Raw genomic sequence first — 215,081 nt, 5'->3', positions numbered from 1 at the left:
GACCAGTCTGTTGTTCTGTTCCTTCGCATTTATCGCCTGGTTTTAGTTTGCTTCTTTTGTTTTCTCTTTAAAATTAAAGTTTTCTTTTAATTCTATTGTTTAGAGGAATCCACCCTCCCTTAAAAAATGTGCAGAAGTGTGCAGAACAAAGTCATCCCGGCAGCTTGAATTATCATCTTCATGTTCAGGTCTTTAAACGTTTAATGAACTAGTATATTACAGTAGAATATACTGTTTTCTTCTTTAGAAAAGTGAACCTATAGTGTTCTGCTTTAACTGCATCAGAGAAGCAGCCACTATAATCTAGAATTTGGAAGTAAATCAAAGTATTTTTTTTTTATTTAAACTGAGGAAGATTAGAAATTCCTGTCAAATTGTGAAGGTTTGGAAACGTTTGTAATTTCTTTATCGTGATTTTTACAAATATGGATCAAATTGAGATTGAAAAACGCTCAAATCTCCATTTTCTAATCGCGCTCGATATTATTTGTAATATTTTAAATCAATCTGGCGTGACGGGTCCGTGACTTTCTCTGCCAGCTTCACCGAATTTTAAAAATGGTGACGATAACTTTAAAACTTTCTCTGTTTTATCTCGATGTCCAGTTTTTCTGCAGGGTCCCACACATCTGGGATCAATTCATAATTTAGTCGGTAAACACAATAACAGAAAGTGCTTTTTAATACAGGAAGTAGTTTAAAAAACATTTTAGGAATTACAAAATCAACCCAATTTTTTCTCTTCATAACATATTTAAGCTTCATCTGAATTTGACTTAACCCAAAGTGCATAAAATCTTTTGTTTTTTATTAACTGATAGTAAAATCTTTAATTTTCCAAGAACAAGAAAACAGGATGTTTCTTAAAATTATGTGACGATGGATCTCTAATATATATATAGATATATATTTAATTTGTTTCATACTCAAAGAACTCTGCATACACAAAGAAACAGGGATTATTATGCAGCCCGTCCATTTTTAATGCAAGAAGCTGCATTTAAATCCACATAATTTGCTTATTCTTCAGGTAATGTCTCCTTACATCTTTTATTATAGTCCCACTAGTGCCAAATATCACAAAAGGGTTTTTTTATCAGTTCTTTTTTCCTCTAATATCCTGCATATGTGAAGGGTGGTGTACAGCTGTGGTTTATAACTTAGCTTCAGGGTGCTCAGTCTTCAGTGTCTCACATAACACCAGCTTACAATGATCGATTGTTAACGAAATGTTTTTGGGTTGTTTTTTTTTTTTTAGATTGTGATGTTGCTACAGTCTTTAATGTGTATAAAGCCTTCATACCAGCTTACATAGTGGCCAAATCTAGTGTTCAGGTTTTCATCGGCTTCTGCTGAGTACAAAGTGCAACACCGTTCACCTCCCTGCTCTAGAGTCCGCTTTTCTACTTTCAGGGTTCCTACAGAGTCAAAAAAAGAATAGAATAAGTAAAATATTTAGTATTTTCCGAATCCTATCTCTTTCCAACGGTTCTAAAGTTTGTCGTTTCTTGTGTCCTCCTATGTTTGTCTTTCCTTCCTTGGTTTCCTTCTGTAGTCTCCTACCTCCTTCCGCTATATGTGCCTTGAATTCCTTCCCTCTCCTTTTTTTTTGTCTCCTACCTCCTTTCTTTCCCTATGTTGGTTCTGCCCAAAGTTAAAATAACAGTTCTAAAATCAAAGAGAATATTAAGATTTTATATTTTAAGATAAAAGTAAAGGACAGGGAAAGCTCAGCGTGGAAAAATGTGATATATTTGTGAATTTCCGTGTAAGAGCCCAGGACTTTATATCTGGATTTTCTGTTGTTTGCTTAACTGCACAGAAAAAAAAAAGTAAAAAAAAAAAAAAGCAGCAATCCTCAATCAAGAGCCATATTTTCTTTAGCTTTGAAGTTTGCCAATCCTTCTGGATGATTGTTGTGGTGCGCAGGCTCTTGAGCTTTAGCTTATGGCGAGTCTGCTTTTATCCCGGCGTGTTGATCAATCTGCCGAGGATTGGGTCTGGATCCTGTGGTGTCGGGTGGCTTTGCGTACAGTATTACATTCGCATTCAGGCAGCGGCGCTTCTGGAAGCCAGCTTTAACGTACAGGCGTAAAACACCCTCGCCACTGCTTCTGTCCCCCCCACTCCTTAAATGCCTATAGATGTATATAAGCAATGCTGACATATCCAGTGCAATGCAAACAAGTGTCTGTTATAAAAAAAAAAAAACATTTTTACACGTTTGTCAGTCCTCCCCACTTTCTTATTCCTTTCAGTTCGACTAAAGGCCTTGCATAAGGGAGACGGAGAGCCATAGAAATACAATTTTAAATCAGGAAATAGACGACTACCAGTGCTTTTGGAGATTGATCTGTTTAAAAAAGAAAAGAAAAAAAGGTTTTGTGTGATTTTTAAATTCATCATCTTATCCTCTTTGATATGACTAATTTTACTCAATCATTTTTGTACATGAAATAAGTCGAAAAGTAATTTTGTTTTCGTCAGTTTGTGTTTGATAAAAGGCAGACGTGATTAATTCGTTAGGAAGTGTTAAACATGTTTGTCTTGTGAAGTAAATGTTCATTCTACGAGTCTGTGGACAAGTCTACAAGAGTGGTCACTGTTTACCTTTTAAGACAAAAGGAAATAAAGAAAAGGAAAGGCAGGTCGCCGTTAGAGCGAGATTTAGTTGTAATATTTTATTTTGCGCTAAAAAACAGTGACTAAAGCAGAGGGGGTAAAAAAATAAAAAAATTACTAAACTGAAGTAATTGAGCAGTTTCAACTTGTGTAGCACATATGGGCTTACTTCTTAGCACTTCTAGTTTTATTTTGAATTTGCCTATTATGTAGATGACCTTGGCTTTGGATTTCATATATATTACTATAAGGATTCACTGGTCATTTAAGAAAAAAACGAAAAAAAAAACAAAAAGAAAAAAAACAGGAAAAGCTTAATCTCCATGTGAAAGTACATTTTCCAGAGCCTGACAAAATTGCACTACCCTCAGATTGCTTGTCACCGTCTATTTTGTATAAAATACATGCAATTATCTTTAAACATTAAGGGCAGATCATGTTTCACTGGTATAGAGCTATGGCTTTCACTGAAGTCTGTTTTTGTTCCTATTTCAGTTATGTAGATGTAATCCAATGTAAAGAATATATAGATATATTAAAAAAAATAAAAAATGGTTTATATTTACACTTCTTCTGTATTCAATGTCAATATTTCCCCTTTATTGATTATATGTTGAATTAGGTTATGTGTTTTTATTTTGTCTTTTTTTTTTTTTTTTCAACTTTGGATTTGCCGTCGTCTCCAACTATGTTTCTGTCATCTCTGGTTTCAAGCAGAAATGAGGATGAACTGATATTTCATTAGTTCAACCATCTTACACAATAAAGTTTCCTGTTTTTTCAACTCTGAGCAGCCTGGGCTTCGTTCTTCTCACTCCAGCTTCTCTTCTAAGTTGATGGACAGCAGTAAAGCAAATGTATTTTTAAAACCTTTTTAATTAAAAGTATTTCTTTATTAAAATGTATCAAAAGAGCAGCTGTTTGTCCGTTTACACTGCGCTCTAGTTGGAATCAAATTCACTGAATTTAACTTCACTCTTCCACTTAATTTATTTAATGAAGCAAAGTGTCATTTTGCAGCCATATTTCATAATAAAGCATATGAAAACAGTGGAAAGAAACAACTACCTTTTAATTGGAGGGGATTTTTATCAAAGTGCTTTCTATTTCCAGAAAAAGGTCAATATTTTCTGTAGCTTCATCCAGTTGGAAACGCAGCTGAGCACCTAAATCATGAATAAAATCTATGAGATAAAAAAAAAAAAAAAGCAAATCTGCCATAACGGCAGATCATAGATAAATGGAGAGGCAGACTCAAAGCAAATATAACTTCATTTATGGCATCAAGCTGCAGAAATGGAGGAAATGACTGTGCAAAGTAACAAAGGTTATACACAACGCTGAGAGCATATGGATGATCCAGAAGAGGAAACAGAATTATACGGGACAAACTCCTTGAAGCTCGTCGGAACCAACAATGTGGCGTTGGGTGTAGGAGGTTGCCCTGAAAGGTTCAGGCAATTCAGTGTCACTGTGTCTTTGGGCAAGACAATTCACCTGCATTCCTTACTGATGGTGGTTTGAGGGACCTCACTTGTGTCTGTGGCTAGAATGTAGCTTGCCACCATCAGTGTGTGTGTGAATGGGTGAATGACTGAATGTAGTGTAAAGCTTTGAAGTCTCCTGACTTGAAAAAGCCATTTACCATTTGAACACAAAATCTCCTTCCATCATGGAGTACTGGACATGGGCCTATCAGCAGGACGATGGATCCAAACATGAAGGAGTGGCTCTAAAACTGCTCCTTCAAGACCTCAATCCCGAAAAAAAGGACATTGTGGACGGAGTTGAAAGCCCTAAAACGAGATCTGCATGGAGGAACAGGCCAAAACAGTGTGCAAACCTGGTGAAGATTAACAGGAAATGTTTGACTCCTGTCAGTGCTACAAAATATTGAGTTCAACTTCTGTTATTATAATACTTATTTTCACTGTAATTTTCAATTCTACAAAGTGATTTAGTTGTTTTTTTTTCTCATGTTGTCTCTAATAATTAAAGTATACCACTGAGGAAAACTACGACCTCTCCCATCGTTCTTAGTAGCAGAACTTTTACAATCAGTGTTTAACTAAACACTTTTTTGCCCCGTGTTTCATTAAGATGAATGAAGCTTTGAACAGTTCTGAAAGCCCAGAGCTCCAGCTGATTTAAGAGCTAAACAGACGCAAACCTTGGGATGGATTTGGGACAAAACCTAAAAACACATTATATCCCTGTGTGACATGAACGCCAAAGAGATCAGGAAGTACATTTGAAACCTCAACATGATGCCAACATTAATTTGTTCAAATATTGGTGTCCAAGAGATGGATTTGTTTTGGTTACTTGCATGAAGTGAATAGAGTCTTTATCTGTAGTGACATGGGTTAAAAGGCCAACAGCTTATGGCAGAAGCCACACAGAAACAAATTATAGGCTTTGGGCCTCCAAACACCACTACACAGTAATGTAGAGCAGTGGCAGAATGATGCTGAGTGGTCTTGGGGACTCGAAGCAAATATAACTTCATTTATGGCATCAAGCTGTAGAAATGGAGGAAATGACTGTTCAAATCTGAAACTACAAAATTCCAAGGACAGCGCATGTGTAGCTCGGTCAGTATGGCAGATTGATTCATTTAGGGGCATTCAATTGAAAGCCACCACCCAAACAAAACAAATATTTCTGAAGAAATCAAAGGATGATTCCAATTTGTAGCTCCTAGCCTCCATACCTTCAGCCTTAATCTGGAGTTCCTTTAATTTACCACTGCGTTTACTAAAGGAGCTCCGTACTGCTGCGCTGTAATAACAGGCAGCATTACTGAACAGAAACACACATGGATGATGCACGTCAAATTGGAACTTCAGCTTTCTGCATAAGAACAACAAAAAAAGTTACAAACATGTAGGGAAGGTGATGATCTCTATTGTAAACCCAAAACATGAAAATGTGAACATTTGCTTGTAACATGCAGTAAAGTGAAGAAATGTATTTTCAACTCCACGTGGATGGCTGTAAAAAGATGTAGAAAGCATCTTTTAGCCTGAGCTAATATCAAATAACTTTTTTATGGCGACCGCTGACACCTTTCACTTTGTCTTGGGCGTCCTCTCTGAGGAGGACACCCAGTGAGCTGTTCAAATAGTGAGCTGAACCTGCCAATCAGCAGCCAGCAACAGGAAACCTGCAAACACAAAGGCTGACTGTCATAATAATGCTTTAAAATCCCTCAAACTGTTGCTGTTCATCCCAACATTCAAGTAGGAGTCACTGGTCAGCGGACTCTCCTGAGTGTACAAGCATGGAGCCGAGCCAACCAATCAGCTGCCGGCAACTGAACTCTCCAGGAAAACACACAGAGCCTTGACATGGTGCAAAACAGAGAAATCTGTGTTGTACACCCCCTTACTGTAAACAGTCAGCTGCAATGTCAGCTTTGAGAAAGAACCAGCAGATAGGAGCAGGGGAAATGCAAAAAAAAAAAAAAAAGTTGAAATATTTCTAATTCCTTGTATGTTTTACCGGATTTAAAGGAATGCATTAAATTACATCTTTCCAGGCTGATTCACCATGAAAGAGGTTAGGGTAATTTTAACATAGTTCATCCAATAAACATAAATGTAGACATTTAGTGTACAAATTAGAGAGAGTGAATATAATGTGGCATTACTCCAACTGGTGCATTTTAATTAACCTTTGAGTGTCCCTTCCAACTTTTTTGGAATTTACTGAGAATCTTCACCAGCATATTGCAATCTATTTTGGGAAAGACATCCTCAAAATGATGTGGTAGTACGACAAATTGCTTAAGAAACTTGCAGATTATAGGAATCATCTTCAATTTGAGATGTAAACAGCAAAGGTACAATTTGCATGTTTTCTAAGCCATAACAAGGCTTAGTTTGGTTTACTCTATAAAGCTTGGAACTTGACGCTAATTCTGACATTTTGAATTGAAAAAGCTCCCTGGATGGGAAGCGAAACGTCTTCCGACTTGGAAAACAAAGTCCGGTGGATTGATTTAAAATTTTTTGGAACATTTAAGTGTCCCTAAAAAAAAGAGGAAAAGATCTGAGCAGAAATTTTTCAAGATGAATCTTTAATTTCTTCACAATCCTTCACCAAAACATCTGCAGAAATATTTAAGGCTGTGGACAGACATAAACAATAGAAGATTCTGGCAAAAAGCAATACAGAAATTAAGTTAGTATGCTAAAAAATACACAAAAAAACACCATTTCATATGTGTGAAAAAAATATACCCCATCAAAATCCTTTTTTTTTTTTTGTACAGGATCATTAAAACACCTCAAAAAGATGAAGGATTTTACCTTTAAGAAAATCTTATAAATAAGTTTATATATGAACAAAGTAGTCTTGTTTCACATTAGCTTTTCTTTTGTTATTCTCCCGTTTGTTTTTCCCATTTAAAACAGAATCAAGTGGATAATGAAATATAAAATAGGAAAAAAAAAAAGCATAATATTACCAAAACATTCAGAGTGGTTCAACTCAGGAAACAGCAGTCACTGCATTCCAGAAAATAATCTACATTTTATTAGCTATAAAATCAAACGTCCATCATTATTAGTTCTAGAATTGTCTTTATGATTCCTTGGAAGATCAATACTGAGGAATGGTGATAAGTTTTCTGTCTGTGTGCTGATGAGATTAAAGCTTTAGAATCTGCATGATGGAAAAAATAAAAATGGAGAAAAACATGTAGGTAATCTGTGATGTAAAACGAAAAGAGAAAAAAAAAAGCTTCCTGGTTGATTAGAATTCCAAGAATGGACCAACATAGTGCAAACATGACTCACACTCGCTCCACTCACAGCAAGGCCTTGCAGCTGGGTTTGTTTTATCCTGCAGCAATCAGCTGCTCCTCCTACGCCTGGCTGTAAACCGCCTGTGGATCCAGCTTCAGATTTTTCACATTTTTTTTTTTTTCTTAATGATGGCTCTATGAGGAAAAAAAAAAAAGCTATAAATGATCATGACACCCAGGGCACTTGAAGCGCACTCGTCCATCTTGTTGGTATGCCCTGGAGCTACGGTCGTTTAACTGCGGCTGGGCAGAGTCTCTTTACCTGGAATTAACCCCTGACAAGCGATTGCAAAGACTTTACAGCAGAGCTTTCATTACAGTCCGCTTTCACGGCTCAGATTTCCCAAGGGGATTAGCAATCAAACAATGGAGAGGCAAACCATCAGTTTAAAGCTGAAGGCCACTCCCTATTTATCTTTTCTCTGTCAATAATGCTGTATCTACCTAATGAAAACAGGGAATGATGAAGAACTGGCAGTCCAGATCAGAGTAATAAATCAGACGTTCCAAAATGAAAATCGCCAACTCTCAACTCAAATATCAGCTCAATTATAAGAGTAATTTTATCAGTGACGTTTTCCGCTTCCTCACTGTGAACTCCACTCACAGGAGCCAATAACACCTCTCTCTCTCTCTCTCTTCCCAGTGCAATTAAAATACCACCCTGCTTCAGTCCTCTTATATCCCTTTGATTCGGTTCTGTTTGGTCCGGTTTCTTTTCTTCAGTCCAATAAAACCTGGTTCAGTGGATCATGTAATCACAGGGAATTTTTTTTGCAGTCAAGTCCAGCTTGGACTACAATTGTCTCTCGGTACAGCTCGGGCTATAGAAACTCCACGTAGTTTTCTGGGATCAACCCAGTTCGACCATCCAGGGTTCCCTCCAACCAGCCGGGTTCCCTTGAAGCGTGAACTGCAAGAAAGAAAAGAAAAAAGATGAAACACCTCAAGAACTATACAGCTGAAATCACATAATTACAAAAAAACTATTTGGTCATCCACAATTTCTCCTATTTAGAAAGATCCGAAATTTTCATTATAGGCAAACTTCAACGATGAGAAAAAAAAAACACATTGTAAGATATTTAAAGAATTATTTGTGGAAATTCCAGAACTACACAGAAGGACCTGAATGAGCTGCAGAGAGCTGGGAGAAAAGTAACAAGTTACAGACAATGCTGAGAGCATATGGATGATCTAGAAGAGGAATGGGAGAATATCATATAGTGAGAGGAAACAGAATTATACGGCACAAACCTATCGAAGCTCACTGGAACTCTCCCTTCAGTGACATGAGAGTTTCTTTTCCAGGTTTTTGCTGTTCTGCTCAAATCATTTACTTGAAGACTTATCTCTTAACTGAACATCCTTCCAGCATTCCTGTTTTTTGTCTTTTCTCTCAGAATTCAGGAAATGATTTCTTGGATCCACATGAGCGTCCAGGTCTAATATCAGGACTCATTTTAGCGTCTTACACCGGGGTTTCAGCGAGAAAATCAGAGCTGGGAAGAGTATCTGTTGCTTTGATGGTTCTTCTCTTGTTTCTATATAATGGGATGGCTTAAATTAACTCCTTTAAATTCCCTACAAGCTCTTTGGATCTCACCTCCCCAGTCAGGAGCACTAAATGTCTGTGGCTGAAACTTCAGAAGGTACCAACTTCTAATCACATGTTCCTGATGTGATACAACTCTGCTGGATTGTAGCCGCGTTAAATGAGCTGATATTCTCTCTAGTTTAGTTTCTATAAAATCCATCTCACATTAAGGTTTAAGTGTTTGTTTCTTTTGTTTTACGTCATTAGTAGTATTACAGTGGAAGCCATTCAAGATGGTCCTTCCCAGTCAAACGCCAGCTGAATGTAAGCCAACCTCCAGCCACCGGGCTTCTGTTGGGCATCCATATTTTTTTACTCTGGCTCCACCCTTTCACTGAATTACAGGCTCTGACCAGGAGAAGGCGCTTCTCTTTAGATCTTAATGTCAACAAATCATGACAGAAAGAATATTTTGGTGCAAAGATTGCCCAATGAAATGAAATGAAATATTCACATTAAGAAATATGTAACAAAGGGTGTCCAGCTTGTTTGTTTACTTCATGTGTTAATTACAGTTTAGTTATCTGATTGCAGAATGGGTGGCTGTCAACTTAATCTCTATGCATGGGTGTTGCAACAACTGAAAGCTATCTTATCTAAAACTCCATGTTTTCCTCTTTTTATCACTTCTTCAAGCAGAAAATAGCTAAATCAAGAACGGCAGCTGGAACTGGACAAAGTAACATCCCTCTCACTTTATCTAGCCTTTTCTAAAAACCTTTCTCACATGACCTTTTAGGGTTAGATGAAGATAAATGACAGCTCAACTAAACAAACTTTTAGAAAAAAAAAATCAACCTTATTTGCTTTACCACCACTCTGGGTTGCAGGAAATGGTGTAACAGCTGGACTAAGCCTGCAAAGGACCCTGGAAGAATGCTGTTCTTTGGTAAAGCTCCCAGTTTTTTGAACTGGGTTTAAATGTAGGGTAAAGACATGATCAGGTTGAGAAAGCTGTTACATTATCTTGTTCTGTTGTGATTGATTATCATGGTGATCGTTTGTCGATGGAGGAGTAAATGCTTAGTAAAACGGGACCAAATCGTTAATTTAGCTGCCAATTAGCTGGTTGGTTCCAGCTGAGACACTGGGGAGATCATAACATGTACTGTATAGAGTCAGAGTATTTCTGGATCTTTGCTTTTTGATTCCACTGCTTATAGTTTGTAGTATTTTATGAATATTTACATTCGTGTGGATACACACAAGTCAAAGTGATACTTTGGGGCAGTACAGTAATTACAGTAAAGGAGAGTAAACAGAGTTAAATTCCTCCCCTGGAAACCAGGGTTAGTGGTTCAGCTGAAGTTAGTTTAGCGATGAATGAACTTAAGGCGTTTGTGTCAAACAGAGGTGGAGGTTTATACTTTTAAAATGAAAGATTTTGCTCAATAAGACGCTCCACTAACTGGAGTTAAAATGAGAACTTTAACAGACCAATAATGTCATAATGAGCCACAGATGACTGAGAGAAAAGCCACACTGCTGGTAAACACTACTTTTTTAAAACTTTTTTGAAAAGATTCTGTCATGATCTGGCCTGTTTGCTCCTCCTTAATTAGTAATTCCTTTCACCTGTCGTTTTCCCTCCCTGCCTCAATTATAATTTATTCCTCTCACCTGTTTCCTCTGGTTTATATTCAGTTCAGCCTGAGCATTCAGGGGCAGATCATTATTTGTCTTTCTGTTAGCCTGTCTGTTAGTTTTATTCCTTGGTTCCTTAGTTCGTGGATCCTGGCAGCCAGTGGAAGGAGGTTTTTGTGTTTGTCTCGTCTCCTGATCGTCCACTGTTCCTCCTCCGTGGAGTCCTCTGGGTTTTTTGGCTCTATACGTGGGAAGGATCAGCTTTTATATCAGTAAGCCTGGCTCCAGGGGGGAGACCAGTTTAAAGTCCTGCTTCAAGTTCCGGTTCCACGTCCTGTCTCGGCTACCCTCTTCCACTGAGCCTGCCTGTCTGCACCTGATCCTGTCTGCTCCTGTGCGTGACCACCTGGTCATGCTTCTGGTCCCAGTCAGACTCTGAACCCTCATGGGAGCCTGTGGAAGCCTGGAAGTCTGGATCCTACCATCCTGTTTCTGTTCCTGCCTGATCTGGATCCTGTTCCTGTCTGTTCTGGATCCTGTTCCTGTCTGTTCTGGATCCCTGACCAGGATTGGCTTCCATGTCCTCTGGGACTGCAGCACTTGCGGACATTCTTGGACTGGACTTTTGAACCAGGTAAGTGATCAACTCAGATAATCATCTTCTGTCAGATGATGGTGGTCACTTACCTGTGTTTCTCCTGTGTCTGTGATTGGGCGGTGCCCCGCTCCCCATCCTGCAGTGTCCGCGAGCCACAGCTCCACTTTAAATTTTGTTTTATTTAACAAACTTTTTGAACTTTCCTACTGACTGTATCTCCTTGAATACTGGGTCCATCTGTCCTCGGTTCATGACAGATTCTCCACTTAAAAAAGCTAAATGCACATGCACAACCCTGTGCCCGCTCCCAAGAGGGACCGCCTATTAAACGCGTGCATGAACCCATTTCTCCTCCTGCACACTCTGTTTAAAAGTTGCTGTTTGCATCACTCCTGCAAGCTTGCTTTGCAAAAGAAGATTACGTAAACGTATCACCAGTATGATTGACAATTAGGAGGATCTGTTATTTTGATGATCCACCCGGAAAAAGAACATCCTTTACTATACCTTTAAGGTTAGACCTCTTATTACTTCATTTGGAAATTAACATTAAGTCGTTATGCTGTGAACAATGTGAAATCTATATTGATATATACATGCTAATATATGTTTGTATTTTCTAATCATGTTTGAAATAAACTAAAAATAAATTATTACGACTGCTTGAAGAAAAAAAAAAAAAAACCTGTGAGGGTGTAGTCTGACAGATTAAATGTTTCATCCTTGGCTGCCGATGAAAAGCCTGCAGTGTTCAGATACCACTTTGGGGATTACATGTCCCCTGGGGACACAGTTTGACCCAAGGGGACTCACATGACACGGCTCTGCATTACATAACTATCAATAGTCTGTAAGATGCCGATATTTTTTTTACAAGGCATACCAGTCGGTTTGGAGGGAAAGGAAAGCTGAATCTCTACCACGTGTGTTTGCAGCTAAGGAGTCGATTTTTTTAACCAATACACAATTACAGCTAAATATGTGATCTGCCGGGTTGAGTGTCAGCGAACCAGTCTGTGTGCAGGCAGCTTTAATAGCTTTTCACCATTGACTCTCTGCTATTATGGCCTTCATGTAAAGGAAGCGAATGTGGGAGATCAAGGCTAAAAAAGCGGCCTTCTTCTGGCGACGTAGAAAAAACATAAAGCTACTGAAAAACCCTCCTTTTTGTTGCTTTCTCCTTTTAATAAAAACAGCAATCATCCCTTCTAAAAGCGTCTTGTAGAGTAAACACAAGCATCAAATAGGGTAACAAGGAAATCGGAGGAAATGCAAGTCCCCACGGCTTTCTCTGTTTTCACAACAAATGAACTTGTGTAACGCCAACACACATCCTGTCTTCCTCCTCCACTGCTGCCAGCGCCGACGTCTGACTCACCGTTCTCAAAGACGGTCCCGGCGATGAAGGACAGCTCCGAGTCGTGCTCTGCCTTGCAAGCGTAGAGCGCTCGAGCCTTCCTGCCTGTGATGCTGGAAGAGAAAAGAGAAACATCATCAAAAGATTGCCGTCATGTTTTTCTTCTTCGCTTTTGCAAACTAACCTCAGCTAATAAGATTAGCCATGCATTTTATTCAATTTAACTGCTATTTTTGTTTATTAAAATCTGCTATATATCATCCTATTAACTGTTTGAAACCACCGACAAAGATTTCTAAAAATATTTAAAATAAATGCATCTATTATTGCTGAGAGGAGATCTAATATTCAGTTTAGAATTAGATACAATTTTAAAAAATTATGCTTTTTTTCATACTTAGTGGTGCTGCTTTTGTTGCTATTTCAAATTCATTTTAAATAATACTTCCTAAAGATTCATTTTCATTTGTTTCATTTAATTTTGAAGAGTTGTATTGCTCTCCTGAGGTATAAATAAAACAGGACTGGGTTTGGCATTTATGGTATGGCTTATCAATATCGGAATACATTTATTGTCACAATAAGAATTTTGAATTATTGTCTAAATAATAAATTGGAATTAATTATGTTTAAAAACTTCCAAAAAAACGGATGAATGTTATAACAATATATTTAGTTTTATTTTGTCCTTTATTTTTGTTTTTCATTAAGGGATTGATACATTTGAAGAATATGATTCAATTTGGTCACTGTAAGATGTTTAGTGATAAAAATCTCATCTCTTTATGTAACTTCTGTCCCGAAGTTTCCTGTTTTTAATTAATTAGTTTTCAGCAGCAGCATTTTTGGAGCTATGATTGCTTTAGCATCCAATCACAGCCATACAGCTACCTGAGAAAGACTCTAAAGAAGTAATGATCACTTTTTCTTCTTCACTTTTATCTTCATCATAATAGCACCACAAAATATCACGATTTAAAGCCCCCATCGCCGAGCCCTAAACAGGACAGATTCCTTTACTGTTTGCCACTCTACAAAACAGGAAGGACAAGAAAACATAACTTTTAAGATGTGCTGATACCTTTATGCATTTTGGCTGCTAGAAAAAGAAAAATACAAAAGATACCTGCTTGAATTTCCTCATACCTATAGTCAGAGCAATCCTTTAACTGTAACTGTAACAAAAGGTCGGAGGAGGAATCATGTTTTTTTTTTTTTACCATTAAGTCAGCAGCATTATGAAGGAAGAAGTACAAAACTCCAAAGGTGGAAAGAGGGGAGCTGCAGCAAAGACTTCCAGCTTGAGGACACCAGGCTCCCATAAAAACTAATTTAGGATGCATTTATGTCTGCCCTACTACCCTAGATACTTAGCAAGATCATTTTCAATAAAATAAACTTTTGGTTTAAAAGGCAACTGGAGAAGATCCAGTCGTGAAAGAAAGGATGAATGTGGGAAAACCATGTAATGCTGACCTAGCATTGGAGACTCTATGATGTTGGGCCAGTTTCTCTCCAAAAGAGCCAGAAACATCTGTCAGGGTGCACATCATCATAAAATATGTTGGTTTTTCTACAGAATCAGGTTCAATATGCACAAAAAAAAAAAAAAAACACTGACTAGATACCAAGGATATATATTCAGTTTTTTTCACACATCTACAGTGAACCAGGCCAGCAAGTGGGAGGGGGTGTCCCATAAACAGCATTCTGAGGGTAAGGTTACCGTGGGTTCACAAAGAGAACCAGGTGTTAGCAGCTCCTCTGGTAGCACCAGACACTCCGGTCTTCAAATGTGAAGCATCCAAACACAACCTGACATGGGCCAAGGCTGCACCCAGGTTTTTTTTTACTACTATTTAAATAGAGAGGCTTATATAAGAAAGACTGCTGCTTGACCTGTGCACAAAAATAGGTCGGAGCGCCTCCTTGATCCAAGATGTAATGGCCAACTTCTGAGTCAGATTTTGAGTGATCTCCTTTCATATGGAAGGCCAGGGGTCATGTCATGTTTAAGGTCACAGAAGCATTTCCCAAATAAGTAGCTGAAAATCGCTTTTATTACCACTAGAATGAAATTGCCCCCACAGGTGAAGATAAAAGGTTTATCCTAGAGGCCAAAAAATTCCTCTCTTGTTGCTGCATGTTTACAGATTACAAAATTCTAGCATATTTACCAACTGCTGTTCAAAGATCTTATATATTTTCTACAAATAACTAAAAAAATCCATTTAGGTAAACATTTAAGCTCAAAATGACTTTAAAACAGCGATGCTAAGAGTGAAGTGGACAATATGTAAGGCAAGATTCCAAGGCAAGTTTTTGGCGTTTAGACCAGGTTAAGAAAAACAGAGTTATTATCCTGCAGTAAATAAAGATACTTTAAAGCACAACATCTTATCTGGCCAAGCTCCATCAGATATCTGATTGTTCCTTATGTTCCTAACAGAGCACTTTGCTCTCAATCTGCAGGTTTACTAGTGGATCCTAGAATTTCTAAAAATAGAATGGGAGGCAGATCTTTTAGTTATCAGGCTCCTCTCCTGTGGAACCAACTACCAGTTTTAGTCCGTGAGGCAGACACCCTGTCTACTTTTAAGGCTAGGCTTAAAACTTTCCTTTTTGATAAAGCTTGTAGTTAGAGCGGCTCAGGTTATCCTGAGCTATCTCTATAGTTATGCTGCTATAGGCTTAGACTGCTGGAGGACATAGGGACCACTATTTCATCATTCTGCTTCATTCTCTCTCTATTCTCCTATTCTGCAGAATCTCTTAGTTCAATCTCTAATGTTCTGCTCTCTCTGCTTTTCCTCAGAGTAGCTTTGCCTCCTCTGTTCCTGTTTTGCTGTGACTCCATCCTGGAGAGAAATATTAGCTGTGCTGCTGCCATCAACACCCTTGTTTATAGATGCTGGAGATTGGCCTGTTTTCCAGTGTAGTCCTGTTTCCCTGACTGTGACTAACTGGATGTGCTTTCTTCGTCCTCTGTCATGGGAGCTGGCTCAGAGCTCGTCTGCCTGGCTGTGTGTTTCCTGGACGGGGCCGCCTTCTACAGCTGCTTTTTCTATCTCTGCTTCTATCTCCTTGAACCCCAGTTGGCCTCAGCAGATGGCCGCTCACACTGAGCCTGGTTCTGCTGGAGGTTTCTTCCTGTTAAAAGGGAGTTTTTCCTCTCCACTGTCGCTACAAGCATGCTTAGTGTGAGGGATTGTATTTGAGTCAATGAGTCAATGCAATTAACTTGTTTTCCTTAGATAGAAAACTTTGACTCAATTTGACTGTATGATCTGGTTGTAAAATGACATGTGTTGTGAATTGGCGCTATATAAATAAACTAAATTGAATTGTATTGAATTGAATTGAATCTGTGATGCTGTGGTTAGTTTTACAAATATGTAGAAGCTAAGATTTTTAATATTATCTTTGGCAGCCAGAGGTTAATGGTGACCGTTTCTGTTTACAATATTGTCTAAAACAAGAACAAGAAACAGACATTATCTATCTGTAGATCTCAGTAAAGTCTAAAACCTCTATAAATGACATTCAACTTAGTTAAAAGTTGCTATAAACCAAATTGACATGATTTCAATAGTGTTATTTATATATGGATCTAAACTTGAAGCTGTTATTTTTTCCTTATTTTGGATAGAGAGAAGCAAATAAAAGATAACAGAAGCAAAAAAAGCTTCTTTCTCAATACTTTGTTGCAATGAGCAACATAGTAGCTGTTTTTTGTTTGCTTTGTATTTGGCAGCTGACAGGAAATGGAGTGGGGGGGGCAGAGAGAGAGGGAGGGAGAGAGACGGAGAAAGAGCGAGAGAGAGAGAAGAGGCAGCAAAGGTCAAGTCAAACCCGTGACGTCGAGGACTGAGGCCTCTGTACATGGGTCAGGCTCTCTAGCCCTGTGCACCGGCCGCACCCCAACATGCTCTGACCTGACAGGAGAGGAGTCACTGGACGCAGAGGAGACGGGCTGTGGACTCGAAGGCGCTGAGAACATTGGCCAGGAGGGAGAGCGTGGCGAGGTGGGGCTGGGAGACGCCGCACTGACAAGCAGAATCCACAAACATATTCAACAGATGGATAAAAAACTACTTCCTGGTTGCAAACTGTCAACTTCACATGAGGAAAACAAGTCAGAGAAGTTTCTTACATTGTTGGTATGCTGCCCCGACTTTTTGGGTTCAGTCTAAAAACACAGAATAGAATAATAATTACACAATTTTCTGAGCTTTGAAAAGTGTCTGAATTTAAACCTAAAGTTTTAATAAATGTTTTGTTTCATACAGGACGAGCTTTTAGAGGATCCATGTTTGTTTACAGATATAAGTGCTTAGTGAAACCTGCAATAGGTTCAATAAAATATAAAACATTTTACTTCAAGGAGGATTTTCAGATACATTATTCACTTCAAGAGTCATACTTTTTTACTTTTAGTGTCTAGTAGCTGTTTTATCCCATGGAAGTCTCCTCCAAAGGAAGCTGTTTTTCTCCTGACTTGTCAAACCTGTGCAGGATCTTCCAGGCTGATCTGACAAGCTCTGAAGAAATATAGTTACACAGATTTATTACCAGTTATCATGGTCACTGCTATCCTATTAGCTTAGGGCTCCGCAACCTGCGGCTTGGCTATAAAAAGGCAAGTCATGTAGTATAATAACAAAAACACTCTTAGAAAGTGTCGTTTTTTTTTTTTTTCATTAACTTTTTTCATTAACTTTTTTTTTTACATCAAACAATACCTTACATAAGAAAATCCATGATTCATCTTTATGAGACTTAATGATCTTCCTTATTTAAAAGCTAATAATACTAATAAAAGAGTCAGTTGTTTAAACATTTTACAGATTTCCTATAATAGATATTCAGCAAAAATGATAAATGGTCTTTAATTAAGAGGTTACATAATATTTGGGTCTCCAAATGACTTTTATTCAGCAGGACACGGGGCAGAATGGCTCTTTGGATTTTAAATTTGCAGACCAATAATTATTAATTTAAACTGCTCTTTTTGCCAATGTCGAATAATGATGCTGCTATTCAACGACTTTTCAAAGTAAATATTCAAAACAGTGGAAGAAGTTGGCATCTATTGTGTATTTCTACTTAAATATGTTTCAATGTTATCAGGAGGTAAATATCTTTTTTTTGCAGCTAGTAACTGGTTGTCTCTTTCTGGGATGATCTGTATATATATATATATATTAGTGCTGTCAATCGATTAAATGTTTTTAATCGCGATTAATTGCATCAATGCCTAAGTTAACTCGCGATTAATCGCATTTTAATCGCACATTTTTTTTCTGATTGAAAATCATTTAAATACTCTCAATGACATACAAAAAAATACATACAGGCTAGGTTTGTGCCAATGTTCTTTTTTTTTTATGAAAACAGGTCACAGACACTGATTTATGCCATAGAAACATATGGCAAGAAGATGGGGAGGCATGTAGCAAAAAATAACAAATATGTAGCCAAAAAAAGGCCCTTAAAACAGGCTGATGTAAAAGACAGTCTTTACAGTTAATACAGTCTTTTGAACAAAGACAAGCATTTTACCCTACTGCTATAAAATGTAGTACAGTTAACATTAGATGTCAATTAACCAAGATAATAATGAACAATTTTCAATCAATACATCAAAATCAATAGACCGACATCACTAGATGGAGGTAGTCTATGCTCTAGAAAGTTACTTTTGAGCCTCTTAACAAAAATGAGAACACACCCACCCACACACACACACACACACACACGATACCGACCTGTGGCGTACACAGACAGCAAGAGTGCCGTAGCAGATTCCATTTCACCTCAGTAATCTGTTTTCTCAGCGTATTTCAGGTTGCTACTAGTTACCAGACACTCAACTTGTTTGTTGGTGGTGGGGCTTAAAGAAAAGGCACTAGCGTCACCCAGTGTATGAGCGTCTTTTTCCCTTGAGGAGCTCCGCTCTCGAAGCCTATGAGAAATGCATAGACTGGGGGAAAATAGCCCTGCCTTCTCGCAGGCTGCAGCGGGATGCAAGGGCGCAGATAGCGTGTACGTCAGGGGTGTTCTGACGTACACAGATTCGAATGACCCTCAATCCGTCCCCCCCACTTTTATTAAAAAAGAAAAAAATAAATAAATAAATAAACATACGGCGAAACTCACAGAAAATCAAAAAGCTTTTACTAATTTACTGCTTTGCAACAACAACATCAAACAGTCAGATCATAGACGGGCAATCGTTTTGTCTAACTGCAGGCTGCCTGCGTCGTAGAGATTCTAATCTAAAAGTTATCCTGTCTCTGGCGTTTACGTCTCGAGCTGGTTTCCATGGTTACTCAGACAGACAGTAGTGGCGGGACAGTTCCCAATTCCGGAGTCCGGACATCAACATGAGGCCAGCCAAACCGAAAAAACAGAAAACAATTGCATCCTTTTTTCGAAAAGCACCAACTGTAAGTAAACTGTTCATTGCGGTATCATATCGCCTTGCATTTTTTTGGTTGTCTGTTCGATGTTGCCGTGGAAAAAAGAGTAGAAACGGTCAGTGAGAATAGCGTGAAGAGAGGTGCCAATGTCATAAGGCGGGAGGCAGGGGGAATCGACTGGCATTTATTTATTTATAATTAAATCGACTGTTCCGACTTTTTCTGGAGTTGTTGGGGGTCTTTCAGAAATGTGTAGGCTACAGTAGGCTACTTGAATCCGTATTTATGCCAAGCCAAATGGTTTAGGTTGTTACAGGTTGAATCATGAGAAAAACGAACTTCAAAACTAGACAAATTCCACTACACAGGGGCGGATTTAGGAAATTTGGGGCCCTAGGCAAAGACAGGCATGGGGCCTTCTGAATTGAGAAGACAACATATAGAACAGACCCATTATACAGATACAGAAATTTTAATAGAATAGAAATTTGAGGATGTCATGTATCTTCAAGTTTGTCTATGTCACTGTAACTCGGAGGAAAGAATCTCTCTCTCATATATATATATATATATATATATATATATATATATATATATATATATATATATATATATATATATATATATATATATATATATATATATATATATATATATATATATATATATATATATATATATGTATGTATGTATGTGTGTGTGTGTGTGTGTGTGTGTGTGTGTGTGTGTGTGTATATATAAATAAATAAAAGGTGCATGTCACAGGAAAGACTAGTGATGTTACAAATATGACAATTGCTTAAACTACAGAACAGTAAATTATTTAATCTATAATTAACATGGCCCTTAACATCCCCAGCTGTACACAATAACACACATTAAAGCAATGTTAATACAAAGCTGTAAAGCAGAGTGAGACGTTGATAATAACTTCCTTATGTTTTTTGAATGTATAAATTTAATTATAAAGGACTAAAACACCTAAAACTTATGGGTGATTTTACAACATTTAAAAGCCTGAGATTTTACTGAAATTGGGGCTACTGGGGCTCACTGGCCTTAGATGTAATGAGCAAACTGGAAGTGCTGAATACATCGCTCCAAAAAAGCACCCAGACGGTGGAGGGCATGGTCTCTGCAGTCTCAGTTGTCCAAGAGAGATTATGGGACAAAAGCAAGCCAGCCCACTTTGAGGCAGTCTTTAAGGAAGCAGTGGATATGGCTGAGAAGCTGTCTCTAGAGCCCATTGCTATCTCGAGCACATAGGCCCCCAAAGAGATATTCTGGGCCAGCACCTGCACACAGGCCAGAATCTGCTGTGGAGTACCACAGAGTGGAGTTCTACAGAGTCCTTGACAAAGTAGACACACAACTTTCTTCATTTGAGGCCATTTATTGAAAAGCCATGTAAAGTACTTATTTACAAATTTGTTTTTGTATATATGTAGGCTTTGCTGTTCGTGTTTCTGTGTGTTTACAGCCTGCACTTAAAGTCAGTCCATGTTTAAATAAAACCTTTTTTTTTTCACACGTCATGTGGCATGTTTGGTGAGTACTTGGTACCAATACATGTTATTTTCTTGCAATGATGGGCAATTAAGATTGATGGGTTGTCATAGCTGAGTAATAGCCAGTAATAGGGCTCGGGATCCACGTTGCATTGTGGGACGTCGCAGCCATACTGACTGCTACGCAAACGTAAGCATACCTCTGACACAACGTTGTTGTTGAAAGAAGAGACAGAAGTAGAGAGAAAAAAGATGTTAAAATCCCGAAAAGGATCTGGAATTTACCGGGACACATTAAATAGAGAAGCCAGGGACCGGTATGTTGACAAAATCAGCATTATTAATCATTTGGATCCATATAAAGTTCCAAACAATGAGTGGAGCACCGATGAGTGAGCGCCTATACTTCAAAACAGTTCCGAAGCTACAAGTCCTTGGAGTCTCATATGCGGTTCATGAATGGATGGGTTCAGGAGCTGCAGATCATAAAGCCAGCAAACAGTGGGAACAGAGTAATTCGTACGAAGGTAAGCTGTGATCAGACGAGCTCTGGAACCTGCTAGTTTAGCAACTGCTAACCGCTAGTGCTAACAACCACTCACGCATGTAATGTACTTTTAACTAGCTGCTATGTGTTTCAAAGGTGTAGTTAGTAACGTTAACTGCCAACCCTCCGGGTTTCTCACGTATTTGAGCCTTTTCCCGCTGCCGTTTTTATTATTTTCCCGTAAAAGATCCCAACTTTGAAGGAAAGAAACAAAGTAGGCTATAAAATAAAACCGTGCATCTTTAACTTACCAGAATGAAAATGCAGGGAACACAGTCTCAATGACATTGGAATATTGTGGAAAGTTATGTTCGGTCGTCTTACAGCTGCGATCCAAGCTAGCGCTTGGTCTCCATGGTTACGCCTCCAGTCAGGAAAGCGGTGGAAAGTTAACCCATTTTCTATGTTTCCATGGCGATCATGTGTTGAGCTGTTACAGCCCACAATACAGCAACGGTTTACCATGGTTGAAATCAAGTTAAGGTGAAGTTAATCAAATTAAAACACGGCTGAGAGGGAGTACAGTACGTGGTAGTCATAGGCAGTAGTCTGAGCCGCGGTAAAAGACGCATTCAACATGGCGGCGACGCGAAGTGCTTACGTCACGACGACCAAGCCCTATAGTAACTGTCCCCCACAGTTTCAAAAACCTATCTGCGCCCCTGGCGGGATGTACTTGGAAAATTGTACCATAAAACCACATAGCGTTAATCTAACGTTAAAAAAATTATCGCCGTTAAAATGGCCTCGCATTAACACGATAATAACGCAATAATTTTGATAGCAAAAAAAAAAAAAAAATATATATATATATATATATATATATATATATATATATATATATATATATATATATATATACATATATATATATATACACAGAAGAGCTATATGTGTATATATTTTATCTCTTTTTTATTTATTTATTTTTATTATCTTTATTATCTTGTGTTGTTGGATGTGTGTGTGTATATATATATATATATATATATATATATATATATATATATATATATATATATATATAAAACTGTAACTGGAGCGTGTAGCTAAAGTCATTTCCCTGGGATTATTAAAGTATTTCTGATTCTGATGATTGGAGCACCACATAGTAATATTAATAATTGAACTTTATTGATCTTGCACTAGAGAAATGTACCTCTGCATTTAACCCATCCCCTTGGGGAGTACTGTAGGGTAAAGGGTCTTTACTCAGGCGCACCAGAGTCGAGGTTGTGGGGAACAAAACTAAACTGGTTGATATTTTTTCAAACAAAACAAAAGCGTTTAGCAATAAAAAGTTAGTAAACAACGCCGTCCTTGTTCGTATTTAGTCTTATATCTCTGTGGACTGACATGCCGCTGACCACAACACCTACAGTACCCAGAAAATGACCCTTTAGATACTTAATAGAAAGTCCCTGCTGTCAACCTGGTCTAGTGAAATACTTGCTCAATAAGACATTAAGAGTTGTCCTCATCTTTTCTCTGTTGATCATTAAACTACACCTTAGCGAATTTGACATTTCATTTAGAAAGAGAGCATCAAAAAACAAGCTCTAAAATAAATGTACCAAACAGTATTAATATTTTATAAAGGCTCCAGAGGAAACTCCAGTAAGAAAACAGGATGAATCTAAGCAGCTTCTAACTACCTTCATGCTTCACATTAAGGCTGATATTAGGTACTATTCATGTAACTGGCCTAACAAACAGGATGCTTTCTTTTTAGCTAAACAAACTGTGCAGCAGTTGTGCCCAACATGAGGGAAACTATATGGTAATCTCATTTCCAAATGGTCCGTCACCATGGCACTGCAAAATATAATTCACTCATCCATCTGAGCAAGCTGTCAGCCTCCACCGATAAATTTGTCATGCTGTCCATCTAATCTGCTGCAACAAGTTGTTGACGATCTCGCATTTAAGAACAGCTTGAGGAAAAAGTGACACTAGTTTATCCGCTTCTGCTGTGACATTCACTTATCCTGGTTACCTTTCCTACTGAAGCAGCCATCAGTGAGAACTTAGTCAGCAGTGGGATGAGGAAACAACACTTCACTCCCACAATGCAACTCTGACAAACGCAGGAAGCCTTTTGTGTGTTATTCTTGACTGCATGACAGAGGATTTTTTTTTTTTGTCTGAAGCCTTTTCATATTTGTTATTGCATTGTTCATGTGAGCAAGCTTCAACAGGCGTTAAAGCGAGAGGGAGGCGACATCTATTTATTTACTTACCAGGACATTTCAATAGTGAAATATTTGTGGAGAATAGCCTAAGTGAGGCAAGAAAGAGTCTGTGTTTGCACACCGTTTAACATGTGGTACTAATTATACAACAAAAATCTAGTTGCCAATTCATATATCAAAATCAGGCAGGGAAATTAATCTGTTTTGGACCTAAGTAGAGGTCCTTGAAAAAAAAAGTCCTCTTCATATGTGGACAAGCTGGCAGGGGAAGTAGACCTAGTAGGGGAAGTAGACAGGGGAAGTAGATCTGCATTTGATTATTGTTTTAGAATTAGAGGGAAATGAAAAAATCTGATTGCAATAAATTCAGCTGTGCAAAGAACTGCATAAACTTCTACCTGAGTTATTTACTTTAACATCTAAAAATGTGCATGGTTGTTTTTTCAAACTGAGCCTTTCAAATATTTGAAAAATTCATGCCATAAAGAGCATAAAGTCATAAAAAAATAGAGATCACTAGTGCCTCATATGGGTGTGTTTGTTTCCAAATTTTTTGACATTTCACTTCCCATCCAGGAAGCTTTTTCAATTCAATATGTCAGGTATGGCGTTAAGGTCGAGGTTTTATAAAGTAGCCCAACAAAGTCTTGTTTTTGTTTTGAAAACATGCAAATTGGAAAAGGCGAAGGGCTCCACCTATTTGGAATGGGGGTCATTTGGCTTCTTTTGTAAGCCTGCAATATCCCATAACTAGGGGTGTAAATAATAATTGTTTTGTATCTATGCATCAATTCAACAGCCGACAATCCGATGCATCGACACGTCCGCAAGAGTATCGATTCATGTTTTTTTTTTATCCATTTACTCCTGGACGTAATTCTGACTCCCTTGCTGTGGTGGCGCTAAACCTATTTTGCCCTCCTACCTCGCTTTCTTCAGCCACTACCCTCTTTCTGCTTGAAGTATTGTTTGACCCAAGGCCTTTCAGAATCTATAACACAGAGGCATTATTATTTTTCAGTGAATGAGGTTTTCATAGGCCTAGGTGGAGTACAACTTTGCTACTTCTGTTGTTTGCTGTTGTTTCTCAAATAAAATGCATAACGATATTACAGCTGCCGTTGATTTATTTCAAATTTGAAACATTTTTTAGCCTTTAAGGTTAAAAAGAAATTAACCAATTAATCGAATCGAATTATATCGTGGTGTATTCTTGAGTATCGAAAATAATCGAATCGCTGGGTGAGGAAATTGATACTGAATCAAATCGCCATGACGGATGGGATTTACACCCCTACCCATAACCATCTAAGTGTCAGAAAGATTACTGCGATGATTACAGGAAGGTATTAACTCCATTGCTGCATTGTAGGTTTTTTGCGATGACATTTATTTATTTGTTATATTTCTTTTGGTCACTTTTCTGGTCACTTTAGTTTATTCTTTGTCAGTATTTAATAACATAATCCAGGTCTCTTAAGTTATTTTTCCTTAAAACAATTCTGTTATGGTTAAATAAATATTTAATTGGAAGTCTGTGTTTGTGTTCTTTATTAAAATTAAATCATTTAGCAATATCATAAAAAGTCCAGGCAGAGCTGCACATAAAATATGGTTTCAAATCTTTTCAATAATTATCGATATCGATCAATATGCATTTTTTTTATTTTTATCGATAAGCTTTTTTTCTATATCGCCCAGGCCTAGTTCCAATCAGGGAAAACCAACATATCAGTTAAACATTATGAAGGAGGCAGATCAACGAATCCTGTAGCTTTGGTGTAGGAAAATACTGTGCTGCTTATCTGTTGCACTCATTGATCAGTGCATGCTTTTGTTTTTCTTCTAGAAATCTCAGTCTCTGTGTTTCTAAATGCAGATGCACCTGTTTTTAGTCAAAAATGGTGGTTAAAATGCCTATCATGTGCAAAAGACAACACAAAACACCCACTTTTACTACAACTGGATAAAAACTAATCAGTCCTGAAGAAAAACAATAAACATTTATTTGATTTTTCGCTCTTAAAATCCAAAAACCAAATAACATAAAAAGAAAACCTGCAGAAGATAAAAAATGATTATGAAAAACCATCAGATCTGTAACTTTAGAGCAAGGCACCATGCAGAGGCAAATAAAAAAAGATAGTGGATTAAAAAACAGACGCAGCTGCAGGAAGAACATTAGGAGAGCTATGGTAGACCCAGTTCCTCTTACAACAGCCCTAAAAGTCTAAAGTAGAACATGAGCCAACTACCCGCTAGTGCCAATAAATCCATCTGTAAACACTCTTTCCCTTCTTAATGTCTCATTAGCCGAGTCTGTCAAATGTGGCCGGGCAGCCACCCGTACACAGACAGAAAGCATGGCTGAAACAGCGCCAACAAATAAAGGAGAGAATAATATTGAAAACAAAACAACAACAAACAAATGAGGAAGAAAAGTACAAAGCTAGTGGCATCAAAGACGATAAACACTGAATATAAAGGAATAAAGGGATTCTTTTATATTTTATTCTATCTTAAAAAGGTGTTTTTTTTAAGAATCTTGTGTTTTATTTTACCTTGAAATAAATAAATAGTTCTGTCAAATTGTTGCCCTCTACATCAAAGAGATTTTTACGCAAGTTGAAGAAATGAAGCCCCTCAAAAAGGTATTCTTTGATTTTTTTTTTTAAATATATATATAAGATATTTGTTTTACTTTCCAACCTTTTTTAATCATTTTACAGTTAGCTTTGTGGTTTTATACTGAGAGAGTTCTCCAGTTAGGTTGGGCTCAGAGAGCTGATGGTGGTTTTCAAGGAAAACCCTCCAGCAGCTGTTTTCAGCAACAGTTGCTGAGTTCAGGGACTGCCAACTTTCCGGTTTCATGCATTGCCTGGTTGTTCACAAAGTCTCTGCCACTCCGACAGCTGAGGATGCCAGAAAACTCAATCTCTTGCCATTGAATGCACAGTCTCTGTAAACAAACAAGGGCTGAACATCGTGATTAAAATTCCCTTAAAAAAAACTAATCTAGTGTTTTGTTCATGTGGTGCTTGAGAGAAATTAAAAAATCTGAATTAAAGATCATTTTTGTTTTACAACATGAGGAAAACCTGACATTTAATTATATTACCTCATTGTCATTTTGCCAAGTCAGTAAACTAATCCTGGTTTAACTACATTAATAAAAAATATATAAAGACATCCTATGTGCATAGCTTATAAAGAGAGCATATAAATACAAAGTATATCTGTTAATACAGCTCAATGAAAGGTATCCAACAATTTGCAATTGGTTATATTCATTTAAGAAAAGAGTAAAGACTTTATAGAAACCAACACAAAGTAGTTTACAAAGAGAAAACCTACCTTTTATTTTTCAAAAAAGGTAAAAGTGCAGCACTTATTTTGAACCTTTTATAATAATATAAAGTATCTTTATATGTTGTTGCTGATTTTAAAACCAAATCGTTACAATTGCAAATCTAGAAATTGAAACTTGTCCTTGGTCCCATTGGATGGAGAGCTTCTTTTTCAAATCTTCCTATAGATTCTGAGCTGGATTGTAGCCTAGACCATTTTAACACATAAATGTGCTTTGATCTAAACTATTAATTTCTGCTCTAGTTCTATGTTTGGGTTCACTGTGAACCTCAGCCTCAGGCTCGTCTCTGTGACTCCCTTGTTAATTCACCTTCTCTTTCCATCTAACCTGATCAGCAGCCTTCATCCAGCGGACAATCAGCATCTCCACATTATGATACCACTGTGACCATGTATTGCGGTGAGGATGTTGTGTTGAAGTGTTTCGCACTCGGTATTGACTCACAGTGAGCTGGGTCGGACTTGCCGACTGTCTTGCTCTCCATCATTGCTGGTCAGACTGTGTCTCCAGGTTCGATTGTTGCTTCCCGTGCTGCTACTGCTGCTGCTGCTGCTGTTACAGTTTGCAGAGGAAGACGCCGGTGGCTGGAGGTCAGTGTTTCCAACACTGTTCCTCTTTTCACCTACAAAAATAAAGCTTGATTTTCAATATTCTGTTATTTTTATACACTTTTCTAAGGTCCCCACTGTGTGACAACTGCTGCTATAACCTTTTGCTGCTATAACACCACAATTTCCCCACTATGGGACAATAATCAGAATCAGAATCAGGTTTATTATAAAGAGATTTTCTAATTCAGAATCAGAATCGGGTTTATTATAAAGAGATTTTCTATTCTATTCTAAGCAAACTAAATGCGTGTACTGTGTGCTTTGTCTTTCCGACATGGACACATAAAATTGAACAATTTTTTTGCAAGATGACATTTGCTATGAAAAAACAGTCAAAGAAGAGAAGCAAGAGGATTAGGGCCACTGAAAAAAAAAAAGTGAACTGATTTTTAAACTTTATTTCAGTTTAACATGGGAAAAAAGTCAGAATTCTGAGATTAAAGTCAGAATTCTGAGAAAAAAGTCAGAATTCTGACATTAAAGTCAGAATTCTGACTTTTTTTCCATACTATACTGAAAAAAAAAAAAAAAATCAGTTAACTTTTTTTTTTTTTCTTCCAGTGGCCCTAATCCTCTTCCGTATATACAAAGTCCAGAAAAGTGGAAAACTATAATATAAAATGTGTTTTTTGCTTGGGGCTCACCTTTCTGAGAATGTGTTGGGGTGTGGAAGAGAGTGAGAGGCCTCTCGCTACAAGATGGTGGTTTACTATCAGTGCTTGTTCTCCTCATCGGCTCAGGCTGCATGTTTGTTGAATTGCCTGTTGAACTTGGCACGTCCCTGAATATCTATAAACAGAAAAAATAAAAACCATATATACCTATTCATTTTATTCAAACAATGTGTCACATTATAACTGTTGAGTTTAAAAGCAGTGTGTATGTATGAGCAACTTATGACAAAATTGACTTCCTGGAACTTAAATAAATTAATATCATGAGACAATGATTTCCTGCACATTTTCCTGTGCATGTCATAATGCATGCATGCAGCAGAAAAATCTTTTACCTCCGTCTAAATGTTTGCTCTCTGCATTGACTGAACATTGTGTGTCCAATGGCAGGCTCTCGTGCAGACACACCGTTGCCATGGTAAAATGTGTAAGCCGCCTAAAACATGTGACTTTGGAAAGCACTTAAAGCTGATGTGAGCATGTTCACCTCCAACAATTAGGCTCAATAAATTATATTTTAAATAAGAATAATACATTCTGAATGCTCTTCCTTTTACCTTTTCATGGTGCTCTATGAGAATTTCCACCACAATATTTTGGAACTTGATGTCCATGATGGCAGCGACTGTCTCCTCCTGCGGACGGAGCAGAGTTGGACCAAAGACCACACCTAGATTGGCCACAGTCATCAGGTTCTGTTGGTGATGGCTGGCCACACTATGAGGCAAAGACAAAGAGAAAGCAGCACCGCATTGACTCATCCCTCAGTGAACTAGAATTGGCTTCTAAAAATTGATGAACAGACTGAACATAGAAGCGTATTGTTTCCTTCTGTGACACATATTGATTACAGTCCTGTTCTTCTTTTAGGTTTATTAAGTAAAAACAATGTTTAGCAAATCCTGAAAGGCAAAACATTTTAGGGTTAAAAAAAAAACTGAAGAATAGAAAAAAAAATAATAACCATAACCTTTCCTTGTTTTTTTTATGGTATTTAATTAATTGCTAAATCTATTCTATTTTAACTTTTGTTGGAAAAGTCCAATAAACCTTTGAAATATACATATACATTTATATATATATATATATATATATATATATATATATATATATATATATATATATATATATATATATATATATAACCTAGAAGTTTAATAGGAAGGTTACTCAACTTTGATTTAAGAGCAATTAAAAAATTGGTGGAGGGTTTTGTTTCCATCTATGTTCAGGGGAATTTAGTTAGTTTTGTAATTGGTTTTTCGTTTGGTTTGATAATAAACGGTCTCTGTTTGTGTGTATTTGGTTGATTCATTTATTGTTATTTATCAAAATTATCTTAAATTGTCTGAAATAAATTCCTTTTCATTCATTCATTTTCCCCCAAAGACCTTGGGATAGGTTTTGGAAAACTATTGATCCAGGTGAATTTAAAAGATAACCTTTTTCAGTGCAGAGTTGATGTTCAAATAAGGGCTGCAAACAACGATTATATTCCTAATTGATTAATGTTTCGATTATTTTCATTAATAGCATAAGGTTTAAAAGATTTATTACAAAATTAAATCAGGTGAAACTAAAACATTTCCACTCAATGAGTTCTGGATATACGGACCGATGAAAAAACTTTTTTTAAAATTTTAAATGTAAAATATTATTATTATTATTATTTTTTACAATTGTAGTATAATTACTACTGTAAGTAGGTTGCTGTTTCAGCTAAAAGCATGTTTAGAGTCTCTATATTCCAGTTAATGAATAATTGATTATGAAATTATATGAGGATAATTTCAATAATCATTAATCACGATTAATCAAATTAATTGTTTCAGCCGTAGTTCAAATATTAAGCCCTTAAACTCACCTAGTAATTGGAAAGACTTCAGTACTGAATATTGTTATCATTGTTTCAGTTTTGAGCAAACCAATGAGCATGTCTAAAATATTGTTATAAGAAAGGAATAAACACTATCATAAAATATTTATTTTGCAAACACGATTATAAATACCAAGACTCCCGTCAGCTGAGCAATCTTTGCACATGTGTTGCTTAGGGTTGTCAAAAGTATTGATACTCAAAAAGGTATTGATACTGAAAAGTTGTATCCGGATACAATACTCATTTTCAAAAGTATCGATACAGTGCTACCACCAGTGGCACCTAAACAGTCATTCATCTTATGCACAGATTAGAGGAAAATGCACTTTCTGAACACTGTGTGATTGAATAATTCTACGCACTTTTTGGTTTCAGACTTTTTTTCTGTAACAGGTGCAGCTGCTGAGAATTATTTTTGGTTTTTAACTGGTTAGGCCAGTGTTATTGTTATGTGTAAATGGCTACTAAATTTTAAAATTCTCCTTCTTGTTCATTAGTTAAACAGTGACACCTTGTGGTTAATTTGTGCTTTTATTTTGAATAACGCTAGACTTCTTCGTGTGTTTTGTGGTTCTGCACTTCCTGTTCTTGCTAAGCGTGATGAGTCAGCGTTAGATCCTGAAGAAAGCTAAAGAAAATCGTTAAAATAGCGCCCTTGGAAAGCAGAATGAGGTATGAATATGCGCAATTGTGATTTATAATAAGAAATGTTTATTTAAAAACAGTAGAACGTCATTGGTTTATTTGTTTAAAAACGAAACTGTGTGTTGACGAGCTAAGGACAACGTATTCGTATGTGTGAACATTAATGTGCCAATTTTATACAAAAGTTAAGCATATACAACAATTCTGTATTCTTTTATTTCATGCTACAGTTTTCACGGTGTCTAAAGATTAAACTGCACCCGTTTGGAACTTTTGGTTTCAGACTTTTTTTCTGTAACAGGTGCAGCTGCTGAGAATTATTTTTGGTTTTTAACTGGTTAGGCCAGTGTTATTGTTATGGACGATTTGCAACAAGATGGATGGAAAATGCTAATTGGTGATGGTGACCAGAGGGAAACAATGGCGGTAGGAAGTACAGGTGTGCTGGTCGCTCTGCTACTTTACACATTTTTTGTAAAGTCCACACTGCCGATAAAAAACTGCTATACTAAGGACACAATTTTTAATAACATTTTAAACAACTGGGTTGACAAAGAGGCGCATTGGCGCAAGCAAACAAGCAAGATCAATGGCGTTTTTGGGTATGGAGAGTACACCTTGGCTGTTACACTTGCCGTTTCAAATCGCTACCACCAAAGGAAAAAACGCAAAGAAACGCCTTGTAAGAAATCAACAAACAATGCGATGATAATATGCCTTTGCCTACTTTTGTCGGGTGACATCCACCAGTGTCCAGGTCCAACTGGTCAAACAACAGACAGAGCAAACCTTCCTGATGCGACTAACGCTACCTGTGGCTCCAGTGCATCCCCAGCGGCGGTGCTCCCAGGTGGTGTCTGCAGGGACCCGGCGATGGCTCAGGTGAACCCCTGCATCGACCTGAGATGGACCGATAGGATTGGTTCCTGTGCGGATGGTTGTTTGGATCTGCGGCGTGATTCCCCGGGGAGGCAGCGGTTCACGTACGTGGAGAGTGCATCAGCCGCTGCCGTTGTCAACCCTGAGCTTGGTGGTGCTTCTGTGCGGCGCTCGAGTCCAGACGGTCCGGGATTTCGCCGTGGTTCGCTGGGTGGACGTCCTGCAGCGACGGGTGCGTCTCCCGCGGATGTGAACGGCATGGCGGAGGGACCCAACGGAGAGAATCCTTGTGGAACCAGCGCAGTGAGCACCGCCAACATCCATAAACGCTACACAGTAAATAAAGCGATACGCATGAACCGGAAGTGGAAGGTCGTTCACACTGTAAATAATGCACGCATAATCTGGGATCATAAAGTCAAACCAAAAGGTCTCTTTGGCGGGCATTTAAATATCCGAAGCTTAAAATCAAAAAGCGAACAAATTATCCACATGATGACGGAATCAAATCTGGATTATTTCTGCCTATCTGAAACTTGGCTGCATAATAATTCCCCTACTGCTGCGCATTTAGTTCCGGGGTATGTCTCATACAGGAGAGATAGAGCTGACGGCAAAGGGGGAGGGGTAATGATTTATGTGAGAGATAACATACAGTGCAGTGAAATCCAGTGGAAAACTCCAACTGATTTAGAATGTGTTGGAGTAAATTTATCTCTTGCACCTCAGATGTCTCTCACATTAATAGTCCTATATCGACCACCATCTGCAAAGATAGACTTTTATGATAAATTCAAAGAAATTTTAAAGCAGTGTGATTTCAAAAAGGAGGTTATAGTGATGGGTGATTTCAATCTACATTGGGACAGTTACAGTACAAGGAAAAAACTTCAGCAAATTATGGATGGATTTAATTTTGTCCAGATGGTTAATGGACCGACACGGATTACAAACACTTGTAGCACTAAAATTGACTTAATCTTTACCAATCATCCTGAACGGATCACAAAATCATACAATATGTTGACTGGTCTCTCAGATCATAACATGGTGCTGATAACAAGAAAGTTAACCAGACAGCGATTCTCAGCCTATTCCGGAAAGAAGGAGTTCATTGGCATTCCAAGGAATAAACAGGAACAATTTCACACTGCAATAAGAAATATGAACTGGGACATTTTACTATTGGATAATAAACTAGAAATAATTAGTCAGAAATTCACTGAATGCTTACAGACAAAAATTTATGAATTTGCAGTGACAATTAAACACAAAAGCAGAAAGTGTTCTCTTCCCTGGCTCAGTGACGACATCAAACAATTAATGAAAGACAGAGATAATGCCCTTAAAAAAGCCAATAAGTCCAAACTATCTTGTGAGAGACAAAATTTTGTTTCATTACGGAATAAAGTGACAAGACAACTACGAAAAGCAAAGGCAGACTTTTTTATCACAATTATTAAAAACTGTCATGGAAACCCAAAAGCTATTTGGGAACAGATTAATAAATTAACAGGTAAAACTGTTCCCAGTAACAATTTAATACAGTTGAAGAACAATGGCATGCTTTTGCAGGATCAGTCTGATGTGGCACAGACACTAAATGAATATTTTGTTGATTCTGTTGAGACCATAGTCAAAAGTTTTCCTGTGAAATATAACAACATACCTGCCATTAGTTCAGAATTGTTAATTGAGCCCCCACTAAATCCAACATCTGTATCCATATCCGATGTGGAAAAGGCAATTAAACAGCTTAAGTATTCAAGAGCAAAAGACGTGTATGGGATGGACACACACATGTTAAAACGAATAGGTCAGTCAATTATTGGTCCACTAACACATATCATTAATATGTCACTAGACCAAGGGAAATTTCCTGAGCCATGGAAATTTGCTAGCGTCATTCCCATATTTAAAGGTGGCAACTCTCTTCTGACATCTAATTATCGACCTATTAGCATTTTGCCAACAGTATCTAAAGTTTTTGAAAAACTGGTTGCTAAACAAATCATTAATCATCTTAATTGCAGTTCCTTTCCTTTACACTCAATGCAGTTTGGATTTAGGGTTAATCATTCTACAGAGACGGCAACAAGTTATTTTCTGGAAAAGGTTAAATCCAATATGGACAAAGGAAGGATAGTGGGAGCAATTTTTTTAGACCTTCGTAAAGCTTTTGATACAGTTAATCATTCCATTTTACTGTACAAACTCAGTACATTTAATTTTTCCCCCAAATTAATTAGCCTCATTAGTTCATACCTTTCATCTCGTTCTCAAAGTGTAAGAATTGACCAATACAATTCCACCCCCTTACTATTATCAACTGGTGTTCCACAGGGATCAATTGTAGGACCAATTCTTTCCAGTCTATATATTAATGATTTACCATCTGTGTGCAAGAACTGTGACACTTTGATGTATGCAGACGACACAGCTATCTTGGCTTATGGAAAATCCACAGAGGAAGTTGCCGCAAAACTAACTGAGGCCATGTCACTGATGTCAACCTGGCTTGAGCAATCCTGTCTGCAACTGAACATATCTAAAACAGTTACCATGTTTTTTTCAAAAAACAACCTCATAAATATAGAACCTGAAATTTTAATATCTGGAGAAAGATTACAGGTCGTCACTGAATATAAATATTTAGGTTTACATATAGATTCGCATCTCAATTTCAAAACTCATATCCAAAAGGTTCGTAATAGGATTAAGTTTAGTTTAGCAAACTTCAGATTCATTAGGGATTTTCTTTCAACTGAAGCTGCTAAATCATATTTTTTCTCCATGATTTTATCCCATATAACATATTGTATAATAAGTTGGTCCAATACTCACTCTACTACAATAAAACCATTAGAAACATTATATAAACAAGCATTAAAAATACTGGATAAAAAACCTTACCACTACCACCATTGTAGTATTCTGAGGAAATATCAGTTACTTACCTGGAACAATCTTATCAAATTCAAAAACATCTGTTTAATTTATAAAATCAGACATGGTTTAGCACCACCTCCACTATGTGACTTTGTACAGTTCAGATCCAGTGAGGTCAGGGTAACCAGAGGGGCAGTGAGGGAAGACTGCATCCTCCCCCAGAGAAAAACAGCCTTTGGTCAGGCTGTTTTCTCAGTAAGAGCATCTCAACAATGGAACACAGTGCCAGAAACTATCAGAGACTCTTTGTCATTCTCTTCATTCAAAAAGAATGCAAAAAAATGGCTTGTAGAGAGCCAAATTTGTGGACACTAAGGTTTTTAGTGTGTATTTAAATAATTTTACAATATATTTTTAATAATTTTACATACATTTTACTTCTTGACCATAATGTTTTTATGTAATTGGTATTGTAATTTAATCTTGTGATTTTATACTTGTGTTTATTTTTAAGGTTGCCTTTTTAATATCTGGCTGGGGGACTACCGATGAAAATTAGCACTCCTTAGCTAACTCGGGTATATTTACATTGTTTTAATGTTTATTAATGTACACTGTCCCCTTTCAAATAAACAATAAATGAAAATGAAATGAATGTGTGTAAAGCATAGCCAAGGAAGGAACACTTCATTTTAATTTTGTAAGTTTTTTTATCAAGCTTGCTTAATATTGTGCATAGCATACAACCTCAGAATATTGTTTATTGTATTTATTTATCTATTTATTGTATTTTGTTTATTAATGAAAAAATTTCTGTTGAATTTTGGAGTCTTTGTTTTTATCCTTGTGGTATCGAAAATGACATCGAGTATCGAATATTTTACTTAGTATCGGTATCGAGTTGAAAAGTTTAGTATTGTGACAACCCTAGTGTTGCTACAATATAAAGGCCCCTGTTAATCTCTCAAGGTGAGATAATCCAGAAAAATCTCAGAACTCTGTTGATGTGTTAGACTAGTTTTCAGCAACCATTACAGTTCTTTACAGCTGGTTTTACATGTTTGATGCAGTTGATTGGTTTTTGTCTAAACAGCACATATTAGATTAACTATCCTTAATTTTTACAAGTTGCAATTTGCCCATGTTTGTTACTCAAGGGAAATCAAAAATATACTGAAATCAACTGCTGGAATTTCAATCTGAATTAATCTAATCCTTTTTTGATTCATTTTAGCCAGGGCTATTTTTTTTTACAAGGTCACCATGCAAATAAGTCTCCTACATACAGTAGACGTCTGCAAGGAATTCATGAAATTTCCTACAAGGACTGAAGAGAAGGTCTATTTACGAGAAAGGAGAAGACAGATGGGCCGGTGCAATGAAAGCAAAATGCTCCCGGCTGCAGCTGTCACCGTGTGCAAAGTCATAAAAATCCACTGTAAATCAACAGCCAGACAAGGACCTTTACAGAAAAGCTGAAAGAGCAGAGAGAACAGGGGGCATCACCTGTCTGCATGCAGCAGGTCAGTAAAGGACAAAGCATAAAGGGAGACGGAGAAGTCCAAAGGTCAAAGAAGTTCACTTTACAAGATACTTTTGTTTTATTGCAACTTATTTACATTTACATTCTGTGTCAGTAAAAACCAGAGTTAGTTAAGACAAGTATGTTATGTTTACCGATAATAAATGGTATACAATCTATTCTACCAATAAATATGGTCATAAAACAATGCTATATATGGAAAAAATAAGAATTATTTCAATCACTTCTCGTTATCTAATCATGTTTATGATTTTCACCTATAGTTGGAGATCGTTTATGCCTTTAACCTTTTACACATTGAACTCATTCTGTCCAATGATACAATGAATCAACCTTCAGGCTGATAGAGATAGGAAACCGTAAAAACCAAAGGCGTGCTCTGATACTATCACCTATAAAAGCCAGTTATGATGATGGCAATCAACAGCTGTAATCCTTCAAAGCTCATGGAAATGTGGCCGTTGCCAAAAGGCCTGCATGCTCTTACCCACATGCAGTATAAATATGGACAATGGCCCATCTCACAGATTGTAGCCTGCTGCTGCTCTAGAAGGAAAGCCTGATAAATCCACTGTCATACTCCCAGTCCTGGGTGCAGGCTGGGGTTTTGCTTTTCCTTTTTTCTCTCTCTGCAGGGCTGGATGGGCAGGTGCTCCTCATCAGCTGATTTCCACCCTTTTTAAGGAGCTAGAACCAGGAGGAGGGCGTCAGTTCGTTAATGCTTCAGCGTTGGTACAACTGATCCTGAACCAAGCCTAGAACCTAAGCCTTGCCTGAATCTAACCCTGTCCTCTCTGCTCCCTCCTCCTAGAACCCAGGATCCCAAGCCCTGAAACCACTCAGTCAGCCTCTAGGAACCTGTGAGGCTTCTGGTCGCAGAACCTTAAGACGCCCTCCTGCCTGAGCGCACCTGCCAGTCCACCCTCAGACACCACCATCCGATCTCGCCAACCGGACCTGCACCAATAGGCTGGATCACTGGACACCATCCTCCCAAACAGACGCCAAGCCTTCCTCTCTGTGAGTCTCATACATCCCTCACTCTTCCACCAGCACCGACCGGTTGCTCACCTGTAACCTAACCTCTTCCAGCCGTATCCTGACAACCCTGCCTGCCGGACTCCTCTCTGTACTACCACAAACCTTCAATAAAACCTTTAACAGATCATTGCCTCCGTGATTGCTCCTATTCAGAGTCTGAAAACCTAAACATGACAGAACGAACTGACCAAGCTGACTCTGGAGAGCAATTACGCAGTGCTATTTCCCACCAGGGTTTACTGCTAGGCCAGCACGAAGCCCTGATTCAGACCATGATACAACACCAAACACTCACCTGTAGTCCTTGGCTACCCTTGGTTGTCAGCTCACAATCCCCATATTAATTGGAGAGAATCCGGAATAGAGACCTGGAGCTCCAGTTGTCTGGCTTCATGTCTTCAGTCAGCTCTTCCTCGTTCTTCGGCCGCCCCAGTCTGTCCTGAGGTCCCTCCTGATCTGTCCCTGGTACCCTCTGAGTACCACGACCTCAATCGGGTTTTTAGTAAAGATCTGACTCTCTGTCTTCCACCCCACCGGCCTTACGACTGCTCCATAGATCTTCTACCAGGGGCTCCGCTGCCATCGGCCCGTCTTTACAAATTATCCCAGTCTGAACAGGGGGCCATGGAGAAATACATTAATGACTCTTTAAATGCAGGCATTATTCGCCCGTCATCCTCACCCCTCGGGGCAGGGTTTTTCTTTGTTGAGAAGAAGGATAAGACCTCACGCCCCTGCATCGATTACCGGGGGTTAAATCAGATTACTATTAAAAACAAGTACTCTCTTCCCCTCCTGGCATCAGCCTTCGATACGGTTCGGGGAGCCACGTTGTTCACTAAACTGGACCTCCGCAATGCTTATCACTTGGTCCGGATTCGAGAGGGGGATGAGTGGAAGACGGCGTTCAAGACCCCCATCGGCCACTTTGAATATTTGGTCATGCCATTTGGTCTGACCAACGCCCCTGCTGTTTTCCAGGCTCTCATAAACGACATTCTCAGAGACTTCATTAATCAATTTGTCTTTGTGTACATTGATGATATACTTATCTTTTCTAAGGATCCACTACAACACAAGCAGCATGTCCGTTTGGTCCTACAGCGCCTCCTGGAAAATCGACTTTTCGTAAAGGCAGAGAAATGTGAGTTCCACCAAGAATCCATCAGCTTCCTCGGTTTCATTTTTGAGGGTGGACAGGTGAAGACAGATCCCAGAAAGGTCAAGGCCGTTACTGATTGGCCCACTCCCACGTCCCGAAAGCAGCTTCAGCGCTTCCTCGGGTTTGCAAACTTCTATAGAGTGTTCATCAAGGACTACAGTGTCATTGTTTCCCCTCTTACAGCTCTCATTTCGACCAAAAGGACGTTCCTGTGGTCTTCAGAAGCAGATCAGGCCTTCAGACTCCTTAAGGAGAGATTCTCTCAGGCCCCCTTCCTCACCTACCCTGATCCACTGGTCCAGTTCACTCTGGAGGTTGACGCCTCAGACACAGGAGTTGGAGCAGTTCTGTCCCAGATGTCAGCCTCCGACGGGAAACTCCATCCCTGCGCCTTCTTCTCTAGACGCTTCTCTTCTGCAGAACGAAACTACGACGTAGGAGATCGAGAGCTTCTGGCCATCAAGCTGGCCTTGGAGGAATGGCGCCACTGGCTGGAGGGGACAGAGTTACCCATCATCATTTGGACCGACCACAAGAACCTCTCCTACATCCAGTCCGCCAAACGCCTGAACTCCCGCCAGAGTCGTTGGTCTCTGTTTTTCTCCCGTTTCAACTTCACCATCACTTATCGCCCTGGCTCTAAGAACACTAAGCCTGACGCCCTGTCCCGGCTATTCTCCTCCTCTGAAGACCCAGGAGATCCAGAAACCATTATCCCTGAGTCCTGCGTTTTTGGAGTTATCTCCTGGGAGCTAGAGAGACAGTTGCAGCAAGCACCGGTGGGCGAACCAGACCCCGGAGGCGGTCCCCCACGAAGACGCTATGTGCCCTCCACAGTCCGTTCCCAAGTTATCCGCTGGGGTCATTCTTCAAGGTTCTCTGGTCATCCTGGCTCTAGTCGCACAATCGCCCTTATCCGGCGGTATTACTGGTGGCCATCACTCAATAAAGATGTCTCTGAATTTGTTTCTGCCTGTCCTGTCTGTGCCAGAAATAAAGGCTCCAGCAAACCACCTACTGGTCTTCTCCAACCCTTACCCAGACCCAGCCGCCCCTGGTCTCACATTGCCTTAGATTTTATCACTGGTCTTCCTCCTTCCAACCACAAGACAGTTATCCTCTCCATCATTGACCGGTTCTCCAAGGCCTGCCACCTGGTGGCCCTGTCAGGACTCCCGTCTGCCCATCAGACAGCCCGGCTTCTAATCAGCCACGTCTTCAGGCTTCATGGACTCCCCACTGAGATTGTTTCTGACCGCGGTCCACAGTTCATCTCCAGAGTATGGCGTGACTTTTGTCAGAGTCTGGGAGCTGGGGTCTCGCTCTCATCAGGATTTCACCCACAGTCCAATGGGCAATGCGAGCGGCTCAACCAGGAAATCGAGAACACCCTCCGCTGTCTCTGTTCCCAGAACCCCAACACCTGGAGTCAGCATCTCGCTTGGGTTGAATACGCCCATAATACCCACGTATCCGCGGCCACTGGTTTTTCCCCATTCGAAGCTTCTGTGGGTTACCAGCCATCTCTCCTCCCCACATCCTTCCCTGACTCTGTCCTCCCTTCTGTCAGATCACACCTCTCCCGTTGCCGTAGAATCTGGGACCAGACCCGAGCAGCCCTGGAACGTGCCTCCATCCGTGACAAGGCGTTTGCAGATCGCAAACGCCTTCCTGCACCCGCCAGTTTGCCTGGACAGGAGGTTTGGCTCTCCTCTAAGGACTTCCCACTGAAGGCTGTTTCCAGAAAGATGGCTCCCCGTTTTCTCGGTCCATTTAAGATTGACCGGGTTATCAGCCCATCAGCTGTCCGTCTCAAACTCCCTCCACATCTTCGTGTACACCCCACCTTCCATGTTTCCCAGATCAAGCCTGTTTCCTCCAGCCGACTGTGCCCTCCTGCCGAGCCCCCTCCGCCCGCCCGGGTTGTGGATGGTCATCCGGCCTTCACAGTCCGCAAGATTGTTGCCTCTAGGCGCCGTGGTCGAGGCCACCAGTTCCTGGTGGATTGGGCGGGTTATGGCCTTGAGGAACGCTCCTGGGTTCCTCGCTCTTTTATTCTTGACCCTACTCTTATTTCTGAGTTCGAGTCCTCTTCGTCCGGACGGCCGCCAGGGGGCGTCCGTTAAAGGGGGGGTGCTGTCATACTCCCAGTCCTGGGTGCAGGCTGGGGTTTTGCTTTTCCTTTTTTCTCTCTCTGCAGGGCTGGATGGGCAGGTGCTCCTCGTCAGCTGATTTCCACCCTTTTTAAGGAGCTGGAACCAGGAGGAGGGCGTCAGTTCGTTAATGCTTCAGCGTTGGTACAACTGATCCTGAACCAAGCCTAGAACCTAAGCCTTGCCTGAATCTAACCCTGTCCTCTCTGCTCCCTCCTCCTAGAACCCAGGATCCCAAGCCCTGAAACCACTCAGTCAGCCTCTAGGAACCTGTGAGGCTTCTGGTCGCAGAACCTTAAGACGCCCTCCTGCCTGAGCGCACCTGCCAGTCCACCCTCAGACACCACCATCCGATCTCGCCAACCGGACCTGCACCAATAGGCTGGATCACTGGACACCATCCTCCCAAACAGACGCCAAGCCTTCCTCTCTGTGAGTCTCATACATCCCTCACTCTTCCACCAGCACCGACCGGTTGCTCACCTGTAACCTAACCTCTTCCAGCCGTATCCTGACAACCCTGCCTGCCGGACTCCTCTCTGTACTACCACAAACCTTCAATAAAACCTTTAACAGATCATTGCCTCCGTGATTGCTCCTATTCAGAGTCTGAAAACCTAAACATGACATCCACAGGGTTTAGACTGAATACACAATGTCAGTCGGATACTTATGCATAAGCCACCGATGTCATACCATGATTTTCTTTACGCTGATGCTCAAATTGACTATTGAAAGGCATGCATTTATATGTACAACACTCTAAATATTTTTACCACTGAAATGTGCTTTATGAATAAACTCGCTTTCCTTGCCTTGACATACAATATATCTGCCATGTATAGTTATGTACAAGGTATTTGCTTTATAGGGCTCTTAGGGAAATACCTTGAAAATCTAAATTTCAAGCCACTAGTGTTATTGGAATCTAGTACAAGACCATATTACCTTCGCAACATTAAAAAAAATATGGATATTTTGATGGTAAAAAATAATGTCGATGTAATAACAAGAAACGCCAACTTTCCCGAATAAAGTAAGAAAAATAACAAGTGCTAATTTTAGAAATAAATGCTTGTATAAGAAATTCATGAAAAAAAACTCTGAGAGTGAAAGAAACACATTTTTTTTGGTACAACATTAACCTTAGAGGCATAAATTCTGATACTGGCAATTACATTTATTAGTTTAGAAAACTAAATATAATTGTTAAATAGGCTTATTAACTTTTGAACTTTTTATGTGGCTTTTTACATTTTTTTCTTGACTTGTTAACTTTTTTTTCTACCAACCTTTTCATAACATGAGGACCCAAATTTGGGTCCTCAGCACTCGCCCCAAGATGGTTTTTAGACCTGTAACATATTCTCTGGGGTCTTGCCTTTATTTTGATACCAAAACAATTAAAATAAACTCTGTAGGTCTTGAGATATATTCAATTCATTTTGGGCATGTTATTTTCAAGCATATTTCTCGAAAACAGGCCTAGTGTCCAAGAGGTTTTTGTGCTTCTGGACCTTACTTAGGGACTGGGAGGGGGGACTCCATTTGTAAGGGGTATGCACAAATGGTAACTTACCCTATAAAGGGTTAAAGTTGCAGGAATAAACGGTTTTACAATCAAAATAACAGTTTTATAAAACGAAGCTGAACAATTAATGCCAAAACAAATCCATTGTGAAAGCAATCAAATTATTTGTCTTCCATAGTAGGAACCTAACTTTTACATAACAGCATTTGCATACACTGCTCTGCAAATATTTATTATATTTTTAGAAGTACATCTCTCGTCCATAATCGTCTCACTGCAAAGACTTTTCTTTTTTCAAATGTATTCTTGACTCTGGCTAAGCCACCAAGATCTTTCATTTCCCCCCAGTATAACTGTTGTTTTGCAAATCTGAGTGACCACTTGGATTCACTACGATGCTAAAAAGGGAAATTCTTTATTCTTCAGTTTTCTAGCAAACATATGAATGCGTAGCCTCAGCCTAGCTTATCCTTTTATAAATCTCTCCCCAAATACTAAGCTAAAGTGGAGATATGGAGCAAATGTGAGGAAAAAGCTAAAAAGGAAGCTGAGCTTTATTCATTTCTTCATCGGATTCACAGAAATGTAAGAAGATTTAAAACTTACACTGAATCCAGATTTAAGGGTGTGTAGACTTACTAGGAAAGGTAGTAAGTCACATATATTCTGAGCTCCACTAGGAGAGTAAGCAAATGCTATAGTTAGAGGTAAAGACGTTTTAAAGGCAACATGAAAGAAGATGTGTTTGGTTTTTGCAGAGACCCACCTGTGAAAGACAATTCCCCAATGGAAGCATATCAACCCACTACTTTTAGTAAATCCAACTTGTTTTCCAAACAGACATAAGAATCCACTTAACGTCGCTTCCTAGAGAATTTAACCAATCCACCTCAAGAATGCTTTAGAGACTTTTCTCTGCAAAATATCTCTACATTTACAGTAAAAACATATTAACCAGCTTCGAGTTCCTCCGGCATGATTTCCTCTCCCACATTCTAAGATCCTGTTGCCTTTCTCAGGTTGATATACAGTAGTGAAGAAAATTCTAGACAGCTCAAATATCTCCAAATGATAAACGGAAATCTCTACGTTGTCAGCCAGGCCAACAATGACCCTAACGACTTCATTATCAGAGAAATGGGCCGTATCGGGGTTTGCAGGCCAACGACCACCTCAACGACTCCCAATGACTAAGGGTTGGACCTGTTTTTTTCAGTTCGATTTGCATGTTTTCTAAGCCATAACAAGGCTTTATTTGTGCCAATCTATGAGCCCGGAGCTCAAACGCTACTCCAGACATTTTGAATTGAGAAAGCTTCCTGGATGGGAAGCGAAACGTCTTCAAGCTTGGAAAACAAAACCAGCATTTTTCTGTTTTTTTACTTTGTTGAAATGAAATATCTACCTCTATTGTAGCCAGAAAATTCAAGCATCTTTTTGGATTTTCTTAGCTCTAACTTTATTGATTAACACAATCGTCTAATTTCTTTAATTTCTAAAACAACCTACAACCTACCTTTAATCTCTCCAATAAAGAAAACAAAACAAACTAGGAAGATAATTCATTCTGTTTGGCCTTAGGTGCTCTGTCCTCTGCTCACAGTCTGCAGGGTCAGAGTTCGGTACACCTGTGTTATTTCCACCTACTTGTTCAGGTGTTTCATCAGCATCTCTAACATCTGTCTGTTCTTCTCAGGCAGTCGGTGGACGAGAGCGTGGATCTCTTTCACTCTGGCCTCTGGGTTATCCATCTCTGCAGAAAGACACATTTAACAAGAAAGGTTAGTTTCTTCAAGAAAAAAAGACATCATCAAGGATGAGCAATTATAACAAAATATAAGCGAGGCACCAAATATTTAGCTAACAGAGTCAACATGTGTTTCCTTGATTGTAATATTGGAACAAAGGAGGATATTTTTATTAGTTATGCAAATTAACTAAAAGACCGTCTAAGAAAATAAGACTTAGGAATAGTTTGAGTATTAATTCCAGGAGTTTACAAAAGAAGAAGAGATAATCCTCAAAGTGAGCTGTATTCACACTTTCAGTCAGCTGTTGGAGCATTAACGGGGAAAGACTATGTAGATCTAAAACACGCAGAATATTCTGAGGCATTATAGGTAGAGACTGCATTTACACAGAAATTCATAGAAAGTTTATTTCCCGAATGAGGTTTCATATTTTTATGAAAATAAGTTTGATTGATCATTAGCCTATTTTAATATTTACTAAATCTAAACCCCGAAAATTATACCTTGTGCTTTTGTTATTTTGTGTATTCCTTCTCTCCCTCTTCATAGCCACACCAAAGAGAATTGTTTTCTAAGAAAATGCTCCTAAAGTCCGTAAAATGTCTGGCTAGCACAACAATGTGTTTATTAGTTAGTTGGATTGCCATACTGCACGACATTTAATGTTTATGTAAATTATAGACTGTAGTTTGCTTAGAAAAGTAAACATAAAAGCGATTCCTGCTACAACAAACATTATAAGGAAAAGGAGAAACAGAAAGTGCTCTAATAATTTGCAGTAGGAATGTTTTTCCCCTAAAGCCTCTCTGTTACACCCCAGTAGAAAATTATCATCTATAAAGATCATAAGAGGTACAAGCATAAGGTTTGTCACCAGAGGTTTGATAAAATGCTGATTTTAATGAAGCATGTCTATACATATGAATCATAAGACACACATTATGCTTCAAATGGAGGTTTAAATCATCTATGCAGTTTCTGCTGTAAACGTGTTGGCAAAGTAAATAATACTAAAGCTATCAACATTTTTTTTTTCATGATTTACACCATAATGCAATTTATGATTTGCAAGATCATTAATCTTCTTGGAGAGAACTGCTGGAAACCGGGAAAGGCGTGTAGCCTTGTAGACTGTTAAGGCCGACAGACTTGCTGTTAAAGCATCACTGTTCCAAGTCAACAGCAAGGTGACAAAGTGCTCACACTAGATCAGGCCTTCAGCTCTGGCTGTCAACGGAAAAGTAATGCACCACAGACTGCAGTACAGGGCTGAAAAGCTCATTCACACACTTTAATCCTGACAAAGTTTCTGTATACAGGCCCGGATCCTTGGACCTGAGCATAACAGCAGGGCGCAAAATGCAGAAATAAGTATAAAAAAACACAAAAATGTCATACATGGGTCTACACAAGACTTGTGGCAGATGTCACGGTGAAAACTGCACCTCTTGAAGAGAAATATGAAGGCTAATCTAAAGCTTGCCCGAAAGAACACATCTAAATACCAGGATGTAGAGAAAAAATTATATCTGGGACAATTTAGAGTAAAATTTGATTATTTGATGATTAAGTTCCATTTAAAATACTTTATTTTTCCCATAGGGAAACTAAATGATGTAATTCAGTGATTCCCAACTGGGGTACTCAAAACTCCTAGTGGTCTGTGTGCACATTGCAAGGAGTACATGTATATAAATCCCTTTAGTGTGCCACAGTGGGGAAATCCACTCTCTGCATTTAAGCCATCCCCTTGGGGAGCAGTGGGCTGGCATTGTGTGGCGCCCCGGGAGCAGTGTGGGGTTAGGGGTCTTGTTCAGGAACCTAGAGTGGAGGCTGTGGGGATCAAACCATGTACTTACAACCTTGTCAGAGCACAAGCGCCTTGCTCTAACTACTAGGCCAACAATCCCCTTTATTTATTTATTTATTAGGTAGTAAAATAAAATCGGGCTGGGATCTATTCTACTTTGTTAGGATCCAATTGATTTTATCAACCAAAAAGTAAGATTTTATTTAAGTTCACCTTCTGCTGTGACACACATCTAAATCAAGCAGAGGAACAGACTGGATGTAGAGAACAGCCTTGTATCTGCTGTTTTCCCCACTGAGCTCATCAAAGCAGCTCAGGTGTTTTGATGAAAACAAAGTAAAACTAATTAAGTGAGTCTGACTATAATCAATATTTTGTTCCCAGTATATCAAGTTTAAATATGATAGAGGAGATACTCAAAGAAGTGCCAGTTTTATAAATACAGGTTTATAATATGATTTTATTTTGTATTTATTTTGATTCCTTACTCATTTCCAGGCAACATATTTATGTTTTTTATTGAGATGGAAAGCATAAAATGCCTCAGAATTAAATGCTCAACTTAAAAGATTAAGTTGATTAAAATATATTTTATTTTATAATCAGTTATTGTACGCTCCACTTTTGGACAACTGTTAGGCAACCAAGTGTTGCACATATTTAAAGGCCAGATACTTTTAAATGAGAGGGGGTGCTCATGGTAAGACAAAATGCCCAAAGGGGTTCACAAGTCAAAAAAAGTTGGGAAACATTGTTATAATTCATAAAACATGTTTTCTTTGATCAAGTTGTTTGAGATGATTGCTGATCTTCCAAAGTCTTTCTCACAGTAGCTCAGGAGAAGCCTCTGACAGAAGACACCTCTGTTTTATGCTTGTTTGATGAAGAGGATGCTCAGGGTCATGTTCTTTGTTTTATCAAGTAAATCTGAAAATGAAGAATAAATGACCCTATTGGCATAAACAGGGTTTATACAGGAATGAATAACTCAAATTTAATGCTCTTTTAATGCTCTTAGAAATCATTTTAATACCACCAACAGGTACCCGTCGACAGGCTGCAGCCATGTCCCAAATTTCTCGTTTTTCCAGCCACTTTTGTTGAAATTAGCTTTTCCCCCCCATTCTCTAGCTTTTTCTCAGACTCAAGCTTCTTTTCTGAACATACAGCTTTGCGATCAACCGGACGCAGTTCCACGCAAATATATTGTGATATAATATGTCTGACGAAATTGTTTTTATAAACTTTTTTTTTTTAAATAAAGCATTTTAAATGCCACAATAAAGACATTTAATGAATTTTAATGCCAATTAAGGCCTTAATTTAAAAAATAATAATTTAATGACTTTTAATGATTTTTAATGAGCCGTGGAAACCCTGATAAAGGAAATACAGCATTCAAGAAAAAATAAAATAAAGATAAAACCCATTCCAGTTGTAAAGCATGGAGGTAGAAGAGTCATGCAGGGGTCCTGGTTAGTGTTGCGCCAAGGCCATTTTTTGGCCCCGATACCGATACCCGATACCTGGCTGCGCACTATTGGCCGATATCGATACCATACCAATATCACCTGTTTAAAATGTGTGTGTGTGTGTGTATATATGAAGAACCGCATACTACTTGCATGTAAAATAATTGCCATCATGGCTTTGTCAAGCTGCTGCCTACCTTTGTGAAGCAGAAAAAAACTAATACAAAGTGAATCCAGTAGAACTTTTTATTGCCTACCTGGAATGGGTGACAATAGTTGAATAAACTTATGGCTCTCAAAATGGTATTGATGCACTATTTGTTGGTACTCGCCGATACCACCATTTTAGGGCAGTATCGGGGCCCCGTCCGATACTGGTATCGGTATCGGTGAAACACTAGTCCTGGTATGAAGAGGATTCCAGTAGCAGAAACTTGAAAAGTCATTTTTTTCACCATATTTTCACTAAATAACTTTTACTAAGTTAACTAAATTGTTTATCTCTGGGTAAAGTGTAACACAAAATACAGATTTTACTTTACTTATTTTAGAAAGGCTATCTATATGAAAAGCAACAATGTTAGTGAAAAAACAAAACCGGTTTGAGAAGTAATTCAAGCCCTTAACTGTTCCTCATATATGCAAACATTGGGGCGTAAATACATTTGCTTGACAAATGAGTGGCAACAACCTTCAGCCCTGAGCTGACATTAGGGAAAGGAATAAAGGGCAACACAGATCAGCGGCATGAGACAAGCAAACGAGAAACCCTCATTATTTTCTATGAAACAAACCCGTGCCGCCGGCATCTGGTTGGTAGATTACGCTTGAAGGCAAACCGTCCAGCTAACATCTCGATATCTGTTCTATTCGGAGGCATCAACTGCTCTAACAAAACACATTGAAATCCAGTAATATATGTCTCAGAAGCTTTCAGGATGACAATGTGTTTTAAGGACTCTATTGATGTACCACCTGTCTATTTAAGTCTCCGGTTGACAAAAGGCAGTGAGTATTAGAGATATCACTCAATCAAACATCTATCTCATCCCTTCTAGATAGCCGGGAGGAGAATAACAATCTTTTCACACATCGGGTGAAACCAAGCGATGATTAAAAGATAGCTATCAGTTGATATTTGTTTAACAGGGAAATGCTGACTCGCTAGACTAGTTGTGTGCAAAAAAGCTTTCTGCAGCACCGGCTCATATTTCTATTTGGATTTCATCAATTTGGATTAATAGAAAACACTATAATGAATAGTTGTTTTTTTTTTTACTTTTAGAGGGATTTGAAGACATAATAATGCAGGAAATTTATACAGAAAAAAAAAATGAAAAACTCATGGGAAAAACATGCAAGCAAAACTGAATGTCAGTTCTAAGGAAAGTTAATGCGTTTGGTATTTTCCTGTCAGTTCGCACAAAAGACAGGTATCAGAAGACAGATTCCATCCTGCCACACCTTCTGCTCTTCCTCTTCTTTCTCTACAACTCTACACAAAACCTGCTCCCACAAGACTACTTACTTTTTGAATCTTTGTCTCATTTCTATGTTTCAACCTGAAATTCTATACATTGGATGAGAGGAAACATGAGGAGGGGGAAGATGAGTGACGGAGGAGGGACTGGAGATGTGAAAGAGAAGGGAAAGAGGGAGGAGCTGGCAGAGAGAGTTCAAAGCAGGACAGCGTTCTCACGGCGCTCTGCCAAGTGAGAGGAGAAAAGAAACAATATTCAGCCACATTCCTCCTTATATAGTTTTTCAAACCACAGAGATGTTCTGACATAAGAAAAGTGAAAAAAATAAAACAAAAAAAAGGTTATAAGCAAACATTATAAAGAGAAAAATTCCAGAATGTCTTTAAACCAGCTGTTTTACACACTAAACTTCCACAAGCCCTGTTGACCACCCCCTCCACCCTTGTTTGGCTGCTCTTTATACAACGCTGCATCCTGGTAGTGTTGCTAGGGACAACCAGTCATTTCCTGGAGGCCAGCATTGCTGTCGTTCTTTCTTTAGGATTAGCCGCAGTCAAACACGGAAAACCTGTCCGTCCAACTTTTAAAACCTGACTCGGTTAAACTGAATTACTCTTGATCTTTTGACATACAGTAGAGAAGATTATAATTAACAAGAGAAATTACATATTGTTCATAAACATATAATATTCATATCTCCTGTAACATTTTTCAAATGATGTTGCAACTACAGAGTTTAGTCTTAGAATATGTTTATTTCAACTTTTTTATTAATTAAAACCTTTTTAATTGAACAATTTCTCCAACTCGTTAAGCTTAAGACTGATTAACGAGACTGCTTCTCTGATGTTCTCCTTGCCCGACCCATCATTTTAGGTGGATTACATTAGCTTGGTAGGCGTGCAGTTATTACACACTCCTTTTATGTTTTGCTTTTTAACATAAATGTTTGCTCTTCATATTAAGCTACATCAAAACTGACATTAATTTAGCTGATGTCTTTGGGAAGAAAGTCTGAGCCAGCGTCTGCTTTCAGGAGTTTATTTTGTATCCCAGCAGCAGCAGCAGGAAAGGAATGCAGTGGACTGAAACGATTGCTTTGGCTGTCGGACAGTAGAGATAATCAATCTTTAAAATGGCTGAGTAAGCCAAGTGTTTTTTTTTTTTTTTCCTCCACAACGGGCGCTTTACATACAAAAATAGATCATTTTTAAGCTGTGGTTTGGAATTACATAACTCCCTCAGAGAGTTTGTACCATTTAGTTCAGAAACCCTCGGCTTTTGACTTTCATGTCAAATCTGACCCTTATCTGTGTAATACTTCTAATCCACACGCTGGCTGGAGGCAAACTGTGTCACAGAAGAATTATAAGAATAAATTAAATCCCATTTATGTCATTCAGATGCAGAATTGTATTAGTTGTGTTTTAAAAGTCATCTAAGTTTTTCCCAAAACATAAAAAAAGGAAAAAAACATACTTATTGATATCATCCCTATGTAATTCAGAAGGATTACATCTTAAAATAGCAACTACTAAAATCTACCTACAGGATGGAAATTCGACTTAAATTAAGATCTTTCCTGTTGTTGCTACAATCACTCTTTTATTTAAATAGCTGTTTATCTTGATGCAGAATAATATGAGACTTACTGGCAGCTTTGATGAAACTCCTCTGGTACTGATATGTCATGAGAGGCGCAGGCAACATCCTGGACAAACAAGAGATGACAGGTAGAGTAATATGCATCGAGGTTATAAGGAATTAAACTGTCATTTTAAGGGATGAATCTAGCAGAAACTGTCCAGTTATTATAAAGACAGGAAGCAACAAATCAGATCAGTTTTCCCACACATACCTGAGATAAAACTTGATTGCACTTGTTATTGTTTTAATCTCCCACTCTGGGTTGTCCAGCTCCACATCAGCACATGTCTTAGGATCTGATAAACCAAATTGTTCACTTAAAATCAATAATGGTGAAATGTTTTTTTTTAAACATAAGTAGATGATTTCCCCTTAAGGAATTTGGACATTGTTATGTGAGGGTTTTGCGTTTACCCATAGCCAGGCTCAGTAGTTTCTGTACTTTGGAGTTTACGCCAACGATTCGGTACAAGCCCTGCTCCCCAATACCTGAAGGATCAGAGACAATACCAGAATGTTATTCTATGGAAATATTAAGCAAAATACTAGAGAATATTGAACATATTAAAATAAAAATCAGAAAAAAATATTTGGAAAAATTAAACAAGGAGCCTCCTTCATTAACTAACAACTTGAACCTTCTTGCAAATGCTTATGTCACAACTCAGTGACTCCAGACGTCAATGGATTGTCTTCTAGCAGAGCCTACACCATGCTTAAGACAATCCAGACTGTTTTCATTGGTTGTTCCAAGATGGTGGAATGACCTACAAAGCACTACAAGAACAGCAGCATCCCTCTCTTAAGAAACTCTTAAAGACCAACCTCTTCAACAGCATCTCTTATCCCAACTCTTACATATAGCTCTGAACACCTCTGCTACTCTTTCTGTACTTCCCACCAGGGGCGTCTCTAGGTTTAAGAGACAAGGGTGGCTCAGCCCCTAGAAGATAATGCGCGCCGAATTTTTTCAGTGCACCTGCTAAGGCGTTGTCTAAGACAAGGGTGTAACTTTGTGTTGAAAGTTGGTGGGGACGGCTCATAAGGAAAGGGAGCTACCTGCGCGACGCCTTTTTTTTTTGTTGGAAAGGATAAAGCCAAAAAAATGCGAATAACATTTATCAATTTAATGCTTACAGTTAAAAACATAACTGTTACAATATTCACTTATATATTTTGTGCAAAAAATATCACATAAATCTAAACAGACAGTACAAATCAAAGAAATCAAATAAATATATCAATTTTGTAGAACATTTATTGACAGTCAATTTTGGGTCACTTTTTAAAATTAATTTACTTTTAAACCAGGACTCGGACAAGATCTTATGGGACCTTAAGCAGAATATGATTAAGCAACTCCGTCTTTCTGTCAAGAACATCCACCAGCAGGGTATCCAGGGGGGGATTTACCATTAGGCAATACTAGGCAGTTGCCCAGGGCCCCAAGTTCTGGGGGCCCCATAAAACTCTGTTTCCATGTATGGTTAATACAACTAATCCTTATTTGTGCACATTAATTATGTTTTTGATAAAAATCCTTTGGCTAAAATGCCATCAGAACGCTGATAAATAGAGAGGAAAAAGGGACAAGAAGAGAGGGACAAAACCTAGAACAAATAATGGATGTCTATTCTATTAACATTTCTCTATCTGTAGAATGGGTCTGTTTTATGGGTTTACTTCTCAGGGGGCCCCCTGCCTGTCTTTGCCTAGGGCCCCAAATTTCCTAAATCCGCCCCTGAGGGTATCAATACTGATTTGATAGAATCTGGGAGAGCGGACTATGTTCAACCATCCATTTTCTTTAACCTTATCCCTCAGTGGGATCAGGAGGTGCTGGTGCATATCTCCAGCCACGTTCTGGGTGAGAGGTGGGATCACCCTGGACAGGTCACCAGTCTGTCGCAGTATGTTCAACCAGCTTAAAAGTAATCGGTAATCAGATTTATTATTTGCACTTTTACTAAGTGAACTTTCTAACTCCCTTAAATCTAAAATTCCAATGCCAAAATTGTTTAAATCTTTTATCTTTGGACCCCCTGCAGAGTGACGTCACACCTGCAACATCCTATCCTTACCTTCCTGCTAGATTGCAAAAAGCAGCTTGCTCATGAGTTGTCAACATAACACGCTAAATCTTAAATGTACGTGTACATATAAAAGAAAAAGGGGCGCAGTGCTTGCAACTGAATGGCAACACTATCAAAGTCAGGAAAAAGTTTTAAGTAAAGCCGGGATTAAAACAGTAGCTACAACAAGATTCAAATAAAAGGTGTTTTTTATGTTCATCCTAAACACCAACTCCGATAGACCATCAGTAGAGCAGGTGTTTAAATTAATCAATCACTGCTGCGAAAGCTTATAGCAGTGAAAGCTAATATACCACAGCCATCACTTAATAAACGCAAAATAAACAACCCTCTAAAAACGGAAAACTGTAATGGACTGAAAGTCCTGTTTTTTATGTGGGAAATTATTTGCGTGTGTTTTAGTATAATTCTGATATATTGGCGCTGTTGTCTGTTTCTATGGCAACGATACTGAATGTAGTGTAGCTTAGAGACCTGCATGGGTCGAGTTTTACCAACCCGCACCCGCCCAAACCCGTTAGGATGACGACCGAACCCGACCCGTCACCCGCGGATATCTTCAATTCAAATGTTATGGGGAGAGGTTGGAGGGGGGTGATGGGGAGAAAGCGAGAGGATTCTTTTTTTTGAGTTTTTTTGTCGGGGTTTGTGGACGGTGAGCAGCGGGGAGAACTTTTTTTTCAATTTCTTTCTGAGGAGCGGCATGAATGGGGTTTTAATCAGATATACACAGCACCGAAAGCAAAATACGTGTACAAAATATTGGTGGGGACCGTCATGTCCACACCAGTCCTTAAGGAAGTTACGCCTATGATTGTTCAGATTAACTTGTCTTCTTTATGGCTTTTATTCGGTGCTTTACTGCATTTGTTTTGGGAAAATATGAGGAAAAAATAAATACAGAAAAAAAATATATTTTTTTTAAAATCGCAAAATAATTATAGGGTGGCTAATGCCAAAGAAAGGGTGACTGAAGCCACCCTTAAATAGGTCTAACGACGCTTATGCTTCCCACTATCTGTTTGTTGTCACAACAGATTATAACTTGAAATTTTCCTCTAGAGAACTTACTTTCATAACTAGGGATGGGAATCGAAAACCGGTTCCTGTTCAGAACCGGTTCCGTATTTTCCGATTCCATGGCATCATTTGGCAGCTCGCTGAACGATTCTTTTTTCGATTCCCGCAGCACCACAGCCTAGAGCGCCGGCTCTGGGGAGCACGACTTACGTCACGTTTTTTACGTAAGTTACGCAAGTTACGCAAGTTGGAAGAACTATTCGAGGAGGAAGACAACGAGCTGCGGTCACTTTGTGAATCAAAGCCCCGTCTTTCCTTAGCCCAGAGGGTAGATCAGGAAATCCAGCTCTATAAAAGCTTGCCCTCCATCCCCTGCAGGGATAGCGCCACACTGTGGTGGTGGAACAAGCAAGATACGCTGCCCTTGCTATCTGGACTGGCTGAAAACTACCTCTGTGTGCAGGCTTCCTCCACCCCATCTGAGAGGGTGTTCTCCACGGCTGGAGACATCATAAGCCCTGAAAGATCCCGTATCCTTCCAGAAAAAGCAGATATGCTCATCTTTCTGCAAAAGAACTGTTCATTTTCCCTACTACTGTTTTATAATTAGTATTTTTTGTTATTTAAAATAGGTTATTATCCCATCATTTGTTATTAGACATTGTTGGTTATTAAGTTTGTTCTTGTATTCATTTTTCATTTAAACACAGATGTTACTCCAGTTTCACATTTCCTGTGGACATCTTGATCTTGTTGAGTTTGTAAGATTCTGCAATAGTTACGTAAACAAAGTTGATTTTGATAATCAAACTGTTTGTTCTCCTTTTTCCCCCAAATTGGAATAGAAAAAAGAATCGATAAAGAATCGAATCGTTTCATAGAATCGAAAAGGGAATCGGAATCGTGAAAATCTTTTCCAATTCCCAACCTTATTCATAACTGTAAAACTGCTTCTACTTTGTAAGTTGCTTTGGATAAAAGTGTCTGCTAAATGCATAAACATAAACTAACATTAACGCCTCTATTTAAGTTAAAAATGGCCTATAAGCATTGAAATGGATGCATATTTAATTGGAGCAACAATGTAAGGAGCTAAGGAATTGGTCCAGTTTCCTGGAGCTATGAAAGGGAGGGTGGCCCACAGCATCACATAACTGTGTTACATAACTGACTGCAGAATCTCTTTTTAGTAATAAAGTTTGTACTGTTGATCAATTCCGTTATAGAAAAAAGTAGCATGGCTATAATTAGGTGCTTATCAAGAATCTTGGTATAAAACAGAAACCAACTTCTATACATATCATCAGTGTGGTTTAAACAGTAGCCATGTTGTCTTAGTGTGATGTCTGACAGTGTTACGCTAAATAAAGGTCTGCCCCAAGGGTGCATATTATTGCCCTTGTTATTTTCAATATACACAAATGGAATCAGATATGACAGAAAAAATTACAGTAAAGGATTGCATCAGGTCTTTCATAAGATCACAGATGACCGTTGCCATCCACTCTCCCGTCACTCTGAGCTCCTTCCATCACGGCAGACATGCAGACTTCCTCGTGCCATTTTGTGCCCACTGCCATCAAGGAGCTGAATAAGTTGTACCTAAAGTAATTTTTTTAATGTTAATATATTTTATTACACTATTGTATGTGAGCAAACCAAAGGCAAAATTATGCCATTGTTGTGTATGATAGACAATAATGCTTTTCTATTTAATTATATTACAAAGATGAACTGCCACTCCCTAACACTAAAGCACCCTGGGAGAAGAGCCACATTTAGGTCCATTTTAGAAACCACTACCGCTTATAAAGGCAATGCACTCTTACATCTGTGTGTGAAGGTGTACAGAAAGTCACTATTCAAAGCATCAAAGGCATCCATATCACCTTATTAAAAGTAAAGTAAAACATCTGGTTACATTCATTGTAGAGTAATTTAAAAAGGTTTTGCTGCACTATTTGTGGATAAAAAACAAAAAACAAAACATGTGGTATCAGTGATGATGTAATGACCTGGCATGCTTAGTTACAAGCTTTATCGAACGCTGGCATGAAACAGTGAGAAAACCTAAAACTTTGATGGTTCTAAAGCAGTCAGGCTGTATTTAAAGAAACACCCTATCGGTACATTTTAGTCTGTTTCACTAAACTCAGTTTTTAATCAAAACAGATCACATAACAAGGGCATATTCAATTAAATATTACAATGTGGCTCTATCTGCTAAAATGTAAAGCAGCAGAGAGAAGCAGGAACTGATGTTCTTGGGGCGACTGACAAAACAAGGTCCTTTTTTTCCTTTTATTTTTCAATCATGGAGACCTTTACTGTGGCATTTTAGAGGAGCATGCGAAGGCCAGGAGTGTCCAAAAAGATCACAGAGATGCAGATTCATTCGAGCCAGATTTAAACTTTTAGCAACACGGCTTGCAATGTCAAGGATGCCGCATTACATATAACCTTAATTCCTGCAATAAGAACAGCAATATCAACACACATCAACATCCTGTGGGGTATAATCTATTCAGTTCCTCTGTCTTTCTGGGATGCATTTTTTTATCTGCTTCTGGTTTGTTGTCAATCTAGGTTTTTGTTTAGCTTGATAAAAGGGCCGGAAATTAGATTACATTTACCAGCAATGGACAAATAATTTAGATGTAGGGTTTATCATTTTGCCATAATTAGTGTCTCCTTAAAGTCAGATTAAGAACTCTGCAAAAAATAAAATAATAGAGAAGCTTACAGCTTTTTTTATTTATTTTTTATTTATGCATTTTTTCTACTTGCTTTGATTCTGATTTATTTTCCTATATTCTAATCATGTAAAGCACTTTGCATTGTCTTTGTACTGAATTGTTCTATAAATAAATTAGCCTTAAATAAAAGGATAAATAATGAGGAGAACACTTTTAGTGAGCTACAAGTACAGCAAATAGAAGTGAAACATATCACAGAACAATAAAATAAATGCAGTTATTGAGAAATTTTATACTCTGATTAAATAGAAAAAGCAAAAAAACAACATTTGTTGTGTTATTAAAAAAACACTTTTAGAGAAAGTGAAGAGAAAATGATCAAACGTCAAAGAAAGACACTGATGTGCACAACAACATATAGGAACATATCAAAGGCTTCAAATACGGGAATCTATGGGGGAAAAACTATTCTTGGTCAGATAAGGAATCTTTACCCAAAAAATAGCAATTTCTTACATATTTTAAGTAAATGGTCTTCTATAAATACGCATACTGAAAAGGTCGGTGTGTAATCTGGTCAAGCAGATGTCCAGTGAATATATGCAGAAGTTCAATAAACCAAATGAATGAAGCAGGAGAGCAACCAAGCAGATATACTGTTAATAGTCTACCTCGAGTTTCCACGGCGTAGATGAATTTTTTCATGATGTTGAACCCAGTGACATCCAGCTGGGCCACTGGGGATGAGAGACAAACAGAATGAGCAAGAGACGATTAGGAGCTTATATAAATACACCATGACATGATCTTTAGTCCTAAGATGTTTATACAATCTTAAAATGCTTCTCATCCTTACAAGAAATTCCTTTAGGTTCCAATAGGTTTTTATTTAAACTACAAGAGTTGTAGTTGCTGTATGACGTTTTCTTGTGAAAATTAAAAAATGTGCTCAATCAGAATATACAGATGGGCAGTGTCAGTTTTCCCCAGCCGGGGAATCTGAGTACAGTTAGCTAAAATGACACCACAGGTGTTAAAAAAGATGTCACTGCTCACCTCTTTTACAGCGCCTTCCAAAAGCTAAAAACTTTTCAACCTTTTGTCACATATTAGGCTTCAAACAGAGACGTTAAATTGTATTTCTTTGTAAAGAATCAACAAGTGGGACACAGTCATGAGGTGGAAAGAAACGCTTAGGATATTTCAAACTTTAACAAATAAAAACCTGAACAAATGGGTGTGCAAAATGATTCATCCCCCTTGAGTTAATACTTCTTAGTGCCACTTTTTGCCACGATTACAGCTGCAAGTCGCTTGGGGTTTGTCTCTATCAGTTTTACACATTGAGAGACTGAAATTTTTGCCCATTCTTCCTTGTCAAACAGCTGGAGCTCAGTGAGGTTGGATGAAGAGCGTTTATGAAAAGCAGTATTCAGTTCTTTCCACAGATTCTCCAGTATATTAAGGTCTGCACTCCGAAATGGCCATTCTAACACCTGGATGTGTTTGTTTGTGAACCATTCCATTGTAGATTTAAATCTCCGTCCCAGTCTCGGGTCTTCTGCAGATTCCAACAGGTTTTCTTCCCGGTCCCTGCTGAAGAGAAGCAGGCCCAAACCATGATGTGTTCAGGGCGATGAGCTCTGTTGCTTTATGCCAAACATAATGGTTTGCCTTGTTGCTGAAATTTTCGAATTTTTCATCTGACCAGAGCATCTTCTTCCACGTTTGCTGTGTCTCCCAGGTTGTTTGTGCTAAACTTTAATCAAGACTTTTTTGGATATCTTTAAGAATTGGCTTTCTTCCAGAAGAAAAACAAACAAACTGTTATCTTATGGACAGGGTCTCCCACCTCAGCTATAGATCTCTGCAGTTTTTCCAGAGTGATCATGGGCCTCTTGGCTGCATCTCTGGATTTATATTATGGATATATTAAAATATCCAACAAATTTTATTTCACTTCATAATTGTGTCCTACTTGTTATTGATTCTTAACAAAAAAATGCAATATTATACCTCTATGTTTGAATCCTGAAATGTGGGAAAAGGTTAAAAAGTTCAATAATTTCACTCTATTTTCCTTATGTCTTTTTTTTTTTGTTATTATCGCCCTAACCAAAGAGAAGGCCTTTATTAGGCAATTTTACCTCCTTTATATTTAATCATCTGAACAATATCTGAATGTTCGATTATGATTGCTTGATGGTTTTTTTCCTTTGTCATAAATCAAAAATTTCAACAGCACCTCATCGTAATACACTGAGTGGACTTTAAGAGTTCGCTGGTTTTCCAGATGAATTAATGTTGCAAATTCACTGAAAGGGTCTAATGATACGAACTACTCCCCTTCCAGATTCGTTTCAACGTTCAGCCATCTCCAAAAAGTTTGCTTTTTCTCTTTTTTTTTTTTTTTTTTATTATTTTATTTTTAGAAATGAAACATTACAAAATAAATTAGGACAGCTAAAATTAGGTTATCCCAAAATCCATTTTTAGGATACAAAAATAATCTACTTACTGGCCTCAGTTTGGTTGTCTCTGTTTAGATTATACACCTGCAAACAAAAAGAGAGGCAATTATTTGCATTATGAAGCTATAAAATGATTTTTTTCCCCCAACAATTTCAACAGCAAGTTGTTAAATTGTGTGTTTATACAAAAACATGCAACAAGAACATTATTATCTTTATAAATGTTGGATTTAGCATAGCTTGTGATTCAAAATGTAATTCATGCATTAAATGAAATATAGAAAATCTGCAATACAGCAGTTAAGATGAGAGCAGCAACATTTGAAATACTTTTTTAAAGTGCTAAAGTAGCAGAGGTCATTTAGAAGGTTGGTAAAAAAAAATTCTTTTTAAAAATCACATTTTCTTGTTTTGGTTTAAAAAAAAAAAGACTACAAAGCAAAGGTTTGATTAAAAAGCAAAGAGATTGAGACTGCATTGTGTCTGTAGTTGTGCTACATTCATGCTAATGTTGATTTAATGTTCTGAAAAGTGTGTAGGGATATTATTTTGAGCATTTCAGGAGAAAAAGAACCCAAATTTGAAACAGAACAGACAAAACAAAGAGGGTTTATTCTGGCAGCTAAACTGTGCAGTAATATGGAAAAAGTTTCCGCACCCCTTCCATGCTTCTCATATTTTGTCACAGACCGAGCAACAACTGTCCATTTACTTTTAGGAATCTTACAACGACTAACCAATTTTGGTTTGATGAATAGAAAGGAAACAAAATAATGTTTGTTTTTCATGCCTCTTAGGATTGGTGTCATCAACTTAATAATGCAAATATGAGTGTACAAGTGCTTGTCTCTGATTGGTTCCTAGAAGACGACGGAGATGTCCAATTGGTGCCTTCTGGAGGTGACGGATAGAAAAGCTGCAGAGGCGGACTTCCCACCCACCATCCTCATCTCATCTCAACCAGCCACACAGTTTGTCTGTTAACACCATGTAAAGTTTTGGAGTTTGCAATCGGTCTCCGTCAGTCACGTGACATTTGTTGCTAAGACGCCATTTTTGGTGGAAAAGGCGTAGTGTAAACAACCGCAGCATAGCTAAACGAAGGACTAAAGGATTGAGTTTGTTTCTCTGACTATATGGAAAAAAGTAAGCATAATGCGAAATAACCGTACGGTGTCGTGCCAAGGTAGTTATCCCTGCGAAAATTTGTATCCCCTCGTCGGGAGCGCGCACAGAGTAGGAAGAAAAGCCCGAGTTAAGTCCGCTTCAATTCCAACGTGCAGAACTTTAAATTTGAAAGGGTGTACGTGTATGAAAGTTGAGCTTTACTGTTTTATTCTTTTACTTCACATGTTTTAGCAGAATATCGCCAGTGATATTGATCTAAAACTAATAATAAAACACAAACGTTTGCTTGAAAGCTGGTCGCTGACAGCAGTGTCTACTCCTCCCTCTGAAAGCAAACAGATCCTTGTTCTTTTTCACACGTTCCTTAAAAAAATCTCTCATTGTTTCAGTGTCCAAATGTTCTCATCCCATTGAAAACTGTTGTAAACCATATACTTGTAATAAAAATGAAATAGAAAATGGAGTGCACGTGTAATCATTAAAGACTATATGCAGAAGGAAAATTATTTTTTCCTGGTTGAAATTTAGTACTTAAATCTATATCTGTGTTTACAGTAACGTACAATTTATCTATGTTGTACTATCCTTAATAAACAGTTTGTCTTCTAACATCAGCCGTTTTATTTCATCCCATTTTGCCACAATTGGCAATATGGGATGAAATAAAACCTGCTGTAATCTGTTCCCCCTGTCTAAATCAGGCAAAAAAGGTCCCAGCTTTTTCATTTTTGGCTTATAAGCATCATAAAAGATGCTTATAAGCCAAAATGCTTATTCCCCCCTTATAACTTTAAGAAATAAAGGTCCATCACATCCAAAGTTTCAGGAGTTAGTTGTCATCATAACAGATGTTTATAAGCCAAAAATGAAAAAGCTGGGACCTTTTTTGCCTGATTTAGACAGGGAGAACAGATTATAGCAGGTGGCCTGCTATAATTTGTTCCCCCCTTGTAACTTTAAGAAATAAAGGTAAATCAACTCCAAAGTTTCAGGGGTTAGTTGTCATCATAACAGATGTTTATAAGCCAAAAATGAAAAAGCTGGGACCTTTTTTGCCTGATTTAGAAAGGGGGAACAGATTATAGCAGGTGGCCTGCTATAATTTGTTCCCCCCTTGTAACTTTAAGAAATAAAGGTAAATCAACTCCAAAGTTTCAGAGGTTAGTTGTCATCCTAAAAGATGTTTATAAGCCAAAAATGGAAAAACTGGGACCTTTTTTGTCTGATTTAGACAGGGGGAACAGATTACAGCAGGTTTTATTTCATCCCATATTGCTGGTTCTGGCAATATGGGATGAAATAAAACGGCTGATGTTAGAAGACAAACTGTTTATAAAGGATATTGTACAACATAGATAAATTGTACGTTAATATAAACACAGATATAGATTTAAGTACTAAATTTCAACCAGGAAAAAATAATTTTCCTTCTGCATATAGTCTTTTATGATTACACGTGCACTCCATTTTCTATTTCATTTTTATTACAAGTATATGGTTTACAACAGTTTTCAATGGGATGAGAACATTTGGATACTGTGAAACAATGAGAGATTTTTTTAATGAACGTGTGAAAAAGAACAAGGATCTGTTTGCTTTCAGAGGGAGGAGTAGACACTGCTGTCAGCGACCAGCTTTCAAGCAAACGTTTGTGTTTTATTATTAGTTTTAGATCAATATCACTGGCGATATTCTGCTAAAACATGTGAAGTAAAAAAATAAAACAGTAAAGCTCAACTTTCATACACGTAAAACCTTTCAAATTTCAAGTTCTGCACGTTGGAATTGAAGTGGAGTTAAGTCGGGCTGTTCTTTCTACTCCGTGCGCGCTCCCGACGAGGGGATACAAATTTTCGCAGGGATAACTACCTTGGCACGACACCGGGACTGGCAGCCTCTCACACAACACGATCGTGTCATTTCTGGTAAATAATTGTGCCGAAAGAACAGCCGCGTGTGGGTTATCTCGACTTTCCACGTAATATGGTGGTTTTCCCACGATGCACCGCGCCCGAGGTAAACATTGACGTCACCTGGCGCAGACCGATAGCGAGCTGCCGTTTATGTTTTCTTTGTTTTCTGATGTTTTTCTTAATTAGGAAGGTACATTTTTGTCATTTTGTTTTACACTGCTGGGGGTTTGCTCCTGTTAAAATGAGTTTTTCCTCTCCACTGTCGCTATGAGCATGCTTGGTGTGAGGGATTGTCTTCCAGTCAATGAATTGATGCTATCAGCTGGTTTTCCTTAGATAGAAAACTTTGAATCAATCTGACTGTGAGATCTGGTTGAATTGTAATGTCACTTAAAATTCAATTCAATGTGAATTAGCACTATATAAATACACTGAATTGAATTTACTTTTAATTAGGTAAGTTTTGATTAATATTCAGATAGTTTCCTGTTGTTTTTGGCATTATATCTCACTCTGAAGTCACTTGTAATGCCCTAATCAAGAATAATAAAGAATAACATCTTTTTAAAATAAATAACATTATAAAATGTTCAATTACGTGTTTGTGGCTGTTTGGGATCCGAAGAGGATGGATCCTTCATGCTTACAACTTTGCCACCTCTAGATGAGTTTGTAGCAATATCGTTTATAAATGTCTGAATAACGTGCATTTATATTTCACTTCTCCCTTCAGATGATAAACAGCAAAATTTGCCGTCTATTCTCTAGAGTAGGTTTAACAGCCTTACCCATTTATTGACTACAAATCCGAAAACATCAGTTTCTTCTCATCTGATAAAAGCATTCTACTGATTTTTCCTTAACATAGCTTCTAGCTAGCTTCTACTTCATATGGCTTCCATTCAGCAATAAAGTTTTGCAGATTCTCTGCTTTGTTTACTAAATAGTTAACTTCTGACTGCAGTGCATTGGATACATTTATATATTTTATTATAAAGTATGGACAATGTATTAAAAAACTGTATTTTTAAAACGTTTATTTTTTAAAACACACGCCAACAGATGCTCCAAAAGAACAGAATTCTTTCTAAAACATGTTTAGATTAAACAGGTGTGTTAGGCACTGCCGAACCTTATTTTCATAAATGTTTGAAAGCAAAGTTAAAATCCATAAATTGTTGATTAAAACGATTTTTTTTTTTTTTTGGGGGGGGGCTTGATCCGGCTGTAATGTTTGAAGAGTTTGTGCTGATTACTTCATGACAGCTACAGAGCAAACATGTCTTAACAATAAAGCCGGGTTCACAGACGAGGCTGAAAACGCAAACATTTTATTTCACAACAGCTCTCCTGGACTCAGCAGCTGCACGTTGCAGCTTGCATGGACTCAGTTACTTCTCCTACTTGCATGAGGAGTTGAGGGAGCTGTTGGGACATGAATGGTTTTGAGTGTGGGTGCAGTGAGCAGCACTAAAACAATTGCTTTGGGCTAAAAAAAATATTTATAAATAGGTAAGCCAATCAAATGTAGTCACTTTCTTTTACGTGTGAAAAAGTTGTGCAAAAGCTCAGAGGACATGATGTCCCCTTCTCTCTTCTTTTGTCTCCATCACCGGTTGTCTTCGTCATGTAAGCACAAACTAGTAGCCATGGCAACCTACCGGTTCTCTACCATCCATAGCCTCCATCCACAACCTGCGATCCTCCTCTGACAGAGCCTGCATGGTGATAATGCCTTGCCTGCACTCACACACAAACACACGCATAGAACATTAGCTTTTCATATGTTTAAGTTATGAACATTTTCATCTAAAAGCTGGTAAATCAACACATTTCCCAATACTGGCCAACTCCACATGAAGTAACCCATGCAGATACCGGACCCTGCACATGTATACATGCATTATAAGTAGACAGTGACATAAATCAAGACACGCTTTGATTTAACTCAGATAAAATCAAATAAGATCAGAACGCTCCCTGAAAAGTTCATCAGCTAATAAGCATTCAACTTCATTTCACTGAAACTATCAGGCTAATCATCCTTAGAGGGGCAGGGTTTATTGTGCGTTCTCAGACCTCTGTCGATCACACCGTCTCATTAGCCAAATTTGTCTCTGTCTTCTGTCAAGTTTGCAATCGATCCTGCACCGGTCACTCTGTCAGCAGGAGCACATTGATCTTGTTGTTGCTCCTACTCTTTATGCCAATCATGATCCACCGCTCCAATACAGGACATCGCTCATTGGGACACTCAGAGTGCACCGACACATCCTGGGCCCTCAGCTGTTTAAATGGGTCCAACTTTTCAGCTTTTCCATAGAACCATGGAGGTTTCGAGTCAGGAAGATGTATAAAATAAGAGACTGGCTCTGAGTTACTGGGTCAACTGCAGCCCAAAGTGTTTTTCAAAAGAGATTTATAAGCATTCTATAAATAAAAGGATATTAAAAAAAGGGACTTTAAATGGATCACATACAAAAATAAAAATAAAAATAAAGAAGAAGGTGGAGGAGGAACAGGCATAATGCCCGGAATAGCACTGTGCCATCATGCTTATTCTTGATTAACACAATAGCGCCCTCACATGTCTAAGGAGGGAAAATACAGCCTTTACAAAAAATAAAACTTTAGGAATCAGCTTTAAAAAAACCTCTGACAAAAGTGCACCAAAAAATATTAAAAGATCATAAAAATGTTTAACTTATTTGGTTATGTAGAGTCAGCAAATCAAAGAAGATGATCCTGTAGCTGCTAGACAGGAAGTCATGCTGTGATCTCTGCTCCTGCAGTGCTACTTTGTCTTAACTTAAGTAAAAATGAGAACCTTTCTTTTTTCTGAATATGATTTAATATGAATTTATGTCAAATTGTAGGTTTTCTCCTACTCAGCAGATACTCAGGGTAATAAATACGTCAGTAAATCAAAACTAAGGTCACAACATAAAACGCTAATTTAAGTTGAAGGAAAAGTGCCACGTAAGGAGATGCAGAACCAATAGAGCTATCACAGGATTCTAAAGCAAATTCTAATAAAAAATATTGGGGGAAAATTATGGAATATTTTCATTATTCTATTTCTGTGAGAAACAGAGTCTTGGGTTATATTAATATTTAAATTTAACTATAGACTTAAATGTTTAATGATATTGGATTTTACTTTCAGATTCACCAAAAATTTTATATTAAAGGGATAACCGGCTAGATGAAAAATTATTTTAAGAGCTTATCATTTAAAACAAAATGAAACAGTTAATCAGACACTAACCTGTCCACGGCCTCAACGTCAAAACAGAATCTCTTCTCTATGGATTCTGTCTTCCTCCTTGTGCACGACTTTAGGATGAAGCTCTCCTCCTCCCCCTGACAAATAAAATGCACTATGGTAGGTGGTATAATAATAACACTCATCAGAACATGCACTTTAAACAATAATGTTCCTGATGTTATTTTTTTTCCCCGCTTTGTTTCATTCTGATGCTAATTAGATACTTCAAGCATTGAATGTTTCATACTTCAGTAATGTTCTACAGTCTTTTAGATAAAATTCAGATAAAACATTAATTTGTGGTTGTAACAAGAGAGAAGGTGAAAGTCTAAGTGGTTTGAGATAATTTATCAGATGGCTGGACAAATACTGACAGATTAATGACAAACTCACCATTTTACCCCCAGATTTTGGGTCAAACCCAACCATGGAAAACCTCTTAGGCTCACGGTAGTAGGTGCAGTAGTACTTTACCCAAGTTGATACGAAGGAACCTGAGAAAAGAAAAACAAGAGGTGAGAAAGAAAGAAAGAAAGAAAGAAAGAAAGAAAGAAAGAAAGAAAGAAAGAAAGAAAGAAAGAAAGAAAGAAAGAAAGAAAGAAAGAAAGAAAGAAAGAAAGAAAGAAAGAAAGAAAGAAAGAAAGAAAGAAAGAAAGAAAGAAAGAAAGAAAGAAAGAAAGAAAGAAAGAAAGAAAGAAAGAAAGAAAGAAAAGGCTGAATCAGGCCTGGATTAGAGATAATATTGGCTACCATGGAAACGACGTGGAGCAGAAGCTGTTGTCAGGCCTCCAACAGATCAGACATGACAGGTTTAACATCCTGACAGATACCAAGGCAGTCTTTTTACTCACGCTTCTCCAGAACGAACAGGTAGCCCTCCATGGTGTGCTGGCTGACGCTCTTGTGTTCATGAGGGTTCTCCTTCATCTTCCTCATCAGACTTTCAACCTCAGAACGGGTGCTCTCAAAACGGTTCCTCGTCTGTAAGCAAACATTTAGAGGAGCTGAGACTTCGACATTTTATAATTCACATCAGCTAAGTATTAGATTTTCCTGTGACTGCAGATACAGATCTTTTAAAAACCCTTCAGTGAAACAACCTGAAGAATTCCTACTGAGGGAATCACTGTAGAATCTTAAGCTTAGCAAAAGTCAAGCTTTTCTGTCTACAAATATATACTGTAAATTCTTCATCATGATTGATTATTTAAAACAAAACATCAGCAAATTAAGTAGAGGTATATATTTGCCAAAGTTTTAATCATGAATAGAAAAACCTGCAGTTACATTGCATGCCCAAGTCTCCAAGCTACCTATTAAAGGTTTGCCCAAAGCATCACTTATCCCCCACCATGCTTACCAGTGGGTAGGAAGTGCTAAATTATTGATGGCTTACAGGATGGCAAAATGCTTAAAATATTCTATATCAACAAAAAAAAACTTTGTTGATAGTGCAAACTTCATCAGGTCAAAAGTCTGATTAGTGTTAGTATATTTGTTTTGGGGTTCTTACATTCTGTATGCTGATAGTGAGATCAGTCTTGAAATGGTTGAAGTCCTTTGCGAGCTCATAGCCATGGTGATAGTAGGTGAACAGGCCTTGTAAAAATGCCAACAGCTGAAACAAAGTGCGAAAAACACAGGGGAATTATGGGAAGAAAGGATAAAAAAAAATAAAAAACAAACAAAACAAACAAACAGAAGAAATCAAATATCAGAAATATTCAACATTTCCTGAATCAGTTTCTGAGAAAAGTTTGCAAAGAGTTCTTTACTTCCTAGAGAAAACGAATAAAAGTTGTTCAGAGGAACCAACAAATTAACTTAATGTAATAAAGACCAGTCAGCAAAGGAATTAAAGGAACCTTTATATTGTTTAAAGGCTAAAAATAGAAAAAGAAAAAAAAATCTGTGCTTTCTTACAGGCTCCACAAAGTCAAACATCTTCCTCTCTTGAACCTCTTGAACCTTAAAAACGTACTCCAGAGAAACTTCATAGAAATGCTGCCTGACATGATCAACCTGGTTGTCTGCCTGGAACAGAAAAAGGAAATGGATACGACGATCAATGTGGGAGGTTGGGAGACAGATGACAGACGTGGACTCAAAGAAATTGCCTTACTTCATGTAGGTGGGACTCTTTTTTCTTTGCTGAAAGGCTTAGATGCTTCTCCAGCACCGCACAATATTTCTCTGTCTCTTTGTCGTACTTCTTCTTGGCTTCCTGTCACAAAGAAATCCAAAGAAGACATTTTTTGATCAGTCTTCATGTATCCTGCTCTCTTCCTGCAGGCTTGTAGATCAGTTTCTCCACTTTTGTAAAATGCAATTTTTGGTTGAGCAGCAGAGTCGAGTATGATGCTGGTAGCCATGACAACATTGTCAAATCGTCTCTGTTAAAAAGCTTTTGTTGGAGGCAGTGAGGAGGGTATGGACCAGTGTCTCCCTAACTGGGAAAACAAGGCGTGTCATCAGATTAAGTAATGAGATGAGATTTTGCGACAGTAGAAATTCTCCATCTGAAATCTTAGGGGAGGAACTTGTTCATTCCTGGTACAGTAGAGCTAGGTTTATTAGAGATCTCCAGAGTTTGGGATTGAGGCAGATCAAATGACCTGACCTTAAGGAACCATTTTGGATCAGCTTGGAGGTTTTGTTTATGCCAAAATGACAAAGTGTTGGTTGGAGCTGTCAGGGCTCCTGTCTGTGTGTTTGTTTTTGTGTTTGTCATCCTTCCACCAACAAGAGGCGCCTGATTACAGTTCGCCTCCTCACACACCTGCTGACGGTTACCTTGTTTACGGAGTGCTCTTAAGCGGCTGATTGCCACTACCTCAACGCCAGAGTGTTTGCCAGTTTTTGGTTCTCTAGCCAAGCTGAGTTTTAGCTGAGTAAGACTGAGTTCTTGTCTCCCTGAGTTTTAACTTTGTTTTTGTCTTTGCCTCTCAGCAGGAAGTCTTCCTGCAAACTGGACCTTTTCGGACCTCCTCTCCCAGGAGGGATCAACTGAGCCTTAAACTGAGCAACGGGTTCCAAACAGGAGGTTTGGATCCAGTCTCCTTTTTGAGGACGTTGTAATTACTCTCTGAGCAAGGGAATCATCTTCACCAAGACCCGTTCAAGTACAGCAGGAAATCTGAGTGGCAATCAGCGTCTCCGTTCACCTACACCGTCCGAGTTCTGGATAAACCCTGTTCCACCCTCCGCCGAATCAGACATACACTGGAAAACCAACACACAGATTGGAGCCAAGGATCCTTCAGTTCTCTGGAAACGTGAGTCAACAATCAGATCCTCTCCTTCAAGATCAACAAATCAAATTTCCCACTGAGCCTGAACTAACAGTCTGTCTTCCCCTCGCCTTCCAGTTCCGGCTGAACAGAGTTCGGAGAAACTCTGCACCGAGCTTAACATCTTCAATAAAATCCGTCAAACTTTTCATCTGTTTCTCTCTGTTTGGACTTCCACATTTTGGGTCAGTCCTTTAGATAAAATCATGACCGGAGCATTTCACCAAGCAGTTATGGTTCTCAGATTATGGTTCTCCCTCATGTGGAGGCTGTGTTTACAGACAAAATAAATGATTAAATGACCAAATGTGGATGTTACTTCAAACTTTAAATAACCACTTTATTAATGCATGTAGAAAATGTGCTCTTAATTTAGCAAATGCACACAAATAAACACATTAAACTTTGCTCTTTAACCCACTGATACCTCTCCTTCATATTGTGTCGAAATGGAACTGAAAATACATTTGTCATAAAATATCCACCTAACATTCTTCCCTCCTTTTATTGAATAAAAGTAATTATTTAAATGATTACAAACAGGTACAAACTGTAACAAAATTATGAATAATAAATACAAAAACAAACATTGATATTTAATTCCAGTACCATTTTTAAAATATGCAAGGAACCAGAAGCATAGGGCAAATAAATATATTTAGTGATTAAATCTTAGACTTAAACTATACTTACGGCAGGTATGGTTCTTTAGGAGAAAGGACTAAAGTTGGTTAAAAGTATTTTAGGCTAACTTTACAGAAAACCCTCAAGACTCTGGAAACCACAGAAATCCTGCATTCTGAGAGAGCACAGGCATCTTAGCATAATAAGGAACTAAGGGATTTTCCAGTGAGGTCAGGTTATTAAGAGCTTTGTAGCTGAGAAAATTATTCAGGATAAATGTTGAACTGCAGGGAGAAGTAGTGCAAACAGTCCCATACAGGAGAGATATGGGCTCATCGTCTGTCAGCATGTTTCCTTTTTTAATTTACAAATATGGCATTTATGCAGACTAACCCGACAAAAAGATTTAGCCACATTTTAACTTGCAGCTGTTTTATTAAAAGAAGTGCTGCAGATTTTCTGATTTCCTGGAAAGAATATTTCAGGAGTCAGTGAGAATCTGGGAGCCCAGCTGTTTGTCCAAAAAAAGTATTTCAGCACATGGACAAAGAAACATGGTAGGATGATGAGTTGGTTCTAAAACTATGAGCCGAAAAATACTGAGGAAAAAGGAAATGCACAAACCGAGCAACAAAAAGCTGTGTCTTTCCTCCGGGTTTGAGTGGGAATTAGAAAACAGCTGCAGACCATATCAGGAAGGGTTAGTGTTGCTCATAACAACAGATTCTCTGTTCAAAGTTTGCCTCTTCGATTCTCTATAGACGCCCATTCTAAAATAGCAACTTCTGTTTAAGATCTAATACAGGTTTCACATAAGTAAAACAAATAAAAATAGTAAAGTGTTCAAATCTAAATTGCTCTTCTGGGCTTTTTTCATAATTCTACTTTAGTTTTGCTGAAGTGACAAAAGTTTAAGTAAAAAAATAAAAATTAAAAAAAAAGTGAGACAGAAGTGAAAATATTGGAACTACCAGCAGGTGGCAGTATGATACAATAGATGAGGATGTTACCTTTACTAGAGCAAAGAAATGTTTTACACTAGCTTAAGGTCACATCATATCTATAATAAAGTCATAAACAGCACATCTAATATGCCCAAAAAAAGAGAAAAAAATGTTAATTACTAGATTATTAACCCCAGTGTCTTCCAGAAAACCTTCACTTTTTCATTTTGTCTTGTTAAATTCTAATATATCCAGTTTTATCAAGCAGTTTTTAGTCCAACAACTTTTAATAACTAAGGTTATGGGTTTTTTTGTGACTAATTATTAGTCCAATTATTAATCCAAACAAAAACAACAATAAAATCCACTCTTTTTGCCTCAACCCGCAGTTAAAAATTCAACAACAGTTAAAGGGAATTTGAATAGGAAGCCTACCTAGAGAACGGAAGCCAGACTGCGGGAGCTGCATCCATTTTTCAATTGGCTGCTGGGGATATTTATGTGAGAATAATCTGCTGTATGCTCTATTTGTCACAAAAGGTTCTGATCCTGCTTAAACCTCCCAAAACCTCATAGGAAAATATATTATTGTCTAAGGGAGCCAAACCAGAACGTTTGTGAAAAATTTTTAAACACACCGCTGTGTTTCAGCCAAAAAACACCTTTCCCACTATAAAGCAGGGTGGAGACTCCGTCATGCCCTGGGGTTCTCGGGTTTTTCATAAGAAATGGCATCAAAACCTCGTATATATGGATAACTTTTGCAGGATAGATGAACATCATCATATCAAACTGTGACATTCCGACATTCTCCAATCAAAAAAGGCCAAATATTGAAATTAAAAGGGAGACATGATAAGAAGTTTAAAGCAAATGTTAGTTTAAGGGCGAGGTTTGCTTCTGCAGGATGTGGTTCCAGATTTTATAATTTTTTGTTATTTCACCCCTAACTAATGTGTGTTTTTCTATTGCGTTACACAGGATGAACTTTGCATTAATGGTAGAAAATACCTGAAAATGATTAATCCTGAATAAATCTTTAAATGCCAAAGCTGGAATTGTAAAGGTTGTATTGAGACCAAGCATTGTTTGTGCTGCTGATTGTTGCGTCTCAGTTCATTTATTGAAATAATTCCACCATTGGTGTAAGAAAACAGGCAGCAGCCTCATATTAGGATCATTTGTTCTTCAGGTCTGTCAACATTTGATTTTACTGCGAGGCAATTGTTTGAAATCATTTTTTGTGGGATGCATTTGGTTAATTGAAATTCACCCGGGAATAATATTACAATCTAGACCTATTGTATGAAATTTGCAACCCTACAGATGGAGCTTATTTTTTTATTTAACAAATAAACTCTGTGGCAGATCTTAAATCATCTCTAATCTCTATCTTCTAATGGTAGTATTATCATATAATTCAATTTTTCCTAACTTCATCAAACATGCAGTAACCGTGCCAAGATCAGACAAAACCCTGCAACACAGGATTGATAAACTGTTTATTTAAAATATATGTTACTTAGAACTCCTGCTGCTACATATTTAGATCCTTTGGCTACTGACCGCATGGATCAAGCACATGTGACCTAATCAAGTCAGATTATAATCTGTAATATTTGGCACATGGGGGAGGGTTTTTAGGGGGGGAAAATGATATACTGGTTTGTTTTCTTTGTGTTTAATGTTCTAATGCAAGAACATATACCCTTGATCAGGGGAGAACTGCTATTTCTGCCCTTTTAATTAAAGCAGCAATATATATTTCCCAAATCTGTAATTTAGGTCATTTTATTGTCTTCAGGGAAAGACAAATACTGCAGCACAGGTCAGTTGGGGGTTGGGGTCTGCAAGGAAGCAGTGTGAGTATATGGGCATGGCTTACAATGCTCCTGGTTAACTGCTACTTCTGCTGGGTTGAAATCATCTAAAGTTTTGCTTGACTGTTTACATACCATCCCATTAAAGAAAATTAGAAATTCACATTAGTAATTCAAATAAAACAGAACTGGAAAAAGTAATAAAAAAATTATTAAATGACAATTTAGTATTAATTAAATGTTTTTACAGCATTCCTCCATAATCGTGAATATATGTAACCGGTCTGATGGTTGAATAACCTAAATAATAAATTAAATTGAAAAAATATATGTGGTGTTCTGCTCATAGGGATGACATTTCTTAGATTATTGAACAAATGTCATACTCAAAACCCTTTTATTATGATAGAAGGGTTTTTTAGTTTAAAAGTTGGTACATTTGATAAACTTTGTTTTGGATTAAAATGGGATTTGACAGACAGACAGACAGACAGACAGACAGACAGACAGACAGACAGACAGACAGACAGACAGACAGGCAGATAGATAGATAGATAGATAGATAGATAGATAGATAGATAGATAGATAGATAGATAGATAGATAGATAGATAGATAGATAGATAGATAGATAGATAGATAGATAGATAGATAGATAGATAGATAGATAGATAGATAGATAGATAGATAGATAGATAGATAGATAGATAGATAGATAGATAGATAGATAGATAGATAGATAGATACTAGCTGACATTGAGTTTTCATAAGTATTTTTGCTTGCTTTTCATTAAAACATATCTATACTATTTTATTAAGGCTACATAAAGGCTAGAACCTTCATCAGGGTTTGTGTGTGGTCCAGCGGCCACAAGAGCATAAAGAGGCTTTATTGATTAATGTCTCACAGCCACTGGGGACACATCAATACTCATCTACAGCTCATTCAATGTATGATCATTTCTGTGACTGGTGCTGTGGTTGATTGTTGTTGCTCTTCTTACCTTTGCTGCACTGATCTGCTCTTTCCTGAACCTCTCCAGCGGAGTAATCAACACGTCATTGGCGTTTTCAATCTACAGTGGGAGGTAAACAGACAGACATGTTTTCCAGTCAGCGGCGGTATATGTCACAGCTTGCATGATTTACATTTGATACATTTTGATCTTTTACTAATGATCTAACCAAGAGAAGCCAAACATGGATGGATGGATGGATGGATGGATGGATGGATGGATGGATGGATGGATGGATGGATGGATGGATGGATGGATGGATGGATGGATGGATGGATGGATGGATGGATGGATGGATGGATGGATGGATTGGACGTAGCCAACTTTTATATAATGGCATAGTGCAGTGATTCCAAACTGGGGGTACTCGTACCCCTAGCAATCCACGACTGCCATGCAAGGGGTACATGAATATATGTTATTTATTTGGAAGTAGAATAAAATAGGGCTGGGATCTGTTTTGCTTTGTGAGGACCAAATAGAAAAATTAAACAAGCTTTTATCAACTAAAAAGTAAGTTTTTCTTATGTTTATAGTTGGAAGATGATGCAAAGCATAAAATGCATAAGAATTAAATGTTCAAATTAAAAAATTACGTAAAATTGTTTTTATTTTATAATCAGCTATTTACGTTCCACTTTTGGACAATCATCAATATTTTGACTAAGAGGGGAACTCATGGTAGAGTAAAATTCATAAATGGCTACACAAGTCAAAAAAGGTTAGGAAACACTGGCATAATGAATTAAGTCTGCAAATGTTAATGATAGAAGTATTTTTATCCTAATAGTTATCTAGATCTAGATATTTAAATTCTAGACCCTCTTACTTTTCAGGATTACACTGGATTCTCTTATAACATAAAGTCTACATGCTAAGACATGCTGTAAACAAAAGCTTTGACTCTCAAAGAGGCCAAAATGTTACAAGTGAATATAAAGATGATACCATATAGAGAACTATATTTTTTTGGTTATGAGCAAAGATCTTAGTTCATCATAGAGAAAAAAAAAACATTATGAAGCAGATGCAAAAAAGTAAAAAAATCCAAATATCCTAAAAGTAACCAGCGGTAATATATTTTATGCATGTTTGAAGGTTACTCACCATCCTTGTCCTCTCATCCTCCAGGTTTTGTAGGACAGCTGCAAACTCCTGAAGCGACTTGGCTGAGGAGGGTAATGTCGCCAAAATGAACATGAGAAAACAGAAAAAAATAATCATAGAAACAATAGGTTTGTTTGTCGTTAAAACAAAGGTGGTGAGATAAAAGTACAGTGTTCATGTTAACGGATCCTTTAGAAATGTCTTTAAAGTCGTCATGATGCAGCTCTCAGATTAACTGAATATCAATCCATTACTCAGAGGATCAGTTGCTATGGTTTCATCATGGAGAACATAGCTCTGAATCCTGATCATTGGCAAGAGTGTCATGGTTTTGGTTCTGTTTAAGTTTTATCTTTGAGTTTTCATTTTTTAATTTCTATTTTGTGGTTCTCATTATATTTGATTGTATTTGAGTTATTTGGTATTTGTTGTTTGCAATCTTGTATCAGTCTCCTTTTCTATAGCTCCCTTCTAGACTCCTCTGTCCACCTCTGCTCCCAATCTACTGATTAGCCTGATCTTTGTTTCTGTCTCCCATATATACACCTCCTGCTCAGTCATTTCAGTACTTTTGCATTTTGTGGATTATGTTTGTAGATTTTTGATTCTGTTATCCTTTTTGTAATTAAATCTGCAAGAAACCACTTCAGCTTCAGTCTCTGCATTTGGGTCTTCTTCAAACCACCACCCAACCTGACAGAGACACTGCTACTGTACATTGTTTGGGTCAGAGTTTCTGCCTCTGCCTGTCAAACACTTCAGGTGCAAATGTAAACACAGGCACTCTTCTTATTGTACTTATTACATGCAGAAATTGGGAGTTCTTGTAAAAATGTCACGTTCAGAAATATTATTTAAAATGAAGCTTGATTTTAAATACAGCTAGCCCAAATATCTTAAACCAGTCACATGGAATAAAAGCAAAATAAGAAGCGTTGACATGCAGCAACAGATCACTGTAGAAGGGAGAATAGCAGTTCTGACATGTCTATGAATACTATGAAACAACAGCTTGGCCCAGTTGAACAGCAAGCTGTTCAGGAAAGATAGCTGGGGATAGTTAAACAACAGCAGTGGGTGGGTCAGAGCGGAGCAAAGAGCCGTGGCCTGCACAGACAGAGCTGGGCAGCCATGAGAGGGGTGTGGCGGCTGCGCTGCTACAGACACAGCAGGATGTTGGAACAGGAACAATCCAGAGAAGCAAACCGTTGGACTGTAACAGCTTTGTTCTAGAACAGAACCACATAGGATTAGGCCGATCCCTAATAGTGCATTATGTTCAAAGTACTGGTATAAAATCAGTTGGATAATAGGATGAGAAAAGGCCTGGATTCGCTAAGAAACATCACAATTCATTAAACTTTATAGAACTCTGCAACAAAGAAATACATAATTTTTTGATACCCTCTCTACCCACATGGAGGACTAATTACTGCCTTACTTGTATGATTTGAACAGAATCAGAATCAGACAACAAGAGGTAGGCCAGAGACGATGGTCAGCTAAGTAGATTAACAGATTTCATTGTGCACAAAAGAGCTTCAAGAAAAAAAATCAACAACACCAATAGACAAACATCCTGTAGTGTCATGATTTAACAAGATGTGCAAAGAAAATAGGTTTGAATAGGGCTTTATCCTTAATAAATGAACATCAGAAAAACCAGAGCACAAAACCAAAAGCAGAAGACTTCTGGCATTCTTTATTAGATCTCAATAACTGCCTCTATTTTAAAAAAAATTATTTCAAAAGAGAGGAGAGAAAAATTGTAAAATGACTCTATATGCCCCTTAATATCATCTGGAAGTACATTAACTAAAAATAAAAGAGATACAAAAGATATTTGACACTGCATTCCTCAATATTGGCTTCAATGTTTTGCAAACTCTGCACATCAAGATAACTTAATATAAACTGAGCTGTAATCTAAAAATAGATCATGTGGAAACTGGAGACAGAACAGGCTAATCAGATCCTTTTGGAAAGCATTCTTGTCATTTTTGTATCGGCAGACTCAAATGACGGCTGTTTCAGTACTTAACAGTTATGTCCTTTTCTAAAGTATTCAGCACATTGATGCAAACGATAACACCCACCTATGCATATTTCGTCATCCGTCTCAGCATCTCCAATACACTGGAATTTGAAGTCATTGAGGGAGTCAGCGAACTTCCTCTTTGCCGTTGACAAACCTAACGGAAAAGAAACGAGAAAAAAAGTTAAGTAATTTAAGCCTCTTATAAATGATATGTATTTTGAAAAGAATAAAAAGTGAAATTAGAGAATAATTCAAGAATCTGTTGCATTGAGTCCACCACATTTTTATGTAAACGTTACCTAAAAGAAATAGTTGCTGTTTTCAGAATTTATTTCATATAAATCTATTTTTCTGTAGTTATGTTTGTGCAGCAAAGTTTCATATTAATCTCAAGGGGCCGTAAGAATACTCCAAGTATGTAAATAAAACATGAGGGGCTAAAAGCTCCAGGCAGATAGACACTGGCAGCCTTCTAACTCACGGGCAGATTTGGCCTCACTACAGCATTTCCTGTTGGGCTGGCTGAGGTCAGCCGCACGCACAAGCTCAGAGTGAAAGGGGCAGGATAAAGAGGAAGGCACAAACTATAACACATTATTCAAACGTCTTTTAGAAACCACACGTGAAGGGGGGAGAGTCACCGAAACCAGGGTCTTGCATGCAATCCTGGGTAAGCAAATCAAGGCACTCAAGTAGACTTAAAATAATGACCATTTTATATGGTTGGTTTGGGGATAATATCTGCTCTTGCACTTTGGTGGTCAAAGAAGAAAGAGAAAGACTTAAAGGGGTAATATTATGGTGTGGTTAAACCCTGCAGGGAATTTCTACTGTTCAAGCAGTAGGACGTGTTCTGCAAGATTAAAATAGAAGGCACCGTTTTGACTCTAATGATAGTTTTACAAAAACAAAGATAGGATGTAATAGAAATGAAAAGAGGACAGATCATGGTTGTTGCAGAGACGTGTGGGAGTCATGGAAAGGACAGCGAGTGTTAAGAAGACAGACAGTAGTTGGCGCTCCTCATGTACATGCTGCAGAGTCTGCGGCGTTTGCCAATCAGAAATGAAGCCCAGGCCTCTTCAGTTATAATGGAGCTGCCAGAGTATTAGAGATGTTATTGGCACAGAGACGTGCATAATTTTCTCACTCGAGACTGACACACTAGATCATTCTAGTCACTAAGCAATGAGTCAGAGTGGCATTACTCAATCAACAATAAGTACGTATTACCAACCTGAAACCACTGTCCAAATTAAAATGCTAAGAACTCAAAGCCCTACATTATAGTAATTATATTGGTGTAGTGTCATTTAACAACCAAAGATTGTATAATAAAGGGATGAAGCCTCTACTCCACATTAGATACTGTAAATTAAATAAACATCTTTCCTGTGGTAAAAGCAAATTTAAATAGCTAGAGTTTCCCCCACCACATCAACTAATACCTATGTGAGTATTTCCAAAAAACACACACTCCAAAATGCTCAATATAAGTTGTCTTTATGACAGCATGATGTCCAGTTTCATCTTGAGGGATAAAGCAGGAAAACCGGGGTTTATAATTAAACCCGGGGCTATCAGGATATACTGTAGTTGTGCGTCTGGAACCAGGGGTGAAGTTTCCCCCCTTCATCTGCCAGTACAAAGAAAGCTTATCCAGATAGAGATTTAGCAGAACAAAAAAAAGAAATGGTACTCTCACTTTACCCTGAATCTCTGTGAGTGGAGTTTGTGACCTAGAGGAGTTCTTTCCGGCGTTTGTGAGTTCTTTGTGTTTCTATAACAAATTAATCTACCACAGACGCAATGGGCGGCTTGGGAAGCCACCCAATAACCATATCAGGAACAGCATAACAAATGGGAAAATCTAAAAAAAGAAAATGGGTCAACAAATGCAGCTAACAGTAAAACGTGTTACTATGAAACCATAATCAGGGTTCCTACAGCATAAGGCAAGTTAAATTCAAGACTTTTTAATGCCACTTGACATAAAAATTTAAGACCAAATTCACAAGAAACACAAGAAAAACCTGCTTGCAACAACTTAACCCAAAGGTTTATTTTAACATAAACCACTGCACTAAAGTTTCAAATTTTGAAAAGCTTCCCATACAGGAAGAAAGCTAAAAACACACAAATGAAAGAGATATTTTAACAATTTTTTAACTGAATTCACAAACTTTGTTTTAGCAGGGAACAAAACAAATCAGTTTTAAAGCCACAACATAACCAGTGCTAAGTCTTTTTTGCAGCTATTTTTCTTTGTATCGTTTTCTTAGTATGTTTGATTTGGTGAAAAGTGGAGGCGTTGCAGAGACAAGGGTGGAACAAAACTGAGAAATACCGGCTGTTTCTCTGTAACTCGATTTTGACGCTTTGTGTTTCACGCTTCACTGCCTTAATTCCCATCGTTCCAAGCTTAAATGACTTCTTGCACAAAATATACTGTGCCTCATGTATGTTCCCTGATACTGGTTTTAGCCATGGAGAAAACTCTTGGCTGGATAACCAATTTTCGTTACATATACACTTGCTCATATTTTCCAGACAAAAAGTTAATGGCGCATCTCCCAAATGTCCCGGCCGCAACAACGCTTTTATTGGTTCCGCTATCGGGACGGAACCAATAATGGCGAGCCATTTTTTTTTTTTATAATAAAAAAAATTTGTCAATTTTAACGTTTTATTTAGATTACAAAAATAAATCGTAATAAAAATAATCCTATTTATGATGTTTTCAAGATTAAGACCTACGAAAGACTGATTTAAGACATTTTAATACCAATTAAGGCCTTTATTTTATTTTGAAGAATTCGATGCCTTTTAAGACTTTTTAAGGACCCGCGGGAACCCTGATAATATGCAACAAAAAGAATGATTAGCAAGACATTCTAGGGTACCATCTGTACAATAAAGTTTGGTAATGAATTAGAATAAACGTTCAATTGCAGAGTACTTAAGCATTTGTTACGACTTTAAGGTAAAATCCAACCGTTTATTTGATCAAATGATACTTTAACGCTTATAGAGAACTTTGCAAAAATCCCACACTGAAGAAGAAATGATTGCAATGTTAAATGCTCTTGTTATAACAGCGTATGATGCATGGAAAAGTGCCTGTTTTCTATCACACATTTTTCACTAACCTTCTATTTGCTCTGTTTAAACAATGCATGAGGTAAATGTTTGCTGAATGGGTGGTCTTTGAAAAGTGAAAGGCGGCTCTGCCAGCAGTGACGTGACGGGTCATATTTCTGTGCATCGCCATCCTTAAAAACACACCCTAACTTTTACATGTTTGTTCGTCCTTCCTTACACTTGCGTTTCACCGCTACACCTTGCAAGTGAAACGTGCCTCACTTCTGTTCCCCTATCGCCTCTGACTCAAGCCTTTGCTCAAGTGGTCCCTCTAAAAATAATTAACCACAAACCAACGATTAAGACAACAGAAGCGTTCAGAAGACTTCAAGGGTTTTGAGTAAACTCTCATCACAGAATACGCTTTGTGGCAAGGGCCCGGATGGTTTATACTCTAAACATAGTCAAATATAGTTTCTGAACTTTGAGGTGACTATCCCATATATAAACATGCAATACAGTGCAGTTGACTATAATATAATTACCGTACAAGTATTTCATTGGATCATGCAGTACAGCCATTAAAAAATGAAGGTACTGTAGTACATATATAACTACTTTTAACACTAAATATTTGACAAATTCTAGAAATGAGAGTTACTTGCAAGACTCCAGCAAAGTTTAGCAGCTCATTAGACAAGATACTGACCCATTATTATCTTTTGTCAATGCACAGCAAGAGCCCGATAGATAAGGTGAAATGAATCACCTTTTCATTGGAGGACTCCAGCAAAGAGTCTCTAAAGGCCACCATCACAAATGTAAACATATACAGTTTGCTAAACACACAAGAGGGACTGTTTTCAATCAAATGACAGCAAGAATTATGTTTCTGGCAACAAACACGTTAGGTTGGTTTGGCATGAAATAGTTACAATGAGTATGGTGAAGGAAATGGTGTTGTGAGATTACTGTGTGTAATGGCAATGGAAAATACAGTACTGAAAAAAACTGGACACACACTCATGCCGTTTTTCTATGTTGAATTGAGACTTTTGACTTCCATTCATTTATATGGCCTAATTCAGACTCTTACCATAACCATCACTTACATATACCTAATCCTAACCTTAAGTGAGTTGACATGTTAGACCTACACTGGAAAAAATTGAAATCTAGATAAGTCATTTTTTCTTAAACTAAGTACATTTGTTCTTGAATTGAGGAGGTAAAAGAGATATTTTACCAATGGAACAAGACAGTTCACACTTAAAATAAGAAAACACGATTGCATTGTCTTCTTTCAAGTGCATATTATCTAATCGTCTTATTTTAAGAGTAAAAATTCTCATTCCATTGGCAAACTATCTCATTTACCTACTCAAATTAAAGGTAAATACACTTAATTTAAGAAATCTTTACTTATTTCTAGATCGTTTTTCCAGTGTAATCCTAACCCCAAACCCAAGAAGAGATATTTTCCTCATTGGGGACCAGTTGAGTGGTCCCTCCTAGTACCTGAGAGTCCTCACAATGTAGAATATTTAACAAAAAATGCAGAGCAGCTAGTTTACAAGCAAAGTCTACATCAAAAGGTCCCGCAGTGCATTCGAAACAGCTGGAACGTCATGAGCATTTAAGCACAAGTAGGTGATGCTTGAGTATGAAAATCTGAACTTTTGCTGCTTGCGCCAATAACCCCTATGAAAGTGGCTCTGATATGTTTTGGTGTCCTGGTGGGATATACAGTCGCTATTTTCGTTTCATCCAAGCCCAGTTTGATGATCTGGGCTTGGATGAAACGAAAATAGCGCTGCTGGCGACCATCGTCAATGCACAGCTCTTAAAGCTGAAGTCTGTAAGTTTTTAAAAATCACTTTTTTGTCATATTGGCTAAAACTGTCCCTATGCCGAGACAGCAGTACATGTGATATGTAACCTGTGAAAAAAACTGCTTCAATTGGTACCGCCTACTGCCTGTATTTCAATCTGGAAAGAATAATTCGGGACGAGTCAAAACAACCAATCACAGCCAGAGGAGCGTCTGATGGAGTGTCAATCACAGCTCACACACGCTGAATCCCCCCCCCCCCCCTTTCTGGTCGCATGCGGTAGCCGCGCAGATGCTGTGAGAGGGGTGGAGCTTGGAGGTGGGGCATGAGTGAAGCAGAGAGGGTGGGGGAGTGGCGTGAAACCTGTTTTTCTTCAAATTTTCAGTCGAAGTCTGCTCTCTCCTCAATGTTACAGACTACAGCTTTAAGGAAGGTGGTGAAACGACAACGGCGTTCTCTAGCTATATTTACTAAACCAAGCCACTCTTTCAATTTCATCCACTATTGTACAAGATACCGGCAAAGAGAAGAGGGTAGCTCATGGGTAACAATCTTCAGACGCTTTACGGCACACTCTGCTGCTCAATGTGCATTCAGTGGGAACCAAAACAAGTCAATACCCACATCCGTGTTTTAAATACAAAGTGAAGACCTTCCATACATTCCCATTGACTTCCATTCATTTTCTACCCTTTTTGCAGCCTAACCATGACACTTACCCTAAACCTAACCATTACTGATACATACCTTACCTTAACCTTAACGTAAATCACACATTGGCCCTAAAGCTAAGCCAATAAAAAGTTCTCACTTTACTAGTAAAACAAACTAAATATAGCCTCCCTTTACAGAAAGTGAAAGTACGGTACATACTCTGAGCTCTCTGAGACACAGAGCCACACTTTTGGCGAACATGTTTCTGTAAAATACCTCCAACATGACGTACAATAAAATAAAGATTTGATGCAGCATAACAACAAATATAATGTCCAGAAAGCCTGTGGAGTTAGAGGTCAGCATACCGATGGAGCCAACAGTAATGCCTTACCATATGGAATCCATTCTCAAGCAGTGCCTCACATGTTCAAGGCTAACAGATGGTTAAACAACACCGGTCATGAACAGTTAGTACAGCAGACATAGTGAGACTTACTACATAATATAGATCAGACGACTGACTGACAAGCATTTGCCAGTGTTTGTATTTAACAAGCATGGATAAATACTGCAGGTAAAGCACATTTACAAATTGTCAGCAGAAATTCTACTGTTTAGATACAGCATGTGAAAGGCTAGCATGAGGGCAGCTGCACTCAAAGCATTATATATGTGGATACAACTAGTACCCTGGGTTGTAAAGTAGACCTGCAACAGAAGTACTTTACAGATTATTGAGTAAAACAAAATATTTTAAATGCTAAGTCTTCATTTCAAATGAAAAAGTAATTTTTTATTCATCTACTGGGGGGAAATACTGTTCCCCAATATCAGACACTTTATGAAAAGTATTGTTTAATAAACCTACGGTAATCAGAAAACAGCCAAAGAATGAATCTTGTCAAGCTTGAACTTTGTCTAAACCACTCTAAAACTTTTTTTTTTTTTTTTCTCTCTGGATCCTTTAATTGCTGCACAGCCAAAGGGTGCAGTACATTTAGGTGTGATGAACAACTACGATACGAAAAATCTATAAGAAGACAATTAGCCTTTTTGAAACATTGAAAGAATAAAGAAATTAACTTGAAAAGGAGAAATATAAAAATACTTCTATTTCATATAATGGAAATAAAACCTCAACACACATCGTGTTTAACTCAAATTTTTCTTGCCTCTGTAGCGTTCGATTATCAGTATCATAAAGGGAATATAATATGAAATATCACAAAAATGATCCATCGAAAGAACGTTTCTAAAGCATTTCAAGTAGGCAATGTTTGATTTCAGTAAAAAGCTTGTTTTTAAACTCCGAACAGAGTTTGTTTTTCACAGTTAGTTAGAATTAAGTTTGTGTTATTTTGTGGATGTTAAGTGGTCAAGTCAAGAAGGACAGCATAGGATAGTAAAAGCTGAAAATAGGTGACCCTGTTCACACTGGCCTTGCTGTCCTCTTCCTCTCTTCTATCACACTTAAAATACAGGATACTTGCCATGCCTCTGTCCTTTGTTCTGTAAACCAACAACAACAACTAATGTTGGCAAAATAAAACAGCACCTGTAAGCATCACAAATAAATTTACTTGAATAAAAAAATGTTTGTTCAACTTGGATCAGAATCTTTATCCCCAAGCAAAATAATATTTGGGTATTATTTATTCAATAAGTAACAACACTGAGGGATGAATTTGAATTTACCAAACCAATTATATATTAGAGACATATAATCAATAGAAAGTAGCCTTTCTTTTTAAGGAGACAGAAAAAATTTTCGATGGCAATTTTCAATAATTCTTTACTTGCAGAAAAAGACTAGACAGGCTATTTAACCATACCAACATGCAAAAGGAAAATAGAAATATATATATATGGACAAACGAAACAACTTTTTAAAAAATCAGAACCCCTTTTTGGTCTTAATTTACTGAATAAATATGTTGCTACACATTTATCTATTGTAATTAATCCTTTATTTAGGTTATTCAACCATCAGATTGATTGAAACTTATTTTTAATTCAACTTTTTGAAAAGCAATGATGAACATTACATGTACAATTGATATAGCACAATTCCTCCAATTAAAAATGGTAAAAATATTCAGCCACAACACATACAGTACTGCAATTAAAGCTTAACATTTGTTAAAGTCTTTTCATTAAACTGACAACAGAACAACGACGAATGACATAAGGTATGATCTTTCAGAGCTTCACATTAGCCCTTCAATGTGCAACAATTAGTGCAATTAAAACATGCACACAACTGTGGTTAATTTTTCATCTTAAGCGGCTAACTGAGACACAATCTCTTTTGCAACCCACTTTACGAGGGAATTTTTTAATTTTTCACACATTGACTTTCTAATGTTGGCTCTAAAGCTCATCATCAGACCCAAGGTGGGTAATACTTAGATGTATGCATGTACAAGAAACAAAAAATACAAAGGTTCCCAATCCAGACTTTAGTATAATAAAAACAAAAATGTGATTTGTTGTGTTAATATGATTTTTGTAATGAAATTGTTATATAATTAAAATTAACCAATAGAGTTCCTACTCTAATCCCAACAGATGATATAGGAGGATCATAGGATGAATAGGAGACATCTTTTGACATGGGTTCACCAATTGCAGTTTTCCAGCCAATCACCATTCACCAAACCTCCAAGGCTGATTCAGATTGTGGCAGACACAAATTAAACTTCTTAATACACAATGTCAAGTTTTATAAGCAAACAATATAGGGAGGATTTTCGCGATTTTTAAAAAAGACCCGCCTTATCCACTTGAAAAATAAAATGCTTGTGTGAGAGCATGCACAAGCCCATTTCCCCTTGTGCACACTCTGTTTAAAAGTTGCTGATAGTTGCTCATAGCTCATACAAGCTTACTGTGCTCGGGCTTCCTCCCTAACCCCTAAATGCCTCAATCACTACATAAAGCGGTGACAATATAGGGGAATTCATAGCAAACTCAGTTAACTGACCGTTCGGACAGATGATCACTGCTCCCCGATGGTCACGAAACTCGTCCTTCACTGAGTGATGCCTGCGCCATATTTGTTAGCAGTCACCGCTGTCGGGTAACGACAGCCTATGGTGACAGCGGCCCGCAGTGACAGCAAATCCCATGATGCTTTGCAAGGAAAGCTTTCCATGCAAAATATTCTGGGATATATCTGCCTCTTATGAGACCTTTCTTTTCTTCTCATACGCTTTGCAGACACTTTTTCTCTTACGACCATGTCCATTTTCAAAAACCCGCAATGAGAAAGGTGAGCTTCAAAGACTATCTCAAACCGTAGCTCACCACAGATACTGTATATGCCTCAAAGTGCACATGCGCAGAAAAATTATAAGTAAAGCTATAAGCACAGAGTACGGCCTTACATAAATAAATTACCAGAATGAAGGGACAATTAGGTGGGCCACTTAGTTAGAGGATCCGCCCGGAAATAAAAGATTGCCCTCTATACCTTTCATGTTCTAGTTGTGTTTTATTGGAAAAAAAATTCACTAAACCAGCAAAACAATACAAACTTGTCTTTACTACACATGAAGCAGCTGGTTCAAACAACAATGAAAAGTTCAGAGCATTGGAAGAGGTTCATAAATATGTGGATATAAGCAGTTTCTCATGAAAGTACAGGAAAAGACTGAATTATGTATATTTGGGCCAATCAAAAAAATGTATGCTAATAAAAGTCTCACTGTCTCAGATACTAATATGAACAGTAATGGTGATTTATTTAGTGATTACTGTAAGATCAGGTAAAACAAGACAAAAATCAAAGATTGCAGTTGGCAGAGAGAATAGCAGTCGATGCATCTCTTTGACTTTTGCTGTTTCACAGAACTTTTATTTCCAGACCGACTGTTTCATTGTCATTCCCGTGAGAAGAACTGCTTTAAGTGCGACATTTGACTCATGCTCAGTTCGAAGTTTAACGATGACATTTGCATACCAGGGACCACTGCTGGAATCTGACATCTTGCACAGCAAAATACACACATTAACACTGTAAGCTACACAAAAGGCATCTGCAGTTGACCGCAACCATGCAGCAGCACAACAACGGCTCGTTTTGTGTGTCTTTCTGCTCAAACCCACAAATACACAATCAAAAGAATGGGCTAGTGTGATATCAACAGGATATCCAGTGGCAGCCTGAACTCGGCTCTAACTTTGTTTCATAGACACGCAAATAAAAACCTTATTCATCAACTGGTACAGGCTCACACAAAAGTCATTGCCAGAAACAAAGGACAGATTTTAGGGCCCCTTGCTCTATTCTTTACACAACCCAGCAACCAAGTACAGACTCAGATCTACTGACTTTATCATGTAATGAAACACTGCAAGTCACACTGAAGCCTGCAACAACTGAAATTTGTCTTGGTAATGACTTAAACATAAGAGGGATTCTAAAACAATAATGTAAATATTACTTAGTGGCTGCCATTGTTTCTAAAAGAGTACTAAAATTATCTTAATTGTGTTTACCCCATATGACCTCAAAGAAAAGTGCAGCTCCACCATTTGTGACTCTTATTGCAAAATGTTTTAGTTACACTTGGATGCATTATAATTTAAAAACATTAGCATTATAATTTAAAAACTTTTTCGAGTCTAAAAAGCTTACCAAATGGGCAGAATTGCACAGATGTTCAACAAAAATTTGCATAGCTTCCCAGCAGTCTACTACCTCAGCAACACTACACGGTTCAGTGTGTATAGATGCTGGATGGGGAAATTGACTTGGCATACATTGGCAGCCCCGCAGTTGATACTTTGCACAACTTCCTTTATTAAAAAAGATGATACCGTGTCTTTTCCTAAAGCGTTTCATGCAAAAACATTGATGGATTGACGAACTGGCGAGGCCGTACCCTGCCTCTCACCGAATGACTACAGGCAACAGCCCGCTTTGTAAACCTCTTATAACTGGTGGAAAAAATATTGAAACCTCCTGGTGTCCAAAAATTTGGGGTATTTTTCTACTGGTCACATTTCATCCGCATTAAACAGAGGTATGTTTTCCTCTCTGTCGTTTGAATAAAGACCGAGACTGAGTGGGACTACAACTCAGGTTTTGAGGCGGGCTTGGTCCATTTCCAAACTCTGGTGAAGTTTGCATCAGGTCTGACCCAAATACCTGGCAACCCTGCTGCAAGCAAGCAGTGGAACTCCCTCAGTTTGTAGTTCGCATTTTCCACCATTGTCATGAAATTAAATATAAAAATTCTTGAAATTTACACTGAATGAGCTGCTTTGGACTTTCTCAATAATTTTGCAATCTTTTTGTATACAAAGTAGTTTCCCACAATTTCTCAATCAATACTGAGTCCTTTCAACGGAAGCAAAAATCCTATGTGAGGTTTTTAATTACAGCCCAAAAGGAAAAAGTTAAATTTGAATGTAAACCAGACTGAGGGAAAAAGAAAAGTCCCCTTTTGGTCTGAACTAATCAAGTTCATCAAAGGAAGAGACAACACACTATAACAAGGATCCCTGGACCTTTGGTTTAGAAAGCAGGCCCACACTATAAAAGAACCATACTTATGACATATTGTATGAGTAAGCCAATGTTTCCACATATCCCATTGTTTCGCATTATTTTACCCTCAGGTGACCTTAAGACTCCAGTTAAAGTTAAAGTAGTGCTAGACAAACTTTACGCATTTACATTGTATGCCATGCAAAGCCTCTTTCCCACTTGAAATACCGGGTTTACGCATGTTTTTCAAGGTTGCGTGTAAGGTGACACCATTACGCTGGGTTAGCATTGACGATGGCGCCAGTGTGACAGAAATCATGAAGTAAACAATGGAGAGCAACATGTAAGTAAGCCAGGGCTTAGTAAGTCTGCTTTATTGTTTCACTCTACGATCTTTCCAAATCTCTCTTACCTACACGGTGCCATGTTGATCGAATGTAAACAGATGTTTTGGCTCATTAGATCCGACGTCGGATGCATGTACCAGAAACAAGAAACACGTCTGTTGACGTCTGTACGTTGCATTCAATGGTGTACCGTTATTTAACGGGTGAACAAGTTTCACCCCGGTAGACACTCGGCAGTGAGCTGTTCCCACTGCCACTAAAAGCCGAAAGTTTCCGGCTTTAAACCCATTTTTCGTCCAGTGAGAAAGGGGTATAACAGAAAAAACTTTAGCTAGTTTGTTTCCAAAAAAAACTCTTTAGAAGTAGGTAGGTTCTATTGATGATTGGAATCTGGGTTAACACAACGCCCCGATCATCCTTGATTCATTTCTCCAACAACCACTGATTATTTTTACTTGTTGCCTTCTTTATTGTTGTTCTTGATGTTTTTTACACCCTCTGGCATTCTGATATACATGCCCTGTGATAAAATAAATATGGATAATCTACCCACAGTTGACACCATCCAAGGTGTGTTAAATACTGTTATTGGATTAAACATAAAAATGTTGCATTTTCTGTGCAGCTGACAATGTCTGGTAACTGGCTTGTATTTGCAGTATTTTTGTATTTTCAACATTGTTAACAGGTGTGCCATTATATATATATTGGCTGCTGCATCAAAGGGAACAGAAGTGGACAAAATAATTCAAAAATTTTTGCTCTCATTAGGATATTTTTTAAAACTGAGCAAATGCCATCAGATAGTACACCATGACTAAAAAAGATAAAGAAAAAGATATTTCTAAATATCAATATTCAGTGAGCTGCTCAATTTAATGCCTAACAGAAAAACCTTAAAACCTTGTTTTGTAAAAAAGGCTTCATTTTAAAATTAAATCCACTTAAAAAAAATACCACTTTTAATCCTAATCCCAGGGTTGAAACTTAACAGTGTCTAGTCAGTCATTTGTTAAATTTCCTGCCAAATCCCAGCACATCTAACAGTTAACTAAATCTCTCTGGGCTTGTTCTTGTTGTGTCCTTGTAACACAAGCATTAATGGTTTGGATTAATTGCATCACTCATTTTGTGAAGATATAAAAAACACAAACTTTGCAAGGCCTTTTCTGTGGACCAAAGATTGGCTTCAACAGACATTATTTTTGGTGTTTTATCTGTAAAAGGGAAAAATTAGAATAAACAACAAGTTCATGATTAATGTTGGGGTTAAAATCCAAAAAATAAATGAGTGAATATCCATAGTAGAAAAGATGTGCAAAATTGTCCCTTCAGGCTTTCCATGTATTTTGGTCTCTTCCTATGTGTATGTACGTCACAGCATGTTTAGCATAAACCTTGGTCTAAGTGCAGACCTTCCTGTAAGACAACAGGCAAGGTCAGTTTGAACTTTAGCATTGAGTAAATCTAACGGTCAGTGCAAAACTTAGTTACAAAGGAAGGAAGAGCGTGTGTGGACTTAAGCTTCTTTTCGATGCAAGGGTTAAGGGAAGGCAGAGGTCAAAGGTCACCTTTCGTCTGTGTATTCTGCTGTGTCAGCTTTAATGAAAACTAGCTGCATGGGTGCACAATAACAGACAATATACTGTTGCTCAACTTGCTCATCAATGATTTATCTGGTCCTGAAATGTGATCGTTATACACAGTAAAGTCTAAGGTCCATTATTGTTTATGAAGCACCAGTGGATATTTTAGCTACATTACTGAAAATTTTTGATTACAGATGCATAATAAGATAATATATTAACCCCCAGAAAGCATCTTATTGGGTCATTTAGGGAGTCTAAAGTGGTTTGATGCTAAGAAATTGATGATTTAAAGAAATTTGACTTAGTTTAATATTCTTTTGGAGAGTAATTGTGAAAAGGTCAGCCTTAAAAGTTTAAAGTAAAACATCTAATCAGTGATTAGCAGAAGATTGAAGAACCAGAGGAGAAATATTATAAACGGAACAAATTTGTACTAGATATTATGTTTCAATTTCTGAAATAGTTTGGTTAATTCACATTCAAATTGAATTAATCAACAAGCTCACCAACAATTAATCAATTAAACAACAGCCAATCAATCGCCCTCCCCCCATGATTATCATGGGGCAGGGGGATTATCATCAATTCACCAACCAATTTTACAAAAATAACAGCTAACAAAATGTTAACAAAATAATAATTTTATTATTTAAACACTTCAATCAATAATTCAACAAACAAACCACAGATTCCAAGACTTAATCCAATAACGAATTTTTTTTTCCATCCAACATTCAAACATTAATCAAGCATCAGATTATTCAACCACATAGTCAACCACTACAAAAAAATCAATCACTTAGTGACGCTTTACAATTATTCAATTAGTCAAACGTTGAACCAATTACATATTCAACAAATTCCTTAACACATAAACTTTTTAACCAGAAAATTCATCAGTCAACTGACCAACCAACTAATCAATTAACTTGTGAATTATCCAGCCATGCAAGGGAACCATAAATACATTTTTTGACTAACCAATCCAGCCATTGCCCGAACGGTACCAATCTATCAAAGAATTACACAATCCTTTGAAACAATGATTATTTAACTAACAGAAATCAATTAACCAGTCAACAAAGTACTCAACCAACTTATCAATTATAGATATTTAGTTATCAGGTCAATAACGAAGTTATATCCACCTAAACCAAGTTTTTAATTGGTCAGTTTAGAACTCTATCACCTGTACAAGCACATAGACAAACATAGAGCCATGAACTGTTCATATAAACTTCATATTTACATTTACTGTGGCCACATGTGTAAATAGTACTTAATCCCTACCTCTAAAGTTATAAAACCTAATTTGACTCAAGTGAGATGACTTTTTAACATTTAAAAACATAGCGATTCATAACTGATGTAAAGCTTTTAAGAAGCCTTTCCACGAGTAAAATTACTTGGGGAAAAAAAGCTGAATTACATTTTAGCTTTAGCCTTACTTCAATAATACTTTGAAACCTTAATGTGCCACCAGACGTTTTGTGTACCATAAACAAAGACCGGAGGAGATGGAAGCTTGAGCAGCACTACATGTGGGAGTCACACAGTGGATCTACCGGTGCACTAAGAGCCCCACATTTGGAACCACTTAGAAAAGGCAAACATGGGCCAACATATGACACAGCACTGAGGGTTGACAGAAAACACCCTGCATATATGTACATGCACACTGGAAACATTCCCTCTGTCTGTCACAGCAGATGGCTTCCAGCGCATCTACATGAGTGTGAATATGCTTAGTTTGCTTCTTCAGTTCTGCATACCTAATAAAAAGCTTATTCAAGAACGAAGTAATAAAATTCAGCTGCATTCTGATCAAGCACTGGACATAAATTCAAATTCAACATTGGCTCAACTGCTTATCCTTAAAAGGAATCACATGGGAAGAATCAGGATGTTTTAAAGAAGGAAAAATGTGTAATAAATTTCAGGGAAATCGTCCATTTCTACCAGTAATTGTAAAGTCTGTTCTTGTCTTTACGTTGCCCTGTAATAGTGTTAATGCCTATGCTCATCAAAATCTGACTGAATGGAACTCAGAGGCCAACAAAGCAACGAACAATAGCTATATAAAGACCTGGGACAAAAAGACGACAACAATGACAAACAAAAGCCTGAACCAGAATGAAGTGAAAGTTAGACTTTGGAATGGGGGCAGAATAGGCTTTGGGAAACCAAGAGAAGCAAGACATAAGAAGGTCGAGAGAAAAAGAGGGAACTGAGCTGAGAAACAGCCAGGAGATATAATCTGAACCAATACCTAAATTAGAGAGATGAAAAATAAACACTGTGAACAATATTCATCCAGATCTTCCTCTCCAGCACCCTGCCACAGGCTGACAAGTGTGATCCCCTATAGTAGAAACCCTCTCCTAAGTAATAAGCGTTATGTAATAATTTAAATTTATTTGTTCAGAAGGCAGCGCTGATCAACAGTCCTGCATGTTTAAAACCCCTCACACAAAAAGAATAAAATCACTTGTTCAGCTGGGAAGATTTCTCCAATTCAAGAAGCTTTTTTCAGTTTTTTTCTATCTGTCATATTTAAAAATGTTTCATTTTTTTGGTATATATGTTGCTCTATTTCTTAATTAGCCATTAACACTTGTTTCTGCTATGTTTTCACAATAAACTGTCTGGGAGTTATAAATTGTTTCCAAGCTTTACTTTTTCATCACAGAACGAGGTAATAAATCAGTCAGAGGATAAAAAAGATTTGCCATCCACTTCCTGTCATCTCAAGTCACAGGTGTTATACGTCTCTGTTCTATTGAAATCATTGCCAGGATGGGATATACTAAATTATGTTTAAGGTATCAACAAACCGTATAAACAGTAGTTGTTGAGCATACTTACAAGAAGCAAGTACAAGAATCTATCATCTAATAGTCTTAAAATGACACCCTTACACGAGCTGATGATAGATCTGTATAAATAAAACTTCAGCTTTTGCCAATGCGCATTTAGAAGTATCACATCAGAAAAGCTTGATGGAAACTGCAAAATTCAAATAAACTCCCTAAAATTCTCCAAAAAGTTTTTACGCTCGCTTTAAGTGGTTTTTGGCTTTTGCAAAAAGGGTTGATGCACAAATCAGGAGATGGAAACATTTCTTTGAATCAGCTCTGACTAAGCAAGCTTTAATTCTTATGACCGATCGGCTGTTTCTGATTCCCAGAAGGTATGGCAAGCCATTTAACACAAAATCAGCTTCTACTGAGTATCCATACTTCTATCCAAAAAAACATTTTGATTAGGAAAAAGTACTATCCTGAATAATACTTTAAGATAGCAGAATTTATATCATGACAACCAAAAATAACAATTGAAGATTTCACCAGATCTTGGAGAATCTAAATGCCTTAACCTAACCAAACCCAAACCGTAATGCTGATATTTAAGCACAGATTACAATATGCGCAGTGTGGGAAATACAAATGGGGACAACAAATCTGATATCTGCAATGACCGTATTACTGCTAAGGGTCCTCAACATTGTAATTTACACAAAGAAGAGGTCCGACATCCAATCTTTGGCCATTTCTCAGAATGCGTTCTTGAGCGTTTTTCGTGTGCTCGTGCACTCGTGATATGTCATTACCCTCAGCCCGAGCACTGTTCCAATTGCCGAGAACGCAAGACCGAGAACTCACCAAATCCCCGGATGTTGTTCTCGGCCCGCCCTCTTTATCGAGTATGCATCAGAGCAGACTTGTCCGTTCTTGCGATTGACAGCTGTCCCATCATGCACTGCGGCAGCAGCAGCTTTCAATGGAGCGCTCCATTAAAAGTTAAAAGTTCTCTTTTCTGTTGCTGTTGTTCAATAAAAGTACGTTTTAAGATCATTTGAGGCGAGAATATTATACTTTAAAGAGTCACTATATGGTCCATTTACCGATTTAATGCATAATAAAAAAAAAAAAAAAGATTTGTTGAGAGGACCGCGGAAACCAGTGGAGCTCCGAAGCTAACGGTAGCCAGGGCTAACCGCAGCCCGTCTGCAGCAACCCTCTCTCGGCATAGCCATGTGTGAAAGACCGCTGGCTCTGATGGCGATTTTTTTTTCTTATTTGGCAATGATTTGTGTTTATCTGACTGTGTCCATCATTATTCCCACACTAAATGAAAAAATTAATAATTTATTATTATCTAGAAACTATTAATTACAAGAGGTGAAATGCTGCTCTAGAAGAGCCGAGCGTGTGGTGATCTCACAAGTATGCTTCTGTTCCAATTGACCAATAAATATGCTGTGTGCTCGCGTTCTCGCTAAGTGCAGACTTTCCTGTGTTCTTGCCAAGACCAGACTTGACGAGAACGCGAGTCCGTACTCTATAGCCCAAGCCTTTCAGCCTCCTTCGTTTTACTTCCTTTAAAGGACCCAGTCCAGGTAGGCCGGGTCATTTGGAGGACACAGCCACTGAAATCAAAACCAGCTACTATCTGCCAAAGCAGAGATGTTAAGCTCTGTTGCGATGCATTATGACTAAATGGGCGCTATTTAGGTGATAGCTTAAGTTTATTGAGTGTTTATATTTACAAACAGACCTGCATAAAGTGCATTCTTTATCCTTGTCGTAATTAAACACTGGAAATAATCCCGGAGTGGTTTCTGGATCAATTCATGTTTGTGCCTTGGCATGCATGCCTTCTTCTGCTTTGGCATTATTTATCTTACAAATAACAGTGAGGCTCTGCTATGGAATGAAGAGCGGTGCCCTCCAGTGGATGATGGTAAAATTACAACACTAAAGGAAGTTCTTTTTTATCTCCCATTATTAATCATTTGGCTGGAAGAAGTTTTAATGTAATCAACCACTGAATGAGAATTATTCATAATGGAATTTTTTAAACCTCTAGTTCCAATGGTTGAATCAAGAGATGGAGTCCAAAATATATAGGTTCTTTGACTTTTCTATGGGAGTAAAAAGGGCACAATGCACATTACTGAGGTTTTTTCACAATCTCCTGCCTCTTGTCCCTGTCACATAGCTGCCGTATCCCAGCAACATGGACAAAGGCCACAACAAAGAGCAGAAAGATTAGCCTCTCAGTGGCCTTGTTTTAGCATCAAATCTATTTTTCCCTTATCTATCAATTATATCTATCATCCTTCCTCTTTTCCTCATGTTTCCTTTTAGCCTAATTTAGTCATCATGCTCCGTCACTCACTCTCTCTCTGCCTCTGAAGCTCTCTGTAACCACCAGTCAACCTCTTTCTCCTGCTCTCATTTTGGCACTGCCACGCCTGTTGCTGACGCAGCGAACACAGACAACCAGGGAGGCTTTCCTTTCTCTGGGTTTAAAAAAAAAGAGAGCACTTGTGGAGTGAAATCATCCTGCAGAACGCCTGCTGGTGCTGGAAAAATCCACACCAGGAATTTGGGACAATCCGACTTGGAATTCATGCGGGAAACCTGAAAATGCCATGCTCTGGGTTAAAACTCACCCCAAATGTTAAAGGAAAACACCAAGTGCTCTGCCAGGTTTGAATGAGGAAAATACGGGCATCATAAGTATAGGAATGCCACCGGTACTTGGATGGAAGTTTTTCTGCTGGAAATCTTAGGCAGGCAGCAAAGACGGCTTATAATGCAAGGAGGTGATAAAATAATAACAATTGACATGGATGGTTTGTGACAAAATATGAAAACATTTATTATGAATGCATCAGAAACCCTGTGTGCTAAGTAGTGGTCCAGCATTCTAACTATACAGCATTTTGAGTTTAAAGTAGGGAAATTATCAATAAATTACTAATGTAAAGTTTATTGTTCTATTGATCAACAAATTATTAATTTCATTAAAAGCCTGTGTTTTCTCTTTTTCTCATAAGATCTTATAATAGCATGAAGGTTTTTTTTTTTTTTTTTCCCCGAAATTTGCTGAGTTAGAAAAAAAAAAAGTATGTACATGGTAACAATTTATTGTGTCGGCCAGGCCCTGAAGTTAGTTTAAGTTAAAATTGTTTTACTCCTAAAACAAAGGTAAGCGACTAAGAAAATGGTTCTTGAACTTGTACAAAATGCAGTGTGGTCGGCTTATTAACTAACTTCTTTTTTATGACAACTGCATCTGACATACAAACAGCTAATAATCTCCCTGATGGTCTTATTAATTTAGTTAACACTCAGCCACAAATCTAATTAACTGTATAACTTTCGTTTCTTTGTCACTGTTTGCATCCTGACTTTACTCTATTTATTTTTACATTACATTGATATCAAAATGGTGTTTTTAACTTTGTACATATTGCAAGTTTATTTTGCAAGTTAATATTTTGATTAAATAACATTTAAATAAACAATAACAATCATGAGAATAACATTAAAAGTATAGTGGAGAATCTTTCGCGAATATTTGAAAAGACCCGCCCTCTCCACAAAAAATGCACATGCACAACCCTGTACCCGCTCCCGAGAGGGGACGTCTACTAAACGTGTGAAAGAGTGGCATGAGCCTATTTCTCCTTGTGCATGCTCTGTATAAAAGTTGCTGTTTGCATCGCTCATACAGGCTTACTTTCCAAAAGAAGATTTGCAAATTTTCCACTATGTCAGACTCACCACCGTTAAGTGAAAATGGGGACGAGCGTGTAAACATAACACCAGAATGATTGACAATTAGGAGGAACACTTATTTAGATGATCTACCCAGAAAAAGAACATCATCCACAATACCTTTAACAGAATACAAACAATATTTCACTCTAATGAGGGCTCTGATTGCTCAAAAGAGGAGGGACAGGAGCAGAATTTACTTCTGCTTCATCTACCATTGCAGCATCTGGGTTTTCTACAAGGTCTTTCCACAAGGTCGCCGTTGTCCAGGCTACCGTCACCGGGTCGGGTTCAGTCGCTCCGTCCCCAGTCCCGGAGCTGACAGATCGGATCTGCTGCACTGTAGTCGACCAAAATCCCATATCCATCAATCGATTGATATTCTTCAACAAATCCCACATGATTTTGAAATTTTCCTCTGACATTTTTTTAGGTATGAAAAGTAGGACATGTCCAGGAAAAGAAGGACCCTACCATATCAACAATTTGATGTTTCAGGGAGTGAGTGTAAACTCGTAAACCAACCAATCAGAGCACAGCTCATCTAAATATTCATTAGCATACCATAAAAGGAAGAAAATCTGTCGTTTCATTCTAGGTCTTTTAACCAGATTTGCATTGGGGCGCATAGAACAGCAAATATGCCATTTTCAGCCCAACCAATGTTACACACCCTATTCAGAGACCTTGAAACAGAACTTAAAACACACTCATATAAACCCTACCCTTTAGATTGATTTTGAACATCTTATGCATTTGTGCATAACCCTTCTCAACACACAACTGAGAAACATAAACTGTATATGGTTGGATCATTTTTAGAAAATCCCACCTCTTAGGAATATGTTTTTTTTTTTTTTTTTTTTTTTTGGTTGTGGACAATAACAGCAGAAGCATCTTTAGGCTAATCGCTGTTGTCTTCATGAGTTGAATTCTGACTTCATATGTACTTAGTTATCTCAGTCAGCAACAATTCTCAGTTAGGTTGTGAGGTTCACGAGATGCTCAATTGGTACTAAGGGTCCCAAAATGTGCTCAAAAAATATTCCCCACACTATTGCAATGCCATCACCTATCTGAACCGTTGAGGCAAGGCATGAGGGATGCTTTAATGTTATTGATGCCAAACTGTCACTACCATCCAAACGTTGCACGAGAAATCCAAACTCATAGGACCAAGCAACATTTTTCCAATGTTTTATTGTGTAATTTTGGTGAGTCTATGTGAATTGTCCTCCTGTCTTAACTGACAGGAGTGTAGACCAGTGTGATCTGCTGGTGTAGACCATCCGCCTCAAGGTTCAATGTGTTATGCATTCAGAGATACTTTTCTGCATACCTCAGTTGTAACAATTGGTCATTTGAGTTACTGTTGCCTTTCTATCAGCTTGTAGCAGTCTGGCAATTCTCCTCTGACCTCTGGCAACAACAAGGCATTTGCGCCCACAGACCATGCTCTGAAAAAGAAACTGTCGTTTTTAAAAATCTCAGTAAATCAGCACTTTCTGAAATACTCAGACCAGCCTGTCTGCCAATAACAACCATGACACATTTGAATCACATTTAAAATCTCCTTTCTTCCCTATGTGTTGCTCAGTTTGAAACGCAGCAGATTATCTTGACCATGTAAATGCATTGAGTCGTTGCCGTGTGATTGGCTAATTAGAAATCTGTGTTAACAGGCAGTTGGACAGGTGTAAGTGTATTTGGGGCCTCATGTATTGAATATGCACACGTTAAACATTCAAAATGCATGTGGAGAGTAGCTTACCTGCAAGTGTTTTAAATTAAACAGCTGGCATGAGTATCTATTCTGCAGGTGCTTTTTTGGCATTTTTTTAATTCATATCCTTTTTCTATTCTTCTAAGCTTAACCGGTTTCTTCTGGAAGAGAAATCTCCTCGTAAAAGTGAGGAGCTACATTATCTTGGAACTATAAAAATACTGCTGTTTTACTTAAGCAAAGCATGCTACCATTAAAACATTCTAAAGACATCTGCAGATGTCTTAGTTAGTTATTATTTTAAATTAGCGAAACCTCACTGTACAGAAACTGTTGTTTCACACATGTACTATTCCATATCATTATTATTTTACAGCTCTTAAAGAGAAACCAGTATTGTCTGATATTGATATCACTAAAACTGCACTTAATGGGAACCAGAGTTCAGATTTAAAAGGCTACAAAAATTTAACCAAACATTATCTTTATGTTTCAATCTGCAGACAATCCTTTCGACTGTCTGCCATAAAGGCCAAAGAAAATGAAAACACACTTTCAGAAAAGCCTTTCAGCCCTCCAACATCTCATCTAATGGTCTTACCTTATGTGACATCCATGACCTATTACCAGCACAGGCATCCTCTTCACAACAGGAAATGCTTTCTCTCACCGTGAGCTCACAGTGGTACGTGGAGCTGAGAGAATAACATTTCCCTCAAAAAGTAAATAAATAAGCTACTAGATGAAAGATGTATTTCCCTTCTGGATAAAAGATTTAGCATTTTGTACTTTAGACTGCAATAGGAACAACAAAACCAAGTCGCCATCCCAAAAACACTGATATAATGAATAAATCAGATTCTAACAGTAACGCAGGCTAAATGTTTTAGGCATTTCTTTCATTAATCAGGTCCAACACAACTTAAAGTAATGCAGGTTTAACTCTTGAGCCAGATGTGTCTTTGAAACATGACAATAGCATCCCACCATTTATTTGACAATGCGCAGCCATTTATTTGAAAATATAATGCCTGTAGGGTACCATTCCGATCAGGAAAAAGTGGCAATAGATATGACAGTGAAAGATAGATGGAGAATAGATGGAAACCACAGTAAATAGATTAGTGTGCCTGTCTCCAAATAGTCTCTGTCCACTTCCTCTACTGAAGCAGACACAATCCTGCTACTACACAGAGCAAAGCAAACAAACTACCAACAATACCACATAAAGTTGGACTTTCCTGACTCATTTACAGTACACAGAGGTGGCCGAGAGGTTAACCCCTTGAACCCTACGGACCCACCGGCGGGTCCAGCTGCTACATGACCTCGTAATTTTACCAAACCCCCAGTATTGATGTAAAAAACATATTTGGCACAGTTTGGTGACATTTATGGATAAATGTGCCAAACTTGCCCCTACGCCTAAGAAATTTCTCACTAATACCATTCTAAAATAAATATGATTCATCTGATTGAGTCCAAATTTGGTATATTTTTACACAACATTTAGATTTGAAAGTCTGTACTACTTTTTTGTGCTATAAATAATATTTTGGTAGTGTTTTGCAATGTTTATTTCAAAGAAAATTTTGGCGAGGTTCAAAAAATGCTAAATATTTTGTATTTTGTCCCTAATATTTCAGGCAGGGTCAAAGCTACAATGGTGCTGACACCAGAAAACCATTCTATGACATCTTACCTTTACAGACATACCAAAAGTTTCTTCTTAAATCTAATAGCTTTGAGGCTATAAGTTATTTACTTTTGTGTGTTTTTGTCAGGCAGAAATTTATTTATACCCCCTTAGGGTGTAAGAGGTTAAGAAATGGACTGCTAATCCATGGTGCTCAGCACGCGTGGGTTCGAGTCCCATCCTCATTCAGACGCTACAATGCTTCATTATTTTTAGGTGAGTGGCGGCCTAGTGGTTAGGGCATTTGAGTTCGATCCCCCACTCCCACAGACTGCCACTCTGGCTCCCTGAGCAAGACCCAAGATGGGCAACGCACAATGGCAGCCCACTGCTCCCCAAGGGGATGGGTTAAATGCAGAGATTAATTTCGTTGCTCTGTACTTGTGACAGTCGAATGACAATAAAGTTGAATTGTTATCATTTTTTAAGGTATTTATTCTTTACTGGTTACTTATTTTAAGACACTAATGGTAAATTTAAAATATTAACCCAAAGGAAGATTTCCCTTATATTTGTTGTGATCTTGGTGCTGATGACTGGCCTGATTACTCATTCCATTCACCTGGCTATCTCCGCTCAGCTGTCAATACCATTCATCTATTTCACCTGCTTCACCTTCTATTTTACTAGCCTTCAAACCAATCATCAGAGCCAGGTTATTGGAGCCTGTGAGGAGGGTACTCTAGCGTATTTCTGATTGCCTGATCCTGACCCGTTCTGCCTCTGGACTTCTGAGCCTGCTTGTTCCCATTCTGATCTGTGTGCCTGACCTGTCTTCGGACTCCTGCCAGAATTCTACCTGTCTGTGTACCGAACCTTGGACTGTTTCCTGACTCCCTTCTGGACCTCTGATCTCTTGGCTCTAACTCCCGAGCACGTCTTTGACACAGGGTCTTCCAACCTCTGGTACTACAGCATCTGGAACGCTCCGGGTGGCTCCCACCACGGCTTGTTGGCAGCTGACCGGCTGAAACCAACTTCATCCTCTTGGCACAGACTGAACTTTAAGACCAGGTTAGTGACTCACATGTTTATTATTTTCCTCTGTAAGATAGACGTGGTCATTCACCTGTGTTCTCCTCCTGCAGAGGTTCCTGCCTTAGAGGCCCATGCTCTTCACTGCAGTTCCATTTTCTAATAAACGTTTTGAGAAATCTAAGTGTCTGTATGTCTCGAATACTGGATACTACTGTTCTGAGCCTTGACAATATTGATGGAAGCTGATAATTGTTGTGTCTGTCTATCCTTACTATATAAACTTTAACTAACAATGTAGGAAGTTTATTCGTTGGTTCTTCTAGAAGAACCATTAAACCTAAACTATTAGCTTCTACCTATTAAACACAAACTATCTTAAGAATTTGTTAATTGTACTTTATACCACTTGAAATTTGAGTTTACTGTTCCAGAACTGTTGATTGATAAATGCCTAGTTAAACTATTTTTTAAGTTTTAAAATATTAGGTAATTACTATTGACTTTAAACTCTGATGAACATGTTGGCTAAAAGCTTGAATATGACAATAACCACATTCATGGGGAATTTTATCTACAAACAATAACTTATTTCTTTTTTGGTGTAAATGATGCAACAGAAATAGCAGACGCCAGTTTTTGGCGACTGTGCTTTGTCCGAAAAACAGGTTAAAACTTATTAACTGTTCACCTTTGATTGGCTAATCAGTCTCTCCTAAATCTTTCTCTCCAGGAAGTTTTGGTTGTAGAGATTTAAGAGAAATTTAAAACTCAAAGAACTGGAAATCAATTATAAAGCCTTGGTTATATCGTTTGGAGCTATAACCCTGATATAAAGAATACATTTCTTTACTTAAATTAAAGTATCTTTATACATGTCTAATATGGAGGGAAAATGTCCAATGCTTCCCCCTCCCAGGTTAAAATTGGTTGTTAGAATCCAGAATTAATCTGCAAATGTGTTTTCTTAAGACTTTGAATCTCAATTCCCTGGTTCATTCAATTTACCACTGAGACTAAAAAAAATTGAGTATTTACACACGATGGATGTTTTTATGCCTTAATTTCTGTTTATCATTAAGATTTTGAATTGCATCTGAATGATGTTTAAAAATAGGTATGTTACATGAGACCAATAAAAATTAAACAATCCTAATAGAGATCGACCACTAATTGTTTTCTAAAGGCCAATGCTGCCTGATGTTTGCTTTTTATTTCTCCATTAGCATGATAAGAACCATGCAATGATAACAAATGTTACATAAGTTTAACTAAACAGAAACCTTAATTAACAAGTCATATAAAACACTACTTAATAGTGAATGCATGTGCTTCATGTGATCTCACAGCATGGCTGCTTAATGCACCAACAAATCTGGGATTGCTTGTACAGATCGACCGAGACGATACGAGACATAAAGGCTAAAATCAGCAGGCTAATGCATCGGTCCATTCCCAACAGAAATTTGGGCTCAACAAAAGAGCAGCCCATCATTGCTGTACTGCAATGATGGGCTGTTATTTATCACATAGATATTGTAGGTTTGACAAGCTGTAAATTAGATCACACAAAGCTACCACACTTTTGCTGCAATACTTAGAAACACCCTCTCTATAAACTGGAAAGTCCTACAGACACCAGCTTGTGCTGCTTAGCTGACAAAATTTCATTCAACCACAATAAAAAGAGAAAAAAATCGACTGATTAACTTATCTAAACGTTGCACCCAAAATAGAGCAGATCCCGCTAAAGAAGCAAAGACAGTAGTGAAGTTGTAAAAAAATAAAAAATATAAATAAAACAGATTCTATGTGAAAGACAACAAGGATGAGGAGTTCAAACCAAAGACATAAACTAGGAAATAAATCAGCGGTCTCTTACAGGCTTGGCTAAAATTTTCCTTGACCTCATTCCATCAAGATGAGATAAATGGAGAGAAGGATAAAGAAAGTCAATGACACTAAACAATGTAAAAACCCACAAATGAAGAAACGTATCCTGTATATATTTTGCTGGAAATAACAACATGTTCTATTTAATACTTTCACACTTTACCCCTAAATACTTCACTGTATATGGGAGGGTGATATAAGAGAGCTATAAAGGGGATTACTGGTAATACAACTTAAGTTTGCTGCATAAAGAAGGAACAGTTCCTACTTCTTTAATTATATAATTTATATCAAATAAATGTTTCTTGCTTGCAGGATAATTAAGGTTCTAATCTGTTACCCTGAGACATTAATGGCTACATTGTGTGGATAAATAAAACCCTTGATTGATTACTACTAGAGATTAGATCTAAAAGAAAAAGAAAACATCAGTTTCTCTATTAAGCATGTTGCTATATTGTTTGTTTTATATTCCTCCCATTTATAGAGGATAGATAATTTTAACACAAGTTTACAGTGGCTCCCTTCCTACTTTTTTGTGTCAGTGCTCTGGGAAGTTGGAAACAAGAAATCCCAAACAAGAACAGGAAGAGGAAATAGTTTCTCCGTCCAGACTGTTTTCCAGTTAGAAAAACTGACACAGATTGAATATATGGGAACATTTAGAAAGAACCGGAAATTTCTATTTCTGTTACCAAAGTTGATCTTAAAGCTGAAGTCTGTAAGTTTTTAAAAATCACTTTTTTGTCATATTGGCTAAAACTGTCCCTATACCCAGACAGCAGTACATGTGATATGTAACCTGTGAAAAACTGCTTCAATTGGTACCGCCTACTGCCTGTATTTCAATCTGGAAAGAATGATTCGGGACGAGCCAATGACAGCCAGAGGAGCGTCTGATGGAGTGTCAATCACAGCTCACACACGCTGAATCCAACCCCCCCCCCCCCCCCCCCCCCCCCCCCCCCCCCCCCCTTCTGGTCGCATGCGGTAGTCGCGCAGATGCTGTGAGAGGGGTGGAGCTTGGAGGTGGGGCATGAGTGAATTTTTTCCAACAAAAAAATATCAATATTCTGTAAACTTAAAAGATTTAAAGAGGACTTAAGTGAAAATCTCAAAATCTAATACATCAAGAATTTGATGATCTGCTTTGAACTGTAATAACTTTACTAGCATGCAATATTGTTTCAAATAAAGCAAGGTATAGGAGAACCCTAAAGAGGAAACCATTGGAGGGGATTTTGGCCGACCCAGTTATTTATTCTTCAACTAACTGTTTAGTATACAGAGATTACCACGGTTACATAAATATAGAGAGAAAAACTGGAATATGCACATACATACATATATATAACATAGTTTATATCAGACGTGTGTAGAAAAATTCAACATAAATGAATAAGAACAATTATTATCCATGGCAGAAACATGTCCGTAAGGGACTGAGTTCTTTCTAGTCGCAGCATGTTGCATTAATACACCATGTAAGGGTGATGTTGAAGGTTATTAATTGTTATTTTAACTGAGTTATAACCTCTGAAAACCTCCAGAAATCTTTAAAGTGATGTAAAAAAGAATATTAAAATAATGAATTAATTATTATTTTGTTAATATTCATTTGAATATTTAAATAAATATTAAAAAAATAAATAAATATTAACACATAGTTAATGTTGGTGGCAATCTTTAGGTTATTCAAGTAACCAAATAATTAGCATTTACCAGGTAGTCCCACTTAGGCTACGTTCACATTGAACCTGTGTCTGAACGGCCAGGTTGCATTGATCCGACCTGAATGCCAATAATAACCGACATAGGTCACTATTCTGCTTCTTGCTACACAGAAGCAGCAAGAAGTCGCATATATTTGGAAATGTGGGGGCGACAGTGGCGTTGGATGTGGGAGTTTGCCCTGTAATCGAAGGGTTGACGGTTCAAGCCCCGAGTCCGACTTTCATTGTCGTTGTGTCCTTGGGCAAGACACTTCACCCGCATTGTCTACTGATGGTGGTCAGAGGGCCCGGTGGCGCCAGTGTACGGCAGCCTCGCTTCTGTCAGTGAGCCCCAGGGCAGCTGTGGCTACAATGTAGCTTGCCACCATCAGTGTGTGAGTGTGTGTGTGAATGGGTGAATGAATGTGGTGTAAAGCGCTTTGGTCAAGTCTCCTAACTTGAATAAAGGCGCTATATAAGTACATGCCATTTACCATTTGAACGACAACGAAAAACGGAATTGAGCATCAAAGCGTGCAGTGTGAACGTAGCCTTAGATTATGAACCTAACTACCTCCTTAAATGGCATCAAAATAACTTTATAAATGAAGAAAAATGGAGTTTGAAAAATAAATATAATTTTTCACATTAATGTGGATTCAAATATTACTGGCAGAACTAACTACCGCATAAAACATCATTATAACTTCCATCTCTGACCTGATGTCTGATTCTCTGATTAATCCCTCTTCCTCTGGCAGATATATATAAATTCCTATCATCTGGTCCCCCATGAACAGGCCTCTATATCTTCCACATTAAAGCCCAACTCCCCAATCAACCCCCACCACCCTTAATGCTGAAATCTCCACTCCATCAAACCAAACACCATGTGAACCATGCGCCTCCAATCTGTAATCTCCCTGCCATTAATCCTTTATTCTCCTGTTTGCTTCTTTCCTGTCAAGATGTTACTGGGTTATCAGGCCAATCCTATTATTTCACCGCCATATGCAATGCTTAGTTAAACTCTTATGTCTTCACCTCAGAGAGGAATCGTTATAAGCAGCACATGTGTTTCTGTGCCAATTTTGACGACGATACCTGCAAAGCAAATTTGCACAGCTAAAGAGATTCGTCTCAGCAAGCATGCATGCATTGCTAACACTCAAACGAGTCGCTGTCAGGCGGAAGACAGTATATTATCATTGCTCTCCAAGAGGTTAAGTAATGGGAGGGTCCTTTTGGGACAAAGCATAAAAAGTAGTCTGCTATTATATCCATCATATTATCCATCCAAGTAATATCAGATTGCACACACTGAGCTACAGTGACTAAAGACAAAGGTCACATTTAGTCTTCTAAGACTAAAGTCTCTTTCATGAGCCATTACTCAGTAGCTATTACTCTCTTCACCCACTTCCAGGCTGTATCGAATCCATCAGGATGAACAACTGAGTGGCTTTTAGTTCAACAGCTTTCTCTGAGGAAGACATATGAAACCAAAACTAGACTGGGAACAATTGGGTTTGCTAAAATAAAAGGTAAAAAGCGCAGACAGATAATAAAGTTTTGGAAGAAACAGGAATAATTCAAAAGCTTCAACTTTCTCATCATTAGAGATGGATGGGAAAAAGCTGCTTTCAGGGATTAAATAATCAGAAACTTAAAAATGACCTGTTCCTTGTTCATTATGGAACTCACTATATTGAGGCATATGAATGGATCATGTTCAGAGCAACACCTCTTATCAAGGAGGCTGTTTCTGGGAGAAGAAGGCGCAAAGTTGGTTATTTTCTTGGTCTGCTTCCAATTTTCAAAATTTCCAAAAGGGAAAATATATACAGGTGCTGGTCATAAAATTAGAATATCATGAAAAAGTAGATTGATTTCAGTAATTCCATTTAAAAAGTGAAACTTGTATATTATATTCATACATTACATACAAACTCATATATTTCAGATGTTTATTTTGTTTAATTTTGATGATTACAAATGACAACAAATGAAAATCTCAAATTCATCATATCAGAAAATTAGAATATTGTGAAAAGGTTCAAAATTGATGGCCCCTGGTGCCACACTCTAATCAGCTAATTAACTCAAACCACCTGCAAAAGCCTTTAAATGGTCTTTCAGTCTAGTTCTATAGGCTACACAATCATGGGGAAGACTGCTGACTTGACAGTTGTCCAAAAGACGACCATCGACACCTTGCACAAGGAGGGCAAGACACAAAAGGTCATCGCTAAAGAGGCTGGCTGTTCACAGAGCTCAGTGTCCAAGCACATTAATAGAGAGGCGAAGGGAAGGAAAAGATGTGGTCGAAAAAAGTGTACAAGCAAGAGAGATAACCGCACCCTGGAGAGGATTGTGAAACAAAACCCCTTCAAAAATGTGGGGGAGATTCACAAAGAGTGGACTGCAGCTGGAGTGAGTGCTTCAAGAACCACCACACACAGACGTATGAAAGACATGGGTTTCTGCTGTCGCATTCCTTGTGTCAAGCCACTCTTGAACCACAGACAGCGTCAGAAGCGTCTTGCCTGGGCTAAAGAGAAACAGGACTGGACTGCTGGTGAGTGGTCCAAAGTCATGTTCTCTGATGAAAGTAAATTTTGCATTTCCTTTGGAAATCAAGGTCCCAGAGTCTAGAGGAAAAGAAGAGAGGCACTTCATCCACGTTGCTTGAAGTCCAGTGTAAAGTTTCCACAGTCAGTGATGGTTTGGGGTGCCATGTCATCTGCTGGTGTTGGTCCATTGTGTTTTCTGAGGTCCAGGGTCAACGCAGCCACATACCAGGAAGTTTTAGAGCACTTCATGCTTCATGCAGCTGACCAACTTTTTGGAGATGCAGATTTCATTTTCCAACAGGACTTGGCACCTGCACACAGTGCCAAAGCTACCAGTACCTGGTTGAAGGACCATGGTATCCCTGTTCTTAATTGGCCAGCAAACTCTCCTGACCTTAACCCCATAGAAAATCTATGGGGTATTGTGAAGAAGAAGATGCAATACACCAGACCCAACAATTCAGAAGAGCTAAAAGCCACTATTAGAGCAACCTGGGCTATCATAACACCTGAGCAGTGCCACAGACTGATCGACTCCATGCCACGCCGCATTGCTGCAGTAATACAGGCCAAAGGAGGCCCAACTAAATACTGAGTGCTGTACATGCTCATACTTTTCATGTTCATACTTTTCAGTTGGCCAACATTTCTATAAATCCTTTGTTTTTATTGGTCTTCAGTAATATTCTAATTTTCTGATATGATGAATTTGAGATTTTCATTTGTTGTCATTTGTAATCATCAAAATTAAACAAAATAAACATCTGAAATATATGAGTTTGTATGTAATGTATGAATATAATATACAAGTTTCACTTTTTAAATGGAATTACTGAAATCAATCTACTTTTTCATGATATTCTAATTTTATGACCAGCACCTGTATCTTAAAAAAACACAGGAAGGCTAAATTAGCATTTCTGAGTTAATATTTAAGATCTTTGGAGCTGTTTGTCATTAAAAATATGCTGGATTTGGAAAAGTTAACAGGCTTTTGGAAATGATTCCAGTAGTCTTTTTGACCTTTGGTATCTTCTTCACTGTAAACTAAGAATGAATACGAAGATGTCTGCTATTCAAGCTGTGGGAGGTTATGGGGGAGAAGGACATTTATTCCAGATAAAAGGAAATATAAAAATTAAGGAAATTAAGTAAAGTTCATTTAAAGTTATAGTAATGGATTATCGTGAATTTTTGAAAAGACCCGCCCTTTCCACTTTAAACATAGAATGTACATGCACTACGCTGTGCCATACTAGCTTACTTTCCAAAAGAAGATTTGCAATTCTACTCTATGTCAGAGCTGCCAACGGTAAGTGAAAATGGGGGCGAGGACTTTGGACGGCCTTACGTAAACATATCACCAGAATGATTGACAGTTAGGAGGACCACTTATTCTAATGATCCACATGCAAAAAGAACATCCTCCACTATAGCTTTAACTTGTCTTATGGAAGAAATAGATTTCTCAATTGGCAAAGACAGACACTGCTTTTAACAAAGGTAAATGCTGTAACTGCTAATATTAGCGGTTAAATACAGTTTAAATATAAATTCCACATAATTTGCTTGTGGTTCAAGATAATGGCTAAACCCTGCTCCTATTTAAACCAAACAATGAAAGCTTAAAATAAGATGGCCAGAAAAAAGAACCCAGAATGCTACTTTTATAGCTTTTTTAGAAAAATAAACTGATGGGTCAAATATTTGCAAACTTAGCGATTGAAAATCCACCACAAACTGCTTATAGATGCACTGAGGTTAATAAAGAAGGCAATAAAGAAACACTGTGACTGAGGAAGCAGTATTTTCATACTTCAATTATACTATAAGTCGATGTAGGTTAGTACATACACTATATTGCCAAAAGTATTTGCTCACCTGCCTTGACTCACATATGAGCTTAAGTGACATCCCGTTCCTAATCCATAGGGTTCAATATGACGTCGGTCCACCCTTTGCAGCTAGAACAGCTTCAACTCTTCTGGGAAGGCTGTCCACAAGGTTTAGGAGTGTGTTTATGGGAATTTTTGACCATTCTTCCAGAAGCGCATTTGTGAGGTCGCACACTGATGTTGGACGAGAAGGCCTGGCTCTCAGTCTCCGCTCTAATTCATCCCAAAGGTGTTCTATCGGGTTGAGGTCAGGACTCTGTGCAGGCCAGTCAAGTTCATCCACACCAGACTCTGTCATCCATGTCTTTATGGACCTTGCTTTGTGCACTGGTGCACAGTCATGTTGGAAGAGGAAGGGGCCAGCTCCAAACTGTTCCCACAAAGTTGGGAGCATGGAATTGTCCAAAATGTCTTGGTATGCTGAAGCATTCAGAGTTCCTTTCACTGGAACTAAGGGGCCAAGCCCAGCTCCTGAAAAACAACCCCACACCATAATCCCCCCTCCACCAAACTTTACACTTGGCACAATGCAGTCAGACAAGTACCGTTCTCCTGGCAACCGCCAAACCCAGACCCGTCCATCAGATTGCCAGATGGAGAAGCGCGATTCGTCACTCCAGAGAACGCGTCTCCACTGCTCTAGAGTCCAGTGGCGGCGTGCTTTACACCACCGCATCCGACGCTTTGCATTGCACTTGGTGATGTATGGCTTGGATGCAGCTGCTCGACCATGGAAACCCATTCCATGAAGCTCTCTGCGCACTGTTCTTGAGCTAATCTGAAGGCCACATGAAGTTTGGAGGTCTGTAGTGATTGACTCTGCAGAAAGTTGGCGACCTCTTCGCACTATGCGCTTCAGCATCCGCTGACCCCGCTCCGTCAGTTTACGTGGCCTACCACTTCGTGGCTGAGTTGCTGTCGTTCCCAAACACTTCCATTTTCTTATAATACAGCTGACAGTTGACTGTGGAATATTTAGGAGCGAGGAAATTTCACGACTGGATTTGTTGCACAGGTGGCATCCTATCACAGTTCCACGCTGGAATTCACTGAGCTCCTGAGAGCGACCCATTCTTTCACAAATGTTTGTAAAAACAGTCTGCATGCCTAGGTGCTTGAATTTATACACCTGTGGCCATGGAAGTGATTGGAACACCTGATTCCAATAATTTGGATGGGTGAGCAAATACTTTTGGCAATATAGTGTATATAGTTGTAGAAAATAGTTTAACCGAAAAACCACAGAAATGTATCTGAAGATGTTGAGAGTAAAAACTGAGCAGTTTTTAACTGAGGTTTTTGGATTTGGTCTTTGGTTCAAATATATGTAATGACACTTGACAGTCTACAAATAGGACAAAAGAACTTCATCATGACAAGAAGAATTCAGCTCAATCAGCATTTATCTATGTTCTCCTTTAGTGTGGAGAAGCCTAATCAATAACTCCTTAGATGTGATGGTCTGTTGACAGGGAATGGGAAATTGACTTTACAGTAACCCCTTTGCACAGCCTGACAAATGAGCTTTATGTAGTTTTGGTTTAGCTGCTTGATGTTGGAGCCAAAAAATGTGCTTTTATCACCATCTGATAGCAGGCAGGATTGTTGTGGTCAGGGTTTTAGCAGGCTGTTAATGTCACATCTCTAATTTACAAAGATAAATGTAAGGAATTTTTGAATAACAAATCTGAAAGCTCTGTGAAAAATTAGGTACATATGGCACTACATTACTACTCATGTAATGAAGAACTTTCATAAAATGGACACAAAGTCTGTTTGACACCTGGTCCAGTTTTCACTGAGAAACTTTGAAAGATAAATAACTTTTGTTAAGAAAAAAGTTATATGACAGGTTATAATGTAGAAAGAAGAAACGCTAGGCTAGCTGCTGTACTTGTGATGATCAACAGTAACATTTACACAGAGTTAGATGTTCAAGAAATTCAGTTATTGAGAGGATTGGTTTCGTCCAAACAGAACTCGGGTTAGTCGGCTCAAATGGACCGTGTAAACATTTATGTTTTTTTATTCCTGTTTATAAGAATCAGAATTTAAAAAAAAATAATATAAATACCTAAAAGTGTTGAAATAATATTTACAGACTGGTCTTTATAAATACATACATACATACATACATACATACATACATATATATATATATATATACATATATATATATATATATATATATATATATATACATATATATATATATATATATATATATATATACATACATACATACATACATACATACATACATACATACATACATACATATATATATATATATATATATATATATATATATACATACATATATATATATATATATATATATATATATATATATACATACATACATACATACATACATACATATATATATATATATATATATATATATATATATATATATATATATACATATATATATATATATATATATACACATATATAATATATATATATATATTACAGGGCTCGATGTTAACCGTAGCCCGATCTGCCAGGGCAAGTAGTTTTTATTGTTGGGAGAGTACACATTTCATTGCATTTGCAAGTGCAACGATCGCAAAAAAAAATTATTTATCACTCAAAATTACTTTAAAATCACCGAAATTCGCTGAAAACGACCCAGAAGGGTTGCCTTCACCATTTTTGTTGTTTTGTACACGTTCTCACGTGAGTTGAAAAAGCAGAGTGATTATCCGCCAGATGGCGTGATTTTTGACCACCTAGCGGTAATTTTGATGTAGTTACCAAAACGAAAAAACAAGCTAGAAAGCGCTATCATATGGCTTCTGTACAGTGATGCAGGTCATACATTAAAAAATGTTCATTAAATTTTTTTCTCTTAGACGTTGGAGAGGTCAGGGAAAACTAATCCTGAGTCAGTTAAAAGTCAGGGAATTCTGAAATTATGTAAGACTGTGGAAACCCTGTATAAAATAACTATGAATGATGATTCTCTAGAAAAGTCACATTATATTAATATAACACAACAGTTTAAAGCAAAGTTTAGTTTGAAAAGAATGTGCAGGAAGGATTGAAATGCATGTTAACACGGTAATGTAGGCCTGAGTTCATTATCTGACGCATGCATATACACACCAGGAACCTGGAAACTTAAAAAATACTGAATTACAAAAAACATTTAAAAAACAAAAACATGTTTCATTGATATATATACAAAAAATTAGGAACAAACATTATACTGGGCAAGTAAAAAGGGTTTCTGGGCAAATTAAATGTGAAAGTCACTTGCCCAAAGGGCAAGTGGTAAAAATTCTTAACGTCAAACCCCTGTATATATATATATACATATATACACATATACATATATGTATATAAAAACACTTCTTCATTGTGTTAAAGCCTCCTCCATCTGCCGCTACTAGAAAACCCTAAACAACCTCGAATCTGTAGAGATGCATCCAAATCCCTGCCTTAAACCTCAATCCTCTTCTATCTACACCATTCCAAACCTTGAGTAAGTGATAATCCTGACCCTCTGATCTGGAGGACCATCATGTCACAGTCTAAAACAGCAAGCCGCTCTGAACTGAATCAGACAGCACAATCATCCTAAATTCACATTTCTACTAGGACAACTTAGCTCCAGACTGAATATTTAACCCACAACACAGACAAAAAAACACATGAAAGCAGTTAGTATAACGTGGTTATCCTTTTGCGGTCCCTCCATATGTGTGTCTGAATGAGACTGGGTGTCACAGAGATGGGGGTGAGAGAGAGCAAGCCTTGGAGGAAGGAGCATTATAACCTGGGGATTAAATATTCTTAGAAGGGGGGTTATTTTTGGAGCGAGCAGCACAAAAACAGCCAGGAGCTGAACTCAGACACGTGCACTGTTAAATACAAATATATGCACTTTATTTCTCACCACTGCAGTCATTTTGGTTTGTTTGGGTTGGATCTGAACAGCTGGATAACAAGTCTACCCCTCTCAGCCTTACCCCTGTCAACATATGCCCTGACCCTGTATCTCATGATGTGGCAAACTAGGTCAAAAATGAGATGAAACCCTATATTTTGTTGTTTTTTGTTTGTTTTTCCTTAGATTAAATTCTTTCAAACAATTCCAAGGGTAAGAAAAAGGCATTTTTGGAGGGTTTGAGGTGGATCCAACATTTTGGGTTATGACTCCTTTAAGACGTCTTTAAAATTTAAACACGGTGAGGTACAAGCAGAACAGGACAAAGTCGCGGAGAGAGAAAAAAGCAGACTCCGTGAAAATCTAGAGGACATGGATATCAACGGAAAACAGAAAAGAATCATAAGCCGAAGGAAAAAAGTGGACTTAAATTCTGAAGGATGTGTGGGGAAATAAATGAGAAACTGTTGTGTTAATCGGGATGATGAAGAACAGCTTAGTCAGAAAGAAAGGAGGGAGACTGGGGAAAAAAGACTAAGCAGAGTGAATGAAACTGAACAGGAAACAAAGTTAAAGTTTGACCAAAGGGAAAATCTTACAGTGATTTTACAGAAAATAATCCAGAATACACAGGGAGCAGAACAAAACATATACAGAGGAAACAGAACTTAAAGCAACACACAGCAGTAATGCACAGGAAAATAATGAAAACAGAAAGACAATGAAAAACTAAAACATAAACACAAAACAGAGACCTAAAGATTACGATACAAAGAAGCTGTAATAAAGTGAAGGTTGAATAGTTTCATGCTTTATCTGACTAATAAACTCAACCAAACAGAACACAAGGAAAAACTATTCCTACCTACTGAGCTTTTCACCTTTTTACAACCACAAAATTTAAAAGTGTTTTAAGAGGACTTAATGTGAAACAACAGCATAAAGCAGGTCGTTCTGTGAAAGACAGAGAAGGATCCTTTTTTCAACATTCTTACTAAAATAAATTTGTAGTAGGATACTGCTGTGGTTAGCAACCCAGCATAAAGCATTCAATGATCCATCTTTTTTCAGGTATATCTGAGTCCCAAACTGTCCATATCTCTGATAGATGAAGGTTAAATGCAATTGTTTAGTGCAAACAAGCAGGCTTCTTCTGACTGACTGCTCAGTGGCACAGTGGGTAGCATTGCTGCCTTACAGCAAGAAGGTTCTGGTTTCAATTCCTGGTCTGGGGTCTTTCTGCTTGGAGTTTGCATGTTCTCCCTGAGCATGTGTGGGTTCTCTCTGGGTACTCCTGCTTCCTCCCACAGTCCAAAAAAACACGACTGTTGGGTTAATTGCCTTTTCTAAATTCTCATTAGGTGTGAGTGTGTGTTTAAATGGTTGTTTGTTTCTGTGTTGCACTGTGATGGACTAGCAACCTGTCCAGGGTGGACCCTGCCTCTTGCCGTAGACAGCTGGAGATGTGGCACCAGCACCCCTTGTGACCCCACTTGGGGTTAAGTGTGTCAAAAAATGGATGGATGCTTCTTCAAAGAAATAAAGCATTTTGAAGTAGCACAGCCAGAGTCCTGATAGAGAAGCAATTCCTATAATTTAAATTAGAGCTTTATTATTCAGAGGGCCTCTTGCAAACAAACTGTATTGTCCATAGTTTGGTTGAAGGCTCTAAAACCTTTTTGGTTAACAAATCACAGGGTTCAAGGTTTAGAACTCAAGTTCCAAATGCTCCACATGTCAAAGGGGCCTAAAAGATCTAAAACTGGATTAGCTTCTTCAAGTGTCCATCTAAGTGTACAGACTTCAAATAAGAAGCTCTCTTTCTGAATCAGAAACAACTCTGGGTCTCCTCTGCTTGATTCAGACTGATGCCCGGTGTTATTACTTCACCACAGTGGGGGTTTGCTCAGGTCCTGCTCTTATAAAAATAACACAACCTCTTGCTAAATGCATTATACGGTCTGCCCAGGAGGCTGTGTCTGCTTCTAGTAGAAAATGAAACAATAAAAATGCTGGCAGGAGTTAAGGGTGTTTATATAACATGAACTTCCTTCTTTATTCAGCAAGTCCATTCCAATGATGATCCTCTCATTTTTTTGACATGTACTTTTTCTATTCCAATAACTTCACAGACAGGAAAACAGAGAGAGACACCAAAGAGGAAAGCAAAAAGCCAAACATGGGGGAGAAAGAGGCTAACAAAGAGAGCAAATATTTTGGAAAGTCTCAGAGACTGAGTTGGATGTTCTACCATCCCAGTTTCTTTTTTTGAAAGTTTTTCTTCTCTCTTCTCTTCCATACAAAGGGCTGCAATAATGACTTTGCTAATCAATGAATCTGTAACTATTTTTTTAGATAGTAAAATGTATCTTAAAAAACACTCTTGACAGAGTTTAAAACAAACGAAGCTAAAACGGTGCCAAGGGTTCTTAAAATATAGGGGCAGTGCCTATTTCCAGCAGTCTAATTGTATTACAATGTTGGCATAGCTCCTGAGTTGTTTGCTATGAGCTACTCCAATTAATGAAAAATAAATAACTAAATAAGTTGACAATTATTTTATTAATCGAATAATAACTATTAATCTGGTTAAGTGTTTCAGCCCCAATATAAATTCTGCAATTTTCAAAAACGTCCAGTTAAACATGCTAAAACTTTATGCATTATTAATAATCATGGAAAAGCTGAATTAGACTGTAAAGGAAATGATAACTACAACCCTAAACATGTTAAATATTGTCTAATTTCTCCAAAGCAGAACTAAGATCCCCTTAAAATCTTCAACTTAACATGCTAGTTCCACTTCTTTTTTAAATCTCCTCTTCTTACCATGAGGACAGATATAACAGCATTCAAGGATTTTTCTGCAAAGAATGTAAAGATTCAAAAAACTATTCCTGTTTTTTTTTTTTTTTTCAAAAGACACAGCAGTACAGGTTACAAGATTTTGATTCAGCCATAATGGAGGTTAGATTTTTGACTGTTTATTAAATTATTTATTTATACAATCACAAGTAACTGTAAGCTTCTTCCTCCCATTTAAAAGAAAACAAAGATATAAAAGAACAAGAACTGCTTGACTGACTGATTTATTCCAGAATACTTTCTATAAAGAACATGCATTGAGCTGAAAAATGCTGTTGAATAATGTTAAACCAAACACTTCAGCTGACAATGTAGAAAACACAGCAGTTCATTGGGAACCGCAACTCAATATTGCACTAACCGGATTTCATTTCTATTGGTAGACCAAAGGGGAAACAGTACCTGAGTTAAAACAGCATTCACACTTGTGCTTTAAAAAAAACAGGGGATGTGTCTTCTTTACTAAAGAAAGCACTGTTGCGTACAATAACAGCCTGCTTTCCATTATAACCTCCAGACACATTTTCCCAAAACATGGTGCCAGGTCCTGATCCGCCCAGCAGATGCCTTTTTTCATTTGTTTTGACTCAATTAAGAGCTTTTGATGTGAAGGGAAAACAGATATTTTATCAACAGCGTGCGTCAGCCTGTCTGTGCTTGTTATATGTGAAGGTGCATTCATTTTACCAGGCTAAAGCCACACCTATGGCCTTATATCAGAGTTACCAGGCTGCACAGGTAAGGAGACAGGTGTGGCTTGTTCAGACCGAAGGGCTTCCTGGTAAAGTATGAGAATTCATTGAAGAGAGAGTTTCTCTGTGAGCAGAAAAAAAATGCAAGTCTGGACAGTTGATTGGCCTGAGGTTGTTAATAAAAAGGTGGAAGCTGTAAGACACACCTTCGTTGCACCGCAGGTTGTGGGTTTAAAGCTCATTGACACGGTTTAAATTTCAACGTGACTGCTCAGGAGGCAAAGAAAAAGAGCAGCTGTATTTTTATCAGCGGCTCCACAGAATTACCAGCAAACCTTTATAAAAGTCACTGCAAACGCAGAATAAGCATGGCTGCAATTTATCATGTACAGATAATAACACTGGAATAGAGTTATACTGAATAGTAGGAGTATTAGTGCCAGACAGGGGGTGTAAATCACACCCATCATGGCGATTCGATTCAGTATCGGTTTCCTGACCCAACGATTCGATTATTTTCGATACTCATGAATACATCATCATCTTTTTCCTTCCGCCATGTCTGTCTTGCCTGCCGTTTACGCGACTGTGTGTGTGCACGCGTGCGGAAAGAGGGTAGCGGCTAAAGGAAGCGAGGTAGGAGGGCAAAATAGGTTTAGCGACACCACAGCATGGGATTCAGAATTACGTCTGGATAAAAATAGACTGGAGGGAAAAAAACAAAACATGAATCGATGCTCTTGCAGACGTGTCGATGCATTGGATCGTCGGCTGTTGGATCGATGCATCGATACAAAACGGTTATTATTTACACCCCTATGCAAGACTAATGAGAATTTAATTTTTGATAGACCGTAATCTGATGAGAATAAATTAGTAGAATTAAGAATATAAAGTTATCATATTATGAGGATAAAGTCGTAATATTACCAGATTAATATAATAAAATTGGGAGATTAGTCATATTATAACGAGATTAAAGTTGTACCATTGTGAGTCATAAAATTGCAAAAATCAAGTAATTATTTAATAAGAACTCTTGCGCTGTCATCCCCCGCACTGAAATAAGGATTGCTGAGAATCTCATAAAGTTATATATATCGGTTTTTCAAATGTAAAAATATTAAACCTTTTAGAACATAAGCATCAAATTATTAGCTACTTTGGCTGTGATGGTCAGTTATTGTTTGAAAAAAATGTTGTATTGGGTAAAATTCAACTCACGTTGGTCTTGTGACACTTTATAGACTGCATCTTTATAGAAGACTACACCCATGCAGTTAAAGATGCAATCTTATCTAAGCATTTTGGATCTGGAGCACCTGAAGAATTACACATATAAAACAATCCCTGTCGCAGCTTCTCAGGTAACAGTAGACTCTTTTATTACCTTGGAACATGTGACTGTAAATCATTTATTAGTTTACCTTTAAATGTTCAATCTCTTGTTTTTTAGCTAAACACACTGGTACATTTATTGTAAATTTTCAACCTGAAAGACAGAATCTCCCCTTCAACACGGAGAGAAGGTGACGAAGTCACCTACAGTAGTTTACCGCTCCCCATCTGCTGTTATAGCAGTGCAATTAAACAATTTACCTCCATAACCACCAATTTTATAAGGTTTTTCGTACTGCTTAGTCTTTTATGACCAAACCGCAACAATCAAGCAGCCTTGTGCAAAAAGAATAAAATAGTGCTTCTTAGAGTGAAATGTCCCACTTTGCCTCCTGCTTGATTCCATGTTTTATAAGCTTTAGTGGGCAGCAATGGGATCAGCTGAACTGCTTTTGTCCCTAAGTGTCATGTTAACTTTTAAAGTTTTTGCCTTTAAGCGAAAACACTCTGCCAGGTTTCTTCCTTTTATTTGTCGAAAAAAAGACCCTGGAACAAGCTGGTGCGGGTTAAGCTGGTTTAATCATATCCAGATGTTTGCACCACCTGAGCTGACTGCTATCCATGCAGAGCAGACCTTCAATACGTAGTCCAGCCATTTAACCCAGCTACTTAGGTCTAAGATGAGCATGTAAGCTATTTCCCTTTTCCTCTTGGAAAAATAATCACCACACCATCATTGATAGAAAGGACGGTGAGATCATGGAGACAGATGTGTGTATTTTGTTAAAAATAAATTTAGGGCCTTAAGCCAGGCATACACTGGATGATAATTTAAATCGTATTAAGCTACAGCTCAAACTGTACAAGTTCATAGCTCCCGATGCATGAAAGTTCACACTGTGCAGCCTGATGTTCTAATGCAATCTACCTGCTCACACTGAACTAGGGCTGCAACTAACGATTATTTTAAAAATCGATGAATCGGACGATTATTTTTTCGATTAATCGATGAATCGGACAAAAAATATTTTTTATATTAACCTCTTTATTCCAAAATAAACATTTTAGACAGAACAAACAAGCACACAAGTACAGGTTGCTCATTAACTGTACTGGTGCAATATGAAAAATAAATGTTTGTGTTAAAACTACGCAAACTTACATGAGAAATGTAGCTGTACATCCACAAAATATAGGGTACTTTGTTTCAAAAAGCGCAAAAAAATACATTTTTGTTTTTAAAAGCCCCTAAGGGGTCAAACAATAGGCCCCCCCATTTCAACAGATGAGTTTTTTTAGACTAGAAGAGTTCTGCCTTTTAAGACAGGAAAGTACAGCAGTTAAAGTTGCTACTTGAGAAAATACTGAACCATAGAGATAAAAATAGCCCTGTGATTCAAATTATAAATTGTATTTGGAATAAAAATGAGAGAACTAGGGGTGTTAAAAAACACATCCTCCAAAGACTCCAATTTACATGGGAAGAATGTGGCATATAATTAATTGACATATTACTGATCTTGCTGGATTTTATTCTGCTTTACTTCCATAAATTGCAGGATCTTCTTTACTTTATCTTTGCCAGAAGATTTAAACTTTAAAAGTCTTGCCCTCATAATTTGCAAGTTAATTTATTTATAAAGTAAATGTAAACGCTGCTTAAGCTAATTCAAATGAAATTAAAAGTAAAATAAGTAGCCAACCACATCACTGTCTGTAACCTACTAACAAGGAAAGCATCAGATGAGCTACCTGAGAAACTAACGTTACGTTTCCCCCACTTTAAAACCAAACAAACATGGTGGTTCCGTGCCATGTTAATTTCTTTTGAAAAAAGTTGCATGTTATCACTTTTTTCGCTTTACAAAGCGCAGGCTATTTTAATTATTGTGATCAATTTGCGCCGTCAATCCCGGTGCATGCGCGCTTCATTTGCAGTCTGGACGCTGAGGCTCTGACTGCAGCTGAGAGGGACTCCTGCGGGAGCGGGGGGGAGGCGCCCCACGGCAGAGTAGGAACGATACATGCTTTCACGTTAGAGTCTCCAAAAGCCGCCAGTGAAACCGAAAAAAGTCGCCAGATTTGTCGCTAGTCGCTTTTTTGAAAAATAGTCGCTGGAGGGGTCTGAAAAGTCACTGAGTTGGCAACACTGCACCTGCAGCGCTGACTCGCTCTGCCATATTTTTTTTTTCTTCCTCTTTCAGTCAAGAGGCAGTGATGACGGCGCGGCGGATGACGCAATAATCGCGCGACACAACTAATCGATGATGAAATTCGTTGCCAACGCTTTTAAAAGTCGATTTTTATCGATTTTATCGATTCGTTGTTGCAGCCCTACACTGAACGTCAAAAAAAAATAAAAAAACACGTCAGACTCAGTGCCGAGAGATGGTGCTGGTCGAGCTTGTCAATCTGGAACAAGAAGAACTTCCTTGTTTGCAAATGTACAGTGCTTTAGGTTCTGGTAAATTGGCTCATGGCTCTGCTTCAATGGCGAAATTTACCCACAAACACCTCACGAAGGCCGACTGAATTTCAAACATCTTTGATTTTCTCTCGACCTTATGATTGCTGATCGGGAGGTGGTCACGAGAGGCTGATTGCCCCTCATCACACCCTGTATCCTACATGACTGTAGGCCGAAACTCTGCCTGATCGGAAAAAAAAATGTTGCACGGATGGAGAATCAGCCCTAAAAGAGAAAAATCATACAGTTTATGCCCGCCTCTAACGGTAACACATTGACAAAGGAAGTTTTGATGGTTCACAAACATTAACTCCCCAGTTTTAGTATTTATTTCCCAAAAAGTGAAGAAAAAAACAGTCCACTGGACTTTTTCCAAGTACCTTTTCTCATCTACTATACTTTTAGTATAGTAGATGAAAGATTTTATCATGTTTTATTAAAGCTGGCAGTGTGTAAGAAATTGACAGTAAAATCCAGCTGTGTCTGATACCAAACATTTTACCTTGTATATCAGATTTATCTGTTAAAAAGAAGCCTTCCTTCGTCCAAGCAGGTGCAGAAAAGAAGTCACCAGCATGATCTGAGAGTGTGCATGTAAAGCTGCTGCTTACAGTTCTGCAATCAGCTTACTATAAGTGCCAGGCATACTTCCATCTGTGTAGTTGCGGTCTGTGCAAAAGCATAGATACTTCACTTTTAAAGATGATGTCCTTCCAGTGAGAATCTCACTTCCTAATTTAAGTTTACATTAAAATAGCCAGTTTATATTTATATTAGATCTTTGAGAACACCAAACCGGTCTCTTTTAAAGTTCCTTTTTCATTTCCTTAAATGATCAACAATGTTGAAAAAATATATATTTCATAACCTAATAAAACTTCCTATTCTATCAAAACTGGGGATTTTATTAGAGATGACCCATAAGAAATGAAAAGCATTTCTCCCAAGAGAAAACACGCCTTACGCCATAAAGGGTTTAGTTACTACAATTGCTGGAAAGTGCAACTCATCTGCCTCACTGCTAAAATATTTATCAGTGTGAGTCCAGCTGGAGTTAGATAGTCCATATCAAAGTGTCATTAGTGTTTTATGTTTGTTTTAAAACACTTTATCAGAAGAAGTAGGTTCGTCAGGACTGTTTGGTGCATTCATTGACCTGATGCACATCTCCAAAGGGGGAGTCCAGTATCAAAGTACCTTTCAACATTTATTACATGTTGATAGAGTAGACTTACTTGGAAACTACTTATATCTTTAAAGCTAAAAGGGTGGAATGGTAGAAAAATGATCACTTTAACCAACAGTGGAGAGCTCTTTAAGCAACCTAACGGGGTATAGTCTCATGACATTTTAAATGTATAAACCAGTGGCTCACTCTGGTTGCATACAAAGTTTTTCAAATCACAGAGGCAATAGATATTTGGTCACATTACATATAACCAGAGTAAAACACTATTTCTCCTTCCAGCCTTTAAAGTGGTGATAGTATGCTTAAAGTGGGTCCGCCACCACAAAGAAGGGAAGAGAGTTGCAGCTAGCACACAGATTTATGCCTGTGAGCTGGCAGCAAGAACTTTCACACAGCGACAAAGGAAAACAATGAGACCCTGGAATCAAACATCAATCTTTTTTTGTTGGTAGAGTATATTAATGTCATTTAGATTTTTTTTTTAAATCCCAAAGCTCTACTCTATTATTATCCTCAATTTACCTACAGTTTATCGTCCTCGTCATCTCTGACTTACTTTAGTGTCCCATGTGAAGGAGTATTCCCACAGCATTATGGTACCACCGCCACCTGTCCTACTGAGAACCATGTGTTTTGAATGACATGTAGTGCAGAAACTCTGCATTTTGCATGTTGGAAAAACAAAAAATTATTTTACTCTCCTTCCATACATGATGTTTTATCAACAAATGAATTCACCTCTCCTCTTTGCCATTAGTCCTTACTTGTGGAGAACAGACTACAGCGACCATGACTCTGTTGTAACCTTTCAGGTAACGCTCACCTCTGCTGTGTTCAAACCGCAACTATAAGTTCATCCCAGGTCAACTGGCTGCAATGGAGTTTTTTTTTAAATCTTTTACTATATTTGTAAAATTATAATAAAATAAAAAAAAGAAATACATCTTTTTATTTTTAATCTGTACATTGTTGTCATGTTTAGCTTATTGACCCATTGAGATGTTTTTCTGCTTTTCTTCATCGCTTTCTTATCTTTGATGTACAGAACCTACTGCTACAAATGGACAAGATGAAGGAAGTGATTGTTTGTTACTCTGTTTTTTATTTAAATCCATTTCAAATCATTTTATCCTTAACTGCTCATTAACCAAGGCTAATTTTAACTAAACAACCAAAGCAGATTTTTGTTTTTTTATGTTGATTGAAAATATAAAAAATTGGCTTTAATACTTGCAAGATCCGATGTCATGACTAAAGATCTTTAAGCTGTTTTTATCTTGACTGTTGTACAACAGTACAATAATACTTGAAGATTTGGGTCACAAAAAAAAATGCACTGGCTCGATCCAGATACAACAGCCACTCACATTTTGGTTGCAGCCCATCTGCATAAGTAGCCATGTGTTTGGACATTCAGCCGGTTTATTGGCCAACACACAATAACAAAAGCCTGTGCTGAGCCAAACAGAGCAACTATATAAATAAGATGTGGGTTTGATGGCCCCCCTCTGATATGCAAATGTGTCCACAGAGATTATTTGCACATTTTGCAATATAATGAACCCCTCTTTTCTCAGCAATACATGTTTTTGCCGTTTTTCTCATTTTACTTCCCACCTTCTAACTTCTACTTTAGACATGGTGTAGAACCAATGTTTACGGTTTGTTTTCATTTTATTTGCTCAGGTAAACCATTTTACTCTTTTGGAACAGACAGGAACAGAATATGTGTCCCCCTCTGTTTAATAATAGTCGCTGTGTTTTTAGGTAAACAGGGCTTTTATATATATAGATTCGCAAATTTATTTTATTTTAAATTGAGAAATAATACTTTTGCCAGACCCTATATTAGCAGCGTGCACAAAGAAATAAAAGTTTCCAATGCAGGGTGTGTCTCTCTGCATGTTTTAGGCTGTCTGCAACAAAAAAAATGAGAACAAAAGCAAAAGAGCTGATCCAAGTCATGCCCTAATTTCCCTTCCTTATATCCTACGCAACAACCAGAAGAAGACCCCCAACCCCCACTGGAAAGCACTGCATATATCTCACAAAACAACAAAAGAATGAATGAAAAGCACACTCTGTTTACCCAGATCTCTGCACATCTGGGGCAAAACTGCAGACAAAACGATGAATATGTACAAAAAAAAAGCAGAAAGATGGACACCATTCTCTGTTGTGCCACATTGTCACATTTTTAGATTTAGAAACACCGCAGCTCAGTTTTATGCCCCCACTCTTTTCACCACTCCAATTTGATCCACAACCTTTAAAGCTCAGCCCCGAAGAATGACAACAACAAGCTCTCCTCTTCTTTTCCCCCCTAGAGGCACTTTTCCTCCTTTAACCCTGCAGCACAAACTCTTCTATTGCTCCTGACATGTTATAAAGAAATGCACCCCAGCTCTGCAAGAGAATTAGTTATGGTGTTTTGTGTACTTCTGTTTGTACGGCCCTCATTTATCAGTCCTGGTGACAGCTAAGCAACTGAATGACTGCCGCTGGCCTTCCTACGACTCACCAGCAGCAGTGTGGGTGGCTACAGAGATATAAAGACAGAGAGTTTCAGAAAAAAAAAAGGAGAGAAGAGACATGAAGCACAGCGGTGTGTTGCTGGGAATTTCCACCTCTCATTCTCTAGGCTATCTACACACCCTTTGTTAGCCAGAAGCTTGTTTGTGAGATTTTTTTTTTTCAAGCACTTAAAGGATCCATTTGAAGTTCAAGAGATTGCTTCAAAGCAAGAGCATTATTAAGATGGTACTAATGGTTAGGGAGATTTTTTTTAAACTAGTATCAAAGCACAGAGTACATACCTGGACAACACGTGTTTAGAGCATCAAACTCTGTGTAAGGAGAGTCTTTTATTGAAGCCCTTACATTAAGCTGTATTCTGACATAGCTAGTCCAGTTTTAATGGCAGATCAAGGTGGTGTGAGCCCATCCCTGACCCTGAAAAAGACCAGAGAAACATCCTGTGACACGATTACAACTCACAGTCTCGACATGGTTTACTCGTACCCTGGAGCGGCTCGCATGCCGTATGAATGTGTGAACAGGAAAAGAGGATGTGGCTAAGAGCAGCACATTTGAATGGAAGCCAAAGACGATATAAAGTAAGACTTTGTGCCTCATCCAGTCAAAACTGTGTTTGAGTGTATATGACAAGTGGAAAACATCATGATGACATGGATGTGAAAATGACTACATTTGAAACCAGCACCAAGAGTGGATACTGTAGGTTTGAAGCCTCCCCCTGGTTACCCCTATAGACATAACCAGCTTAACACTACGCATCCTCTACCACCCTTAACACCGATGTGCCTCGTGTGATTATGTTTTACAAAGTATTTGTTTAGAAACTATTACATTTTTAATGGATTTTACACTTGCAAACCTTTTCTTCTCTCTTCTGCATTTATTGACGCAATCCCCAACCGGCCCCTTAGCACTAATCCTGAGTACTAACCCTCAGTTTGCATGTTCCCGCGGAGGGTCGGCCAAATTAAGTGCCATCCCAAACCACATAGTGGCTAAGGCGAGTGGACCATCCAGCTCTTAAATAGTGAGTCTGCATTAAGTGCGGGCTCACTGTGGCCGTTTCTCAATATGCGTTCTTGTGCATTCTCGTCTGCTAGTGATACATCATCAGCGTCAGCCCGAGCATTGTTCCAATTGCCGAGAACGCACCAAATCCCAGGATGTTGTTTTCACCCCGCCCTCTTTATCGAGTATGCATCAGAGCAGACTTGTCCGTTCTTGAGATTGACAGCTGTCCCAGCATGCACTGCGGCAGCAGCAGCTTTCAATGCAATGGAGCACTCAATTGAAAGTTAAAAGTTCTCTTTTCTATTGTTGTTCAATAAAAGTACGTTTTAAGATCATTTGAGGCGAGAATATAATACTTTAAAGCATCACTATATGGTCCATTTATCGATTTAATGCGTAATTTAAAAAAAGATTTACGAAGTTGAGAGGACCGCGGGAACCAGCGGAGCTCTAAAGCTAACGGCAGCCAGGGCTACGTCACAAGTACCCTTCTGTTCCAATTGACCCATATCTATGCTGCGTGCTCGCGTTCTCACCAAGTCCAGACTTTGCTGTGTTCTTGCCAAGACCGGACATTTTCGTGAATTGAGAAATGGCCTGGAATTTGGCAGCAGGTGTAACAGCAGCTTGATGGTGAAGGAAAAGCGTACATTTAAATGTAAGTTCCAACAGAAAGTTACTGACGAAAAATCCCAAGTTAGGTATAAGAAAAAAAAAAACAAATTAATTCCAAAATGAAAGCCCCTCCTTTAAATAGTTTTGTCTGACTGTATGCATTTATTTTGAGCCAGGTGTTAAATTTCATGTCATCATGCACCTCAGAGCTACAGCCACGCACATGGGACGTCGCTGTGTTGCCTTAGCAACGACTGCTTCCGTTTTCCGCTGGAGGGAAAAAGCTGTGCCATTCTCGTTTATACCCCCCCACACCTTTAATCAAGACGCCTTCCACAGCTGTGAGTGAGACTTGACTTGAGTTTAGTGTTAGTGGTTAGGGGGCGTTTACATCCTACTTCTCCGTTCTTTCTTCTACCATCTTTGCCTGTATGGAAGATGACGATCTCCACCCATAAGTATTACAAAGCCTAATCCAGCTTTTTCAGCTCTAGGTGGTTTCATATTTACACTAAAGCTTTCATACCTCATTGGACTTCATGTAGATGTAGCCTCAGTGTATTCACAAGAACAAGGTGTTAAAAACTTTGAGCAGGAGAATTAGCACGAGCACATGGAAGGTTGCCATACAAAGTGTTTGCTTTGTAAGCCGTTATACTGATTAGCAGAAGGCAGTGGATGATTTGATTACACTGCGGATCAATCGGCTTTTCTTGTGTCACTGTTTTTTCCTTGTTCACTGCAGCACTGGAGCAATACCAACCCCTAAACAATCCATTGCAACTGTATGGTGTTGTTTAAATGAAAGTGCCAAGAGAGAACTGCTGCCTCAAAATGTTAAGCTTTTAAAATCCCCTTATAACCTGACTAAATTCAATAAAATAAATAGATTTATCCCATTAGATTTGTTGTTGAGAAAGTCAATCACTTCAAGCTTTTGTCTTCTATTAGCCAAGACAGGTCAGCTAAACTGGTAATACCTAATTCTACTGGAAAATAAGTTAGCAAGAAAGGGTTTGAAGAATTAGACCAGGGTATGAATAGCAAAAGAGTCATAGTATCTGCCAACAAGCGTAAAACTGTGTAGATTTTCCTTATTTTCAAAAACATTTTCAAACAAAGACAAATAAACCAAAGCCGCTTTAATAATAAATAGATGTTTTCTTATTAAATACGTCCAACAAAGTTACAAATATTGCTTCTATGCTTCAGCAACTAAAGGGGAACTGAAGATATATTTATTAAATAATACTGAAATCTTGAGAATACATCATGAGGGTCAAACAGAAAAAACAATCAACACAAAAAAAGGAAGTAAAATAACTTTTGAGCTAAATGTTTTTGTCCCTGAAACATGATGATGGAATTTTGTTTTCTAGAAACATGTTAATCTTCCATTTGGCATCATCATGTAATCGGCTTCCTGCAGGTAAGAACATATGTATGTTCTCAGACTGCATAGCAGATATTCTGTGAACAAAGACTTTTTTTTTTATTCTTATCAAAGAATGCACCAACTTTTTCACCTGTCTGGAGAATTTGAACACCAGCTGGGAAAGGGACGAACCACCTGCATAAAGAGACTCGCCCTTGACAAACATTGGTTGGACATGTGTTTATCTAGAAGCTCAGGATCCCAACCTTCAAATGAGAGTGGAGTTGGTTGGTTTCTTAATCTGACAATAAAAACTGATGCTTCCTCTTAATGGCTCCACTAAGGAATAGGGTCATAAGGCAGCATCCTTTTCTTCCAAAGAAAACTGGATTTTGGGGGGTAAAAATCACCAAAACTTAGTGGTAAAGTTTGGTGTAGTCTGGTAAAACCGAAATTATTTAAGTTTGAAACTAAAACTTTCTGAACATTTATGATGTCAAAAAATAATAAGCATCAGTCAGTTTCAAGCTAAACCATAAGATTACTGCAGGGAAGCTGCAGATGAAGCTAGATTTCCCTTTTATGGGTATACTTTTTAACAAAATAGCAGCTTCTTGAGAGTTGAATGCTTTGGAAAAGGCAAGCCAAAACCAAAAAAATCCAAATCTGACAGAAAATCTGTGGGGTCCCCTGAGCAACTGTGTTATGACCATATTGTGTTATATTGGCAGCGTCCTAAGGAAACCGCCTCACAGTGGGGTCCTTGGCAGTCGAACAAATGCGCCTACCGGCAGTGTTCTTTGGCACGCATGAACTCAGTCAATCATTCTCCTGTCCAGCTATGTGATCAACAGTTTGCACTGAAACTGAAATCTTGATTACAATGCAAATTGTAGTTGACAATAAAGATTGATTAATTGATCTTTTGCAACAAAGAGGTGGAAAAGTTAGGATGTGGGATTCCTGAATCATAGCATGAATGCTAAAAGTAAAAAAAAAGCTGCAGCAAACTATTAGTTATACGATCTTCATAATTATGCAGCCAGTTTACTGCACTTTTTATTGGGTTTTAACTGAATTGCATATGTTTATATCCTCAAAACCTGCCATTTAACAGCCGCTGTACTTTATTGACCTTTATTTCACAATTGCTTTATAGTGCAAAGCTTGACATGGAAGCAATAATAAAAGCAACCTTAGTGTAAACCTCCTTGTTAAGGATATTTGACATAATGTTTAACATAACCCCAGCTAAATAAAGCTTAAATCTGTCTTAACTGTGCATCTGAAACCTTTTTACTAAACTAAACCTATTGCATAACTCGAAACATCGTTTAATTGGACACAGTTTTGCCAGATAGTTACACTTTACAGCAGCTGTAGTGACGCTGTGGAGGAATGTCCTCTCCAGCGATCAGAGTAGCAGCTGAATTCATGCAATGCCCTTTTGTTTTCTACCAATTTTTGGTATGAACATTTAGATTGTTTATTTCTATATGTGTTCTACACTTGTCATCAAATCCACTAATTTATACCAGAAGTTATCCGGTAAGTGAGAAGAACCAGTTTGAAGATCCCTCAGTACCAGGGATAAAAAATGGGAACTCTTAAAAAACAAAACAAAGAGAAAAGGACTTGGATAAGTTTTTTTCCCAGAGTAATAACATGGCTTCTTCATGAGTTTGTCTCATAAATCATCTGACACAGTGTCTTGTTTCCTGCATAGCACCAGAATGTCAGGCTGGTAATTAGGGTTTATTTGGCTTATTAAGTCGTGTCGTGTTAGAGGTGGAGCTGCCAACCAAACATGTTTACAACCTTCCTAATAACAAGCTCTCCCTGCCTTTCAATCAAAATCTACCAACAAGCACGCATACAAAAGCAGTACATACTTCTAAAATGGTTTAAACGTGAAGTGCTTCCATCTACAGTTTTGCATGTTTAAAAATAATTTATTTAAGAGGAACTTTGTAGCTTTAAGTTTTACCGCTCACAGCCACACGTGTGTAGACATAATAGTCTGTATTACTGCATTGAGAACCATTTCAACACCCACAAACAGGTTGACGATGATGACAATGATACACATTTGCAGCAGAGTTGATGTATGTGTGAAACCATGCTGTATTTAAAAAAACAAATCACATCTATCAGAAGAGGGATGTCAAAACTGCACTCAGAAGAAGTGAAAGAAAAAAAATAAAAAAGAGGATCTTAATGTTGCTGATGTTTATTACCATACTTGGCTGCCTTCTGCACCCATCTTTGGAAACACAACCTTAACAAGGCATTGCCATCAAAGCATTCAGTGTGAACTTGGCCTTGCTGTCAGCACGGTCAGTCCCTGTCCCAGTTACAGTGAGTAATACTAGATGATGAGACTACATGATGGCTAGTTAGCATCCTGCATGGGGTCTATGGGATATTGTCTCTTTTGCTTCTTTACTATTAGAAAAACTGAAAATATGTGTGAAGATTTTCAGTCATCCAGGTCATGGTCAAGATTGAAAAAGTTAATTCTAGGCAAATGGCATGTACTTATATAGCGCCTTTATTCAAGTTAGGAGACTTGACCAAAGCGCTTTACACTACATTCATTCACCCATTCACACACACACTGATGGTGGCAAGCTAAATTGTAGCCACAGCTGCCCTGGGGCTCACTGACAGAAGCGGGGCTGCCGTACACAGGTGCCACCGGGCCCTCTGACCACCATCAGTAGACAATGCAGGTGAAGTGTCTTGCCCAAGGATACAACGACAATGAATGTTGGAGTCAGGGCTTGAACCATCAACCCTTCGATTTCAGGGCAAACTCCTACATCCAACGCCACTGTCACGCAGTAAATGGACATCAAGTTTTCTTCAAGACGTTTCGCCTCTCATCCAAGACGCCACTTCACTTCTAACTAGTGGTGGGGAGCACTGAGATTGCTGATGAAGATTCTCAGTCATCCAGGTCATAGTCATTCCGTGAGTTCAAAAAATATCCACTGGACTTGGTTTCCAAGATTGAAGACGTTTCACCAATTTGAATTGAGAAAGCTTCCTAGAGAGGTGGCGAAACGTCTTCAATCTTGGAAACCAAGTCCAGTGGATATTTTTTGAACTTTTACGGAAGGAGCACTGATATTATTATACTGTAGGTCTAACAAAGAATTAAGGCCAATTTATGCTTTTGACGCATAGCCTCTGCAACCGTCAAATCTCTCTCTGTACGTGACCACGCCCCAAAGCGCAGAGGTTCTGCAACCGTCGTCGCGCACACCTCCAAAAAATCCTGACCACACGTCGGACGGTCGCAAACCCGCGCAGACCTCAAGCGGAAGTGCGCTGACAAAAAGCAGCTGTGATTGGTCCTTGGTATGCCTTTCCGGCTGTCTTTCTGGTCGTTCTTTTTGATTCGGTGCCGGGGCGCGCCATTTTTAAAAATCGAGGAATAATTACAACAATGGATAACCGCGATACGAAAGCTTGATAGAGGAGGTTCGGAAGTACAACCACTTGTACGATGCCTCAGACATGTTGTTTTGGAAAATAAACACTCCCGCCGGCGCCGCCGAAGAAATTCTCTTAAGTTCTCGAATAGGCTCCCCCTAGCGCTGTGGCGGGAAACTGCTGTTCATCCCCAGAAACTCCAGACCCACGTTGCAGAAGCATACCAGCAAAACTGGTTCGCGACCAGACGCAAGCGAAATTTGATGTGTGCGGTTGGAGAGGTATAATCCGCCCTTTAGGGGGGACAAAAGGTGGCTTTGATCCCTCCCACTGGATTGGCCAAGGAGGTCACAATGGGGAATGTAAAAACAGAAAATGAATTAATCATTAGGAGAGTCTGGAGACTGGTACTGTTATGTTTTTTTGTTGATGTTTTTTTGCACCCTGACAAAGAAAGGTAGAAGAGTAATCTATCATGGCGAAATGCATTGTTTAGTCCAACGGTAAAACCTATAAAAGTCCATCTACAGACAGAAACAAATAAAGAGGAAGCTTTTGCCCTAATCTATGTGGCACAATGCGAATGCAGGTTTCACTTTTTCAGTGTTTAGCGCAGAGTGAAAACACAAGTGAAAGCTCTTAGAGACACATTTACAAGAAGCACTTATTCACTTTTATTTATTGGATTATTTCTGACACAGCTGCACAGTGGCAGAGGAGAAGGTGTTAAATAAAAAGAATAAAGTAAGACATAAAAGACCTGCTGCCACCTCCTGCAGCAAACACACAGACTTCAGTAAATCCAACTATCCTTTTAGAAGTCAAGTTTTTTTGCACAAAACAATCATTGTTTCTAATAGCTGCTAACTAAAATGAGCAGAGCTCTGTGGGTAAAGATAGCTTTAGGAAGGAATGCCACGCCTGTGGCTGATAATCGTCTGGGGTTAAAAGTTCAAGTTGCAAAGGAAGAAAGGTAGACATTGAAGATTGATTCATAAAACGCTTAACATGGGTTATTAGAACTTACTGAATTGGTATCTCTTTCAGTTATTCACAAGTCTTTTTGGTCATGAGTTTATTTTCCATTTTAAATAGACAATTTGAGGTTAACTAAACTCAATACAAGGAAAACTCCTATAAAGTGCTGTATCTCTTCTTTTGAAAACAACCAAATGGAAATAGCGGAAATAGGCTGATAACTGTTGATGTCAATTTTTGAATGAGGATGCTTCTTTTCTAAAAGTAGTTAGCTAATCCACCCTTTAATTCTCTTTGTCTGCTTATTCAGTGAATTGCTTGGCAAAAGCCGTGCACACAGAAAACCATACAAACGCAAACTCAGACCTAAAATGGCCAACTGACCTCATATATATGTTTTTGTAGGTCAGAGGAAGTCAGAACACCGGTGGAGGATCCTGGCATGCACAGGGACAACATGCAAACTCCATGCAGAAAGGCACCGGAACCTCTCAACATCTTTACTAAGATATATTGGATTTTATTGCATTCAGTGACTTTTCTTATTTTTTCCAAGTTGGACAATGTATGAGATTATTAATTATCTAAGTGCTAGGTCTATATTAAAACACTTGATTGATTGATTGATTGATTGATTGATTGATTGATTGATTGATTGATTGATTGATTGATTGATTGATTGATTGATTGATTGATTGATTGATTGATTGATCTCACAGTGGAGAAATTTACTTTTTATATCGACTCCATAGTCAAGAAGAAAAGGAAGGTGCCAAAAGGATAGATAGACGGATGGATGGATGGATGGATGGATGGATGGATGGATGGATGGATGGATGGATGGATGGATGGATGGATGGATGGATGGATGGATGGATGGATGGATGGATGGATGGATGGATGGATATAGAACAAATTAAATCTCCTATTTAACAGGATTATTATACAGTATACAATATACTACACCTAACCCTATTGCACAGGGTATTATGGAGCAAGACCCTTAACCCCACACTGCTCTCCGGGCGCTCACGCCCACAGATCAATAAAGTTTAATTATTTTATTATTATTAATAAATGGGTATTTATATAAATTGGTATTTATATATATAGTTATTGCACTGGTTATCTGATATAAAATATAAAACAGGTAATTGCACAGGGTATTAAATAGTAATTGCACATTAGATATTGCACAAATTATTGGAGTTATAATGTTGCATTGTAAAGTCTAATGGCAGCAGGGATGAATGACCTGTGCTAGCACTCCTTTTTACAAACAGGGTGTATAAGTCTTTCACTAAAGGAGCAGCTCAGCTGCTGGATAGCTTTTTACCTTCTGGCATTAGGAGAACAGAGCCAGCCTTATTTGTGTTATAATTAAATTTCAGATCAATTGATATGATATTATTTATAGCTGAAAATAAAAAATGAAAAGAATATTGTGTTTTATCAAAGGGAAACAATAAAGGCCCAAAATCAAAACATGTTATTAAAAGTAAAGGATAAAAAGTAGAAAATGACCAGATTGTTGTCATATTTAGACATTAAAACAATGGTGACGGTGCATAAAGAGAAAAACAAAAATTAATCGGATTCTTTGAGGTAATGTTCCTGTCATGTAATTCCACCATCTTGCAATGTGTGAGAACAGCAGTCCGACTTTCAGACTCAAAATTCAAATATGGGACATTTGTATTAAATCAAATACCCTGCCAGTGTGAAATCTTTGTTTTAGCTTCACTTCTTCAACAACACTGTCACCTTATGAACTGTTAAATTCATAACAGCAAATTCCAAACGGGCAGATCATAAGCATGAAAAACAAGCTTCAGAGTTCCTTGTAACTGATATTCAGACGTAGTTCAGAAATCAGCCGTTATCAGCATAACAGGGACAGTGCAGGCATCAGCGCACAGACATAGATGCCAGCACTCATCAGTTAGAATGAAAGCTAACACTCAATGTCCCATAATAACACAAGCCGATAGGGACAAATGTGCTGACAGTTTGAGAGGACACCATGCACTGTACAGCTAAATCAGCCTGATCTGAACTGTTCTTGTTATGTCCTTTATCAGTAACACACACAGGCAGACACTGACTAATTCAACACTACCTCTGGTGAGGAAGTCAAAGAGCTGGAAGATTCCCGCAGCATTTTTATAACAACAGCTGAATGTAATGCTGAAGAGGGATGAGAAAAAAACAACAACAAGTCTTCTTAGCAACTACTAAATGAAAGCTAAAATAAAGTTGTGTGTGTGTGATGGAAGACAAAAACCATTTTTTCTTACAAAAGTGGTTAAAAACTAGTTAAGACTTTAAATGTAGAGCTCATCCTTTTACATGCAGCTGCACACTACTGGTCAGCTGGCTTAAAGACAGCCATAACACTCTTCTTCCCTTTACCATAGAAAGAAAATTAGGTTGTTTGTTAATGATACCAGTTTCTAAAACCATTAGCAGTTAGGGGTGGAAGCTCAGGTCGTCACCCTTAAAGAGATAGTTTGTAAGTTTTACTGAAAAATTATCTTTGAAATAACCTTTTTAATTGACCCTTCACAACTAAAACATCATCACTGTCATCACAGTAGTTCAACGCTGATCACACATTTGTACGGAAGAGGATTAGGGCCACTGAAAAAATAAAAAAAGTTAACGGATTTTAAAATTTCATTTCAGTATAATGTGAGAAAAAAGTCAGAATTCTGACTTTAATCTCAGAATTCTGACTTTTTTCTCAGAATTCTAACTTTAATCTCAGAATTCTGACTGAATTCTGACAGCTAACAAACATGTTAGCATCAAGCCGTAGCCATGTCTTACCCATGTTTTAAGTTCTCTTGTTTTAATCACCTTCTTTTCCTCCATTAATGAAATAGCATCACCGGGGACCCCTCGGGCACATACAAAGTCCCCTAATTCCATCATTTTCCACCAATGTGTCACTGGCCCTCTCAAACAACTCACATCTTTGTCAGTGAAGCTGAAGCTCCCACATCTCTTCCTTCATAGTGCCCATCTACATTAAGATCCAAAATTATGTGATTAAAGTCAGAATTATTAGAAAAAAAGTCAGAATTCTGACTTTTTTTCTCAGAATTCTGAGATTAAAGTCATAATTCTGAGAAAAAAACGTCAGAATTATGAGAATAAAGTCAGAATTGTGAAAAAAGTAGTCAGAATTCCAACTTTTTTCAGATTAAACTAAAGTCAGATTAAAGATTAGATTAGATTAGATTCAACTTTATTGTCATTACACAGGTACAGGTACAAGGCAATGAAATGCAGTTTAGGTCTAACCAGAAGTGCAATAGCAGCAAGTGCAGGATAAATAATGGTTCCATAAGTACAGGACATGGGTTTCTACTGAATAAATATAGAGATGAATACCATAATAAACAGAATTTTACTAATAGATTTGTCCTATGAATATGATATATAGATAACTAGTGTTATAGAATAGAGTCAAAGTCAGAATTCTGACTTTAATCTTAGAATTCTGATTTTTTTCTCAGAATTCTGACTTTTTAAATCAATTAAAGTAAGAATCCTGACTTTTTTTTCTCAGAATTCTGGGATTAAAGTAAGAATTCTGAGGGGAAAAAAGTCAGAATTTGGACTTTAATCTTCTGAGAATTCTTTAATCTCGGAATTCTGAGATTAAAATCCGAATTCTGAGAATTCTACTTTCCCATATTAAACTGAAATAATATTTAAAAATCAGTTAACATTTTATTTTTTCTCAGTGGCCCTAATCCTCTTCCATACCTTTTGTTGCTGTAACACCACAATTTCCCCATTGTGGGGGAATATGTGGTTTTACTGTGGTGTTTCTATTCTATTCTATTCAAGAATCTAATGGGATCCTGGTTATAATCTGCTGCAGACTGAAATAATAACATGTATTTAAGACTTAGTACACACTTGAACTACTGTAGGTGTGACAGCAAACAGAAGCACAGCAGTTTGTGAGCAGCAGAGCTGTCATCTGTTTTCATCTGTTTGCTTTTTCAGTTCCATCCACAGCTGTCCAGCTTTACTCACATTTCAGAGCCTGGATCAGCGCCTTGCCGTCTTTAATCAGCTCCTTGATGAACTTGTTGGTTTTGTCCAGCTCCAGTTCATGGGACCGGAGCCTGTCCCTGAACTGAGGGCTGTCCAGGTAGCAGTCACTGAACTCCAGGGCGGGCAGTCCCATCTTCTTCTAAACCAAGAAAACCGGTCAAACAAAAACAAAAAGAAAAGAAAAAAGAGGAGTAGGATGTAGATGAGGAGGTGGGAGCTAATACTACTACTTCTACTGCCTCCGCAGTGATAGTAAATACAATTATATGAACACAATCCCAGAAAACTCTCCTCACATAAACCCTCTATGATCGGAATTTTACACAGGAGCAGATCTATACTTATTTCCCCATTAAATAAAATAATGGTAATAATAAAAAACGCGTCGCAGATATAGAAGCTTGGTCCGGTGCAAAGATATCCACAATAAAAGGTAAAATTGGTGATTATCTCCAGAGGGGTTGTAAAAAGGTTCCGAGGAGGGATGGAGGTAGAAGACAACAGCTAAACTTAGCTCCAGCTCCTGGACCCGGGGAGCGATATGTTCGCTGCTGGGCGGCTTTAAAACAAGCCCGTTCAGAATCCGCACATCCCCGCAGACTGCAACAACCCTACTACACAAGCGGATGATCCCCCCAGACTGACGTCCATATTGACCAATCAGACGCGGGGAATTAAGAGCGTCACTAATGGGGCGGGCGCACACGGGACGCCCAAGAGCTTAAAATAGGAGAAGGTGAAGAGGTCTCACTCTGGAGATATTTTTTTTTATCGGTATGATTTTTTATGTTTCTTCTGTACAGTTAGATTAGTTTAGATTAGATTAGATTAACTTTATTGTCCCAAAGGAAATTTGATTTGGGTACAGACTCTGGCTGCTACATAGTCCAAACTATGTGTCAAACTGCATTCACGCATAAAAACACTGCTATAGAAATTCCATTATTAGACAATAAATAATTAGGAATTACATTCACAATAAAAAAAATGTATAAGAACCCTTCATTAAAAAAAAACTGTTATATGAGATAATGAATACATAAGAAAAAAGCATGTCAGTTTAGTTTAAATTTTGAATACCATTGCATATTCCACAATTTATTTCTTGATACTGTTTATTTCCTTAATGAAAAGCGGAACAAATGACTTCTTATAGCGGTTCAATCTACAGGCAGGGACTCTAAGACGTCAACCTGAAGAAAGAAACTGATACTCTGAAGTTAATTTGGTTTATTTTAATTCATTTTATTTATATAGCGTCAATTCACAACATATGTCATCTCAAGGCACTTTACAGGTCACCAGATCATACAGTTAAATTGATTCAAAGTTTTCTATCTAAGGAAAACCAGGTGATTGCATCGACTGGGATGCAATCCCTCACAATAAGCATGCTTGTAGCGACAGTGGAGAGGAAAAACTCCCTTTTAACAGGAAGAAACCTCCAGCAGAACCAGGCTCAGTATAAGCGGCCATCTGCTGAGGTCTACTGGGGTTCAAGGAGACAAAAGCAGAGTTAGTTACACTAATAAAAGCGTAAATCTAATTTGCAGACTTCTTTACAAAATGTTTGAACTCACTGTATATGGAGGACCTCCATAACTACAAAAGTTGCTTTATAAATTATAGAATTGGACAGATGACAATTTGTATAATTACATATAATTTCCCACCTCCAGGCCAAACTAATGGTCAGTTTGACGATATTGTTTTATAATTATCATTCTTTGTTTTTCTTTTGCCTTATTTTTTTTCCTAATATTTATTCAGCTGAGACCAAAGCAAATCATGCTTCTATGGGAAAAAAGGCCTCTCCTGACACCATAAGACATAAATCAACTAATCAGTAAATAATGAAAATAATTGTTTAAATGTTGTTTATCAATTTCCTATTTAAAATTGTTACATTTTCAGTCATACATTATTTAAGCCATACTACAAAAATACTTTATTAAAGTAGTTTGTGTAAATGGTCAGGGCAGATGGAATGAGCAGATTTTATGGTCAGTGATTCTTGGTTTCTTTTCATCTGACTTATATGATTCATTAGGGTAGATTATAAATCCTAAAGATGCAGAACTGCTGCTTCCATCTGATGTACCATGTTATCTACTTATTAATTATTTCCCCAGTCTGAGTCAAACCAGTTAGTCATACCATCAACTGCTGTGCAGCCTAAAGATCCACCTTTTTTCTAGTCATCTTTATCCAATTTCTTTGTTTTACCTTTATTTCCTATGTCATATGCCTTATTGCGCTATTTTCCCTTTTTATTACTTCTGTTAAGATAATAACAAAGAAGCTGCATAAGAAATCTGTAGGTTCGGAGATTTGTTTGCTCTAAGATGTAATGATGTTTTTATAGCATGATAAGGGACATTCATAAGGGAAACAATTGAACACCACTCATTATTTGGACACAGAGTAAAAGTTCTCAGGACCTTTGTTAATATGCAATGTTTTCCTGCACAGCTAAATATATGGGTGTACTGAAAGACCAGGAGCGGTGTTCTCCTATCGCACTAGATGTTAGAAACAAGTGTCTTTCCTGCAAGTAGATGGAGAGGAAACCTGATTGTCTTGGATCCCTCAGTTTAACTCTGCCTACGATGTCAAAATCATCAAACATACTAACATCGTCACTGAAAGAGCTCTGCGACTCTCCCATGAAAAAAGCTGCAGCATAAGCATCATAAGGTGATCAGTAATATTTTATTCACATTTGATTATTTAACAATGCTGTTTCAAGTGTCAGTTTTTATTTATTTATATTATTTTTCATTGTTTAAGTTATTATTGCTTTTTTTTTGGTTTTACAATGCCAAGTCTCTTTACTTTTTTAGTCTAAACTGACTAAATAAAATGACAGCAAGCTTGTAAAATAGTTAAGGGGAAGGATGCATTAATATGTATTTCTGCTATTTGATCATATTCTCAAAAGATCCCCAAAAACTTGGAAAAAACAAGAAACATATAGCAAAAGGACAGTTTCTGATTGATTTCTGTCAGAGGATTATTTGATGCATAGACGATCTTTGAATTCAGCGAAACGGGTGCTCACTGTAACTTTTGGCAAAATGCTCTTACGACTTGCCACAGCAGAGTAGACACTGACGTCATTTCGAGGGAAGCAGGAAATTTCTGCTCGTGGCCTGAACGCTATTCTAGAGGCGTCACTTCTAACGCCCTCTATTGGCAGAACATGATACTGCAGTTTATATATAAAGAAAGATGGTGAGCATAAAACTGTCTTTTATATAGCCAGAGGTGGGTAGTAACTATTTACATTTATTTAATTAGTTACTTAAGTAACTTTTTTTTTAAGCTATACTTTTATGAGTAGTTTTACTACTGTTTTACCTCTTGTTACTTTAAGTTTCTACTTTTATTTAAGTAATATATTGACAAATTAGTGCTTCTCTTACTTGAATTGCTTGCTTTAAAAAACAGTGCTGCAAATAAAGACACACAATTAAGCTTTATGTAAAAAATGAAGGTTTTTTTTTTTTATTTTGTCTTTTTGTTTGTTTGCTTGTTTGTTTTTTGTACACAAGCCTACTTTTACCTACCATGTTGAGGTCAAGCTAATTTACACTAAAAAGTATTTTTTATTTTTCACTAAAGGTGCTGGTTTTTATATGTTCTACGTTAATAAATAAAATGGTTCAGAAAATAGTTTTTTGGCCAATAAATTAGTTTTTTTTTATTACTTTACATACTTAGTTTGTATTAATAAATATATTATAGTTTCTTTTTTTTGGAACTGTCTTTATTACATAGTTTAAATATATGATTTTTATTTTTTTTGTTTCTTAGTACTTGAGTAGACTTTTTACCACATACTTTTTGACTGACATAAGTAATTTCTTGGATGGCTACTTTTTAATGTTGTTTGAGTAGACATATGATCAAGTGATGTTACTCTTACTTGAGTAATTTTTTTGGGTACACTCCCAAACTCTGAAAAAAAAATAATAATAAAAAATAAATATATATATACAGGTGCTGGTCATAAAATTAGAATATCATGAAAAAGTAGATTGATTTCAGTAATTCCATTTAAAAAGTGAAACTTGTATATTATATTCATACATTACATACAAACTCATATATTTCAGATGTTTATTTTGTTTAATTTTGATGATTACAAATGACAACAAATGAAAATCTCAAATTCATCATATCAGAAAATTAGAATATTGTGAAAAGGTTCAAAATTGATGGCCCCTGGTGCCACACTCTAATCAGCTAATTAACTCAAACCACCTGCAAAAGCCTTTAAATGGTCTTTCAGTCTAGTTCTATAGGCTACACAATCATGGGGAAGACTGCTGACTTGACAATTGTCCAAAAGACGACCATCGACACCTTGCACAAGGAGGGCAAGACACAAAAGGTCATCGCTAAAGAGGCTGGCTGTTCACAGAGCTCAGTGTCCAAGCACATTAATAGAGAGGCGAAGGGAAGGAAAAGATGTGGTCGAAAAAAGTGTACAAGCAAGAGAGATAACCGCACCCTGGAGAGGATTGTGAAACAAAACCCATTCAAAAATGTGGGGGAGATTCACAAAGAGTGGACTGCAGCTGGAGTGAGTGCTTCAAGAACCACCACACACAGACGTATGAAAGACATGGGTTTCTGCTGTCGCATTCCTTGTGTCAAGCCACTCTTGAACCACAGACAGCGTCAGAAGCGTCTTGCCTGGGCTAAAGAGAAACAGGACTGGACTGCTGGTGAGTGGTCCAAAGTCATGTTCTCTGATGAAAGTAAATTTTGCATTTCCTTTGGAAATCAAGGTCCCAGAGTCTGGAGGAAAAGAAGAGAGGCACTTCATCCACGTTGCTTGAAGTCCAGTGTAAAGTTTCCACAGTCAGTGATGGTTTGGGGTGCCATGTCATCTGCTGGTGTTGGTCCATTGTGTTTTCTGAGGTCCAGGGTCAAAGCAGCCACATACCAGGAAGTTTTAGAGCACTTCATGCTTCCTGCAGCTGACCAACTTTTTGGAGATGCAGATTTCATTTTCCAACAGGACTTGGCACCTGCACACAGTGCCAAAGCTACCAGTACCTGGTTGAAGGACCATGGTATCCCTGTTCTTAATTGGTCAGCAAACTCTCCTGACCTTAACCCCATAGAAAATCTATGGGGTATTGTGAAGAAGAAGATGCAATACACCAGACCCAACAATTCAGAAGAGCTAAAAGCCACTATTAGAACAACCTGGGCTATCATAACACCTGAGCAGTGCCACAGACTGATCGACTCCATGCCACGCCGCATTGCTGCAGTAATACAGGCCAAAGGAGGCCCAACTAAATACTGAGTGCTGTACATGCTCATACTTTTCATGTTCATACTTTTCAGTTAGCTAACATTTCTATAAATCCTTTGTTTTTATTGGTCTTCAGTAATATTCTAATTTTCTGATATGATGAATTTGAGATTTTCATTTGTTGTCATTTGTAATCATCAAAATTAAACAAAATAAACATCTGAAATATATGAGTTTGTATGTAATGTATGAATATAATATACAAGTTTCACTTTTTAAATGGAATTACTGAAATCAATCTATTTTTTCATGATATTCTAATTTTATGACCAGCACCTGTATATATATATATATATACATATATATATATACATATATATATATATACATATATATATATACATATATATATATACATATATATATATATATATATACATATATATATATACATATATATATATACATATATATATATATATATATACATATATATATATACATATATATATATATATATATACATATATATATACATATACATATATATATACATATATATATATACATATATATATATATATATATATATATATATATATATATATATATATATATATATATATATATATATATATATATATATATATATATATATATATATACATATATATATATATATATATATATATATATATATATATATATATATATATATATATATATATATATATATATATATATATATATATATATATATATATATATATATATATGTATGTAAAGTTATAGTTTTTGAAAAGTTATAGTTATAGTATAGTTTGAACCCAGATCTTCTTCCTGTGAAGTAAGAGTACTTACATTGCATCTTTCTCCAATATAAAGACATTAAACAACATTAATGTTACATGACCTGAGTTTGACTTTTCATGAAAAATAGTTGAATTTGAAAAATCATCTTGTTAATGCTGCACACCAAGCATGATTGTAGTGACAGTGGAGAGGAAAACTCCCTTTTAACATGAAGAAACCTCCAGCAGAATCTGGCTCAGTGTGAGCGGCCATCTGCTGAGGCCGACTGGGGTTCAAGGAGACAGAAGCAGAGATACAAAAGCCAACATCCAGCTCCACTGTCTTCTCTGTCCAGGAAACACACAGTCGAGCAGACGAGCTCCCATGTCAGAGGATACAGTTAGTCACAGTCAGAGAAACAGGACTACACTGAAAAACAGGCTGAGCTCCAAAATCTGATACTATCTACTTGATAATATTCTGAAAATATAAGCAGATAGTACAGAGAAAACCGAATAAATCTGTATTGGGACAAAAAAACTGCTTTTTTAAATCTGTGTAAAAGGCCTCATATGTTTCTTGTTTAGTAATGCACATATGCTCATGTCTGCATTTTCTCCTTTAAAGAGATCCAGTTATAGCAAAGGTTTGCAGCAAGATGACTATATAAGGCCAGCTGACTGACACTAACAGATCTACTGACTTTATAGAGTTCAACCAACTTCCCTAAAGCTCGACGCGTCTTAAACAGCATTGCACATATGTCAGTGACACATGCAGCCTGTTTATGCTTCACGTGTTAAAACGGTTCAGATTTAGAAGCACAGCTTCCTTCCCCAAAAAGCTGAGAGCCTCAGTGCCTGGCTGCTCACTTATTTCTCCATCAACCTCAGTCTGCTGGGCCATGCAAGCATACTAGGGAAGTGGTCTGTTTTTTTGTGTATACGTTCAAAGGTGCAGAAGACAGGTTAAAAAATCGGAAATACCCGCTTTGCAATCGGTACAATACATGCAAAACTATATTTAGATGTGGCAGCTGCTGTTCAGAACCTCTGATGACACATATGGCAAAAAATTAAAATTCGTTTTTGCAATACAGGTTTGGACTTAAGCATTCTTTGCACGAGCAGAGCTCATTATGCTTATATGTAATGCAAGACTATTAATACTTGGATGATGTCAGCTCCTGCATTTGATTTATCTTCGAATAAGTCCAGGACACAATGAGGTCAGGGATAAAAGAATATCTTCACAGCAAACATTAAATTCCCAATCATAGCAAATGTAATGCTCCCCTGTTTTATAGCCAACAAGGGGGTGTTAATTAAACGTTAAATCTTTCTCGTGATTTTTATCTTTTAGGATCTCCACTAAGTTTTAATGTGGATCCATAAAATAGACTCAAAATAACGGCTGAGCTTGTGACTTTTCCATTTTAAACAAGTCAGGTCCCCCTTAAAGCAATAAATATGTCTTTTTTTACTTACATTAAATGATTCTCCTAGAATAATGAATGTATGTATTCTCACATTAGTCTGAAGGGATTTTTATTCCTTTCACCAACAGACACATCATTGTTTCTTTCTTTACAGTCCACAGTCACATGTCTTTACTAGCTCCTCACAGAGGACCTTGAACTTTTTCACATTTAGTCACCTTGTTACCACAGACTTGAATGTTTTTATTGATGTTTTATGGTAAGGACCAACACAAAGTATCACATCAATGTCAGGTGCCTCACTAAAAAAAGTATGCATTTGTAATGGCGTGCAAAGACCTTTTTTGGAAGGTAGGGGTGGAATGAAAAAAAAAGAGCAGATATAGCGTGTTCTCAACCACTGTAGAGGGCACTGTAGCGTGCATTTTGGCTCCTGAAAGGATACTTGATACAGGTTTTGGGTCCTGAGAGGGCATTTGAACACGCTTTGGCCCCCAAGAGGGCACTTTAGCACTTCTTTTGGCTTCCGAGAGGGAACTTTAGCACGTTTTGGCTCTCAAGAAGGCACTTTGGCAAGTTTTTACTCCCAAGAAGACACCTGAACAAAGGTTTTTGACCCAAAGAGGGCACTTAATACAGGTTTTGGCTCCCGAGAGGACACTTCAGGTCACTTTTTGCTCCTGAGAGGGAACTTGGGCAAATATTTTGGCTCCCAAGAGGGCACATGTGTACTTATTTTGGCACTTGAACATAGGTTTTGGATCCTGAGAGGCAACTTTAGGATGCATTTTCAGCTATTTTTTTGTCACAATGGGGGAGTGACCCCCCCGTGCATGTCACTGTGCAGTTGCATTTTTCAGCACCTTTTCTTCTGATACTTTAAAATGAATAGATGTTGACCAACTGCTTTCCAAAATAACCTACCGTAATAAGGATCCCAAGAGGTTACTTTAGCATGCATTTTGGCTCTTAAGAAGGCACTTCACACAGGTTTTGGCTCCTGAGAGGGCAAATGAACATGCTCTGGCCCCTCAGAGGGCACTTTAGCACTTGTTTTGGCTTCCAAGAGGGAACTTTAACACGTTTTGGCTCTCAAGAAGGCACTTTGGCCCAGTTTTTACTCCCAAGAAGGCACCTGAACAAAGGTTTTTGACCCTGGGAGGCCACTTAATACAGGTTTTGGCTCCATAGAGGGCACTTAAACGCAGAGTTTTGGCTCCAATGGAACACTTTAGCATGCATTCAGGCTCCCGAGAGGACACTCCAGGTCACTTTTTTGCTCCTGAGAGGGAACTTGGGCACATATTTTGGCTCCCAAGAGGGCACATCTGTACTTATTTTGGCACTTGAACATAGGTTTTGGATCCTGAGAGGCAACTTTAGGATGCATTTTCAGCTATTTTTTTGCCACAATGGGGGAGTGACCCTCCGTGCATGTCACTGTGCAGTTGCATTTTTCAGTGTCTTTTCTTCTGATACTTCAAACTTAATAAAAGTTGACTAACTGGTTTCTGAAATAACCTAATTAGGATTCCAAGAGGTTACTTTAGCATGCATTTAGGCTCTTAAGAACACAGGTTTTGGCTCCCAAGAGCCACTTGAATGCAGAGTTTTGGCTAGGCTCCCGAGAGGACACTTTAGGCCCTTTTCAGCAATTTGGCTACAAGGGGGAAGTGATCCCCCAGGCCGTGCATGTCAATGTACTATTACATTTTTCAGTCTCTTTCCCCTTTGATGTCTCTAAATAAATAAATATTGACAAACTGCTTTCAGAAATAACCTTAGTATTTAGAATAATGAAAGACACAGGGTAATTGGTAGTGTAAATCCTTTTTTTCCTTGGAATCTATGAGAATTGTAGGAACAAACACCATGGCGACAACGAAGGAAGAAAGTAGATAAGTCTGACATAAAGCAAAGTAAGGTTATGACACAAATTCCCAAGCTTTGAACATCTCACAAAGGACAGACAGAATATGGCACCACTGTGAACCTACAGTACTAACACCTGCTAATCCACATACTGATCAATGAGAGCATTTATGACCAAAGCAACCAGAAATGATGTAGTATCTATGAAGGAACTGTAGAACATGTCCACAAGACAAATATCAATGATTTTCAGTTTATAATTTAAAGCCATGTTGGAGACAATGCAAAAAACACAGGGAAGAAAGTGGACACGTTACGACACATGTTATCCTAAGTACACCATCCTCTGGGTAAAGCATGACGGTGGCAGCATCATGCTGTGGGATGCTTTGTTATAGGGACATAGAAGCTGGAAGAAAAAAATTTGAGGATTTCTGAAAGGTATCAGCAGGTGTTACAGATAAAGGCCCTGGCTGTTATTTCACCTTAGAAACTCTATAAATAAATCTGCTTTTTTACCCTGACTTGGTTTATATATTAGTTACAATGAAGAACTATTGTAATAGTTTTATGTTTGAAGAAAATATTTCTAAACTCTGTTCTAGTCTTGTGCTATGAAGTTGTTTTATAAACACTCAATTTAATAGAAGTTTTATTGTAGGAGTGTGATGAAAAGTACCGTAGACTTTACTTTAACTTGTGCCATGATGCACCATTAACTGAGCAGCATTTTGTCTCTTTAAATAAATCATAAAGCAAAGATATTCAGATAATTTCATAAACCCTTTTGTAACAGATCCTTAGAGAAAAAGACAATCTTAGAGCTTTTTCATACAGTTTTGGATTAGCTTTGTTTTAACTTTAGAATTGATTCCCTTTTTCCTATTATTATTTGCAAAGAAGGATCTTTCTCAAAAACACACAGTAGATAACAGTAATTTGTATCCTTATATAAATATCGTTCCAGTTGTATTCATGTCTTAATCAAACTGTGTGAAATGTGTGAGCAACACAACAACTAAGAGTTTTCTAATGCAACCAGACATCTTAAAATATTACAAAAGGTTTATTTAATCTCTGCTGAAACTTTTAACATTTTAATGGCTTTTGACTTGTCCAGTTGCCCATTGGTAACAAAGAAAAGCAATTCTGCCACCTGGTGGCTTACAAAGGTAACATGTTTAAAAAAAATAAAGGAAGATGGAAAAAATTGAGGTAAATTTAGCTTAAAATTAGATCAGGATTCATAAAAGTTTTTTTGTTTGTTTTAAGTTGGATGTTATTGACTTTTTAAAGAACGGCCCTCTTTCAATGTTATAATTTAAACCCATTATTGGAAATTAATGCACCCAACCCTCTACTTACAGCTTCTTTATTTCGTGCAAGTTTAAGAAATACAGGTCAGAGAATTAGATTAAGTAACGTCTGTTTATTTTATTAAATAAAGTAATATTTACACAAAATGTACAATTCATATCATGTATTTTGCTTTTTTTTTTTTACTTGGACAGTTTACATTAAGTTAATGTGGAAAAATCAGGATATGTTTATAATATGTGTGTTATTTTCTTTTTATTGCTAAATCGTTTCTCTATTTTAATGTAAAAGGTAATTGTATTACAAATATTAAATCATCTTGTTTTTGTGATCAATCTAAACATTTTTATAAAGATGTGCATTGTTGTTTAATTAAAAGTAGACCATATTATTCATCTTTGACTGAAAAAACCTCAGGAGGACCTTTCTTGAAGACAGCTTCCAGTTTCTGACATATTTCATTTCTCGCTTTTAGGAGCAAAATCTTTAAGGTTTGTGTTTTTTAGAGATTTTTAAAGGTTTCTTACATATTTACCCTTTTTTAAGTCATCCTACTGTATCTCATTACGATCAGGATCTGCTGGATTTAGTATACGTGGTATTGTTGTGATGTTAGATGGATCCGTTCTGCTTCAGCTTCCCTGTAATCACTGTTTTATTTCCACAGACTATCCATCCTTTGTTTATAGTCGATTCTACTTTGAGTTGCAGGAGGCCGGTACCTTCTTGCTGAAAGACAATAGTTCCAGTAACTGCCCCACCATGCAGCCTGCATATTAACCTCCAAACTGTTAAACCTGTAGCTTTATGCTTCAGAATTAGCTTTAAATTTAAATTCAATTTCAATTTGCAAAGATCTGTTAAGTTTAAATACTCTAGTCTAAACGGACTTATCTGTTCACAGATTTTGCCATCCAGAAGTAGGAAAACCTTTATTTTAGAGACACCGTTTAGCATTTTGTGGTCTGTTTCTTTAACAGTTGTTTAAAAACTCCTCCACTTATACACCGTCTTTTGTTTCGTAGAGTAAGTATGTGGTATTGATTTGCATTATTTTCTTTCTAAATCCCTCATAAGACTGATAAACTGCATTGATAGTCTTTTTTAAATCCTTTTTTGATCTCACTTTATGAATAAGGACGCTAACCATAAAAAAGAAGTATGATTTTATCTATTCTAATACTCATCTGAATTTAAACTTTGTTCTTCATGTTTTCAAAGCATGCCTTTAATATAATTTCTGAATATGTAAAAAAAAAAAACACACCCACTGTCTGTTTTAGAGAGTTAATAGATTCATTTACAGATTTTTATGTATTCAAGCAAAGTTTTTCATAAAAATGCTGAAGTGACCGGTGGACATGCTGATTTGGAAGATACGTTGATAACGTAGCATATTTAAAAGCATGTCTTTTAAAGGAAAAGTGCCAAAATGTTTTGATGCAGATGCCTTCAGGCATTTAAAATAGATCCTATTACACTAATGTGACCCACAGGTCTCTTTCTGTGTGAAGGACCTGAGTGTTTACAGTCTGCTGCACAGCTTAATTTCAAGTATTAGTGCTGAAGCTGTTTGACAGCTCTGTTGGTTTCCAGGCTTTGGCTCGGTCCCGTTTCCTGGATGCCTGTGTGATTCTTTCTCGACCTCTCTCTCTGAGGAGGTAAATTTAGTCCTGACGCTGGCCTGTTAAAATGAGTCCACTGACGCTGTTAGAGGGGTGGCAATGTGAAGGAGGACTGAGAACACATACGAACTAAAAGTCCACAGAGGGGGGGACACCTCTCAAGTAGAGTGAAGATGGCAAGCTTGTTGGCAAATAAAGACAGCTTTAAGGTGACTATCCCACAGGTATGTGACACATTCTTTAAAATAACAATGACTACAGAGAGAATTTAAACTTTTTTTTTTATCCACTGGACTTGTGCTCTGAGGGGACACTGTCCTCCCGGTTATAATAAAGAAGGATGTCTAAAGAGAAGCTGACTTCCCTTTTCTGGTTCTTGAAAACTTTTCACCTTTAATTTTCCAGGCTTCCTCAGGTCCTGCAGGCTGACGTGGAGATCAGGTACAGAAATCTCCTCAACAACTAACAGATTAACTTTTCTTTTAGTTTAAGGAATTCTGGGAATTTGGAAAAGCCATTTGAATAAATCATCTGCAAAGACAAACATTTATAATTTAAGATCCATACTAACTCTGGAATAACAGAAACACATATAAAGGAGGAATTTCCCCTAAATTACAAACGATAAGCAAGATATTTCTGAATCCTGCTGCACAATGTCTACATGCACAGCGGCTTATTTACGTTTCTTTTTACTTTGAGTTATAATTGGTTGTTTCACAGGTAGACGCCTCATTTTCACACCTATTAAAAGCTTTCATAGAAGCAGTTTAAAGTAAGGACATAAAAAAATGAACCGAGATTTGATGTACTCGATATTTAAATTTTGCACTTTATCAATTTAATAATTTAGAAAGTAAATGCAATATCAGTCTCTAACAAAGAAAAAGTTGATATAACTCTGTGATGCAATCAGTCTAAGTAGGAATAATCATACTTATATTTGTAAATTAAAATAAAACAGTATGTACATTCTTCTTTCCAGCACTAAAGAGCTGTTATGGTTATTTATTTGTTTGTTTGTTTGTTTTTTTATGGGGGGGGGGGGGGGGGGGGGGGGGTTCAGCTTTTAACCTCCTATAGAAATCTAAAACTATTCTCCCAAGTTGGTAAGGGTTTATACTATGTTTCTCTTTTTATGCGACATGCCTTTCAAACTTGTTTTCATTTTGTCTTTTTACGACCACAAACTTTAATGTGGTTATGATCCATTGCTTTTTATGACGTTAAGTTCTGATTTGTTTCTTGCTAAGATCAGTCAGACTGGAAGCCAAATGGATTTAGTTTCAGGTTTTGACTGAGCCATTCTAACACGTGTTCATCTACACTAAGGTTGTGTTTTACCTGTGGGCAAAACACTGGAAAAACAATCTAGAAATAAGTAAAAAGTTCTTAAATGAAGTGTATTTACCCTTAATTTGAGTAGGAAAATGAGATGATTTGCCAATGGAATGAGTATTTTTACCCTTAAAATTAGATATTTAGATAAAATGCGCTTGAAGTAAGACAATGCAATTGTGTTTTCTTATTATAAGTGTAAATTGTCTTGTTCAATTGGCAAAATGTCTCTTTTACCTCAACAATTCAAGAACAAATTCACCTATTTTAAGAAAAATCTTATCTAGATTTCGATTTTTTCAAGTGTATCTATACCCTCCTAATAATACATACTGAAGAAATAAAATCAATTAAATGTAACCAGATTTCCTTTTTATTTGCAGCATGTTCCCGCATAATGTTTATTTTGTGTCCATTTTCTATGATTTGATTTGCAGTTAGTGTTTGTGTGTTTTGTAGCTTGCATCATCCATGTTTGCAGTGAGCTTTGGAGCAGCAGGTTTGCATATTTTCCTAATACAGACTCACTGCTTGTACGTTTGGGTGCCACTGATGAAGGACAGAAATGCCACATTAGAATAGCTTTACTTCAGGATGGTAGCAATAGTCACTGTAATTGGTCATAAGAGAGGATAAATATCCATGTATATGTGATAATATCTTTTAAAATGATTACTGGAGGTCTGATTTTTTTTTACACCTGGCGCTATAGCAGGTGTGTGAACTCTTTAGAGTCACTTTTATCGTTTTATATTCTGCTGCTGTGTGTGGCTTCATTTATTTTGCTTTGGAAGATTAAAGTGTGAACAAGAAGCCAAAATCTGTTACCATAGAGGAATGTTTTTGAACCTTTCACCACTTGCAGCCCACCCTCCCTGACCTCATCAATATACGCAGGCTAAAGCTCTACTCCCACACATCCACACTCGGACTGGGTCATCGGTTGGACTGTTGACGTCATTCCCAGCTGTTGCTCTGTCCAAAAGTCCCTGTCTAAACTTCTAGGTATAGTCCTCATAATTTCATATGTATTCATTTTTTTTTCTGGGAAGAACCACAGATTGAAGGGGTAGGGTTTACATTCTTCTCGTGCATCTCACTTCTCATTCTTTGTTATTTTCTTTCTCTTCTGCTTCCCAAAGTCTTTCTTCCAAATGTGGAATGCCTTGGCTTTAATGAGGCCATACCTCTGCTTACAAATGATGACAAAGAACCAGACGTATTACGGTAATACCACCAGACTGGAGCCAAAACTGCTTTCTTGTTTTTACAGGAAAAGCTTCTCGATAGCTGCTACTCTGGGATAAATAAAATCAAAGCGAGCTTCAACGATTTTTATTCAGGATACACATTAGAAGTTGCAATGGATAAACTCCAGAGGAAACAGAGGGTAAGACAAGCAGCTGTAGATGGATGCTAAACTATCAGCAGGGTCCTAAACAGGGTAAAGAATGTAGGATGTTCTTGCAACATTCATGCAAGAATGTGGGTTTAAAGCCGTTTGATCTCTGTTATTTATTAGAGCAGTTTAAGTTTTAAAATGTCCAGCAGGGGGGAAATTCTGATTCCACAGTCCTTCTCTTATCTCCATGTGCTGTTTATTTTTTTGCCTGGAATTACTCAGTTTTCAGGTGCAAAGTTACATCACTTTCATCTGGAAATGATTTTCAAAGTGATGTTTCGTCTGCGAACATGTTCTGTCATGTTCCTGTGTAGTCTGGCCTGATGCCAGTTTGGATCCTTGAATGGTTTTGGTGCAACAAAAGTAAAAAAAAAAAAAATGAGAAGAGGGAGGTTCTGAAGGAGACAAAAGGAGAGCATTTCTCTGTAACCACAGGGTTCATATGGCGCGTTTATGCCTCTCTTCATGTCTCAGTCCTCCAGGCCTTGATAATGAGCGCAGTGGCTCTGCTGTGTCTTTACAGAGCCAAGAACTTCGCTCGTCTGGGATGTCTGTGGGGGATGTGACGGTGCTCCCATCCGGCTCCCTGAGCCAGGGGCAGCGTTCGCTGACAAGGCTCTACTGTCAGAATGGAGGGCATCACCTGAGGATTTTGTCCGATGGGACGGTGAATGGTGGGAGGCAGGAAAATGACACTTATGGTAAGAAAGAAACACATACAGATTTTTGTTTGTTTTTTTTATATAAAAGAGCAGAATTTCAGAATTTAAAACCAGATAGCTTAATTTGAATATTTGATTTCTACTTGTAATTTCCAAAACTTTTGATGGACAAAATCTAAACTTTTATTAAGTAAACGAATAACACAATAAAGCCCTAAAAGTTTTAAAACTTCTGGTTATAACATCTCAGCCTACTATGTGGAGCTTATGCTGCACTTAGAACAAACATTACCAGGCATTTTGAGAAAGTACCTAAAGTTACATGTGAGCTCTGGGAAAGAAACATGTAGGTTAAGTAAACAGGCCTGTATACTATGTAAATAATCTGAATCCTCTGACAGGAGTATATATCAGTCCCTGTAAAAAAAACAAAAAACTCTAACTTCTGTGGCAAATCTGGAGAACCACCTGTAAGTTTCATTTACATTTTTGAATGTAACCTAATTCCAATAAAATCATCTCTTAAGCTGAGATCAAATAAAAAAACTCAGAAAGCAATCTACATTCTGGAAAGTTGCCAGTGAAAGTACTGTGTAGGTTCAAAGTAGTCACAGAAATATCTCACTCAAATTTGAAGATTCATGAAAAATTATTACAATATTAATAACAAATTGGCACTATAACTGCAATAACTTGTGCATTAACTAATGTGCAATAACCCAGTTAATACCCAGTGCAATTTATATATATATACATATATATATATATATATATATATATATATATATATATATATATATATATAGAGCACATTTTCTTCCTTCCTCTTGATTATTGAGCCTATGTGAGCAGTTAATTTCTCCACTGTGAGATCAGTAAAGTCAGTCAACTAATCAAATTCCCATTTAACTTTTTTAAAAACTATTTTAACATGAACCTTTTAAATAAACTTGATCCATATTTATTTCTAAAATAAAATTATTATGCAATTCAAACAAATAAACATTATGTATATAGATAAATACAACCATTTATATCAATTTTGAGCTAGTTTATTATTTCTATAGGCACAAACCTGATGGATTTGCATCATGGTAGGTTTATTGGATACATTTGTGTAGAAATTATCAAGAATAAGTGATTGGGAATTTGTTATGTAATAAAATTACATACATCTTAAAATTTGGGTGAAATATATTTGTAAGTGAAGAGTATGTTTTTTCTTCTTTTTTTTAAGCAAAAGCCAGTGAAGATAAGCTATATGTTTCAACAAAGTAGCTCAAAAGTTGTGGGAAAGTTAACTGTAATTTCCAGAATGATAACCAGTAATGTGGAGTAAGCTCTGTTAAACTGAGCTTTAAGTTAGATAAAATCTACTTGTAAACTACATAAAGACCCTGAAATGTTCTGTGAAATCAACCTGTAGGCTTCTGGGAAGTAGCCTTTCTTCCAAGGCAGTCAATGTACAATTTCTAAGGAAGTTTAGGAAAACAACTGAAAGCTTATCTGCATAATCTGGGAAAAGTAAACTTTAAAACGTGTTATTACTGGAAATTATTTCTTGAGCAACTTCCTGTGCAAGCTTTATAAATCACCTATTCCAGTAAGGCTGCTTAGTAATGGGAGATTTTGCATCACATTTTACATTCTGAACCTGCTGCTTATCCATGAAATCAGCTGAGTAAAAGATTGTTTTTGGACAAAAAACTGTTATATTTTGTAGGTGGCCTCTTTATTTTGGGCTTGAAACGGTAACAGAAAATCACGTCAAAGTGTAATGTTGCATGTGTTGCAGAAATCCTGAGACTGAAGGCGGTGAGAGTGGGAGTGGTGGTGATCAAAGGGGAGATGACAGGAAGGTATCTGGCCATGAACAAAAACGGAAACCTTTATGGATCAGTGAGTTCCTTATTCTCTATTGTTAACTTATAAAAACATTATTAAACAAAAAACTTGTTTATATTTCTAAAACTAAATCCGATAATGACTTTAAATCACATTGATATAAAGCTGTCTTAGTGTTTTCATTGGTGTCAACTTTTAGAGGAATTTACAACAGATTCAAAGAATCCAACAGCTTCTAAATGTCCATTCCTTTTTTTTCTCAGCAAGCACTAAATGATGAGTGCTACTTTTTGGAAAAATATGAAGAGAACAACTACAACACATACTGCTCCCAGAAATACAGCTGGTATGTTGCTTTAAAGAGGAACGGCCAGCCTAAAAGAGGACCGGACACCCACCAGGGTCAGAAGGCCATTTGCTTCCTGCCCAGACCCACAGGCAGCGGGTAAACAGAGAAGAACCACGGAAAAGCACCCAGCTAATCTGAGAATAGTACACCTGGTAGACTAAGCTGCGCTGGACTGAGTATCGTAAACATGACTTTGACAGAGCTTTTGCTATAAAGACCTGATAAAGTTGTTTGAACTGTCCGCTCAGCCTAACGACCCAAATATTTATTCCTCCACTGCAACGGACGGAAAAAATATTTTCTATATAAACTTAAGAGCTGATATCAGAAACATTCTCCGGTTTATGAGCACAAAGACTCCCTTTTTGACTTTGGCCAACAGTGTTATCAGGCTGCAGTGCATGTCTCCACAGCAAAACAAGAATCCACTGTGAGCTCCCTGGCTTGAAACTAAAATCCTAGAGGAGAGAAATGTGCAGCTTGCTCTAAAATAAATTATTTAAAAAATAATTTAAATACTTCTTGGAGTCCTTATACATTCTGTCTAAGCATTCGGTCCGAGCTTTTGGAATAGAAAACAGACCCATAGTTAACAGAAAGCCTCTGTTTAATGCATACGCATCATTTGACGCCAAGGTCAGAAATCCAACCTCTGAGGGCTGCATTTAGGATAATAACTTTTATAAAAGAGGTGCGGGCAAAGCTGCTGGTCCAAATGTGGCCTGATAATGTAAAAAATGTTTTACTGTGACAAAAAGGAAAAAGACTAACCTAATTTGAAAGGTGACAAAATAACAATATGTACTGTTTGATACATAGTAACAGGACAGTCTGCATGTTGGAAATGAAAATGACAACAAATGCATCTAATGGAGTATTTGGGTAAAAAAAACACGCTGCCAAAAACTGAAATCTAAATAAGTAATTTTTTCTTAAAATAAATCCATTTTTTCTTGAATTGAGGAGGTGAGTTTGACACTTTGCCAATGGAAGCACACATTTTACATTTAAAAGAAGTATCTTTTTATTTCAAGTGCATATTATCTAATTATCTTATTTTAAGAATAAAAATACTCATTCATTTTTGCAGATCGTCTGATCTACCGTATTTTCACAACCATAAGGCGCACCGTACTAAAAGGCGCAGTCTCAGTTATGTGTCCCATTTCTGTATTTAACACACACATAAGGCGCACCGGACTATAGGGCGCATTTTTTATATACAGGTACATGTCCTCTACTACCTTTAAATAGCTCTACTGCGTATTTTAAAAATACAGCGGGCCCAAAACTGAGTATGACTGTGCTTTATTCATGTATTTATTACAAAGTATTAATCAAACCTGCGAGCTGGCCATGAGACAGACACATCGCAGATGACACAGCGCTGTGATTACTCCTAAATTAACTTAAAATCCTGAAACCTGCCGACGGAATATGTTCGCTTTTATTGCCGGTATCCTGGTGCCTGCAGTGTAAATTATTTAGATGAAAAACACCTGCCAGCCGCCGCGGTGAGGCTGCTGTTGAAGGGATTTCTGCTGTCGGTGCACCGCTGGTATGTGGGGGTCTGAGCGCCTCCGACAGAAATAGATAATCTGGATGAACTGACTGCAATTAAGTTTTCAGGTGGCCTTTCTCACTTAAAAACATATTAAAACTACTTTATTCCCACTGATCACAGCAAATATAGCTGCAAGATTTAGATTATTTAGATGAAAAAACACCTGCCAGCCACCACGGTATACGCGGAGGAGACCCGCCCAGAGGCTGCTATTGAATTAAGTTTTCAGGTAGAAAAATAGAGCGGGAGCAAAACTGAGTATGAGTGTGCTTTATTCATGTATTTATTACAAAGTATTAATCAAACCCATCAAAGTCATCATCCTCTGTTTCTGAATTAAACAGCTGCGCTAAATCAGACATGACAGTTTCCCATTCTTCGCTGTCAGAGTCACTTTCCGTGCAGCGCAGCTCCTCAGAAATAATGCCGGCTTTTGCGAAAGCTTGAACAACAGAGCCAGCAGACACGTTAGTCCAAGCATCTACAATCCATCCGCAAACGGTGGCGTAATCTGCCCGGCGCTGCCTTCCACTTATCCTGAAACTGTGGTCTCAGTCTGTCATCCATCGCTCCCACGCCGCTCGTAGCCTTATTTTGAACGGCCGCTTCACACCGATGTCGAGCGGTTGAAGTTCCTTTGTCAGACCCCCGGGATAACGGCGAGCACAGCGTTCATTTGATTCACCTTTTTTTTTCACATCGGCTGTGAGATGGGCACGCAGCGATGGTGATGCGTGGAAAAAACCACCTGTTCCCTCACATACACCTGCCTTTCATCATCTCCTCACCCATCCAGCCCGTTTCATTTGCGTTAATATCATATGTCATCAGAGCGCTGTGTCTGTCTCGCTGTCAGCTCCCAGATCAGCTTCTCTGATTGGTTGATGCGGCGCGTCCAGCAGCAAAACTTAAATTTTTCCATCTCGAGCAGCAGCAGCGCGTTGGCGGTGCGTCAGATGCTTAAACGCTCCCGACGTGCTGCACCTGCAGCTCAAAACGCGCTGCGGGACCTTTTGCTGCGCCTATACGCGCGTCAACCATTGACTTTGCATGTAAACTCGCTGCTTCTGCTGCACCTGCTGGGTCCGGTTCACACCGATGTCGAGCGGTTGAACAGCGAGCACAGCGTTAATTTGTTTCCCCATGTTTTTCACATCAGCTGTGAGATGGGCACGCATGGAGTTACATATTAACAGCGATGGTGATGAGTGGAAAAAAAACACCTGGTCTCCTTACATTCAGCCACTCTTTCATCATCTCCTCAATGAGGTGGTCTCAAAAGTCGCAGTTACAACACACATAAGGCGCACCGCACCATAGGGCGCACCGCACATTTTGAGGAAAAAAAAAGACGTTTAAGTGCGCCTTATAGTCGTGAAAATACGGTACCTGCTCAAATTAAGGGTAAATAAACTTATTTTAAGAAATGTTTGCTTATTTCTAGATGGTTTTTGGAGTGTTTGGATGTTCCTGAACTGAAGGAAAGCTGCTTCAATCTAGTTTAAAGACGATCATTATTGGAAGTTTCTCAGTAAACCTGTTTGTGTTTCCACAACATATTGTTTTGCTTGATGTTTAATATTTATGCATGGTTTCCTCCATATTGAAACGTGACTTTAATCAATCCTGAAGAAAGATATAATGTGATGTAAACAAAAGGTACTCTGGATATAGTTTTGAAGTGATAAAGTTAGACCTGTATAAACTGACTCTTAGTTACCTTTACTAAAAACTGTGAACTTGGGTTTTTATAATGACAAAGTGAACAGTGATCATGTAGCTTTTAAAGTCTCTGTTCTATTTTGTGACGTTTTTTTAAACATTAAACACAATTAAAGGAATCGGCCATCTTGTATCTTGTGATTTTTTTTTTTCAATGTGTTTAAATAGCATACAGCATTATTTTAAAACCTTCTTCTTATCAGATGTGTTGAGTTACCATAGCTTTCTACATTTCCATAACTCAAATTGAGGGTGAAAGAAAAGACCAGTCTGCAGCTGTAATTTTCATTCATTTTGAATTTATATGCTGATAAATCATGTAATGTCAAAGTTCAGTGAAGGTTTGTTGAGGACCCGAATGCAGAGATGGAAAGAAGCAGAGATGAGTTTTTGCTGATTTAATGTAGAGTATAGAGTAAAAAAAGAAAAAAAAATACAGCAGAAAACCCCAAAAAACAGGACACATCAGGGAAAACACACATGGGGAACAAGTAAGCAACAAGACACCAGCAACGAGGAACTGCAGAGGTGGTGTATATATGGGGAACAGAACAAAGGATGGGCTAATCAGCTGATAGAGAGCAGGTGTGGATAGACTTATCTAGAAGGAAGCTAGAGGAAAGGAGACTAGCACAAGGGGGCAACAGAGAGTAACTTAAAAAAATGCAACAGGGCTTAAATATAACACAAAATGGAAAAGAAACCAAAGACCAACAAAACAGAATGACAGATGTGATGCTTGCTAACCAGTCAGCTACTTAATGGCCTTTCCGGGTGCTGGAACCTAATTAGTTCAACTTTAAACTCAAATAAGGTTTGGATAAGGCTTCATTCTTGTAATGCCTACCTCACACAACGATGAGAGACAATATAATGAATGACATGCCGGCTCAGATGTCGCCTGGCCAAACAAGGTCTGCGTCAGGTGTTGGGGAACCAGAACACCTTGATGTCAAATAGGCTACTGGAACAAGACAAAGGAAATGGACGAGATGTGAGAACAGGGCTCTTTTATAAAGTTACTACCTAAGTAACCCAGACTGGAAGTGACCCCCAAACTGGAAGAGTGATTACAGCAGATCCCTGGAAATACATCAGACAGCAAAGATACTGCGCAGAACATGAGCTATATATATATATATATATATATATATATATATATATATATATATATATATATATATATATATATATATATATATATATCCATTATTTGACACGGTTTTCCCAATTGGGTCACAAGGGGAGCTGGTGCCTATCTCCAGCTGTCTATGGGCAATAGGCAGAGTTCACCCTGGACAGGTCGCCAGTCCATTGCAGGGCAACACAGACACGAACAGGACAAACAACCATTCACACACACTCACACCTAGGGAGAATCTAGAGAAGCCAATTAACCTAACAGTCATGTTTTTGGACTGTGGGAGGAAGCCGGAGTACCCGGAGAGAACCCACACATGCTCAGGGAGAACATGCAAACTCCATGCAGAAAGACCCCGGGCCAGGAATCGAACTCAGAACCTTCTTGCTGCAAGGATATATATATATATACACTATATTGCCAAAAGTATTTGCTCACCTGCCTTGACTCACATATGAGCTTAAGTGACATCCCGTTCCTAATCCATAGGGTTCAATATGACGTCGGTCCACCCTTTGCAGCTAGAACAGCTTCAACTCTTCTGGGAAGGCTGTCCACAAGGTTTAGGAGTGTGTTTATGGGAATTTTTGACCATTCTTCCAGAAGCGCATTTGTGAGGTCGCACACTGATGTTGGACGAGAAGGCCTGGCTCTCAGTCTCCGCTCTAATTCATCCCAAAGGTGTTCTATCGGGTTGAGGTCAGGACTCTGTGCAGGCCAGTCAAGTTCATCCACACCAGACTCTGTCATCCATGTCTTTATGGACCTTGCTTTGTGCACTGGTGCACAGTCATGTTGGAAGAGGAAGGGGCCAGCTCCAAACTGTTCCCACAAAGTTGGGAGCATGGAATTGTCCAAAATGTCTTGGTATGCTGAAGCATTCAGAGTTCCTTTCACTGGAACTAAGGGGCCAAGCCCAGCTCCTGAAAAACAACCCCACACCATAATCCCCCCTCCACCAAACTTTACACTTGGCACAATGCAGTCAGACAAGTACCGTTCTCCTGGCAACCGCCAAACCCAGACCCGTCCATCAGATTGCCAGATGGAGAAGCGCGATTCGTCACTCCAGAGAACGCGTCTCCACTGCTCTAGAGTCCAGTGGCGGCGTGCTTTACACCACCGCATCCGACGCTTTGCATTGCACTTGGTGATGTATGGCTTGGATGCAGCTGCTCGACCATGGAAACCCATTCCATGAAGCTCTCTGCGCACTGTTCTTGAGCTAATCTGAAGGCCACATGAAGTTTGGAGGTCTGTAGTGATTGACTCTGCAGAAAGTTGGCGACCTCTTCGCACTATGCGCGTCAGCATCCGCTGACCCCGCTCCGTCAGTTTACGTGGCCTACCACTTCGTGGCTGAGTTGCTGTCGTTCCCAAACACTTCCATTTTCTTATAATACAGCTGACAGTTGACTGTGGAATATTTAGGAGCGAGGAAATTTCACGACTGGATTTGTTGCACAGGTGGCATCCTATCACAGTTCCACGCTGGAATTCACTGAGCTCCTGAGAGCGACCCATTCTTTCACAAATGTTTGTAAAAACAGTCTGCATGCCTAGGTGCTTGAATTTATACACCTGTGGCCATGGAAGTGATTGGAACACCTGATTCCAATAATTTGGATGGGTGAGCAAATACTTTTGGCAATATAGTGTATATATATATATATATATATATATATATATATATATATATATATATATATATATATATATATATATATATATATATATAATCAAACACTCAGCTGCTATTTCATCCTCAAATTAGGATGGCTATAAGGAATCTGTCAGCTAATTTTTGAGTTTTTCTTATGATTAATGCAACAGTCAATTCAACTGTAATATATTGTTTTAATGTTTTATATGGAGAAGCCTCTGACTGAACTGCTTTTTCAGGGTCTTCTTATTTTTATTTGGTATTTTCAGAGATTACAGAGTTTCTTTAATTGTTCCTTGGGAAGTCTATGCTGATGAACAGCTGTAGTCCATCAGAGATCCTGCAAGTAGATAAATGGTTTGATACACTGTGGGGTGGGGTTTGGGTTTTTCCTATTGATTCAATTTAGAAATAAATAAAGATTGACAGTGTTAAAATTGTATTTTTTTTTTATCTCTCTAGGAATTTTATCACACCATAATATTTTTTCTCAAGCTACTATAATTAATTCAGAATTACTATTGGTAATTCAGGTTTTTAATTTGACAGCAGTTTAACAAAATTAGGTTTGTCCACAAGAGGGCAGCATTGATGTTTATAAAGTAGTTTCCATCTCTTAGGGGGAGACATAACTTTCCATACTGAGTTTATTTGCCTAAACATCTGAATTACATTAAAAACCATTAGTAGAATTGTATAGCAAAACTGAAAAATGTGAATTAAATCTGCTTAATAATAACTGCTTTTATTTATTTATTTTTCACAAAAAGGATAAAGCTTCTGCCCTGATTTGGGTTCATTCCCACTGAAAAGGCCTGCTGAGATGTTTCCTATGCAAACCTGACAGCAGAGTGAAAAGAATGACCTCTGTTCACCCCCATCAAATATTTTCACCACAACTTTTTGGGAAGCTGAAGCGTTCTTCATCTAATCCCTTCTTAATGTGTAACGACTGAAACAGAACATGAGCCGAGGAGGCTTCCTCAGGCCACCCTGCCAGGAAAAATTTCCGAGAGGAAATGCATTCTGGAACATGGTTTAAATTGTTTGGGATGGCTGAAGCTGATCTTCCGACAAGTTTCAAATTATTGTGGGAATCAAACTGAGATCTCAGAAACATACCAGTTGCACCACGTGTCTATTTGCAGCAGAAGCAGAACATCATAGCTTTACATTTATTCTTAAAATTACAACTAATTACACCAATAAAAATGATGCAATTTTTAACTTTTTATCAATTTAACGATGCCTAAAGGTTGTGACTATTCAACCTTCAATTTAAAGCAGCTTCACTGTGCAAACTGAGAAAAGGGTTTGTTTGACAGAGCTCATTTGGCTTACAAATACAAAGCTCAACAGGAAAGCTCAAGAAGCTTAGTCAAGAATTGACAAAAGGGAGATTTACCAGTCGCCTTTAAGAGCTATTTTTAAACCGGAAGGAAGTGACATCGTCAAATAACACAAAGACAAAGTTGTCTGACCACAATGACTGATGTGTTCAGATGAGTAACAGTGAGGAAGTCAACACTGAGAACTTTTTACCAACTGTACTGTTTGAGATATTATTTTACTGTCAAAGGGAAAGCTGAAAGTTAAATAAATCAGGCTATTAATGACAGGTTAAACATGTTTTTCATGTTGCAGTCTCTGTTCCATTGAACAACAAAGTGATCACTCTAAATGTGGGTTAATTAAGAGAAATTTTGTATATTTAACCTATATCTAATCTTTCCTGTAGTAGGTGGGTTTATTTATTTATTTATATGGTGGGTTTATCTACAAAGATTTCAAATAAGGAGATCGAAATTTACTTAAACAAAATATTGGCAAATGCAATTGGTGTGCTCTGTACATACTTAATAGATTAATAAATAATGATAAATAATAAGGAGGGATTTGTTTGTGCTACAATCTGTCACCATGGAGAGTGTGGAAGAGCAAAGTTATTATATCTAATACTAAATTATGAATAATAATAATAATAATAATAAACTTTTATAATTATAAGAATAGTTTGTTTATTTCATTAGCATTGTTATTATTATTATTATTTTTCATGATGCATCTAGATATAGTTATCTGAAGGTACCACAGGACAACGGTTAAAACTACAAAAGGTGAAAATAATCAACGTTATAACTAAATATAATATTTACATCCTTCTATCTCCATTTTCTGTCATTGTACTTCTGCTTTTTCTTGCCCTAAATGAGTGGTGACCTTTTATTTTTGTGAGTTTGACTTTCAAATGTGCAAAAAAAAAAAAAAAAAGACAGAAACTGAACCCCTATTTTGCTTCAGGTTTGATGAATCCCACCAGCAAAGACCACTATAACAACACACAAACAAAGCCATTCATCTTCAAACAGGAGTCTGATTTACACTATATTGCCAAAAGTATTTGCTCACCTGCCTTGACTCACATATGAGCTTAAGTGACATCCCGTTCCTAATCCATAGGGTTCAATATGACGTCGGTCCACCCTTTGCAGCTAGAACAGCTTCAACTCTTCTGGGAAGGCTGTCCACAAGGTTTAGGAGTGTGTTTATGGGAATTTTTGACCATTCTTCCAGAAGCGCATTTGTGAGGTTGCACACTGATGTTGGACGAGAAGGCCTGGCTCTCAGTCTCCGCTCTAATTCATCCCAAAGGTGTTCTATCGGGTTGAGGTCAGGACTCTGTGCAGGCCAGTCAAGTTCATCCACACCAGACTCTGTCATCCATGTCTTTATGGACCTTGCTTTGTGCACTGGTGCACAGTCATGTTGGAAGAGGAAGGGGCCAGCTCCAAACTGTTCCCACAAAGTTGGGAGCATGGAATTGTCCAAAATGTCTTGGGATGCTGAAGCATTCAGAGTTCCTTTCACTGGAACTAAGGGGCCAAGCCCAGCTCCTGAAAAACAACCCCACACCATAATCCCCCCTCCAACAAACTTTACACTTGGCACAATGCAGTCAGACAAGTACCGTTCTCCTGGCAACCGCCAAACCCAGACCCGTCCATCAGATTGCCAGATGGAGAAGCGCGATTCGTCACTCCAGAGAACGCGTCTCCACTGCTCTAGAGTCCAGTGGCGGCGTGCTTTACACCACCGCATCCGACGCTTTGCATTGCACTTGGTGATGTATGGCTTGGATGCAGCTGCTCGACCATGGAAACCCATTCCATGAAGCTCTCTGCGCACTGTTCTTGAGCTAATCTGAAGGCCACATGAAGTTTGGAGGTCTGTAGTGATTGACTCTGCAGAAAGTTGGCGACCTCTTCGCACTATGCGCGTCAGCATCCGCTGACCCCGCTCCGTCAGTTTACGTGGCCTACCACTTCGTGGCTGAGTTGCTGTCGTTCCCAAACACTTCCATTTTCTTATAATACAGCTGACAGTTGACTGTGGAATATTTAGGAGCGAGGAAATTTCACGACTGGATTTGTTGCACAGGTGGCATCCTATCACAGTTCCACGCTGGAATTCACTGAGCTCCTGAGAGCGACCCATTCTTTCACAAATGTTTGTAAAAACAGTCTGCATGCCTAGGTGCTTGAATTTATACACCTGTGGCCATGGAAGTGATTGGAACACCTGATTCCAATAATTTGGATGGGTGAGCAAATACTTTTGGCAATATAGTGTATATGTTTAGGAGGCTAAAACAAGTAGGTGACCTGTCTGAGCTTTAATTCACAGGACCCCACCCGCTTTCCAGCTGGTCATACAAACGCATCCAAAGCGCACACAGACGGAAACCTGGTTGACCAATTGGCCTGTTGAGCTGTGCAGGACAGGAAGGGGGTCATTCACTGTAAACTGAACAAGGACAACTTCCTCTGGGACTCCCCAAGCATGACAGCGGCCAAGATCTATAAAACACTAACCCCTCTAACACACAAACACACACACACACGCACGCACATGTTTCCGTGATGTATGGGGACTTTTCATTGACTTCTATTTATTCGTATGGCTTACCCAGACCCTTAGTTTACCTTAACCATTACCAGCATATACCTAACCCCAACCTAAACCTAATTTATGCCTTAGATCTGAACCTAATCTCAAACCCACAGGGAGAATGTGGTCTTATGGGGACAAGTTAAGGAGCATTTTCCTAGGATATTGGTCCCCAGAAGTTCACAAATACACATCCATACACAGTGTCACACAATCCTTGTTGGGACTTTCCATTTACTTCCATTTCTTTCTACAGCCTAACTGTAAGCCTTACCCTAAGCCTGACCATTACCACCACATGCGTAACCCTAACCTTAACTCAGTTCACACTCTACAGGTGCTGGTCATAAAATTAGAATATCATGAAAAAGTAGATTGATTTCAGTAATTCCATTTAAAAAGTGAAACTTGTATATTATATTCATACATTACATACAAACTCATATATTTCAGATGTTTATTTTGTTTAATTTTGATGATTACAAATGACAACAAATGAAAATCTCAAATTCATCATATCAGAAAATTAGAATATTGTGAAAAGGTTCAAAATTGATGGCCCCTGGTGTCACACTCTAATCAGCTAATTAACTCAAACCACCTGCAAAAGCCTTTAAATGGTCTTTCAGTCTAGTTCTATAGGCTACACAATCATGGGGAAGACTGCTGACTTGACAGTTGTCCAAAAGACGACCATCGACACCTTGCACAAGGAGGGCAAGACACAAAAGGTCATCGCTAAAGAGGCTGGCTGTTCACAGAGCTCAGTGTCCAAGCACATTAATAGAGAGGCGAAGGGAAGGAAAAGATGTGGTCGAAAAAAGTGTACAAGCAAGAGAGATAACCGCACCCTGGAGAGGATTGTGAAACAAAACCCATTCAAAAATGTGGGGGAGATTCACAAAGAGTGGACTGCAGCTGGAGTGAGTGCTTCAAGAACCACCACACACAGACGTATGAAAGACATGGGTTTCTGCTGTCGCATTCCTTGTGTCAAGCCACTCTTGAACCACAGACAGCGTCAGAAGCGTCTTGCCTGGGCTAAAGAGAAACAGGACTGGACTGCTGGTGAGTGGTCCAAAGTCATGTTCTCTGATGAAAGTAAATTTTGCATTTCCTTTGGAAATCAAGGTCCCAGAGTCTGGAGGAAAAGAAGAGAGGCACTTCATCCACGTTGCTTGAAGTCCAGTGTAAAGTTTCCACAGTCAGTGATGGTTTGGGGTGCCATGTCATCTGCTGGTGTTGGTCCATTGTGTTTTCTGAGGTCCAGGGTCAACGCAGCCACATACCAGGAAGTTTTAGAGCACTTCATGCTTCCTGCAGCTGACCAACTTTTTGGAGATGCAGATTTCATTTTCCAACAGGACTTGGCACCTGCACACAGTGCCAAAGCTACCAGTACCTGGTTGAAGGACCATGGTATCCCTGTTCTTAATTGGCCAGCAAACTCTCCTGACCTTAACCCCATAGAAAATCTATGGGGTATTGTGAAGAAGAAGATGCAATACACCAGACCCAACAATTCAGAAGAGCTAAAAGCCACTATTAGAGCAACCTGGGCTATCATAACACCTGAGCAGTGCCACAGACTGATCGACTCCATGCCACGCCGCATTGCTGCAGTAATACAGGCCAAAGGAGGCCCAACTAAATACTGAGTGCTGTACATGCTCATACTTTTCATGTTCATACTTTTCAGTTGGCCAACATTTCTATAAATCCTTTGTTTTTATTGGTCTTCAGTAATATTCTAATTTTCTGATATGATGAATTTGAGATTTTCATTTGTTGTCATTTGTAATCATCAAAATTAAACAAAATAAACATCTGAAATATATGAGTTTGTATGTAATGTATGAATATAATATACAAGTTTCACTTTTTAAATGGAATTACTGAAATCAATCTACTTTTTCATGATATTCTAATTTTATGACCAGCACCTGTAGTTCTAAACCTAAGCCCCACCTCAAGAAGATAACCTTTCCTAATGGGGGCAAGTCCTTGGTCACCACAAGTACTTATAAGTCCCCGAAATGTAGCATATTCCTGGGAATTTGTCCCCACAAGGTGCCAGAAACATGGCTACACATATACTCACACATATGCACACACACAGCTTGTAATTCTATTTATATAAGAACTTTACATTGACTTACATTCATTTTAGCTATTGCATCCATGCCTAACCCTGACATTTACCTTAACATTAACCTGTAAGCTGACGTTAAAAATAGGGGTCCACCACATTAGGACCAGCCTTTGGTCCCCACAAGGCCTGTTGGTCCTCAGAACATTAGTAAATATAGTGAAAACTGTCCTAAAAAATACCTCAACAACTCCCATTCCTAAGGGGTGGACCTGAACCTTTCAGTTCACTTTGCATATTTTCTAAGCCATAACAAGGCTTTGTTCGGCTACGCCATAAAGCTTTGAACTCAACGCTAATTCAGGCATTTTGAATTGAAAAAGCTTCCTGGATGGGAAGCGAAACATCTTTAACTTGGAAAACAAACCAGTGGTTTGTTTTTTAACTTTTTTTTCAATGATTTTCATCCCTTTCTGTGCCCTAACCCTGACAAAAACCATAAGCCTAACCATCACCAGTTCATACCTCACTAACCTTGAAAGATATCTACTGTTTTATAATTTTTTTATTTTTCCTTTACAGTCCAGGTGTTTTTTAGCTTTGCTTCTAGTTTTTTAAGAGCACACTGTATAAAATAAATGTAATAGGTCAGAAGAAACTCTTCTCTATGCTTCATCTCATGTTTATCCTTTCTTGGTCTGATAATAGAAAAAGATATGCTTTGTTAGTGTTACCGTTTGAGTGCCATTTCTGCCACCTTCCCCCCTCACACAGGAACAGAAACAAGAGATGCATATCCGTCAGCTGATCCATCTGGAAATGCTGACACTGGTATCCCGGTCTGCCGCTGTTATCTGAGATGGCGGCAGAGTAAAACGAAGCATGAAGAAGTGAGAAAAAAAAAGATGAGGTGAGGTAAAAGTACCCTTTTAAAAGGCCCAGAGAATGGTAGAGATGTTTGTAGCTTTCCTTTACAACCACTCGCCAAATTTAATTGCAAAATCAAATTTTTACATAAAAAAACAATCTTTCACTGCAACTACAGCTTCAAGTCTTTTAGGGTGGAGACCTTGAAAGACCCTTTGCATATGTTTTAGAAGCCTCCCCTTGAATCAAATGACTGCATTACTTCATCAGCAGCTACCAAAGCCTGCAAAGGCCTATTAATGAGCCTTTTATTTAAATAAGGTGTGGTTGACTTGCTCTGTATCAACAAAAAGGTGGGTCCAATCCTCCTTTTGAAATAGCTTAATAATAGATTTGAAAAAGCCTTTTTATAGTCTTTTAAAATATCCCCCATCTGATAGGTTAGGGCTTTGACTAGGCCATTTAACCCAGATGTAGTTTTGATCTAAACATTGGAGGTTTCTCTTCTATCAGTCTCAAGTCTTTTACAGCCTCTAACCCTGCATTTACACACGCTCAATCCAAATTGTGCAAAGCGGTAAGGACACTCAAACCAACGCAGTCCCTAGGATGATTCCTGGTTTATTTAGCATAGGAAGTTCCCTACAATCCTACCTGCTGCATAGGAGTTATACAGATTCCCAAAATACTTTGCATGACAGGACGTACAGGCACAGCCCATCTCAAGGAATTTAACAAAAGCACAATATTTCTTCACGAGTGACACATGCAAATATCCACACTTTTTGTTTTTATTATGGAGAGCTTCTGTCTTTACATTTGTATAACTTTTTTTTTTGTAGTTCTTATTCACAAATCTGTTGTTTCTTTTTTAACTCACATCATTCATGCACATTTCCGTCAAGTAATCAGTAATGCTTAAGGCTGTGCGGATTCACCCAGTGTCCAACATTTTGGACAGATGATGGAGCATGGACTTGGATCATAGTCAGTGTGAACAGGTAACTGGTGATTCTTTTTTTTTTTTAACTGAACCATCATGTGAATATCTTATCCAGTATTCCTGTGCTAGACCAAGACCTACCTAGTTTTGGTCCGTCTCATAACATCCCAGTTCAAAATACATTTTAATTTGTAGTCTTAACAAGAACAAATATGAAAAAGTGTTACTTTTACAAGGCACTTTTATAGTATTTTTAATTTTCAGGGGACAAAATAAAGTGAAATCTGGACCAGTAGGTTTCGAGCCACGCACACACAGTGAAGGAAAGGAAAGGAAAGGAAGGAAGCTGTGGTTTTGACACCTGAAACTGAAGAAGTGTGTTGACTCATACATATAAAAGAAAGTGAGATCGACATAAAGAGCTCATTTATCAGTTCTTCCTCAAAAGCAAACAGGTTCAGATGATGCTTTGGTATTATGTGATTTTTTTCCCCCTGATATGCACAAACAGAGAATTTCCACTTCAGTGTAATAAGTTAAAATTTATAACTAGTATGAAAAAATGAACCCCATCAAATATTTTTGTAGGCATACAAACCATTTAAAATACTTGTATAAAATGCTTCAACAGAATGGAGATTTACTGGTTTTACAGTAAACTTGACCCATTTGTTTATCACAGAAAAAACTTGTTATCCTTGTTTGCAAAGAGACACTTGAGCATTTGGTGTGAAAGGGCCTCTAAAATTAAACTCTCCAAACATATTATTCTATATCCAGTCTTTGAGACTTCCATATGTTTTAAATACAGTTGCTAATTTTATTTGCTTTTTTAAAAACATTTCTGGTTGGAGCACAAGCAAGAGAAACCAGTCATAGATCTAACTCCTAAAACAAGCAATGCCAACACATTTCAAAAAGGTCTTGAGTCACATTCAAAGTGCTCTTTGATTATAAATAGAGTGATTGTTAACTTAGCATCTGCATTTAGCAGAACTTAATAACCACACAGTCACAGGTTCTCAGTGTGACTCTCTAAATCACTGCCTCTACGTCCGGCAGCAGGGAAGAACTGTCAGCTATTGTTCTAGACAAGGACACACACACACACACACACACACACACACAGACATATCTCATGTACTGTAGACCGGATGCTGGCTGTCTACTCAGCTGCGATGTCTCACTTACATAAATACACTATCACATACAAGACCAACTGCGGCGATGACGCCTGTAGTCGTCAAAATATATCCTGAATGGAAAAGTTGGCTTTAAAAGTCAGATGACTTTCTGGTTTCTTGGATTTATTTTTAACGTCTTGCAATTTAGACAAGTCATACTTGTGCTGCCGTCTGACACCGGGTTTGAGTTAAACCGCTTTCAACTACGCTGATACAACCGTGTTGACTAAGACAGTCTAATGTTTTGTTTACTGCGGGGTTAAGCAAGTGGTTTTGTCAGGGTGTAAGTCAAAGGATGTGTGATGTTTTTTGGACTTCCTGTTGATGTACACAAGTTTGAAAATAAGGAATGAAGGGAAATTCGTGTCATGATACGTCTGACCAATTTTACTACGCAGAGGAACAGAAACAAAACCAGACATAATGGCTTTCCCTGGAGAAAAACATCACATCCTGGAGATATTGACTTCCTCTTACTGTTCAGTTGTATTAACATGTCCTCCATTTCTGAACCTCAATATAGTCTTAAAGATTTTACTCCAATGCTTTCAAAACACAATGCTGCCACACAACCAAAGTGGCGGATCTGTTCCCCTAAAGTAATTTCATAAATATTAAGCAAAAACCATTATCACTGCTCTATATTTAAATAGATTTATGCTCTCAGTGAATATAGACTTCAATATTTTTTGTGAAATGACTTTAAAACAATCAAACTTACACCTAAATGGTACCAAAACATTTAATGATGGATGCCGTTTATTTGGAACAAAAAGCCTGGTTATGAAAGGAACAAGACAACAAAAGACAAAATCTTCAACAAAAAAAAACCCTCAGTTGTTTTTATAGTTTTTAGGACACCAGGATGGTTAACATTAGGAAAATCAATCTATGCATAATTGTTTTTATTATTTCCTAGATAGATATTTAATCTAATTGGATCATCATCAAAAATACTGTTGACATGTGGGCAAGAAGAGAAAATTTAACCAAAATGACTTTTTTGGCCTTTTGGTGAAGACAGTAAATGATCTTACTTTGTAAAAAAACAAAAGGTGTCATGCAACTGATTTAATTTATTACTTTATTACTTTTGTGTAACTTAATGGAAATTATAATGGCAATAATTGGTATTACTGCACATCTTCTGTACTAAAAGAAGAAATTCAATTTCTTGACAAAAATTACAAGCAGAACTTAAACAAAAACCTTATAAAAAGTGTCCCCTTTTCCTTTCCCTGAAAGTCATCATGGAATAATTCTTATTCTGGCTTTTCATGCGTAAGCAAAGCCATTTACTCCCACTCCTTTTTGCCTCGCTGCCAGTCTCCTTTCTGGGAAACAAATGTCTAAGTTACTGTACAGCTCTTATCACTTCCTTTTCCCCTTCCCTTTCCTATTATTCAAAACATAGAGAAAAGTATATCCTAAAGCAACCAGCTGAAGGCTATTTATGGCAAATATCTTACATTCCACACCTCCCCGATATGTGTTTGATTGTTGCTGTGACCGTGTCAATGCAGGATATTGTGGCTTCCTCTCTTTTTCTTCCTGTTTTACTCACTCCCTGTTTTATTCTGTTCCCACTTCCTTTCCTGTCCGTTTATAGGCTACATCCTTTCTGTGTGTTCCCAAGACCAGAGGAGTTGCTATAATTGTTCTCTAGTTGTCCAAAAGGAATGTCCAAAGCAAACCAGTCTTTTGAAGTGGCTCATTGTCTGCAGACCTCAGTAGATAGGCGAGGTGGTTGCGGGGGAGGGAAATGAGAGGAGGAAAGCTATACAGAGAGGGAGAAATGCAGAAAAAAATGTGATTTATCGCTGCAAAAAACCCCAACAAAATCAAAGTTTAATTTTGAATGAAATACTTGTATTTACTCTTTTAATTTTTTTCAAGTGATAAAAGGCAAATTATAAGAAACCTTAATTCTTTGATTTAAGATATTATATGAATTTTATATATTTTTGATCATCCTTCATGTTAAGTATCAACAATATTTGATCTTTTTTCTCAAACAAGTGGGGAAAAACCTGCTTTAAATCTTATGCCCTATACTTCTACATTGATTAGCATTAAACACTGTTAAACTCGAACTGTTATACCAATACGCTAAATTACAGCAAATCCTAATAAGCCGAACAGTATGAGTTTGCTGAGCTTTATCTAATAAATCTGGATGAACTCTGATCACATTCTTTGTATTCCTCAGGGCTGCAGTTTCCGATGAATTCTCATCAACATACATTTTTTAGCCCGACCAATAACAATTTGACATTCTGAAAGGGGATTTTCCATAAGAAAGGAGAAATTACCAATGGAAAGCACAAAAAAAGGTTAAATCTTGATACATTTTCATTAAGAAAATTCAACAAAAAACAAAACAAAAAAAAGATTGAGAAATAAAATGTAGAAATAATTAAAAATCAGACTTCAACAGACCCTGTTAATTTAACAATTTTACACGAAAAGCATTTTATAAGGAGTAATATCAAATATGAACCGTTTTAAACCTTCACACAGAGCAGCTCTATCATGGATCTAGGTGCATCACTGCAGATATGGAGGTATGACTTAGTCTTGTCATCTTTTTACGGCCATGGAACAATAATAAAGTTAAGAAACAAAAATGAAGGTAGATTTAGACAGTTTGAAAGATGAGGAGGTAAAAAGGATACTAAACAAAGGATGTAAAAACAAGTTTAAGATTTAAATTGCTCCTGATAGCTAAACTAAACAGGGACTGATGTTTTCTGAAGTGACGCCCAAACAGATCAGCCCATAAAACATACATAGTTGATTAATACAAAATAGAACAAGATTGTTGGTTAGAGCCTGATTATCAGGAGTGACATAATGCCGTTTGGAAAATAGCGCCAATGGATTTCAACAGATATATGTCTATGGTTGACTTAAAAAAAGCATGATACAAAACCTTTAACAGTTAATCTATTGATCTGCTCTTTAACTTGGCAAACTGCTATTAGAAATACAAATAACACAAGACTATAAGGGTATGTTGACTAAATTAGGCTTATTTGTGTGGTTTTTTAATGATTTAAAGGAATCGAAAGTAAATCATCAAAGGTGAAAAATACTTGATCTCAAAATAAATGGAGACTTTTTCAACTTTTTTCACAACTCTCATTTAAAAAAGAAGAATCGTTTAACTATCATTTTACCTATGAAGTAGTGTGATTTTTTTTTTCTTCCTCAAAACAATCAACAGACTGAAGAAGTTTGAAAATATTGTGTAGGATGTAATAATAGGGTAACATTTGCTTTTTATTAAAGAAGCACTTTTCATGTATCTAAAAAATCTTTGTATGTATTTAATTACCGTAAACATAATTTTTCACTCTTGTTCTTCTTTTTCTTAATTTGATGGTGGAAATTTTGAAGTCTAACGCTGATGTAAGTGTCTTAGCCTGATAAAAAATTGCATAATAATAATAAATCAAACAGAGAGAAGGGAAATAATTCTGTTTTCAGTTTTTGGTTTGACAGAAAGATTCACTGATCTGAATATCAATGCCTAGCGGATCTATATTTAGCTTCCAGGACACATTGAGAGGATAAAAATATCTTTGGTTAACGTCATGTGGGCGAGAATAGACATTGCCACAAAAACCTGGTGGAAAATTCATCACCTACCCACTTGTGTGTGTGATTGAGTGACTGCTTTTGAATCAGGCACAATGAGAGGAAACAGTTTGGAGACTGACTCAGCACAGCTTCATCAGAATCAGTGAGAAACAGTTGAAGAGTTCAGCCTGTACATATTATCAGTTAGGTCCAAAGACCCATAACAGCTTTGCTTGTTCATTGCACAGACATGTTATTTAAACATGTTTGATACCTATTGTATTTTAGTATGTAGTTAACTAGTGATTCAATTTAGGTAGACTCCAGTAATAAAGACCATTATTCAGATTACGATCCCTTTAAACACCAATCTGGGAGTTCCTTTTTGGCAATTCTCAGCTTTTATGTTTGCAGTTAATTAAAGGTTGGGTCATTAAAACAAGTGGGAGGATGTCTAATTAAAGATTAACATCTAAACACATAATAAACATTTTAAAAAAGTCAAGGTCAGTTAGGAAATGTCATGTGGCAGATTGTATTTTTTTTTAAATCTAAAGTCACTAAGATTACAAAAATCCCAAAAAGCTAAAAGCAGATCAACTTAAAAAGTGTTTTTGCTGTACTAACTGTGAGTAGTAACTGTAGACAATGTAAAAGAACTACTATGAAAGACACCGGAATGTTTCAAAATAGGCAAAGGAAAACAGAAGAGCTGAGAGCAAATTGCAAATGTGCCATTGGTTTATTTACAGCTCTAGGTTCTTGATAGTTCTAGATGAAGCACAATAGTCTTTATATATAATGATAAGATACAGAATTAAAGTCCAAGAATTAAAGCTGCAAACACAGAAACAGAAACGATAGAACATGAATTTAGATTGGGATAAATTACACTATATTAAAGTTATAAACAGTTTTGCATCAAACCTAAAACCTGATTTTTTTTTTAACTGCCAATAAAATTCCCTTTAGATATAAACCTTCAACTTTAAACAACATACCATACTTTATTTTTTTATTTTGCTGATTTGTTGTATCAGTAAATAGCACTTAACCCTAGCATTGTCTAAATATGCCTTAAATAAGTAGGTAAAGCTTTCTTTTAACCTACATCAATAAACATGTAATAAAATGGTAATAACTTAGCAATTTACACTATGTTTCAAGGTAACAAGAAAAATTTTATGTAAAAGTGCTGTGCTTAAAATTTTAGGTGGACAAGACTTCTCATATTTCAAACAGTTATTAGCAGGTAATGCAGTCATTTCACCAACAGCAATAAATTCCTGTGTTATTATCTAGTAAAATGCAATTCATTACTTGGCAACAGAAAACCAAACCTATCCAATCCAATCAACTTTATTTATATAGCACGATTTCAATAAACACAAGGTTTCCAAAGTGCTGCACAAAAAAGATAAAATAACTAAAATAAATAAAAGTAAATAAAATAAAATAAAAGCAACATGTGTATACATAAAATCAACACTCTACATGGTGTCAAAAGCCAAAGAAAAGAGGTGGGTTTTAAGAAGAGTTTTAAAATGAGACAGAGAGGTGGCCTGTCTAATGTGCAGTGGCAATCCATTCCAAAGCTTTGAAGCTGCTACAGAAAATGCTCAATCCCCTCTGAGCTTAAACCTAGAAGACAGCAAGCCAATCTAAACTAAACTCTTATTTATATGTAACTTGAATTCAGTTTTATAATGCTTTATTTGCCTGATCATAACTTATAATTTACTTTGTAATCTGGTGGTAAGTGGTGGCCAGTGATAGAAAGCGTTATGTTGTAACCTAATGGTAATTTCCCACCAAATGTGTCCATTGTCACTTAGTAACAAGCAATTGTAAAAATGACATGCAGGTAATTACTTTGAAACTATATTAATTTTGGGGTAATAAATAAAGTTTTTCTTGTTACCAAGTAATGTAGTGTGACTTATGCTAATACCTTGTTATTGCATATTTATTGATGTAAAATAAAGCTTACCAACAATTTTAGCTTTATTAAAGTGACATAAACATTTAACATCAAAGTAAAGTCTATAAAAGTGCATAAAGCATAATTTAATAGATCTAAGTTTTTCTTGGCTCCTCGTCATTAATTTACGTCCTAACGGCTTCTTGAACATGAAGGAAACATTTAAAAATTGTTCCCACAAACTTAGGGGTATGGAAAATATTTAAAAGTATTTTTGTATGTTCCACTTCATGTAGGTGTTGTATCAGCCTTTGTAGAGCTAAAGCTGATACTATCTCTGCTAAAGTTTATTGCCATGATGGCAACAACACTTTCCTATCTAGTAACAGGTGTGAATATATGGTGGTAAGGCATCATCAATATCATACCGGCCCCAAGCACTTACTCTCCGGCCGATGCACCTACCTGTGACAGTAAATAACTCAAGGAGCTCAAGAAGTAATACAATGTAAACTACCTACATGATGCATGCAGTATATGTAGCCCTTCCTTGTCATGCACATCCTTGTGCATATGGTGTAATTTTCAATTTCTTCAAACTGTAAAATCCTATTTCCTCAAACTAAAAAAGTCCTTGCAACAAACTAAATTATAATAAAACTAAGATGCTTCCTTTAAACCAAACTACGATGTTCCCCTTATATTTGGCGAATTTATGTTCAAATATTTTGCAAAAATATGGTGCTGTGCATGATGGGGTTTAGCATCTAAAAGCTAACGTTTCCTGTCTTACGTGCATTGTTGCCAGGTTGGGATGTTTCCTAATCTGGCAGTTTAGGATGGCCATCTTTTAGATATAATCAATAGACTTTGGTTGAAATTGGGCGAGATTTCATATATCCAGGTTTATAAAAATTTTTTGGGCTGGAAAATGTGAGTCAGTGACATCTGGCAACCCTGCTGATGTGATGAGTTACGCAGCAGCAGTCACTGTCGCCTCCGTGTTAACAACCAAAGCCAGTTAAACCGCATTATAGAAGTCTTGGTGATGGTTGTTTTGTGATGCTTTAAGATAGATCTGTTAATCCACAACGTGTATTGGTAATGTGTTTCGCATTTAAGACGCGCTCGCAGTTTTTTTTTTTCGTGGAGGGGGGTGGTCCATAAGTGGGCCGGCGCAGTTTGAAAAATACCAGGGCCGAAAATCGTTCCCAGTCCGAGCCTGAGTACCAGCAAGAATTTAGGAGGCAGTTTTTATAGGAGAGGATGGACTTTTTACACCTGGCTGTGGATGGGGTTGAAACATCTAAATTCAGGGTTTTGGAGGGTTGAGAAAATACCTGGGCAATATTATGTTGAAAAGGCAGTATAATGTAAGGATATTTAGTCAAATGATAACTTTTCAAGAAAGACAGTTTTATATCAGCATTCTGGAACCCATTGATTGTTAAACATTTCCTCTAGCTCCAGCCCGCAGCTTTTGTTTGGAGCTCAGCAGCTAAAAGGGAACGATCAGCCAACCATGAAAATTCATAATGGCTTTTCTGTCTCATCCACAAGTCTAGAAGTGTGCCTCCTCCCTCCATGCCCCGCCCTCTCGGCCTAAAGCCTCTGGTGCCCACTGGCTCCCAGTGTGTTTGCACATGTGGGTGGATATGAGCAGGATGTTTGTGTGTACGGAAATTCAGTTCTATGTCAGTGACTATGACAGCAGAAGAAGATCCCATTCAAAAGGAGTGAAGTCAGCCAACTGGGGCCCCTGAGCCTGACTGATCATGCAACAACAGAGAGGCACCAGGCTCATTATCAATGCAGACCAGAATAAGGTTTCCTTTGGAAAAAAAATCACATAATACAACATGGCAGCATGTGTTCTCAACAGGCAGATCAACAAGTGTCTCATTACATATAGATAACCTTTTGGATTTTTATTGTATCAGTTAAATTTTTCATCTGATTTCATTGGTGATCAGCTCCAAGTCTTTGAGGTAGGAAGGCCTCCTTGCCATCAAATCTAAATCTATTTTAATTCTAAAGCACATTAAAGGCCAAACAAATAAACAAAGTGCTGTACAGTGAAGAAACAGGTCAAAACAATATGTATAATGATAATGGTAAATACAACAATATAATAACAGAGTTAAAAGGCCCCACTTAATCTACACTGCTTATTCTCATTCTTAAGGGCTGGTTATCCTCCAGCAGTGTGTTGCAGTGAGATTCTCACAGATATTTTTGGTTTATGCCCAATATTGAAGCATGGTCTGCGCTGTGTTGTTCCACGCCACAATGTAAGTGAGACAATCAGGAACTAGCTGTGGCTCTAGATACGTCCGAGGCGGTGAGGAAGTGGGGGCAAGTTTGTGCGACAACAGAGGGACATGAGGGCGAAAAAGAGCGGAGATCCAGGTGGAAAATGGGTCCCAGTGTTCTTGTGCACCTCGCTCTTTTAGCCGGTCCAACTTCACGAGTGGTTTTCCACAATGGCGGTCATACAAACAAAACAAACAGGTAAGGTACCAAACAGGATAATGTATAGTGTAGGGCGGATGTAGATCTGACAAATCAGAGGCCTCCTGTCTGCAGCACTGTCTGTGGTCCCCTACAAGTTTGGACAGGTGCAGCAGAGTATCTGCAGCAGGGGCAGAGGCACATTTGTGTTGACCGCGACACACACGCAGACGACCTGGTTTCTGAGTATAAATCAGCCTTGAGGCCGCCTCCTCAGGGTTTCTGTGCACCGAACACCTTGATTGCATTTTTCAAACATTGGCAAGGTTATTCCTTACCATGGTGGTGAGTTAGACATTTTTTGGAATCCAATCTTCCTTTTACCTGCTTTTTTATGACCCTGTGATGTACTTTTATGGGGTTTTTTTTGTATTTTCTTGTCATGTACGGCAGCGCTCCCCAACCTTTTTTGCACCACTTTTTGGCAGAGGGGGGGGTAAATAAGATCAAGTAAAATGATACGACTGGCATAAAATCAAATACAAACAGCATAAAAATAAAACAACAAGCCAGTCCCATCTAGGCGTACTCGGAGACAATGACACACGAATTGTGCTCCTGATGTCCAGTCTGCTCCGTAGCTTTGTTTTGGTCGCTGTAACCGCAGAAAATCCCACTTCACAAAGATAGGATGTCATAGATAGGATGAGTCTTGAACTGAATTAACCTGTGTCAAGAGGCACAGATGCACCGACTGATGTAATTGGGAGAGAATACCGCAATTTTTTATATTTTTCAAAATAAATCATCACTCAGACTCTGATTGTATATATACTTTTTTTTGTGCGGCCCGGTACCAAATGACCCACGGAGCGGTACCGGTCCGCGGCCCGGTGGTTGGGGACTGCTGATGTACGGCACCCTAAATGTGCTATACAACAAAACGTCCATTGCCCACATCCTCTGAGCCAATGTCTTCAAAACATATCGACCCCGCTACCTGATCACGACTGTTGTGATGGAGCAGAGAGGTGAGGGTATGCAGGTCTCTGAGTAAAAGGTGCACTTTCTTATCAGGCTCAAACTGGATCACTGTTTCACTCTTTTATTTTTATTTGTATGCTTTTCTGAGCTACCATGATTAAGTACGCTGTTTATAAAAAATCTTTATTGTCTATGTAATGGAACAGAGTCTGTATGATAAACATTAGCACGTTACTACTGTATCAGTTAAATGTTTACAGCTTTTGTCCCTCTTCCTGCCTGACTATTGACTTTCCCATAAAATTTCCTGATTTGTCCAACTGATACTATGCCCCATATTTAAAGGTATAGTGGAGGATGTTCTTTTTCTGGGTGCATCTAAACAAGTGGTCCTCCTAATTGTCAATAATTCTGGTGATATGATTGCGTAAGGCCGTCCTTTAATAGCACGAGCTGCTTAGCAGCTATTGACCACCTAGCAGATTTATGCTTTTGCCTTTTGGTGTGACAGTAGATACAACTTAATTAACCCTTCCATATACAGTTCTAAACTCCGAAACACAGCCACATGTAACTCTCAGAGCTTGTTAGTGTTTGTGTTATTCACCTTTACAGATCTGATGACCTGCTGTCATCAGAGATTCTCTTCAATAAAAGCGGCCCCATCTTTATATAGCAGTGCAACGAAATTCAGTTTACTGTGTATTTAATAAACATTCAATCTAAATGTTACCATGGTTACCATTCACACCAGTAACCCTGTACTCAGTACTACATAATAGCTGATGCTGAGGGCAAGGAAGGAAACTAAAATTGATTCTTCTGAAAAGGGGCACCATGCACCCTATAGATGACATATCTGCTTTGGGTGACAGTTTGACATGTTCTATAATGATATAACTTTCATATAATTAATCATTATGTTGCCCAACTTCAAACTGTTAGGCTTATCCTTATTAATAATGCGTGAGTCTGTTATACACTCGTAATACCTGTCTGTTGCGCGTCAGAACTACTATTTTCCCAAGTAGTTTATCTAATTGGGACGGTTCCTCTGTCAGGATAAAATGTCAACTTCATTATGCATGTGGCAAAGATTTGGGAAAGGAATGAGAGCGGTGTCTTTCCGCTAAGAACAGATAAGGCTGGAGCCATGGATGTCTCCTCATCTGCAGGTGTGTATGATGTAATGATGTGGCAGACTGGATTTGTATAAAATGCTTCTCTAACTGTGAATCGTGGCCACTTCCCGTAGAGTAAGCCCGGTTGGAAACCGTTGCCTTCTGTAACTTAAAGCAACTTCTCTGATCTGAGTAATATTACAGTTGCTATCCAAAACTGTTGTCATGTATCATTGTTATTTAGTGCATATACATTAAAAAGTGTTATTTTAAGAGTTTGTTCCAAGTGATCCCTTCTCAGAAAAACAACCGGATAGATAAATCTTAAAGGTGTAAACACAGAGCTTTCCATAACAAAATCCAATAAAAAGCTAAATAATACAACCAAAAAAAAAAATGAGAACTATCTGTTTCACAGCATGATGCTATTGCTAATAAAGCATAATGGAGTGAACTAGTTTTAATTTGGTGATTCAATCATCTGCCTCATAACCTCCAAGTTCCAGTTTTCACTTTTCTTATTTGTGCTTTAATTCAAGCAGTGTAACTGTTTAACTGTTTGCCATATTCACTGTTGACCATTCCCCTCCATGAAAAAGTCTGACAGGAGAAAGACAAATGCTGGAGGGGAGAAATGGAGAGGGGGGTTCAGAAAAGGTGGTGGTAAGCTGCAGAAGAGCACAAAAAGTGAAAATAGGAGGAAAGCTGTGGAGAGGTTAAGGCAGTGAAAAGTGAGGGAAATCAAGTGGCCATCCGGTGATCATTTTACAGGCTGAGGGGAAGTGTTCCTGGGGAGGGGAAGGAGCCAGACAAATGACTGAATTAGACCTAAGTGGGTGGCAGCACTCATCTTAGCAGAACATCAGTCCGAAGGTAGGACAACAGGAACCACATTGAGAAACAACTGAGAAAAAAATTAACTTTTTAAACTTTAAAGAAAACACATCTCAAGATTGGATGGATTAAAGAAAAAAAACCTAAATCCTTTAATATATTAAAGGGCGCAGGGAGCCACTTGAGGGGTTTTGAGCTGCAGCTTTCAGACCCCTGATCTAACAAATGAAAACATCTGGATTATGTAGCTAAAATCGGTTTAATATTATGCCTTCAGCGCAGAAGCCAGGAACAGGGGCTGGGACCTGCTCTACGGGGACACTGGCCCCTTTTGGCCCACTTCTAGAAACACCCATGTTCATGACAGAACTGATTCATGGAGGACCTTTCTCCCAAAGGATGAAACCCGATGAATCTAAAGATGTAAGATGCACTAATGTAGCAAAAACATAAAAGCTCAGTGAATTACACTTTTCAAAAACAGAATCAGGTTCATAGGAAACAATCTTTTAGAAGGTGAGCTGTCATTTTTGGTGAGTGACATGAAGCATTTCTTTTCTATCTTTAATTACATATCCAATCGTTACGGAGAATACTGCCTCATTTGCATCTGGAGAAAGCTGCACCAACAGTAGCGTCAAGTATAAACGCTTACAGCTTTTTGCTCAAGTTTAAGTCCTTCCTGCGATACACAGAAGCTAGACTCTAAATCAGTCTTCTTCCTTCAGTTTGAATAAACATCAAGACACCCTTAGCGTTATCTTATTAGAAGAGATGTGAAGCATTGAGCCTGGGACACTTTCAGCACTTTAGAAGTTGCACGCCGGCTTTCTACAGATGCAGATGTAGGCCAAAAACAGATAGGGTGTAAGAAGGTTATTTTATGTCTGCTGGGAAGAGGATTGAGAAACAGATGGTCACTTCTTGAACAATTTATTACTAGAAACATTTTGCACATTCTTACTCAAACTGTTGCGAAACACTTTTTTTGTGTGTGTGATTCATGGATGGATTTAATTCCAAATAATGAGTCATAATGTGTCACCTTTGCGATTCACCTCACCTGGTCTGTATTGCACAGCAGCCCTGGTGCAGTAGTTGAGTGAAGATGCTTGAGTGCATTTGGTTCCGTAAAATCTATGTTGCATGAATCAGAAAGAGTAGGTCTGTGCATGTAGAAAGTTTTAGATTATTTAACATAAGAAACATTATTACAGTTAAGGAGAAAACAATCAGTTACAGGGTTTACCTTTTGCATGATTTTGTGCATATTTTTGCACCACTGTATTTGAATGCATGTGTTCTGGAGACCTGTAAGGCCCCTGGTATCCAGCAGAGGAATGCAGCAGTCTCTTGAAAAGTAGTTATCAACTAATGAGAATTCCACTCGGAGCAGGAAGGAAGGGCTTAGAATGCGTGTCCCTCAGCGAATTGGGGCGAATGTTAATCACGATGCCTCTGAGCACAAGCACTTGCACACACACCCACCCACCAGATACACACGCACACACACACACAGGCATGCCAGCATGCATGCACAAGAGTCTAGACCCAGGATAGAGCTGCAGAGCCTGACACATGAACAGAAGGGGGGGTGTTTTTAAAAACTAGGCTTGGTGTTGTCTTCGTGGTTTGAAACTAATTGGTTTCAGATGTAAATCAGTGCACAAAAAACTTGAGAAGGCCTTAATGTTGCCTTGTACTCAGTCTCCCCTTCCAAAAGCACCCCTCTTCCCTTTCTTTCCTTCACTTTCACTGTTTTTGTGGGTTTCGGTCTTCCTGCCACACTGATTGGTTAATTATTCAAACTTCATTTTGCTTTAGAGCAACAATCCATTGCTTAAGAGTGTTGGCATTGAAGTGAAACCTCTTAAAAAGACTATAATCTCATTGGGCGAATCTCGTCAGAACAAATGCAAAAGAAGACACACGATATTGTTTAAAAGTTTGCAGTTCCCTCATTTCTCTCCATCAACTGCCCCTCCCTCGTTTGTGTCCCTGTTTTCTATGAAGGACACCCGGGCCTCTAGAGATCCTGTCCCTCAGGAAGAAAGCAAGCTTCCCCCTCCCCTCCTGTTTTTTCATAACCTATTATTTATGTCTGACAGACCTCCTCCAGACAAATGGCTGCCATATGGAGAAAGACAGAAAAGCAGAGAAAGAGAGAGGGGAAGGAAAAAACTGTATCTTCTTTCTCTCTCTCTTGCTTTGCAGAGTTCTTCTCTTAAGTATTAAATTTCATTTTTTTATTTTCTTTCAACATAATGAATGTGCTTATTTTGTCAAACCTAAACTACCCAAAAGATTATGAAAACATTTGAAGTGCTTAACGTGTGTGTGACCTGATGGGGATATGAATAGTGATGGCTCATTTCTAAAAGATGCGCAGCATTTGATTGATGTCCACCACAACCTCACTCAAACAGTCTGTGTGGTCCTTATTTTTGGGTAATATTTCAGATACATTTAGTAGCTTAAATAGAAATGTAAGAAATATTATAGAAGCAGCTTATTTAATTGTGGCATATACTTTATGTAGCAATAAAAGTATTATCATAACACAACAAGAAGTTTTTCATTGGATTGCAGAGATATTAACCCCTATTGAACTTCTATCAAATTTTTTCCAGGTTAAAACCACTTCATGTTAAGTGTTTTATTGCAGTTATTTCATGGGTTATGTAGCCTATGTTTATTTAAACCATCTCTTTGTTTTTCTAGCTGTATGCTTGGGGTCATTGACTCGCTTCACCCCACACTCAAGTCTGTTACACCCTTTATAGAGAATTTTTTCCAGTATTTCTCCGTGCTTTCCTCTTTTCACCTCTGAGTAGCTTTCCCTTCTCCAATCAAAACAACCCTCGCAACATGATGCTGCCACCACCGTGTTCCAGGGTGGATGTGGTGTGTTAGATGAGATATGCAGTGATGGTTTTCCTACTTTTCCAAAGTGGGTAATAGCTGTCTAAGCAACAGATTTGCCCCTTGGTTTTTTTCTCTAAATAATGTTATCTTTATAGTCAGTTTAGGATACGTATAGGACTGAAATGATTAATCTAACTAATCGGGATGAAATGATTATTGAAATAATTATCAACTAATTTAGTAATCGGTTAAAAAAATTAAAAAAATATATGTAAAACATTTAGCATTTAAAATACAATTTAAAAAAAAGTTTCCGTCAGTCGATATGCTCTATCCAGAACTCCACAAATGGAAAAGTTTTTGTTTCACCTGGTTCCATTTTGTAAATAAGTCCTCTTTAAAGAACCTTTGGCTATCTGATTATTAAATGATTAATCAAAAATAAATAACATAACTGTTTGTTGCAGCCCAAGATATGTAGTTAACCAGACCCTATTTGAAATGTCTGGTTCCTTGAGCTTTACAATGGTGTCGTTCAGTACAAGTTATTGACCAAATGTACAGATTATTATTTATACATATTATTACAATATACAGTATAAAGTATAAACCAAAATGACAGGGCAATAGTTCACCTGTATTAAATTAATTGAACCAGAGAGCTAAAGTTACCTAGAGATGCAGGAGGCAGATTAAAACTGCAATCCTACCTCAATGCTGAAGTTAAAAGTTTAACATCTACATTTTTAAATCACTAAAATAAAAATGTAAAGGTCATGATGACCTGTGCCAGCTCAGATAATCATAAATCTGATTTATTATTATGTCTGCAGCAGACATCCCAAGTCTCCCAGGTTGTTCGGGGGATTCGATAAGCATCTCTCTGAAACGAGTTTTTGGAACTGGGGATGTCTGCTTCAGTACAGGGGTCTGGACCAGTTCTACAGGGGCACTGGCCTCATCTGGAACCACCCATGTTGTTGTTGATGTTGTGTGATGTATACTGTGTTTTGTACAGCACAGAATAAACTTCATGAACTAAAGAAAACTGAAAAAAGAAGAGAAATTCTATTATTTGAAATTTCTAACAGATGAGGAATCTAGATAATTAGGCAGATGTCTGACTTGTGAAAATCCTTGACCCGCTGCTTGAGCTGAGACTGACCACTTCAGAAAAAATCTCTGCTTATGAAAGGGATTAACATCCCTGCTGAGGAAAAATAGGTTACAATTTCAGGGCTTAGTAATAACCCATTATTTTCCATTTATGGTTAGTAGTAGTTAATCAGTGCAGCGTATTCTAGATCTAAGTGAGTTGGTATATTAGATCTATTTTGGGGTGGTTTTTGTATATGTATATTGTGCATGTGTGTTCAATATATTGTAATATTTTGTCAAATCATCTCAGAGAAATGTTGTCTTGTTTCATTGAATAAACTATGAAATGACAAAATTATTTGACTTGCAGAGGTGTCAAGTAACTTTGTTGCTGTACTTAAGTACACTTTTTAGATAGCTATACTTTACCCCATTACTTATTTTTCATCCTACTGCTGACTTCTACTCATTACATTTTCACACAATTTTTAACATTTTTAAACAAACGTTACTCGTTACTCTTGGCTCCGGTTTAATGTTTCTAAATATTTATTTCACGTCCTGTGTGCCATCCAATGCAGATAATTGGCGCCATCCACATCTAGTGAAAACTAGTGTCATTAGATGACTCATAAAATGCAAGTACTCATTGGTTAGATAAAGGAAATCATCAGAAGCAAGAAGGTGTTCTACAAACTGCAAATGTGAATTGTCTATGCCATGCTACAATGTCCGATTCAGAAAAAAAGATGTTGAAATGTCTGAAAGGTCGGACACAGGCGAGAGCGTATATATAGATGAAATAGTTGAAAATTTAGCTTTCAATTCATTTAGTGGCATCTGGCTATTTTTTTAAAGGTGTTTTTATACTTTTATACTTTAAGTAGTTTTTGGAAAAGTTACTTTTTCACTTTTACTTGAGTAAAGAGGTCAAGTTGATACTTCAACTTTTACCAGGGTGTTTTTAAACTGCAGTCCCTATACTTCTACTTAAGTAACAAATGTGTGTACTTTTGACACCACTGTTCGATTTGATAGAACCTTAGATTTTTCTGTTATTTTTAATCACTATAAGGAGTAACCTCTGATCAAAATCAGCTGTAAATTAGGTGCAATATGAAATAAGAGTTATACTTCCAGGCATAGAGGAGGAAGGAAGGGTAACAAAATCCATCATAGTATTTTGTTCGTCATGTAGCTACAGCAATATTTCTGGGACAATGGAATAAAATCCTGAATCCTGAATCGTTCTTGTTTAGAAGAAAATTTAAAAAAGCCGTAACCTCTCCTTACCTATTTCATTTTTCTCCCATCAGAATTAAAGTGTATCCCATTTCTGTTCCCCAAGGGAGCTGCTTACAGGCTAATCCCTGATGGGGCCTTCCCCTCCTCCTCTTCCTCCTCCTCTTCCACCCCGGCCCCCGTCTGATTCTTTCTTCCGTCCTTCCTTCCTCCCTGCATCCTTGGGTGTGAAGCTCCCTTGTTTCCACTGGACAAAACACTACTATTGTGTCTTCTTTAACTCTCTCTCTCTCTCTCTTTATCCCAGCAGCTCTCTCCTCTTCCTCACACACCATCACCACACCCTTTATTTTCTCCAAAAGTGAAGCAACATTTAAACCAAGGGAAGTAGGAAAATTGTAAACAGCAGGTTTATAGGCCGGAGGCTGAGTCCTGCAGGGCTAAGAATCCAGCAGAGCAAAGAAACAGGCCTTTGTTAAAGAGGGATTAGTTTGGAAGCTGAGATGAGGGTTGCCACCTCCACCAAAACTCCTCACACCTCCACCTCATGCACATGCACTTAAACAACACACCCAGTTTGACATATGACCCACAGACGCAAAGAAATATCCACTACCTGCACAAACTTGTGCTCCACATTTCAGATTTAAGAAATTTATAAGCTGTGGAAAAGAAACTAATTCTTGCTGATATCTGCCTTCTGTCTGCACAAGCCAAACATAGATAGAAGAGTTAATTTGGCAGCATATGACTTTGGAAAATCTTTATTTCTTGTTGCTACAATTATCAGAAGATAACGTTCCAGAGGACACATTTGGAATCAAAGTTTTCTGCTTATCGGCCTGCAAGATTAAACTGCACTCTTTCTTTTATTTTTATTTAACCCACTATTAACTTATTGAAACATCACTGAAAAATAATGGAATCTACTGAATCGTATTTACTTACTTTAACACAATTGTTTTGTGTTAGCAGGGTAAAATAAAAATAAAATAAATAAATTGAACTTTATTGATCTCACAATGGAGAAATTAACTCTGCATTTAATCAATCCCCTTTGGGGAGCAGTGGGCTGCCACTGTGCAGCGCCCGGGGAGCAATTGGAGGGTTAAGGTTCTTTGCTCAGAGACCCATTGTGGCAGTCTGTGGGATTTGGTTTCAAACTCACAACCTCAGGATTCCAAGCCCTATGCCCTAACCACTTAGCCTCGTAAGACCATCCTGATCTCGCGAGCTTTCAAGATTTCACTCGCTTATCAGTCTGGAGACTCTCCGTTGAAGAAAATTTGGAGCCGTTCACCAAACGAACGTCCAATCAGCGTTGGCTTTGAGGCGGGTTGAGGTGTGACGCAACGAGAAGCGTGACAGTTCAGTCTAAAGAACATGGCGGCTTCAGCCGATGAAACTAGCGTTAGCGTGGCTATCGAGGAAGTTTTATCGGAATTACAGAGTATTTCTTCATTGAAAGAAGAGCAAAATACTCTGGAGGCTTTTCTCAGAGGAAAAGATGTTTTTGCTCTTCTCCTGACTGGTTTCAGCAAGAGTTTGATCTATCAATTGGCTCCTCTTCGTCGTTGCTCTGTTACGTCATATGCTTCGTTGATCTGATTGGTTTATTTGGCCCGTCTATCACCAACATAGGCCAATCAGCTAACCAGTATTTTCGCCCCTTCCCAAAATTACTTCTACGGAAGGTTTCCAGATGGATATGCAGAGCAAATCCATCTGGCGGAGTCAGGTTAGTAACCACTAGGCCGCCACTCCCCCAAAGGGAAAAAATCAGGAGATGAAACAGTTATGTTAAAAGTAACTAAATATTATTAAGTAGATACCAAAAGCAGTTGCAATATATTTCCCTGTACAAATATTATAAAAAGAGAAACTTAAAATAAAAAATAAAAAATTCTTCAAAGAGTTTCAGTGAAATTTTTCAAACAAAGTTACATTTGTATAAACAATCTAGAGCAGATATTTTAGATAATATTAGCCATTTTCAGGCAAAACATCCACAATCTGATCCAGCAGTGTTTCCTATCAGCATATGTGTTTTCCTCATATTAGTATCACTATTATCACAGCTGAGCTCATAAGATCACACATGAAAAGTGGCTTATCAGCATGATGAGAGGCCAGATCTGTGTCTCTTTGATTATTCACACATGTCAAACACATCTGTGCCATTTAGAAACAGCAGAGTGATGACACTGTCGGAGAAAACAGCACATTGTGACATAATATAAATCATATTTAGGTCTGTAATTACCTCTGGTACAATCATCGATACATATGCAATATCAGCCAACATCGACACCTCTTTTATCTTCTGCAGTGCCATTACATGTGATGAAGGCAGACTGGGCGGCTTAAAGTATGATGTGTAAGACAAGCTACTATGCTCATAAGCAACTATTTGTTGATCATGTTACACCCATTCAGATTTCGTTCAGTTTACAAATAATAACAGATGCATTTGATGGATACAAACAGTCAATCAAATTTTTAACCTTTTCTTAAATGCTTATTACCGGTTAACAGGTTCTGCAATGGGTAGCGCTGTTGCCTTTCAGCAGGAAGGTTCTGGGTTTGACTCCTGCTCAGGGTCTTTCTGCATGGAGTTTACATGTTCTCCCTGTGCTTGCATGGGTTCTTTCCAGGTACTCCGGCTTCCTCCCAAAGTCCAAAAGCATTAATGTTTGGTTAATTGGCTTGTCTAAGTTGTCCTTAGTTGTAAGTGTGTGTGCGTGGTGGGGTATCTGTGTGTGTCTGTGTTGCCCGGCGACAGACTGCCGGAGATAGGCACTGGCCCCACAGCGACCCTGATGAGGACTAAGCGAGAGAAAATGGCATTCATAGCCTGTGGACCCCTTTTCAGTTGGTAAATACTGTGATGTATTTCTGTGGCTGGAGTATAGCTGGAAGCAGAAAAATTTTCAATGGTAGCGAGCAAGTTTTGTTAGTTTTTTTTTTTAACTAAATACAGCTGTAGAAAATCCAATTTTACTTCAATATGTAGCCTAGGTTTATTTACTTTCTGGGACCAGGAAGAAGAAAGAAGTTCACTTCAGAGAATGGAACCGGATCAGCTGACCTCCATATGCACTTTTCCCACTAAAATTAGCGGGTTATTGCAGGTTTTTCAAACATGTATCGACTCGCTAACAATCTGCAATTGACTCCCTTCCCATTGGCTAAAAAATCTGGGTCTGACCCCCCTGCTTGCCAGCAGGGGGGTCTCCATTCCCCACTGCTGTGTGTCTGGTGACGCCATCATGCTGGGTTAGCATTGATGCTATCATCAGTGCATCAGAAATCACAAAAGTAAACAGTGTGTTTTATTGTTTTGTACCTTTGAATCTCTCTCAAAAGTGCTGAGACACATTTCTTTGATGTAAGCAGAGTAAGATCAGATGCGACTGCCATGACTTGTTGACGTCCAAATATTGCGTTCAATGGTATCTTATGCTTTAGAAGGTCGACCCTGGTCAGATATTTTCCCTGTATGCCAATCAGACCCGAACCGTTTGGAGGTGATTTTAATCCAGGTCGTTTGCTGTTGTTTCACCCGGGTCGAAAAGGTTAATTCCTGCTGCATCTAAAAGTCAAGTGTCCCTGGGATAAGATGGGTTTTTTAGCCAGTGGAAAAGGCGTATAAAAAAAGCAGAGGGTGATCAGAAGTTCTACATAGCTGTACCAAGGCCACAAAATTACCATGTAGCTGACTTGTATCTTTGCGAACAGAAGCAACAGCTACATCTGGACGGCAAACTGCACTTGCATAGCTAGATGAGAGACTTTACTTTACCAAACCATTTCCTGTACCAACAACAAATTTTACAATAATTAATTTACCTGGTAATAATTATGAGCTGTCCAGAAGAGCATGTTTGACAATTGTTTCTGCCCACTCCTCTTGTTTTATTGCTTTTAACTAGAGCCGCCTAGGGCTTTGCTTTTAACCACAGCTGCCATCATTTTTTTTATTCTGTTATGGGATAAAACTTCTAATTGTCTACACTGGAAAAAATGTAAATCTAAATAAGTAATTTTTTTCTTAAAATAAGTGCATTTTTCTTGAACTAAGGAGGTAAGAGACACACTCTTCAAGAGACACATGGAACAAGACAATTTACATTTAAAATAGGAAAACAAATAATTGCATTGTCTAATTTCAAGTGCATATTATCAATTTATCTTATTTTAAGAGTAAAAATTCTAATTCCAATGGCAAAGCATCTTATTTACCTGCTCAACTGAAGGCTAAATACACTTAATTTACCGTATTTTCACGACTATAAGGCGCACATAAACGTCTTTTTTTTCCCTCAAAATGTGCGGTGCGCCCTATGTGTGTTGTAACTGCAACTTTTGAGACCACCTCATTGAGGAGATGATGAAAGAGTGGCTGAAAGGAGACCAGGTGGTTTTTTCCACTCATCGCCATCTCTGGTAATCTGTAACTCCATGCGTGCCCATCTCACAGCTGATGAGAAAAACATGGTGAAACAAATTAATGCTGTGCTCGCTGTTCAACCGCTCGACATCGGTGTGAACCGGACCCAGCAGGTGCAGCAGAAGCAGCGGGTTTACATGAAAAGTCAATGGTTGACGCGCGTATAGGCGCAGCAAATGGTCCCGCGTCGCGTTTTGAGCAGCAGGCGCAGCGCGTCGGGAAAGTTTAAGCATCTGACGCGCCGCAAATGCGCTGCTGCTCGAGATGGAAAAATTGAAGTTTTGCTGCTGGAAGCGCCGCATCAACCAATCAGAGAAGTTGATCTGGGAGCTGACAGCGAGACAGACACAGCGCTCTGATGACATATGATATTAAGGCAAATGAAAAGGGCTGGATGGATGAGGAGATGATGAAAGAGTGGCTGAGGCAGGTGAATGTAAGGAGACCAGGTGTTTTTTTCCACGCATCACCATCGCTGCGTGCCCATCTCACAGCCGATGTGAAAAAAAAGGTGAATCAAATGAACGCTGTGCTCGCTGTTATCTCGGGGGGTCTGACAAAGGAACTTCAACCGCTCGACATCGGTGTGAAGCGGCCGTTCAAAGTAAGGCTGCGAGCGACGTGGGAGCGATGGATGACAGACGGAGACCACAGTTTCACGATAAGTGGAAGGCAGCGCCGGGCAAGTTACGCCACCGTTTGCGGATGGATTGTAGATGCTTGGACTAACGTGTCTGCTGGCACTGTTGTTCAAGCTTTTGCAAAAGCCGGCATTATTTCTGAGGAGCCGCGCTGCACGGAAAGTGACTCTGACAGCAAAGAAGGGGAAACTGGCATGTCTGATTTAGCGCAGCTGTTTAATTCAGAAACAGAGGATGATGACTTTGATGGGTTTGATTAATACTTTGTAATAGATACATGAATAAAGCACAATCATACTCAGTTTTGCTCCCGCTCTATTTTTCTACCTGAAAACTTAATTCAACAGCAGCCTCTGGGCCGGGTCTCCTCCGCGTATACCGTGGTGGCTGGCAGGTGTTTTTTCATCTAAATAATCTAAATCTTGCAGCTATATTTGCTGTGATCAGTGGGAATAAAGTAGTTTTAATATGTTTTTAAGTGAGAAAGGCCACCTGAAAACTTAATAATTGCAGTCAGTTCATCCAGATTATCTATTTCTGTCGGAGGCGCTCAGACCCCCACATACCAGCAATGCGCTGACAGTAGAAATCCCTTCATCAGCAGCCTCTAGGCTGGGCAGCCTCCGGGTTCACGCGGTGGCTGGCAGGTGTTTTTCATCTAAATAATTTAAACTGCAGGCACCAGGATACCGGTAATAATAGCGGACATATTCCGTCGGCAGATTTCAGGATTTTAAGTTAATTTAGGAGTGATCACAGCGCTGTGTCATCTGCGATGTGTCTGTCTCACGGCCAGCTCCCAGGTTTGATTAATACTTTGTAATAAATACATGAATAAAGCACAGTCATACTCAGTTTTGCCCCCGCTGTATTTTTAAAATACGCAGTAGAGGTATTTAAAGGTAGTAGAGGACATGTACCTGTATATAAAAAACGCGCCCTATAGTTCGGTGCGCCTTATGTGTGTGTTAAATACAGAAATGGGACACATAACTGAGAGTGCGCCTTTTAGTACGGTGTGCCTTATGGTCGTGAAAATACGGTAAGAAATTTTGACTTATTTCTAGATTGTTTTTACAGTGTAATCGAATGCTAATTTAGCTCCTTGTGTAGCCGACCCTGTGCTGCTTTGTATTGCCCATGGTTCCAGTTGTTGATTTGCTTTGTCTCCAGCTAACTCTCTAAGGTAACTGTGAAGTACCTTTTTATTACAAAAAAATCTTAAAGTGAGCATGCATATCTATATAGCCTGTCCCTTCCATATTTCGTTGTTTTACTTTTTGCTGGAATTACAACAGAAGTTGAAATTTCTTTAGTAATTTCTTTCTTTCTTTCAATAGTGCTAATGTACAGGCGTTTTTTTCCCCCCAATATCAGACTCACAACTAAGCTTTGAATCTCTGCAGTTTCGCCAGAGTTATTATCAACCAAGATGTGTGAAAACCTTTGCAATGGACTTTATGAGTTTATAAGAATAATATATATCCCTGCGATGCAGAAAAGCTGTAAATGTCTATAACATAAAGACACTGCATATTGATGGCCTGGTTTATTTCCTGCATGCTGAAAAAAATGAACATTTCTAAGTGAGGACTATATTAGGTGGTAAAAAAAAACCTTTGGAAAAGAACGTTCAGTGTGACTTCTATGATTTGCAGCCATGACTTAAACACAGTAAGTGTCTCCTTGAGACTGCCTTTGACCAGATGATTCAGCTTGGGCTTTAAATCTTTAACCGATAGGTGTACAAAAGGGCAGTCCATCAGCCCTGACTGTTGGACCTGCTTTAACCAAACATCAATACCTCCCCGTAAATCACAAAATGACATTTCGGGTCTTCTGAAGAAATCCTGCGCATATGGATGGAAGGTGTGTGCTCTTAAAACACACATGCGAGCAGGCATGAGCGATCAAACAGCACAGCTGGGCTTGATGTGCCGTGGAGAGCATGACAAGCTAATGTTTGAGATTTTGCATCTAGTTGGAGATGCAGAGCAAGGCAGGTTCGAATCACTCTTTGATGGCAGATATCAAATGCCTTTTAGGTTTCCGTAGTTTGGCTTTTATGTTTGATACTCACTTTCACTTCCTCCCATCCTTTCAGCATCTCACTGTTGGTTATGTGCTGAGGTTTCAATTCAACGGTTCGACTCTCCCTCTCTGCATGTGCTTTGAACTCCTCAAACTGTTCTTTTGAAGGCCCCAGTCATAAAATGTCCCTTTATGCTGCAGAGCCTCTTTGATGATGCTGTCCCTTTGTGCAATACTCTGCTCAGAAACTTCCGACAGGCATTACCACACCCACACAGACGGACAGGCAGACTGGCAGGTAGGCCTCATGAATGAAGTCTGTCCGGTTTGGAGCTTTAAAAATAATTTTGTTTTTAATGAAAAACAATTGGTTGATAACAATAAGGAACTTGCAGGTTGACAAAGATCTTTTAAAAAGTATTAGAATGGTTTCTTGCTTTTAATGAGATGCCTCGGTGACAGGAGAATAAACTAATATTTTGCCCCTCCCTTACCTGTTGCTGTGCACTGGCAGCACTTTTTCCTTTTTTAGAACAAAGATTTCTTTGACTTTATGAAACTGTCAGTCAATTGAACAGAATATTTTAATCTAAGGAATAAAATAAAAAAGAATGATGATTAAGATATGAAACAATTACCGAAATGTTTCATGACAAAGTTTGAAACCTGTAAAGGGAACACAGTATATTCTTCCACTATTTATGTTATAATAATCTAAATATGTAAAGACGTAGTTTTTTCTTTTAAACATTTATCCAATGACTAAACACCAAAGCATGTTTTACCCTGGCCTGGTCATTACCATTTGGATTGCGTTTCCCCTGAGCATCCTAATACTGAGGCAATCTTTGTTCTGTTGTACGATGAAACTGCTGAGAGGCTCATAGATGGCTGGAATCCGACTTTTCCCAGGATCGGTTTTACCTGAGCTGAAGAAAACAGATGAGACTTTGACTTTTAACAAGACTTTATTTACACAATTCAAAACATATAAACAATTATTGATGTAAAACAAGTGTAAGCTAAATTTCCTTAAATGATATGCTTGTTAAACTATAGTTGTCTTTCATCTGACATAGTACATAAAATTTTGACGAAACCCAACAACTGAATAAAATCTTCCATGTTCTGTGTGTCTCTGTGGAAGTGAAACTCCAGTTTATTCTGGCTTTAATGTTGCATTTCCACAGAGCCACGGCATCAAGAACGGAGGTGAGATGAAAGAGTAACACAAAAAGAAAAGATTAAAAAGCAGAAGTACATCAGACAATACAGAATCCTTTTTAAACAGTAGCTGTCAGAAAAAGTGTTTGGATAATCAGTTTTTGTTTTTTTGTTTTTTTTATTGTTAAAGCATGCTTTTCGTGTTCTAAGTGAAAAAGGTGTTTTTTCTTAAGTGTTGAGTCAAATTAAATCAAGTTAAAAACCAAGCTGATATGCTTGCCTTTACAAATTTACACTTGAAATTAGTTTTATTTCCTGCCAAGCTGTCTCCAAACTGTCGTAGAGTTAGAAATAAAGACTGCGTGGGGGAACATAAAGGCTAATGAACATTTAATATGTATAATATGAATGCTCCGGGAGAGGTAACCCCCCACCCTCAGGGAATGTTTTGACTGCTTGGAAGATATTTACAATAATATCTCTTAGCAGATTTATTTCCATACTGACACAAAATCAGTTTCTCTTTTTTTTTTTCCACAGTATTACACGGCTGTGACATGCAGACATGGGGGTTGCTCACTGCTCTATTCATTACATTGGGTAAAACCCCTGAATTATATTTAGAAAAGCCTGTTAGCAGAAATGCTAATATTTTTGATGAGTGTACTGATAGACGTAGCATAGCCACTAATCATTCATTGTTTCATGAGAAACTCAATCAACTGCGACATGTACTGTAGTAACAGCAAAAAAAGACACTTTTTCCCTGTTTGTCTCTGTACTGATGAAGGTTTCCGTGATGCTCATGATCTGGGCTCACAGATACTTCCTCACCGACCACATAAAACGAGGTGCTCTCATTCAGTCAGCCAAAAAGCAGTTTTAACTTCAAGTAACATGATAGCAAGAAGCCCAACTGTTCAACTAAAAAAATCTTTCCTACATCATTTATGTCCAGAAACCTGTTGTCCTTTTATTAGAGCTTAACCAGTTTAGCCAGTCACGCAGGATGATACATGAAGAGCTAAAAAAGAATAATAGAACCCTGTGTTTCTGTCTGCAGACAACATGGTTGTTTTCCTTGAACCAATATTCCAACTTTGCATTAAAAGTTGTTGTTTTTTAATGGAACAGTGAGCTTGGGTGTGCCCTTAAAGCAAGTAGCTGCTCGGTTTGAATCCGTTTACATCTTTCTGCATGGACTGCATGCTCTCCCTTACATTCATCGCTTCTCTCCAGATACTTTGACTCCTTTCCAGTATCCAGAAACATGACTTTTAAGTATGTATGTGCTTTTGAAATAGAATTCAGGGTGTTGTTGTGTTGCTTTGCAGTGGACTGGTAACGTGTCCATGGTGCACCTAGACTTTCAGCAGCCTCACTGCAAAAACATCTAGAAAAATAAATTTAAGTGTATTTACCCTTAATTTGAGTAGATAAATAAGAGGATTTTTCCAATGGTAAGAGTATTTTTACTCTTAAAATAAGATAATTTGATAAAAGGCACTTAAAATAAATAAATATTTTTATTCTTATTTTAAATTTAAATTGTCTTTTTCCATTGTCAAAGTGTCTCACTTACCACCTCAATCCAAGAAAAAAATGCACTTATTTTAAGAAAAACTTACTTAAGATTCACATTTTTTGCAATGCCCTTACTACTTATTAGAAAATGTGTTGCCTAAAGAGAGTCCTACTTCTTCAGTTATGCAAGAACTTTGAAATGCATGAGACAGTTTTCATATTTAGTACCCCGGATTACATTTTATACAACACCAATGGGTTTCTGCTTCCAGTAAACACTATGGGCAGAGTTTTCTTTTTTTTTTTTTTGAGTACTCTTGCCACCCCTGATGGAATTGCCTCATCACCCTAACTAAAATAACTTTTCTGTATAAAACAAAACAAGAAACACCTACTATTTAACACCTGCATTGATTTAATCAGCAGTTTCCTCCTAGTTGTCAGGTATTTGGTGGAGGAAATGACTGTATTTCATCTATGTAGAGGGTTTGCTCTTTATAGATAAATGTTTATAACTGCATTACTAATTTTTTTCTCCAGAAACAATAAAGACATTTGGAGTTTATTACTCATTTATCCGAAACGTAAGACACTAGATTTAAAGTGAAAAATTGTTTCAGAACCTGGGGTTATGCTGTGCCAAGAAACCATTCTCAAACGAAACATACTGTTTGCTTGACAGGTCTCCGGAAACTTCTGAAATATCAATCACCCACATTCAGAGCCGAGCGGAAGAAACAAATATGTGAAACAGATTTCCAGGACAAAATCTTTGTGCAAACATCATAAGAGCTCTGTTAAAGCAGTTTGATGATCAACCTGTTTTTTTTTTTTCAGCTGTTCTTCCGCTCTTCGGTCTGTATGGCGTGGCTTTTGTGACTCTGCGTGTGTCTGTTAGTCTCTACATTGAGAAGGTAAAAGGGATGTTAATCACTCTGTCAAAGGTCTATGCTATGAAAACATCCTGCCTGTACACTGTGCACACACACACACACACACACACACACACAGGCACACAAGAATCAGAGCCATGTCTGGCAGAAATGAGTACAAATATTTTCTGCTGTTGTTTTATTTAATTTTTTTTTCTTTGAATGGACAGCCAACCTATTAAGGTTTGATATATTTCAAGCTACATAATCCAGAACTGTTAAAAGTATGGAATAGAGCAAATTGCTCTTTAGTTTGGTTTGATTTTTCTCTAATAAATAAAATAACCCATTTTAAAATCGCTTAAATTCGTTCTTTTAGCAAAACCTTTCTTAAAAAGATGATCATCATGTTGATCCTCTGTCTGCTGTACTGTTGCTGTACACGTGACACAGGCTGACAATGATGTGAGCACTTCTCTAAGAGTCTATTCAGAAAACTTGAATGAGCAAACAGTAAACTCTATCATCGTGAGCCTAAAGTGTTAGTAAGGAAATTCTTTCCTCTTTTTTTCGGTTGTTTTTTTATTCTTTATGTGCAAAACGTCCCTGGGTGTCCGCAAATCATAGTTGCTCCAAATGAACCTCCTGCTTATTTAGAAACAATAATGAATAATAATTTAATTCAATTCAATTCAGTTTATTTCTATAGCGCCAATTCACAACACAAGTCATCTCAAGGCACTTTACAATTCAACCAGATCATACAGTCAAACTGATCCAAAGTTTTCTATCTACGGAAAACCAGTTGATTGCATTGACTCATTGACTCAAATACAATCCCTCACACTAAGCATGCTTGTAGTGACAGTGGAGAGGAAGAAACCTCCAGCAGAACCATCTTTTAATAGGTACTGAACCAAATAAAGGCAAGAGCTTGACTGAATCTATGGGCTCGAAAAATAATATTTTACTTTCTCTTCCAGTTTTCCTTTGATTCTATCACCACATTTACAGCATTAGCTTAAAGTGACATTTAAGGCCAAACACATGTTGATAGGGGAAAATGTATGGGGTGTACAGTAGCATTGCAGTTACACTTTAAATAGAGAACATAAAAGGCTTTATTTTGTAAAAAGGGACTGAATTAAGTTTATCCAACTTAATTTATCGAGTTTATGAGTTGATAAGCGGTAGATACTTGTGTGCTTAGAACTATAAACATGTTATCATCAGTCCTCTGCGGCTTACCGATGTGTTCCTGGCTGCCTTTCACTGACTGCTTTTCGCTGACGCTTTTATGTTTATTTGGATCTACATATTTCTTAACTTCAGTTTTAGAATTTAAACCTCACGAGCCTTAAAATCAGTTGCGAAACTCGTAAAGCAATCATACAAGTAATCTTGTATTTTTTGACATATATTTCATTATAACGTCTGCATTTCACCTGAGACAGGTTTTTTTTCACTTTTTTAACTAGGCTATCTATGTTTTGTTTCCATTTGCCTCACCTCAGAAACTTTTTTTTTCTGTGTTGGTGTCACGGAGCTGAAAGTGCTGCTGCCCCACAAAGCTAAATATAGAACAGAAACATCTATGGTGAGAACGTTTTGAAATTATGCAGATAAGCACTTTGCAGACCTGGGCTCTGAAAATGTGAACGTCGCAGTTAGTGTAAGATGAGCCTCAGGGCAGATGGTGTGTAAGGTGAGTTACACAGCAAATGATATAAAGATTCAAAAAGTTGCAAACGTAATTTTACCTTTTTATTGCTAATCCTTTTAGACTGCTTATTCTGACTTTTAAGCAAAAACAGTATAAAGAATCCACTATGATCACAAGAAAAAAAGCTTAGATTGAATGTTATATACAAAAACCTAAACTTTTTCATCCTATAAACACACACAAAACATTATAGAATTCTGTAATGTTCACCTGTAAGTATTAAAGTGCTTTTGCAGTCAATCAAGTAGGTCACTGTTTTAAAAAAAAAAAGCTACAAAAAGAGAGAAAAAAGGAGGCGAAAAACACAAATGCTTATCATCGCAGTGGCTTCGCGTCAGCAGCACCATCTCTGACTGTCACCACGAAGAGCGACACGTATCAGGGTTAAAGGGTCAGCAGGGTGACAAGGTGTGAGAATGTATTAAACACGTGACAGGTTGTAAGCCTTTTGGAACAAATGTAAGCTGTTTCTGTTCTTGGGAAAAGAATAGGAAAAACTTATTTCCCAATAGGCATTACCAGAATCATACATAAAACTTTTACATTACTTACTTATTAAAATACGTTTTCGTGGGACTGTATGTAATAAACCAACATAAATCTCGGATTATTTTCAAGCAACAGGAAAAAAAAGAAATATGCTTTTAGAATATCTGGTATACATTTGTCACTTAGACAAAAAAAAAAGAATGAGAAAGGACGTTTTTTTCTTTTTTCTTTTTTGATTTCATGTTATGATAAGATTATAGTTAAATGCTGAGAAATGGGTAAAACGTATAACAAAAATAAAGCTGGAATGACCCCAGAACAAAAACCATGCTTTAGCATAAATATGATCAATAATTCTCTATATTATCTTTTAAAATGAAATTCTGCCTTTTCTTTCAGCTTTATTTTCAATATTCCATTTCTATCTACAAATACACAACTTTATTCTAATCTTTCTTTCTCAACATTTCAACTTTATTCTAATCTTTCTTCCTCAACATTTCAACTTTAATCTAATCTTTCTTTCTCAACATTTCAACTTTATTCTAATCTTTCTTTCTCAACATTTCAACTTTATTCTAATCTTTCTTCCTCAACATTTCAACTTTAATCTAATCTTTCTTTCTCAACATTTCAACTTTAATCTAATCTTTCTTTCTCAACATTTCAACTTTAATCTAATCTTTCTTTCTCAACATTTCAACTTTATTCTAATCTTTCTTTCTCAACATTTCAACTTTATTCTAATCTTTCTTTCTCAACATTTCAACTTTAATCTAATCTTTCTTACTCAACATTTCAACTTTATTCTAATCATTCTTTCTCAACATTTCAACTTTATTCTAATCTTTCTTTCTCAACATTTCAACTTTCTTTTTTTCTTTCTTTCTTTCTTTCTTTCTCTCTCTCTCTGCTAAGCTTAATCAGATCTACATTTTAAGACTTCTCAAAGATTCTGGGGCAAAGGTTCAGCCTTTGACTAGGCCATTGAAAGACATTTATCTAAACCAGCCCATGGTATATTTAGCTGCATATTTAAGGTTGATTTTCTTGTAGCCCCTAAATGATCTTCCGTTTACCAAAGTTCTGTGTGATGAGAACCATAAAGAATCAATAAATAAAAAAAACCATACAGTATTACAGCACCGGTTGACTTGTACTTCAAACACACTTAGTAAATGACAAAAGCTCCTACTGTGGAGTGGGGGCGGCTGGCAGATCATTGATGTAAAGAAACTACAGAAAAGGTGGAGAAAAAACCTGTTCATTGTGGAGTGGGTGAGTGAGGTGGGGGATCTGAAGTATGATGGTCCCTATTTGATGATTACAGAGGATAGGTAGGGGGCAAGGCAGTGGGTGGGTGGTTGCACTGCTGTGAAAGCTAAGGCTACTGTTAGCAGGGTGGAAGCTGTGGAGGCGACTGGAGATGAAGTGAGGGTGTGACTGACACATGGATAGAGACGACTAGCAGGGGGCGGCGGGAGGTGGCAGAAGGAGAATAATGGGGACAGGATGCGGGTGTGTTCCTTTGTCAAGTGTGCATGTCTGTGTGTGTAACTTGGGGCAGTGTGTGTTGTTTCAGGTGTTCATTCACCCCCCAGCCAACCACCAGGCACAGGATAGGAAGGACTGGCAGGTCATTAGCCTGATCAAAGACCTCACTTCCCCCTCAGGTTTATCACACCCACACACACCCACACACACACAAGGACTCGCAAAATGTGTTTACCTGGCTAATCCAGACCTAATCTTTCTGATATGCAGGATGTGAAAATCAATTAAGGAAATGAAGGTGTGCTGATGAGAGGAGGGAGGAAAGCAAGACAAGGGAAAGAGGTACTTAACTCTGTCTAACAGGTTAATCAGGTTAAATTGTTCACTGGCAAGTAAGTTTGCAACTATCAATTAAACTCTGAAATTGTTCACATTTGAAAAATTTTCAAACCTGAGCTAACAACGAATCTAAAAAGCTAACAGCTAGACGACTGAGTAGGAGTAAGACTGATGATGACATCAACACTTTAAAACACTTCTGATCACAAGTAACAAACAGAGGGTTGTTTAATCCGTACTGCAGGAACCTTTACACCGCCATCCTGTTTACACTAACCCGCTAATCAAAGTGTCTCTGCCCAATCCGTCCCGGAAGCACGATCCGTGCCATCAGCTCATTTGCTCATGCGCAATCAGACCTACATCCGGTTTTCCATAAATAATGTAATTATAGCACTAAAATTACTATCCTTAACTTACTAAATTATGCTAATACACATCTTCAAAAAAAAATGTTTTGACTTTTCTGCGACAATTTTGATGCTTTTTACAGATTCTCTGTTAAACTGCTTGTCTGACGTCGTAATCTTAAATGGTCAGAGTAGTCCAGCAAAATATTATTAAACCATGTTTATCTGCATTTTAGTTGTTTCTTTCTTTAGATGCACTATATACCATAAGGTTAACACAAAAGGATTACATAAAACTAAAAAAAACTAGATGTATGTTTAAATCCAAAGCCAAAATGGTTAGTTCTCAGAAGTGGGGTAGGATTCCATTTTTGGTACAGATCAGGCACAGACGACTGATAAAAAAGAAAAGATTTTCAGGCATTTCTTTTCTCAGGGCATACATTATTAACCATTAACATATTATATTTTAGTACACTTACTATTTTGGGGGAGGCAAAAATGTACTATAGGTATTTTTTCTAATATGAAATCGAGGGCAACCCGAACGTATATCTGGATGCGCATGTGCGGATGGTGCGGACGGTGCTTCAGGGACAGATCAGGTAGTGTCACCCACAAAAGAGCATGGCTCAGTCTGAATACCTCAAATCGATAAAGACACTTAAGCTACAATGGAAGTGCGTCACCGTTAACCACGATAAGTGATATTTTAATATTGCTGGACGCAGTGAAGGACCCACGAAGAGGAAGCAGAATGCTCCCTAATGCTATTTAGCATTAGGAGCTTCTGACATTCTTAGGTAGAATCTGTACAGTTGCCCACAATCCTTTGCGTGACAGGACATATAGGCACAACCCACCTAACAGAGTTTAACAAAAATACTTAATTTCTTCACTGTACTCTCTGTGATACATGCTAATGTGCACACCTTCATGAAGTTTCTATTTGGGTCCAGTTTGGCCAGCATAATTCATATGTGCTTAGTGTAAGGATGACCGTAAGGCTGAATGCTGTTCAGATTCAGCAGAGCAGTGCAAAGCTCCTTTCCAACCTGGATAGGGCTAGGAGCTATGAAAAATTAGCTTTAATTAGAGCTATACAGAGGGAGCCAGTGAATTTTTTTCCAGCGCTGGACCAACACTACTTGCCTGGGTGCCATTCCGAACTTAGTCCCACCCACAACGTTTGAGGTCGGGAAGTTCGGTCTGGAATTGCTCAATAGTAGCGCGAGTATGCTCGCACAATATCTGGCGGGCCAATCAAATTGTCAGGGCGGGCTTTATACGATGATGGACAGATGATCAACAGTAACGTAATCAACCACGTGACCAAAGCGTGCTTGGGTGACAACAACAATGTCTGCCGCTGGAGAGTTGAGGTGAGTAGATTCTGCTATTAGGTCAGTTCTTGAAGATATCGACAGCAAATCAATTTTAAAAGAGGAAAAGAGAAACGCGACTCAAGGCTCATCTTCTTATTCTAGGCGTGAAACTGCACGCTTTGATTTTTGTTGACAACAACTATGTGTCGCTTAACATACGTCACGCACTCCGTTGGTCTTATTGGTTGTAGGTCTATCCAATTGAGTGCAGAGGCATTTTTTTCCTGGTTCGTTCGAAACACGCCCCATAATCACAGCTCTATGGAGCAGTATCAGACTCATATTCTTACTCATATTCATATGTGGTTTTATACCATACGCCAAACAGCAATGTGAAAAAATAAACAAACAAATAAAATCACTTTCAAAATAAATAGTAGAGTAGCAATAATAATGCAATCAAATATGCAACATCATATGAGTTTTTTTCCAATGGAAATAAAAAGCTACCTGACACCAGGTAGAAAAAGAAATGGAATATAAACTGAAATATTAAGCTCTATCATAATGTAGGTAATTATATGCAAAAGTTCTATTTAAAAACTGTATAATTGAGTTTGGAAAAGCTCTGCTCTGCATATCAAAGTCACAGGCCATCCTCAGAGCTACTCAAAGATTAAGGTAGAACTCCGATCTCCTTTTGAGAGAGGTAAGTAAGTGAATGTTTCATCTGTGCTTTAGGATATTGGATGGTTTTCCATCTCTGCAGCGAGTCCACTCCCATCAGACTGTTCTCCATAGATAGACCTCAATGGTATTAGGCTAAATAAAAATTAGAAAGGCCTGTTAAACATAAACCTAATAGTGCTGGTTTTGTTTTGTTGGGTCTAGTTTCCTTTTCCTTTTTATTTTTTCAGCTTCTTTCTGTTACATTTTTATGCAGCTCGCATCATTCATGCGTTTACAGCACATTTAGCCGCCTGTTGGCCACTGTAGGTTTTCAACAATTTCCAAATAGCAAAATATTTATCATATAACTTCAATTGCATAAATAATGTCTGCTCCATTAAAATTGTGTGAAAATACATATAATATATTCATATATAATATTAGTAAAATTGCTAATGTAACTTAATATTGCTGATTTCACCGGTTCTTTTATCTATAGTTTATTTTAGTTTATTTTGTGCTCTGAACTGTTATAGCAATTTGTTTCATTTCACTCACAGTTTAGATATGAGTCACAAACTGTTTTCCTCATGCAGCTGTAATTGGTAACCAGATTGTTCCAGTTCATATCAAAACCATCGAGTAATCCAGTTTTCTTATACAATGCGATCACTATGACAGACTAAGTTTCCAAAGCTCAAATGACTCATTTAGTGATAGTAATGTCATATAAAAACAGGCCTTAGAATTAGGATGAGTTGTTTATATTATATTATCTTTTCATATTGAATATATATATGGCAGAAAAAAATACAACCTCATTAACAACAATCCTCCCATGTCATCTTTTTTTTGCAATGAAAGATTTCCTCATGGGTTTTTCAAAGTGAGGCAGTTCCTGTTCCTGACTAAAAGTGATCCGTGCCAACAGAAAAAATGCAAAAAACCAAAAGGTAAGAATGGACACAATAAACAAGAATAAAGACAATTTCCTCCTTCTGTCTGACTCATGACATTGCAACAAAATTGCTGCGTAGGTCTGACCAAAATAGACCAGGGGTCTGCCTTGGTTGGAGCAATGCAAGCGCATTTGCAGTGAATCCTGTTTAGTCTGACTGGCCCAATGCATTTTCAACGGGATGTAAGTGCCACAACATTCCTCATAGGATCCCATTTATCATCAAATCAGACTCTAAATCTTGTCCTGTTCTTAAGTTGCTGAAACATTTCCATATAAAGAAAACTTACATTAAAAGTTCAGTTTCTGATAAAGGAGAGTATTTAAAACTAATTAATCTGCCAGAGAGCCCAAGCTCTGCTTATCGTCATACTATCAATTGTATGGCACCAAGTCGATTGTTTGATTGATTACTTCTGAAGTTATCAAAGTGGCGACTTTAATCAAGCTAAGACTGATTTCTTTTGTCGTATCCAAATTTATGTTAGAAAAGGAGCTTCTCCCTATTTTGAAAAGAAGATGTGTTTTAAATCGTATTCAAACTTGATCATGTGTTTTTCCGGTTATGCCTCTGGCAGTGCCTTTTGGTATAAAACAAAGAAAAGGAGGGAGTACACAACCCTGGGGAGACTTGGCCGATAAAAATGGACTTTTTGAATTTCAAAGTGTGACCACCTAAAGACTTAACCCTGCACTGCAAGCTGGAATGTCCCGCGATCTGAGTTTTCAGTCTCCCAACAAATCCATCTTAAAAGACTCACACAAATACGTCTGTTTCATAACAACCAGCAAGTCGGACCAATGACATGCCAGCAGTGTTTTTTGGGGTGTGGCATGTAGGAATGATGTCAGAAGGGCCTTGCCAGGGCATTGCAAACATGGCTACGCTGTTTGATTTATCAGGTTACTCTGCTAGTTGTGAAAACATTCAAGAAGCTGCAGAGAATCCCTATTGTGATCATCATGTCTCCGTTGGTGACTAATGGACACCAACGGACCAGACGATTGGCTGAAAGAGTATTATGGAAGGCGGGTCCAAGCTGGCACGTCACCCAATCAGCTTGAAGTATTGTACTAAAGGTCCGTCCGTTTCACAGACAGACTGAACAGCGGCCATGCCAGATGGATAACGTAGAACTCAACTCAGTTCTACACATATCAATCTGGATACTGGTTACTAAAGACTGACTAAAAATTGGAAAAACTATGCAGACACTTTTTTCAGTAACACCGTTTTTGAATACAATTTTCTTTTTTTTTTTTTTTTGGGATTAAGAACTCAAAAAGGTGAAAATATGCAGATGTTGAGCTAATGAGTAAGGTTTGGTAGCCAGACTTGTGTTGTACATCTCGCATCATCTACTTAAGTTACCTTTCCATTACTTTCCCCTCATTCACCCACTGTGGTCTTTTGATGCTAATTTTCTCCTTTCCGATTTATTTTGAAGTGTATTCTCATATTATTGATGTATTCTTCTATTATTAAACGTTTGAGTCTCTCCACCTTTATCTCCTGGATTCTTCTTTACTTGCCCTTCTATTTTCTTTTTTTGACAGCTATATCATTTCATGAAGCTGGACACTGCTGCACCTAAAGCCAGCTTGACTTTCAGGAAGTATATATGGTCTAGAAACAACATAACATAAGGTATTCAATTTTTCCCCAGGTCAGTTGCAAATAGAGTTTAAATGTGTATTAAAAGTTATTTAATATAAATATACATTTGTTTTATGAAAGTAATTTAAACAGGAATTGGTCTGATATTTTCTTATATTCACATCACTTAAGCTAATCAGGGTTTTGCTTGGTTACAGGCAATAATTGAAAAACATTTTAGACCATCACAAGGAACGAGTACTGCAGTGAACGGAAAACATTACATGGTTTTAAAACATCTTAGAATATTTTAACAGACTAACATCTAAAAATCGTGATCGGGATCGGTATTTGTTTGCCTTCCTGTAAACCCTATTAAAGGCCATCACTCTGTCTCAGTACAAAATAACCTTTCAAGGTGGGCAACGAATAAAAACACTTGCCATTTTAATTTCAGAAGCTGAAACGTGTTTCTACAGACAGTTTCACATTGGTGAGCTGAGCACAGTTACACCCTAAGATTTGGCTCGTATGTTTTATTTTCTTTAATTGCACACGTATGTTTCCTTTCTGCTATTTGATGAATTTATCCTTGATAGATACAAATGTTGGTGAGCTGCAACAATTTACGTTAATGTAAATCAAACTTATTTCACAGCTTAAAAGGACTTTGGACCAGCTGTTTTATATTTCATTCTTGTTTTATCATAATTTCTACTATTATTAGTAGTAGCGGTAATAAAGCCAGTGGCAGTAGTGATGTTACTACTAATATTTGGAGCTGATGTTGGCCATACATAAAAGCATGACTAATGATCTGATTTGCAGTCAAAGATACGCTGGCTTACAGAGAGACCAGTGGGAAGTAAACTAAATTTAGAGACTTCATGAGTCAGCCATTACAGCGCAACTAACTGATATTTAACAAGACTTTATTATTCAGGTGACAAACAACGACCTTGCAATGGTGAAGTAAACTAAAATCAGTTGATAGGGATTGTGGGATAATATACAACTTGTTTAAAATGAAATTACTAAAAAAAAAATCTCATATTTATGAAAAAACCATTTGATTATTTAGATGTAAAAAATGTCAATGCAGAACTAAGAGGTTTACTGGTAAAAGCCAGTTAAAGATCCTAAACATTTACCGCCATGTTCTTGTCAAAAAAATATCCAACAACATGTGATTCTCTTATAAATAAACAATGTCTCTGTTACAAAAATTCATAAGAAAACCCAGGAAAATATCAAGAAATCTTGCAAAGACATCTGAACACAGTTTTTGTTTTACAGCTTGGATTTGGAAATTAGGTCACACCTGAATTGAGTGCATTGTAGTTACAACTGAAAGACTTACGAGGTTTTATAACTGGGCTGCTTCCTATCAATCACAGCAGCAGATGATGGCTTAAGTTTCCCATTTGTTGCATCAGTGTGTAAAGAAAGCCAGTATTCCACAAATTTAATTTGTTCTGTGCTACTGGTTTACTACAAGTAAACACTTGTAAACACAGAAGTAAACACTTCTGGGACCAGATTTGTTAACCTCTTTTCAATTACCACTTTAATTACAACATCTAAAACATATTACCAGTGTATAAATTTGCCTCTTGGCACTAGGAGACACAAAGCATCTAAAAAAAATTAATTGGGTTTATAATTGTAATTGCATTTTATTTATATTTCATTATTTTATAATGGTTTCAGACTCTTATTTTGTCATAGCTTTCACCGTGATGCCAACACAAAAACTTTGGATAAGTTAAAAGGAAGAAAATAAGTTGAAGTTTTAAAACTTCATAATAGACCTCATGATTGAAATATACTGTATCCAAAGTTTATATGTGAAGTAGCCATCTTAAATCTAAACTTGGGTTTAGACATCCAATTTTCCGTGTTGGAATATTACCTGTGTTGTCGGAAATTTTTTATCTTTCTTCTATTTTATATTCATTTATCATATTTACTCACTATAAAAGTTTTCACTCAGTCTGTTTCTCTCTCAAGGTCACACATTTCTCTCCAGGCTGGTGTTTGTAGACCAGACATTGCTTCTTCCCATAACAAATCAGGTTCTTTCTCAAGGTTTATTCATAACATGTTACTGTTAACCTAAGTGTGTGTAATTTGTTATGACTCTGACTGCTTTCCATTGTTGTAAGTAAGGGGGGACGAACGCTGCCCAGATCAGAACAGAGCAGAATGTTGTGCCATAAGTGCTTTATGATGACTGTTCTCTCTTTGCAAAGATATGAATAAATGTGCCGACTGAGTGAAATCCATCGATCTCCGTTTATTTAACTAGGATGAATAGTTGAATACTTTTTTCCCACGACACCTGCAATGAGCATTCTGCTGAATTTCCTCAAGATATTCTGACCTCCATGTAGAAATAGTATGCCATTAAACCTAGCATTGTCTCCAGAGTAGACTGGAGCATCTCCAAGCATGTAATCAGTAGGCACAAACACAAGTTGTTGTAAACCAACAGTTAACAACCAGATTTTGGTTATCTTTTGTTTAGACGTACCTCTTAGCTTGTTTTCGGAAAAAGGCAAAGCCGACCCCCATTCCCTTCTTAAATCCTCTTTAGCTAATCAGTAAATGAGTCAAAAAAAATGCCCTTGGACAATAAAGACAACAATTTACCATTTGCAATTGTTGTCTCATCTCTGTGAGAGTCAGTATTGTTTTAAATAATTAAGTGTTTATCAGTATCTGAAGCTCTGAAGTCTTCTGGCTTATAAATAAATAAATCCTTTCCTGTAAGTAAATTCACATTTGAGCATATCACGGCACATAAAGAATGATCGGTTAATGCATAAACTTATAAATACCCCTGATTAAGAAAAAAAAAAAAACATGTTTATGACATGTTAATTTTCATGTCAACTTTATACAGGAGATGTAAGACTCTGTGGAATAAAAGAGAAGTTTACTTTGCATTGAGCTTCTCTAAAATGGAAGAACCCTGCTGGGTGAGAAGAGGAAAAAGAAGCTCCGGTGGAAGTTAACCTTTGGCCTCTCTTCAGAGGAGCAACAGGACCCCAACTGCGCTTCGAGCCCCAGGGACCAACCATTCACTGCAGTGTGACCTGCCTTCATAGGCGGGGCCAAATTTCTCCTCGCCATTTCTCACATTCTGGGCATTCCACGATTCACTGTGGACAAATCATCCATAGACAAACATTATATATGCATACACAGATTAAAAAGAAATTAGCAATATTGAAATACTACCTAAGGGCACAAATAAGAAGGACTTTATTCTCGACGGTATTACATTCATGATAAAAGTAAAAAGAACCACCATACTGAACCAAACTGCATATTCCAGGCATTGCTTATGAAACAGAGTGGAAAGTGACTGCACTAAGATCCCACCATAGCATTTAAAACAAGTTGGCTTCAACTGAACCTTTGCTACACCTCAATTTTTTTCTTTTGCAGCTGTAGATTCAGTTTGCATCAAGCTTGAGTTTTTAGAAATATTGTTCTAAAAAAATCTATATTATGTCTTCTAGAAGTAAAGTAGAGCACCTTGTTTTAATTAGCTCTCCTTCCATAGGATTAATAAGAAAAAGCAGCAGCAAGGACATGGTCAAATGCAGCTTATCTATCTGTAGCTTTATAAAGCATGTATTTTATCAGTTTGTGTGTGTTAATCCTAAACTAAGGAGAAAGATTTTATTAAGCATTTTTTATTGGCAATCAATCTGGAGAGGGGTTCCCAAGCAATTTAAAGCCTGTTGTTCAAAAACAATAGATGTAATTCCTAAAAGGGTAGTATGTTAATTTTTTCTCTCAAAGGAATATAGCAGCGTGACTGTGGTTTACAAAGTTTGATATACCAGAACCTCAAGATTTCTGGAACTATTCCTGTTGTTAAGATTAGATAATTTATTTTCATTTTTTTTATTTTTATGTATTTTTTTTTTTTATATAGTTTTCTTTTTTGTAGTACTTTGAGGTCTTTTGATGAAAAGTGCAGTATAAATTAAATGTATTATTATTATTTATAAAAGGCTTTTCAATACATAATCTCAATTGAACTATTTCAACACTGCAAAGTGTGGATTTCAGCACAAATATATAGGAGCAGGCATAACAGTGAAGTGTTTGACCTTGTTTTTAGATCACATGACTTTGGTCCCTTTGATTCATTGAGCCATTCTAGAGCTTGCCTGCATGACGAGTCAGGGCACATTTATCCTGGTGGTTTGACCCAGGGATCCGTACGGTGGCTGAGAAGTGCAAAACACATTTACAATTCAAAAACACATTAACAAATAAAAAACAAAATAACATTTGAAGAAACAAAATTATATTTTGTGAAACAAATGTATTTTTGAAAAAAAAGTTTAAATTTTTAAAAACAAATTTACATTTTAGCAAACAAATTTACATTAACAAATAAACAAAATAACATTTGAAGAAACAAAATTATATTTTATGAAACAAATGTATTTTTGAAAAAAAAAAGTTTAAATTTTTAAAAACACATTTACAATTCAAAAACACATTTACAATTCAAAAACACATTAACAAATAAAAAACAAAATAACATTTGAAGAAACAAAATTATATTTTATGAAACAATTTATTTTTGAAAAAAAAAGTTTAAATTTTTAAAAACACATTTACATTTAAGGAAACAAATTCACATTTTAAATAAGTTAGATTTTAGGTGAGAGAAAGTTTCATTTTAGAGAAAAAAAATACATTATAGGGAAACAAATTTACATCTAAAAAAAAATTGACCGTTCGGAAACACTTGTACAAGTGCAAAGACAAAACTGCAAGTGGCAAAACACATTTACATAGCCAAAAACAAATTAACAAAAGACGGCTACACGGAAAGGGAATGTCCGGAGTGGCCGGATGTGACGTCACGATTACCCTGACTTGTAGTACAAACAGCTCAATCTGTAGTCCTCCTGCTTCACGTGAAAAGTCAGCGGCGATTTTAGATGGAAAAAATTGCACTGAAGCTGTTTTTCTTAAGTTTACGCTAACCGAACAATGTTTTCAGCCAATTTACACCATTTTGTTCTTCGTGCGGACGGTCTCTGGAACTTTTACGGGACACGGTACAAGGCGGCAGGACCAAGCAGCAGGGCCGAGCTCAATTCGTGGAAGTGGCTGCGGCAGAGCCTGCCATCGGAGAGGCCGATGGTGGCCGCTGCCGGCAGAGTCTGCCATCGGAGAGGCCGATGGTGGCCGCTGCCAGCAGAGCTTGCCATCGGAGAGGCCGATGTTGGACGCTGCCGGCAGAGCCTGCCATCGGAGAGGCCGATGTTGGACGCTGCCGGCAGAGCCTGCCATCGGAGAGGCCGATGTTGGACGCTGCCGGCAGAGCCTGCCATCGGAGAGGCCGATGTTGGACGCTGCCGGCAGAGCCTGCCATCGGAGAGGCCGATGGTGGCTGCTGCCGGCCGAGGCCACTTATTCGCAGATAAAGTACTCCGTTCCATCAAGTAAATGTTACATTATAAAAGTTTTAATGCAGTTTATTAAGCACTAACATCACAATAAAAAGAAACCCATAAAGAATACATTTTAATACAGTTTATTAAGCGATAACATCACAATATATAGCCTATATATATATATATATAAAACAATCTAGTTAGAAGTACTATAAATAAGGCATTTGCCGAAAAACGGCAGGAAAAATACCCAAAAAATAATTAAATACCAAAGAAAAGTAATTAAAAAACTACATGACAAAATAATAGTGGCTCCGGCCAGTAATACGCCCGGCTCTGCTGCTTGGTCCTGCCACCTGGTCCGTGTCCCGTAAAAGTTCCAGAGACCGTCCGCACGAAGAACCAAATGGTGTAAATTGGCTGAAAACATTGTTCGGTTAGCGTAAACTTAAGAAAAACAGCTTCAGTGCAATTCTTTCCATCTAAAATCGCCGCTGACTTTTCACGTGAAGCAGGAGGACTACAGATTGATCTGTTTGTACTACAAGTCAGGGTAATCGTGACGTCACATCCGGCCACTGGGACATTCCCTTTCCGTGTAGCCGTCTTTTGTTAATTTGTTTTTGGCTATGTAAATGTGTTTTGCCACTTGCAGTTTTGTCTTTGCACTTGTACAAGTGTTTCCGAACGGTCAATTTTTTTTTAGATGTAAATTTTTTTCCCTATAATGTATTTTTTTTCCCTAAAATGAAACTTTCTCTCACCTAAAATCTAACTTATTTAAAATGTGAATTTGTTTCCTTAAATGTAAACGTGTTTTTAAAAATGTAAACTTTTTTTTTCAAAAATAAATTGTTTCATAAAATATCATTTTGTTTCTTCAAATATTATTTTGTTTTTTATTTGTTAATGTGTTTTTGAATTGTAAATTTGTTTTTAAAAATTTAAACTTTTTTTTTCAAAAATACATTTGTTTCATAAAATATAATTTTGTTTCTTCAAATGTTATTTTGTTTATTTGTTAATGTAAATTTGTTTGCTAAAATGTAAATGTGTTTTTAAAAAATTTAACTTTTTTTTCAAAAATAAATTGTTTCATAAAATATAATTTTGTTTCTTCAAATGTTATTTTGTTTTTTATTTGTTAATGTGTTTTTGAATTGTAAATGTGTTTTGCACTTCTCAGCCACGTAGATCCGTCCAGGAAACGGTTAAAATGAAAGAAAAAAAAATGTTTGAGTAAAAAGAGGTCTGCTTCCACACACAGACCAAATAACGTCTCAGTTTCAACAGATTGTCTTGGGTGCAGTATTGCTCTGATCAAGAAGGAAAGAAAAGCAGAAAGAAAAAAAGGAAAAAGGAAAGGGAATTTCTGTTGCTACTTTGCTGTAGTTTTATAATTGGAGGCTCAGTATTCCATCTAGGTTCACCAGATATTTTCAACAGTCTCATCTTCTCTCTTAATTCCGCTTTTTTAACTTCTTCTCAAATCTGCTGCTCTTGTATCACATCATTTTGCTTGTCTCCCAGTTGTTGTAACCGTGCACACTAGCATGATCTACTACAGCAAACGACTGTGGCATGGTAAAAATAACCTCAAAGGTTTTGCCTTATTTTAAAGTGATATACCAGGCCATTGCTCCAGCAACTGCAGTTACGCTCAATCTGGGTAAGAAAGCAGGCCAGTGATCCCAAACAAAGCAGTAAATCATATAAATGACCAAAAAAAGAAAGTTTTTTTTTTTTTTTTCATGACCCATCCACTAAAGGCAGGGTCCACCACGGACAAGTCACCAGTCTTTAGCAGTGCAACACATTTGACCTAACAATCCTGCTTTTAGACTCAGGAAGCTGGAGTACTACTTGCAGAGAGTACATGCAAACTCCATGCAGAAAGACCACAGATCGCCAATCAAACCCAGGACCAGCCCAGTAAAAACATGTTCAAACATTTTAATATTTGCCACAAGTATATCTTTTGTTAACTTAACGCAGTTTATTATACCATTAAGACTCTGCTTTGAAAATTAAGAGTTTAACCTTTTCTGGATTCATCTTCATTCAAAGACTCTCTTCTGTCTTCCTCTGATGGAAGCATATTTATACAAGAACTGATTTCCTCAATATTATCTTTCTGTTGTTTTTAAATTAAAAGGTCCTTCTGTTAATGTCAAACTATATCTTAAGATATAAAATCTAAATCTGTTTATACATGGCTAAATTTTTCCTTCGATATATTCAGTCCTCACTGTTACAGACACCCCTAACATTTTGAATATATTCTGAAACTGACGCTGTCTATGAGTCTGCTTATTTTGGCACGTTAGCCTCTTTAAATATGAGTGGTTTGTGTTCCTTGTGGGCCGTCTGGTAAGAGCAGGACCCCATTTTGGTTGTTCTTTGCTATTTTTAAACGTTTCCACGTGACTACATCTGTATGCTTTGCAATAAGGGGACCAAGAATAGATCCAGGCCCTGAATAAATGTGTTTATTAGCAGATGGCTTTTAATTGTACTCCTGGTTCTGCTTTGTGTTATCCAGTTCCATTCTGTGGTACTGGTTAAGTTTAGATCCAACACCCATACAAACCTAAACACACCCACCGTCTGGACTCTGACCCAGACCGAACCAGACTACACACTAATTACATGTCTGAAATTAGACATAGTAATATCGGCCAACTGGTCGACGGTGGAAACAGTCATAGGGGGCCAAGTTAGGGTTATGTGTGCTCATGTGTGGGATTTTTTTATTATTATAAACTTTGTATAAATGCCTTTGATTTCTCAAATAATGTCAAATGTGCATCATATTGTACAGCTAGTCTAACACATAAAGTGACCATGTTAGTTTATTTATTCTAGCAATACCAATCTAGTAACAACAAAGCAACTATTTGAATTTTACTTTTTTATATATTTCGATTTTTACACTGCAAAAAATGATCTAAAATGACTTATAATTTCTTTAAAAAGTGTATTTACCCTTAATTTGAGTAGGTAAATAAGATGATCTGCCAATGGAATAAGTATTTTTACTTTTAAAATAAGATAATTAGATAAAATGTAAATGAAATAGGAGACTGTAGATGTTATTTTCTTATTTTAAATCTAAATCTTATTCTGTTGGCAAAGTGTCTCACTTATCTGCCGAGTTCAAGAAAAAAATTTGGTTATTTTAAGAAAAATATAATTTTTTATTTTATTCTAATGGTGCATAGTATTTTTTGGTGATGTTTGAATCTTTATGCTCCCAATTGCCTTGTTAATTGCTGCTAACACCTGAATTTTTTCCCACTGTGGGACCATTAAAGGTATTTCTCTTCTGGTTTTTAAGCAGCAGAACAAGCCAGTTTCTGGGAAGTGATGCAAAATAAACCTCACTAGAATATCATACCTGGAGTTTCTTTGGGAAGACCAATTGAAAGAGGTTTCTTGCTTTATTTTTAAAATTGACATTATTCAGAATGGGCATCTAAAAGTCCACAAATAGAGGGGGAGCGATTTGATGTGGTCTGTTGTGGCAGGGAGACAGAAAGGTTTTGGACTCTGTGTGTTTTCATCTTATTCATGCCCACAATGAGAAAAAAAAGGGGGTTAAACACATGCTGACATGTCGCTTTAAAGTAGTGGAGCATTTATTTTACTAAGAGAAATACTGCATTTGAGAGCTGCTGTTCTTTTCCAACCACAATAATTGTCACTGTATTATGTTTTATCATTTGAAGCATTGATAATTTTCCCCTAACAGTGAAAAAAGTCCTCCAGCATACTGAAGTTTAAAAAGTAGTTTACTTAAGGAAAACTACAAGTTATTCATAAAAGGTCGTCATATGAACTTAATTATAGTATAAATGAAACTCACCAAAAAAATCTGTCTGCTGTTTAAAAGGTATGACTTGTGACACTTGGCACACAAACTGACAAATACAGTTACTTTGTCTCAGCAGATTCGGAAAGATGATGGATGATAAAATGTATTGATCCTTTAAAAAAGATGGATTTATGTTTTAATAAGACCTCATGCTTTCCTTTGAGGCTTGTTGTTTTCTTCCTCGTTTCCCTTCATACTACAATGTCCTGCAAATATATTCACACCTTTCCTTTCACATTCTATTTCATTGCAGCACTGAATGTGCGCTTTGCATTTGGATTTATCCCCCATGAGGTGGTACTTTGTAGATCCACCTTTCACTCCAGGCAGATATTATTACAATCTATTAGTGTTCATTGTATTTTCTTCTCATGTGCTATTTTATATGGATTTGTATCTGCGGACATCTTTTGGGCGACTGTTGGATATATGAATTTTCTCCTTTAGGAATAAAGACAATCTATCTATGAAGAACTGAAAATGTTCCTAACTGAGCTGTGAATTTTAGCAGCTCCTGCAACACCTACGATAATCATTATTATGGAAGAATCTTGATAAAATTTTGAAAAGTATGCTTTTGATGTTAAAAAAACAAACAAAAAAAATACATTTAGGATGTACAAAGGAACTGAACTGATACTTAAATATGAGCAGTGAAAATATTAACACGCAAATTCAAATAGTATTTAATCTTAAAAAACTGGATTACTGTACCCCATTATCCATCTAGTATCTCTCTGTCAGCTCTGTAGGTGGACCTCTGAGTTGTCTCCATTTCACCCTAAAAAGTAAGACTGCACCAACTCTCTTCACAGCATATGTGCAACATAAAGGAGACTGGACTCTAGTGGCATATGAATGTCATTATGTCTTTAGCTCGCTGTATTTAAAGTCTGCTGAAATCTATATTTAAAAAGAGGCTAACGGTGTCTTCTTGGATGTATCTCTTTTCTCTTTTTTATGACACTGCGACTTTACAAAAGCTTGAACTGAACTGTGGGTTGTCTTTCTACATTTAGAGTTATTTGATATTTTAGATTTGAATCAGGTGATCCAAAGGCTTTTCTTTGGGAAAGGATTTTAAAACGTTTTGGGGATGAGCATTCTGTTAAACTGTTGGACATGGACAAAAACTAAGGCTGGGTGTCCAAGCGTCCACCCTAATCACTATACAGGGCACTATATACAGGTGCTGGTCATAAAATTAGAATATCATGAAAAAGTAGATTGATTTCAGTAATTCCATTTAAAAAGTGAAACTTGTATATTATATTCATACATTACATACAAACTCATATATTTCAGATGTTTATTTTGTTTAATTTTGATGATTACAAATGACAACAAATGAAAATCTCAAATTCATCATATCAGAAAATTAGAATATTACTGAAGACCAATAAAAACAAAGGATTTATAGAAATGTTGGCCAACTGAAAAGTATGAACATGAAAAGTATGAGCATGTACAGCACTCAGTATTTAGTTGGGCCTCCTTTGGCCTGTATTACTGCAGCAATGCGGCGTGGCATGGAGTCGATCAGTCTGTGGCACTGCTCAGGTGTTATGATAGCCCAGGTTGCTCTAATAGTGGCTTTTAGCTCTTCTGAATTGTTGAGTCTGGTGTATTGCATCTTCTTCTTCACAATACCCCATAGATTTTCTATGGGGTTAAGGTCAGGAGAGTTTGCTGGCCAATTAAGAACAGGGATACCATGGTCCTTCAACCAGGTACTGGTAGCTTTGGCACTGTGTGCAGGTGCCAAGTCCTGTTGGAAAATGAAATCTGCATCTCCAAAAAGTTGGTCAGCTGCAGGAAGCATGAAGTGCTCTAAAACTTCCTGGTATGTGGCTGCGTTGACCCTGGACCTCAGAAAACACAATGGACCAACACCAGCAGATGACATGGCACCCCAAACCATCACTGACTGTGGAAACTTTACACTGGACTTCAAGCAACGTGGATGAAGTGCCTCTCTTCTTTTCCTCCAGACTCTGGGACCTTGATTTCCAAAGGAAATGCAAAATTTACTTTCATCAGAGAACATGACTTTGGACCACTCACCAGCAGTCCAGTCCTGTTTCTCTTTAGCCCAGGCAAGACGCTTCTGACGCTGTCTGTGGTTCAAGAGTGGCTTGACACAAGGAATGCGACAGCAGAAACCCATGTCTTTCATACGTCTGTGTGTGGTGGTTCTTGAAGCACTCACTCCAGCTGCAGTCCACTCTTTGTGAATCTCCCCCACATTTTTGAATGGGTTTTGTTTCACAATCCTCTCCAGGGTGCGGTTATCTCTCTTGCTTGTACACTTTTTTCGACCACATCTTTTCCTTCCCTTCGCCTCTCTATTAATGTGCTTGGACACTGAGCTCTGTGAACAGCCAGCCTCTTTAGCGATGACCTTTTGTGTCTTGCCCTCCTTGTGCAAGGTGTTGATGGTCGTCTTTTGGACAACTGTCAAGTCAGCAGTCTTCCCCATGATTGTGTAGCCTATAGAACTAGACTGAAAGACCATTTAAAGGCTTTTGCAGGTGGTTTGAGTTAATTAGCTGATTAGAGTGTGGCACCAGGGGCCATCAATTTTGAACCTTTTCACAATATTCTAATTTTCTGATATGATGAATTTGAGATTTTCATTTGTTGTCATTTGTAATCATCAAAATTAAACAAAATAAACATCTGAAATATATGAGTTTGTATGTAATGTATGAATATAATATACAAGTTTCATTTTTTAAATGGAATTACTGAAATCAATCTACTTTTTCATGATATTCTAATTTTATGACCAGCACCTGTAGTGCTTATGCCATTTCAGTTAGTGTCCCAATGGTTAGTACAGTGTTTCTTGTGTACCCCTTTGTGAATTTTGTCTTTCCATGAGTTCCCCTCTCAGTCAAAAGAATTGATGATTGTCTAAAAGTGGAACGTACTGATAAAATAAAAAATAAAACTATTTTGCTTAATCAAAGAAATTATGTTGTCTGAACGTTAGCAAGGAAACGGAATAAATACAAAATAAAATCATATTATGAACCTATATTAAGTAACTCTCTTATAATCCCATTTAAACTTGATGCATTGGGAACAAAATGTAGAACAAAAATTATAGTCAGACTGATTTAATTAGTTTAACTTTGTTTTCATCAAGACACCTGAGCCAGGTTGTTTTCTACATCCAGTCTGTTCCTCTGCTTAGTTTAGTCAAAGCTGAGGGTGAACTCAACAATATAATAAAAAATTACTTTTTGGTTGATAAAATCTTGTTTAATTCTTCAACTTGGTCCTCACAAAGCAAAACAGAT

The 215,081-nt window shown here is 37.8% G+C and overlaps 2 protein-coding genes across 9 annotated transcripts; one reads left to right on the top strand and one right to left on the bottom strand.

Moving 5' to 3' along the window:
- Positions 1-7,141: 7,141 nt before the first annotated feature.
- LOC119787970 (rho GTPase-activating protein 26-like) lies at positions 7,142-133,846 on the bottom strand. Of its 2 annotated transcripts, XM_038292072.1 has the most exons (24): positions 133,693-133,846; positions 75,261-75,356; positions 73,165-73,226; positions 72,046-72,117; positions 66,487-66,588; positions 66,288-66,398; positions 65,878-65,982; positions 65,216-65,345; positions 64,758-64,858; positions 64,365-64,459; positions 62,758-62,836; positions 58,103-58,139; positions 56,256-56,321; positions 50,190-50,264; positions 49,987-50,071; positions 49,781-49,839; positions 43,262-43,367; positions 28,450-28,609; positions 27,863-28,007; positions 27,052-27,229; positions 16,722-16,757; positions 16,504-16,614; positions 12,590-12,681; positions 7,142-8,345 (listed from the first exon to the last, which is right to left on the bottom strand). In XM_038292072.1, the coding sequence occupies exons 1-24, from the start codon at positions 133,844-133,846 to the stop codon at positions 8,257-8,259; spliced, it is 2,346 nt and encodes a 781-aa protein (XP_038148000.1). In that variant the 3' UTR covers positions 7,142-8,256. The 2 variants fall into 2 exon arrangements, with proteins under 2 accessions (XP_038148000.1, XP_038148001.1); XM_038292073.1 differs by lacking the exons at positions 16,504-16,614; positions 16,722-16,757.
- A 12,248-nt stretch (positions 133,847-146,094) lies between these two features.
- On the top strand, positions 146,095-152,376 carry LOC119787960 (putative fibroblast growth factor 1). Of its 7 annotated transcripts, none has more exons than XM_038292055.1 (4): positions 146,095-146,238; positions 149,293-149,470; positions 151,227-151,330; positions 151,540-152,376. In XM_038292055.1, the coding sequence occupies exons 1-4, from the start codon at positions 146,203-146,205 to the stop codon at positions 151,723-151,725; spliced, it is 504 nt and encodes a 167-aa protein (XP_038147983.1). In that variant the 5' UTR covers positions 146,095-146,202; the 3' UTR covers positions 151,726-152,376. The 7 variants fall into 7 exon arrangements, with proteins under 7 accessions (XP_038147983.1, XP_038147982.1, XP_038147986.1 ...); XM_038292054.1 differs by having other exon boundaries at positions 146,095-146,253; XM_038292058.1 differs by lacking the exon at positions 146,095-146,238 and adding an exon at positions 148,255-148,372.
- The last annotated feature ends 62,705 nt before the right edge of the window (positions 152,377-215,081 follow it).

Source organism: Cyprinodon tularosa, unplaced genomic scaffold (assembly GCF_016077235.1).
Source record: "Cyprinodon tularosa strain WSP-4 unplaced genomic scaffold, ASM1607723v1 ctg307, whole genome shotgun sequence".
NCBI lineage: Eukaryota > Metazoa > Chordata > Actinopteri > Cyprinodontiformes > Cyprinodontidae > Cyprinodon > Cyprinodon tularosa.
Note: the sequence above shows the minus strand (reverse complement) of the source record. Positions and strands in the feature narration are given on the sequence as shown.

Excerpts from the sequence above, each read along its gene's own strand:
- LOC119787970 (XM_038292072.1), bottom strand. The coding sequence starts at position 133,846 with ATGGGACTGCCCGCCCTGGAGTTCAGTGACTGCTACCTGGACAGCCCT. Across the intron at positions 73,227-75,260 it reads GGATGACGAAATATGCATAG|CCAAGTCGCTTCAGGAGTTT; the intron begins GTGGGTGTTATC and ends TACCCTCCTCAG. Across the intron at positions 8,346-12,589 it reads CGGGACCGTCTTTGAGAACG|TTCACGCTTCAAGGGAACCC; the intron begins GTGAGTCAGACG and ends TCTTTCTTGCAG.
- LOC119787960 (XM_038292053.1), top strand. The coding sequence starts at position 149,212 with ATGGCGCGTTTATGCCTCTCTTCATGTCTCAGTCCTCCAGGCCTTGAT. Across the intron at positions 149,471-151,226 it reads GCAGGAAAATGACACTTATG|AAATCCTGAGACTGAAGGCG; the intron begins GTAAGAAAGAAA and ends CATGTGTTGCAG. Across the intron at positions 151,331-151,539 it reads ACGGAAACCTTTATGGATCA|CAAGCACTAAATGATGAGTG; the intron begins GTGAGTTCCTTA and ends TTTTTTTCTCAG.